Genomic DNA, 288,358 nt, shown 5'->3' with positions numbered 1-288,358 from the left:
CAGTATCACACAGGATAGGATTAGATACACGGCTCAGCAGTCAGTATCACACAGGATAGGATTAGATACACGGCTCAGCAGACAGTATCACACAGCAGAGGATTAGATACACAGCTCAGCAGACAGTATCACACAGGAGAGCATTAGATACACGGCTCAGCAGTCAGTATCACACAGGATAGGTTTAGATACACGGCTCAGCAGTCAGTATCACACAGGATAGGATTAGATACACAGCTCAGCAGACAGTATCACACAGGATAGGATTAGATACACGGCTCAGCAGACAGTATCACACAGGAGAGGATTAGATACACGGCTCAGCAGACAGTATCATACAGGAGAGGATTAGATACACGGGTCAGCAGACAGTATCACACAGGAGAGGATTAGATACACGGGTCAGCAGACAGTATCACACAGGAGAGGATTAGATACACGGCTCAGCAGACAGTATCACACAGGAGAGGATTAGATACACGGCTCAGCAGTCAGTATCACACAGGATAGGATTAGATACACGGCTCAGCAGACAGTATCACACAGGATAGGATTAGATACACAGCTCAGCATTCAGTATCACACAGGAGAGGATTAGATACACGGCTCAGCAGTCAGTATCACACAGGAGAGGGTTAGATACACGGCTCAGCAGACAGTATCACACAGGAGAGGGTTAGATACACGGCTCAGCAGACAGTATCACACAGGATAGGATTAGATACACAGCTCAGCAGACAGTATCACACAGGATAGGATTAGATACACGGCTCAGCAGACAGTATCACACAGGATAGGATTAGATACACGGCTCAGCAGTCAGTATCACACAGGATAGGATTAGATACACGGCTCAGCAGACAGTATCACATAGGATAGGATTAGATACACGGCTCAGCAGTCAGTATCACACAGGATAGGATTAGATACACGGCTCAGCAGACAGTATCACACAGGATAGGATTAGATACACGGCTCAGCAGACAGTATCACGCAGGATAGGATTAGATACACGGCTCAGCAGACAGTATCACACAGGATAGGATTAGATACACGGCTCAGCAGACAGTATCACACAGGAGAGGATTAGATACACGGCTCAGCAGACAGTATCACACAGGAGAGGATTAGATACACGGCTCAGCAGACAGTATCACACAGGAGGGGATGAGATACACGGCTCAGCAGACAGTATCACACAGGATAGGATTAGATACACGGCTCAACAGACAGTATCACACAGGATAGGATTAGATACACGGCTCAGCAGACAGTATCACACAGGAGAGGATTAGATACACGGCTCAGCAGACAGTATCACACAGAACAGGATTAGATACACGGCTCAGCAGACAGTATCACACAGGAGAGGATTAGATACACGGCTCAGCAGACAGTATCACACAGGAGAGGATTAGATACACGGCTCAGCAGACAGTATCACACAGGATAGGATTAGATACACGGCTCAGCAGTCAGTATCACACAGGATAGGATTAGATACACGGCTCAGCAGACAGTATCACACCGGATAGGATTAGATACACGGCTCAGGAGACAGTATCACACAGAACAGGATTAGATACACGGCTCAGCAGACAGTATCACACAGGATAGGATTAGATACACGGCTCAGCAGACAGTATCACACCGGATAGAATTAGATACACGGCTCAGCAGTCAGTATCACACAGGATAGGATTAGATACACGGCTCAGCAGATAGTATCACACAGGATAGGATTAGATACACGGCTCAGCAGACAGTATCACACAGGAGAGGATTAGATACACGGCTCAGCAGACAGTATCACACAGGAGAGGATTAGATACACGGCTCAGCAGACAGTATCACACAGGAGAGGATTAGATACACGGCTCAGCAGACAGTATCACACAGGATAGGATTAGATACACGGCTCAGCAGACAGTATCACACAGGAGAGGATTAGATACACGGCTCAGCAGACAGTATCACACAGGATAGGATTAGATACACGGCTCAGCAGACAGTATCACACAGGATAGGATTAGATACACGGCTCAGCAGACAGTATCACACAGGAGAGGATTAGATACACGGCTCAGCAGACAGTATCACACTGGAGAAGATTAGATACACGGCTCAGCAGACAGTATCACACAGGAGAGGATTAGATACACGGCTCAGCAGACAGTATCACACAGGATAGGATTAGATACACGGCTCAGCAGTCAGTATCACACAGGAGAGGATTAGATACACGGCTCAGCAGACAGTATCACACAGGAGAGGATTAGATACACGGCTCAGCAGTCAGTATCACACAGGATAGGATTAGATACACGGCTCAGCAGTCAGTATCACACAGGATAGGATTAGATACACGGCTCAGCAGACAGTATCACACTGGAGAAGATTAGATACACGGCTCAGCAGACAGTATCACACAGGAGAGGATTAGATACACGGCTCAGCAGACAGTATCACACAGGAGAGGATTAGATACACAGCTCAGCAGTCAGTATCACAAAGGATAGGATTAGATACACGGCTCAGCAGTCAGTATCACAAAGGATAGGATTAGATACACGGCTCAGCAGTCAGTATCACACAGAATAGGATTAGATACACGGCTCAGCAGTCAGTATCACACAGGAGAGGATTAGATACACGGCTCAGCAGACAGTATCACACAGGAGAGGATTAGATACACGGCTCAGCAGACAGTATCACACAGGAGAGGATTAGATACACGGCTCAGCAGTCAGTATCACACAGGATAGGATTAGATACACGGCTCAGCAGACAGTATCACCCAGGATAGGATTAGATACACGGCTCAGCAGTCAGTATCACACAGGAGAGGATTAGATACATGGCTCAGCAGTCAGTATCACACAGGAGAGGATTAGATACACGGCTCAGCAGTCAGTATCACACAGGATAGGATTAGATACACGGCTCAGCAGACAGTATCACACTGGAGAAGATTAGATTCACGGCTCAGCAGACAGTATCACACAGGAGAGGATTAGATACACGGCTCAGCAGACAGTATCACACAGGAGAGGATTAGATACACAGCTCAGCAGTCAGTATCACAAAGGATAGGATTAGATACACGGCTCAGCAGTCAGTATCACAAAGGATAGGATTAGATACACGGCTCAGCAGTCAGTATCACACAGGATAGGATTAGATACACGGCTCAGCAGACAGTATCTCACAGGATAGGATTAGATACACGGCTCAGCAGACAGTATCACACAGGAGAGGATTAGATACACGGCTCAGCAGGCAGTATCACACAGGAGAGGATTAGATACACGGCTCAGCAGACAGTATCACACAGGAGAGGATTAGATACACGGCTCAGCAGGCAGTATCACACAGGAGAGGATTAGATACACGGCTCAGCAGACAGTATCACACAGGAGAGGATTAGATACACAGCTCAGCAGTCAGTATCACACAGGATAGGATTAGATACACGGCTCAGCAGTCAGTATCACACAGGATAGGATTAGATACACGGCTCAGCAAACAGTATCACACAGGATAGGATTAGATACACAGCTCAGCAGACAGTATCACACAGGATAGGATTAGATACACGGCTCAGCAGACAGTATCACACAGGATAGGATTAGATACACAGCTCAGCAGACAGTATCACACAGGATAGGATTAGATACACGGCTCAGCAGGCAGTATCACACAGGAGAGGATTAGATACACGGCTCAGCAGACAGTATCACACAGGATAGGATTAGATACATGGCTCAGCAGACAGCATCACACAGGATAGGATTAGATACACAGCTCAGCAGACAGTATCACACAGGAGAGGATTAGATACACGGCTCAGCAGACAGTATCACACAGGAGAGGATTAGATACACGGCTCAGCAGACAGTATCACACAGGGTAGGATTAGATACACGACTCAGCAGACAGTATCACACAGGATAGGATTAGATACACCGCTCAGCAGACAGTATCACAGGATAGGATTACATACAGGGCTCAGCAGACAGTATCACACAGGAGAGGATTAGATACACGGCTCAGCAGACAGTATCACACAGGATAGGATTAGATACACGGCTCAGCAGACAGTATCACACAGGAGAGGATTAGATACACGGCTCAGCAGACAGTATCACACAGGAGAGGATTAGATACACGGCTCAGCAGTCAGTATCACACAGGAGAGGATTAGATACACGGCTCAGCAGACAGTATCACACAGGATAGGATTAGATACACGGCTCAGCAGTCAGTATCACACAGGATAGGATTAGATACACGGCTCAGCAGACAGTATCACACAGCAGAGGATTAGATACACAGCTCAGCAGACAGTATCACACAGGAGAGCATTAGATACACGGCTCAGCAGTCAGTATCACACAGGATAGGTTTAGATACACGGCTCAGCAGTCAGTATCACACAGGATAGGATTAGATAAACAGCTCAGCAGACAGTATCACACAGGATAGGATTAGATACACGGCTCAGCAGACAGTATCACACAGGAGAGGATTAGATACACGGCTCAGCAGACAGTATCATACAGGAGAGGATTAGATACACGGGTCAGCAGACAGTATCACACAGGAGAGGATTAGATACACGGGTCAGCAGACAGTATCACACAGGAGAGGATTAGATACACGGCTCAGCAGACAGTATCACACAGGAGAGGATTAGATACACGGCTCAGCAGTCAGTATCACACAGGATAGGATTAGATACACGGCTCAGCAGACAGTATCACACAGGATAGGATTAGATACACAGCTCAGCATTCAGTATCACACAGGAGAGGATTAGATACACGGCTCAGCAGTCAGTATCACACAGGAGAGGGTTAGATACACGGCTCAGCAGACAGTATCACACAGGAGAGGGTTAGATACACGGCTCAGCAGACAGTATCACACAGGATAGGATTAGATACAAGGCTCAGCAGACAGTATCACACATAAGAGGATTAGATACACAGCTCAGCAGTCAGTATCACACAGGATAGGATTAGATACACGGCTCAGCAGACAGTATCACACAGGATAGGATTAGATACACAGCTCAGCAGTCAGTATCACACAGGATAGGATTAGATACACGGCTCAGCAGACAGTATCACACAGGATAGGATTAGATACACGGCTCAGCAGTCAGTATCACACAGGAGAGGATTAGATACACGGCTCAGCAGTCAGTATCACACAGGAAAGGATTAGATACACGGCTCAGCAGTCAGTATCACACAGGAGAGGATTAGATACACGGCTCAGCAGACAGTATCACACAGGAGAGGATTAGATACACGGCTCAGCAGACAGTATCACGCAGGATAGGATTAGATACACGGCTCAGCAGACAGTATCACACAGGAGAGGGTTAGATACACGGCTCAGCAGACAGTATCACACAGGATAGGATTAGATACACGGCTCAGCAGACAGTATCACGCAGGATAGGATTAGATACACGGCTCAGCAGACAGTATCACACAGGAGAGGATTAGATACACGGCTCAGCAGACAGTATCACACAGGAAAGGATTAGATACACTGCTCAGCAGACAGTATCACACAATAGGATTAGATACACGGCTCAGCAGACAGTATCACACAGGAGAGGATTAGATACACGGCTCAGCAGACAGTATGACACAGGAGAGGATTAGATACACGGCTCAGCAGACAGTATCACACAGGAGGGGATGAGATACACGGCTCAGCAGACAGTATCACACAGGATAGGATTAGATACACGGCTCAACAGACAGTATCACACAGGATAGGATTAGATACACGGCTCAGCAGACAGTATCACACAGGAGAGGATTAGATACACGGCTCAGCAGACAGTATCACACAGAACAGGATTAGATACACGGCTCAGCAGACAGTATCACACAGGAGAGGATTAGATACACGGCTCAGCAGACAGTATCACACAGGAGAGGATTAGATACACGGCTCAGCAGACAGTATCACACAGGATAGGATTAGATACACGGCTCAGCAGTCAGTATCACACAGGATAGGATTAGATACACGGCTCAGCAGACAGTATCACACCGGATAGGATTAGATACACGGCTCAGGAGACAGTATCACACAGAACAGGATTAGATACACGGCTCAGCAGACAGTATCACACAGGATAGGATTAGATACACGGCTCAGCAGACAGTATCACACCGGATAGGATTAGATACACGGCTCAGCAGTCAGTATCACACAGGATAGGATTAGATACACGGCTCAGCAGACAGTATCACACAGGAGAGGATTAGATACACGGCTCAGCAGACAGTATCACACAGGAGAGGATTAGATACACGGCTCAGCAGTCAGTATCACACAGGAGAGGATTAGATACACGGCTCAGCAGACAGTATCACACAGGATAGGATTAGATACACGGCTCAGCAGTCAGTATCACACAGGATAGGATTAGATACACGGCTCAGCAGACAGTATCACACAGCAGAGGATTAGATACACAGCTCAGCAGTCAGTATCACACAGGATAGGATTAGATACACGGCTCAGCAGTCAGTATCACACAGGATAGGATTAGATACACGGCTCAGCAGACAGTATCACACAGGAGAGCATTAGATACACAGCTCAGCAGACAGTATCACACAGGATAGGTTTAGATACACGGCTCAGCAGTCAGTATCACACAGGATAGGATTAGATACACAGCTCAGCAGACAGTATCACACAGGATAGGATTAGATACACAGCTCAGCAGACAGTATCACACAGGATAGGATTAGATACACGGCTCAGCAGACAGTATCACACAGGAGAGGATTAGATACACGGCTCAGCAGACAGTATCACACAGGAGAGGATTAGATACACGGCTCAGCAGACAGTATCATACAGGAGAGGATTAGATACACGGGTCAGCAGACAGTATCACACAGGAGAGGATTAGATACACGGGTCAGCAGACAGTATCACACAGGAGAGGATTAGATACACGGCTCAGCAGACAGTATCACACAGGAGAGGATTAGATACACGGCTCAGCAGTCAGTATCACACAGGATAGGATTAGATACACGGCTCAGCAGACAGTATCACACAGGATAGGATTAGATACACAGCTCAGCATTCAGTATCACACAGGAGAGGATTAGATACACGGCTCAGCAGTCAGTATCACACAGGAGAGGGTTAGATACACGGCTCAGCAGACAGTATCACACAGGAGAGGGTTAGATACACGGCTCAGCAGACAGTATCACACAGGATAGGATTAGATACAAGGCTCAGCAGACAGTATCACACATAAGAGGATTAGATACACGGCTCAGCAGTCAGTATCACACAGGAGAGGGTTAGATACACAGTTCAGCAGACAGTATCACACAGGAGAGGATTAGATACACGGCTCAGCAGTCAGTATCACACAGGAGAGGATTAGATACACAGCTCAGCAGTCAGTATCACACAGGATAGGATTAGATACACGGCTCAGCAGACAGTATCACACAGGATAGGATTAGATACACGGCTCAGCAGTCAGTATCACACAGGATAGGATTAGATACACAGCTCAGCAGACAGTATCACACAGGAGAGGATTAGATACACGGCTCAGCAGTCAGTATCACACAGGATAGGATTAGATACACGGCTCAGCAGACAGTATCACACAGGATAGGATTAGATACACAGCTCAGCAGTCAGTATCACACAGGATAGGATTAGATACACGGCTCAGCAGACAGTATCACACAGGATAGGATTAGATACACGGCTCAGCAGTCAGTATCACACAGGATAGGATTAGATACACGGCTCAGCAGACAGTATCACATAGGATAGGATTAGATACACGGCTCAGCAGTCAGTATCACACAGGATAGGATTAGATACACGGCTCAGCAGACAGTATCACACAGGATAGGATTAGATACACAGCTCAGCAGACAGTATCACACAGGAGAGGATTAGATACACAGCTCAGCAGTCAGTATCACACAGGATAGGATTAGATACACGGCTCAGCAGACAGTATCACACAGGATAGGATTAGATACACAGCTCAGCAGTCAGTATCACACAGGATAGGATTAGATACACGGCTCAGCAGACAGTATCACACAGGATAGGATTAGATACACGGCTCAGCAGTCAGTATCACACAGGAGAGGATTAGATACACGGCTCAGCAGTCAGTATCACACAGGAAAGGATTAGATACACGGCTCAGCAGTCAGTAGCACACAGGAGAGGATTAGATACACGGCTCAGCAGACAGTATCACACAGGATAGGATTAGATACACGGCTCAGCAGACAGTATCACACAGGATAGGATTAGATACACGGCTCAGCAGACAGTATCACGCAGGATAGGATTAGATACACGGCTCAGCAGACAGTATCACACAGGAGAGGATTAGATACACGGCTCAGCAGACAGTATCACACAGGAAAGGATTAGATACACGGCTCAGCAGACAGTATCACACAGGATAGGATTAGATACACGGCTCAGCAGACAGTATCACACAGGAGAGGATTAGATACACGGCTCAGCAGACAGTATCACACAGGAGAGGATTAGATACACGGCTCAGCAGACAGTATCACACAGGAGGGGATGAGATACACGGCTCAGCAGACAGTATCACACAGGATAGGATTAGATACACGGCTCAGCAGACAGTATCACACAGGAGAGGATTAGATACACGGCTCAGCAGACAGTATCACACAGGAGAGGATTAGATACACGGCTCAGCAGACAGTATCACACAGGAGGGGATGAGATACACGGCTCAGCAGACAGTATCACACAGGATAGGATTAGATACACGGCTCAACAGACAGTATCACACAGGATAGGATTAGATACACGGCTCAGCAGACAGTATCACACAGGAGAGGATTAGATACACGGCTCAGCAGACAGTATCACACAGAACAGGATTAGATACACGGCTCAGCAGACAGTATCACACAGGAGAGGATTAGATACACGGCTCAGCAGACAGTATCACACAGGAGAGGATTAGATACACGGCTCAGCAGACAGTATCACACAGGATAGGATTAGATACACGGCTCAGCAGTCAGTATCACACAGGATAGGATTAGATACACGGCTCAGCAGACAGTATCACACCGGATAGGATTAGATACACGGCTCAGGAGACAGTATCACACAGAACAGGATTAGATACACGGCTCAGCAGACAGTATCACACAGGATAGGATTAGATACACGGCTCAGCAGACAGTATCACACCGGATAGGATTAGATACACGGCTCAGCAGTCAGTATCACACAGGATAGGATTAGATACACGGCTCAGCAGATAGTATCACACAGGATAGGATTAGATACACGGCTCAGCAGACAGTATCACACAGGAGAGGATTAGATACACGGCTCAGCAGACAGTATCACACAGGAGAGGATTAGATACACGGCTCAGCAGACAGTATCACACAGGAGAGGATTAGATACACGGCTCAGCAGACAGTATCACACAGCAGAGGATTAGATACACGGCTCAGCAGACAGTATCACACAGGAGAGGATTAGATACACGGCTCAGCAGTCAGTATAACACAGGATAGGATTAGATACACGGCTCAGCAGTCAGTATAACACAGGATAGGATTAGATACACGGCTCAGCAGACAGTATCACACAGGATAGGATTAGATACACGTCTCAGCAGACAGTATCACACAGGAGAGGATTAGATACACAGCTCAGCAGACAGTATCACACAGGAGAGGATTAGATACACGGCTCAGCAGACAGTATCACACAGGAGAGGATTAGATACACAGCTCAGCAGACAGTATCACACAGGAGAGGATTAGATACACGGCTCAGCAGTCAGTATCACACAGGAGAGGATTAGATACACGGCTCAGCAGACAGTATAACACAGCAGAGGATTAGATACACGGCTCAGCAGACAGTATCACACAGGAGAGGATTAGATACACGGCTCAGCAGTCAGTATCACACAGGATAGGATTAGATACACGGCTCAGCAGACAGTATCACACAGGAGAGAATTAGATACACTGCTCAGCAGACAGTATCACACAGGATAGGATTAGATACACGGCTCAGCAGTCAGTATCACACAGGATAGGATTAGATACACGGCTCAGCAGACAGTATCACACAGCAGAGGATTAGATACACGGCTCAGCAGGGACAGTATCACACAGGAGAGGATTAGATACACGGCTCAGCAGTCAGTATCACACAGTAGAGGATTAGATACACGGCTCAGCAGACAGTATCACACAGGAGAGGATTAGATACACGGCTCAGCAGTCAGTATCACACAGGATAGGATTAGATACACGGCTCAGCAGACAGTATCACACAGCAGAGGATTAGATACACGGCTCAGCAGGGACAGTATCACACAGGAGAGGATTAGATACACGGCTCAGCAGTCAGTATCACACAGTAGAGGATTAGATACACGGCTCAGCAGACAGTATCACACAGGAGAGGATTAGATAGACGGCTCAGCAGTCAGTATCACACAGGAGAGGATTAGATACACGGCTCAGCAGACAGTATCACACAGGATAGGATTAGATACATGGCTCAGCAGACAGTATCACACAGGAGAGGATTAGATACATGGCTCAGCAGACAGTATCACACAGGAGAGGATTTGATACGCGGCTCAGCAGACAGTATCACACAGGAGAGGATTAGATACACGGCTCAGCAGACAGTATCACACAGGAGAGGATTAGATACACGGCTCAGCAGACAGTATCACACAGGAGGGGATGAGATACACGGCTCAGCAGACAGTATCACACAGGATAGGATTAGATACACGGCTCAACAGACAGTATCACACAGGATAGGATTAGATACACGGCTCAGCAGACAGTATCACACAGGAGAGGATTAGATACACGGCTCAGCAGACAGTATCACACAGAACAGGATTAGATACACGGCTCAGCAGACAGTATCACACAGGAGAGGATTAGATACACGGCTCAGCAGACAGTATCACACAGGAGAGGATTAGATACACGGCTCAGCAGACAGTATCACACAGGATAGGATTAGATACACGGCTCAGCAGTCAGTATCACACAGGATAGGATTAGATACACGGCTCAGCAGACAGTATCACACCGGATAGGATTAGATACACGGCTCAGGAGACAGTATCACACAGAACAGGATTAGATACACGGCTCAGCAGACAGTATCACACAGGATAGGATTAGATACACGGCTCAGCAGACAGTATCACACCGGATAGGATTAGATACACGGCTCAGCAGTCAGTATCACACAGGATAGGATTAGATACACGGCTCAGCAGATAGTATCACACAGGATAGGATTAGATACACGGCTCAGCAGACAGTATCACACAGGAGAGGATTAGATACACGGCTCAGCAGACAGTATCACACAGGAGAGGATTAGATACACGGCTCAGCAGACAGTATCACACAGGAGAGGATTAGATACACGGCTCAGCAGACAGAATCACACAGGATAGGATTAGATACACAGCTCAGCAGACAGTATCACACAGGAGAGGATTAGATACACGGCTCAGCAGACAGTATCACACAGGATAGGATTAGATACACGGCTCAGCAGACAGTATCACACAGGATAGGATTAGATACACGGCTCAGCAGACAGTATCACACAGGAGAGGATTAGATACACGGCTCAGCAGACAGTATCACACTGGAGAAGATTAGATACACGGCTCAGCAGACAGTATCACACAGGAGAGGATTAGATACACGGCTCAGCAGACAGTATCACACAGGATAGGATTAGATACACGGCTCAGCAGTCAGTATCACACAGGAGAGGATTAGATACACAGCTCAGCGGACAGTATCACACAGGATAGGATTAGATACACGGCTCAGCAGTCAGTATCACACAGGATAGGATTAGATACACGGCTCAGCAGACAGTATCACACTGGAGAAGATTAGATACACGGCTCAGCAGACAGTATCACACAGGAGAGGATTAGATACACGGCTCAGCAGACAGTATCACACAGGAGAGGATTAGATACACAGCTCAGCAGTCAGTATCACAAAGGATAGGATTAGATACACGGCTCAGCAGTCAGTATCACAAAGGATAGGATTAGATACACGGCTCAGCAGTCAGTATCACACAGAATAGGATTAGATACACGGCTCAGCAGTCAGTATCACACAGGAGAGGATTAGATACACGGCTCAGCAGACAGTATCACACAGGAGAGGATTAGATACACGGCTCAGCAGACAGTATCACACAGGAGAGGATTAGATACACGGCTCAGCAGTCAGTATCACACAGGATAGGATTAGATACACGGCTCAGCAGACAGTATCACCCAGGATAGGATTAGATACACGGCTCAGCAGTCAGTATCACACAGGAGAGGATTAGATACACGGCTCAGCAGTCAGTATCACACAGGAGAGGATTAGATACACGGCTCAGCAGTCAGTATCACACAGGATAGGATTAGATACACGGCTCAGCAGACAGTATCACACTGGAGAAGATTAGATACACGGCTCAGCAGACAGTATCACACAGGAGAGGATTAGATACACGGCTCAGCAGACAGTATCACACAGGAGAGGATTAGATACACAGCTCAGCAGTCAGTATCACAAAGGATAGGATTAGATACATGGCTCAGCAGTCAGTATCACAAAGGATAGGATTAGATACACGGCTCAGCAGTCAGTATCACACAGGATAGGATTAGATACACGGCTCAGCAGACAGTATCACACAGGATAGGATTAGATACACGGCTCAGCAGACAGTATCACACAGGAGAGGATTAGATACACGGCTCAGCAGGCAGTATCACACAGGAGAGGATTAGATACACGGCTCAGCAGACAGTATCACACAGGAGAGGATTAGATACACGGCTCAGCAGGCAGTATCACACAGGATAGGATTAGATACACGGCTCAGCAGACAGTATCACACAGGAGAGGATTAGATACACGGCTCAGCAGACAGTATCACACAGGAGAGGATTAGATACACGGCTCAGCAGACAGTATCACACAGAACAGGATTAGATACACGGCTCAGCAGACAGTATCACACAGGATAGGATTAGATACACGGCTCAGCAGACAGTATCACACCGGATAGGATTAGATACACGGCTCAGCAGTCAGTATCACACAGGATAGGATTAGATACACGGCTCAGCAGATAGTATCACACAGGATAGGATTAGATACACGGCTCAGCAGACAGTATCACACAGGAGAGGATTAGATACACTGCTCAGCAGACAGTATCACACAGGAGAGGATTAGATACACGGCTCAGCAGACAGTATCACACAGGATAGGATTAGATACACGGCTCAGCAGACAGTATCACACATGAGAGGATTAGATACACGGCTCAGCAGACAGTATCACACAGGAGAGGATTAGATACACGGCTCAGCAGACAGTATCACACAGGATAGGATTAGATACACGGCTCAGCAGACAGTATCACACAGGATAGGATTAGATACACGGCTCAGCAGACAGTATCACACAGGATAGGATTAGATACACGGCTCAGCAGACAGTATCACACAGTAGAGGATTAGATACACGGCTCAGCAGACAGTATCACACAGGAGAGGATTAGATACACAGCTCAGCTGACAGTATCACACAGGATAGGATTAGATACACGGCTCAGCAGTCAGTATCACACGATAGGATTAGATACACGGCTCAGCAGACAGTATCACACTGGAGAAGATTAGATACACGGCTCAGCAGACAGTATCACACAGGAGAGGATTAGATACACGACTCAGCAGACAGTATCACACAGGAGAGGATTAGATACACGGCTCAGCAGTCAGTATCACACAGGATAGGATTAGATACACGGCTCAGCAGTCAGTATCACACAGGATAGGATTAGATACACGGCTCAGCAGACAGTATCACACAGGAGAGGATTAGATACACGGCTCAGCAGACAGTATCACACAGGATAGGATTAGATACACGGCTTAGCAGACAGTATCACACAGGAGAGGATTAGATACACGGCTCAGCAGACAGTATCACACAGGAGAGGATTAGATACACGGCTCAGCAGGCAGTATCACACAGGATAGGATTAGATACACGGCTCAGCAGACAGTATCAAACAGGATAGGATTAGATACACGGCTCAGCAGGCAGTATCACACAGGATAGGATTAGATACACGGCTCAGCAGACAGTATCACACAGGAGAGGATTAGATACACGGCTCAGCAGACAGTATCACACAGGAGAGGATTAGATACAAGGCTCAGCAGACAGTATCACACAGCAGAGGATTAGATACACGGCTCAGCAGACAGTATCACACAGGAGAGGATTAGATACACTGCTCAGCAGACAGTATCACACAGGAGAGGATTAGATACACGGCTCAGCAGTCAGTATCACACAGGATAGGATTAGATACACGGCTCAGCAGACAGTATCACACAGAATAGGATTAGATACACGGCTCAGCAGACAGTATCACACAGGAGAGGATTAGATACACTGCTCAGCAGACAGTATCACACAGGATAGGATTAGATACACGGCTCAGCAGTCAGTATCACACAGGATAGGATTAGATACACGGCTCAGCAGACAGTATCACACAGGATAGGATTAGATACACGGCTCAGCAGACAGTATCACACAGGATAGGATTAGATACACGGCTCAGCAGTCAGTATCACACAGGAGAGGATCAGATACATGGCTCAGCAGTCAGTATCACACAGGATAGGATTAGATACACGGCTCAGCAGTCAGTATCACACAAGATAGGATTAGATACACGGCTCAGCAGACAGTATCACACAGGATAGGATTAGATACACGGCTCAGCAGACAGTATCACACAGGATAGGATTAGATACACGGCTCAGCAGTCAGTATCACACAAGATAGGATTAGATACACGGCTCAGCAGACAGTATCACACAGGATAGGATTAGATACACGGCTCAGCAGACAGTATCACACAGGATAGGATTAGATACACGGCTCAGCAGGCAGTATCACACAGGATAGGATTAGATACACGGGTCAGCAGACAGTATCACACAGGAGAGGATTAGATACACGGCTCAGCAGACAGTATCACACAGGAGAGGATTAGATACAAGGCTCAGCAGACAGTATCACACAGCAGAGGATTAGATACACGGCTCAGCAGACAGTATCACACAGGAGAGGATTAGATACACGGCTCAGCAGGCAGTATCACACAGGATAGGATTAGATACACTGCTCAGCAGACGGTATCACACAGGATAGGATTAGATACACGGCTCAGCAGACAGTATCACACAGGATAGGATTAGATACACGGCTCAGCAGACAGTATCACACAGGAGAGGATTAGATACACGGCTCAGCAGGTAGTATCACACAGGATAGGATTAGATACACGGCTCAGCAGGCAGTATCACACAGGATAGGATTAGATACACGGGTCAGCAGACAGTATCACACAGGAGAGGATTAGATACACGGCTCAGCAGACAGTATCACACAGGAGAGGATTAGATACAAGGCTCAGCAGACAGTATCACACAGCAGAGGATTAGATACACGGCTCAGCAGACAGTATCACACAGGAGAGGATTAGATACACGGCTCAGCAGGCAGTATCACACAGGATAGGATTAGATACACGGCTCAGCAGAGAGTATCACACAGGATAGGATTAGATACACGGCTCAGCAGGCAGTATCACACAGGATAGGATTAGATACACGGCTCAGCAGACAGTATCACACAGGATAGGATTAGATACACGGCTCAGCAGGCAGTATCACACAGGATAGGATTAGATACACGGCTCAGCAGTCAGTATCACACAGGAGAGGATCAGATACACTGCTCAGCAGACAGTATCACGCAGGAGAGGATTAGATACACGGCTCAGCAGACAGTATCACACAGGAGAGGATTAGATACAAGGCTCAGCAGACAGTATCACACAGCAGAGGATTAGATACACGGCTCAGCAGACATTATCACACAGGAGAGGATTAGATACACGGCTCAGCAGACAGTATCACACAGGAGAGGATTAGATACACGGCTCAGCAGTCAGTATCACACAGGATAGGATTAGATACACGGCTCAGCAGACAGTATCACACAGGAGAGGATTAGATACACGGCTCAGCAGTCAGTATCACACAGGATAGGATTAGATACACGGCTCAGCAGACAGTATCACACAGAATAGGATTAGATACACGGCTCAGCAGACAGTATCACACAGGAGAGGATTAGATACACTGCTCAGCAGACAGTATCACACAGGATAGGATTAGATACACGGCTCAGCAGTCAGTATCACACAGGATAGGATTAGATACAGGGCTCAGCAGACAGTATCACACAGGATAGGATTAGATACACGGCTCAACAGACAGTATCACACAGGATAGGATTAGATACACGGCTCAGCAGTCAGTATCACACAGGAGAGGATCAGATACACGGCTCAGCAGACAGTATCACACAGGATAGGATTAGATACACGGCTCAGCAGACAGTATCACACAGGATAGGATTAGATACACGGCTCAGCAGTCAGTATCACACAAGATAGGATTAGATACACGGCTCAGCAGACAGTATCACACAGGATAGGATTAGATACACGGCTCAGCAGACAGTATCACACTGGAGAAGATTAGATACAAGGCTCAGCAGACGGTATCACACAGGATAGGATTAGATACACGGCTCAGCAGACAGTATCACACAGGATAGGATTAGATACACGGCTCAGCAGACAGTATCACACAGGAGAGGATTAGATACACGGCTCAGCAGGTAGTATCACACAGGATAGGATTAGATACACGGCTCAGCAGGCAGTATCACACAGGATAGGATTAGATACACGGGTCAGCAGACAGTATCACACAGGAGAGGATTAGATACACGGCTCAGCAGACAGTATCACACAGGAGAGGATTAGATACAAGGCTCAGTAGACAGTATCACACAGCAGAGGATGAGATACACGGCTCAGCAGACAGTATCACACAGGAGAGGATTAGATACACTGCTCAGCAGACAGTATCACACAGGAGAGGATTAGATACACGGCTCAGCAGTCAGTATCACACAGGATAGGATTAGATACACGGCTCAGCAGTCAGTATCACACAGGATAGGATTAGATACACGGCTCAGCAGTCAGTATCACACAGGATAGGATTAGATACACGGCTCAGCAGTCAGTATCACACAGGATAGGATTAGATACACGGCTCAGCAGACAGTATCACACAGGAGAGGATTAGATACAAGGCTCAGCAGACAGTATCACACAGCAGAGGATTAGATACACGGCTCAGCAGACAGTATCACACAGGAGAGGATTAGATACACTGCTCAGCAGACAGTATCACACAGGAGAGGATTAGATACACGGCTCAGCAGTCAGTATCACACAGCAGAGGATTAGATACACGGCTCAGCAGACAGTATCACACCGGAGAGGATTAGATACACGGCTCAGCAGGCAGTATCACACAGGAGAGGATTAGATACACGGCTCAGCAGACAGTATCACACAGGATAGGATTAGATACACGGCTCAGCAGACAGTATCACACAGGATAGGATTAGATACACGGCTCAGCAGACAGTATCACACAGGATAGGATTAGATACATGGCTCAGCAGACAGTATCACACAGGATAGGATTAGATACACGGCTCAGCAGTCAGTATCACACAGGATAGGATTAGATACACGGCTCAGCAGACAGTATCACACAGGAGAGGATTAGATACACGGCTCAGCAGATAGTATCACACAGGATAGGATTAGATACACGGCTCAGCAGACAGTATCACACAGGAGAGGATTAGATACACAGCTCAGCAGACAGTATCACACAGGAGAGGATTAGATACACGGCTCAGCAGACAGTATCACACAGGATAGGATTAGATACACGGCTCAGCAGACAGTATCACACAGGATAGGATTAGATACACGGCTCAGCAGACAGTATCACACAGGAGAGGATTAGATACAAGGCTCAGCAGACAGTATCACACAGCAGAGGATTAGATACACGGCTCAGCAGACAGTATCACACAGGAGAGGATTAGATACACGGCTCAGCAGTCAGTATAACACAGGATAGGATTAGATACACGGCTCAGCAGTCAGTATCACACAGGAGAGGATTAGATACACGGCTCAGCAGACAGTATCACACAGGAGAGGATTAGATACACGTCTCAGCAGACAGTATCACACAGGATAGGATTAGATACACGTCTCAGCAGACAGTATCACACAGGAGAGGATTAGATACACAGCTCAGCAGACAGTATCACACAGGAGAGGATTAGATACACGGCTCAGCAGACAGTATCACACAGGAGAGGATTAGATACACAGCTCAGCAGACAGTATCACACAGGAGAGGATTAGATACACGGCTCAGCAGTCAGTATCACACAGGAGAGGATTAGATACACGGCTCAGCAGACAGTATAACACAGCAGAGGATTAGATACACGGCTCAGCAGACAGTATCACACAGGAGAGGATTAGATACACGGCTCAGCAGTCAGTATCACACAGGATAGGATTAGATACACGGCTCAGCAGACAGTATCACACAGGAGAGAATTAGATACACTGCTCAGCAGACAGTATCACACAGGATAGGATTAGATACACGGCTCAGCAGTCAGTATCACACAGGATAGGATTAGATACACGGCTCAGCAGACAGTATCACACAGCAGAGGATTAGATACACGGCTCAGCAGGGACAGTATCACACAGGAGAGGATTAGATACACGGCTCAGCAGTCAGTATCACACAGTAGAGGATTAGATACACGGCTCAGCAGACAGTATCACACAGGAGAGGATTAGATACACGGCTCAGCAGTCAGTATCACACAGGATAGGATTAGATACACGGCTCAGCAGACTGTATCACACAGCAGAGGATTAGATACACGGCTCAGCAGGGACAGTATCACACAGGAGAGGATTAGATACACGGCTCAGCAGTCAGTATCACACAGTAGAGGATTAGATACACGGCTCAGCAGACAGTATCACACAGGAGAGGATTAGATAGACGGCTCAGCAGTCAGTATCACACAGGAGAGGATTAGATACACGGCTCAGCAGACAGTATCACACAGGATAGGATTAGATACACGGCTCAGCAGACAGTATCACACAGGAGAGGATTAGATACATGGCTCAGCAGACAGTATCACACAGGATAGGATTAGATACACGGCTCAGCAGACAGTATCACACAGGAGAGGATTAGATACACGGCTCAGCAGACAGTATCACACAGGAGAGGATTAGATAGACGGCTCAGCAGTCAGTATCACACAGGAGAGGATTAGATACACGGCTCAGCAGACAGTATCACACAGGATAGGATTAGATACACAGCTCAGCAGTCAGTATCACACAGGAGAGGATTAGATACATGGCTCAGCAGACAGTATCACACAGGAGAGGATTTGATACGCGGCTCAGCAGACAGTATCACACAGGAGAGGATTAGATACACGGCTCAGCAGTCAGTATCACATAGGAGAGGATTAGATACACGGCTCAGCAGTCAGTATCACACAGGATAGGATTAGATACACCGCTCAGCAGAAAGTATCACACAGGATAGGATTAGATACACAGCTCAGCAGACAGTATCACACAGGATAGGATTAGATACACTGCTCAGCAGACAGTATCACACAGGATAGGATTAGATACACGGCTCAGCAGACAGTATCACACAGGATAGGATTAGATACACCTCTCAGCAGTAAGTATCACACAGGATAGGATTAGATACACGGCTCAGCAGACAGTATCACACAGGATAGGATTAGATACACCTCTCAGCAGTCAGTATCACACAGGAGAGGATTAGATACACGGCTCAGCAGACAGTATCACACAGGAGAGGATTAGATACACGGCTCAGCAGACAGTATCACACAGGATAGGATTAGATACACCTCTCAGCAGACAGTATCACACAGGAGAGGATTAGATACACGGCTCAGCAGACAGTATCACACAGGAGAGGATTAGATACACGGCTCAGCAGACAGTATCACACAGGATAGGATTAGATACACGGCTCAGCAGACAGTATCACACATGATAGGATTAGATACACAGCTCAGCAGTCAGTATCACACAGGAGAGGATTAGATACACGGCTCAGCAGACAGTATCACACAGGAGAGGATTAGATACACGGCTCAGCAGGAGGTATCACACAGGAGAGGATTAGATACACAGATCAGCAGACAGTATCACACAGGATAGGATTAGATACACAGCTCAGCAGACAGTATCACACAGGAGAGGATTAGATACACGGCTCAGCAGACAGTATCACACAGGATAGGATTAGATACACAGCTCAGCGGACAGTATCACACAGGATAGGATTAGATACACGGCTCAGCAGACAGTATCACACAGGAGAGGATTAGATACACGGCTCAGCAGTCAGTATCACACAGGAGAGGATTAGATACATGGCTCAGCAGACAGTATCACACAGGAGAGGATTAGATACACGGCTCAGCAGACAGTATCACACAGGATAGCATTAGATACACGGCTCAGAAGTCAGTATCACACAGGAGAGGATTAGATACACGGCTCAGCAGACAGTATCACACAGGATAGGATTAGATACACAGCTCAGCAGACAGTATCACACAGGAGAGGATTAGATAAACGGCTCAGAAGACAGTATCACACAGGATAGGATTAGATACACGGCTCAGCAGACAGTATCACACAGGATAGGATTAGATACACGGCTCAGCAGACAGTATCACACAGGAGAGGATTAGATACACGGCTCAGCAGACAGTATCACACAGGAGAGGATTAGATACACAGCTCAGCGGACAGTATCACACAGGATAGGATTAGATACACGGCTCAGCAGACAGTATCACACAGGAGAGGATTAGATACACGGCTCAGCAGTCAGTATCACACAGGAGAGGATTAGATACACGGCTCAGCAGACAGTATCACACAGGAGAGGATTAGATACACGGCTCAGCAGACAGTATCACACAGGAGAGGATTAGATACACGGCTCAGCAGACAGTATCACACAGGATAGGATTAGATACACGGCTCAGCAGTCAGTATCACACAGGAGAGGATTAGATACACGGCTCAGCAGACAGTATCACACAGGAGAGGATTAGATACACTGCTCAGCAGTCAGTATCAAACAGGATAGGATTAGATACACAGCTCACCAGACAGTATCACACAGGAGAGGATTAGATACACGGCTCAGCAGACAGTATCACACAGCATAGGATTAGATACACGGCTCAGCAGACAGTATCACACAGGAGAGGATTAGATACACGGCTCAGCAGACAGTATCACACAGGAGAGGATTAGATACACAGCTCAGCAGACAGTATCACACAGGATAGGATTAGATACACAGCTCAGCAGAGAGTATCACACAGGAGAGGATTAGATACACAGCTCAGCAGACAGTATCACACAGGATAGGATTAGATACACAGCTCAGCAGAGAGTATCACACAGGATAGGATTAGATACACGGCTCAGCAGACAGTATCACACAGGAGAGGATTAGATACACGGCTCAGAAGACAGTATCACACAGGATAGGATTAGATACACGGCTCAGCAGATAGTATCACAACGGAGAGGATTAGATACACGGCACAGCAGACAGTATCACACTGGAGAAGATTAGATACAAGGCTCAGCAGACGGTATCACACAGGATAGGATTAGATACACGGCTCAGCAGACAGTATCACACAGGATAGGATTAGATACACGGCTCAGCAGACAGTATCACACAGGAGAGGATTAGATACACGGCTCAGCAGGTAGTATCACACAGGATAGGATTAGATACACGGCTCAGCAGGCAGTATCACACAGGATAGGATTAGATACACGGGTCAGCAGACAGTATCACACAGGAGAGGATTAGATACACGGCTCAGCAGACAGTATCACACAGGAGAGGATTAGATACAAGGCTCAGTAGACAGTATCACACAGCAGAGGATGAGATACACGGCTCAGCAGACAGTATCACACAGGAGAGGATTAGATACACTGCTCAGCAGACAGTATCACACAGGAGAGGATTAGATACACGGCTCAGCAGTCAGTATCACACAGGATAGGATTAGATACACGGCTCAGCAGTCAGTATCACACAGGATAGGATTAGATACACGGCTCAGCAGTCAGTATCACACAGGATAGGATTAGATACACGGCTCAGCAGTCAGTATCACACAGGATAGGATTAGATACACGGCTCAGCAGACAGTATCACACAGGAGAGGATTAGATACAAGGCTCAGCAGACAGTATCACACAGCAGAGGATTAGATACACGGCTCAGCAGACAGTATCACACAGGAGAGGATTAGATACACTGCTCAGCAGACAGTATCACACAGGAGAGGATTAGATACACGGCTCAGCAGTCAGTATCACACAGCAGAGGATTAGATACACGGCTCAGCAGACAGTATCACACCGGAGAGGATTAGATACACGGCTCAGCAGGCAGTATCACACAGGAGAGGATTAGATACACGGCTCAGCAGACAGTATCACACAGGATAGGATTAGATACACGGCTCAGCAGACAGTATCACACAGGATAGGATTAGATACACGGCTCAGCAGACAGTATCACACAGGATAGGATTAGATACATGGCTCAGCAGACAGTATCACACAGGATAGGATTAGATACACGGCTCAGCAGTCAGTATCACACAGGATAGGATTAGATACACGGCTCAGCAGACAGTATCACACAGGAGAGGATTAGATACACGGCTCAGCAGATAGTATCACACAGGATAGGATTAGATACACGGCTCAGCAGACAGTATCACACAGGAGAGGATTAGATACACAGCTCAGCAGACAGTATCACACAGGAGAGGATTAGATACACGGCTCAGCAGACAGTATCACACAGGATAGGATTAGATACACGGCTCAGCAGACAGTATCACACAGGATAGGATTAGATACACGGCTCAGCAGACAGTATCACACAGGAGAGGATTAGATACAAGGCTCAGCAGACAGTATCACACAGCAGAGGATTAGATACACGGCTCAGCAGACAGTATCACACAGGAGAGGATTAGATACACGGCTCAGCAGTCAGTATAACACAGGATAGGATTAGATACACGGCTCAGCAGTCAGTATAACACAGGATAGGATTAGATACACGGCTCAGCAGACAGTATCACACAGGATAGGATTAGATACACGTCTCAGCAGACAGTATCACACAGGAGAGGATTAGATACACAGCTCAGCAGACAGTATCACACAGGAGAGGATTAGATACACGGCTCAGCAGACAGTATCACACAGGAGAGGATTAGATACACAGCTCAGCAGACAGTATCACACAGGAGAGGATTAGATACACGGCTCAGCAGTCAGTATCACACAGGAGAGGATTAGATACACGGCTCAGCAGACAGTATAACACAGCAGAGGATTAGATACACGGCTCAGCAGACAGTATCACACAGGAGAGGATTAGATACACGGCTCAGCAGTCAGTATCACACAGGATAGGATTAGATACACGGCTCAGCAGACAGTATCACACAGGAGAGAATTAGATACACTGCTCAGCAGACAGTATCACACAGGATAGGATTAGATACACGGCTCAGCAGTCAGTATCACACAGGATAGGATTAGATACACGGCTCAGCAGACAGTATCACACAGCAGAGGATTAGATACACGGCTCAGCAGGGACAGTATCACACAGGAGAGGATTAGATACACGGCTCAGCAGTCAGTATCACACAGTAGAGGATTAGATACACGGCTCAGCAGACAGTATCACACAGGAGAGGATTAGATACACGGCTCAGCAGTCAGTATCACACAGGATAGGATTAGATACACGGCTCAGCAGACAGTATCACACAGCAGAGGATTAGATACACGGCTCAGCAGGGACAGTATCACACAGGAGAGGATTAGATACACGGCTCAGCAGTCAGTATCACACAGTAGAGGATTAGATACACGGCTCAGCAGACAGTATCACACAGGAGAGGATTAGATAGACGGCTCAGCAGTCAGTATCACACAGGAGAGGATTAGATACACGGCTCAGCAGACAGTATCACACAGGATAGGATTAGATACATGGCTCAGCAGACAGTATCACACAGGAGAGGATTAGATACATGGCTCAGCAGACAGTATCACACAGGAGAGGATTTGATACGCGGCTCAGCAGACAGTATCACACAGGAGAGGATTAGATACACGGCTCAGCAGACAGTATCACACAGGATAGGATTAGATACACCTCTCAGCAGTAAGTATCACACAGGATAGGATTAGATACACGGCTCAGCAGACAGTATCACACAGGATAGGATTAGATACACCTCTCAGCAGTCAGTATCACACAGGATAGGATTAGATACACGGCTCAGCAGACAGTATCACACAGGAGAGGATTAGATACACGGCTCAGCAGACAGTATCACACAGGATAGGATTAGATACACGGCTCAGCAGACAGTATCACACATGATAGGATTAGATACACAGCTCAGCAGTCAGTATCACACAGGAGAGGATTAGATACACGGCTCAGCAGACAGTATCACACAGGAGAGGATTAGATACACGGCTCAGCAGGAGGTATCACACAGGAGAGGATTAGATACACAGATCAGCAGACAGTATCACACAGGATAGGATTAGATACACAGCTCAGCAGACAGTATCACACAGGAGAGGATTAGATACACGGCTCAGCAGACAGTATCACACAGGATAGGATTAGATACACAGCTCAGCGGACAGTATCACACAGGATAGGATTAGATACACGGCTCAGCAGACAGTATCACACAGGAGAGGATTAGATACACGGCTCAGCAGTCAGTATCACACAGGAGAGGATTAGATACATGGCTCAGCAGACAGTATCACACAGGAGAGGATTAGATACACGGCTCAGCAGACAGTATCACACAGGATAGCATTAGATACACGGCTCAGAAGTCAGTATCACACAGGAGAGGATTAGATACACGGCTCAGCAGACAGTATCACACAGGATAGGATTAGATACACAGCTCAGCAGACAGTATCACACAGGAGAGGATTAGATAAACGGCTCAGAAGACAGTATCACACAGGATAGGATTAGATACACGGCTCAGCAGACAGTATCACACAGGATAGGATTAGATACACGGCTCAGCAGACAGTATCACACAGGAGAGGATTAGATACACGGCTCAGCAGACAGTATCACACAGGAGAGGATTAGATACACAGCTCAGCGGACAGTATCACACAGGATAGGATTAGATACACGGCTCAGCAGACAGTATCACACAGGAGAGGATTAGATACACGGCTCAGCAGTCAGTATCACACAGGAGAGGATTAGATACACGGCTCAGCAGACAGTATCACACAGGAGAGGATTAGATACACGGCTCAGCAGACAGTATCACACAGGAGAGGATTAGATACACGGCTCAGCAGACAGTATCACACAGGATAGGATTAGATACACGGCTCAGCAGTCAGTATCACACAGGAGAGGATTAGATACACGGCTCAGCAGACAGTATCACACAGGAGAGGATTAGATACACTGCTCAGCAGTCAGTATCAAACAGGATAGGATTAGATACACAGCTCACCAGACAGTATCACACAGGAGAGGATTAGATACACGGCTCAGCAGACAGTATCACACAGCATAGGATTAGATACACGGCTCAGCAGACAGTATCACACAGGAGAGGATTAGATACACGGCTCAGCAGACAGTATCACACAGGAGAGGATTAGATACACAGCTCAGCAGACAGTATCACACAGGATAGGATTAGATACACAGCTCAGCAGAGAGTATCACACAGGAGAGGATTAGATACACAGCTCAGCAGACAGTATCACACAGGATAGGATTAGATACACAGCTCAGCAGAGAGTATCACACAGGATAGGATTAGATACACGGCTCAGCAGACAGTATCACACAGGAGAGGATTAGATACACGGCTCAGAAGACAGTATCACACAGGATAGGATTAGATACACGGCTCAGCAGATAGTATCACAACGGAGAGGATTAGATACACGGCACAGCAGACAGTATCACACAGGATAGGATTAGATACACGGCTCAGCAGTCAGTATCACACAGGAGAGGATTAGATATACGGCTCAGCAGTCAGTATCACACAGGATAGGATTAGATACACGGCTCAGCAGACAGTATCACACAGGATAGGATTAGATACACGGCTCAGCAGACAGTATCACACAGGAGAGGATTAGATACACGGCTCAGCAGTCAGTATCACACAGGATAGGATTAGATACACGGCTCAGCAGTCAGTATCACACAGGAGAGGATTAGATACACGGTTCAGCAGACAGTATCACACAGGAGAGGATTAGATACACGGCTCAGCAGTCAGTATCACACAGGAGAGGATTAGATACACAGCTCAGCAGACAGTATCACACAGGATAGGATTAGATACACGGCTCAGCAGTCAGTATCACACAGGAGAGGATTAGATATACGGCTCAGCAGTCAGTATCACACAGGATAGGATTAGATACACGGCTCAGCAGACAGTATCACACAGGATAGGATTAGATACACGGCTCAGCAGACAGTATCACACAGGAGAGGATTAGATACACGGCTCAGCAGTCAGTATCACACAGGATAGGATTAGATACACGGCTCAGCAGTCAGTATCACACAGGAGAGGATTAGATACACGGTTCAGCAGACAGTATCACACAGGAGAGGATTAGATACACGGCTCAGCAGTCAGTATCACACAGGAGAGGATTAGATACACGGCTCAGCAGACAGTATCACACAGGAGAGGATTAGATACACGGCTCAGCAGACAGTATCACACAGGAGAGGATTAGATACACAGCTCAGCAGACAGTATCACACAGGAGAGGATTAGATACACGGCTCAGCAGACAGTATCACACAGGAGAGGATTAGATACACAGCTCAGCAGACAGTATCACACAGGAGGGGATTAGATACACGGCTCAGCAGTCAGTATCACACAGGAGAGGATTAGATACACGGCTCAGCGGACAGTATCACACAGGGGAGGATTAGATACACGGCTCAGCGGACAGTATCACACAGGATAGGATTAGATACACGGCTCAGCAGTCAGTATCACACAGGAGAGGATTAGATACACGGTTCAGCAGACAGTATCACACAGGAGAGGATTAGATACACGGCTCAGCAGACAGTATCACACAGGATAGGATTAGATACACGGCTCAGCAGACAGTATCACACAGGAGAGGATTAGATACACGGCTCAGCAGTCAGTATCACACAGGAGAGGATTAGATACACGGCTCAGCAGACAGTGTCACACAGGAGAGGATTAGATACACAGCTCAGCAGACAGTATCACACAGGAGAGGATTAGATACACGGCTCAGCAGACAGTATCACACAGGAGAGGATTAGATACACAGCTCAGCAGACAGTATCACACAGGATCGGATTAGATACACGGCTCAGCAGACAGTATCACACAGGATAGGATTAGATACACGGCTCAGCAGACAGTATCACACAGGATAGGATTAGATACACGGCTCAGCGGACAGTGTCACACAGGAGAGGATTAGATACACGGCTCAGCGGACAGTATCACACAGGGGAGGATTAGATACACGGCTCAGCGGACAGTATCACACAGGATAGGATTAGATACACGGCTCAGCAGACAGGATCACACAGGATAGGATTAGATACACGGCTCAGCAGACAGTATCACACAGGAGAGGATTAGATACACGGCTCAGCGGACAGTATCACACAGGGGAGGATTAGATACACGGCTCAGCGGACAGTATCACACAGGATAGGATTAGATACACGGCTCAGCAGACAGTATCACACAGGATAGGATTAGATACACGGCTCAGCAGACAGTATCACACAGGAGAGGATTAGATACACCGTTCAGCAGACAGTATCATACAGGAGAGGATTAGATACACAGCTCAGCAGACAGTATCACACAGGATACGATTAGATACACGGTTCAGCAGACAGTATCACACAGGAAAGGATTAGATACACGGCTCAGCAGACAGTATCACACAGGAGAGGATTAGATACACAGCTCAGCAGACAGTATCACACAGGATAGGATTAGATACACGGCTCAGCAGACAGTATCACACAGGAGAGGATTAGATACACGGTTCAGCAGACAGTATCACACAGGAAAGGATTAGATACACAGCTCAGCAGACAGTATCACACAGGAGAGGATTAGATACACAGCTCAGCAGACAGTATCACACAGGATAGGATTAGATACACGGCTCAGCAGACAGTATCACACAGGAGAGGATTAGATACACGGCTCAGCAGACAGTATCACACAGGATACGATTAGATACACGGCTCAGCAGTCAGTATCACACAGGAGAGGATTAGATACACAGCTCAGCAGACAGTATCACACAGGAGAGGATTAGATACACGGCTCAGCAGACAGTATCACACAGGAGAGGATTAGATACACAGCTCAGCAGACAGTATCACACAGGATAGGATTAGATACACGGCTCAGCAGACAGTATCACACAGGAGAGGATTAGATACATGGCTCAGCCGACAGTATCACACAGGAGAGGATTAGATACACGGCTCAGCAGACAGTATCACACACGATAGGATTAGATACACGGCTCAGCAGAGAGTATCACACAGGAGAGGATTAGATACACGGCTCAGCATACAGTATCACACACGATAGGATTAGATACATGGCTCAGCAGTCAGTATCACACAGGAGAGGATTAGATACACAGCTCAGCAGACAGTATCACACAGGAGGGGATTAGATACACGGCTCAGGAGACAGTATCACACAGGATAGGATTAGATACACGGCTCAGCAGACAGTATCACACAGGAGGGGATTAGATACATGGCTCAGCAGACAGTATCACACAGGATAGGATTAGATACACGGCTCAGCATACAGTATCACACACGATAGGATTAGATAGAGGGCTCAGCAGACAGTATCACACAGGAGAGGATTAGATACACAGCTCAGCAGACAGTATCACACAGGGTAGGATTAGATACACACAGTGACCTTTCAGTAGACACCTCTTCCCCCATGTGCAGTATGTGGAGGTGGGTGTAATGTGACGGTTGGTGCACTCGGGGTGGCAGTGCCCGGTGATAGGAGCATTGCTGTCACTTCCAGAGCTCCGTGTCAATGTGTCAGTTCAGGATGACGTTGTGGAGACGTGTCACTGACAGCTCCTGTCCTGCTCCTATATGGAGGATGGGGAGACGACAGCAAGAAATAGCCTTACTAAGAGGCAGATCAGAGAAGGGCACAGCAAGGGGCACGGAGAAGGGCACAGCGAGGGGCACGGAGAAGGGCACAGAGAAGGGCACAGAGAAGGGCACAGCAAGGGGCACGGAGAAGGGCACAGCGAGGGGCACGGAGAAGGGCACAGAGAAGGGCACAGCGAGGGGCACGGAGAAGGGCACAGAGAAGGGCACAGCAAGGGGTACAGCGAGGGGCACGGAGAAAGGCACAGAGAAGGGCACAGCGAGGGGCACGGAGAAGGGCACAGAGAAGGGCACAGCGAGGGGCACGGAGAAGGGCACAGAGAAGGGCACAGCGAGGGGCACAGCGAGGGGCACGGAGAAGGGCACAGAGAAGGGCACAGCAAAGGGCATGGAGAAGGGCACAGAGAAGGGCACAGCAAGGGGCACAGCGAGGGGCGCGGAGAAGGGCACAGAGAGGGGCACGGAGAAGGGCACGGAGAGGGGCACAGCGAGGGGCATGGAGAAGGGCACAGAGAGGGGCACGGAGAAGGGCACAGAGAAGGGCACAGCGAAGGGCACAGCGAAGGGCACAGCAAGGGGCACAGCGAGGGGCACAGCGAGGTGCACGGAGAAGGGCACAGAGAAGGGCACAGCGAGGGGCACGGAGAAGGGCGCAGAGAAGGGCACAGCAAGGGGCACAGCGAGGGGCACGGAGAAGGGCACAGAGAAGGGCACAGCGAGGGGCACGGAGAAGGGCACAGCGAGGGGCATGGAGAAGGGCACAGAGAAGGGCACAGCGAGGGGCACGGAGAAGGGCACAGAGAAGGGCACAGCAAGGGGCACAGCGAGGGGCACGGAGAAGGGCACAGAGAAGGGCACAGCAAGGGGCATGGAGAAGGGCACAGAGAAGGGCACAGCAAGGGGCACAGCGAGGGGCGTGGAGGAGGGCACAGAGAGGGGCACGGAGAAGGGCACGGAGAGGAGCATAGCGAGGGGCATGGAGAAGGGCACAGAGAGGGGCACGGAGAGGGGCACAGTGAGGGGCATGGAGAAGGGCACAGAGAGGGGCACAGAGAAGGGCACAGCAAGGGGCACAGCGAGGGGCACAGCGAGGTGCACGGAGAAGGGCACAGAGAAGGGCACAGAGAAGGGCACAGCGAGGGGCACGGAGAAGGGCACAGAGAAGGGCACAGTGAGGGGCACAGAGAAGGGCACAGAGAAGGGCACAGCGAGCGGCACGGAGAAGGGCACAGAGAAGGGCACAGCAAGGGGCACAGCGAGGGGCACGGAGAAGGGCACAGAGAAGGGCACAGCAAGGGGCACAGCGAGGGGCGCAGAGAAGGGCACAGAGAGGGGCACGGAGAAGGGCACGGAGAGGGGCACAGCGAGGGGCATGGAGAAGGGCACAGAGAGGGGCACGGAGAAGGGCACGGAGAGGGGCACAGTGAGGGGCATGGAGAAGGGCACAGAGAGGGGCACAGAGAAGGGCACAGCAAGGGGCACAGCGAGGGGCACAGCGAGGTGCACGGAGAAGGGCACAGAGAAGGGCACAGAGAAGGGCACAGCGAGGGGCACGGAGAAGGGCACAGAGAAGGGCACAGTGAGGGGCATGGAGAAGGGCACAGAGAAGGGCACAGCAAGGGGCACAGCGAGGGGCACGGAGAAGGGCACAGAGAAGGGCACAGCGAGGGGCATGGAGAAGGGCGCAGAGAAGGGCACAGCAAGGGGCACAGCGAGGGGCACGGAGAAGGGCACAGAGAAGGGCACAGCGAGGGGCACGGAGAAGGGCACAGAGAAGGGCACAGCGAGGGGCACGGAGAAGGGCACAGAGAAGGGCACAGCGAGGGGCACGGAGAAGGGCACAGAGAAGAGCACAGCAAGGGGCACAGCGAGGGGCACGGAGAAGGGCACAGAGAAGGGCACAGCAAGGGGCATGGAGAAGGGCACAGAGAAGGGCACAGCAAGGGGCACAGCGAGGGGCGCGGAGGAGGGCACAGAGAGGGGCACGGAGAAGGGCACGGAGAGGGGCATAGCGAGGGGCATGGAGAAGGGCACAGAGAGGGGCACGGAGAAGGGCACGGAGAGGGGCACAGTGAGGGGCATGGAGAAGGGCACAGAGAGGGGCACAGAGAAGGGCACAGCAAGGGGCACAGCGAGGGGCGCGGAGGAGGGCACAGAGAGGGGCACGGAGAAGGGCACGGAGAGGGGCATAGCGAGGGGCATGGAGAAGGGCACAGAGAGGGGCACGGAGAAGGGCACGGAGAGGGGCACAGTGAGGGGCATGGAGAAGGGCACAGAGAGGGGCACAGAGAAGGGCACAGCAAGGGGCACAGCGAGGGGCGCGGAGGAGGGCACAGAGAGGGGCACGGAGAAGGGCACGGAGAGGGGCATAGCGAGGGGCATGGAGAAGGGCACAGAGAGGGGCACGGAGAAGGGCACGGAGAGGGGCACAGTGAGGGGCATGGAGAAGGGCACAGAGAGGGGCACAGAGAAGGGCACAGCAAGGGGCACAGCGAGGGGCACAGCGAGGTGCACGGAGAAGGGCACAGAGAAGGGCACAGAGAAGGGCACAGCGAGGGGCACGGAGAAGGGCACAGAGAAGGGCACAGTGAGGGGCACAGAGAAGGGCACAGAGAAGGGCACAGCGAGCGGCACGGAGAAGGGCACAGAGAAGGGCACAGCAAGGGGCACAGCGAGGGGCACGGAGAAGGGCACAGAGAAGGGCACAGGAAGGGGCACAGCGAGGGGCGCGGAGAAGGGCACAGAGAGGGGCACGGAGAAGGGCATGGAGAGGGGCACAGCGAGGGGCATGGAGAAGGGCACAGAGAGGGGCACGGAGAAGGGCACGGAGAAGGGCACAGAGAAGGGCACGGAGAGGGGCATAGTGAGGGGCATGGAGAAGGGCACAGAGAGGGGCACAGCGAAAGGCACAGAAAGGGGCACAACAAAAGAGAACAGCGAGTGGCACAGCCAGGGGCACAGAAGGGGTCACAGTGGGGCACAGAGAAGAGCACAATGAGGGCTACAAAAGCCAGACTTGCAGCCATTTTGGTTGTCACCCACTTTTCCTTGAAAGAAATAAACCTAGAAAAGTAGCGATGAGGACTTGGACGTGGTGTACGGTGACCCGAGCGGCTGGTGGATGACGTAATCCTCCATCTTTCCACAGTCCGCTGTTTACATGTCTCCAAATCCCCATATTTGACGGATCCGGAGACCCTGATGCCGCAGTCACAGTTTGTGATTAGAGGAATTATCGCCCCGTATAACGAAGCCGTCTGTCTGTTTATAGCAGCGTTGGCGGGCGGGCCGCAGCCTCATCATCACTATCATCAGAGAAACTTATCAACTTACCAGCTTGTTATTGCTTTAAAAGGACAAGGCCCGGAGTAAAGGCGACAAGATGGCGGCTCCCCGCTCCCTCCCGGTTTATCCATAAAACCATGAAGAAGTCATTCCCTATCAAATGGTTATGAATGAGCACTTCATCCTGAGCTTCCTGGTTCATGTACAGAATTCTAGACTCTTTACCAACACAGTCAGGTCGTATGGGAAATGGTGGAATATCTTCGGGGTGCTCTGTAAGAGAAGCCACGCTGCCTCACAATGATAAGATAACTCCGGGACCACCAATTTATTTTTTTTCTGGGGGGGATGAGGTCAATTTGTTCAAGATTTATTCTCCAAATATGATATTTGAAGACTAAATATTCACAGAAATATTTACAACAATCTAAAAGCATCGAAATCTGTAACGGTCAAGTGATAAGCTTCTTGGGCCAAACTCTCCGCGTTCTTCTTGTGGTCCAATGGCCGGAGGACCTCTCATATATAAGGCACCTCCTCCAATATGGAGGCGCCCGTGCAAGGTTGTAGCTTTGTGTCCTAAACTCTGCTTCAGCCCTCAGGTCCAGTCCGCCCGCCTGACTGCCAGTCCAGTCCACCAGCCTCACTACCAGTCCAGTCCACCAATCTGACTACCAGTCCAGTCCGCCAGCCTGACTACCAGTCCAGTCCGCCTGCCTGACTACCAGTCCAGTCCGCCAGCCTGACTACCAGTCCAGTCCGCCAGTCTGACTACCAGTCCAGTCCGCCAGCCTCACTACCAGTCCAGTCCGCCAGCCTGACTACCAGTCCAGTCCGCCAGCCTGACTACCAGTCCAGTCCGCCAGCCTGACTACCAGTCCAGTCCGCCAGCCTCACTACCAGTCCAGTCCGCCAGCCTGACTACCAGTCCAGTCCGCCAGCCTGACTACCAGTCCAGTCCGCCAGCCTCACTACCAGTCCAGTCCGCCAGCCTGACTGCCAGTCCAGTCCGCCAGCCTCACTACCAGTCCAGTCCGCCAGCCTGACTGCCAGTCCAGTCCACCTGCCTGACTACCAATCCAGTCCGCCTGCCTGACTACCACTCCAGTCCGCCTGCCTGACTACCAGTCCAGTCCGCCAGCCTCACTACCAGTCCAGTCCGCCAGCCTGACTGCCAGTCCAGTCCACCAGCCTCACTACCAGTCCAGTCCACCTGCCTGACTACCAGTCCAGTCCGCCTGCCTGACTACCAGTCCAGTCCGCCAGCCTGACTACCAGTCCAGTCCACCAGTCTGACTACCAGTCCAGTCCACCAGCCTGACTACCAGTCCGCCTGCCTGACTACCACTCCAGTCCGCCTGCCTGACTACCAGTCCAGTCCGCCAGCTTGACTACCACTCCAGTCCGCCCGCCTGACTACCAGTCCAGACCGCCAGTCTGACTACCAGTCCAGTCCGCCTGCCTGACTACCAGTCCAGTCCGCCTGCCTGACTACCACTCCAGTCCGCCTGCCTGACTACCAGTCCAGTCCGTCAGCCTGACTACCACTCCAGTCCGCCCGCCTGACTACCAGTCCAGTCCGCCAGTCTGACTACCAGTCCAGTCCGCCAGCCTGACTACCAGTCCAGTCCGCCAGTCTGACTACCAGTCCAGTCCACCAGCCTGACTACCACTCCAGTCCGCCCGCCTGACTACCAGTCCAGACCGCCAGTCTGACTACCAGTCCAGTCCGCCTGCCTGACTACCAGTCCAGTCCGCCAGCCTGACTACCAGTCCAGTCCGCCAGTCTGACTACCAGTCCAGTCCACCAGCCTGACTACCACTCCAGTCCACCAATCTGACTACCAGTCCAGTCCGCCAGCCTGACTACCAGTCCAGTCCGCCAGTCTGACTACCAGTCCAGTCCACCAGCCTGACTACCAGTCCAGTCCGCCTGCCTGACTACCACTCCAGTCCGCCCGCCTGACTACCAGTCCAGACCGCCAGTCTGACTACCAGTCCAGTCCGCCAGCCTGACTACCAGTCCAGTCCGCCCGCCTGACTACCAGTCCTGTCCGCCAGCCTGACTACCAGTCCAGTCCGCCAGCCTGACTACCAGTCCAGTCCGCCAGCCTGACTACCAGTCCAGTCCGCCAGCCTGACTACCAGTCCAGTCCGCCAGCCTCACTACCAGTCCTGTCCGCCAGCCTGACTACCAGTCCAGTCCGCCAGCCTGACTACCAGTCCAGTCCGCCAGCCTCACTACCAGTCCTGTCCGCCAGCCTGACTACCAGTCCAGTCCGCCAGCCTCACTACCAGTCCAGTCCGCCAGCCTGACTACCAGTCCAGTCCGCCAGCCTGACTGCCAGTCCAGTCCACCAGCCTCACTACCAGTCCAGTCCACCTGCCTGACTACCAGTCCAGTCCGCCTGCCTGACTACCAGTCCAGTCCGCCAGCCTGACTACCAGTCCAGTCCACCAGTCTGACTACCAGTCCAGTCCACCAGCCTGACTACCAGTCCGCCTGCCTGACTACCACTCCAGTCCGCCTGCCTGACTACCAGTCCAGTCCGCCAGCCTGACTACCACTCCAGTCCGCCCGCCTGACTACCAGTCCAGACCGCCAGTCTGACTACCAGTCCAGTCCGCCTGCCTGACTACCAGTCCAGTCCGCCTGCCTGACTACCACTCCAGTCCGCCTGCCTGACTACTAGTCCAGTCCGTCAGCCTGACTACCACTCCAGTCCGCCCGCCTGACTACCAGTCCAGTCCGCCAGTCTGACTACCAGTCCAGTCCGCCAGCCTGACTACCAGTCCAGTCCGCCAGTCTGACTACCAGTCCAGTCCACCAGCCTGACTACCACTCCAGTCCGCCCGCCTGACTACCAGTCCAGACCGCCAGTCTGACTACCAGTCCAGTCCGCCTGCCTGACTACCAGTCCAGTCCGCCAGCCTGACTACCAGTCCAGTCCGCCAGTCTGACTACCAGTCCAGTCCACCAGCCTGACTACCACTCCAGTCCACCAATCTGACTACCAGTCCAGTCCGCCAGCCTGACTACCAGTCCAGTCCGCCAGTCTGACTACCAGTCCAGTCCACCAGCCTGACTACCAGTCCAGTCCGCCTGCCTGACTACCACTCCAGTCCGCCCGCCTGACTACCAGTCCAGACCGCCAGTCTGACTACCAGTCCAGTCCGCCAGCCTGACTACCAGTCCAGTCCGCCCGCCTGACTACCAGTCCTGTCCGCCAGCCTGACTACCAGTCCAGTCCGCCAGCCTGACTACCAGTCCAGTCCGCCAGCCTGACTACCAGTCCAGTCCGCCAGCCTGACTACCAGTCCAGTCCGCCAGCCTCACTACCAGTCCTGTCCGCCAGCCTGACTACCAGTCCAGTCCGCCAGCCTGACTACCAGTCCAGTCCGCCAGCCTCACTACCAGTCCTGTCCGCCAGCCTGACTACCAGTCCAGTCCGCCAGCCTCACTACCAGTCCAGTCCGCCAGCCTGACTACCAGTCCAGTCCGCCAGCCTGACTGCCAGTCCAGTCCACCAGCCTCACTACCAGTCCAGTCCACCTGCCTGACTACCAGTCCAGTCCGCCTGCCTGACTACCACTCCAGTCCGCCTGCCTGACTACCAGTCCAGTCCGCCAGCCTCACTACCAGTCCAGTCCGCCTGCCTGACTACCACTCCAGTCCACCTGCCTGACTACCAGTCCAGTCCGCCTGCCTGACTACCACTCCAGTCCGCCTGCCTGACTACCAGTCCAGTCCGCCTGCCTGACTACCAGTCCAGTCCGCCAGCCTGACTACCAGTCCAGTCCGCCAGCCTCACTACCAGTCCAGTCTGCCTGCCTGACTACCAGTCCAGTCCGCCAGCCTGACTACCAGTCCAGTCCGCCAGCCTGACTACCAGTCCAGTCCGCCAGCCTCACTACCAGTCCAGTCTGCCTGCCTGATTACCAGTCCTGTCCGCCAGCCTGACTACCAGTCCAATCCACCAGCCTGACTACCTGTCTCTGCCTGCCAAGTGTACTCTCCAGCCCAACGGTCTGCCTACGATCCAAACCCGCCAGTCTGTCTATGGGCCTGGCTTGTCTGCCTACCCGGAGAACGTACCAGTTACCTGTCGTGCCTATCTGTCAGCCTACCCGGAGGCTCCTGCCAGTTACCCGTGGGAGTCACCTGCTCTCATACAAGGACAGGCCCAGAGTAGCACCTGGTCCCTCTACTCGGTCCTTCCCTGGTTCACGGAGTTGATTGAGGTTCCACCACCCGGATCCGTAACAGGTTCATGGGGAAGGCTCATGCCACCCTTCTCTTCAGAAAAAGTGTGGGTAGAAGGATAAAAAGCTCAGAGGACAAGACTACAGATTTAATCATCGAATTTGTAAGGGTGTAAGTCTGGCTGACAAGATCTAGGCCATATTTGTGCAACACATCAAGAAGACATCACTCAAAACTGTTGGTTGGAGATCCCTTACATGTCATGATTTTTAACCAAGTCCATTAGTCGTCTTCTATTTTGAGGGTGTAGGCAGAAATCAAGGACATGGTTAACTTTCTTGAGATTGGAATCTGGTGGAAATTGTTCCATCAAAGACCTCAAGATTGAGGCTATAAATTCTTCATACACTTTCTAGGCATCTTTGGTTAAAAAATATGGACAAGGAAGGTCCAGAGTTACTACAAAAAATAGATGAAAGTCTGAAGATTGACTGTCCTCCGAATGGTGTCAAGGCTTGCTCCATCTCAAGAGGTAGATGCCATTTTACCATACATAGATACAGGCAACCTCTGAAGATCTGGAGAAGTTTGAAACTGCTCTTCATCTGCCATGTATAATCCTTTAATTGGGAAGTCCATTTCTCCTTCACCCTAAAAGGAAACTCAAGAGATTCCATCAAGGAATGCCTGAAGAACGAGGCATGAAATGTAGAACATTGCATAAAAGACTCGGACCATAAGTATTTTCATATGTTCTCCTGAATTGGACTTCAACTGGAAGGAGAAATTCTAGACAAGGGTAAAAACCTTTCGTACCAGTTTAGAGTTGGCCTTCATCCACCATATATGATTTGTTTCTTAACCCAACGAGATCTCCTATTTCTCCAAGAGATTCCACCAAGGATCAGAAGAAGTCTTGATACCCTTGCCATAGTAACATTGAGCAGCAATACTTGTGGAACATAAACTCCACCAACCGCAAGGACAAAAAAGCCTAAAGATCCACAGATCGACAGAATTTACACATCCAAATGTTATTTTTTCCCATTAATTTATGGGAAAAATGTGGCTATAAATACAATTCAATTTTACCCGAATTGTTAATATTTATTTTCGGATTTTTATCTAAATCTTCATTTATTCTCCTACTTTTAAGCCGTAAAAATTCTTCACAAAAATGAATGTGATGAGGGCAAAAGAAAGTGATGAGGGCAATGGAGTTTATACAAAGAAATGGGAATTTACAATTCTATAGGCTGGTATCATAATGGAAGAGGGAGATACCAGCATGAGAGTAAAGGAGGAAATAAATGCACCTATATACAGCAGGTATATAATCACTATACATTCATTTCCTATGTACAACTACTATAATACTGCCCCTATGTATAAGAATATAACTACTATAATACTGCCCCCTATGTACAAGAATATAACTACTATAATACTGCCCCTATGTATAAGAATATAACTACTATAATACTGCCCCTATGTACAAGAATATTACTACTATAATACTGCCCCCTATGTACAAGAATATTACTACTATAATACTGCTGCTATGTAAAAGAATATAACTACTATAATACTGCCCCCTATGTACAAGAATATAACTACTATAATACTGCTCCCTATGTACAAGAATATAACTACTATAATACTGCTCCCTATGTACAGGAATATAACTACTATAATACTGCTCCTATGTACAAGAATATAACTGCTATAATACTGCTCCTATGTACAAGAATATAACTACTATAATACTGCTCCTATGTACAAGAATATAACTACTATAATACTGAACTTATGTACAAGAATATAACTACTATAATACTGCTCCTATGTACAAGAATATAACTACTATAATACTGCTCCTATCTACAAGAATATAACAACTATAATACTGCCCCTATATACAAGAATATAACTACTATAATACTGCTCCTATATACAAGAATATAACTACTATAATACTGCTCCTATGTACAGGAATATAACTACTATAATACTGCTCCTATCTACAAGAATATAACAACTATAATACTGCCCCTATATACAAGAATATAACTACTATAATACTGCTCCTATGTACAAGAATATAACTACTATAATACTGCCCCCTATGTACAAGAATATAACTACTATAATACTGCCCCTATGTACAAGAATATAACTACTATAATACTGCTCCTATGTACAAAAATATAACTACTATAATACTGCTCCTATGTACAAGAATATAACTACTATAATACTGCCCCTATGCACAAGAATATAACTACTATAATACTGCCCCTATGCACAAGAATATAACTGCTATAATACTGCTCCTATGTACAAGAATATAACTACTATAATACTGCTCCTATGTACAAGAATATAACAACTATAATACTGCCCCTATATACAAGAATATAACTGCTATAATACTGCTCCTATGTACAAGAATATAACTACTATAATACTGCTCCTATGTACAAGAATATAACAACTATAATACTGCTCCTATGTACAAGAATATAACAACTATAATACTGCCCCTATATACAAGAATATAACTACTATAATACTGCTCCTATGTACAAGAATATAACTACTATAATACTGCTCCTATGTACAAGAATATAACTACTATAATACTGCCCCTATGTACAAGAATATAACTACTATAATGCTGCCCCCTATGTACAAGAATATAACTACTATAATACTGCTCCTATGTACAAGAATATAACTACTATAATACTGCCCCTATGTACAAGAATATAACTACTATAATACTGCCCCCTATGTACAAGAATATAACTACTATAATACTGCCCCCTATGCACAAGAATATAACTACTATAATACTGCCCCTATGCACAAGAATATAACTACTATAATACTGCTCCTATGTACAAGAATATAACTACTATAATACTGCTCCTATGTACAAGAATATAACTACTATAATACTGCCCCTATGTACAAGAATATAACTACTATAATACTGCCCCTATGTACAAGAATATAACTACTATAATACTGCCTCCTATGTACAAGAATATAACTACTATAATACTGCCCCTATGTACAAGAATATAACTACTATAATACTGCTCCTATGTACAAGAATATAACTACTATAATACTGCCCCTATGTACAGGAATATAACTACTATAATACTGCCCCTATGTACAAGAATATAACTACTATAATACTGCCTCCTATGTACAAGAATATAACTACTATAATACTGCCTCCTATGTACAAGAATATAACTACTATAATACTGCCCCTATGTACAAGAATATAACTACTATAATACTGCCTCCTATGTACAAGAATATAACTACTATAATACTGCCTCCTATGTACAAGAATATAACTACTATAATACTGCCCCTATGTACAAGAATATAACTACTATAATACTGCCCCTATGTACAAGAATATAACTACTATAATGCTGCCACTATGTACAAGAATATAACTACTATAATACTGCTCCTATGTACAAGAATATAACTACTATAATACTGCTCCTATGTACAAGAATATAACCACTATAATACTGCTCATATGTACAAGAATATAACTACTATAATACTGCTCATATGTACAAGAATATAACTACTATAATACTGCTCCTATGTACAAGAATATAACTACTATAATACTGCTCCTATGTACAAGAATATAACTACTATAATACTGCTCATATGTACAAGAATATAACTACTATAATACTGCTCCTATGTACAAGAATATAACTACTATAATACTGCTCCCTATGTACAAGAATATAACTACTATAATACTGCCCCCTATGTACAAGAATATAACTACTATAATACTGCTCCCTATGTACAAGAATATAACTACTATAATACTGCCCCTATGTACAAGAATATAACTACTATAATACTGCCCCTATGTACAAGAATATAACTACTATAATACTGCTCCTATGTACAAGAATATAACTACTATAATACTGCTCCTATGTACAAGAATATAACTACTATAATACTGCCCCTATGTACAAGAATATAACTACTATAATACTGCTCCTATGTACAAGAATATAACTACTATAATACTGCTCCTATGTACAAGAATATAACAACTATAATACTGCCCCCTATGTACAAGAATATAACTACTATAATACTGCTCCCTATGTACAAGAATATAACTACTATAATACTGCTCCTATCTACAAGAATATAACAACTATAATACTGCCCCCTATGTACAAGAATATAACAACTATAATACTGCCCCCTATGTACAAGAATATAACTACTATAATACTGCTCCCTATGTACAAGAATATAACTACTATAATACTGCTTCTATGTACAAGAATATAACAACTATAATACTGCCCCTATGTACAAGAATATAACTACTATAATACTGCTCCTATGTACAAGAATATAATTACTATAATACTGCCCCCTATGTACAAGAATATAACAACTATAATACTGCTCCTATGTACAAGAATATAACAACTATAATACTGCCCCCTATGTACAAGAATATAACAACTATAATACTGCCCCCTATGTACAAGAATATAACAACTATAATACTGCCCCCTATGTACAAGAATATAACTACTATAATACTGCTCCCTATGTACAAGAATATAACTAATATAATACTGCTTCTATGTACAAGAATATAACAACTATAATACTGCCCCTATGTACAAGAATATAACTACTATAATACTGCTCCTATGTACAAGAATATAACTACTATAATACTGCCCCCTATGTACAAGAATATAACTACTATAATACTGCTCCTATGTACAAGAATATAACTACTATAATACTGCTCATATGTACAAGAATATAACTACTATAATACTGCCCCTATGCACAAGAATATAACTACTATAATACTGCCCCTATGCACAAGAATATAACTACTATAATACTGCTCCTATGTACAAGAATATAACTACTATAATACTGCTCCTATGTACAAGAATATAACTACTATAATACTGCTCCTATGTACAAGAATATAACTACTATAATACTGCCCCTATGTACAAGAATATAACTACTATAATACTGCCCCTATGTACAAGAATATAACTACTATAATACTGCCCCTATGTACAAGAATATAACTACTATAATACTGCCACTATGTACAAGAATATAACTACTATAATACTGCTGCTATGTACAAGAATATAACTACTATAATACTGTCCCCTATGTACAAGAATATAACTACTATAATACTGCCCCTATGTACAAGAATATAACTACTATAATACTGCCCTTATGTACAAGAATGCAACCACTATAATACTGCCCCCTATGTACAAGAATATAATTACTATAATACTGCTCCTATGTACAAGAATATAACTACTATAATACTGCTCATATGTACAAGAATATAACTACTATAATACTGCTCCTATGTACAAGAATATAACTACTATAATACTGCTCCTATGTACAGGAATATAACTACTATAATACTGCTCCTATGTACAAGAATATAACTACTATAATACTGCCCCTATGTACAGGAATATAACTACTATAATACTGCTCATATGTACAAGAATATAACTACTATAATACTGCTCCTATGTACAAGAATATAATTACTATAATACTGCTCATATGTACAAGAATATAACTACTATAATACTGCTCCTATGTACAAGAATATAACTACTATAATACTGCTCCTATGTACAAGAATATAACTACTATAATACTGCCCCTATGTACAAGAATATAACTACTATAATACTGCCCCTATGTACAAGAATATAACTACTATAATACTGCTTATATGTACAAGAATATAACTACTATAATACTGCTCCTATGTACAAGAATATAACTACTATAATACTGCTCCTATGTACAGGAATATAACTACTATAATACTGCTCCTATGTACAAGAATATAACTACTATAATACTGCTCATATGTACAAGAATATAACTACTATAATACTGCTCCTATGTACAAGAATATAACTACTATAACACTGCTCCTATGTACAGGAATATAACTACTATAATACTGCTCCTATGTACAAGAATATAACTACTATAATACTGCTCCTATGTACAAGAATATAACTACTATAATACTGCTCATATGTACAAGAATATAACTACTATAATACTGCTCCTATGTACAAGAATATAACTACTATAACACTGCTCCTATGTACAGGAATATAACTACTATAATACTGCTCCTATGTACAGGAATATAACTACTATAATACTGCTCCTATGTACAAGAATATAACTACTATAATACTGCTCCTATGTACAAGAATATAATTACTATAATACTGCTCCTATGTACAGGAATATAACTACTATAATACTGCTCCTATGTACAAGAATATAACTACTATAATACTGCTCCTATGTACAAGAATATAACTACTATAATACTGCCCCTATGTACAAGAATATAACTACTATAATACTGCCCCTATGTACAAGAATATAACTACTATAATACTGCTTATATGTACAAGAATATAACTACTATAATACTGCTCCTATGTACAAGAATATAACTACTATAATACTGCTCCTATGTACAGGAATATAACTACTATAATACTGCTCCTATGTACAAGAATATAACTACTATAATACTGCTCATATGTACAAGAATATAACTACTATAATACTGCTCCTATGTACAAGAATATAACTACTATAACACTGCTCCTATGTACAGGAATATAACTACTATAATACTGCTCCTATGTACAAGAATATAACTACTATAATACTGCTCCTATGTACAAGAATATAACTACTATAATACTGCCCCTATGTACAAGAATATAACTACTATAATACTGCTCCCTATGTACAAGAATATAACTACTATAACACTGCTCCTATGTACAGGAATATAACTACTATAATACTGCCCCTATGTACAAGAATATAACTACTATAATACTGCCCCTATGTACAAGAATATAACTACTATAATACTGCCACTATGTACAAGAATATAACTACTATAATACTGCTGCTATGTACAAGAATATAACTACTATAATACTGTCCCCTATGTACAAGAATATAACTACTATAATACTGCCCCTATGTACAAGAATATAACTACTATAATACTGCCCTTATGTACAAGAATGCAACTACTATAATACTGCCCCCTATGTACAAGAATATAATTACTATAATACTGCTCCTATGTACAAGAATATAACTACTATAATACTGCTCATATGTACAAGAATATAACTACTATAATACTGCTCCTATGTACAAGAATATAACTACTATAATACTGCCCCCTATGTACAAGAATATAACTACTATAATACTGCCCTTATGTACAAGAATGCAACTACTATAATACTGCCCCCTATGTACAAGAATATAACTACTATAATACTGCTCATATGTACAAGAATATAACTACTATAATACTGCTCCTATGTACAAGAATATAACTACTATAATACTGCTCATATGTACAAGAATATAACTACTATAATACTGCTCCTATGTACAGGAATATAACTACTATAATACTGCCCCCTATGTACAAGAATATAACTACTATAATACTGCCCCTATGTACAAGAATATAACTACTATAATACTGCCCCCTATGTACAAGAATATAACTACTATAATACTGATCCTATGTACAAGAATATAACTACTATAATACTGCTCCCTATGTACAAGAATATAACTACTATAATACTGCTCCCTATGTACAAGAATATAACTACTATAATACTGACCCTATGCACAAGAATATAACTACTATAATACTGATCCTATGTACAAGAATATAACTACTATAATACTGCCCCCTATGTACAAGAATATAACTACTATAATACTGCCCCCTATGTACAAGAATATAAATACTATAATACTGCCCCTATGTACAAGAATATAACTACTATAATACTGCTCCCTATATACAAGAATATAACTACTATAATACTGCCCCCTATGTACAAGAATATAACTACTATAATACTGCCCCTATGTACAAGAATATAACTAACATAATACTGCTCCTATGTATAAGAAAATAACTACTATAATACTGCTCATATGTACAAGACTATAACTACTATAATACCGCCCCCTATGTACAAGAATATAACTACTATAATATTGCACCTATGTACAAGAATATAACTACTATAATACTGCCCCCTATGTACAAGAATATAACTACTATAATACTGCCCCCTATGTACAAGAATATAACTACTATAATTCCGTCCCCTATGTACAAGAATATAACTACTATAATATTGCACCTATGTACAAGAATATAACTCCTATCATACTGCCCGCTATGTACAAGAATATAACTACTATAATACTGCTCCTATGTACAAGAATATAACTACTATAATACTGCTCCTATGTACAAGAATATAACTACTATAATACTGCTCCTATGTACAAGAATATAACTACTATAATACTGCTCCCTATGTACAAGAATATAACTACTATAATACTGCTCCTATGTACAAGAATATAACTACTATAATACTGCTCATATGTACAAGAATATAACTACTATAATACTGCCCCCTATGTACAAGAATATAACTACTATAATACTGCTCCTATGTACAAGAATATAACTACTATAATACTGCCCCCTATGTACAATAATATAACTACTATAATACTGCTCCTATGTACAAGAATATAACTACTATAATACTGCCCCCTATGTACAAGAATGTAACTACTATAATACTGCCCCTATGTACAATAATATAACTACTATAATACTGCCCCCTATGTACAAGAATATAACTACTATAATACTGCTCCTATGTACAAGATTATAACTACTATAATACTGCTCCCTATGTACAAGAATATAACTACTATAATACTGCTCCTATGTACAAGATTATACCTACTATAATACTGCCCCTATGTACAAGAATATAACTACTATAATACTGCCCCTATGTACAATAATATAACTACTATAATACTGCCCCCTATGTACAAGAATATAACTACTATAATACTGCTCCTATGTACAAGATTATAACTACTATAATACTGCTCATATGTACAAGAATATAACTACTATAATACTGCCCCCTATGTACAAGAATATAACTACTATAATACTGCTACTATGTACAAGAATATAACTACTATAATACTGCCCCCTATGTACAATAATATAACTACTATAATACTGCTCCTATGTACAAGAATATAACTACTATAATACTGCCCCCTATGTACAAGAATGTAACTACTATAATACTGCCCCCATGTACAAGAATATAACTACTATAATACTGCCCCTATGTACAATAATATAACTACTATAATACTTCTATGTACAAGAATATAAGTACTATAATACTGCCCCCTATGTACAAGAATATAACTACTATAATACTGCCCCTATGTACAAGAATATAACTACTATAATACTGCCCCCTATGTACAAGAATATAACTACTATAATACTGCCCCCTATGTACAAGAATATAACTACTATAATACTGCTCCTATGTACAAGAATATAACTACTATAATACTGCCCCTATGCACAAGAATATAACTACTATAATACTGCTCCTATGTGCAAGAATATAACTACTATAATACTGCTCCTATGTACAAGAATATAACTACTATAATACTGCCCCTATGTACAAGAATATAACTACTATAATACTGCCCCTATGTACAAGAATATAACTACTATAATACTGCCCCTATGTACAAGAATATAACTACTATAATACTGCCACTATGTACAAGAATATAACTACTATAATACTGCTGCTATGTACAAGAATATAACTACTATAATACTGTCCCCTATGTACAAGAATATAACTACTATAATACTGCCCATATGTACAAGAATATAACTACTATAATACTGCTCCTATGTACAAGAATATAACTACTATAATACTGCCCCCTATGTACAAGAATATAACTACTATAATACTGCCCTTATGTACAAGAATGCAACTACTATAATACTGCCCCCTATGTACAAGAATATAACTACTGTAATACTGCCCCCTATGTACAAGAATATAATTACTATAATACTGCTCCTATGTACAAGAATATAACTACTATAATACTGCTCATATGTACAAGAATATAACTACTATAATACTGCCCCCTATGTACAAGAATATAACTTCTATAATACTGCCCCTATGTACAAGAATATAACTACTATAATACTGCTCCTATGTACAGGAATATAACTACTATAATACTGCTCCTATGTACAGGAATATAACTACTATAATACTGCCCCTATGTACAAGAATATAACTACTATAATACTGCTCCTATGTACAAGAATATAACTACTATAATACTGCTAATATGTACAAGAATATAACTACTATAATACTGCCCCTATGTACAGGAATATAACTACTATAATACTGCCCCTATGTACAAGAATATAACTACTATAATACTGCTCCTATGTACAAGAATATAACTACTATAATACTGCTCCTATGTACAGGAATATAACTACTATAATACTGCCCCTATGTACAAGAATATAACTACTATAATACTGCTCCTATGTACAAGAATATAACTACTATAATACTGCTCCTATGTACAGGAATATAACTACTATAATACTGCCCCTATGTACAAGAATATAACTACTATAATACTGCTCCTATGTACAAGAATATAACTACTATAATACTGCTAATATGTACAAGAATATAACTACTATAATACTGCCCCTATGTACAGGAATATAACTACTATAATACTGCCCCTATGTACAAGAATATAACTACTATAATACTGCTCCTATGTACAAGAATATAACTACTATAATACTGCTCCTATGTACAAGAATATAACTACTATAATACTGCTCCTATGTACAAGAATATAACTACTATAATACTGCTCCTATGTACAGGAATATAACTACTATAATACTGCCCCTATGTACAAGAATATAACTACTATAATACTGCTCCTATGTACAAGAATATAACTACTATAATACTGCCCCTATGTACAAGAATATAACTACTATAATACTGCCCCCTATGTACAAGAATATAACTACTATAATACTGATCATATGTACAAGAATATAACTAGTATAATACTGCCCCTATGTACAAGAATATAACTACTATAATACTGCCCCCTATGTACAAGAATATAACTACTATAATACTGCCCCCTATGTCCAAGAATATAACTACTATAATACTGCTCCCTATGTACAAGAATATAACTACTATAATACTGACCCTAAGCACAAGAATATAACTACTATAATACTGCCCCCTATGTACAAGAATATAACTACTATAATACTGCCCCCTATGTACAAGAATATAAATACTATAATACTGCCCCTATGTACAAGAATATAACTACTATAATACTGCTCCCTATATACAAGAATATAACTACTATAATACTGCCCCCTATGTACAAGAATATAACTACTATAATACTGCCCCTATGTACAAGAATATAACTAACATAATACTGCTCCTATGTATAAGAATATAACTACTATAATACTGCTCATATGTACAAGACTATAACTACTATAATACCGCCCCCTATGTACAAGAATATAACTACTATAATATTGCACCTATGTACAAGAATATAACTACTATAATACTGCCCCCTATTTACAAGAATATAACTACTATAATACTGCCCCCTATGTACAAGAATATAACTACTATAATTCCGTCCCCTATGTACAAGAATATAACTACTATAATATTGCCCGCTATGTACAAGAATATAACTACTATAATACTGCTCCTATGTACAAGAATATAACTACTATAATACTGCTCCTATGTACAAGAATATAACTACTATAATACTGCCCCTATGTACAAGAATATAACTACTATAATACTGCTCCTATGTACAAGAATATAACTACTATAATACTGCCCCCTATGTACAAGAATATAACTACTATAATACTGCTCCTATGTACAAGAATATAACTACTATAATACTGCTCATATGTACAAGAATATAACTACTATAATACTGCCCCCTATGTACAAGAATATAACTACTATAATACTGCTGCTATGTGCAAGAATATAACTACTATAATACTGTCCCCTATGTACAAGAATATAACTACTATAATACTGCCCATATGTACAAGAATATAACTACTATAATACTGCTCCTATGTACAAGAATATAACTACTATAATACTGCCCCCTATGTACAAGAATATAACTACTATAATACTGCCCTTATGTACAAGAATGCAACTACTATAATACTGCCCCCTATGTACAAGAATATAACTACTGTAATACTGCCCCCTATGTACAAGAATATAATTACTATAATACTGCTCATATGTACAAGAATATAACTACTATAATACTGCTCATATGTACAAGAATATAACTACTATAATACTGCTCCTATGTACAAGAATATAACTACTATAATACTGCTCCTATGTACAGGAATATAACTACTATAATACTGCCCCCTATGTACAAGAATATAACTACTATAATACTGCCCCTATGTACAAGAATATAACTACTATAATACTGCCCCCTATGTACAAGAATATAACTACTATAATACTGATCATATGTACAAGAATATAACTAGTATAATACTACCCCTATGTACAAGAATATAACTACTATAATACTGCCCCCTATGTACAAGAATATAACTACTATAATACTGCCCCCTATGTCCAAGAATATAACTACTATAATACTGCTCCCTATGTACAAGAATATAACTACTATAATACTGACCCTAAGCACAAGAATATAACTACTATAATACTGCCCCCTATGTACAAGAATATAACTACTATAATACTGCCCCCTATGTACAAGAATATAAATACTATAATACTGCCCCTATGTACAAGAATATAACTACTATAATACTGCTCCCTATATACAAGAATATAACTACTATAATACTGCCCCCTATGTACAAGAATATAACTACTATAATACTGCCCCTATGTACAAGAATATAACTAACATAATACTGCTCCTATGTATAAGAATATAACTACTATAATACTGCTCATATGTACAAGACTATAACTACTATAATACCGCCCCCTATGTACAAGAATATAACTACTATAATATTGCACCTATGTACAAGAATATAACTACTATAATACTGCCCCCTATGTACAAGAATATAACTACTATAATACTGCCCCCTATGTACAAGAATATAACTACTATAATTCCGTCCCCTATGTACAAGAATATAACTACTATAATATTGCACCTATGTACAAGAATATAACTCCTATCATACTGCCCGCTATGTACAAGAATATAACTACTATAATACTGCTCCTATGTACAAGAATATAACTACTATAATACTGCTCCTATGTACAAGAATATAACTACTATAATACTGCCCCTATGTACAAGAATATAACTACTATAATACTGCTCCTATGTACAAGAATATAACTACTATAATACTGCTCCTATGTACAAGAATATAACTACTATAATACTGCCCCTATGTACAAGAATATAACTACTATAATACTGCTCCTATGTACAAGAATATAACTACTATAATACTGCCCCCTATGTACAAGAATATAACTACTATAATACTGCTCCTATGTACAAGAATATAACTACTATAATACTGCTCATATGTACAAGAATATAACTACTATAATACTGCCCCCTATGTACAAGAATATAACTACTATAATACTGCTCCTATGTACAAGAATATAACTACTATAATACTGCCCCCTATGTACAATAATATAACTACTATAATACTGCTCCTATGTACAAGAATATAACTACTATAATACTGCCCCCTATGTACAAGAATGTAACTACTATAATACTGCCCCTATGTACAAGAATATAACTACTATAATACTGCCCCTATGTACAATAATATAACTACTATAATACTTCTATGTACAAGAATATAACTACTATAATACTGCTCCTATGTACAAGAATATAACTACTATAATACTGCTCCTATGTACAAGAATATAACTACTATAATACTGCTCCTATGTACAAGAATATAACTACTATAATACTGCTCCTATTTACAAGAATATAACTACTATAATACTGCACCTATGTACAAGAATATAACTACTATAATACTGCCCCTATGTACAATAATATAACTACTATAATACTTCTATGTACAAGAATATAACTACTATAATACTGCTCCTATGTACAAGAATATAACTACTATAATACTGCTCATATGTACAAGAATATAACTACTATAATACTGCTCCTATGTACAGGAATATAACTACTATAATACTGCTCCTATGTACAAGAATATAACTACTATAATACTGCCCCCTATGTACAAGAATGTAACTACTATAATACTGCCCCCTATGTACAAGAATATAACTACTATAATACTGCCCCTATGTACAAGAATATAACTACTATAATACTGCCCCTATGTACAAGAATATAACTACTATAATACTGCCCCTATGTACAAGAATATAACTACTATAATACTGCTCCTATGTACAAGAATATAACTACTATAATACTGCTCCTATGTACAAGAATATAACTACTATAATACTGCACCTATGTACAAGAATATAACTACTATAATACTGCCCCTATGTACAATAATATAACTACTATAATACTTCTATGTACAAGAATATAACTACTATAATACTGCTCCTATGTACAAGAATATAAGTACTATAATACTGCTCATATGTACAAGAATATAACTACTATAATACTGCTCCTATGTACAGGAATATAACTACTATAATACTGCTCCTATGTACAAGAATATAACTACTATAATACTGCTCCTATGTACAAGAATATAACTACTATAATACTGCTCATATGTACAAGAATATAACTACTATAATACTGCTCCTATGTACAGGAATATAACTACTATAATACTGCTCCTATGTACAAGAATATAACTACTATAATACTGCCCCTATGTACAAGAATATAACTACTATAATACTGCCCCCTATGTACAAGAATGTAACTACTATAATACTGCCCCTATATACAAGAATATAACTACCATAATACTGCTCCTATGTACAAGAATATAACTACTATAATACTGCATCTATGTACAAGAATATAACTACTATAATACTGCCCCTATGTACATAAATATAACTACTATAATACTGCTCCTATGTACAAGAATATAACTACTATAATACTGCTCCTATGTACAAGAATATAACTACTATAATACTGCCCCCTATGTAAAAGAATATAACTACTATAATACTGCCCCTATGTACAAGAATATAACTACTATAATACTGCTCCTATGTACAAGAATATAACTACTATAATACTGCTCATATGTACAAGAATATAACTACTATAATACTCCTCTTATGTACAAGAATATAACTACTATAATACTGCTCCTATGTACAAGAATATAACTACTATAATACTGCCCCTATGTACAAGAATATAACTACTATAATACTTCTCCCTATGTACAAGAATATAACTACTATAATACTGCCCCCTATGTACAAGAATATAACTACTATAATACTGCTCCTATGTACAAGAATATAACTACTATAATACTGCTCCTATGTATAAGAATATAACTACTATAATACTGCCCCCTATGTACAAGAATGTAACTACTATAATACTGCCCCCTATGTACAAGAATATAACTACTATAATACTGCCCCTATGTACAAGAATATAACTACTATAATACTGCCCCTATGTACAAGAATATAACTACTATAATACTGCCCCTATGTACAAGAATATAACTACTATAATACTGCTCCTATGTACAAGAATATAACTACTATAATACTGCTCCTATGTACAAGAATATAACTACTATAATACTGCACCTATGTACAAGAATATAACTACTATAATACTGCCCCTATGTACAATAATATAACTACTATAATACTTCTATGTACAAGAATATAACTACTATAATACTGCTCCTATGTACAAGAATATAAGTACTATAATACTGCTCATATGTACAAGAATATAACTACTATAATACTGCTCCTATGTACAGGAATATAACTACTATAATACTGCTCCTATGTACAAGAATATAACTACTATAATACTGCTCCTATGTACAAGAATATAACTACTATAATACTGCTCATATGTACAAGAATATAACTACTATAATACTGCTCCTATGTACAGGAATATAACTACTATAATACTGCTCCTATGTACAAGAATATAACTACTATAATACTGCCCCTATGTACAAGAATATAACTACTATAATACTGCCCCCTATGTACAAGAATGTAACTACTATAATACTGCCCCTATATACAAGAATATAACTACCATAATACTGCTCCTATGTACAAGAATATAACTACTATAATACTGCATCTATGTACAAGAATATAACTACTATAATACTGCCCCTATGTACATAAATATAACTACTATAATACTGCTCCTATGTACAAGAATATAACTACTATAATACTGCTCCTATGTACAAGAATATAACTACTATAATACTGCCCCCTATGTAAAAGAATATAACTACTATAATACTGCCCCTATGTACAAGAATATAACTACTATAATACTGCTCCTATGTACAAGAATATAACTACTATAATACTGCTCATATGTACAAGAATATAACTACTATAATACTGCTCCTATGTACAAGAATATAACTACTATAATACTGCTCCTATGTACAAGAATATAACTACTATAATACTGCCCCTATGTACAAGAATATAACTACTATAATACTTCTCCCTATGTACAAGAATATAACTACTATAATACTGCCCCCTATGTACAAGAATATAACTACTATAATACTGCTCCTATGTACAAGAATATAACTACTATAATACTGCTCCTATGTATAAGAATATAACTACTATAATACTGCCCCCTATGTACAAGAATATAACTACTATAATACTGCTCCTATGTACAAGAATATAACTACTATAATACTGCTCCTATGTACAAGAATATAACTACTATAATACTGCCCCCTATGTACAAGAATATAACTACTATAATACTGCTCCTATGTACAAGAATATAACTACTATAATACTGCTCCTATGTATAAGAATATAACTACTATAATACTGCCCCCTATGTACAAGAATATAACTACTATAATACTGCTCCTATGTACAAGAATATAACTACTATTATACTGCTCCTATGTATAAGAATATAACTACTATAATACTGCTCCTATGTACAAGAATATAACTACTATAATACTGCTCCTATGTACAAGAATATAACTACTATAATACTGCCCCTATGTACAAGAATATAACTACTATAATACTGCTCCTATGTACAAGAATATAACTACTATAATACTGCTCCTATGTATAAGAATATAACTACTATAATACTGCCCCCTATGTACAAGAATATAACTACTATAATACTGCCCCTATGTACAAGAATATAACTACTATAATACTGCTCCTATGTACAAGAATATAACTACTATAATACTGCCCCCTATGTAAAAGAATATAACTACTATAATACTGCCCCTATGTACAAGAATATAACTACTATAATACTGCTCCTATGTACAAGAATATAACTACTATAATACTGCTCATATGTACAAGAATATAACTACTATAATACTGCTCCTATGTACAAGAATATAACTACTATAATACTGCTCCTATGTACAAGAATATAACTACTATAATACTGCCCCTATGTACAAGAATATAACTACTATAATACTTCTCCCTATGTACAAGAATATAACTACTATAATACTGCCCCCTATGTACAAGAATATAACTACTATAATACTGCTCCTATGTACAAGAATATAACTACTATAATACTGCTCCTATGTATAAGAATATAACTACTATAATACTGCCCCCTATGTACAAGAATATAACTACTATAATACTGCTCCTATGTACAAGAATATAACTACTATAATACTGCTCCTATGTACAAGAATATAACTACTATAATACTGCCCCCTATGTACAAGAATATAACTACTATAATACTGCTCCTATGTACAAGAATATAACTACTATAATACTGCTCCTATGTATAAGAATATAACTACTATAATACTGCCCCCTATGTACAAGAATATAACTACTATAATACTGCTCCTATGTACAAGAATATAACTACTATTATACTGCTCCTATGTATAAGAATATAACTACTATAATACTGCTCCTATGTACAAGAATATAACTACTATAATACTGCTCCTATGTACAAGAATATAACTACTATAATACTGCCCCTATGTACAAGAATATAACTACTATAATACTGCTCCTATGTACAAGAATATAACTACTATAATACTGCTCCTATGTATAAGAATATAACTACTATAATACTGCCCCCTATGTACAAGAATATAACTACTATAATACTGCCCCTATGTACAAGAATATAACTACTATAATACTGCTCCTATGTACAAGAATATAACTACTATAATACTGCCCCCTATGTACAAGAATATAACTACTATAATTCTGCTCCTATGTATAAGAATATAACTACTATAATACTGCTCCCTATGTACAGGAATATAACTACTATAATACTGCTCCTATGTACAAGAATAAAACTACTATAATACTGCTCCTATGTACAAGAATAAAACTACTATAATACTGCTCCTATGTACAATAATATAACTACTATAATACTGCTCCTATGTAGAAGAATAAAACTACTATAATACTGCTCCTATGTACAAGAATATTACTACTATAATACTGCTCATATGTACAAGAATATAACTACTATAATACTGCCCCTATGTACAATAATATAACTACTATAATACTGCTCCTATATACAAGAATATAACTACTATAATACTGCCCCCTATGTACAAGATTATAACTACTATAATACTGCCTCTATGTACAAGAATATAACTACTATAATACTGCCCCCTATGTACAAGAATATAACTACTATAATACTGCTCCTATGTAGAAGAATATAACTACTATAATACTGCTCCTATGTACAAGAATAAAACTACTATAATACTGCCCTCTATGTACAAGAATATAGCTACTATAATACTGCCCCCTATGTACAAGAATATAACTACTATAATACTGCTCCTATGTACAAGAATATAACTACTATAATACTGCCCCCTATGTACAAGAATATAACTACTATAATACTGCTCCTATGTACAAGAATATAACTACTATAATACTGCTCATATGTACAAGAATATAACTACTATAATACTGCCCCTATGTACAAGAATATAACTACTATAATACTGCTCCTATGTACAAGAATATAACTACTATAATACTGCTCCCTATGTACAAGAATATAACTACTATAATACTGCTCCCTATGTACAAGAATATAACTACTATAATACTGCCCCCTATATACAAGAGTATAACTACTATAATACTGCTCCTATGTACAAGAATATAACTACTATAATACTGCCCCCTATGTACAAGAATGTAACTACTATAATACTGCCCCTATGTACAAGAATATAACTACTATAATACTGCTCCTATGTACAAGAATATAACTACTATAATACTGCCCCCTATGTACAAGAATGTAACTACTATAATACTGCCCCTATGTACAAGAATATAACTACTATAATACTTCTATGTACAAGAATATAACTACTATAATACTGCTCCTATGTACAAGAATATAACTACTATAATATTGCTCCTATGTACAAGAATATAACTACTATAATACTGCCCCTATGTACAAGAATATAACTACTATAATACTGCTCCTATGTACAAGAATATAACTACTATAATACTGCTCCTATGTACAAGAATATAACTACTATAATACTGCACCTATGTACAAGAATATAACTACTATAATACTGCCCCTATGTACAATAATATAACTACTATAATACTTCTATGTACAAGAATATAACTACTATAATACTGCTCCTATGTACAAGAATATAACTACTATAATACTGCTCATATGTACAAGAATATAACTACTATAATACTGCTCCTATGTACAGGAATATAACTACTATAATACTGCTCCTATGTACAAGAATATAACTACTATAATACTGCCCCCTATGTACAAGAATGTAACTACTATAATACTGCCCCTATGTACAAGAATATAACTACTATAATACTGCTCCTATGTACAAGAATATAACTACTATAATACTGCACCTATGTACAAGAATATAACTACTATAATACTGCCCCTATGTACAATAATATAACTACTATAATACTGCTCCTATGTACAAGAATATAACTACTATAATACTGCTCCTATGTACAAGAATATAACTACTATAATACTGCCCCCTATGTACAAGAATATAACTACTATAATACTGTCCCTATGTACAAGAATATAACTACTATAATACTGCTCCTATGTACAAGAATATAACTACTATAATACTGCCCCTATGTACAAGAATATAAGTACTATAATACTGCTCCCTATGTACAAGAATATAACTACTGTAATACTGCTCCCTATGTACAAGAATATAACTACTATAATACTGCTCCCTATGTACAAAAATATAAGTACTATAATACTGCTCCCTATGTACAAGAATATAAGTACTATAATACTGCTCCCTATGTACAATAATATAACTACTATAATACTGCTCCTATGTACAAGAATATAACTACTATAATACTGCCCCTATGTACAAGAATATAAGTACTATAATACTGCCCCTATGTACAAGAATATAAGTACTATAATACTGCTCCCTATGTACAAGAATATAACTACTATAATACTGTCCCCTATGTACAAGAATATAACTACTATAATACTATTCCCTATGTACAAGAATATAACTACTATAATACTGCCCCCTATGTACAAGAATATAACTACTATAATACTGCTCCTATGTACAAGAATATAACTACTATAATACTGCTCCTATGTATAAGAATATAACTACTATAATACTGCTCCTATGTACAAGAATATAACTACTATAATACTGCTCCTATGTACAAGAATATAACTACTATAATACTGCCCCCTATGTACAAGAATATAACTACTATAATACTGCTCCTATGTACAAGAATATAACTACTATAATACTGCTCCTATGTACAAGAATATAACTACTATAATACTGCCCCCTATGTACAAGAATATAACTACTATAATACTGCTCCTATGTATAAGAATATAACTACTATAATACTGCTCCTATGTATAAGAATATAACTACTATAATACTGCTCCTATGTACAAGAATATAACTACTATAATACTGCTCCTATGTACAAGAATATAACTACTATAATACTGCCCCCTATGTACAAGAATATAACTACTATAATACTGCTCCTATGTATAAGAATATAACTACTATAATACTGCTCCTATGTACAAGAATAAAACTACTATAATACTGCTCCTATGTACAAGAATAAAACTACTATAATACTGCTCCTATGTACAATAATATAACTACTATAATACTGCTCCTATGTACAAGAATAAAACTACTATAACACTGCTCCTATGTACAAGAATATAACTACTATAATACTGCTCCTATGTACAAGAATATAACTACTATAATACTGCTCCTATATACAAGAATATAACTACTATAATACTGCCCCCTATGTACAAGATTATAACTACTATAATACTGCCTCTATGTACAAGAATATAACTACTATAATACTGCCCCCTATGTACAAGAATATAACTACTATAATACTGCTCCTATGTACAAGAATATAACTACTATAATACTGCTCCTATGTACAAGAATAAAACTACTATAATACTGCCCTCTATGTACAAGAATATAGCTACTATAATACTGCTCCCTATATACAAGAATATAACTACTATAATACTGCTACTATGTACAAGAATATAACTACTATAATACTGCCCCCTATGTACAAGAATATAACTACTATAATACTGCTCCTATGTACAAGAATATAACTACTATAATACTGCCCCCTATGTACAAGAATATAACTACTATAATACTGCTCCTATGTACAAGAATAAAACTACTATAATACTGCCCCTATGTACAAGAATATAACTACTATAATACTGCTCCTATGTACAAGAATATAACTACTATAATACTGCTCCTATGTACAAGAATATAACTACTATAATACTGCTCCTATGTACAAGAATATAACTACTATAATACTGCCTCTATGTACAAGAATATAACTACTATAATACTGCCCCCTATGTACAAGAATATAACTACTATAATACTGCTCCTATGTACAAGAATATAACTACTATAATACTGCCCCCTATGTACAAGAATATAACTACTATAATACTGCTCCTATGTACAAGAATAAAACTACTATAATACTGCCCCTATGTACAAGAATATAACTACTATAATACTGCTCCTATGTACAAGAATATAACTACTATAATACTGCTCCTATGTACAAGAATATAACTACTATAATACTGCTCCTATGTACAAGAATATAACTACTATAATACTGCCCTCTATGTACAACCAGTTCTGTCTAAACCAGCCATCCTGTCTGAACCAGTACATGTGACCCTGAACCCGTCCTGTCTAAACCAGTCATCCTGTCTGAACCTGTACCTGTGATCCTTTCCCCGTCCGGTCTAAACCAGTTGTTCTGTCTGAACCTGAACCAGTGAACCTATACCCGTCCTTTTTAAACCAGCAGTCCTGTCTGAACCAGTACCTTTGATCCTGAACCCGTCCTGTCTAAACCTGCCATCCTGTCTGAACCAGTACCTGTGAACCTGTCCCCGTCCAGTCTAAACCAGTCGTCCTGTCTGAACCAGTACCTGTGAGTCTAACAAAGTCCTGTCTAAACCAGCCATCCTGTCTTAACCAGTACCTGTGAACCTGTCCCCGTCCAGTCTAAACCAGTCGTCCTGTCTGAACCAGTACATGTGACCCTGAACCCGTCCTGTCTAGAGCAGCCATCCTGTCTGAACCAGTATCTTTGATCCTGACCCAGTCCTGTCTAAACCAGCCATCCAGTCTGAACCAGTACCTTTGATCCTGAACCTATCCTGTCTAAACCAGCCATCCTGTCTGAAACAGTACCTTTGATCCTGAACCCATCTTGTCTAAACTAGCTGTCCTGTTTGAACCAGTACCTGTGATTCTAACCTTGTCCTGTCTAAACCAGCCTTCCTGTCTGAAACAGTACCTGTGATCCTGACCCCATCCTGTCTAAACCAGCCATCCTGTCTGAACTAGTACCTTTGATCCTGAACTCGTCCTGTCTAAACCAGCCGTCCTGTCTGAACCAGTACCTGTGATCCTGAACTCGTCCTGTGTAAGCCAGTTATCCTGTCTGAACCAGTACCTTTGATCCTGGCCCCGTCCTGTCTAAACCAGCAATTTTTATCCTGAACCGGTCCTCTCTAAACCAACCATCCTGTCTGAACCTGTACCTGTGATCCTGTCCCCGTCCGGTCTAAACCAGTCGTTCTGTCTGAACCTGAACCAGTGATCCTATACCCATCCTGTCTAAACCAGCCATCCTGTCTGAACCAGTACCTTTAATCCTGGACCCGTCCTGTCTAAACCAGCTGTCCTGCCTGAACCAGTACCTTTGATCCTGAACCCGTCCTGTCTAAACCTGCCGTCCTGTCTGAACCAGTACCTTTAATCATGAACCCGTCCTGTCTGAACCAGTACCTTTGATCCTGACCCCATCCTGTCTAAACTAGCCATCCTGTCTGAACCAGTACCTTTGATCCTGACCCCATCCTGTCTAAACCAGCAATTTTGATCCTGAACCCATCCTGTCTAAACCAACCATCCTGTCTGAACCAGTACCTGTGAGTCTAACCTTGTCCTGTCTAAACCAGCCGTCCTGTCTGAACCAGTACCTGTGATCCTGAACTTATCCTGTCTAAACCAGCCATCCTGTCTGAACCAGTACCTGTGATCCTGACCCTGTCCTGTCTAAACCAGCCGTCCTGTCTGAACCAGTACCTTTAATCCTGAACCCGTCCTGTCTGAACCAGTACCTTTGATCCTGACCCCATTCTGTCTAAACCAGCCATCCTGTCTGAACCAGTACCTTTGATCCTGACCCCATCCTGTCTAAACTAGCCGTCCTGTCTGAACCAGTACCTTTGATTCTCGCCCCATCCTGTCTAAACCAGCAATTTTTATCCTGAACCCGTCCTGTCTAAACCAACCATCCTGTCTGAACCAGTACCTGTGAGTCTAACCTTGTCCTGTCTAAACCAGCCGTCCTGTCTGAACCAGTACGTGTGATCCTGAACCTATCCTGTCTAAACCAGCCATCCTGTCTGAAGCAGTACCTGTGATCCTGACCCTGTCCTGTCTAACCCAACCGTCCTGTCTGAACCAGTACCTGTGATGCTGAACCCGTCCTGTCTAAACTTGCCGTCCTGTCTGAACCAGTTCCTGTGATCCTGACCCTGTCCTGTCTAAACCAGCCGTCCTGTCTGAACCAGTACCTGTGATCCTGAAGTTATCCTGTCTAAACCAGCCGTCCTGTCTGAACCAGTACCTGTGATCCTGACCCTGTCCTGTCTAAACCAGCCGTCCTGTCTGAACCAATACCTGTGATCCTGACCCCATCCTGTCTAAACCAGCCATCCTGTCTGAACCAGTACCTTTGATCCTGACCCCATCCTGTCTAAACTAGCCGTCCTGTCTGAACCAGTACCTTTGATTCTGACCCCATCCTGTCTAAACCAGCAATTTTTATACTGAACCCGTCCTGTCTAAACCAACCATCCTGTCTGAACCAGTACCTGTGAGTCTAACCTTGTCCTGTCTAAACCAGCCGTCCTGTCTGAACCAGTATGTGTGATCCTGAACCTATCCTGTCTAAACCAGCCATCCTGTCTGAACCAGTACCTGTGATCCTGACCCTGTCCTGTCTAACCCAGCCGTCCTGTCTGAACCGGTACCTGTGATGCTGAACCCGTCCTGTCTAAACTTGCCATCCTGTCTGAACCAGTTCCTGTGATCCTGAACCTATCCTGTCTAAACCAGCCATCCTGTCTGAACCAGTACCTTTGATCCTGAACTCATCCTGTCTAAACCAGCCGTCCTATCTGAACCAGTACCTGTGATCCTGAACTTATCCTGTCTAAACCAGCCATCCTGTCTGAACCAGTACCTGTGATCCTGACCCTGTCCGGTCTAAACCAGCCGTCCTGTCTGAACCAGTACCTTTAATCCTGAACCCGTCCTGTCTGAACCAGTACCTTTGATCCTGACCCCATCCTGTCTAAACCAGCCATCCTGTCTGAACCAGTACTTTTGATCCTGACCCCATCCTGTTTAAACCAGCAATTTTGATCCTGAACCCGTCTTGTCTAAACCAACCATCCTGTCTGAACCAGTACCTGTGAGTCTAACCTAGTCCTGTCTAAACCAGCCGTCCTGTCTGAACCAGTACCTGTGAGTCTAACCTTGTCCTGTCTAAACCAGCCATCCTGTCTGAACCAGTACATGTGAGTCTAACCTTGTCCTGTCTAAACCAACCATCCTGTCTGAACCAGTACCTGTGAGTCTAACCTTGTCCTGTCTAAACCAGCCGTCCTGTCTGAACCAGTACGTGTGATCCTGAACCTATCCTGTCTAAACCAGCCATCCTGTCTGAAGCAGTACCTGTGATCCTGACCCTGTCCTGTCTAACCCAGCCGTCCTGTCTGAACCAGTACCTGTGATGCTGAACCCGTCCTGTCTAAACTTGCCGTCCTGTCTGAACCAGTTCCTGTGATCCTGAACCCGTCCTGTCTAACCCAGCCGTCCTGTCTGAACCAGTACCTGTGATGCTGAACCCGTCCTGTCTAAACTTGCCGTCCTGTCTGAACCAGTTCCTGTGATCCTGACCCTGTCCTGTCTAAACCAGCCGTCCTGTCTGAACCAGTACCTGTGATCCTGACCCAGTCCTGTCTAACCCAGCCGTCCTGTCTGAACCAGTACCTGTGATGCTGAACCCGTCCTGTCTAAACTTGCCGTCCTGTCTGAACCAGTTCCTGTGATCCTGAACCCGTCCTGTCTAACCCAGCCGTCCTGTCTGAACCAGTACCTGTGATGCTGAACCCGTCCTGTCTAAACTTGCCGTCCTGTCTGAACCAGTTCCTGTGATCCTGACCCTGTCCTGTCTAAACCAGCCGTCCTGTCTGAACCAGTACGTGTGATCCTGAAGTTATCCTGTCTAAACCAGCCGTCCTGTCTGAACCAGTACCTGTGATCCTGACCCTGTCCTGTCTAAACCAGCCGTCCTGTCTGAACCAATACCTGTGATCCTGACCCCATCCTGTCTAAACCAGCCGTCCTGTCTGAACCGGTACCTTTGATCCTGACCCCATCCTGTCTAAACCAGCCGTCCTGTCTGAACCAATACCTGTGATCCTGACCCCATCCTGTCTAAACCAGCCATCCTGTCTGAACCAGTACCTTTGATCCTGACCCCATCCTGTCTAAACCAGCCATCCTGTGTGAACCAGTACCTTTGATCCTGACCCCATCCTGTCTAAACTAGCCGTCCTGTCTGAACCAGTACCTTTGATTCTGACCCCATCCTGTCTAAACCAGCAATTTTTATACTGAACCCGTCCTGTCTAAACCAACCATCCTGTCTGAACCAGTACCTGTGAGTCTAACCTTGTCCTGTCTAAACCAGCCGTCCTGTCTGAACCAGTATGTGTGATCCTGAACCTATCCTGTCTAAACCAGCCATCCTGTCTGAACCAGTACCTGTGATCCTGACCCTGTCCTGTCTAACCCAGCCGTCCTGTCTGAACCAGTACCTGTGATGCTGAACCCGTCCTGTCTAAACTTGCCATCCTGTCTGAACCAGTACCTTTGATCCTGAACTCATCCTGTCTAAACCAGCCGTTCTGTCTGAACCAGTACCTGTGATCCTGAACTTATCCTGTCTAAACCAGCCATCCTGTCTGAACCAGTACCTGTGATCCTGACCCTGTCCTGTCTAAACCAGCCGTCCTGTCTGAACCAGTACCTTTAATCCTGAACCCGTCCTGTCTGAACCAGTACCTTTGATCCTGACCCCATCCTGTCTAAACCAGCCATCCTGTCTGAACCAGTACTTTTGATCCTGACCCCATCCTGTTTAAACCAGCAATTTTGATCCTGAACCCGTCTTGTCTAAACCAACCATCCTGTCTGAACCAGTACCTGTGAGTCTAACCTAGTCCTGTCTAAACCAGCCGTCCTGTCTGAACCAGTACCTGTGAGTCTAACCTTGTCCTGTCTAAACCAGCCATCCTGTCTGAACCAGTACCTGTGAGTCTAACCTTGTCCTGTCTAAACCAACCATCCTGTCTGAACCAGTACCTGTGAGTCTAACCTAGTCCTGTCTAAACCAGCCGTCCTGTCTGAACCAGTACCTGTGATCCTGACCCCATCCTGCCTAAACCAGCCATCCTGTCTGAACCAGTACCTTTGATCCTGACCCCATCCTGTCTAAATCAGCCATCCTGTCTGAACCAGTACCTTTGATCCTGACCCCATCCTGTCTAAACCAGCCGTCCTGTCTGAACCAGTACCTGTGAGTCTAACCTAGTCCTGTCTAAACCAGCCGTCCTGTCTGAACCATTACCTGTGAGTCTAACCTTGTCCTGTCTAAACCAGCCATCCTGTCTGAACCAGTACCTGTGAGTCTAACCTTGTCCTGTCTAAACCAACCATCCTGTCTGAACCAGTACCTGTGAGTCTAACCTAGTCCTGTCTAAACCAGCCGTCCTGTCTGAACCAGTACCTGTGAGTCTAACCTAGTCCTGTCTAAACCAGCCGTCCTGTCTGAACCAGTACCTGTGATCCTGACCCCATCCTGTCTAAACCAGCCATCCTGTCTGAACCAGTACCTTTGATCCTGACCCCATCCTGTCTAAACCAGCCATCCTGTCTGAACCAGTACCTTTGATCCTGACCCCATCCTGTCTAAACTAGCCGTCCTGTCTGAACCAGTACCTGTGAGTCTAACCTTGTCCTGTCTAAACCAACCATCCTGTCTGAACCAGTACCTGTGAGTCTAACCTAGTCCTGTTTAAACCAGCCGTCCTGTCTGAACCAGTACCTGTGAGTCTAACCTTGTCCTTTCTAAACCAGCCATCCTGTCTGAACCAGTACCTGTGAGTCTAACCTTGTCCTGTCTAAACCAACCATCCTGTCTGAACCAGTACCTGTGAGTCTAACCTAGTCCTGTCTAAACCAGCCGTCCTGTCTGAACCAGTACCTGTGAGTCTAACCTAGTCCTGTCTAAACCAGCCGTCCTGTCTGAACCAGTACCTGTGAGTCTAACCTTGTCCTGTCTAAACCAGCCATCCTGTCTGAACCAGTACCTGTGAGTCTAACCTAGTCCTGTCTAAACCAGCCATCCTGTCTGAACCAGTACCTGTGAGTCTAACCTTGTCCTGTCTAAACCAGCCATCCTGTCTGAACCAGTACCTGTGAGTCTAACCTTGTCCTGTCTAAACCAACCATCCTGTGTGAACCAGTACCTGTGATCCTGACCCTGTCCTGTCTAAACCAGCCGTCCTGTCTGAACCAGTACCTTTAATCCTGAACCCGTCCTGTCTGAACCAGCCGTCCTGTCTGAACCAGTACCTGTGATCCTGAACCTATCCTGTCTAAACCAGCCGTCCTGTCTGAACCAGTACCTTTGATCCTGAACCCGTCCTGTCTAAACCAGCCGTCCTGTCTGAACCAGTACCTTTAATCCTGAACCCATCCTGTCTGAACCAGCCGTCCTGTCTGAACCAATACCTTTGATCCTGAACCCGTCCAGTCTAAATCTGTCATCCTATCTGAACCAGTACCTGTGATTCTAAGCCCGTCCTATGTACACCAGTCGTCCAGTCAGAACCAGCACCAGTATCATTTCTGCCAGGGATCCTGCCCATGTCCCTCCTGACCCCGTACCTGCGTCCCTGTGATACTGGGGATTGCCCCGGAGTGGTACCTGGCGGTACCTGCGTCCCTGTGATACTGAGGATTGCCCCGGAGTGGTAACTGGCGGTACCTGCGTCCCTGTGATACTGGGGATTGCCCCGGAGTGGTACCTGGCGGTACCTGCGGCCCAAGCCTAATCCCACCATCAGGGGCTCCAGAACCAGGCAGCCATTTAGTCACGGCCCTGCAGGGTAAGCCCGGCCCATGCTACAGGGGGTCCACTCCCACCAAGTGTTTCCCTTAATGATTTGGGGCCGGACCTGTGAACGTTCCTTACTGATGATCTGATAATCTGGTTCTGCACTTTGTATGGAGACGATATTCAGGTCTTGGCAGGAGGAGATGATGGGAGACACGAGGCCGAAACCAGCGCTTAAACCTCATAAATAAAGTAGAGGGAACGGAGTGGACCATAAGGGGTCTGCGGCTCTCAGCTCTGCAGACGAGGGGGGGAGGGAAGGTATTTCGGACTCTTATCCATTGGACCTGAACATGTTTCTTGTGTCTTCAGCTCCAGATGACAGCATGAGAGGACATATTAAGAGGCACGCTCCTTCCAGGGTGGTCCGTGACCCCGGAGTGCGCGTTTTTTGGCAAACCCTTCGATTTTGCAAATTTTGATAATCATAAATCCATATAAAGGGCTGTCGTGCAGATTAAATATTTGCATTGCTCGGGCTAATTTATCAGTCTTTTATTCTCTTCCAGGAGAGGAGGGTCTGAGCCGCTGTTTGTTAACAGACCCCCTTCTCGTCGGGGGGCCGCTTTACTGGCTGGGATCATGGTAGGAAATCACAAGCTCCTGTAAAGCGGGGTATCGAAATCAGGATGAAATTATTGCCCTGCGTGGTCCTTATCAAAATAACAATGGCGACATTCCGGTATAATACCGCTATACAGAGCTCAAATATGGCCACCGTCTAGTGCTGGAATAAAGTCACCAATCAGTGCTCAGATAATACATATAATGCTCAAATATCACCATAAAAGTGCCTAAATAATGCACCATATAGTGGTCAAATAATACCGCCATACTGTGCTCAAATAAGACCACCATGCAATGGTTAAGTAATTCCCATATATATAGGGCTCAAATAGTACCGACAGAAAGTGATCACATTTTATAACCATATAGTGATCATATAGTACATACAATATTCAAGTTCCTTTATATGACGGTATATTGATCAAATAATACCGTCATATAAAGTGCGGAAATAACAATGCCATACAGAGATCAAATAAAGCCAGCACACAGTGCTTAAATAATTCTGCCATACAATGCTCAAATAATATAGCTAAAGATTAAAGGGGAGAAAAAAAGCGCCATATAGTGCTGAACTAAATTACCATTTACCATGCAGTGCTCAAATAACATGGCAGCTTTATTTATTAGCACCAGGTCACGATATTAATGCAGCCCCAGGATAAAGGCGGAGGCAGCGCCGGTGCAAAATACTGACCCCTGAAACACCGACCATTCATGGAGGGGCCGATGCCTCAAACATGCTCCCACCCACATTAGCATGGACCCCTCTTCGGATGAAGCCCCCACAGCCATTTCTCAGAATGATAACCTCACACAGTGTCATTGCCCCCCCACAGCCCCCTACACAGTATGATGGCCTCTCAGAATGATGCCTTCATAGCCCCCCACCCAACACAGTATTATAGTCCCCACAGCCACTCAGTATGATTGCTCCCAGAGCCCCCCACTCAGCATGATGGCACCACAGCCCCCCACTCGACATGATGTCTCCCAGTTTGTCCAGTGCAGCCCACTCCCCACTCAGTTAGACGTCCCCCACTGCCACCCATATAGTATCATGCTAGCCCCCTACTCAGTATGATGGTCCCAAAACCCCGTACTCAGCATGATGTCCACCATAGCCAACCCCTACTCAATATGTCCAACTCAGCCCACTCCCCACTCAGTATGATGTCCCCCACTGCTTCCCATTCTGTATGAGGGTCCCCTGCCCATTCCTCCACTCAGTTAGATGTCCCCCACTGCCACTCATTCAGTATGATGCCCCACAATGCCATCCACCTGCTCAGTATGATGGTCCCATAGCCCCCTACTCAGTATGATGGCCCTCACTGCTTACAATTCAGTATGAGGGTCCCCTGCCCATCCCTCACTCAGTATGATGTCCACCACTGACCTCCATTCAGTATGAGGGTCCCCACACCCTATGCAGTATGAGGGTCCTCGCCCCATATGCAGTATGATAGTCCCCATAGTTAGTGACATAAAAAAAAAAAAAAATAACCATTACTCACCTGGACTCGTTCCCCTGGTGTTCGGCTTCGCTCTGTGTGAGTGCGGAGGCTCAACACGTAGTGACATCATCGCTTCTGTCTGTGTGAATGCGTAGTGACATCATCGCTCCTGTCTGTGTGAGTACGTAGTGACATCATTGCTCCTGTCTGTGTGAGTACGTAGTGACGTCATCGCTCCTGTCTGTGTGAGTACGTAGTGACATCATCGCTCCTCTCTGTGTGAGTACGTAGTGACATCATTGCTCCTGTCTGTGTGAGTATGTAGTGACGTCATCGCTCCGGTCTGTGTGAGTACGAAGTGACATCATCGCTCCTCTCTGTGTGAGTACGTAGTGACGTCATCGCTCCTGTCTGTGTGAGTACGTAGTGACATCATCGCTTCTGTCTGTGTGAATGCGTAGTGACATCATCGCTCCTGTCTGTGTGAGTACGTAGTGACATCATTGCTCCTGTCTGTGTGAGTACGTAGTGACGTCATCGCTCCTGTCTGTGTGAGTACGTAGTGACATCATCGCTCCTGTCTGTGTGAATACGTAGTGACATCATTGCTCCTGTCTGTGTGAGTACGTAGTGTCATCATCACTCCTGTCTGTGTGAGTACGTAGTGACATCTTCGCTCCTGTCTGTGTGAGTATGTAGTGACGTCATCGCTCCGGTCTGTGTGAGTACGAAGTGACATCATCGCTCCTCTCTGTGTGAGTACGTAGTGACGTCATCGCTCCTGTCTGTGTGAGTACGTAGTGACGTCATCGCTCCTGTCTGTGTGAGTACGTAGTAACATCATCGCTCCTCTCTGTGTGAGTACGTAGTGACGTCATCGCTCCTGTCTGTGTGAGTACGTAGTGACATCATCGCTTCTGTGTGAATGCGTAGTGACATCATCGCTCCTGTCTGTGTGAGTACGTAGTGACATCATTGCTCCTGTCTGTGTGAGTACGTAGTGACGTCATCGCTCCTGTCTGTGTGAGTACGTAGTGACATCATCGCTCCTCTCTGTGTGAGTACGTAGTCACGTCATCGCTCCTGTCTGTGTGAGTACGTAGTGACATCATCGTTCCAGTCTGTGTGAGTACGAAGTGACATCATCGCTCCTCTCTGTGTGAGTACGTAGTGACGCCATCGCTCCTGTCTGTGTGAGTACGTAGTGACATCATCGCTTCTCTCTGTGTGAGTACGTAGTGACGTCATCGCTCCTGTCTGTCTGAGTACGTAGTGACATCATCGCTCCGGTCTGTGTGAGTACGAAGTGACATCATCGCTCCTCTCTGTGTGAGTACATAGTGACATCATCGCTCCTCTCTGTGTGAGTACGTAGTGACATCATCGCTCCTGTCTGTGTGAGTACGTAGTGACATCATAGCTCCTATCTGTGTGAGTACGTAGTGAAATCATCGCTTCTGTCTGTGTCAGTAAGTAGTGACATCATCGCTCCTGTCTGTGTCAGTAAGTAGTGACATCATCACTCCTGTCTGTGTGAGTACGGAGGCTCCACACCTAGTGACATCATCGTTCCTGTCTGTGTGAGTACGTAGTGACATCATCGCTCCTGTCTGTGTGAGTACGTAGTAACATCATCGCTCCTGTCTGTGTGAGTACGTAGTGACATCATCACTCCTGTCTGTGTGAGTACGTAGTGACATCATCGCTCCTGTCTGTGTGAGTACGTAGTGACATCATTGCTCCTGTTTGTGTGAGCACCTGGTGACATCATTGCTCCTGTCTGTGTGAGTACGTAGTGACATCATCGCTCCTGTCTGTGTGAGTACCTGGTTACATCATCGCTCCGGTCTGTGTGAGTATGTAGTGACATCATTGCTCCTGTCTGTATGAGTATGTAGTGACATCATTGCTCCTGTCTGTGTGAGTACGTAGTGACATCATCGCTCCTGTCTGTGTGAGTACGTAGTGACATCATTGCTCCTGTCTGTGTGAGTACGTAGTGACATCATCGCTCCTGTCTGTGTGAGTACGTAGTGACATCATCGTTCCTGTCTGTGTGAGTACGTAGTGACATCATAGCTACTGTCTGTGAGTACGTAGTGACATCATTGCTCCTGTCTGTGAGTACGTAGTGACATCATCGCTCCTGTCTGTGTGAGTACGTAGTGACATCATCGCTCCTGTCTGTGTGAGTACGTAGTGACATCATTGCTCCTGTCTGTGTGAGTACGTAGTGACATCATCGCTCCTGTCTGTGTGAGTACGTAGTGACATCATCGCTTCTGTGTGAATGCGTAGTGACATCATCGCTCCTGTCTGTGTGAGTACGTAGTGACATCATTGCTCCTGTCTGTGTGAGTACGTAGTGACGTCATCGCTCCTGTCTGTGTGAGTACGTAGTGACATCATCGCTCCTCTCTGTGTGAGTACGTAGTCACGTCATCGCTCCTGTCTGTGTGAGTACGTAGTGACATCATCGTTCCAGTCTGTGTGAGTACGAAGTGACATCATCGCTCCTCTCTGTGTGAGTACGTAGTGACGTCATCGCTCCTGTCTCTGTGAGTACGTAGTGACATCATCGCTTCTGTCTGTGTGAATGCGTAGTGACATCATCGCTCCTGTCTGTGTGAGTACGTAGTGACATCATTGCTCCTGTCTGTGTGAGTACGTAGTGACGCCATCGCTCCTGTCTGTGTGAGTACGTAGTGACATCATCGCTTCTCTCTGTGTGAGTACGTAGTGACGTCATCGCTCCTGTCTGTGTGAGTACGTAGTGACATCATCGCTCCGGTCTGTGTGAGTACGAAGTGACATCATCGCTCCTCTCTGTGTGAGTACATAGTGACATCATCGCTCCTCTCTGTGTGAGTACGTAGTGACATCATCGCTCCTGTCTGTGTGAGTACGTAGTGACATCATAGCTCCTATCTGTGTGAGTACGTAGTGAAATCATCGCTTCTGTCTGTGTCAGTAAGTAGTGACATCATCGCTCCTGTCTGTGTCAGTAAGTAGTGACATCATCACTCCTGTCTGTGTGAGTACGGAGGCTCCACACCTAGTGACATCATCGTTCCTGTCTGTGTGAGTACGTAGTGACATCATCGCTCCTGTCTGTGTGAGTACGTAGTAACATCATCGCTCCTGTCTGTGTGAGTACGTAGTGACATCATCACTCCTGTCTGTGTGAGTACGTAGTGACATCATCGCTCCTGTCTGTGTGAGTACGTAGTGACATCATTGCTCCTGTTTGTGTGAGTACCTGGTGACATCATTGCTCCTGTCTGTGTGAGTACGTAGTGACATCATCGCTCCTGTCTGTGTGAGTACCTGGTTACATCATCGCTCCGGTCTGTGTGAGTATGTAGTGACATCAGTGCTCCTGTCTGTATGAGTATGTAGTGACATCATTGCTCCTGTCTGTGTGAGTACGTAGTGACATCATCGCTCCTGTCTGTGTATGTAGTGACATCATTGCTCCTGTCTGTGTGAGTACGTAGTGACATCATCGCTCCTGTCTGTGTGAGTACGTAGTGACATCATCGTTCCTGTCTGTGTGAGTACGTAGTGACATCATAGCTACTGTCTGTGAGTACGTAGTGACATCATTGCTCCTGTCTGTGAGTACGTAGTGACATCATCGCTCCTGTCTGTGTGAGTACGTAGTGACATCATCGCTCCTGTCTGTGTGAGTACGTAGTGACATCATTGCTCCTGTCTGTGTGAGTACGTAGTGACATCATCGCTCCTGTCTGTGTGAGTACGTAGTGACATCATTGCTGCTGTCTGTGTGAGTACGTAGTGACATCATCGCTCCTGTCTGAGTACGTAGTGACATCATCGCTCCTGTCTGTGTGAGTACGTAGTGACATCATTGCTCCTGTCTGTGTGAGTACGTAGTGACATCATTGCTCCTGTCTGTGTGAGTACGTAGTGACATCATTGCTCCTGTCTGTGTGAATATGTAGTGATGTCATCGCTCTTGTCTGTCTGAGCACGTAGTGACATCATCGCTCCGGTCTGTTTGAGTACGTAGTGACATCATCGCTCCTGTTTGTGTGAGTACGTAGTGACATCATCGCTCCTATCTCTGTGAGTACGTAGTGACATCATCGCTCCTGTCTGTGTGAGTGCAGTGTCATCATCGCTCCTGTCTGTGTGAGTACGAAGTGACATCATCGCTCCTGTCTGTGTGAGTACGTAGTGACATCATCGCTCCTGTCTGTGTGAGTACGTAGTGACATCATCGCTCCTGTCTGTGTGAGTACGTAGTGACATCATCGCTCCTGATTGTGTGAGTACGTAGTGACATCATCGCTCCTGTCTGTCTGAGTACGTAGTAACATCATCGCACCTGTCTGTGTGAGTACGTAGTGACATCATCGCTCCTATCTGTGTGAGCACGTAGTGACATCATCGCTCATGTCTGAGTACGTAGTGACATCATCGCTCCTGTCTGTGTGAATACGTAGTGACATCATCGCTCCAGTCTGTGTGAGTACGTAGTGACATCATCGCTTCAGTCTGTGTGAGTACGTAGTGACATCTTCGCTCCTGTCTGTGTGAGTACGTAGTGACATCGTAGCTCCTGTCTGTGTGAGTACGTAGTGACATCATCACTCCTGTCTGTGTGAGTACGTAGTGACATCATCGCTCCTGTCTGTGTGAGTACGTAGTGACATCATCGCTCATGTCTGAGTACGTAGTGACATCATCGCTCCTGTCTGTGTGAGTACGTAGTGACATCATCGCTCCTGTCTGTGTGAGTACGTAGTGACATCAATGCTCCTGTCTGAGTAAGTAGTGACATCATTGCTCCTATCTGTGTGAGCACGTAGTGACATCATTGCTCCTGTCTGTGCGAGTACGTAGTGACATCATTGCTCCTGTCTGTGTGAGTAAGCAGTGACATCATCGCTCCTGTCTGTGTGAGTACGTAGTGACATCATCGCTCCTGTCTGTGTGAGTACGTAGTGACATCATCGCTCCTGATTGTGTGAGTACGTAGTGACATCATCGCTCCTGTCTGTGTGAGTACGTAGTGACATCATCGCTCCTATCTGTGTGAGCACGTAGTGACATCATCACTCATGTCTGAGTAAGTACTGACATCATCGCTCCTGTCTGTGTGAATACGTAGTGACATCATCGCTCCAGTCTGTGTGAGTACGTAGTGACATCATCGCTCCTGTCTGTGTGAGTACGAAGTGACATCTTCGCTCCTGTCTGTGTGAGTACGTAGTGACATCGTAGCTCCTGTCTGTGTGAGTACGTAGTGACATCATCGCTCCTGTCTGTGTGAGCATGTAGTGACATCATCGCTCATGTCTGAGTACGTAGTGACATCATCGCTCCTGTCTGTGTGAGTACGTAGTGACATCATCGCTCCTGTCTGTGTGAGTACGTAGTGACATCATCGCTCCTGCCTGAGTAAGTAGTGACATCATTGCTCCTGTCTGTGTGAGCACGTAGTGACATCATTGCTCCTGTCTGTGTGAGTACGTAGTGACATCATCGCTCCTGTTTGTGTGAGTACGTAGTGACATCATCGCTTCTGTCTGTGTGAGTACGTAGTGACATCATCGCTCCTGTCTGTGTGAGTAGGTAGTGACATCATTGCTCCTGTCTGTGTGAGTACGTAGTGACATCACCGCTCCTGTCTGTGTGAGTACGTAGTGACATCATTGCTCCTGTCTGTCTGAGTACGTAGTGACATCATCACTCCTGTCTGTGTGAGTACGGAGGCTCCACACATAGTGATATCATGTGGTGACATCATCGCTCCTGTCTGTGTGAGTACATAGTGACATCATCGCTCCTGTCTGTGTGAGTACGTAGTGACATCATCGCTCCTGTCTGTGTGAGTACGTAGTGACATCATCGCTCCTGTTTGTGTGAGTAGGTAGTGACATCATTGCTCCTGTCTGTCTGAGTATGTAGTGACATCATCGCTCCTGTCTCTGTGAGTACGTAGTGACATCATCGCTTCTGTCTGTGTGAGTACGTAGTGACATCATCGCTCCTGTCTGTGTGAGTGCAGTGTCATCATCGCTCCTGTCTGTGTGAGTACGAAGTCACATCATCGCTCCTGTCTGTGTGAGTACGTAGTGACATCATCGCTCCTGTCTGTGTGAGCACGTAGTGACATCATCGCTCCTGATTGTGTAAGTACGTAGTGACATCATCGCTCCTGTCTGTCTGAGTACGTAGTAACATCATCGCACCTGTCTGTGTGAGTACGTAGTGACATCATCGCTCCTATCTGTGTGAGCACGTAGTGACATCATCGCTCATGTCTGAGTAAGTAGTGACATCATCGCTCCTGTCTGTGTGAATACGTAGAGACATCATCGCTCCAGTCTGTGTGAGTACGTAGTGACATCATCGCTCCTGTCTGTGTGAGTACAAAGTGACATCTTCGCTCCTGTCTGTGTGAGTACGTAGTGACATCATAGCTCCTGTCTGTGTGAGTACGTAATGACATCATCGCTCCTGTCTGTGTGAGTACGTAGTGACATCATCGCTCCTATCTGTGTGAGCACGTAGTGACATCATCGCTCATGTCTGAGTACGTAGTGACATCATCGCTCCTGTCTGTGTGAGTACGTAGTGACATCATCGCTCCTGTCTGTGTGAGTACGTAGTGACATCATCGCTCCTGTCTGAGTAAGTAATGACATCATTGCTCCTGTCTGTGTGAGTACGTAGTGACATCACCGCTCCTGTCTGTGTGAGTACGTAGTGACATCATTGCTCCTGTCTGTCTGAGTACGTAGTGACATCATCACTCCTGTCTGTGTGAGTAAGTAGTGACATCATTGCTCCTGTCTGTGTGAGTACGTAGTGACATCACCGCTCCTGTCTGTGTGAGTACGTAGTGACATCATTGCTCCTGTCTGTCTGAGTACGTAGTGACATCATCACTCCTGTCTGTGTGAGTACGGAGGCTCCACACATAGTGATATCATGTGGTGACATCATCGCTCCTGTCTGTGTGAGTACATAGTGACATCATCGCTCCTGTCTGTGTGAGTACGTAGTGACATCATCGCTCCTGTCTGTGTGAGTACGTAGTGACATCATCGCTCCTGTTTGTGTGAGTAGGTAGTGACATCATTGCTCCTGTCTGTCTGAGTATGTAGTGACATCATCGCTCCTGTCTCTGTGAGTACGTAGTGACATCATCGCTTCTGTCTGTGTGAGTACGTAGTGACATCATCGCTCCTGTCTGTGTGAGTGCAGTGTCATCATCGCTCCTGTCTGTGTGAGTACGAAGTCACATCATCGCTCCTGTCTGTGTGAGTACGTAGTGACATCATCGCTCCTGTCTGTGTGAGCACGTAGTGACATCATCGCTCCTGATTGTGTAAGTACGTAGTGACATCATCGCTCCTGTCTGTGTGAGCACGTAGTGACATCATCGCTCCTGATTGTGTGAGTACGTAGTAACATCATCGCACCTGTCTGTGTGAGTACGTAGTGACATCATCGCTCCTATCTGTGTGAGCACGTAGTGACATCATCTCTCATGTCTGAGTAAGTAGTGACATCATCGCTCCTGTCTGTGTGAATACGTAGTGACATCATCGCTCCAGTCTGTGTGAGTACGTAGTGACATCATCGCTCCTGTCTGTGTGAGTACGAAGTGACATCTTCGCTCCTGTCTGTGTGAGTACGTAGTGACATCATAGCTCCTGTCTGTGTGAGTACGTAATGACATCATCGCTCCTGTCTGTGTGAGTACGTAGTGACATCATCGCTCCTATCTGTGTGAGCACGTAGTGACATCATCGCTCATGTCTGAGTACGTAGTGACATCATCGCTCCTGTCTGTGTGAGTACGTAGTGACATCATCGCTCCTGTCTGTGTGAGTACGTAGTGACATCATCGCTCCTGTCTGAGTAAGTAATGACATCATTGCTCCTGTCTGTGTGAGTAAGTAGTGACATCATCGCTCCTGTCTGTGTGAGTAAGTAGTGACATCATCGCTCCTGTCTGTGTGAGAACGTAGTGACATCATTGCTCCTGTGTGTGTGAGTATGTAGTGACATCATCGCTTCTGTCTGTGTGAGTACGTAGTGACATCATCGCTCCTGTTTGTGTGAGTAAGTAGTGACATCATCGCTTCTGTCTGTGTGAGTACGTAGTGACATCATCGCTCCTGTCTGTGTGAGTAGGTAGTGACATCATCGCTCCTGTCTGTGTGAGTACGTAGTGACATCATCGCTCCTGTCTGTGTGAGTACGTAGTGACATCATCACTCCTGTCTGTGTGAGTACGTAGTGACATCATCGCTCCTGTCTGTGTGAGTACGTAGTGACATCATCACTCCTGTCTGTGTGAGTACATAGTGACATCATAGCTCCTGTCTGTGTGAGTACGTAGTGACATCATCGCTCCTGTCTGTGTGAGTACGTAGTGACATCATCGCTCCTGTTTGTGTGAGTAGGTAGTGACATCATTGCTCCTGTCTGTCTGAGTATGTAGTGACATCATCGCTCCTGTCTGTGTGAGCACGTAGTGACATCATCGCTCCTGTTTGTGTGAGTAGGTAGTGACATCATTGCTCCTGTCTGTCTGAGTATGTAGTGACATCATCGCTCCTGTCTCTGTGAGTACGTAGTGACATCATCGCTTCTGTCTGTGTGAGTACGTAGTGACATCATCGCTCCTGTCTGTGTGAGTGCAGTGTCATCATCGCTCCTGTCTGTGTGAGTACGAAGTCACATCATCGCTCCTGTCTGTGTGAGTATGTAGTGACATCATCGCTTCTGTCTGTGTGAGTACGTAGTGACATCATCGCTCCTGTTTGTGTGAGTAAGTAGTGACATCATCGCTTCTGTCTGTGTGAGTACGTAGTGACATCATCGCTCCTGTCTGTGTGAGTAGGTAGTGACATCATCGCTCCTGTCTGTGTGAGTACGTAGTGACATCATCGCTCCTGTCTGTCTGAGTACGTAGTAACATCATCGCACCTGTCTGTGTGAGTACGTAGTGACATCATCGCTCCTATCTGTGTGAGCACGTAGTGACATCATCGCTCATGTCTGAGTAAGTAGTGACATCATCGCTCCTGTCTGTGTGAATACGTAGTGACATCATCGCTCCAGTCTGTGTGAGTACGTAGTGACATCATCGCTCCTGTCTGTGTGAGTACGAAGTGACATCTTCGCTCCTGTCTGTGTGAGTACGTAGTGACATCATAGCTCCTGTCTGTGTGAGTACGTAATGACATCATCGCTCCTGTCTGTGTGAGTACGTAGTGACATCATCGCTCCTATCTGTGTGAGCACGTAGTGACATCATCGCTCATGTCTGAGTACGTAGTGACATCATCGCTCCTGTCTGTGTGAGTACGTAGTGACATCATCGCTCCTGTCTGTGTGAGTACGTAGTGACATCATCGCTCCTGTCTGAGTAAGTAATGACATCATTGCTCCTGTCTGTGTGAGTAAGTAGTGACATCATCGCTCCTGTCTGTGTGAGTAAGTAGTGACATCATCGCCCCTGTCTGTGTGAGTACGTAGTGACATCATTGCTCCTGTCTGTGTGAGTATGTAGTGACATCATCGCTTCTGTCTGTGTGAGTACGTAGTGACATCATCGCTCCTGTTTGTGTGAGTAAGTAGTGACATCATCGCTTCTGTCTGTGTGAGTACGTAGTGACATCATCGCTCCTGTCTGTGTGAGTAGGTAGTGACATCATCGCTCCTGTCTGTGTGAGTACGTAGTGACATCATCGCTCCTGTCTGTGTGAGTACGTAGTGACATCATTGCTCCTGTCTGTCTGAGTACATAGTGACATCATCACTCCTGTCTGTGTGAGTACGTAGTGACATCATCGCTCCTGTCTGTGTGAGTACGTAGTGACATCATCGCTCCTGTCTGTGTGAGTACGTAGTGACATCATTGCTCCTGTCTGTCTGAGTACATAGTGACATCATCATTCCTGTCTGTGTGAGTACGGAGGATCCACACATAGTGACATCATGTGGTGACATCATCGCTCCTGTCTGTGTGAATACATAGTGACATCATCGCTCCTGTCTGTGTGAGTACGTAGTGACATCATGGCTCCTGTCTGTGTGAGTACGTAGTGACATCATCGCTCCTGTCTGTGTGAGTACCTGGTGGCATCATCGCTCCTGTCTGTGTGAGTACGTAGTGACATCATCGCTCCTGTCTGTGTGAATACGTAGTGACATCATTGCTCCTGTCTGTGTGAGTACGTAGTGTCATCATCACTCCTGTCTGTGTGAGTACGTAGTGACATCATAGCTCCTGACTGTGTGAGTAGGTAGTGACATCATCGCTCCGGTCTGTGTGAGTACGTAGTGACATCGTCGCTCCTGTCTGTGTGAGTACGTAGTGACATCATCGCTCCTGTCTGTGTATGTAGTGACATCATCGCTCCTGTCTGTGTGAGTACGTAGTGACATCTTCGCTCCTGTTTGTGTGAGTACGTAGTGACATCATCGCTCCTGTCTGTCTGAGTAGGTAGTGACATCGTCGCTCCTGTCTGTGTGAGTACGTAGTAACATCATCGCACCTGTCTGTGTGAGTACGTAGTGACATCATCGCTCCTGTCTGTGTGAGTACGTAGTGACATCATTGCTCCTGTCTGTGTGAGTACGTAGTGACATCATCGCTCCTATCTGTGTGAGCACGTAGTGACATCATCACTCATGTCTGAGTAAGTAGTGACATCATCGCTCCTGTCTGTGTGAGTACGTAGTGACATCATCGCTCATATCTGAGTAAGTAGTGACATCATCGCTCTTGTCTGTGTGAGTACGTAGTGACATCATCGCTCCAGTCTGTGTGAGGACGAAGTGACATCGTAGCTCCTGTCTGTGTGAGTACGTAGTGACATCATCGCTCCTGTCTGTGTGAGTACGTAGTGACATCATCGCTCATATCTGAGTAAGTAGTGACATCATCGCTCTTGTCTGTGTGAGTACGTAGTGACATCATCGCTCCAGTCTGTGTGAGGACGAAGTGACATCGTAGCTCCTGTCTGTGTGAGTACGTAGTAACATCATCGCTCCTGTCTGTGGAAGTACGAAGTGACATCATCGCTCCTGTCTGTGTGAGTACGTAGTGACATCATCACTCCTGTCTGTGTGAGTACATAGTGACATCATCGCTCCTGTCTGTGTGAGGACGAAGTGACATCGTAGCTCCTGTCTGTGTGAGTACGTAGTGACATCATCGCTCCTGTCTGTGTGAGTACGTAGTGACATCATCGCTCCTGTCTGTGTGAGTACGTAGTGACATCGTCGCTCCTGTCTGTGTGACTACGTAGTGACATCATCGCTCCTATCTGTGTGAGTATGTAGTGACATCATCGCTCCTGTCTGTGTTAGTACGTAGTGACATCATCGCTCCTGTCTGTGTGAGCACGTAGTGACATCATCGCTCATGTCTGAGTACGTAGTGACATCATCGCTCCTGTCTGTGTGAGTACGTAGTGACATCATCGCTCCTGTCTGAGTACGTAGTGACATCCTCGCTCCTGTCTGTGTGAGTAAGTAGTGACATCATTGCTCCTGTCTGTGTGAGTACGTAGTGACATCATTGCTCCTGTCTGTGTGAGTACGTAGTGACATCATTGCTCCTGTCTGTGTGAGTACGTAGTGACATCATTGCTCCTGTCTGTGTGAATATGTAGTGACATCATCGCTCCTGTCTGTGTGAGTACGTAGTGACATCATCGCTTCTGTCTGTGTGAGTACGTAGTGACATCATCTCTCCCGTTTGTGTAAGTACGAAGTGACATCATCGCTTCTGTCTGTGTGAGTACGTAGTGACATCATCGCTCCAGTTTGAGTACCTGGTGACATCATAGCTCCTGTCTGTGTGAGTAAATAGTGACATCATCGCTCCTGTCTGTGTGAGTACGTAGTGACATCATGGCTCCTGTCTGTGTGAGTACGTAGTGACATCATCGCTCCTGTCTGTGTGAGTACCTGGTGGCATCATCGCTCCTGTCTGTGTGAGTACGTAGTGACATCATCGCTCCTGTCTTCGTGAATACGTAGTGACATCATTGCTCCTGTCTGTGTGAGTACGTAGTGTCATCATCACTCCTGTCTGTGTGAGTACATAGTGACATCATTGCTCCTGTCTGTGTGAGTACGTAGTGACATCATCGCTCCTGTCTGTGTGAGTACGTAGTGACATGATCGCTTCTGTCTGTGTGAGTACCTGGTGAAATCATAGCTCCTATCTGTGTGAGTACGTAGTGACATCATCGCTCCTGTCTGAGTGAGTAGGTAGTGACATCATCGCTCCAGTCTGTGTGAGTACATAGTGACATCATCGCTCCTGCCTGTGTGAGTACGTAGTGACATCATCGCTCCTGTCTGTGTGAGTAGGTAGTGACATCATCGCTCCTGTCTGTGTGAGTAGGTAGTGCCATCATCGCTCCTGTCTGTGTGATTACATAGTGACATCATCGCTCCTGCCTTTGTGAGTACCTGGTGAAATCATAGCTCCTATCTATGTGAGTACGTAGTGACATCATCGCTCCTGTCTGTGTGAGTAGGTAGTGACATCATCGCTCCGGTCTGTGTGAGTGCGTAGTGCCATCGTCGCTCCTGTCTGTGTGAGTACGTAGTGACATCATCGCTCATGTCTGTGTATGTAGTGACATCATCGCTCCTGTCTGTGTGAGTACGTAGTGACATCATCGCTCCTGTTTGTGTGAGTACATAGTGACATCATCGCTCCTGTCTGTCTGAGTAGGTAGTGACATCGTCGCTCCTGTCTGTGTGAGTACGTAGTAACATCATCGCACCTGTCTGTGTGAGTACGTAGTGACATCATCGCTCATATCTGTGTGAGCACATAGTGACATCATCGCTCATGTCTGAGTAAGTAGTGACATCATCGCTCCTGTCTGTGTGAGTACGTAGTGACATCATCGCTCATGTCTGAGTAAGTAGTGACATCATCGCTCTTGTCTGTGTGAGTACGTAGTGACATCATCGCTCCAGTCTGTGTGAGGACGAAGTGACATCGTAGCTCCTGTCTGTGTGAGTACGTAGTAACATCATCGCTCCTGTCTGTGTGAGTACGAAGTGACATCATCGCTCCTGTCTGTGTTAGTACGTAGTGACATCATCACTCCTGTCTGTGTGAGTACATAGTGACATCATCGCTCCTGTCTGCGTGAGGACGAAGTGACATCGTAGCTCCTCTCTGTGTGAGTACGTAGTGACATCATCGCTCCTGTCTGTGTGAGTACGAAGTGACATCATCGTTCCTGTCTGTGTTAGTACGTTGTGACATCATCACTCCTGTCTGTGTGAGTACATAGTGACATCATCGCTCCTGTCTGCGTGAGGACGAAGTGACATCGTAGCTCCTCTCTGTGTGAGTACGTAGTGACATCATCGCTCCTGTCTGTGTGAGTACGTAGTGACATCATCGCTCCTGTCTGTGTTAGTACATAGTGACATCATCACTCCTGTCTGTGTGAGTACATAGTGACATCATCGCTCCTGTATGCGTGAGGACGAAGTGACATCGTAGCTCCTCTCTGTGTGAGTACGTAGTGACATCATCGCTCCTGTCTGTGTGAGTACGTAGTGACATCATCGCTCCTGTCTGTGTGATTACGTAGTGACATCGTCGCTCCTGTCTGTGTGGCTACGTAGTGACATCATCGCTCCTGTCTGTGTGAGTATGTAGTGACATCATTGCTCCTGTCTGTGTGAGTACGTAGTGACATCATCGCTCCTGTCTGTGTGAGCACGTAGTGACATCATCGCTCATGTCTGAGTACGTAGTGACTTCATCGCTCCTGTCTGTGTGAGTACGTAGTGACATCATCGCTCCTGTCTGAGTACGTAGTGACATCATCGCTCCTGTCTGTGTGAGTAAGTAGTGACATCTTTGCTCCTGTCTGTGTGAGTACATAGTGACATCATTGCTCCTGTCTGTGTGAGTACGTAGTGACATCATTGCTCCTGTCTGTGTGAGTACGTAGTGACATCATCGCTCCTGTCTGTGTGAGTACGTAGTGACATCATTACTCCTGTCTGTGTGAGTATGTAGGGACATCATGGCTTCTGTCTGTGTGAGTACGTAGTGACATCATCGCTCCTGTTTGTGTGAGTACGTAGTGACATCATCGCTTCTGTCTGTGTGAGTACGTAGTGACATCATCGCTCCTGTTTGAGTACCTGGTGACATCATAGCTCCTGTCTGTGTGAGTACGTAGTGACATCATCGCTCCGGTCTCTGTGAGTATGTAGTGACATTATCGCTCCTGTCTGTGTGAGTACGGAGGCTCCATACATAGTGACATCATGTGGTGACATCATCGCTCCTGTCTGAGTACATAGTGACATCATCGCTCCTGTCTGTGTGAGTACGTAGTGACATCATCACTTCGGTCTGTGTGAGTACGTAGTGACATCATCGCTCCTGTCTGTGTGAGTACCTGGTGACATCATAGCTCCTATCTGTGTGAATACGTCGTGACATCATTGCTCCTGTCTGTGTGAGTACGTAGTGACATCATCGCTCCTGTCTGTGTGAGTACAGTGACATCATCGCTCCTATCTGTGTGAGTACGGAGGCTCCACACGTAGTGACTTCATGTAGTGACATCATCGCTCCTATCTCTGTGAGTACGGAGGCTCCACACGTAGAGACATCATGTAGTGACATCATCGCTCCTATCTGTGTGAGTACGTAGTGACATCATCGCTCCTGTCTGTGTGAGTACGGAGGCTCCACACGTATTGACATGATTTAGTGACATCATCGCTCCTGTCTGTGTGAGTACGGAGGCTCCACACGTAGTGACATCATGTAGTGTCTGTGTGAGTACGTAGTGACATCATCGCTCCTGTCTGTGTGAGTACCTGGTGACATCATAGCTCCTATCTGTGTGAATACGTAGTGACATCATCGCTTCTGTCTGTGTGAGTACATAGTGACATCATCGCTCCTGTCTGTGTGAGTACAGTGACATCATCGCTCCTATCTGAGTGAGTACGTATTGACATCATCGCTCCTATCTGTGTGAGTACGGAGGCTCCACACGTAGTGACATCATGTAGTGACATCATCGCTCTTGTCTGTGTGAGTACGGAGGCTCCACACATTGTGACATCATGTGTTGACATTATCGCTCCTTTCTGAGTACATAGTGACATCATCGCTCCTGTCTGTGTGAGTACGTAGTGACATCATCGCTTCTGTCTGTGTGAGTACGTAGTGACATCATCACTCCTGTCTGTGTGAGTACGGAGGCTTCACACGTAGTGACATCATTTAGTGACATCATCGCTCCTGTCTGTGTGAGTACGGAGGCTCCACACATAGTGACATCATGTAGTGACATCATCGCTCCTATCTGTGTGAGTACGTAGTGACATCATCGCTCCTGTCTGAGTACGTAGTGACATCATCGTTCCTGTCTGTGTGAGTAAGTAGTGAAATCATTGATCCTGTCTGTGTGAGTACATAGTGACATCATTGTTCCTGTCTGTGTGAGTACGTAGTGACATCATCGCTCCTGTCTGTGTGAGTACGGAGGCTCCACACGTAGTGACATCATTTAGTGACATCATCGCTCCTATCTGTGTGAGTACGTAGTGACATCATCGCTCCTGTCTGAGTACGTAGTGACATCATCGTTCCTGTCTGTGTGAGTAAGTAGTGAAATCATTGATCCTGTCTGTGTGAGTACATAGTGACATCATTGTTCCTGTCTGTGTGAGTACGTAGTGACATCATTGCTCCTGTCTGTGTTAGTACGTAGTGACATCATCGCTCCTGTCTGTGTGAGTACGTAGTGACATCATTGCTCCTGTCTGTGTGAGTATGTAGTGACATCATCGCTTCTGTCTGTGTGAGTACGTAGTAACATCATCGCTCCTGTCTGTGTGAGTACGAAGTGACATCATCGCTCCTGTCTGTGTTAGTACGTAGTGACATCATCACTCCTGTCTGTGTGAGTACATAGTGACATCATCGCTCCTGTCTGCGTGAGGACGAAGTGACATCGTAGCTCCTCTCTGTGTGAGTACGTAGTGACATCATCGCTCCTGTCTGTGTGAGTACGAAGTGACATCATCGTTCCTGTCTGTGTTAGTACGTTGTGACATCATCACTCCTGTCTGTGTGAGTACATAGTGACATCATCGCTCCTGTCTGCGTGAGGACGAAGTGACATCGTAGCTCCTCTCTGTGTGAGTACGTAGTGACATCATCGCTCCTGTCTGTGTGAGTACGTAGTGACATCATCGCTCCTGTCTGTGTTAGTACATAGTGACATCATCACTCCTGTCTGTGTGAGTACATAGTGACATCATCGCTCCTGTATGCGTGAGGACGAAGTGACATCGTAGCTCCTCTCTGTGTGAGTACGTAGTGACATCATCGCTCCTGTCTGTGTGAGTACGTAGTGACATCATCGCTCCTGTCTGTGTGATTACGTAGTGACATCGTCGCTCCTGTCTGTGTGGCTACGTAGTGACATCATCGCTCCTGTCTGTGTGAGTATGTAGTGACATCATTGCTCCTGTCTGTGTGAGTACGTAGTGACATCATCGCTCCTGTCTGTGTGAGCACGTAGTGACATCATCGCTCATGTCTGAGTACGTAGTGACTTCATCGCTCCTGTCTGTGTGAGTACGTAGTGACATCATCGCTCCTGTCTGAGTACGTAGTGACATCATCGCTCCTGTCTGTGTGAGTAAGTAGTGACATCTTTGCTCCTGTCTGTGTGAGTACATAGTGACATCATTGCTCCTGTCTGTGTGAGTACGTAGTGACATCATTGCTCCTGTCTGTGTGAGTACGTAGTGACATCATCGCTCCTGTCTGTGTGAGTACGTAGTGACATCATTACTCCTGTCTGTGTGAGTATGTAGGGACATCATGGCTTCTGTCTGTGTGAGTACGTAGTGACATCATCGCTCCTGTTTGTGTGAGTACGTAGTGACATCATCGCTTCTGTCTGTGTGAGTACGTAGTGACATCATCGCTCCTGTTTGAGTACCTGGTGACATCATAGCTCCTGTCTGTGTGAGTACGTAGTGACATCATCGCTCCGGTCTCTGTGAGTATGTAGTGACATTATCGCTCCTGTCTGTGTGAGTACGGAGGCTCCATACATAGTGACATCATGTGGTGACATCATCGCTCCTGTCTGAGTACATAGTGACATCATCGCTCCTGTCTGTGTGAGTACGTAGTGACATCATCACTTCGGTCTGTGTGAGTACGTAGTGACATCATCGCTCCTGTCTGTGTGAGTACCTGGTGACATCATAGCTCCTATCTGTGTGAATACGTCGTGACATCATTGCTCCTGTCTGTGTGAGTACGTAGTGACATCATCGCTCCTGTCTGTGTGAGTACAGTGACATCATCGCTCCTATCTGTGTGAGTACGGAGGCTCCACACGTAGTGACTTCATGTAGTGACATCATCGCTCCTATCTCTGTGAGTACGGAGGCTCCACACGTAGAGACATCATGTAGTGACATCATCGCTCCTATCTGTGTGAGTACGTAGTGACATCATCGCTCCTGTCTGTGTGAGTACGGAGGCTCCACACGTATTGACATGATTTAGTGACATCATCGCTCCTGTCTGTGTGAGTACGGAGGCTCCACACGTAGTGACATCATGTAGTGTCTGTGTGAGTACGTAGTGACATCATCGCTCCTGTCTGTGTGAGTACCTGGTGACATCATAGCTCCTATCTGTGTGAATACGTAGTGACATCATCGCTTCTGTCTGTGTGAGTACATAGTGACATCATCGCTCCTGTCTGTGTGAGTACAGTGACATCATCGCTCCTATCTGAGTGAGTACGTATTGACATCATCGCTCCTATCTGTGTGAGTACGGAGGCTCCACACGTAGTGACATCATGTAGTGACATCATCGCTCTTGTCTGTGTGAGTACGGAGGCTCCACACATTGTGACATCATGTGTTGACATTATCGCTCCTTTCTGAGTACATAGTGACATCATCGCTCCTGTCTGTGTGAGTACGTAGTGACATCATCGCTTCTGTCTGTGTGAGTACGTAGTGACATCATCACTCCTGTCTGTGTGAGTACGGAGGCTTCACACGTAGTGACATCATTTAGTGACATCATCGCTCCTGTCTGTGTGAGTACGGAGGCTCCACACATAGTGACATCATGTAGTGACATCATCGCTCCTATCTGTGTGAGTACGTAGTGACATCATCGCTCCTGTCTGAGTACGTAGTGACATCATCGTTCCTGTCTGTGTGAGTAAGTAGTGAAATCATTGATCCTGTCTGTGTGAGTACATAGTGACATCATTGTTCCTGTCTGTGTGAGTACGTAGTGACATCATCGCTCCTGTCTGTGTGAGTACGGAGGCTCCACACGTAGTGACATCATTTAGTGACATCATCGCTCCTATCTGTGTGAGTACGTAGTGACATCATCGCTCCTGTCTGAGTACGTAGTGACATCATCGTTCCTGTCTGTGTGAGTAAGTAGTGAAATCATTGATCCTGTCTGTGTGAGTACATAGTGACATCATTGTTCCTGTCTGTGTGAGTACGTAGTGACATCATTGCTCCTGTCTGTGTTAGTACGTAGTGACATCATCGCTCCTGTCTGTGTGAGTACGTAGTGACATCATTGCTCCTGTCTGTGTGAGTATGTAGTGACATCATCGCTTCTGTCTGTGTGAGTACGTAGTGACATCATCGCTCCTGTTTGTGTGAGTACGTAGTGACATCATAGCTCCTGTCTGTGTGAGTACGTAGTGACATCATCGCTTCTGTCTGTGTGAGTACGTAGTGACATCATCGCTCCTGTTTGAGTACCTGGTGACATCATAGCTCCTGTCTGTGTGAGTACGTAGTGACATCATCGCTCCGGTCTCTGTGAGTATGTAGTGACATCATCGCTCCTGTCTGTGTGAGTACGAAGGCTCCACACATAGTGACATCATGTGGTGACATCATCGCTCCTGTCTGAGTATATAGTGACATCATCGCTCCTGTCTGTGTGAGTACGTAGTGATATCATCACTTCGGTCTGTGTGAGTACGTAGTGACATCATCGCTCCTGTCTGTGTGAGTACATAGTGACATCATCGCTCCTGTCTGTGTGAGTACAGTGACATCATCGCTCCTATCTGTGTGAGTACGGAGGCTCCACACGTAGTGACACCATGTAGTGACATCATCGCTCCTGTCTGTGTGAGTGCGGAGGCTCCACACATAGTGACATCATGTAGTGACATCATCGCTCCTGTCTGTGTGAGTGCGGAGGCTCCACACATAGTGACATCATGTAGTGACATCATCGCTCCTATCTGTGTGAGTACGGAGGCTCCACACGTAGTGACATCATGTAGTGACATCATCGCTCCTATCTGTGTGAGTACGTAGTGACATCATCGCTCCTGTCTGTGTGAGTACGGAGGCTCCACACGTAGTGACATCATTTAGTGACATCATCGCTCCTGTCTGTGTGAGTACGGAGGCTCCACACGTAGTGACATCATGTAGTGTCTGTGTGAGTACGTAGAGACATCATCGCTCCTGTCTGGGTGAGTAGCTGGTGACATCATAGCTCCTATCTGTGTGAATAAGTAGTGACATCATCGCTTCTGTCTGTGTGAGTACGTAGTGACATCATCGCTCCTGTCTGTGTGAGTACAGTGACATCATCGCTCCTATCTGTGTGAGTACGTATTGACATCATCGCTCCTATCTGTGTGAGTACGGAGGCTCCACACGTAGTGACATCATGTAGTGACATCATCGTTCCTGTCTGTGTGAGGACGGAGGCTCCACACATTGTGACATCATGTGGTGACATCATCGCTCCTTTCTGAGTACATAGTGACAACATCGCTCCTGTCTGTGTGAGTACGTAGTGACATCATCGTTTCTGTCTGTGTGAGTACGTAGTGTCATCATCGCTCCTGTCTGTGTGAGTACCTGGTGACATCATAGCTCCTATCTGTGTGAATACGTAGTGACATCATCTCTCCTGTCTGTGTGAGTATGTAGTGACATCAACGCTTCTGTCTGTGTGAGTACGTAGTGTCATCATCGCTCCTGTCTGTGTGAGTACCTGGTGACATCATAGCTCCTATCTGTGTGAATACGTAGTGTCATCATCGCTCCTGTCTGTGTGAGTACGTAGTGACATCATTGCTCCTGTCTGTGTGAGTGCGGAGGCTCCACACGTAGTGACATCATGTAGTGACATCATCGCTCCTGTCTGTGTGAGTGCGGAGGCTCCACACATAGTGACATCATGTAGTGACATCATCGCTCCTGTCTGTGTGAGTACATAGTGACATCATCGCTCCTGTCTGTGTGAGTACGGAGGCTCCACACGTAGTGACATCATGTAGTGTCTGTGTGAGTGCGTAGTGACATCATCGCTCCTGTTTGTGTGAGTACGTAGTGACATCATCGCTTCTGTCTGTGTGAGTACGTAGTGACATCATCGTTCCTGTTTGAGTACCTGGTGACATCATAGCTCCTGTCTGTGTGAGTACGTAGTGACATCATCGCTCCTGTCTGTGTGAGTACGTAGTAACATCATTGCTCCTGTCTGTGTGAGTACGTAGTGACATCGTCGCTCCTGTCTGTGTGACTACGTAGTGACATCATCGCTCCTGTCTGTGTGAGTATGTAGTGACATCATCGCTCCTGTCTGTGTGAGTACGTAGTGACATCATCGCTCCTGTCTGTTTGAGCACGTATTGACATCATCGCTCATGTCTGCGTACGTAGTGAAATCATCGCTCCTGTCTGTGTGAGTATGTAGTGACATCATCGCTTCTGTCTGAGTACGTAGTGACATCATCGCTTCTGTCTGAGTATGTAGTGACATCATCGCTCCTGTCTGTGTGAGTAAGTAGTGACATCATTGCTCCTGTCTGTGTGAGTACATAGTGACATCATTGCTCCTGTCTGTGTGAGTACGTAGTGACATCATTGCTCCTGTCTGTGTGAGTACGTAGTGACATCATCGCTCCTGTCTGTGTGAGTACGTAGTGACATCATTGCTCCTGTCTGTGTGAGTATGTAGTGACATCATCGCTTCTGTCTGTGTGAGTACGTAGTGACATCATCGCTCCTGTTTGAGTACCTGGTGACATCATAGCTCCTGTCTGTGTGAGTACGTAGTGACATCATCGCTCTGGTCTCTGTGAGTATGTAGTGACATTATCGCTCCTGTCTGTGTGAGTATGGAGGCTCCACACATAGTGACATCATGTGGTGACATCATCGCTCCTGTCTGAGTACATAGTGACATCATCGCTCCTGTCTGTGTGAGTACGTAGTGACATCATCACTTCGGTCTGTGTGAGTACGTAGTGACATCATCGCTCCTGTCTGTGTGAGTACCTGGTGACATCATAGCTCCTATCTGTGTGAATACGTAGTGACATCATCGCTCCTGTCTGTGTGAGTACGTAGTGACATCATCGCTCCTGTCTGTGTGAGTACGTAGTGACATCATCACTCCTGTCTGTGTGAGTACGGAGGCTTCACACGTAGTGACATCATTTAGTGACATCATCGCTCCTGTCTGTGTGAGTACGGAGGCTCCACACGTAGTGACATCATTTAGTGACATCATCGCTCCTGTCTGTGTGAGTACGTAGTGACTTCATCGCTCCTGTCTGAGTACGTAGTGACATCATCGTTCCTGTCTGTGTGAGTAAGTAGTGAAATCATTGATCCTGTCTGTGTGAGTACATAGTGACATCATTGTTCCTGTCTGTGTGAGTACGTAGTGACATCATCGCTCCTGTCTGTGTGAGTACGTAGTGACATCATTGCTCCTGTCTGTGTGAGTATGTAGTGACATCATCGCTTCTGTCTGTGTGAGTACGTAGTGACATCATCGCTCCTGTCTGTGTGAGTACGTAGTGACATCATTGCTCCTGTCTGTGTGAGTATGTAGTGACATCATTGCTCCTGTCTGTGTGAGTACGTAGTGACATCATCGCTCCTGTCTGTGTGAGTACGTAGTGACATCATTGCTCCTGTCTGTGTGAGTATGTAGTGACATCATCGCTTCTGTCTGTGTGAGTACGTAGTGACATCATCGCTCCTGTTTGTGTGAGTACGTAGTGACATCATAGCTCCTGTCTGTGTGAGTACGTAGTGACATCATCGCTTCTGTCTGTGTGAGTACTTAGTGACATCATCGCTCCTGTTTGAGTACCTGGTGACATCATAGCTCCTGTCTGTGTGAGTACGTAGTGACATCATCGCTCCGGTCTCTGTGAGTATGTAGTGACATCATCGCTCCTGTCTGTGTGAGTACGGAGGCTCCACACATAGTGACATCATGTGGTGACATCATCGCTCCTGTCTGAGTACATAGTGACATCATCGCTCCTGTCTGTGTGAGTACGTAGTGACATCATCACTTCGGTCTGTGTGAGTACGTAGTGACATCATCGCTCCTGTCTGTGTGAGTACCTGGTGCATCATAGCTCCTATCTGTGTGAATACGTAGTGACATCATCGCTCCTGTCTGTGTGAGTACATAGTGACATTATCGCTCCTGTCTGTGTGAGTACAGTGACATCATCGCTCCTATCTGTGTGAGTACGGAGGCTCCACACGTAGTGACATCATGTAGTGACATCATCGCTCCTGTCTGTGTGAGTGCGGAGGCTCCACACATAGTGACATCATGTAGTGACATCATCGCTCCTGTCTGTGTGAGTGCGGAGGCTCCACACATAGTGACATCATGTAGTGACATCATCGCTCCTATCTGTGTGAGTACGGAGGCTCCACACGTAGAGACATCATGTAGTGACATCATCGCTCCTATCTGTGTGAGTACGGAGGCTCCACACGTAGTGACATCATTTAGTGACATCATCGCTCCTGTCTGTGTGAGTACGGAGGCTCCACACGTAGTGACATCATGTAGTGTCTGTGTGAGTACGTAGAGACATCATCGCTCCTGTCTGGGTGAGTACCTGGTGACATTATAGCTCCTATCTGTGTGAATAAGTAGTGACATCATCGCTTCTGTCTGTGTGAGTACGTAGTGACATCATCGCTCCTGTCTGTGTGAGTACAGTGACATCATCGCTCCTATCTGTGTGAGTACGTATTGACATCATCGCTCCTATCTGTGTGAGTACGGAGGCTCCACACTTAGTCACATCATGTAGTGACATCATCACTCCTGTATGTGTGAGTACGGAGGCTCCACACGTAGTGACATCATGTAGTGACATCATCGTTCCTGTCTGTGTGAGGACGGAGGCTCCACACATTGTGACATCATGTGGTGACATCATCGCTCCTTTCTGAGTACATAGTGACATCATCGCTCCTGTCTGTGTGAGTACGTAGTGACATCATCGCTTCTGTCTGTGTGAGTACGTAGTGTCATCATCGCTCCTGTCTGTGTGAGTACCTGGTGACATCATAGCTCCTATCTGTGTGAATACGTAGTGACATCATCGCTCCTGTCTGTGTGAGTATGTAGTGACATCAACGCTTCTGTCTGTGTGAGTACGTAGTGTCATCATCGCTCCTGTCTGTGTGAGTACCTGGTGACATCATAGCTCCTATCTGTGTGAATACGTAGTGACATCATCGCTCCTATCTGTGTGAGTACGGAGGCTCCACACGTAGTGACATCATGTAGTGACATCATCGCTCCTGTCTGTGTGAGTGCGGAGGCTCCACACATAGTGACATCATGTAGTGACATCATCGCTCCTGTCTGTGTGAGTACATAGTGACATCATCGCTCCTGTCTGTGTGAGTACGGAGGCTCCACACATAGTGACATCATGTAGTGACATCATCGCTCCTGTCTGTGTGAGTACGTAGTGACATCATCGCTCCTGTCTGTGTGAGTGCGTAGTGACATCATCGCTCCTGTTTGTGTGAGTACGTAGTGACATCATCGCTTCTGTCTGTGTGAGTACGTAGTGACATCATCTTTCCTGTTTGAATACCTGGTGACATCATAGCTCCTGTCTGTGTGAGTACGTAGTGACATCATCGCTCCTGTCTGTGTGAGTACGTAGTAACATCATCGCTCCTGTCTGTGTGAGTACGTAGTGACATCGTCGCTCCTGTCTGTGTGACTACGTAGTGACATCATCGCTCCTGTCTGTGTGAGTATGTAGTGACATCATCGCTCCTGTCTGTGTGAGTACGTAGTGACATCATCGCTCCTGTCTGTTTGAGCACGTATTGACATCATCGCTCATGTCTGCGTACGTAGTGAAATCATCACTCCTGTCTGTGTGAGTACGTAGTGACATCATCGCTTCTGTCTGAGTACGTAGTGACATCATCGCTTCTGTCTGAGTACGGAGTACGTAGTGACATCATCGCTCCTGTCTGTGTGATTAAGTAGTGACATCATTGCTCCTGTCTGTGTGAGTACATAGTGACATCATTGCTCCTGTCTGTGTGAGTACGTAGTGACATCATTGCTCCTGTCTGTGTGAGTACATAGTGACATCATCGCTCCTGTCTGTGTGAGTACGTAGTGACATCATTGCTCCTGTCTGTGTTAGTATGTAGTGACATCATGGCTTCTGTCTGTGTGAGTACGTAGTGACATCATCGCTTCTGTCTGTGTGAGTACGTAGTGACATCATCGCTCCTGTTTGAGTACCTGGTGACATCATAGCTCCTGTCTGTGTGAGTACGTAGTGACATCATCGCTCTGGTCTCTGTGAGTATGTAGTGACATTATCGCTCCTGTGTGTGTGAGTACGGAGGCTCCACACATAGTGACATCATGTGGTGACATCATCGCTCCTGTCTGAGTACATAGTGACATCATCGCTCCTGTCTGTGTGAGTACGTAGTGACATCATCACTTCGGTCTGTGTGAGTACGTAGTGACATCATCGCTCCTGTCTGTGTGAGTACCTGGTGACATCATAGCTCCTATCTGTGTGAATACGTAGTGACATCATCGCTCCTGTCTGTGTGAGTACAGTGACATCATCGCTCCTATCTGTGTGAGTACGGAGGCTCCACACGTAGTGACATCATGTAGTGACATCATCGCTCCTGTCTGTGTGAGTGCGGAGGCTCCACACATAGTGACATCATGTAGTGACATCATCGCTCCAGTCTGTGTGAGTGCGGAGTCTCCACACATAGTGACATCATGTAGTGACATCATCGCTCCTATCTGTGTGAGTACGGAGGCTCCACACGTAGAGACATCATGTAGTGACATCATCGCTCTTATCTGTGTGAGTACGGAGGCTCCACACATAGTGACATCATGTAGTGACATCATCGCTCCTGTCTGTGTGAGTACGGAGGCTCCACACGTAGTGACATCATGTAGTGTCTGTGTGAGTACGTAGTGACATCATCGTTCCTGTCTGTGTGAGTACCTGGTGACATCATAGCTCCTATCTGTGTGAATACGTAGTGACATCATCGCTTCTGTCTGTGTGAGTACGTAGTGACATCATCGCTCCTGTCTGTGTGAGTACAGTGACATCATCGCTCCTATCTGTGTGAGTACGTAAAGACATCATCGCTCCTATCTGTGTGAGTACGGAGGCTCCACACGTAGTGACATCATGTAGTGACATCATCGCTCCTGTCTGTGTGAGTACGGAGGCTCCACACATTGTGACATCATGTGGTGACATCATCGCTCCTTTCTGAGTACATAGTGACATCATCGCTCCTGTCTGTGTGAGTACGTAGTGACATCATCGCTTCTGTCTGTGTGAGTACGTAGTGACATCATCACTCCTGTCTGTGTGAGTACGGAGGCTCCACACGTAGTGACATCATTTAGTGACATCATCGCTCCTGTCTGTGTGAGTACGGAGGCTCCACACGTAGTGACATCATGTAGTGTCTGTGTGAGTACGTAGTGACATCATCACTCCTGTCTGTGTGAGTACCTGCTGACATCATAGCTCCTATCTGTGTGAATACGTAGTGACATCATCGCTTCTGTCTGTGTGAGTACGTAGTGACATTATCGCTCCTGTCTTTGTGAGTACAGTGACATCATCGCTCCTATCTGTGTGAGTACGTATTGACATCATCGCTCCTATCTGTGTGAGTACGGAGGCTCCACACGTAGTGACATCATGTAGTGACATCATCACTCCTGTCTGTGTGAGTACGGAGGCTCCACACGTAGTGACATCATGTAGTGACATCATCGCTCCTGTCTGTGTGAGTACGGAGGCTCCACACATTGTGACATCATGTGGTGACATCATCGCTCCTTTCTGAGTACATAGTGACATCATCGCTCCTGTCTGTGTGAGTACGTAGTGACATCATCGCTTCTGTCTCTGTGAGTACGTAGTGTCATCATAGCTCCTATCTGTGTGAATACGTAGTGACATCACCGCTCCTGTCTGTGTGAGTACGTAGTGACATCATCGCTGCTATCTGTGTGAGTACGGAGGCTCCACACGTAGTGACATCATGTAGTGACATCATCGCTCCTGTCTGTGTGAGTGCGCAGGCTCCACACGTAGTGACATCATGTAGTGACATCATCGCTCCTATCTGTATGAGTACGGAGGCTCCACACGTAGTGACATCATGTAGTGACATCATCGCTCCTGTCTGTGTGAGTACGGAGGCTCCACACGTAGTGACATCATGTAGTGACATCATCGCTCCTATCTGTGTGAGTACGGAGGCTCCACATGTAGTGACATCATGTAGTGACATCATCGCTCCTATCTGTGTGAGTACGGAGGCTCCACACGTAGTGACATCATGTAGTGACATCATCGCTCCTATCTGTGTGAGTACGTAGTGACATCATCGCTCCTATCTGTATGAGTACGGAGGCTCCACACATAGTGACATCATGTAGTGACATCATCGCTCCTATCTGAGTGAGTACGTAGTGACATCATCGCTCCTGTCTGTGTGAGTACGGAGGCTCCACACGTAGTGACATCATTTAGTGACATCATCGCTCCTGTCTGAGTGAGTACGGAGGCTCCACACGTAGTGACATCATGTAGTGACATCATCGCTCCTATCTGTGTGAGTACAGAGGCTCCACACTTAGTGACATCATGTAGTGACATCATCGCTCCTATCTGTGTGAGTACGGAGGCTCCACACGTAGTGACATCATGTAGTGACATCATCGCTCCTATGTGTGTGAGTACGGAGGCTCCACACGTAGTGACATCATTTAGTGACATCATCGCTCCTGTTTGAGTGAGTACAGAGGCTCCACACGTAGTGACATCATGTAGTGACATCATCGCTCCTGTCTGTGTGAGTAAGGAGGCTCCACACTTAGTGACATCATGTAGTGACATCATCTCTCCTATCTGTGTGAGTACGGAGGCTCCACACGTAGTGACATCATGTAGTGACATCATCGTTCCTGTCTGTGTGAGGACGGAGGCTCCACACATTGTGACATCATGTGGTGACATCATCGCTCCTTTCTGAGTACATAGTGACATCATCGCTCCTGTCTGTGTGAGTACGTAGTGACATCATCGCTTCTGTCTGTGTGAGTACGTAGTGTCATCATCGCTCCTGTCTGTGTGAGTACCTGGTGACATCATAGCTCCTATCTGTGTGAATACGTAGTGACATCATCGCTCCTGTCTGTGTGAGTATGTAGTGACATCAACGCTTCTGTCTGTGTGAGTACGTAGTGTCATCATCGCTCCTGTCTGTGTGAGTACCTGGTGACATCATAGCTCCTATCTGTGTGAATACGTAGTGACATCATCGCTCCTATCTGTGTGAGTACGGAGGCTCCACACGTAGTGACATCATGTAGTGACATCATCGCTCCTGTCTGTGTGAGTGCGGAGGCTCCACACATAGTGACATCATGTAGTGACATCATCGCTCCTGTCTGTGTGAGTACATAGTGACATCATCGCTCCTGTCTGTGTGAGTACGGAGGCTCCACACATAGTGACATCATGTAGTGACATCATCGCTCCTGTCTGTGTGAGTACGTAGTGACATCATCGCTCCTGTCTGTGTGAGTACGTAGTGACATCATCGCTCCTGTCTGTGTGAGTACGTAGTGACATCATCGCTCCTATCTGTGTGAGTACGGAGGCTCCACACATAGTGACATCATGTAGTGACATCATCGCTCCTGTCTGTGTGAGTACATAGTGACATCATCGCTCCTGTCTGTGTGAGTACGGAGGCTCCACACATAGTGACATCATGTAGTGACATCATCGCTCCTGTCTGTGTGAGTACGTAGTGACATCATCGCTCCTGTTTGTGTGAGTACGTAGTGACATCATCGCTTCTGTCTGTGTGAGTACGTAGTGACATCATCGTTCCTGTTTGAATACCTGGTGACATCATAGCTCCTGTCTGTGTGAGTACGTAGTGACATCATCGCTCCTGTCTGTGTGACTACGTAGTGACATCATCGCTCCTGTCTGTGTGAGTATGTAGTGACATCATCGCTCCTGTCTGTGTGAGTACGTAGTGACATCATCGCTCCTGTCTGTTTGAGTACGTAGTGACATCATCGCTCATGTCTGCGTACGTAGTGAAATCATCGCTCCTGTCTGTGTGAGTACGTAGTGACATCATCGCTCATGTCTGCGTACGTAGTGAAATCATCGCTCCTGTCTGTGTGAGTACGTAGTGACATCATCGCTTCTGTCTGAGTACGTAGTGACATCATCGCTTCTGTCTGAGTACGTAGTGACATCATCGCTCCTGTCTGTGTGAGTAAGTAGTGACATCATTGCTCCTGTCTGTGTGAGTACATAGTGACATCATTGCTCCTGTCTGTGTGAGTACGTAGTGACATCATTGCTCCTGTCTGTGTGAGTACGTAGTGACATCATCGCTCCTGTCTGTGTGAGTACGTAGTGACATCATTGCTCCTGTCTGTGTTAGTATGTAGTGACATCATGGCTTCTGTCTGTGTGAGTACGTAGTGACATCATCGCTTCTGTCTGTGTGAGTACGTAGTGACATCATCGCTCCTGTTTGAGTACCTGGTGACATCATAGCTCCTGTCTGTGTGAGTACGTAGTGACATCATCGCTCCGGTCTCTGTGAGTATGTAGTGACATTATCGCTCCTGTGTGTGTGAGTACGGAGGCTCCACACATAGTGACATCATGTGGTGACATCATCGCTCCTGTCTGAGTACATAGTGACATCATCGCTCCTGTCTGTGTGAGTACGTAGTGACATCATCACTTCGGTCTGTGTGAGTACGTAGTGACATCATCGCTCCTGTCTGTGTGAGTACCTGGTGACATCATAGCTCCTATCTGTGTGAATACGTAGTGACATCATCGCTCCTGTCTGTGTGAGTACGTAGTGACATCATCGCTCCTGTCTGTGTGAGTTCAGTGACATCATCGCTCCTATCTGTGTGAGTACGGAGGCTCCACACGTAGTGACATCATGTAGTGACATCATCGCTCCTGTCTGTGTGAGTGCGGAGGCTCCACACATAGTGACATCATGTAGTGACATCATCGCTCCTGTCTGTGTGAGTGCGGAGTCTCCACACATAGTGACATCATGTAGTGACATCATCGCTCCTATCTGTGTGAGTACGGAGGCTCCACACGTAGAGACATCATGTAGTGACATCATCGCTCCTATCTCTGTGAGTACGGAGGCTCCACACATAGTGACATCATGTAGTGACATCATCGCTCCTGTCTGTGTGAGTACGGAGGCTCCACACGTAGTGACATCATGTAGTGTCTGTGTGAGTACGTAGTGACATCATCGCTCCTGTCTGTGTGAGTACCTGGTGACATCATAGCTCCTATCTGTGTGAATACGTAGTGACATCATCGCTTCTGTCTGTGTGAGTACGTAGTGACATCATCGCTCCTGTCTGTGTGAGTACAGTGACATCATCGCTCCTATCTGTGTGAGTACGTAAAGACATCATCGCTCCTATCTGTGTGAGTACGGAGGCTCCACACGTAGTGACATCATGTAGTGACATCATCGCTCCTGTCTGTGTGAGTACGGAGGCTCCACACATTGTGACATCATGTGGTGACATCATCGCTCCTTTCTGAGTACATAGTGACATCATCGCTCCTGTCTGTGTGAGTACGTAGTGACATCATCGCTTCTGTCTGTGTGAGTACGTAGTGACATCATCACTCCTGTCTGTGTGAGTACGGAGGCTCCACACGTAGTGACATCATTTAGTGACATCATCGCTCCTGTCTGTGTGAGTACGGAGGCTCCACACGTAGTGACATCATGTAGTGTCTGTGTGAGTACGTAGTGACATCATCACTCCTGTCTGTGTGAGTACCTGCTGACATCATAGCTCCTATCTGTGTGAATACGTAGTGACATCATCGCTTCTGTCTGTGTGAGTACGTAGTGACATTATCGCTCCTGTCTTTGTGAGTACAGTGACATCATCGCTCCTATCTGTGTGAGTACGTATTGACATCATCGCTCCTATCTGTATGAGTACGTATTGACATCATCGCTCCTATCTGTGTGAGTACGGAGGCTCCACACGTAGTGACATCATGTAGTGACATCATCACTCCTGTCTGTGTGAGTACGGAGGCTCCACACGTAGTGACATCATGTAGTGACATCATCGCTCCTGTCTGTGTGAGTACGGAGGCTCCACACATTGTGACATCATGTGGTGACATCATCGCTCCTTTCTGAGTACATAGTGACATCATCGCTCCTGTCTGTGTGAGTACGGAGGCTCCACACATAGTGATATCATGTAGTGACATCATTGCTTCTGTCTGTGTGAGTACGGAGGCTCCACACGTAGTGACATCATGTAGTGACATCATCGCTGCTATCTGTGTGAGTACAGAGGCTCCACACGTAGTGACATCATGTAGTGACATCATCGTTTCTATCTGTGTGAGTACGGAGGCTCCACACGTAGTGACATCATGTAGTGACATCATCGCTCCTATTTGTTTGAGTACGGAGGCTCCACACATAGTGACATCATGTAGTGACATCATCGCTCCTGTCTGTGTGAGTATGGAGGCTCCACACATAGTGACATCATGTAGTGACATCATCGCTCCTGTCTGTGTGAGTACAGAGGCTCCACACATAGTGACATCATGTAGTGACATCATCGCTCCTGTCTGTGTGAGTACGGAGGCTCCACACATAGTGACATCATGTAGTGACATCATCGCTCCTGTCTGTGTGAGTACAGAGGCTCCACACATAGTGACATCATGTAGTGACATCATCGCTCCTGTCTGTGTGAGTACGGAGGCTCCACACATAGTGACATCATGTAGTGACATCATCGCTCCTGTCTGTGTGAGTACGGAGGCTCCACACGTAGTGACATCATGTAGTGACATCATCGCTCCTGTCTGTGTGAGTACGGAGGCTCCACACATAGTGACATCATGTAGTGACATCATCGCTCCTATCTGTGTGAGTACAGAGGCTCCACATGTAGTGACATCATGTAGTGACATCATCGCTCCTGTCTGTGTGAGTACAGAGGCTCCACACGTAGTGACATCATGTAGTGACATCATCGCTCCTGTCTGTGTGAGTACGGAGGCTCCATACATAGTGACATCATGTAGTGACATCATCGCTCCTGTCTGTGTGAGTACGGAGGCTCCACACATAGTGACATCATGTAGTGACATCATCGCTCCTGTCTGTGTGAGTATGGAGGCTCCACACGTAGTGACATCATGTAGTGACATCATCGCTCCTGTCTGTTTGAGTACGGAGGCTCCACACGTAGTGACATCATGTAGTGACATCATCGCTCCTGTCTGTGTGAGTACGGAGGCTCCACACATAGTGTCATCATGTAGTGACATCATCGCTCCTATCTGTGTGAGTACGGAGGCTCCACACGTAGAGACATCATGTAGTGACATCATCGCTCCTGTCTGTGTGAGTACAGAGGCTCCACACGTAGTGACATCATCGCTCCTGTCTGTGTGAGTACAGAGGCTCCACATGTAGTGACATCATGTAGTGACATCATCGCTCCTGTCTGTGTGAGTACAGAGGCTCCACACGTAGTGACATCATGTAGTGACATCATCGCTCCTATCTGTGTGAGTACAGAGGCTCCACATGTAGTGACATCATGTAGTGACATCATCGCTCCTGTCTGTGTGAGTACAGAGGCTCCACACGTAGTGACATCATCTAGTGACATCATCACTCCTGTCTGTGTTTGTACGAAGGCTCCATACATAGTGACATCATGTAGTGACATCATCGCTCCTGTCTGTGTGAGTACGGAGGCTCCACACGTAGAGACATCATGTAGTGACATCATCGCTCCTGTCTGTGTGAGTACGAAGGCTCCACACATAGTGACATCATGTAGTGACATCATCGCTCCTGTCTGTGTGAGTACGGAGGCTCCACACATAGTGACATCATGTAGTGACATCATCGCTCCTGTCTGTGTGAGTATGGAGGCTCCACACGTAGAGACATCATGTAGTGACATCATCGCTACTGTCTGTGTGAGTACAGTGACATCATCGCTCCTGTCTGTGTGAGTACGGAGGCTCCACACGTAGTGACATCATGTAGTGACATCATCGCTCCTGTCTGTGTGAGTACAGTGACATCATCGCTCCTGTCTGTGTGAGTACGGAGGCTCCACACGTAGTGACATCATGTAGTGACATCATCGCTCCTGTCTGTGTGAGTACGGAGGCTCCAAACATAGTGACATCATGTAGTGACATCATCGCTCCTATCTGTGTGAGTACAGAGGCTCCACACGTAGTGACATCATGTAGTGACATCATCGCTCCTGTCTGTGTGAGTACGGAGGCTCCAAACATAGTGACATCATGTAGTGACATCATCGCTCCTATCTGTGTGAGTACAGAGGCTCCACACATAGTGACATCATGTAGTGACATCATCTCTCCTGTCTGTGTGAGTATGGAGGCTCCACACGTAGTGACATCATGTAGTGACATCATCGCTCCTGTCTGTGTGAGTACAGTGACATCATCGCTCCTGTCTTTGTGAGTACGGAGGCTCCACACATAGTGACATCATGTAGTGACATCATCGCTCCTATCTGTTTGAGTACGGAGGCTCCACACATATTGACATCATGTAGTGACATCATCGCTCCTGTCTTTGTGAGTACGGAGGCTCCACACGTAGTGACATCATGTAGTGACATCATCGCTCCTGTCTGTGTGAGTATGGAGGCTCCACACATAGTGACATCATGTAGTGACATCATCGCTCCTGTCTGTGTGAGCACAGAGGCTCCACACATAGTGACATCATGTAGTGACATCATCGCTCCTGTCTGTGTGAGTACGGAGGCTCCACACATAGTGACATCATGTAGTGACATCATCGCTCCTGTCTGTGTGAGTACAGAGGCTCCACACATAGTGACATCATGTAGTGACATCATCGCTCCTGTCTGTGTGAGTACGGAGGCTCCACACGTAGTGACATCATGTAGTGACATCATCACTCCTATCTGTGTGAGTACAGAAGCTCCACATATAGTGACATCATGTAGTGACATCATCGCTCCTGTCTGTGTGAGTACGGAGGCTCCACACGTAGTGACATCATGTAGTGACATCATCGCTCCTGTCTGTGTGAGTACGGAGGCTCCACACATAGTGACATCATGTAGTGACATCATCGCTCCTATCTGTGTGAGTACAGAGGCTCCACACATAGTGACATCATGTAGTGACATCATCGCTCCTGTCTGTGTGAGTACGGAGGCTCCATACATAGTGACATCATGTAGTGACATCATCGCTCCTGTCTGTGTGAGTACGGAGGCTCCACACATAGTGACATCATGTAGTGACATCATCGCTCCTGTCTGTGTGAGTATGGAGGCTCCACACATAGTGACATCATGTAGTGACATCATCGCTCCTGTCTGTGTGAGTACGGAGGCTCCACACATAGTGTCATCATGTAGTGACATCATCGCTCATATCTGTGTGAGTACGGAGGCTCCACACGTAGAGACATCATGTAGTGACATCATCGCTCCTGTCTGTGTGAGTACAGAGGCTCCACACGTAGTGACATCATGTAGTGACATCATCGCTCCTATCTGTGTGAGTACAGAGGCTCCACATGTAGTGACATCATGTAGTGACATCATCGCTCCTATCTGTGTGAGTACAGAGGCTCCACATGTAGTGACATCATGTAGTGACATCATCGCTCCTGTCTGTGTGAGTACAGAGGCTCCACACGTAGTGACATCATCTAGTGACATCATCACTCCTGTCTGTGTTTGTACGGAGGCTCCATACATAGTGACATCATGTAGTGACATCATCGCTCCTGTCTGTGTGAGTACGGAGGCTCCACACGTAGTGACATCATGTAGTGACATCATCTCTCCTGTATGTGTGAGTACGGAGGCTCCACACGTAGTGACATCATGTAGTGACATCATCGCTCCTGTCTGTGTGAGTACGAAGGCTCCACACATAGTGACATCATGTAGTGACATCATCGCTCCTGTCTGTGTGAGTACGGAGGCTCCACACATAGTGACATCATGTAGTGACATCATCGCTCCTGTCTGTGTGAGTATGGAGGCTCCACACATAGTGACATCATGTAGTGACATCATCGCTCCTGTCTGTGTGAGTACAGTGACATCATCGCTCCTGTCTGTGTGAGGACGGAGGCTCCACACGTAGTGACATCATGTAGTGACATCATCGCTCCTGTCTGTGTGAGTACAGTGACATCATCGCTCCTGTCTGTGTGAGTACGGAGGCTCCACACGTAGTGACATCATGTAGTGACATCATCGCTCCTGTCTGTGTGAGTACGGAGGCTCCAAACATAGTGACATCATGTAGTGACATCATCGCTCCTATCTGTGTGAGTACAGAGGCTCCACACGTAGTGACATCATGTAGTGACATCATCGCTCCTGTCTGTGTGAGTACGGAGGCTCCAAACATAGTGACATCATGTAGTGACATCATCGCTCCTATCTGTGTGAGTACAGAGGCTCCACACATAGTGACATCATGTAGTGACATCATCTCTCCTGTCTGTGTGAGTATGGAGGCTCCACACGTAGTGACATCATGTAGTGACATCATCGCTCCTGTCTGTGTGAGTACAGTGACATCATCGCTCCTGTCTTTGTGAGTACGGAGGCTCCACACATAGTGACATCATGTAGTGACATCATCGCTCCTATCTGTTTGAGTACGGAGGCTCCACACATATTGACATCATGTAGTGACATCATCGCTCCTGTCTTTGTGAGTACGGAGGCTCCACACGTAGTGACATCATGTAGTGACATCATCGCTCCTGTCTGTGTGAGTACAGTGACATCATCGCTCCTGTCTGTGTGAGTACGGAGGCTCCATACATAGTGACATCATGTAGTGACATCATGGCTCCTGTCTGTGTGAGTACGGAGGCTCCACACATAGTGACATCATGTAGTGACATCATCGCTCCTGTCTGTGTGAGTATGGAGGCTCCACACATAGTGACATCATGTAGTGACATCATCGCTCCTGTCTGTGTGAGTACAGAGGCTCCACACATAGTGACATCATGTAGTGACATCATCGCTCCTGTCTGTGTGAGTACGGAGGCTCCACACGTAGTGACATCATGTAGTGACATCATCACTCCTATCTGTGTGAGTACAGAGGCTCCACATGTAGTGACATCATGTAGTGACATCATCGCTCCTGTCTGTGTGAGTACGGAGGCTCCACACGTAGTGACATCATGTAGTGACATCATCGCTCCTGTCTGTGTGAGTACGGAGGCTCCACACATAGTGACATCATGTAGTGACATCATCGCTCCTATCTGTGTGAGTACAGAGGCTCCACATGTAGTGACATCATGTAGTGACATCATCGCTCCTCTCTGTGTGAGTACAGAGGCTCCACACGTAGTGACATCATGTAGTGACATCATCGCTCCTGTCTGTGTGAGTACGGAGGCTCCATACATAGTGACATCATGTAGTGACATCATCGCTCCTGTCTGTGTGAGTACGGAGGCTCCACACGTAGTCACATCATGTAGTGACATCATCTCTCCTGTATGTGTGAGTACGGAGGCTCCACACGTAGTGACATCATGTAGTGACATCATCGCTCCTATCTGTGTGAGTACGGAGGCTCCACACATAGTGACATCATGTAGTGACATCATCGCTCCTGTCTGTGTGAGTACAGAGGCTGCACATGTAGTGACATCATGTAGTGACATCATCGCTCCTGTCTGTGTGAGTACGGAGGCTCCACACGTAGTGACATCATGTAGTGACATCATCGCTCCTGCAGTGCACAGAGTCTCAGGCTCACAGGCGCAGGCTGAATGGTGATCACAGCGTTTTCGGCCCCCCGATCCACCAGTCTAGTCAACAGTATCCGCGCCCTGGGGATGCAGACGCCGCTGAAATCATGATGATGGGCGGGTGCTGAGTGGCGCTGGACCTCCCCGGCCGCATGGTCTGATACTATGTGGAGTACGCCCTGCTGGGCATCCCGCCTGATCTAATAGTATTAGTGAGAGCACTAGGCTGTAAGCCGGACACTGTGCACTGCATCTGTGTGACTGGCGCCCTATACACGCCTCATCTGTGTGCATTTATTACAGTAGGCAGCCGCCCTCCATGGACGGTCGGTGTGAGCGGTTGTTTCATCACTATGTTGCACCTGCGCTCCCTCCACTATTATGGGGCTGCTACATCTTGTAGTGCAGTAGTGTTGTGACTTGTGTCCGCCAGACTCTTTTTTGTGATCTTTTTTGAATTTTATATCCTTTCCAGTGAGTTTCTCAAGTAATATCGCCATACAGTGCTTAAATTATACCTACTTAAAATGCTCAAGTGATGCCAACATAAAGTGCTCAAATAATACCACCATAGAGTAAAACCACTATATTACCATAAAGTGCTCAAATAATACAACCACATAGTGCTCAAATAATACCGCCATATAATAATACCACTATATCACCATAAAGTGCTCAAATAATACAGCCACATAGTGCTCAATAATTCCACTATATCACCATAAAGTGCTCAAATAATACAGCAACATAGTGCTCAATAATACCACCATATAGTAATACCACAATATCACCATAAAGTGCTCAAATAATACAGCCACATAGTGCTCAAATAATACCACCATATAGTAATACCACTATATCACCATAAAGTGCTCAAATAATACAGCCACATAGTGCTCAATAATACCACCATATAGTAATATCACTATATCACCATAAAGTGCTCAAATAATACAGCCACATAGTGCTCAAATAATACCACCATATAGTAATACCACTATATCACCATAAAGTGCTCAAATAATACAGCCACATAGTACTCAAATAATACCACCATATAGTAATACCACTATATCACCATAAAGTGCTCAAATAATACAGCCACATAGTGCTCAATAATACCACCATATAGTAATACCACAATATCACCATAAAGTGCTCAAATAATACAGCCACATAGTGCTCAAATAATACCACCATATAGTAATACCACTATATCACCATAAAGTGCTCAAATAATACAGCCACATAGTGCTCAAATAATACCACCATATAGTAATACCACTATATCACCATAAAGTGCTCAAATAATACAGCCACATAGTGCTCAAATAATACCACCATATAGTGATATCACTATATCACCATAAAGTGCTCAAATAATACAGCCACATAGTGCTCAATAATACCACCATATAGTAATACCACTATATCACCATAAAGTGCTCAACTAATACAGCCACATAGTGCTCAAATAATACCACCATACAGTAATACCACTATATCACCATAAAGTGCTCAAATAATACAGCCACATAGTGCTCAAATAATATCACCATATAGTAATATCACTATATCACCATAAAGAGCTCAAATAATACAGCCACATAGTGCTCAATAATACCACCATATAGTAATACCACTATATCACCATAAAGTGCTCAAATAATACAGCCACATAGTGCTCAATAATACCACCATATAGTAATACCACTATATCACCATAAAGTGCTCAAATAATACAGCCACATAGTGCTCAAATAATATCACCATATAGTAATATCACTATATCACCATAAAGAGCTCAAATAATACAGCCACATAGTGCTCAATAATACCACCATATAGTAATACCACTATATCACCATAAAGTGCTCAAATAATACAGCCACATAGTGCTCAATAATACCACCATATAGTAATACCACTATATCACCATAAAGTGCTCAACTAATACAGCCACATAGTGCTCAAATAATACCACCATACAGTAATATCACTATATCACCATAAAGTGCTCAAATAATACAGCCACATAGTTCTCAATAATACCACCATATAGTAATACCACTATATCACCATAAAGTGCTCAACTAATACAGCCACATAGTGCTCAATAATACCACCATATAGTAATACCACTATATCACCATAAAGTGCTCAACTAATACAGCCACATAGCGCTCAATAATACCACCATATAGTAATACCACTATATCACCATAAAGTGCTCAAATAATACAGCCACATAGTGCTCAAATAATACCACCATATAGTAATACCACTATATCACCATAAAGTGCTCAAATAATACAGCCACATAGTGCTCAAATAATACCACCATATAGTAATATCACTATATCACCATAAAGTGCTCAAATAATACAGCCACATAGTGCTCAAGTAATACCGCCATATAGTAATACCACTATATCACCATAAAGTGCTCAACTAATACAGCCACATAGTGCTCAAATAATATCACCATATAGTAATACCACTATATCACCATAAAGTGCTCAACTAATACAGCCACATAGTGCTCAAATAATACCGCCATATAGTAATACCACTATATCACCATAAAGTGCTCAACTAATACAGCCACATAGTGCTCAAATAATATCACCATATAGTAATACCACAATATCACCATAAAGTGCTCAAATAATACAGCCACATAGTGCTCAAATATTATCACCATATAGTAATACCACTATATCACCATAAAGTGCTCAAATAATACAGCCACATAGTGCTCAAATAATACCACCATATAGTAATACCACTATATCACCATAAAGTGCTCAAATAATACAGCCACATAGTGCTCAAATAATACCGCCATATAGTAATACCACTATATCACCATAAAGTGCTCAAATAATACAGCCACATAGTGCTCAAATAATACCACCATATAGTAATACCACTATATCACCATAAAGTGCTCAAATAATACAGCCACATAGTGCTCAATAATATCACCATATAATAATACCACTATATCACCATAAAGTGCTCAACTAATACAGCCACATAGTGCTCAAATAATACCGCCATATAGTAATACCACTATATCACCATAAAGTGCTCAAATAATACAGCCACATAGTGCTCAATAATACCACCATATAGTAATACCACTATATCACCATAAAGTGCTCAAATAATACAGCCACATAGTGCTCAAATAATACCACCATATAGTAATATCACTATATCACCATAAAGTGCTCAAATAATACAGCCACATAGTGCTCAAGTAATACCGCCATATAGTAATACCACTATATCACCATAAAGTGCTCAACTAATACAGCCACATAGTGCTCAAATAATATCACCATATAGTAATACCACTATATCACCATAAAGTGCTCAACTAATACAGCCACATAGTGCTCAAATAATACCGCCATATAGTAATACCACTATATCACCATAAAGTGCTCAACTAATACAGCCACATAGTGCTCAAATAATATCACCATATAGTAATACCACAATATCACCATAAAGTGCTCAAATAATACAGCCACATAGTGCTCAAATATTATCACCATGTAGTAATACCACTATATCACCATAAAGTGCTCAAATAATACAGCCACATAGTGCTCAATAATACCACCATATAGTAATATCACTATATCATCATAAAGTGCTCAAATAATACAGCCACATAGTGCTCAATAATACCACCATATAGTAATACCACTATATTACCATAAAGTGCTCAAATAATACAGCCACATAGTGCTCAATAATACCACCATATAGTAATACCACTATATCACCATAAAGTGCTCAAATAATACAGCCACATAGTGCTCAATAATACCACCATATAGTAATACCACAATATCACCATAAAGTGCTCAACTAATACAGCCACATAGTGCTCAATAATACCACCATATAGTAATACCACAATATCACCATAAAGTGCTCAAATAATACAACCACATAGTGCTCAATAATACCACCATATAGTAATACCACAATATCACCATAAAGTGCTCAAATAATACAGCCACATAGTGCTCAAATAATATCACCATATAGTAATATCACTATATCACCATAAAGTGCTCAAATAATACAGCCACATAGTGCTCAATAATACAACCATATAGTAATATCACTATATCACCATAAAGTGCTCAAATAATACAGCCACATAGTACTCAAATAATACCACCATATAGTAATATCACTATATCACCATAAAGTGCTCAAATAATACAGCCACATAGTGCTCAAATAATACCACCATATAGTAATACCACTATATCACCATAAAGTGCTCAAATAATACAGCCACATAGTGCTCAAATAATATCACCATATAGTAATATCACTATATCACCATAAAGTGCTCAAATAATACAGCCACATAGTGCTCAAATAATACCACCATATAGTAATACCACTATATCACCATAAAGTGCTCAAATAATACAGCCACATAGTGCTCAAATAATATCACCATATAGTAATATCACTATATCACCATAAAGTGCTCAAATAATACAGCCACATAGTGCTCAATAATATCACCATATAGTAATACCACTATATCACCATAAAGTGCTCAAATAATACAGCCACATAGTGCTCAAATAATATCACCATATAGTAATATCACTATATCACCATAAAGTGCTCAAATAATACAGCCACATAGTGCTCAAATAATACCACCATATAGTAATACCACTATATCACCATAAAGTGCTCAAATAATACAGCCACATAGTGCTCAAATAATATCACCATATAGTAATACCACTATATCACCATAAAGTGCTCAAATAATACAGCCACATAGTGCTCAAATAATATCACCATATAGCAATACCACTATATCACCATAAAGTGCTCAAATAATACAGCCACATAGTGCTCAAATAATACCATCATATAGTAATACCACTATATCACCATAAAGTGCTCAAATAATACAGCCACATAGTGCTCAATAATACCACCATATAGTAATACCACTATATCACCATAAAGTGCTCAAATAATACAGCCACATAGTGCTCAAATAATATCACCATATAGTAATACCACTATATCACCATAAAGTGCTCAAATAATACAGCCACATAGTGCTCAAATAATATCACCATATAGTAAAACCACTATATCACCATAAAGTGCTCAAATAATACAGCCACATAGTGCTCAAATAATATCACCATATAGTAATATCACTATATCACCATAAAGTGCTCAAATAATACAGCCACATAGTGCTCAAATAATATCACCATATAGTAATACCACAATATCACCATAAAGTGCTCAAATAATACAGCCACATAGTGCTCAATAATACCACCATATAGTAATATCACTATATCACCATAAAGTGCTCAAATAATACAGCCACATAGTGCTCAATAATACCACCATATAGTAATACCACTATATCACCATAAAGTGCTCAAATAATACAGCCACATAGTGCTCAAATAATATCACCATATAGTAATACCACAATATCACCATAAAGTGCTCAAATAATACAGCCACATAGTGCTCAATAATACCACCATATAGTAATACCACTATATCACCATAAAGTGCTCAAATAATACAGCCACATAGTGCTCAAATAATATCACCATATAGTAATACCACTATATCACCATAAAGTGCTCAAATAATACAGCCACATAGTGTTCAATAATACCACCATATAGTAATACCACTATATTACCATAAAGTGCTCCACTAATACAGCCACATAGTGCTCAATAATACCACCATATAGTAATACCACTATATCACCATAAAGTGCTCAAATAATACAGCCACATAGTGCTCAAATAATATCACCATATAGCAATACCACTATATCACCATAAAGTGCTCAAATAATACAGCCACATAGTGCTCAATAATACCACCATATAGTAATACCACTATATCACCATAAAGTGCTCAAATAATACAGCCACATAGTGCTCAAATAATATCACCATATAGTAAAACCACTATATCACCATAAAGTGCTCAAATAATACAGCCACATAGTGCTCAAATAATATCACCATATAGTAATATCACTATATCACCATAAAGTGCTCAAATAATACAGCCACATAGTGCTCAAATAATATCACCATATAGCAATACCACTATATCACCATAAAGTGCTCAAATAATACAGCCACATAGTGCTCAATAATACCACCATATAGTAATATCACTATATCACCATAAAGTGCTCAAATAATACAGCCACATAGTGCTCAATAATACCACCATATAGTAATATCACTATATCACCATAAAGTGCTCAAATAATACAGCCACATAGTGCTCAAATAATATCACCATATAGCAATACCACAATATCACCATAAAGTGCTCAAATAATACAGCCACATAGTGCTCAATAATACCACCATATAGTAATATCACTATATCACCATAAAGTGCTCAAATAATACAGCCACATAGTGCTCAATAATACCACCATATAGTAATATCACTATATCACCATAAAGTGCTCAAATAATACAGCCACATAGTGCTCAATAATACCACCATATAGTAATACCACTATATTACCATAAAGTGCTCAACTAATACAGCCACATAGTGCTCAATAATACCACCATATAGTAATACCACTATATCACCATAAAGTGCTCAAATAATACAGCCACATAGTGCTCAATAATACCACCATATAGTAATACCACTATATCACCATAAAGTGCTCAAATAATACAGCCACATAGTGCTCAAATAATATCACCATATAGTAATATCACTATATCACCATAAAGTGCTCAAATAATACAGCCACATAGTGCTCAATAATACCACCATATAGAAATACCACTATATCACCATAAAGTGCTCAAATAATACAGCCACATAGTGCTCAAATAATATCACCATATAGTAATACCACAATATCACCATAAAGTGCTCAAATAATACAGCCACATAGTGTTCAAATAATACCACCATATAGTAATACCACAATATCACCATAAAGTGCTCAAATAATACAGCCACATAGTGCTCAAATAATATCACCATATAGTAATACCACAATATCACCATAAAGTGCTCAAATAATACAGATACATAGTGTTCAAATAATACCACCATATAGTAATACCACAATATCACCATAAAGTGCTCAAATAATACAGCCACATAGTGTTCAAATAATACCACCATATAGTAATACCACAATATCACCATAAAGTGCTCAAATAATACAGCCACATAGTGCTCAATAATACCACCATATAGTAATATCACTATATCACCATAAAGTGCTCAAATAATACAGCCACATAGTGCTCAATAATACCACCATATAGTAATACCACTATATCACCATAAAGTGCTCAAATAATACAGCCACATAGTGCTCAAATAATATCACCATATAGTAATACCACTATATCACCATAAAGTGCTCAAATAATACAGCCACATAGTGTTCAATAATACCACCATATAGTAATATCACTATATCACCATAAAGTGCTCAAATAATACAGCCACATAGTGCTCAATAATACCACCATATAGAAATACCACTATATCACCATAAAGTGCTCAAATAATACAGCCACATAGTGCTCAATAATACCACCATATAGTAATACCACTATATCACCATAAAGTGCTCAAATAATACAGCCACATAGTGCTCAATATTATCACCATATAGTAATATCACTATATCACCATAAAGTGCTCAAATAATACAGCCACATAGTGCTCAATAATACCACCATATAGTAATATCACTATATCACCATAAAGTGCTCAACTAATACAGCCACATAGTGCTCAATAATACCACCATATAGTAATACCACTATATCACCATAAAGTGCTCAACTAATACAGCCACATAGTGCTCAATAATACCACCATATAGTAATACCACTATATCACCATAAAGTGCTCAAATAATACAGCCACATAGTGCTCAATAATACCACCATATAGTAATATCACTATATCACCATAAAGTGCTCAACTAATACAGCCACATAGTGCTCAATAATACCACCATATAGTAATATCACTATATCACCATAAAGTGCTCAAATAATACAGCCACATAGTGCTCAAATAATGTCACCATATAGTAATATCACTATATCACCATAAAGTGCTCAAATAATACAGCCACATAGTGCTCAAATAATATCACCATATAGTAATACCACTATATCACCATAAAGTGCTCAACTAATACAGCCACATAGTGCTCAATAATACCACCATATAGTAATATCACTATATCACCATAAAGTGCTCAACTAATACAGCCACATAGTGCTCAATAATACCACCATATAGTAATACCACTATATCACCATAAAGTGCTCAAATAATACAGCCACATAGTGCTCAAATAATACCACCATATAGTAATACCACTATATCACCATAAAGTGCTCAACTAATATAGCCACATAGTGCTCAATAATACCACCATATAGTAATACCACTATATCACCATAAAGTGCTCAAATAATACAGCCACATAGTGCTCAATAATACCACCATATAGTAATACCACAATATCACCATAAAGTGCTCAAATAATACAGCCACATAGTGCTCAAGTAATACCACCATATAGTAATACCACTATATCACCATAAAGTGCTCAAATAATACAGCCACATAGAGCTCAAATAATATCACCATATAGTAATACCACTATATCACCATAAAGTGCTCAATAATACAGCCACATAGTGCTCAAATAATATCACCATATAGTAATACCACTATATCACCATAAAGTGCTCAAATAATACAGCCACATAGTGCTCAATAATACCACCATATAGTAATACCACTATATCACCATAAAGTGCTCAAATAATACAGCCACATAGTGCTCAATAATACCACCATATAGTAATACCACTATATCACCATAAAGTGCTCAAATAATACAGCCACATAGTGCTCAATAATACCACCATATAGTAATACCACTATATCACCATAAAGTGCTCAACTAATACAGCCACATAGTGCTCAAATAATACCACCATATAGTAATACCACAATATCACCATAAAGTGCTCAAATAATACAGCCACATAGTGCTCAAATAATATCACCATATAGTAATACCACTATATCACCATAAAGTGCTCAAATAATACAGCCACATAGTGCTCAAATAATATCACCATATAGTAATACCACAATATCACCATAAAGTGCTCAAATAATACAGCCACATAGTGCTCAAATAATACCGCCATATAGTAATACCACTATATCACCATAAAGTGCTCAAATAATACAGCCACATAGTGCTCAATAATACCACCATATAGTAATACCACTATATCACCATAAAGTGCTCAAATAATACAGCCACATAGTGCTCAAATAATATCACCATATAGTAATACCACTATATCACCATAAAGTGCTCAAATAATACAGCCACATAGTGCTCAAATAATACCACCATATAGTAATACCACAATATCACCATAAAGTGCTCAACTAATACAGCCACGTAGTGCTCAAATAATACCACCATATAGTAATACCACTATATCACCATAAAGTGCTCAACTAATACAGCCACATAGTGCTCAATAATACCACCATATAGTAATACCACTATATCACCATAAAGTGCTCAAATAATACAGCCACATAGTGCTCAAATAATATCACCATATAGTAATACCACTATATCACCATAAAGTGCTCAACTAATACAGCCACATAGTGCTCAATAATACCACCATATAGTAATACCACTATATCACCATAAAGTGCTCAAATAATACAGCCACATAGTGCTCAAATAATATCACCATATAGTAATACCACTATATCACCATAAAGTGCTCAAATAATACAGCCACATAGTGCTCAATAATACCACCATATAGTAATACCACTATATCACCATAAAGTGCTCAAATAATACAGCCACATAGTGCTCAAATAATATCACCATATAGTAATACCACTATATCACCATAAAGTGCTCAACTAATACAGCCACATAGTGCTCAATATTATCACCATATAGTAATATCACTATATCACCATAAAGTGCTCAAATAATACAGCCACATAGTGCTCAATAATACCACCATATAGTAATACCACTATATCACCTTAAAGTGCTCAAATAATACAGCCACATAGTGCTCAAATAATATCACCATATAGTAATACCACTATATCACCATAAAGTGCTCAAATAATACAGCCACATAGTGCTCAAATAATACCGCCGTATAGTAATACCACAATATCACCATAAAGTGCTCAACTAATACAGCCACATAGTGCTCAAATAATATCACCATATAGTAATACCACTATATCACCATAAAGTGCTCAAATAATACAGCCACATAGTGCTCAATAATACCACCATATAGTAATACCACTATATCACCATAAAGTGCTCAACTAATACAGCCACATAGTGCTCAAATAATACCACCATATAGTAATACCACAATATCACCATAAAGTGCTCAAATAACACAGCCACATAATGCTCAAATAATATCACCATATAGTAATACCACTATATCACCATAAAGTGCTCAAATAATACAGCCACATAGTGCTCAAATAATATCACCATATAGTAATACCACTATATCACCATAAAGTGCTCAACTAATACAGCCACATAGTGCTCAATATTATCACCATATAGTAATATCACTATATCACCATAAAGTGCTCAAATAATACAGCCACATAGTGCTCAATAATACCACCATATAGTAATACCACTATATCACCTTAAAGTGCTCAAATAATACAGCCACATAGTGCTCAAATAATATCACCATATAGTAATACCACTATATCACCATAAAGTGCTCAAATAATACAGCCACATAGTGCTCAAATAATACCGCCGTATAGTAATACCACAATATCACCATAAAGTGCTCAACTAATACAGCCACATAGTGCTCAAATAATATCACCATATAGTAATACCACTATATCACCATAAAGTGCTCAAATAATACAGCCACATAGTGCTCAATAATACCACCATATAGTAATACCACTATATCACCATAAAGTGCTCAACTAATACAGCCACATAGTGCTCAAATAATACCACCATATAGTAATACCACAATATCACCATAAAGTGCTCAAATAACACAGCCACATAATGCTCAAATAATATCACCATATAGTAAAACCACTATATCACCATAAAGTGCTCAAATAATACAGCCACATAGTGCTCAAATAATATCACCATATAGTAATACCACAATATCACCATAAAGTGCTCAAATAACACAGCCACATAATGCTCAAATAATATCACCATATAGTAAAACCACTATATCACCATAAAGTGCTCAAATAATACAGCCACATAGTGCTCAAATAATATCACCATATAGTAATACCACAATATCACCATAAAGTGCTCAAATAATACAGCCACATAGTGCTCAATAATACCACCATATAGTAATATCACTATATCACCATAAAGTGCTCAAATAATACAGCCACATAGTGCTCAAATAATATCACCATATAGTAATACCACAATATCACCATAAAGTGCTCAAATAATACAGCCACATAGTGCTCAATAATACCACCATATAGTAATATCACAATATCACCATAAAGTGCTCAAATAATACAGCCACATAGTGCTCAAATAATACCACCATATAGTAATACCACTATATCACCATAAAGTGCTCAAATAATACAGCCACATAGTGCTCAAATAATATCACCATATAGTAATACCACAATATCACCATAAAGTGCTCAAATAATACAGCCACATAGTGCTCAATAATACCACCATATAGTAATATCACAATATCACCATAAAGTGCTCAAATAATACAGCCACATAGTGCTCAATAATACCACCATATAGTAATACCACTATATCACCATAAAGTGCTCAAATAATACAGCCACATAGTGCTCAAATAATATCACCATATAGTAATACCACAATATCACCATAAAGTGCTCAAATAATACAGCCACATAGTGCTCAATAATACCGCCATATAGTAATACCACTATATCACCATAAAGTGCTCAAATAATACAGCCACATAGTGCTCAATAATACCACCATATAGTAATATCACAATATCACCATAAAGTGCTCAAATAATACAGCCACATAGTGCTCAATAATACCACCATATAGTAATATCACAATATCACCATAAAGTGCTCAAATAATACAGCCACATAGTGCTCAATAATACCACCACATAGTAATATCAATATATCACCATAAAGTGCTCAAATAATACAGCCACATAGTGCTCAAATAATACCACCATATAGTAATATCACTATATCACCATAAAGTGCTCAAATAATACAGCCACATAGTGCTCAATAATACCACCGTATAGTAATACCACTATATCACCATAAAGTGCTCAAATAATACAGCCACATAGTGCTCAAATAATATCACCATATAGTAATACCACAATATCACCATAAAGTGCTCAAATAATACAGCCACATAGTGTTCAAATAATACCACCATATAGTAATACCACAATATCACCATAAAGTGCTCAAATAATACAGCCACATAGTGCTCAATAATACCACCATATAGTAATACCACTATATCACCATAAAGTGCTCAAATAATACAGCCACATAGTGCTCAAATAATATCACCATATAAAGCTCAATTAATATCACCATATAATGCTCAGATAATATCACCATATAATGCTGAAATAATACAGCCACATAGTGCTCAATAATTCCACTATATCACCATAAAGTGCTCAAATAATACAGCCACATAGTGCTCAAATAATATCACCATATAGTAATACCACAATATCACCATAAAGTGCTCAAATAATACAGCCACATAGTGCTCAAATAATATCACCATATAGTAATATCACTATATCACCATAAAGTGCTCAAATAATACAGCCACATAGTGCTCAATAATATCACCATATAGTAATACCACTATATCACCATAAAGTGCTCAAATAATACAGCCACATAGTGCTCAAATAATATCACCATATAGTAATATCACTATATCACCATAAAGTGCTCAAATAATACAGCCACATAGTGCTCAAATAATACCACCATATAGTAATACCACTATATCACCATAAAGTGCTCAAATAATACAGCCACATAGTGCTCAAATAATATCACCATATAGTAATACCACTATATCACCATAAAGTGCTCAAATAATACAGCCACATAGTGCTCAAATAATACCATCATATAGTAATACCACTATATCACCATAAAGTGCTCAAATAATACAGCCACATAGTGCTCAATAATACCACCATATAGTAATACCACTATATCACCATAAAGTGCTCAAATAATACAGCCACATAGTGCTCAAATAATACCACCATATAGTAATACCACTATATCACCATAAAGTGCTCAAATAATACAGCCACATAGTGCTCAAATAATACCACCATATAGTAATACCACTATATCACCATAAAGTGCTCAAATAATACAGCCACATAGTGCTCAATAATACCACCATATAGTAATACCACTATATCACCATAAAGTGCTCAAATAATACAGCCACATAGTGCTCAAATAATATCACCATATAGTAATACCACTATATCACCATAAAGTGCTCAAATAATACAGCCACATAGTGCTCAAATAATATCACCATATAGTAAAACCACTATATCACCATAAAGTGCTCAAATAATACAGCCACATAGTGCTCAAATAATATCACCATATAGTAATATCACTATATCACCATAAAGTGCTCAAATAATACAGCCACATAGTGCTCAAATAATATCACCATATAGTAATACCACAATATCACCATAAAGTGCTCAAATAATACAGCCACATAGTGCTCAATAATACCACCATATAGTAATATCACTATATCACCATAAAGTGCTCAAATAATACAGCCACATAGTGCTCAATAATACCACCATATAGTAATACCACTATATCACCATAAAGTGCTCAAATAATACAGCCACATAGTGCTCAAATAATATCACCATATAGCAATACCACTATATCACCATAAAGTGCTCAAATAATACAGCCACATAGTGCTCAATAATACCACCATATAGTAATACCACTATATCACCATAAAGTGCTCAAATAATATAGCCACATAGTGCTCAAATAATATCACCATATAGTAATACCACTATATCACCATAAAGTGCTCAAATAATACAGCCACATAGTGTTCAATAATACCACCATATAGTAATACCACTATATTACCATAAAGTGCTCCACTAATACAGCCACATAGTGCTCAATAATACCACCATATAGTAATACCACTATATCACCATAAAGTGCTCAAATAATACAGCCACATAGTGCTCAAATAATATCACCATATAGCAATACCACTATATCACCATAAAGTGCTCAAATAATACAGCCACATAGTGCTCAATAATACCACCATATAGTAATACCACTATATCACCATAAAGTGCTCAAATAATACAGCCACATAGTGCTCAAATAATATCACCATATAGTAAAACCACTATATCACCATAAAGTGCTCAAATAATACAGCCACATAGTGCTCAAATAATATCACCATATAGTAATATCACTATATCACCATAAAGTGCTCAAATAATACAGCCACATAGTGCTCAAATAATATCACCATATAGCAATACCACTATATCACCATAAAGTGCTCAAATAATACAGCCACATAGTGCTCAATAATACCACCATATAGTAATATCACTATATCACCATAAAGTGCTCAAATAATACAGCCACATAGTGCTCAATAATACCACCATATAGTAATATCACTATATCACCATAAAGTGCTCAAATAATACAGCCACATAGTGCTCAAATAATATCACCATATAGCAATACCACAATATCACCATAAAGTGCTCAAATAATACAGCCACATAGTGCTCAATAATACCACCATATAGTAATATCACTATATCACCATAAAGTGCTCAAATAATACAGCCACATAGTGCTCAATAATACCACCATATAGTAATATCACTATATCACCATAAAGTGCTCAAATAATACAGCCACATAGTGCTCAATAATACCACCATATAGTAATACCACTATATTACCATAAAGTGCTCAACTAATACAGCCACATAGTGCTCAATAATACCACCATATAGTAATACCACTATATCACCATAAAGTGCTCAAATAATACAGCCACATAGTGCTCAATAATACCACCATATAGTAATACCACTATATCACCATAAAGTGCTCAAATAATACAGCCACATAGTGCTCAAATAATATCACCATATAGTAATATCACTATATCACCATAAAGTGCTCAAATAATACAGCCACATAGTGCTCAATAATACCACCATATAGAAATACCACTATATCACCATAAAGTGCTCAAATAATACAGCCACATAGTGCTCAAATAATATCACCATATAGTAATACCACAATATCACCATAAAGTGCTCAAATAATACAGCCACATAGTGTTCAAATAATACCACCATATAGTAATACCACAATATCACCATAAAGTGCTCAAATAATACAGCCACATAGTGCTCAAATAATATCACCATATAGTAATACCACAATATCACCATAAAGTGCTCAAATAATACAGCCACATAGTGTTCAAATAATACCACCATATAGTAATACCACAATATCACCATAAAGTGCTCAAATAATACAGCCACATAGTGTTCAAATAATACCACCATATAGTAATACCACAATATCACCATAAAGTGCTCAAATAATACAGCCACATAGTGCTCAATAATACCACCATATAGTAATATCACTATATCACCATAAAGTGCTCAAATAATACAGCCACATAGTGCTCAATAATACCACCATATAGTAATACCACTATATCACCATAAAGTGCTCAAATAATACAGCCACATAGTGCTCAAATAATATCACCATATAGTAATACCACTATATCACCATAAAGTGCTCAAATAATACAGCCACATAGTGTTCAATAATACCACCATATAGTAATATCACTATATCACCATAAAGTGCTCAAATAATACAGCCACATAGTGCTCAATAATACCACCATATAGAAATACCACTATATCACCATAAAGTGCTCAAATAATACAGCCACATAGTGCTCAATAATACCACCATATAGTAATACCACTATATCACCATAAAGTGCTCAAATAATACAGCCACATAGTGCTCAATATTATCACCATATAGTAATATCACTATATCACCATAAAGTGCTCAAATAATACAGCCACATAGTGCTCAATAATACCACCATATAGTAATATCACTATATCACCATAAAGTGCTCAACTAATACAGCCACATAGTGCTCAATAATACCACCATATAGTAATACCACTATATCACCATAAAGTGCTCAACTAATACAGCCACATAGTGCTCAATAATACCACCATATAGTAATACCACTATATCACCATAAAGTGCTCAAATAATACAGCCACATAGTGCTCAATAATACCACCATATAGTAATATCACTATATCACCATAAAGTGCTCAACTAATACAGCCACATAGTGCTCAATAATACCACCATATAGTAATATCACTATATCACCATAAAGTGCTCAAATAATACAGCCACATAGTGCTCAAATAATGTCACCATATAGTAATATCACTATATCACCATAAAGTGCTCAAATAATACAGCCACATAGTGCTCAAATAATATCACCATATAGTAATACCACTATATCACCATAAAGTGCTCAACTAATACAGCCACATAGTGCTCAATAATACCACCATATAGTAATACCACTATATCACCATAAAGTGCTCAAATAATACAGCCACATAGTGCTCAAATAATACCACCATATAGTAATACCACTATATCACCATAAAGTGCTCAACTAATATAGCCACATAGTGCTCAATAATACCACCATATAGTAATACCACTATATCACCATAAAGTGCTCAAATAATACAGCCACATCGTGCTCAATAATACCACCATATAGTAATACCACAATATCACCATAAAGTGCTCAAATAATACAGCCACATAGTGCTCAAGTAATACCACCATATAGTAATACCACTATATCACCATAAAGTGCTCAAATAATACAGCCACATAGAGCTCAAATAATATCACCATATAGTAATACCACTATATCACCATAAAGTGCTCAATAATACAGCCACATAGTGCTCAAATAATATCACCATATAGTAATACCACTATATCACCATAAAGTGCTCAAATAATACAGCCACATAGTGCTCAATAATACCACCATATAGTAATACCACTATATCACCATAAAGTGCTCAAATAATACAGCCACATAGTGCTCAATAATACCACCATATAGTAATACCACTATATCACCATAAAGTGCTCAAATAATACAGCCACATAGTGCTCAATAATACCACCATATAGTAATACCACTATATCACCATAAAGTGCTCAACTAATACAGCCACATAGTGCTCAAATAATACCACCATATAGTAATACCACAATATCACCATAAAGTGCTCAAATAATACAGCCACATAGTGCTCAAATAATATCACCATATAGTAATACCACTATATCACCATAAAGTGCTCAAATAATACAGCCACATAGTGCTCAAATAATATCACCATATAGTAATACCACAATATCACCATAAAGTGCTCAAATAATACAGCCACATAGTGCTCAAATAATACCGCCATATAGTAATACCACTATATCACCATAAAGTGCTCAAATAATACAGCCACATAGTGCTCAATAATACCACCATATAGTAATACCACTATATCACCATAAAGTGCTCAAATAATACAGCCACATAGTGCTCAAATAATATCACCATATAGTAATACCACTATATCACCATAAAGTGCTCAAATAATACAGCCACATAGTGCTCAAATAATACCGCCGTATAGTAATACCACAATATCACCATAAAGTGCTCAACTAATACAGCCACGTAGTGCTCAAATAATACCACCATATAGTAATACCACTATATCACCATAAAGTGCTCAACTAATACAGGCACATAGTGCTCAATAATACCACCACATAGTAATACCACTATATCACCATAAAGTGCTCAAATAATACAGCCACATAGTGCTCAAATAATATCACCATATAGTAATACCACTATATCACCATAAAGTGCTCAACTAATACAGCCACATAGTGCTCAATATTATCACCATATAGTAATATCACTATATCACCATAAAGTGCTCAAATAATACAGCCACATAGTGCTCAATAATACCACCATATAGTAATACCACTATATCACCTTAAAGTGCTCAAATAATACAGCCACATAGTGCTCAAATAATATCACCATATAGTAATACCACTATATCACCATAAAGTGCTCAAATAATACAGCCACATAGTGCTCAAATAATACCGCCGTATAGTAATACCACAATATCACCATAAAGTGCTCAACTAATACAGCCACATAGTGCTCAAATAATATCACCATATAGTAATACCACTATATCACCATAAAGTGCTCAAATAATACAGCCACATAGTGCTCAATAATACCACCATATAGTAATACCACTATATCACCATAAAGTGCTCAAATAATACAGCCACATAGTGCTCAATAATACCACCATATAGTAATACCACTATATCACCATAAAGTGCTCAACTAATACAGCCACATAGTGCTCAAATAATACCACCATATAGTAATACCACAATATCACCATAAAGTGCTCAAATAACACAGCCACATAATGCTCAAATAATATCACCATATAGTAAAACCACTATATCACCATAAAGTGCTCAAATAATACAGCCACATAGTGCTCAAATAATATCACCATATAGTAATACCACAATATCACCATAAAGTGCTCAAATAACACAGCCACATAATGCTCAAATAATATCACCATATAGTAAAACCACTATATCACCATAAAGTGCTCAAATAATACAGCCACATAGTGCTCAAATAATATCACCATATAGTAATACCACAATATCACCATAAAGTGCTCAAATAATACAGCCACATAGTGCTCAAATAATATCACCATATAGTAATACCACTATATCACCATAAAGTGCTCAAATAATACAGCCACATAGTGCTCAATAATACCACCATATAGTAATACCACTATATCTCCATAAAGTGCTCAACTAATACAGCCACATAGTGCTCAAGTAATACCGCCATATAGTAATACCACTATATCACCATAAAGTGCTCAAATAATACAGCCACATAGTGCTCAATAATACCACCATATAGTAATATCACAATATCACCATAAAGTGCTCAAATAATACAGCCACATAGTGCTCAATAATACCACCATATAGTAATATCACAATATCACCATAAAGTGCTCAAATAATACAGCCACATAGTGCTCAATAATACCACCACATAGTAATATCAATATATCACCATAAAGTGCTCAAATAATACAGCCACATAGTGCTCAAATAATACCACCATATAGTAATATCACTATATCACCATAAAGTGCTCAAATAATACAGCCACATAGTGCTCAATAATACCACCGTATAGTAATACCACTATATCACCATAAAGTGCTCAAATAATACAGCCACATAGTGCTCAAATAATATCACCATATAGTAATACCACAATATCACCATAAAGTGCTCAAATAATACAGCCACATAGTGTTCAAATAATACCACCATATAGTAATACCACAATATCACCATAAAGTGCTCAAATAATACAGCCACATAGTGCTCAATAATACCACCATATAGTAATACCACTATATCACCATAAAGTGTTCAAATAATACAGCCACATAGTGCTCAAATAATATCACCATATAAAGCTCAATTAATATCACCATATAATGCTCAGATAATATCACCATATAATGCTGAAATAATACAGCCACATAGTGCTCAATAATTCCACTATATCACCATAAAGTGCTCAAATAATACAGCCACATAGTGCTCAATAATACCACCATATAGTAATACCACTATATCACCATAAAGTGCTCAAATAATACAGCCACATAGTGCTCAAATAATATCACCATATAGTAATACCACTATATCACCATAAAGTGCTCAAATAATACAGCCAAATAGTGCTCAATAATACCACCATATAGTAATATCACTATATCACCATAAAGTGCTCAAATAATACAGCCACATAGTGCTCAATAATACCACCATATAGAAATACCACTATATCACCATAAAGTGCTCAAATAATACAGTCACATAGTGCTCAATAATACCACCATATAGTAATACCACTATATCACCATAAAGTGCTCAAATAATACAGCCACATAGTGCTCAAATAATATCACCATATAGTAATACCACAATATCACCATAAAGTGCTCAAATAATACAGCCACATAGTGCTCAATATTATCACCATATAGTAATACCTCAATATCACCATAAAGTGCTCAACTAATACAGCCACATAGTGCTCAATAATACCACCATATAGTAATATCACTATATCACCATAAAGTGCTCAAATAATACAGCCACATAGTGCTCAATAATACCACCATATAGTAATATCACTATATCACCATAAAGTGCTCAAATAATACAGCCACATAATGCTCAAATAATATCACCATATAGTAATACCACTATATCACCATAAAGTGCTCAACTAATACAGCCACATAGTGCTCAATATTATCACCATATAGTAATATCACTATATCACCATAAAGTGCTCAACTAATACAGCCACATAGTGCTCAAATAATACCACCATATAGTGATAACACTATATCACCATAAAGTGCTCAAATAATACAGCCACATAGTGCTCAATAATACCACCATATAGTAATACCACAATATCACCATAAAGTGCTCAAATAATACAGCCACATAGTGCTCAAATAATACCACCATATAGTAATACCACTATATCACCATAAAGTGCTCAAATAATACAGCCACATAGTGCTCAATAATACCACCATATAGTAATACCACTATATCACCATAAAGTGCTCAAATAATACAGCCACATAGTGCTCAAATAATATCACCATATAGTAATATCACTATATCACCATAAAGTGCTCAAATAATACAGCCACATAGTGCTCAAATAATATCACCATATAGTAATACCACTATATCACCATAAAGTGCTCAAATAATACAGCCACATAATGCTCAAATAATATCACCATATAGTAATATCACTATATCACCATAAAGTGCTCAAATAATACAGCCACATAGTGCTCAAATAATATCACCATATAGTAATACCACTATATCACCATAAAGTGCTCAAATAATACAGGCACATAGTGCTCAATAATACCACCATATAGAAATACCACTATATCACCATAAAGTGCTCAAATAATACAGCCACATAGTGCTCAAATAATACCACCATATAGTAATACCACTATATCACCATAAAGTGCTCAACTAATATAGCTACATAGTGCTCAATAATACCACCATATAGTAATACCACTATATCACCATAAAGTGCTCAAATAATACAGCCACATAGTGCTCAAATAATATCACCATATAGCAATACCACTATATCACCATAAAGTGCTCAAATAATACAGCCACATAGTGCTCAATAATACCACCATATAGTAATACCACTATATCACCATAAAGTGCTCAAATAATACAGCCACATAGTGCTCAAATAATATCACCATATAGTAATACCACTATATCACCATAAAGTGCTCAAATAATACAGCCACATAGTGCTCAAATAATATCACCATATAGTAAAACCACTATATCACCATAAAGTGCTCAAATAATACAGCCACATAGTGCTCAATTATACCACCATATAGTAATACCACTATATCACCATAAAGTGCTCAAATAATACAGCCACATAGTGCTCAAATAATATCACATATAGTAATATCACTATATCACCATAAAGTGCTCAAATAATACAGCCACATAGTGCTCAATAATACCACCATATAGTAATACCACTATATTACCATAAAGTGCTCAAATAATACAGCCACATAGTGCTCAATAATACCACCATATAGTAATACCACTATATTACCATAAAGTGCTCAACTAATACAGCCACATAGTGCTCAATAATACCACCATATAGTAATACCACTATATCACCATAAAGTGCTCAAATAATACAGCCACATAGTGCTCAATAATACCACCATATAGTAATACCACTATATTACCATAAAGTGCTCAACTAATACAGCCACATAGTGCTCAATAATACCACCATATAGTAATACCACTATATCACCATAAAGTGCTCAAATAATACAGCCACATAGTGCTCAATAATACCACCATATAGTAATACCACTATATCACCATAAAGTGCTCAAATAACACAGCCACATAGTGCTCAAATAATATCACCATATAGTAATACCACTATATCACCATAAAGTGCTCAAATAATACAGCCACATAGTGCTCAATAATACCACCATATAGTAATATCACTATATCACCATAAAGTGCTCAAATAATACAGCCACATAGTGCTCAAATAATATCACCATATAGTAAAACCACTATATCACCATAAAGTGCTCAAATAATACAGCCACATAGTGCTCAATAATACCACCATATAGTAATATCACAATATCACCATAAAGTGCTCAAATAATACAGCCACATAGTGCTCAAATAATACCACCATATAGTAATACCACTATATCACCATAAAGTGCTCAAATAATACAGCCACATAGTGCTCAATAATACCACCATATAGTAATATCACTATATCACCATAAAGTGCTCAAATAATACAGCCACATAGTGCTCAAATAATATCACCATATAGTAATACCACAATATCACCATAAAGTGCTCAAATAATACAGCCACATAGTGCTCAATAATACCACCATATAGTAATACCACTATATCTCCATAAAGTGCTCAACTAATACAGCCACATAGTGCTCAAGTAATATCACCATATAGTAATACCACTATATCACCATAAAGTGCTCAAATAATACAGCCACATAGTGCTCAAATAATATCACCATATAGTAATACCACTATATCACCATAAAGTGCTCAAATAATACAGCCACATAGTGCTCAAATAATATCACCATATAGTAATACCACTATATCACCATAAAGTGCTCAAATAATACAGCCACATAGTGCTCAATAATACCACCATATAGTAATATCACTATATCACCATAAAGTGCTCAAATAATACAGCCACATAGTGCTCAATAATACCACCATATAGAAATACCACTATATCACCATAAAGTGCTCAAATAATACAGCCACATAGTGCTCAAATAATATCACCATATAGTAATACCACTATATCACCATAAAGTGCTCAAATAATACAGCCACATAGTGCTCAATAATACCACCATATAGTAATACCACTATATCACCATAAAGTGCTCAAATAATACAGCCACATAGTGCTCAAATAATATCACCATATAGTAATACCACTATATCACCATAAAGTGCTCAAATAATACAGCCACATAGTGCTCAATAATACCACCATATAGTAATATCACTATATCACCATAAAGTGCTCAAATAATACAGCCACATAGTGCTCAATAATACCACCATATAGAAATACCACTATATCACCATAAAGTGCTCAAATAATACAGCCACATAGTGCTCAATAATACCACCATATAGTAATACCACTATATCACCATAAAGTGCTCAAATAATACAGCCACATAGTGCTCAAATAATATCACCATATAGTAATACCACAATATCACCATAAAGTGCTCAAATAATACAGCCACATAGTGCTCAATAATACCACCATATAGTAATACCACTATATCATCATAAAGTGCTCAAATAATACAGCCACATAGTGCTCAATATTATCACCATATAGTAATATCACTATATCACCATAAAGTGCTCAACTAATACAGCCACATAGTGCTCAAATAATATCACCATATAGTAATACCACTATATCACCATAAAGTGCTCAAATAATACAGCCACATAGTGCTCAAATAATATCACCATATAGTAATACCACTATATCACCAAAAAGTGCTCAACTAATACAGCCACATAGTGCTCAATAATACCACCATATAGTAATACCACAATATCACCATAAAGTGCTCAACTAATACAGCCACATAGTGCTCAAATAATATCACCATATAGTAATACCACTATATCACCATAAAGTGCTCAAATAATACAGCCACATAGTGCTCAATAATACCACCATATAGTAATACCACAATATCACCATAAAGTGCTCAAATAATACAGCCACATAGTGCTCAAATAATATCACCATATAGTAATACCACTATATCACCATAAAGTGCTCAAATAATACAGCCACATAATGCTCAAATAATATCACCATATAGTAATACCACAATATCACCATAAAGTGCTCAAATAATACAGCCACATAGTGCTCAATATTATCACCATATAGTAATACCTCAATATCACCATAAAGTGCTCAACTAATACAGCCACATAGTGCTCAAATAATATCACCATATAGTAATATCACTATATCACCATAAAGTGCTCAAATAATACAGCCACATAGTGCTCAAAAATACCACCATATAGTAATACCACAATATCACCATAAAGTGCTCAAATAATACAGCCACATAGTGCTCAAATAATACCACCATATAGTAATACCACTATATCACCATAAAGTGCTCAAATAATACAGCCACATAGTGCTCAATAATACCACCATATAGTAATACCACTATATCACCATAAAGTGCTCAAATAATACAGCCACATAGTGCTCAAATAATATCACCATATAGTAATATCACTATATCACCATAAAGTGCTCAAATAATACAGCCACATAGTGCTCAATAATACCACCATATAGTAATACCACTATATCACCATAAAGTGCTCAAATAATACAGCCACATAGTGCTCAAATAATATCACCATATAGAAATACCACTATATCACCATAAAGTGCTCAAATAATACAGCCACATAGTGCTCAAATAATATCACCATATAGTAATACCACAATATCACCATAAAGTGCTCAAATAATACAGCCACATAGTGCTCAATAATACCACCATATAGTAATACCACTATATCACCATAAAGTGCTCAAATAATACAGCCACATAGTGCTCAAATAATATCACCATATAGTAATATCACTATATCACCATAAAGTGCTCAAATAATACAGCCACATAGTGCTCAATAATACCACCATATAGTAATACCACTATATCACCATAAAGTGCTCAAATAATACAGCCACATAGTGCTCAAATAATATCACCATATAGTAATACCACTATATCACCATAAAGTGCTCAAATAATACAGCCACATAGTGCTCAAATAATACCGCCAAATAGTAATACCACTATATCACCATAAAGTGCTCAATAATACAGCCACATAGTGCTCAAATAATATCACCATATAGTAATACCACAATATCACCATAAAGTGCTCAAATAATACAGCCACATAGTGCTCAAATAATATCACCATATAGTAAAACCACTATATCACCATAAAGTGCTCAAATAATACAGCCACATAGTGCTCAAATAATATCACCATATAGTAATATCACTATATCACCATAAAGTGCTCAAATAATACAGCCACATAGTGCTCAAATAATACCACCATATAGTAATACCACAATATCACCATAAAGTGCTCAACTAATACAGCCACATAGTGCTCAAATAATACCACCATATAGTAATACCACAATATCACCATAAAGTGCTCAAATAATACAGCCACATAGTGCTCAATAATACCACCATATAGTAATATCACTATATCACCATAAAGTGCTCAAATAATACAGCCACATAGTGCTCAAATAATATCACCATATAGTAATACCACTATATCACCATAAAGTGCTCAAATAATACAGCCACATAGTGCTCAATAATACCACCATATAGTAATATCACTATATCACCATAAAGTGCTCAAATAATACAGCCACATAGTGCTCAAATAATATCACCATATAGTAAAACCACTATATCACCATAAAGTGCTCAAATAATACAGCCACATAGTGCTAAAATAATACCACCATATAGTAATACCACTATATCACCATAAAGTGCTCAAATAATACAGCCACATAGTGCTCAATAATACCACCATATAGTAATACCACTATATCACCATAAAGTGCTCAAATAATACAGCCACATAGTGCTCAATAATACCACCATATAGTAATATCACTATATCACCATAAAGTGCTCAAATAATACAGCCACATAGTGCTCAATAATACCACCATATAGTAATATCACTATATCACCATAAAGTGCTCAAATAATACAGCCACATAGTGCTCAAATAATACCGCCATATAGTAATACCACTATATCACCATAAAGTGCTCAATAATACAGCCACATAGTGCTCAAATAATATCACCATATAGTAATACCACTATATCACCATAAAGTGCTCAAATAATACAGCCACATAGTGCTCAAATAATATCACCATATAGTAATATCACTATATCACCATAAAGTGCTCAAATAATACAGCCACATAGTGCTCAATAATACCACCATATAGTAATATCACTATATCACCATAAAGTGCTCAAATAATACAGCCACATAGTGCTCAAATAATACCGCCATATAGTAATACCACTATATCACCATAAAGTGCTCAATAATACAGCCACATAGTGCTCAATAATACCACCATATAGTAATACCACTATATCACCATAAAGTGCTCAAATAATACAGCCACATAGTGCTCAAATAATACCACCATATAGTAATACCACAATATCACCATAAAGTGCTCAAATAATACAGCAACATAGTGCTCAATAATACCACCATATAGTAATATCACTATATCACCATAAAGTGCTCAAATAATACAGCCACATAGTGCTCAAATAATATCACCATATAGTAATACCACAATATCACCAAAAAGTGCTCAAATAATACAGCCACATAGTGCTCAAATAATACCACCATATAGTAATACCACTATATCACCATAAAGTGCTCAACTAATACAGCCACATAGTGCTCAAATAATACCACCATATAGTAATACCACAATATCACCATAAAGTGCTCAAATAATACAGCCACATAGTGCTCAAATAATATCACCATATAGTAATACCACAATATCACCAAAAAGTGCTCAAATAATACAGCCACATAGTGCTCAAATAATACCACCATATAGTAATACCACTATATCACCATAAGGTGCTCAACTAATATAGCCACATAGTGCTCAATAATACCACCATATAGTAATATCACTATATCACCATAAAGTGCTCAACTAATACAGCCACATAGTGCTCAATAATACCACCATATAGTAATACCACTATATCACCATAAAGTGCTCAACTAATACAGCCACATAGTGCTCAATAATACCACCATATAGTAATACCACTATATCACCATAAAGTGCTCAAATAATACAGCCACATAGTGCTCAATAATACCACCATATAGTAATACCACAATATCACCATAAAGTGCTCAAATAATACAGCCACATAGTGCTCAATAATACCACCATATAGTAATATCACTATATCACCATAAAGTGCTCAAATAATACAGCCACATAGTGCTCAATAATACCACCATATAGTAATATCACTATATCACCATAAACTGCTCAAATAATACAGCCACATAGTGCTCAAATAATACCACCATATAGTAATACCACTATATCACCATAAACTGCTCAAATAATACAGCCACATAGTGCTCAAATAATATCACCATATAGTAATATCACAATATCACCATAAAGTGCTCAAATAATACAGCCACATAGTGCTCAAATAATACCACCATATAGTAATACCACAATATCACCATAAAGTGCTCAAATAATACAGCCACATAGTGCTCAAATAATATCACCATATAGTAATACCACTATATCACCATAAAGTGCTCAAATAATACAGCCACATAGTGCTCAATAATACCACCATATAGTAATACCACTATATCACCATAAAGTGCTCAAATAATACAGCCACATAGTGCTCAATAATACCACCATATAGTAATATCACTATATCACCATAAAGTGCTCAAATAATACAGCCACATAGTGCTCAATAATACCACCATATAGTAATATCACTATATCACCATAAAGTGCTCAAATAATACAGCCACATAGTGCTCAAATAATACCGCCATATAGTATTACCACTATATCACCATAAAGTGCTCAAATAATACAGCCACATAGTGCTCAATAATACCACCATATAGTAATACCACAATATCACCATAAAGTGCTCAAATAATACAGCCACATAGTGCTCAAATAATATCACCATATAGTAATACCACAATATCACCATAAAGTGCTCAAATAATACAGCCACATAGTGCTCAAATAATACCACCATATAGTAATACCACTATATCACCATAAAGTGCTCAACTAATATAGCCACATAGTGCTCAAATAATACCACCATATAGTAATATCACTATGTCACCATAAAGTGCACAACTAATACAGCCACATAGTGCTCAAATAATACCACCATATAGTGATAACACTATATCACCATAAAGTGCTCAAATAATACAGCCACATAGTGCTCAATAATACCACCATATAGTAATACCACTATATCACCATAAAGTGCTCAAATAATACAGCCACATAGTGCTCAAATAATATCACCATATAGTAATACCACTATATCACCATAAAGTGCTCAAATAATACAGCCACATAGTGCTCAATAATACCACCATATAGTAATACCACTATATCACCATAAAGTGCTCAAATAATACAGCCACATAGTGCTCAAATAATACCACCATATAGTGATATCACTATATCACCATAAAGTGCTCAAATAATACAGCCACATAGTGCTCAATAATACCACCATATAGTAATACCACTATATCACCATAAAGTGCTCAAATAATACAGCCACATAGTGCTCAAATAATACCACCATATAGTAATACCACTATATCACCATAAAGTGCTCAAATAATACAGCCACATAGTGCTCAATAATACCACCATATAGTAATACCACTATATCACCATAAAGTGCTCAAATAATACAGCCACATAGTACTCAAATAATATCACCATATAAAGCTCAATTAATATCACCATATAATGCTCAGATAATATCACCATATAATGCTGAAATAATACAGCCACATAGTGCTCAATAATTCCACTATATCACCATAAAGTGCTCAAATAATACAGCCACATAGTGCTCAAATAATATCACCATATAGTAATACCACTATATCACGATAAAGTGCTCAAATAATACAGCCACATAGTGCTCAAATAATATCACCATATAGTAATGTCACTATATCACCATAAAGTGCTCAAATAATACAGCCACATAGTGCTCAAATAATACCATCATATAGTAATACCACTATATCACCATAAAGTGCTCAAATAATACAGCCACATAGTGCTCAAATAATACCACCATATAGTAATACCACTATATCACCATAAAGTGCTCAACTAATACAGCCACATAGTGCTCAAATAATACCACCATATAGTAATACCACTATATCACCATAAAGTGCTCAAATAATACAGCCACATAGTGCTCAAATAATATCACCATATAGTAATACCACTATATCACCATAAAGTGCTCAAATAATACAGCCACATAGTGCTCAATAATACCACCATATAGTAATACCACTATATCACCATAAAGTGCTCAAATAATACAGCCACATAGTGTTCAAATAATACCACCATATAGTAATACCACTATATCACCATAAAGTGCTCAATAATACAGCCACATAGTGCTCAAATAATATCACCATATAGTAATACCACTATATCACCATAAAGTGCTCAAATAATACAGCCACATAGTGCTCAATAATACCACTATATATTAATACCACTATATCACCATAAAGTGCTCAAATAATACAGCCACATAGTGTTCAAATAATATCACCATATAGTAATACCACTATATCACCATAAAGTGCTCAAATAATACAGCCACATAGTGCTCAATAATACCACCATATAGTAATACCACTATATCACCATAAAGTGCTCAAATAATACAGCCACATAGTACTCAAATAATATCACCATATAAAGCTCAATTAATATCACCATATAATGCTCAGATAATATCACCATATAATGCTGAAATAATACAGCCACATAGTGCTCAATAATTCCACTATATCACCATAAAGTGCTCAAATAATACAGCCACATAGTGCTCAAATAATATCACCATATAGTAATACCACTATATCACCATAAAGTGCTCAAATAATACAGCCACATAGTGCTCAAATAATATCACCATATAGTAATGTCACTATATCACCATAAAGTGCTCAAATAATACAGCCACATAGTGCTCAAATAATACCATCATATAGTAATACCACTATATCACCATAAAGTGCTCAAATAATACAGCCACATAGTGCTCAAATAATACCACCATATAGTAATACCACTATATCACCATAAAGTGCTCAACTAATACAGCCACATAGTGCTCAAATAATACCACCATATAGTAATACCACTATATCACCATAAAGTGCTCAAATAATACAGCCACATAGTGCTCAAATAATATCACCATATAGTAATACCACTATATCACCATAAAGTGCTCAAATAATACAGCCACATAGTGCTCAATAATACCACCATATAGTAATACCACTATATCACCATAAAGTGCTCAAATAATACAGCCACATAGTGTTCAAATAATACCACCATATAGTAATACCACTATATCACCATAAAGTGCTCAATAATACAGCCACATAGTGCTCAAATAATATCACCATATAGTAATACCACTATATCACCATAAAGTGCTCAAATAATACAGCCACATAGTGCTCAATAATACCACTATATATTAATACCACTATATCACCATAAAGTGCTCAAATAATACAGCCACATAGTGTTCAAATAATACCACCATATAGTAATACCACAATATCACCATAAAGTGCTCAAATAATACAGCCACATAGTGCTCAATAATACCACCATATAGTAATATCACAATATCACCATAAAGTGCTCAAATAATACAGCCACATAGTGCTCAAATAATATCACCATATAAAGCTCAAATAATATCACCATGTAATGCTCAGATAATATCACCATATAATGCTGAAATAATACAGCCATACAGTCCTCAAAATATCACCCTCTTATTCTCAAATGATACAGACATAGAGTGCTTCAATAAAATCACCACATACAGTTGTGTTCAAATAATAAAGCCATATAGTGCTCAGATAATATTACCATATAATGCTCAAATAATATCACCATATTGTGCTCAAATAATACAGCCATATAATGCTCAAATAATATCACCATATAAAGGAGTGCTCAAATATAGCCATACAGCGCTCAAAAAATATGACCATATGATGCTGAAATAATACATCCATATAGTACTCAAAAATATCACACTTTTATTCTCAAATGACACAGACAGAGTGCTTCAATAATATCACCATATAAAGTAATGTTCAATAATACAGCCATATAGTGCTCAAATAACATTACCGTATAATGCTCAAATAATACAGCCATATAATGCTCAAATAATACAGCCATATAGTGCTCAAATAATTTCACCATGCAATGCTCAAATAATATCACCATATAAAGGAGTGCTCAAATAATACAGCCATACAGTGCTCAAATAATATGACCATATAATGCTGAAATAATACATCCATATAGTACTCAAAAATACCCCCTTTTATTCTCAAATAATACAGACACAGAGTGCTCAAATAATATCACCATATACTGTAGTGCTGCTCAAATAATACAGCCATACAGTGCTCAAATAATATTAACGTATAATGCTCAAATAGCACCACCATACAGTACTGAAATAATACCACCATATATTAAATCCACTATAGTGTGCCCAATAAGTGCCGCCATACAGTGCCCAACAGTTCAGATAAGAGCGGTTATACTGTGTAAGCGCCCCTGGATCGTTTCGTTCTGGTTCCCGGCATCCAGCCCATTCACTGCCGGCGATTGTGTTGATGGAAGCGTCGCTCGGATGTGTGACCGGGTGACCGGAATACTCCGATCCATACCTCCAAAATGGCTGACAGTGGCTACAATTTCCTGTTCTCCATCACTAAAGAAAAAGCAGCTCTGAAGCACAAAATGCTGCTCCAATTTGAAGACTAAGCTTAGAGGCACAATCAGGTCCAAAAAACATCTGCCCCTTCCCCCTAAAAAAAATGTTAAAGGCTCTTAAAGGGGACCTGTCATCAGATCAGAATTGTCCAGATTATGCTCTTATTTTATTCCCGCCGTTCTCCTGAGTATTCCGTTTTTTGCGTTTTTTAAATCGGTCATACGGTTCCAGAGATCTGGGCCTTCATTTTTTTTTTTGCTAGAAGGCGTGGCCTACAGGGTAATTATGCAAAGCAACCTAAAGACACGCCCCTGAGTATCCAGTGAGCCACGCCCCATTGCAAAAATCATTTAAAAAATAGCGCTAAATCAAAAGGCCCATATCTCTGGATCCGTTTGGCGGATTTAAAAAAAACAAAAAACGAATTACTCAGCGGAGTAGCAGGAACAAGATAAGAGCAAAAGCTGGCCACTTTTGACATGGCATCAAGTCCTCCTTAAAGGGTACAATTAAAGGGCCAACACCCTTACTTTGGTTGGGCATAATTCTGGTGGTTCCATAAACAATTTAAATAACCTAGGTTGACTCATTTGTGCAGGAAATTTGAGATTTAAAGGGACAGTGTCCTTTAATTTTTCAACCATGGAGTTCTATGTAAACTGTGAGCACTCACGGGTGCTTACAGCTTTCCAGTTGATGAAATCTTCATGTCACCATGTCCTGTCCTGCCAGCAGTCAGGCTTTTACGACCCGCTGGTGGAGCTGCTATATAAATAGGAGAAGTTGGCGGGATTATCTCACTGATTATGATTTCGCGGTTTATTACGGGGGAGTGTTTGTAGTCTTCGAAACCCAAAATCACTATTTACATTTTAACTTTTGTGTTGATCCGAAGTCCCGGACAAGTTCTGGCAGCGAAAGGCAAAAAAACTGCTAAGCCTTTGTAACCCTTTCAGGAGGTTCAATCCCGAAATATCTCATAACCAAAAAGTACAGAGTCCCAAAACAAACTTCTGAATTCCAGAAATTAATTCAGATCCCAGACCAGAATCCAAAATGAATTCAGACCAAAGTCCCCAACCTTAATTCAGAGCCAAGATTAGACCCCAAAATTAATTCAGACCATAGAGCGCAACAATATTGAAGAGTCATAAATTATCCTAAAAATGAATCAGACCCTAAAATTAATCAAGACTTGAAGACCCAACATTATTGTGAGCTCAATTCAGACCCTAGACCTGACTCCAAGAATAACCCCAGACTAGATCCCTCAAATTGATCCAGACCAGAGAACCCAGAATGGTCCCCAAAAATTAATTGAAAGTCCATGTAAGACCCCAGACCAAACAGATAAATTAATTCAAACCAGAGATCACAACAATATTAAAGAGTCATACTGGACCCCTGAAAATCAATTAGAACCTAACCCCTGATCCAAAAATTAGAGAACCCAACATTAATTCATAGCCCAATTCAGACCCCTGATCTGACTCCAAGATTAATTCTAAGACCATTTAGATCCCTAGAACAGACCCCCAAAATTAATTCAGAGCAGAGAACCCAACAGTAATTCAGAGCCCAAACTGGGCCCAAAAATCTATTCAGATCCCTGACCAGATCCAAAAATTAATTCAGACCAGAGACCACCAACATTAATTCAGGCTCTAGACTAGACTTCAGGATTAATTCAGACTCTCAGACCACTAAAATGAATTCAGACCGGAGTCTCCAATAATTCAGAGCCCAATTCAGACTCTCAGACCACTAAAATGAATTCAGACCGGAGTCTCCAATAATTCAGAGCCCAATTCAGACTCTCAGACCACTAAAATGAATTCAGACCGGAGTCTCCAATAATTCAGAGCCCAATTCAGACTCTCAGACCACTAAAATGAATTCAGACCGGAGTCTCCAATAATTCAGAGCCCAATTCAGACTCTCAGACCACTAAAATGAATTCAGACCGGAGTCTCCAATAATTCAGAGCCCAATTCAGACTCTCAGACCACTAAAATGAATTCAGACCGGAGTCTCCAATAATTCAGAGCCCAATTCAGACTCTCAGACCACTAAAATGAATTCAGACCGGAGTCTCCAATAATTCAGAGCCCAATTCAGACTCTCAGACCACTAAAATGAATTCAGACCGGAGTCTCCAATAATTCAGAGCCCAATTCAGACTCTCAGACCACTAAAATGAATTCAGACCGGAGTCTCCAATAATTCAGAGCCCAATTCAGACTCTCAGACCACTAAAATGAATTCAGACCGGAGTCTCCAATAATTCAGAGCCCAATTCAGACTCTCAGACCACTAAAATGAATTCAGACCGGAGTCTCCAATAATTCAGAGCCCAATTCAGACTCTCAGACCACTAAAATGAATTCAGACCGGAGTCTCCAATAATTCAGAGCCCAATTCAGACTCTCAGACCACTAAAATGAATTCAGAGCGGAGTCTCCAATAATTCAGAGCCCAGACTAGTCTAAACTCCTTTCAGCTTCTTGGCTCTGGGACTGTACCTTAAGAAGCTCAACAGGTAAATGAATGAAGGCTTGACTGGTTATTCTACATCAACGGGCTACTATGGGTACCAGAGTGGCCTTTGAAAGGTCATCCCCTTTGGGACATTGTCTTTTTTGACATTCAGTTTGCATAGGACTTTGGTATATGGTCTCCTGATGAACTTCTGGAATTGTTTACCAAGATTACCAATAAGTCCACTTTAACATCTTGAGTAGATCTATTAGGTCATTATTTTTTTGAAGGTTCCAAAATCCAATTGGAAGCAGAAGATCATCAGAAGATCACTAGTAACTAGTAGATCACCAACCTTTGTATAACGGTCCATGATGTGGCTCAAAGAGGCAACTCAAGACCAGTCCAGTTGACTTACGTTTTCCAAAGATCTTTTCCTATCAGCAAAGTCCAGCTGAAAATACCATACCAACATGGTAGACAACTTGACTTTTTGCCCATAGATACTAGGGTGCTTATCCCATTCCTACCCATACAGGGCATTACAGATAAAGTGCAACAAGCCTGAGAAGTTTTTGAATTTTTTTCCATTTCTTTTACATTCTTAAAAGTCACGTTTCAGTAACAGGTCTGGTCTGCCCAGATCAGGACCCTATCAGTGACTGTTAGTTTACAGTCGCTTGTCTCTCACACTCTAGAGAAACATTTCGTTGCCAGGTTTGTTGACTTCTGGCCAAGTACATGGCACATAAACCAGGACCTGATCCTCTCTGACGAGCTGCATGTTCGGCCGTTCCCATTCCAGAAACTCTTTTCAAACCTTTCAAAAAGTCACATCGTTGTATGACCGATGACTTTATTTTTTATAGTGTAACGGGTCCGGGAGGCGGAACCTCTGAGCTACTATACAAGGGGGCGGCCCTTGTAAGGGAGCGGGTGGCAGTCTCTGGGTGAACGGACAGGGAGTTACGGCAAGTGATCAGGGCAGTCTCTGGGTAAGGGGTAGGTACGACCTGTGATGGCAGAGCCTCCGGGTAGGCTAGCAGGCAGATGGTAGATGTGTGCTCCCAGGTGAGCAAGCGAGAGTCTCTGGAATAGCAGGTGGTCACGGCACGTGACGGCGGAACCTCCGGGCTGGCAGGCAGGTAGGTAACAGAGAAGCGCTCCCAGGTGAGCGGGCAAGAGTCTCTGGAATAGCTGGTGGTCACCGCACGTGACAACGGGACCTCCGGGCTGGCAAGCAGGCAGGTAACGGAGATGCGCTCCCAGGTGAGCGGGCAAGAGTCTCTGAGATAGCTGGTGGTCACAGCACATGACAACGGAGCCTCCGGGCTGGCAAGCAGGTAGGTAGCGGAGAAGCGCTCCCAGGTGAGCGGGCAAGCTGGTCCATAGACAGACTGACCGGAGTTGTAAGGCAGACCGTCGGACCTCAGGCAAGCAGGCAGGTAGCTGATGTGCGCTCCCAGGTGAGCGGACAAGTTGGTCCTTAGACAGACTGACCGGAGTTGTAAGGCAGACCGTCGGACCTCAGGCAGGCAGGCAGGTAACAAGTATTCAGGCAGGAATCAGGCAGGTAACTAGCAGGAAACTGGCAGGTAACTGGCAACGGGACCTGAGGGCTGAAGCACAGGTGAGACACAGGTGCAAACAACATTGCTCGGGCACCTCCATTTTGGAGGAGGTGCCTTATAAATGATGAAGTCCTCCGGCCATTGGCCGGGGACTCTTTAGGGCGGCGCGCGCGGCCCCTTTAAGAGGAGGGGAGCGCGCGCGCGCGCGCCCTAAGCACAGGGGCCGGGAAGGAGCGCGCGCTGAGAGCAGAGCAGGAGGAGGACGCCGGGACGGAGCGCGCGCTGACAGCAGAGCAGGAGGAGGACGCCGGGACGGAGCGCGCGCTGACAGCAGAGCGGGGAGAGGACGCCGGGACGGAGCGCGCGCTGACAGCAGAGCGGTGAGGGGAGCAGCGTCCCTGCCTAGCAGAGGGCAGGGACGCCAGCGCTACAGTACCCCCCCCTTTAGGCCCCCCCTTTTTTAGGCCAGACAGAAATTTAGCTAGGATGAGAGGGGCATGGATATTCTCCCGGGGCTCCCACGTTCTCTCCTCAGGACCAAACCCCCTCCAATCTACCAAGAAAAAGGTCTTTCCTCTTACCCTTTTGGTGGCAAGAATGTTCTCTACCTCAAACTCGTCCTCAGCAGAAACCGGAGCAAGAGGCGTACCTGTAGACTTAGAAAAAGAGTTAAGTACCACAGGTTTGAGGAGAGATACATGGAAGGAGTTAGGGATCCGTAAGTTGGCCGGGAGTTTCAATTTATAGGCCACCGGGTTGATCTGACTGATAACCTCCAGTGGGCCGATGAACCGAGGCCCCAACTTATAGGAAGGGATCTTGAGCCGGACATATTTGGACGAGAGCCAGACTTTATCCCCAGGACGGAATTGAGGAGGATCCAGACGTCCTTTGTCAGCGTGCCTTTTCATACGCTCGGATGACAGAAGGAGTGCGGACCGGGTACTCTCCCATATGGAGGAAGACTCGCTCTCGTGATTGTTGTACGAGAATTCGGCCCATGGCAGGAGATCCACCCAGTCAGAATGGTGAGCATTAACGAAGTGCCGGAGGTAACTGGTCAGGTTCAGATTGATCCGCTCCACTTGACCATTGGACTGTGGGTGGTAAGCGGAAGAGAAGTCCAGGGTGACGTCTAGCAATTTACAAGTGGCTCTCCAGAAACGAGAAGTGAACTGTACTCCTCGATCCGACACGATGTGACGGGGCAGGCCATGAAGGCGGAAGATGTGGCGGATAAAGACTCTAGCCAGCTCGGGTGCAGACGGAAGACCTGGCAGGGGAATGAAGTGAGCCATCTTGGAAAAGCAGTCAGCGACCACCCAAATGACCGTACAACCGGCAGAGACGGGCAGATCAGTTACGAAGTCCATCGCTATATGCTGCCAGGGGGCAGCAGGTGCTGGCAGAGGAAGAAGGCGGCCGGCCGACAGGTGTCTCGGAACCTTGTTGCGGGCGCAGGACACACAGGCAGAAACAAAGTCCATAACATCCTTGTGCAGGTTAGGCCACCAGTAGTGCCGGGTAATAAGCTGGAGGGTCTTTTTCTGACCGGCGTGGCCAGCTAGTTTAGACGAATGACCCCAGTGTAGGATCCTCTCCCGATCAGGTACCGATACGAACGTCTTACCAGGAGGGGGACAATTTAGACTCACGGGAGCCACCTGCATTACTCTGGCGGGATCGATGGGGCAGTCACATGGTCTATGAGGTGGTAATGTCTCTGCCTCCTCCATATCAAAGACATCAGCACAAGACCAATAAGGAATCGGAAGTCCCGGTAGATTAGCTGGGATAGGAGAGGGACGGACGGAATGGACGGGAACCAGACAGGTTTTATGACAGTCTTGTCCCCAGCGAAGGACTTCTCCGGTTTGCCAGTCAAGCACGGGTGCATGTCTCTGGAGCCAAGGCAGACCTAGCAAGAGGGCGTGAGAGAGTCCAGGCAGAACGTGAAGGGAGATACTCTCTGAATGCAGCATACCCACTTGCAGAGTAATGGATTCGGTGATGAATTGGATGGGGCGAGATAAGAGGCCCCCATCCACGGCAACAACAGACAAGGGTACAGCCAGAGGTTTGGTGGGGATGCGGTATTTCTCCACCAGGGACAGTGAAATAAGATTTCCGGCTGCTCCAGAGTCAAGTTGGGCTAGTTCGGAATAACGATTCTCCCCGCAGATGATTGAGACAGACAGCAGCAGGGATGGAGAGGATTTATTTTTGTCTAGATCAAGTCCTCTGAGCGAACCTAGACACAGGCGTTCTCCCGACCTCTCCGGGCAGGCACGGATCCGATGCTCCTTACTGCCACAGTAGAAGCAGCTCCCCTCGGCACGGCGAAAGTCCTGACGGGATTTGACCATCTTGGTCTGGTCGACCTGCATAGGCTCAGGAGAGTGTACCTGGGGAGAAACGGAAGGAGTGACGGGTTTCAGAAAAGTAGGACCCAGACGTGGAAGCCCCTTTTCACGGGTGACCTCTTTGGCACGTTCCTGGAATCGTAGGTCAATCCGGGTGGCAAGAGTTATTAGGTCATCGAGAGTGGTAGGAATGTCCCGACCAGCAAGTTCATCTTTAATACGGCTGGACAGACCCTCCCAGAAGACGGATACCAGAGCTTCGTTATCCCAGGCCAGCTCCGAGGCAAGGGTGCGGAACCGTATGGCATATTGACCCACGGTGAGGCTTCCCTGACGGAGGCGTAGCAGAGATGATGCGGATGAGGTCCTCCGTCCGGGTTCGTCGAAGGCTTTCCGGAAAGCCGTGAGAAAGGCAGGCAAGTCGGACACCAGGGGGTCTTCTCTCTCCCATAGAGGATTTAGCCAGGCCAGAGCCTCCCCGGTGAGATGGGACATGATGAATGCAATTTTGGCTCGGTCGGAGTTAAACTGGTGGGACAATAGTTCAAAATGCAGGGTGCACTGATTTATGAAGCCCCGAGCCAGGACGGAGTCGCCTCCGAAGCGAGGAGGTGCAGAGAGCCGGGGTCCGGAAAAGGATACCATGGTACTGGCCGTAGTTGCAGGTGGATCAGACAGAGTGTTCAAGCGAGTATTAACATTCCGCAGGTGACCCAGGATGGCCTCTTGTTGGGACCTCTGACGGGACAGTTCAAGACAGAGGTCCGAGAGCGAGGGAGCTTGGGTGCCACCGGGTTCCATGGCCCGAGCAAACTGTAACGGGTCCGGGAGGCGGAACCTCTGAGCTACTATACAAGGGGGCGGCCCTTGTAAGGGAGCGGGTGGCAGTCTCTGGGTGAACGGACAGGGAGTTACGGCAAGTGATCAGGGCAGTCTCTGGGTAAGGGGTAGGTACGACCTGTGATGGCAGAGCCTCCGGGTAGGCTAGCAGGCAGATGGTAGATGTGTGCTCCCAGGTGAGCAAGCGAGAGTCTCTGGAATAGCAGGTGGTCACGGCACGTGACGGCGGAACCTCCGGGCTGGCAGGCAGGTAGGTAACGGAGAAGCGCTCCCAGGTGAGCGGGCAAGAGTCTCTGGAATAGCTGGTGGTCACCGCACGTGACAACGGGACCTCCGGGCTGGCAAGCAGGCAGGTAACGGAGATGCGCTCCCAGGTGAGCGGGCAAGAGTCTCTGAGATAGCTGGTGGTCACAGCACGTGACAACGGAGCCTCCGGGCTGGCAAGCAGGTAGGTAGCGGAGAAGCGCTCCCAGGTGAGCGGGCAAGCTGGTCCATAGACAGACTGACCGGAGTTGTAAGGCAGACCGTCGGACCTCAGGCAAGCAGGCAGGTAGCTGATGTGCGCTCCCAGGTGAGCGGACAAGTTGGTCCTTAGACAGACTGACCGGAGTTGTAAGGCAGACCGTCGGACCTCAGGCAGGCAGGCAGGTAACAAGTATTCAGGCAGGAATCAGGCAGGTAACTAGCAGGAAACTGGCAGGAAACTGGCAGGTAACTGGCAGGTAACTGGCAACGGGACCTGAGGGCTGAAGCACAGGTGAGACACAGGTGCAAACAACATTGCTCGGGCACCTCCATTTTGGAGGAGGTGCCTTATAAATGATGAAGTCCTCCGGCCATTGGCCGGGGACTCTTTAGGGCGGCGCGCGCGGCCCCTTTAAGAGGAGGGGAGCGCGCGCGCGCGCGCCCTAAGCACAGGGGCCGGGAAGGAGCGCGCGCTGAGAGCAGAGCAGGAGGAGGACGCCGGGACGGAGCGCGCGCTGACAGCAGAGCAGGAGGAGGACGCCGGGACGGAGCGCGCGCTGACAGCAGAGCGGGGAGAGGACGCCGGGACGGAGCGCGCGCTGACAGCAGAGCAGTGAGGGGAGCAGCGTCCCTGCCTAGCAGAGGGCAGGGACGCCAGCGCTACATATAGTTTTTTTGGGGTTTTTTTTAGTTCACGAAAATGTTGGCCACTGGAAAGGTCCCATCTGCTTTTGAAAACTGGGCAACGGTGGCTAACTCTAGTATTTTTTTAAACCTACATGACCCAAAATCACCACTTGAAATGTTTAATCCAATGAAGTCATTACCCAGACACAACCATAAAAGTGGGCTGTTTGAGTATTGTTTCTGACGCGCCCCCTGGGCCGTGGGGTACTCGGCAGCCAGGCCTCTGGCTGCTGGGGGGAGATATCATGATGGCTGGCCCGGTCCGTGACCCAGGGCGGTCAGTAAAAAGGGGGGATTTATAGGGGATTTGGGAAAGTTCGTGACGCCACCTGTGGTATGCGGCTAAGGGAGTCACCAGTGCGAAGCAGTCCTCTGGAGCTGGTGTTACGGCAGCAGGGATGGTGTGGCTCTCCACAGGTAGAGCTTGCTCCAGAGCAGTGTGGGGTGTAATGGATGGTGGTGCAGGGGAGAGACGGCAGGACGGTCCCGGAGAAAAGACGGACACTCACACGGGGAATAAGCTTCAGTACCTTTACTGGTGATGCTGCAGGTACGGTCCAGGGTACTCCAGGTGAAGGGCGCACTTTTGGACTCTCCCCAGTGAGCGGGTATAGGGCCTCCTGATCCGTGGCTTTACTTGTTAAGCTTCTGACCTGCCTGGAGCTAGGCCTAGCTTGGTTACTGTCTCTCTTTGCACCTGCTGACCTGGTGGTAGGGCCTTCTCTTTGGAGATCACTCTCCCTGGACGCTGGGGCCTCCGTGACTCCTAGCCCTGGTACTACAATCAGCCTTTGGTGAACCTGGGACCTGTAGTTCTCCAGGGGTTCCAGTGGTTCCTACTGGGTATAAATAGTCCCTGTAGGCGCGGACCCGGTGTCCGGTATATATATATCGGGGTGAGCCTGGTATGCTCCTCTGCCCCCTTGTTACTTCTTCCTTCTCCTCTCGCCTTCGGCCACACTCAGGCCCTCACTAGGCTTCCACACGTGCTGTAGGCCTTGGCTCGTCTAAGCACAGCAGTCAGCTTGCTGCTCTCTTCACTGCTCTCAGAGCGTCAGCACGCTCTCTGCTCACTCAGAGCTCTGTTCCTCTCTGTCTCTAAGCAGGAACTCAACTCCCCTGCCTAGCTCCACCCTCCCTATATATGTCCCTAACGGGATCCCTCTGCTGGTCTGAGGTGGTAGGGTGGAGGTGTGTGAATGTGTGAGGGCCTCTTGCGGAGAAGTCCATCCATGCAGCCTTCTGGGTTCTGTGGCACCAAGGCGTAGCAGGGCGCCACATTTCTGTACTGTATTGTTTCAGCATGGGAATGAAGACCGTAATGACCAGGAGGTACCCGTGATGACAAAAAAAGGGCTGGGGAGAGGTGAGAATCAATTTTTTTCTGTTTCACCCAATGTTTATTATGTTCTAAGATCTGAAGATACCCCAGACTATAACACATTTGATGTGGATCTAATGACCTGGCTAAGTTTGAGCATACTGCAGACTCAATTCAGAAGATGCCGATGATGTTGATGCCTTTGGTGGCACCAATGGCTTCATCATCAACTCCACCAGGAAAGAAGAAGACTGTGGTGCTGGTTGGCCAATTATGGGTCATCACCCAGTGACAGAGTGCCATATTGGTCTTACTCTTTGCAACTAGGTCCATGCTTCACCGAAACATGAGACCACTTATGGTGGCAGTAAGTCGACCCTCGATTTTGGCTCCTTGAAAGACATAATCGAAGGTATGAGTATGGACTGGACGATAGTAAAGATGTCATCCCGTGGGCCGACAGCTGTCACATTGTGAAATTCCTTTCTAATTGAAGATCTGATGTCGATCACTCACCAGGTCCTCTCGTAATATCTCCAATGACATCCTCGTTGGCCATCTGTCCTCATTCCAACCAGGAACGTGTGACACATGAGTTTGTGCTCCCTCCGCTACATGTCATGCCACTTCTACATCCATTCCATCTTCTGATTCCTCCACCTTCCAAAAATCAATGCACCAAAACGTTGACCGTAAAGGTTCAAGGGGAACTCCATCTTCAAAAAACCTTTGTGAGATATTATGCCTCTGGAGACCCAAATGTTCCATGAGAGTCTTGAAGCCGAGATATGGGGTGGAGCCCCTCTGCCGGTCAGTAGCATGAAGGCTACTAGGTAGTCACATGTTAAATGTCTTATTCTTAAGATCTCTGCTTGCTATTAGTTAAATTTAAGAGTTCTGCTTACACCCTGAACCACTACTTATAACACTCGGGGCTTGTCATAATATTTCGATCTGAGCTTTGAAGCATGAGACGGGTAACACATCGATAACACGGGCCACCAGACTGTCTCAGAATGGCAGCTGTAGGGCTGGGAATATCTATACAAGTCAAGAGTTGTGTACATGATGGGCAGGAAGAACACATCATTCATGGGGTCCCTCACACAGATAGAATACACCTGCAACCTGGTGCAGAGACTGATAGTCAGAAAGCGTAAAATATCTCCAAGATTTATGGATCTACAGATCCTGATCAGCTGGATCACCCCCGAAATACAGAAGAAAACTACATGAGACAAAGTCTCTGTTCTGTAAACACATTGCACAGAACATAATACAAAGCAGAGGGTATTATAGTAGTTATATTCTTGTATATAGGAGCAGTATTATAGTAGTTATATTCTTGTATATAGGAGCAGTATTATAGTAGTTATATTCCTGTACATAGGGGCAGTATTATAGTAGTTATATTCTTGTACATAGGGGGCAGTATTATAGTAGTTATATTCTTGTACATAGTGGCAGTATTATAGTAGTTATATTCTTGGACATAGGGGGCAGTATTATAGTAGTTATATTCTTGTACATAGGAGCAGTATTATAGTAGTTATATTCTTGTATATAGGAGCAGTATTATAGTAGTTATATTCTTGTACATAGGGAGCAGTATTATAGTAGTTATATTCTTGTACATAGGGGGCAGTATTATTGTAGATATATTCTTGAACATAGCGGGCAGTATTATAGTAGTTATATTCTTGTACATAGGAGCAGTATTTTAGTAGTTATATTCTTGTATATAGGAGCAGTATTATAGTAGTTATATTCTTGTACATAGGGAGCAGTATTATAGTAGTTATATTCTTGTACATAGGGGGCAGTATTATTGTAGATATATTCTTGAACATAGCGGGCAGTATTATAGTAGTTATATTCTTGTACATAGGGGGCAGTATTATAGTAGTTATATTCTTGTACATAGGGGCAGTATTATAGTAGTTATATTCTTGTACATAGGAGCAGTATTATAGTAGTTATATTCTTGTACATAGGGGGCAGTATTATAGTAGTTATATTCTTATACATAGGAGCAGTATTATAGTAGTTATATTCTTGTACATAGAGAGCAGTATTATAGTAGTTATATTCTTGTACATAGGAGCAGTATTATAGTAGTTATATTCTTGTACATAGGGGCAGTATTATAGTAGTTATATTCTTGTACATAGGGGGCAGTATTATAGTAGTTATATTCTTGTACATAGGGGGCAGCATTATAGTAGTTATATTCTTGTACATAGGAGCAGTATTATAGTAGTTATATTCTTGTACATAGGGGGCAGTATTATAGTAGTTATATTCTTGTGCATAGGGGGCAGTATTATAGTAGTTATATTCTTGTATATAGGGAGCAGTATTATAGTAGTTATATTCTTGTACATAGGGGGCAGTATTATAGTAGTTATATTCTTGTACATAGGAGCAGTATTATAGTAGTTATATTCTTGTACATAGGGGGCAGTATTATAGTAGTTATATTCTTGTACATAGGGGGCAGTATTATAGTAGTTATATTCTTGTACATAGGGGCAGTATTATAGTAGTTATATTCTTGTACATAGGAGCAGTATTATAGTAGTTATATTCTTGTACATAGGAGCAGTATTATAGTAGTTATATTCTTGTACATAGGGGGCAGTATTATAGTAGTTATATTCTTGTATATAGGGAGCAGTATAATAGTAGTTATATTCTTGTACATAGGAGCAGTATTATAGTAGTTATATTCTTGTACATAGGGGGCAGTATTATAGTAGTTATATTCTTGTACATAGGGGGCAGTATTATAGTAGTTATATACCTGTAAATTGGAGGTATTATTATCTTAGTTCTAGATTAGTCCCGTATCATCTCTCTGGACATGCTGGTTTTTGTAGTCCCACAACACCTGGATCCATAGACTGACCCTATCTGCTATAAACCCCTGTTGGCTGCGGTCCAGTAACCGGTCAGCTGTCCCCTAATCTCCAATGAAGCGTGAGCTCTGTGGCCTGGGTTAATCAGACTTGCTCTAATGCCACTTAAACCAGGATGTAAGATGCGGAGAATTCCAGGAATTCCGTGATATAAAGGATATTTTTAGAGCTGTGAATGACTTGGAGCGAGCTGCGCTGTAGTATCTAAAGATAGGACACACAAGTCTTTTTCCATTGCTTATCACATTAAGCTAACGGCACACAGGAATTACATATATACACACGTCCTGATCCTCCGCAGCTTTGGTTCCTTTCATTTATAACTTTTAGGACAGTTATTAAACTGTAGTCATCACTTAGCTAATGATCTAACAATGTGCACAGTTAAAGGGGATGCTAATTTATCTATTATGTCGTATACATTGTATTATATTTGATATCTTCTTCTTGAATCAATTCTTTATGTTTCTTTTTTGTGGATGATACTCTTTTTAAATGCATTTTGAAATATACACTTACCTTTGTTACTTGCAGTACCGCTTTTCACCAGCGTCAGTGTCAACAAGTACTTTACATAGATTCCAATGCAACAGCGCCCCCAACTTTTGAGTGCATGACAACTGTTTGTTGAGAAAGTAGATGTTTCAACCCCCCCTTTAAATGGCGTTTTGATCCCTTTAAATGGCAGCAGTTTTGGATCTTGAAGGGTGAAGGGGTGTTAATCCAAAGGAAGACTTGAGGAACAACAAATAAACAGCTTGGATGACGGAAGAAAGAGAAATTAAAGTCAAAACCACAGAGAAACCCTTGTAGTCCTAACTTTTCTATTATGGTTATGGTTGGGTCTAATGAGTTCTCCCTAGACCCTATAGACATTTGTTGTTTCAGTCCATATATCTTGTATACAACTGAGAAAAGCCAAAGAAGTTTAGAAGTCTACAAAACCATGTTGACCCCCTTTACGAAGGCAGGTGAGCAGAACCTTCCTTACTATTGGGTCAACCCAATGTTTTACCCAATTCTATGAAAACTACTGCTCGGCCTAATCTGGTAAGGTGGATTCACTAAGACACATATCAGGTTGAACACAAGGACCAAGTAAGGTAGACCAGGAATTGCAGCAGATGTAAGGTTGACCAGGAATTGCAGCAGAAGTATGATAGACCAGGAATTGCAGCAGATGTAAGGTTGACCAGGAATTGCAGCAGAAGTATGGTTGACCAGGAATTGCAGCAGATGTAAGGTTGACCAGGAATTGCAGCAGAAGTATGATAGACCAGGAATTGCAGCAGAAGTATGGTAGACCAGGAATTGTTGCAGATGTATGGTAGACCAGGAATTGCAGCAGAAGTAAGGTAGACCAGGAATTGCAGCAGAAGTATGATAGACCAGGAATTGCAGCAGAAGTATGGTAGACCAGGAATTGCAGCAGAAGTATGATAGACCAGGAATTGCAGCAGAAGTATGGTAGACCAGGAATTGCAGCAGAAGTATGGTAGACCAGGAATTGCAGCAGAAGTATGATAGACCAGGAATTGCAGCAGAAGTATGGTAGACCAGGAATTGTTGCAGAAGTATGGTAGACCAGGAATTGCAGCAGAAGTATGATAGACCAGGAATTGCAGCAGATGTAAGGTTGACCAGGAATTGCAGCAGAAGTATGATAGACCAGGAATTGCAGCAGAAGTATGGTAGACCAGGAATTGTTGCAGATGTATGGTAGACCAGGAATTGCAGCAGAAGTAAGGTAGACCAGGAATTGCAGCAGAAGTATGATAGACCAGGAATTGCAGCAGAAGTAAGGTAGACCAGGAATTGCAGCAGAAATATGGTAGACCAGGAATTGCAGCAGAAGTATGATAGACCAGGAATTGCAGCAGAAGTAAGGTAGACCAGGAACTGCAACAGAAGTAAGGTAGACCAGGAATTGCAGCAGAAGTATGATAGACCAGGAATTGCAGCAGAAGTAAGGTAGACCAGGAATTGCAGCAGAAGTAAGGTAGACCAGGAATTGCTGGAGATGTACGGTAGACCAGGAATTGCTGCAGAAGTAAGGTAGACCAGCAATTGCAGCAGAAGTATGATAGACCAGGAATTGCAGCAGATGTAAGGTAGACCAGAAATTGCAGCAGAAGTAAGGTAGACCAGGAATTGCTGCAGAAGTATGATAGACCAGGAATTGCAGCAGAAGTAAGGTAGACCAGGAATTGCAGCAGAAGTAAGGTAGACCAGGAACTGCAGCAGAAGTAAGGTAGACCAGGAATTGCAGCAGAAGTATGATAGACCAGGAATTGCAGCAGAAGTAAGGTAGACCAGGAATTGCAGCAGAAGTAAGGTAGACCAGGAATTGCTGGAGATGTACGGTAGACCAGGAATTGCTGCAGAAGTAAGGTAGACCAGCAATTGCAGCAGAAGTATGATAGACCAGGAATTGCAGCAGATGTAAGGTAGACCAGAAATTGCAGCAGAAGTAAGGTAGACCAGGAATTGCTGCAGAAGTATGATAGACCAGGAATTGCAGCAGAAGTAAGGTAGACCAGGAATTGCAGCAGAAGTATGATAGACCAGGAATTGCAGCAGAAGTAAGGTAGACCAGGAATTGCAGCAGAAGTAAGGTAGACCAGGAATTACAGCAGAAGTAAGGTAGACCAGGAATTGCAGCAGAAGTAAGGTAGACCAGGAATTGCAGCAGAAGTATGGTAGACCAGGAATTGCAGCAGAAGTATGGTAGACCAGGAATTGCAGCAGAAGTATGGTAGACCAGGAATTGTTGCAGAAGTAAGGTAGACCAGGAATTGCAGCAGAAGTATGGTAGACCAGGAATTGCTGCAGAAGTAAGGTAGACCAGGAATTGTTGCAGAAGTAAGGTAGACCAGGAATTGCAGCAGAAGTATGGTAGACCAGGAATTGCAGCAGAAGTAAGGTAGACCAGGAATTGCAGCAGAAGTAAGGTAGACCAGGAATTGTTGCAGAAGTATGGTAGATCAGGAATTGCAGCAGAAGTATGGTAGATCAGGAATTTCAGCAGAAGTATGGTAGATCAGGAATTGCAGCAGAAGTACGGTAGATCAGGAATTGCAGCAGAAGTATGGTAGATCAGGAATTGCAGCAGAAGTAAGGTAGACCAGGAATTGCAGCAAAAGTATGGTAGACCAGGAATTGCAGCAGAAGTATGGTAGACCAGGAATTGCAGCAGAAGTATGGTAGACCAGGAATTGTTGCAGAAGTAAGGTAGACCAGGAATTGCAGCAGAAGTATGGTAGACCAGGAATTGCTGCAGAAGTAAGGTAGACCAGGAATTGTTGCAAAAGTAAGGTAGACCAGGAATTGTAGCAGAAGTATGGTAGACCAGAAATTGCAGCAGAAGTAAGGTAGACCAGGAATTGCAGCAGAAGTAAGGTAGACCAGGAATTGTTGCAGAAGTATGGTAGATCAGGAATTGCAGCAGAAGTATGGTAGATCAGGAATTGCAGCAGAAGTATGGTAGATCAGGAATTGCAGCAGAAGTACGGTAGATCAGGAATTGCAGCAGAAGTATGGTAGATCAGGAATTGCAGCAGAAGTAAGGTAGACCAGGAATTGTTGCAGAAGGAAGGTAGACCAGGAATTGTTGCAGAGGTAAGGTAGACCAGGAATTGCAGCAGAAGTAAGGTAGACCAGGAATTGTTGCAGAAGTAAGGTAGACCAGGAATTGCAGCAGAAGTAAGATAGACCAGGAGTTGCTGCAGAAGGAAGGTAGACCAGGAATTGCAGCAGAAGTATGGTAGATCAGGAATTGCAGCAGAAGTATGGTAGATCAGGAATTGAAGCAGAAGTATGGTAGATCAGGAATTGCAGCAGAAGTACGGTAGATCAGGAATTGCAGCAGAAGTATGGTAGATCAGGAATTGCAGCAGAAGTAAGGTAGACCAGGAATTGCAGCAAAAGTATGGTAGACCAGGAATTGCAGCAGAAGTATGGTAGACCAGGAATTGCAGCAGAAGTATGGTAGACCAGGAATTGTTGCAGAAGTAAGGTAGACCAGGAATTGCAGCAGAAGTATGGTAGACCAGGAATTGCTGCAGAAGTACGGTAGACCAGGAATTGTTGCAAAAGTAAGGTAGACCAGGAATTGCAGCAGAAGTAAGGTAGACCAGGAATTGCAGCAGAAGTAAGGTAGACCAGGAATTGTTGCAGAAGTATGGTAGATCAGGAATTGCAGCAGAAGTATGGTAGATCAGGAATTGCAGCAGAAGTATGGTAGATCAGGAATTGCAGCAGAAGTACGGTAGATCAGGAATTGCAGCAGAAGTATGGTAGATCAGGAATTGCAGCAGAAGTAAGGTAGACCAGGAATTGTTGCAGAAGGAAGGTAGACCAGGAATTGTTGCAGAGGTAAGGTAGACCAGGAATTGCAGCAGAAGTAAGGTAGACCAGGAATTGTTGCAGAAGTAAGGTAGACCAGGAATTGCAGCAGAAGTAAGATAGACCAGGAGTTGCTGCAGAAGGAAGGTAGACCAGGAATTGTTGCAGAGGTAAGGTAGACCAGGAATTGCAGCAGAAGTAAGGTAGACCAGGAATTGCAGCAGAAGTATGATAGACCAGGAATTGTTGCAGAAGTAAAGTAGACCAGGAGTTGCTGCAGATGTGTGGTAGACCAGGAATTGCAGCAGAAGTAAGGTAGACCAGGAATTGCAGCAGAAGTATGATAGACCAGGAATTGCAGCAGAAGTAAGGTAGACCAGGAATTGCAGCAGAAATATGGTAGACCAGGAATTGCAGCAGAAGTATGATAGACCAGGAATTGCAGCAGAAGTAAGGTAGACCAGGAACTGCAGCAGAAGTAAGGTAGACCAGGAATTGCAGCAGAAGTATGATAGACCAGGAATTGCAGCAGAAGTAAGGTAGACCAGGAATTGCAGCAGAAGTAAGGTAGACCAGGAATTGCTGGAGATGTACGGTAGACCAGGAATTGCTGCAGAAGTAAGGTAGACCAGCAATTGCAGCAGAAGTATGATAGACCAGGAATTGCAGCAGATGTAAGGTAGACCAGAAATTGCAGCAGAAGTAAGGTAGACCAGGAATTGCTGCAGAAGTATGATAGACCAGGAATTGCAGCAGAAGTAAGGTAGACCAGGAATTGCAGCAGAAGTATGATAGACCAGGAATTGCAGCAGAAGTAAGGTAGACCAGGAATTACAGCAGAAGTAAGGTAGACCAGGAATTGCAGCAGAAGTAAGGTAGACCAGGAATTGCAGCAGAAATATGGTAGACCAGGAATTGCAGCAGAAGTATGGTAGACCAGGAATTGCAGCAGAAGTATGGTAGACCAGGAATTGTTGCAGAAGTAAGGTAGACCAGGAATTGCAGCAGAAGTATGGTAGACCAGGAATTGCTGCAGAAGTAATGTAGACCAGGAATTGTTGCAGAAGTAAAGTAGACCAGGAATTGCAGCAGAAGTATGGTAGACCAGGAATTGCAGCAGAAGTAAGGTAGACCAGGAATTGCAGCAGAAGTATGGTAGACCAGGAATTGCAGCAGAAGTATGGTAGACCAGGAATTGCAGCAGAAGTATGGTAGACCAGGAATTGTTGCAGAAGTAAGGTAGACCAGGAATTGCAGCAGAAGTATGGTAGATCAGGAATTGCTGCAGAAGTAAGGTAGACCAGGAATTGTTGCAGAAGTAAGGTAGACCAGGAATTGCAGCAGAAGTATGGTAGACCAGAAATTGCAGCAGAAGTAAGGTAGACCAGGAATTGCAGCAGAAGTAAGGTAGACCAGGAATTGTTGCAGAAGTATGGTAGATCAGGAATTGCAGCAGAAGTATGGTAGATCAGGAATTGCAGCAGAAATATGGTAGATCAGGAATTGCAGCAGAAGTACGGTAGATCAGGAATTGCAGCAGAAGTATGGTAGATCAGGAATTGCAGCAGAAGTAAGGTAGACCAGGAATTGTTGCAGAAGTAAGGTAGACCAGGAATTGCAGCAGAAGTAAGATAGACCAGGAGTTGCTGCAGAAGGAAGGTAGACCAGGAATTGTTGCAGAAGTAAGGTAGACCAGGAATTGTTGCAGAAGTAAGGTAGACCGGGAATCGTTGCAGCATCAGGTGAACAAGTCCAAGTAACAGTTCGTTATGATTGCAGCAGATGAAGGGTTAAACAGCACATCTGAACAAGGATGCAGATGCAGGTTGCAGAAATCAAAGGAGTTTACAGAGATGATTGCAGCATAATGTGAACAGTCTTTAGATAATAGCTCGTAATGCTTACAGCAAACGATGAGTTACTAAGCAAGTCAGAGGTGCAGCAGATGCAGGCTGTAGGAACCTCAGAAGTTTATCGAGATGACTGATGAAGAAACTAGATGGTAGTAAACTCCAAACAAATGGCAACTAAACATATAACTCACAGATGTGTCCAAGATCTGGGGTGATGATGGAGTCAAAGAAGTACGCTTGGCAATTTGAAAAACTCAAGGTGGAGCACAGCAAAGGGCGGCAGGTATAGCATAACTTCTGTTCTGATATGATCAGAATTGTGTAGAAATCAATTTAAAGAAATTCACTTCAAATTTAATGTGAAATTCGTAATGGTGACTTGTTTGAAGTCTTCCCAACTTGTCTTACTACTTCCCAAATTTGATGCTCATAGCCGAATACTTAGGCCCAATATGGACCTATTCTTTATGAACAATTGACTTACCATCATGGTAGACGATGACCTCAGCTCAACATTCACCTTATTTTCGGAGTCATCCATCTTCTACTTCCCATCGCTGATGTCGATGACCTCAAGGTCAATTTCCATTTTCTTGGTTGAGGCCAAAAAATGGCTCATTGATAAGTTTGAGTTGTTTTGAGATGGAAAATCCAAAGCGAAGTGGCCTATAGATCTCCAATTTAAGGTAAAAATCTCCAAAATGTGTCAGGTAACTTTTTAGGCACAACAAAATTATATTGATAATCTCACCTTCGAGAAACTGAAACAAGTGCCCAAAGATGGCCCTATGTTGTACGTTATCGTACTTTGCGAGGGCTATGGCACCCTAAAAATGTTGAATGAAGAGTAAAGTGGGTTATCAACAACGAGGCCCATAGTGGATCCATTTATGAACAGTATAGAGAGAGTCCCTTAGGGCTTCTCCTTCATTGACTGATTCCCAATGCCAAGAGGCAGCAATAAAGCCCCCTGACTGGTGACAGTGCAATCAAGACAGGGAGATTAGAAGGGCACTTTGATTTCCCTGTTACATGCTTGACCTCGTTGCTTTTCTTTCTTGGCGCTGCACACAACTTTTGTTATATTTTTCTCCAAAACACATTTGCAAAAACTGTTTGTAGCTGCTCCAGTCCTCGCCTCCTATTTCACCCCTACCGTTCTCCTTAAATCCCTACGCTTTGCTTCAGAAATAACTAACACTGTGGAATTAACAGGCTGGGTGTCACACATGTGGTTTATGTTTACCGCAATATACACAGTAGTTGAGCTCATGTATAATACCGCTGATCCGGCTTCATCCAGACACAACACGTAATCTGCAGAAGTTGACATCAACCTCGTCCGGCCACTTGTGACACCAGCTACTTCTTAGAAATTGTTTGCTGCTGTTCCTTGGCGACACAATAATAAATACCACCGCCAAATGGTTATACAAATACCGTTTACTGTACATGTTTGTATGTTTTCCAGGAGAATGTACAACCAACAGTCACTGCCATTCCAAACTAGATTTTATCTTTAAAGTGTTATAGATCTGTAGATGCAGAAGAACGTGAGAACTTATCAGACATCATAGTGTCGGACATGTGCTCTGTAGGGCGGCACGAGATGGAAAATCCAGGAAACATCACTAGATGATGCATGACAGTAAAGCCAAACTCATGGTGACTTCATTAGTTATAGACCCCAGATACGTTATATTTTCGCTCTTTCCTGCTCAGAGGAACTAGCCATGGATACAACTAAACATTTGGTGGTATGACCAGCGAAGAGCCTTTCACCTAAATCATCCTTTCAAATATACTCTCAATTGGATCTCCTTCCAAGTTACACTGGTCAATAACTTCAACACATCATTGGCCAATGACCAATTTGCCTTTCCAGTTCCATTGCCAAGAGCTAGAGAATAGGTCATCGAAGAAAGTAAACTCGAAGGTTTTGACCAAAGTCTTGAAGAATGAGTCTCGTTGCCTAAACTAGGGGGCAGTCATGTTGTACAAAGTCCAGGAAAGACCAAAATATTTCTTTTTGATCATATCGATTCCAACAATGCCCTTTAAAAAAAAAAAACTTCTTCAAAGTAACCAAGTAAGGTTGATTCTAAAAGGTCAATGTCTCCAAAACAACATGGATCGATGTCAGTGACCCTCAATTGGATCTCCTTCCAAGTTACACTGGTCAATAACTTCAACACATCATTGGCCAATGACCAATTTGCCTATCCAGTTCCATGGCCAAGAGCTAGAGAATGGGTCATCGAAGAAAGTAAACTCGAAGGTTTTGACCAAAGTCTTGAAGAATGAGTCTCGTTGCCTAAACTAGGGGGCAGTCATGTTGTACAAAGTCCAGGAAAGACCAAAATATTTCTTTTTGATTATATCAATTCCAACAACGCCCTTTAAAAAAAAAAAAAAACTTCTTCAAAGTAACCAAGCAAGGTTGATTCTAAAAGGTCAATGTCTCCAAAACAACATGGATCGATGTCAGTGACCCTCAATTGGATCTCCTTCCAAGTTACACTGGTCAATAACTTCAACACATCATCGGCCAATGACCAATTTGCCTATCCAGTTCCATGGCCAAGAGCTAGAGAATGGGTCATCGAGGAAAGTAAACTCGAAGGTTTTGACCAAAGTCTTGAAGAATGAGTCTCGTTGCCTAAACTAGGGGGCAGTCATGTTGTACAAAGTCCAGGAAAGACCAAAATATTTCTTTTTGATCATATCGATTCCAACAATGCCCTTTAAAAAAAAAAAAACTTCTTCAAAGTAACCAAGTAAGGTTGATTCTAAAAGGTCAATGTCTCCAAAATAACATGGATCGATGTCAGTGACCCTCAATTGGATCTCCTTCCAAGTTACACTGGTCAATAACTTCAACACATCATTGGCCAATGACCAATTTGCCTATCCAGTTCCATGGCCAAGAGCTAGAGAATAGGTCATCGAAGAAAGTAAACTCAAAGGTTTTGACTAAAGTGTTGAAGAATGAGTCTCGTTGCCTAAACTAGGGGGCAGTCATGTTGTACAAAGTCCAGGAAAGACCAAAATATTTCTTTTTGATCATATCAATTCCAACAACGCCCTTTAAAAAAAAAAAAAACTTCTTCAAAGTAACCAAGTAAGGTTGATTCTAAAAGGTCAATGTCTCCAAAACAACATGGATCGATGTCAGTGACTTGCTGTAGCCAGAGATTGTGGCATTTATGAGTTAAAGTCAATAAAAATATTTTTCCTTCATAACTTTGTAAGACTGGAAGTAATGGGTCAATGTCTCCAACATGGTCAATGACCAGTCTTCCTTTTCTTGAACATATGTGTAGCGCCGGCGTCCCTGCCCTCTGCTAGGCAGGGACGCTGTTCCCCTCACCCCTCTGCTCCGAGCCCGGCGTCCTCCTCCCGCTCTGCTGGCAGCGCGCGCTCCTTCCCGGCCACTGTGCTTAGGGCGCGCGCGCGCTCCCTCCCTCCCTCTTAAAGGGGCCGCGCGCGCCGTCCTAAGGAGTCCCCGGCCAATGGCCGGAGGACTTCACCATATATAAGGAACCTCCTCCAAAATGGAGGTGCCCGAGCAATGTTGTTGCACTGTTCACTACTCTGCTTCAGCCCTCAGGTCCCGTTGCGAGTTACCTGCCAGATTCCTGCCAGTTTGCTGTCTGATTCCTGCCTGATATTCTGCTTACCTGCCTGCTAGCCTGAGGTCCGACGGTCTGCCTACCGACTCCTGTCAGTCTGTCTAAGGACCAGCTTGCCCGCTCACCTGGGAGCGCTCCTCTGCTACCTGCCTGCTAGCCTGAAGTCCGACGGTCTGCCCTCCAACTCCTGTCAGTCTGTCTATGGACCAGCTTGCCCGCTCACCTGGGAGCGCACATCTGCTACCTGCCTGCTAGCCTACCTGGAGGCTCGCCGTCACGTGCTGTGACCACCTGCCATTCCAGAGACTCCTGCCTGCTCACCTGGGAGCGCACACCTGCTACCTGCCTGCTAGCCTACCTGGAGGCTCCGCCGTCACGTGCTGTGACCACCTGCCATTCCAGAGACTCCTGCCCGCTCACCTGGGAGCGCACACCTGTTACCTGCCTGCTAGCCTACCTGGAGGCTCCGCCGTCACGTGCTGTGACCACCTGCCATTCCAGAGACTCTCGCTTGCTCACCTGGGAGCACACATCTACCATCTGCCTGCTAGCCTACCTGGAGGCTCTGCCATCACAGGTCGTACTTACCCTTTACCCAGAGACTGCACCGGTCACTTGCCGTGACCTCCTGCCCGTTCATCCAGAGACTGCCCCAGTCACTTGCCGTGACCTCCTGCCCGTTCATCCAGAGACTGCCCCGGTCACTTGCCGTGACCTCCTGCCCGTTCATCCAGAGACTGCCCCGGTCACTTGCCGTGACCTCCAGCCCGTTCACTCAGAGACTGTCCCGGTCACCTGCTGTGACTGCCTGCCCGTCTTCCCTGGTCGCCACCCGCTCCCTTACAAGGACCGCCCCCTTGTATAGTAGCTCAGAGGTTCCGCCTCCCAGACCCGTTACAGTTTGCTCGGGCCATGGAACACGGTGGCACCCAAGCTCCCTCACTCTCGGACCTGTGTCATGAACTGTCCCTTCAGAGGTCCCAACAGGAGTCCATCCTGGGTCACCTGCGGAATGTCAATACTCGCCTGGACACTCTGACTGCTCCACCAGCAACCACCGCCAGAGCCATGACTCGCAATCCGGCAGCTCCGCAGCCCACCAATACTATAGTATTCTACCCCGGACCCCGGCTTTCTGCACCTCCTCGCTTCGGAGGCGACTCCGCTCAGGCTCAGGGCTTTATAAATCAGTGCACCCTGCACTTTGAACTCCTGTCCCACCAGTTTAACTCCGACCGGGCCAAAATTGCCTTCATCATGTCCCATCTCACCGGGGAGGCCCTGGCCTGGCTAAATCCTCTATGGGAGAGAGGAGACCCCCTGGTGTCCGACTTGCCTGCCTTTCTCACGGCTTTCCGGAAAGTCTTCGACGAACCTGGACGGAAGACCTCATCCGCATCATCTCTGCTACGCCTCCGTCAGGGAAGTCTCACCGTGGGCCAATATGCCATACGGTTCCGTACCCTTGCCTCGGAGCTGGCCTGGGATAACGACGCTCTGGTATCTGTCTTCTGGGAGGGTCTGTCCGGCCGTATTAAAGATGAACTTGCCGGTCGAGACATTCCTACCACTCTCGATGACCTAATAACTCTTGCCACCCGGATTGACCTACGGTTCCAGGAGCGTGCCAAAGAAGTCACCCGTGAGAGGAGGTTTCCACGTCTAGCTCCTACTTTTCAGAAATCTGTCACTCCCTCCGTTTCTCCCCAGGTACACTCTCCTGAGCCTATGCAGGTCGACCAGACCAAGATGGTCAAAACCCGTCAGGACTTACGCCGTGCCGAGGGGAGCTGCTTCTACTGTGGCAGTAAGGAGCACCGGATCCGTACCTGCCCGGAGAGGTCGGGAAACGCCTGTGTCTAGGTTCGCTCAGAGAGGTCGACCTAGACAAGAATAAATCCTCTCCATCTCTGCTGCTGTCAGTCTCAATTATCTGCGGGGAGAATCGTTATTTCGAACTAGCCCAACTTGACTCTGGAGCGGCCGGGAATCTTATTTCACAGGCCCTGGTAGAAAAATACCGCATTCCCACCAAACCTCTGGCTATACCATTATCTGTCGCTGCTGTGGATAGGGGTCTCTTACCACGTCCCATCCAACTCATCACCGAATCCGTAACTCTGCAGGTGGGAATGCTGCATTCTGAGAGCATCTCTTTTCATGTTCTGCCTGGACTCTCTCACGCCCTCTTACTAGGTCTACCTTGGCTCCAGAGACATGCACCCGTGCTTGACTGGCAGACCGGAGAAGTCCTTCGCTGGGGACAAGACTGTCATAAGACTTGTTTGGTTCCTGTTCATCCCGCCCGTCCTTCTCCTACCCCAACTAATCTACCTGGACTTCCGATTCCCTATTGGTCATTTGCTGATGTCTTTAATAAAAAGGAGGCAGAGACACTACCCCCTCATAGACCATACGACTGCCCTATCGACCTGTTACCTGGTACTACTCCTCCCCGTGGGCGCATTTACCCATTGTCCGCTGCTGAGACCCGGTCGATGTCCGAATATATTGAGGAGAATTTGGCCAGGGGATTCATCCGGAAATCTACCTCCCCGGCGGGAGCAGGCTTCTTTTTCGTAAAAAAGAAGGACGGCTCTCTCCGTCCCTGTATAGACTATAGAGGCCTTAACCAGATCACGGTGAAGAATAAGTACCCCCTTCCGCTCATTCCAGAATTATTTGATCGTCTGAGGGGGGCTAGAATCTTCACCAAACTGGACCTCCGTGGGGCGTACAACCTGGTCCGTATGCGTCAAGGGAATGAATGGAAGACTGCATTCAACACCCGGGACGGCCACTATGAATATCTGGTAATGCCCTTTGGTCTCTGTAACGCTCCTGCCGTCTTTCAAGAGTTGGTCAATGACATCTTCCGGGACCTTCTCTACTCCTGCGTAGTGGTGTACCTGGACGACATCTTGGTCTTCTCTCCGGATCTCCAGACTCACCGGAGAGACGTTCGTCAGGTCCTGCTCAGGCTCAGGCAGAATCACCTCTTCGCTAAATATGAGAAGTGCCTCTTTGAGCAGACCTCGCTTCCGTTTTTGGGCTACATTATTTCTCAGACCGGCCTTCGAATGGATCCAGAGAAACTGTCTGCCATCGAGAAATGGCCCCGACCGGAGGGGTTGAAGGCCATTCAGCGGTTCCTGGGCTTCGCCAACTACTACCGCCTCTTCATACCGCACTTCTCTTCCCGGACTGCCCCAATTTCCGCGCTCACCCGTAAGGGCACTAATCCCAGAGAGTGGCCGCCCGAAGCAGAGGAGGCCTTTCTTTCCTTAAAACAGGCCTTCTCTTCCGCCCCGGTGCTGCATCGCCCAGATGGCAACAAGCAGTTCTTCCTGGAGGTTGACGCCTCCTCCTCTGGAGCCGGAGCGGTACTTACCCAAAAATCATCTTCCGGGAGAATGGTAACTTGTGGCTTCTTCTCCAAACTCTTCTCCTCTTCTGAGCGCAACTATTCCATAGGAGATCGAGAGTTATTGGCCATCAAGCTGGCATTGGAGGAGTGGCGTTACCTGCTCGAAGGGGCTCTTCACCCGGTAATAATTTACACTGACCACAAGAACTTGGCTTACCTCTAGCATGCCCAGAGACTTAACCCGCGCCAAGCTCGGTGGTCCTTGTTTTTTGCTCGCTTTGATTTTATTCTTCATTTTCGCCCGGCTGACAAAAACATCAAGGCGGACGCCTTGTCCCGATCCTTTCTGGTGTCTGATCTCGAGGAGGAACCGAAACACATCATCGATCCCGCCAGAGTAATGCAGGTGGCTCCCGTGAGTCTAAATCGTCTCCCTCCCGGTAAGACGTTCGTATCAGTACCTGATCGGGAGAAGATCCTACACTGGGGTCACTCGTCTAAACTAGCTGGCCACGCCGGTCAGAAAAAGACCCTCCAGCTTATTACCCGGCACTACTGGTGGCCTACCCTGCACAAGGACGTAATAGACTTTGTTTCTGCCTGTGTGTCCTGCGCCCGCAACAAGGTTCCGAGACATCTGCCAGCCGGTCGCCTCCTTCCGCTTCCAGTACCTGCTGCCCCCTGGCAGCATATAGCAATGGACTTTATAACTGATCTCCCCGTCTCTGCCGGTTGTACGGTCATTTGGGTGGTCGCTGACCGCTTTTCCAAGATGGCTCATTTCGTTCCCCTGCCAGGCCTCCCGTCTGCACCCGAGCTGGCTAAAGACTTTATCCGCCACATCTTCCGTCTCCATGGCCTGCCCCTCCACATAGTGTCGGATCGTGGGGTACAGTTCACCTCACGCTTCTGGAGAGCCACTTGTAAACTGCTAGACGTCACCCTGGACTTCTCCTCCGCTTACCATCCACAGTCCAATGGTCAAGTGGAGCGGATCAATCAGATCCTGACCAGTTACCTCCGGCACTTCGTTAATGCCCACCATTCAGATTGGGTGGATCTCCTGCCATGGGCCGAATTTTCTTACAACAATCACGAGAGCGAATCTTCCTCCAAATCCCCGTTTTTTGTTGTCTTCGGTCAGCATCCTCGGATCCCATTTCCCGTCTCCACCTCGGTGGATAATCCGGCTGCGGAATCTCTTGTTAACAAATTTTCCTCCATATGGGAGAGTACCCGGTCCGCACTCCTTCTGTCATCCGAGCGTATGAAAAGACATGCTGACAAAAAACGTCTGGATCCTCCTCAATTCCGTCCAGGGGATAAGGTCTGGATCCCGTCCAAGTATGTCCGGCTCAAGATTCTTTCCTATAAGTTAGGGCCTCGGTTCATTGGTCCTCTGGAGGTCATCAGTCAGATCAACCCGGTGGCCTATAAATTGAAACTCCCGGCCAACTTGCGGATCCCTAACTCCTTCCATGTATCTCTCCTCAAACCTGTGGTACTTAACTCTTTTTCCAAGTCTACAGGTACGCCTCCTGCTCCGGTTTCCGCTGAAAACGAATTTGAGGTAGAGAACATTCTGGCCACCAAAAGGGTAAGAGGGAAGACCTTTTTTCTAGTAGATTGGAAGGGGTTTGGTCCTGAAGAGAGAACGTGGGAGCCCCGGGAGAACATCCATGCCCCTCTCATCCTAGCTAAATTTCTCTCTGGCCTAAAAAAGGGGGGGCCTAAAGGGGGGGGTACTGTAGCGCCGGCGTCCCTGCCCTCTGCTAGGCAGGGACGCTGTTCCCCTCACCCCTCTGCTCCGAGCCCAGCGTCCTCCTCCCGCTCTGCTGGCAGCGCGCGCTCCTTCCCGGCCACTGTGCTTAGGGCGCGCGCGCTCCCTCCCTCTTAAGGAGTCCCCGGCCAATGGCCGGAGGACTTCACCATATATAAGGCACCTCCTCCAAAATGGAGGTGCCCGAGCAATGTTGTTGCACTGTTCACTACTCTGCTTCAGCCCTCAGGTCCCGTTGCCAGTTACCTGCCAGATTCCTGCCAGTTTGCTGTCTGATTCCTGCCTGATATTCTGCTTACCTGCCTGCTAGCCTGAGGTCCGACGGTCTGCCTACCGACTCCTGTCAGTCTGTTTAAGGACCAGCTTGCCCGCTCACCTGGGAGCGCTCCTCTGCTACCTGCCTGCTAGCCTGAGGTCCGACGGTCTGCCCTCCAACTCCTGTCAGTCTGTCTATGGACCAGCTTGCCCGCTCACCTGGGAGCGCACATCTGCTACCTGCCTGCTAGCCTACCTGGAGGCTCGCCGTCACGTGCTGTGACCACCTGCCATTCCAGAGACTCCTGCCCGCTCACCTGGGAGCGCACACCTGCTACCTGCCTGCTAGCCTACATGGAGGCTCCGCCGTCACGTGCTGTGACCACATGCCATTCCAGAGACTCCTGCCCGCTCACCTGGGAGCGCACACCTGTTACCTGCCTGCTAGCCTACCTGGAGGCTCCGCCGTCACGTGCTGTGACCACCTGCCATTCCAGAGACTCTCGCTTGCTCACCTGGGAGCACACATCTACCATCTGCCTGCTAGCCTACTTGGAGGCTCTGCCATCACAGGTCGTACCTACCCTTTACCCAGAGACTGCCCCGGTCACTTGCCGTGACCTCCTGCCCGTTCATCCAGAGACTGCCCCAGTCACTTGCCGTGACCTCCTGCCCGTTCATCCAGAGACTGCCCCGGTCACTTGCCGTGACCTCCTGCCCGTTCATCCAGAGACTGCCCCGGTCACTTGCCGTGACCTCCAGCCCGTTCACTCAGAGACTGTCCCGGTCACCTGCTGTGATTGCCTGCCCGTCTTCCCTGGTCGCCACCCGCTCCCTTACAAGGACCGCCCCCTTGTATAGTAGCTCAGAGGTTCCGCCTCCCAGACCCGTTACAATATGTGTCACACCCAAGAGCCAGAAAGTCTGGCAACTATTACGATAGACTCAACTTTTTGACTAGCGTTTTGAAGAATGATACTTGTCTACACTTTGACAGAGTTCCTTGTTAAAAGGTCCCAAAAGGGCAACTAAGTCCATCATGGAGTCTTGGCTAATAAATCTGAAACTGGCTACAGAAAATGGTTAGGGAGCCTAAGGAGGGTTTGTATCTGGTGATACTTCTGGGGTAAGCGGAGTCCTTTCTCAAAAAAACAGGTCAATAATTCGATTCCAGCAACTTTTTTTCTATGTGGCCTTCAATTTCAGTTAGCCCAAGTAAGGTTGGTCTCAGTGGGTCCTCTAGATGCCACCTGGATTTTCTTGCAAAACTGTTGGAGGTAAGACGTTTTTGAGTCAATGACTATCTAGTCAAGTTTTTGACCAAAGACTTGAAGATTGATAATTTCTTTGCGTAGACTAAGACAAAGACCAGAAGGACAACTAAATCCAAACATCTTCCTCGACGATCAGGTCATGAAGAATTCCTCAATACTCTGTCAGAGAGGTCTCCTCCTTCAAAGTAACCAATTAAGCTGAAGCTTCATGGGTCATTGTCACCAAGCAAAGAGTGATCCATTAACCAACTTCCTACTGGAAACAGTCAGAGAGCGTGATATCTTTGCATTATTGGTTATGTGCTCAAATTTTTGGCCAAAGCCTTAAAGAATAATTGTGGTCCTCTCTTGACTCAGGCAACGATCCTTGTACAGAATCCGTAATGACAAAATTCATTCTTCAAGGATTTAACCATAATGACTAATGACTCGAATGTTTAGCCAATGGTATAGTCTAGATGAGGAAAAATGTTTTTTCTACAAAGTTAAGGAGTAGTATAGACTCCTCGAGTCAACATCATATGGGAACTGACCTAAGTCAAAAGTTTATAAATGATTATTTAAATCCATGAATGACCCAAAGAAAGTTCTCTTTCTGATGACTTCGATATCTAGACGTCAGAAGATGATTGGATTTGAGATCCCGTGCCGTGAGCCATGAAATTAATCACGTCTTGGAAATGTTCCTTTAACGAGAAATCAGACTGAAATTTTTGATGTGAGTTACAGAAATGTTTCTTGTCGAAGCCAAAATGTACCCTCATCCTCCAGGAATGTGAGATGAAAGACTTCACGGAACGTGGAGAGTGGTCATCTAGAAAGAAGAACATCAAACTCCACATAAGATTCAGAAGGCCTTAACTACACGATGGCCCCAAACCGGCAACATAAAGACCAACATATCCAAGTGCTTCTTACATCTGGATCAATGGATGCTGAACACCGGCGCTGAGTCTCACACGCAGGACATACTCAGGTGATGGCCGACAAACAATGAAGAAATGTAAAGAGAAGAACACGGGTCATACATGAAAATCTACTACACATACGTAATCCTGACCATGAAGGGCAGTATTATAGGAGGTATATTCTTGTACATAGGGGCAGTATTATAGTAGTTATATTCTTGTACATAGGGACAGTATTATAGTAGTTTTATTCTTGTACATAGGGGGCAGTATTATAGCAGTTATATTCTTGTACATAGGGGGCAGTATTATAGTAGTTATATTCTTGTACATAGGGGCAGTATTATAGTACTTATATTCTTGTACATAGGAGCAGTATTATAGTAGTTATATGCTTGTACATAGGGGCCATATTATAGTAGTTATATTCTTGTACATAGGGGGCAGTATTATAGTAGTTATATTCTTGTACATAGGGGGCAGTATTATAGTAGTTATATTCTTGTACATAGGGGGCAGTATTATAGTACTTATATTCTTGTACATAGGAGCAATATTATAGTAGTTATATGCTTGTACATAGAAGCAGTATTATAGTAATTATATTCTTGTACATAGGGGGCAGTATTATAGTAGTTATATTCTTGTACATAGGGGGCAGTATTATAGTAGTTATATTCTTGTACATAGGGGCAGTATTATAGTACTTATATTCTTGTACATAGGAGCAGTATTATAGTAGTTATATTCTTGTACATAGGGGCAGTATTATAGTAGTTATATTCTTGTACATAGGAGCAGTATTATAGTAGTTATATTCTTGTACATAGGAGCAGTATTATAGTAGTTATATTCTTGTACATAGGAGCAGTATTATAGTAGTTATATTCTTGTACATAGGGGGCAGTATTATAGTAGTTATATTCTTGTACATAGGAGCAGTATTATAGTAGTTATATTCTTGTACATAGGAGCAGTATTATAGTAGTTATATTCTTGTACATAGGGGCAGTATTATAGTAGCTATATTGTTGAACATAGGGGGCAGTATTATAGTAGTTACATTCTTGTACATAGGGGCAGTATTATAGTAGTTATATTCTTGTACATAGGAGCAGTATTATAGTAGTTATATTCTTGTACATAGGGGCAGTATTATAGTAGTTATATTCTTGTACATAGGAGCGGTATTATAGTAGTTATATTCTTGTACATAGGAGCAGTATTATAGTAGTTATATTCTTGTACATAGGAAGCAGTATTATAGTAGTTATATTCTTGCACATAGGAGCGGTATTATAGTAGTTATATTCTTGTACATAGGAGCAGTATTATAGTAGTTATATTCTTGTACATAGGAGCGGTATTATAGTAGTTATATTCTTGTACATAGGAGCAGTATTATAGTAGTTATACTCTTGTACATAGGAGCAGTATTATAGTAGTTATATTCTTGTACATAGGAGTAGTATTATAGTAGTTATATTCTTGTACATAGGGAGCAGTATTATAGTAGTTATATTCTTGTACATAGGAGCAGTATTATAGTAGTTATATTCTTGTACATAGGGAGCAGTATTATAGTAGTTATACTCTTGTACATAGGAGCAGTATTATAGTAGATATATTCTTGTACATAGGGGCAGTATTATAGTAGTTATATTCTTGTACATAGGAGCAGTATTATAGTAGTTATATTCTTGTACATAGGGAGCAGTATTATAGTAGTTATATTCTTGTACATAGGAGCAGTATTATAGTAGTTATATTCTTGTACATAGGGGTCAGTATTATAGTAGTTATATTCTTGTACATAGGAGCAGTATTATAGTAGTTATATTCTTGTACATAGGAGCAGTATTATAGTAGTTATATTCTTGTACATAGGGACAGTATTATAGTAGTTATATTCTTGTACATAGGAGCAGTATTATAGTAGTTATATTCTTGCACATAGGGGCAGTATTATAGTAGTTATATTCTTATATATAAGGAGTGAGTCTTCTCTTTTGTCTCCGCTTCTTGCTGTCGGTCCTGCCTATGTGTATTGTTCTGTGATTATTACTTGTGGAGGCAGTGGGGGTTCCTACAGTATAATTCACTGTGTGATGGTTTTACAGCGGTATTAATTGGATTTATGTGATGGAAGAACGTGGGCTTAGTGAGGGGTATTATTATTATTATTATTATTCCAAAACATGAAGATGAACAAAGGCACAAACAAGACCACCTAGGGAAGGAAATGTAACGTCGTCTCACACTGTGATGAATGTAATTTCTGGTTTTGTGGGAAGAGGCTACATAACTATTTTCCATGCCTGGTGAATGCACTTGTTCCTGTATTAAAGTAAGATGTGCTGACATCCTCTGTGCTGCTGTGATGCCTCTTCTACTACGTAGTTCTCAGTCTGTGTCAATGCATCAATCAGCACACTCTTCTCCATAAATACTCTGTGCTGCTTGAACCCAATTTTGACAAACTCATCTCTGTGAAGATCACAAATTAACCTCTTCTACATCTGCCAAACCCAACTGATTTACATCTAGCAAACTCTTTCTACATAAATTGGACTATGCTACAACTGACAAACTCAGCTCTGCCTCATTTGACAAGGTAACTGTAACAAACAAAGCTCTGCTCTGTCTAGGAAAGGAGATATGGCAAACAAAGCTCTGCTTCATCTAGGAAAGGAGATATGGCAAACAAAGCTCTGATTCATCTAGGAAAGGAGATATGGCAAACAAAGCTCTGCTCCATCTAGTAAAGGAGATATGGCAAACAAAGCTCTCCTCCATCTAGTAAAGGAGATATGGTAAACAAAGCTCTGCTCTGTCAAAGAAAGGAGATATGGCAAACAAAGCTCTGCTCTGTCAAAGAAAGGAGATATGGTAAACAAACCTCTGCTCCGTCTAGGAAAGGAGATATGACAAACAAAGCTCTGATATCTCTATGAAAGGCAAACAAAGCTCTCCTCCATCTAGTAAAGGAGATATGGTAAACAAAGCTCTGCTCTGTATAGTAAAGGAGATATGGCAAACAAAGCTCTTTTTAGTCTAGGAAAGGAGATATGGCAAACAAAGCTCTTTTTTTGTCTAGGAAAGGAAATATGGCAAACAAAGCTCTGCTCTGTCAAAGAAAGGAGATAGGGCAAACAAAGCTTTGTTCAGTCAAGGGAAGGAGATATGACAAACAAAGCTCTGCTCTGTCTAGGAAAGGAGATATGGCAAACAAAGCTCTGCTCTGTCAAAGAAAGGAGATATGGCAAACAAAGCTCTGCTCCATCTAGGAAAGGAGATATGGAAAACAAAGATCTGTTCCGTCTAGGAAAGGAGATATGGCAAACAAAGCTCTGCTCCTTCTAGTAAAGGAGATATGACAAACAAAGCTCTGCTATCTCTATGAAAGGCAAACAAAGCTCTCCTCCATCTAGTAAAGGAGATATGGTAAACAAAGCTCTGTTCTGTATAGTAAAGGAGATATGGCAAACAAAGTTCTTTTTTGTCTAGGAAAGGAAATATGGCAAACAAAGCTTTGTTCTGTCAAAGACAGGAGATATGGCAAAAAAATCTCTGCTCTGTCAAAGAAAGGAGATATGGCAAACAAAGCTTTGTTCAGTCAAGGGAAGGAGATATGGCAAACAAAGCTCAGCTCCGTCTAGGAAAGGAGATATGGAAAACAAAGATCTGTTCCGTCTAGGAAAGGAGATATGGCAAACAAAGCTCTGCTCCTTCTTGTAAAGGAGATATGACAAACAAAGCTCTGCTCTATCTAGGAAAAGAGATCTGGCAAACAAAGCTCTACTCATTCTAGTAAAGGCGATATGGCAAACAAAGCTCTGCTCCTTCTTGTAAAGGCGATATGGCAAACAAATCTCTGCTACGTGTAACGAAATAGCTATGGCAAACCAAGCTTTACTTCGTCGGACAAAGCAGCCATGCAAACGATGCTCTGCTACAACCGTAAAACCTTTGTTGCATCTGAAAAAAAAGTAGATACAAGCAAACTCCTTTCTACTACATCAACAGCTATGCAATCTATGAAAAATTGAAGCTTTGCTGGAATTGACTGGTTTGCTACACCTGACAAGCTCAACTCTGCTACAAGTCGCAAACCCAGCTCTGCTACATCTGGTTAAAATCATAGGACTGCATGCGCTCTATTTCCATTCTCTTTGATTCAATTTTTTTTTGTTAACCTCTATTCCCAAAATGATAAACGCTCCTAATTCTCCGCCTGGAGGGGTGTGAGGATTAGCGAAGTTTATAAGTGTAACAGGAAAAGCTCAAGGTCCTGGGACACCTCGTGTAGTCGAGTGACACCATACACATACACATATATCTCCTGATTTATGGGGGGACATCCAAGAGCCACATGCTGGCAGGTGGAAGACCCCAAAGACATTGAACACATTTCTTCATCTTATATACAGCAGAGAAGGGGGGCACATATATATCTATCTCTGTTCCCATAAAAGGTCTTATATACAAAGAAGTTGGGATTTGTTTTTTCCCGGATCTCCTACGTATGAATGAGCCGCATTCTTACACTATGAGCTTGTTGAGCAAAAGCAGCTACAAACCGTCACATTCCGCTTCTCCAAAACACAAACAGCGGGGTCTTCAACAAAACACGTGAGTCGTAATAATACATAACCCCATGTAGAATTACGTCGGCCAACGATCATGTTAAACCCTCAAGGTTCTCTAAAAAATGATGAGAAAGAAAGTTCTCCAAAAGTTAAGAAGAAAAAGTGTCAAAAAGTTATGAAGAAGAATCATCTCGAAAACTTACAAAGAAGAAAAGACGCAAAAATGGTATGAAGGAAAAAAAGGTCTCAAACGGTTAAGATGAAGAAAGATCTCAAAAATTATCAAGGGTGGTCCAAAAAAAAAAAAAAATGAAGCAGAAAGATCTCAAAAAGTTGTGAAGAAAGATGTCAAAAACTTGATGCCAAGACCTATGATGAAGAAAGGTCTCAAAAAGCTGTGAAGAAGAATGGTCTGAAAAAGTTAAGAAGAAGAAGGCCAAAAAAGTTATGAAGAAAAATGTCAAAAAGTTATGATAAAGAAAGATCTTAAAAACTTTACAGAAGACTGGCTCCAAAAGGTATGAAGAATGTGACTGTTCAAACTCAAACAGTCACATTCTGATTCTTCAAAATTCAGCCAGTTGAGTGTTTGGCCAACGTGACTTACCTGGATATGTTCAGATTCTGCTTCTCGAAAACACAGGATGTCCAATAAAATTCATGAGTCATAACAGTACTTAACCCGAGTAGAATTACCTAGACCAACAACCATCCAAAAATGAGTGTTTGGCCAACGTGACTTACCTGGTTATGTTCAGATTCTGCTTCTCGAAAACACAGGATGTCCAATAAAATTCATGAGTCATAACAGTACATAACCCGAGTAGAATTACCTAGACCAACAACCATCCAAAAATGAGTGTTTGGCCAACGTGACTTACCTGGTTATGTTCAGATTCTGCTTCTCGAAAACACAGGATGTCCAATAAAATTCATGAGTCATAACAGTACATAACCCGAGTAGAATTACCTAGACCAACAACCATCCAAAAATGAGTGTTTGGCCAACGTGACTTACCTGGTTATGTTCAGATTCTGATTCTCGAAAACAAAGGATGTCCAATAAAATTCATGAGTCATAACAGTACATAACCCGAGTAGAATTACCTAGACCAACAACCATCCAAAAATGAGTGTTTGGCCAACGTGACTTACCTGGTTATGTTCAGATTCTGCTTCTCGAAAACACAGGATGTCCAATAAAATTCATGAGTCATAACAGTACATAACCTGAGTAGAATTACCTAGACCAACAACCATCCAAAAATGAGTGTTTGGCCAACGTGACTTACCTGGTTATGTTCAGATTCTGCTTCTCGAAAATACAGGATGTCCAATAAAATTCATGAGTCATAACAGTACATAACCCGAGTAGAATTACCTAGACCAACAACCATCCAAAAATGAGTGTTTGGCCAACGTGACTTACCTGGTTATGTTCAGATTCTGCTTCTCGAAAACACAGGATGTCCAATAAAATTCATGAGTCATAACAGTACATAACCCGGGTAGAATTACCTAGACCAACAACCATCCAAAAATGAGTGTTTGGCCAACGTGACTTACCTGGTTATGTTCAGATTCTGCTTCTCGAAAACACGGGATGTCCAATAAAATTCATGAGTCATAACAATGCATAACCCAAGAAGAATTACGTTGCCCACCTTAAAGGGTTCAAATCGTCAGGGTTCTAAACATGCTATGTAGAAGAAAGATCTTTGGATCTTTGTTTAAAGAAACCAAAAGGCCAACAAGCTGTGTTCACCCTCAGACAGTTACATTATGCTTCTTCAAAACACAAACAATAAGGTGTCCAAAAAAAACCATGAAAGTCATAATAACTCATAACCCATGTAGAAATATCTAGGCCAACTATCAATTTCAAAGGTCCATATCTTCAGTTTACTCAAAAAAAGTTAAAAAGAAAAATTGTGTCAAAAAGTGAAGAAGAAGAAGAAAGATCTTCGGAATTTCTTCAAAAGCGCACAAAGGTCAACGTGACTATGTTCAACCTCAAACAATCACAAAACAACATGCTGCCCAACAAAATGGGTGCTTCATATTAACATATAACCCATGTATAATTAGGACTGCCAAATATTATCTTAAAAGGTCCTAATCCCTGGGCTTGGAAAAAAAAAAATAAGAAAAAGAAATGTCTCAAAAGGTTTAGAAGGAGAAAGATCTTCAGATCTTTTTCTGAAGTAGCCAAAGGCCAATATAACTATGTTCAGCCTCAAATAGTCACATTCAGCTTCTCCTAAATACAAATGGTCGATTGGCCAGTGATCATATTAAAGGATCCATATCACGAGGATCATCAAAAGAAGAAGAAAGGTCTCAAACAGTGAAGACAGTTCTTTGCATCTTCTTCTGAAGAAACCTAAGGCCAATATAACTATGTTCAACCTCAAATAGTCACATTCAGTTTCTCCTAAATACAAATGGTCGATTGGCCAGTGATCATATTAAAGGATCCATATCACGAGGATCATCAAAAGAAGAAGAAAGGTCTCAAACAGTGAAGGCAGTTCTTTGCATCTTCTTCTGAAGAAACCTAAAGCCTACATAACTATGTTCAACCCAACCAGAGGCTAAGACTTCAACAAGTTTCGGGATTATATAATTTGGTATATTCTACTGAGAAAGGACTGGAACAAACCAGCAACAAAGGAATAACCTTTCATAGTTCCCTACAGCCCTCCAAAAATTATACAAAACTATTAGCCTAAGTGTAATGTGTCAAAAAAATCACCATGACTTGGGTCAAATATACAGTTGGGTTGTTACCTTGAAAAGCTTCTTGCTCTAGTAATGAACAGATAGCAAATCAGGTCTTGTACCACCAACCGTTCTAAGTTGAGAATCTTCGAAATGACGCTAGACAGTAAGAGAGGTATCCATTCTTCATTTTGGTTCCTTCTTAGATGATACCATGAATGAGACCGATAGGCAATTATTTGGACAATTTTTGGACAACCTCTTTCAATGTGTCCTACTAGGACGTAGGGAGTCTCTTGCTATGGAGGAGCATTGAGTGGAGTGAATGGAGTCCATGGTAAACTTGGCTATTGTTGGTACCTTCTTTGTATAGTAGACTTTCAAGACCGGGATCCAGAAAGACTGGGATCCAATTCATGGTAATCCAGAAAGAATTAAGATGAATTGAGTGTGAGTTAGGTGTCTACCAAAGGAGGCCAAACAATGGAGGAGATATCCTTTCTTTATTTTAGTTCTTTCCTAGGTGAAACCATTAACAAAAGTAATGGGCAAATTTTTGGACCACCAGTAGACAACCTCTCTCTATGTGTTCAACCAGGGCACTGAGTAGCGACTATTATGACAGAACTTTCCACAATCAGATAATAATTGAGAATCTGCTCACGTGAAAGTGGTAGAGTTGGACCAGATGACCCAGGAGGTTCCTTCCAACTCTACCATTCTATGATTCTATGAGTTTCTTTTCAAGTCTCACCTTTGAGTGTAGACCACTAGAGGTTTAGAGGAAGAGTAAAGCAAAGCTCAGTCATGTTCTCCCTCACAGCTGGCTACAGTGTTAGATCCGTCAATCTCCTCCATCATTGTTTATGGTGTGACAAGTAGTAAGATCGGCATCAAATTTCCTCGATCTACACTTTGGCCTCCACTAGCAGAGCCCCAGCTCCAAAATGTAGACAGCCATGAAATCACCCGAAGAAGTGTTCTTTACCCTCATACCCACCAGAAGGTGGCACCAGAGTAAGTCCCTGAATGACTTACACCTGTAAAGGACCATAAAAACAGCTGCTGTGAGTAAAAGTAAATCCCATTTTGATTACATCGTCAGTCCATCAACCATATAATAATAGGACATCAGTAGAGCGGTGGATGGAAGCCAAGAGAACGGCTATAGATAGATCTCAGCACTCAGCTCGACTCATTTCATAATATTCCGTTTATTTATCTTCAATATACGCAGAATTTCTCCACTACGGTCCTATATCCCCCTCTTCCTCCCCACCTCTAATGAAGTTAGGTTTTCAAGGGAACGGTTCCCATTTATTCTTTAACCATGTGAAGACTCGGAAGTTTCCGCATCAATTCCACAGATATTTAGTCAGTGTCTTAACTGCAAGCATGTACTATTTGCATTGATCGAACCAGTTGGGTCTATTCATTTTGCCCACGTTGGTGAACCACCCCAGAACTTCTAGATGGGTAAGAAATTATAGGTAAAGTGTTCAGGTCTTGTCCAAAGTTAGAGGATATTTTGGTGGAGCAACCACCATGGAATAAAAGGTATATTATAATTTTAGAATTATCCAATAATGGGTCAAAAGTCAAATATGTAAATGTAGCGAGGTCCATGGAGATATTACCTAACAGGTCCTGAATAAAGATATGACTAGGGTTAGGACTAAGGATAGGAATAAGACTAGAGTTAGGGAAATGAATAGGGCTAGGGTTAGGGTTTGGACCATGATTAGAGATAGGACTTGAGTTAGGGAAATGACTAGGGCTAGGGTTAGGGTTAGGACCATGAATAGAGATAGGACTTGAGTTAGAGATAGGACTAATGCTAAGGTTAGGACTAGGGTTTGGGATAGGACTAGAGCTTGGGTTAGGACTAGGGTTTGGGTTAGGACTAGAGCTTGGGTTAGGACTAGGGTTTGGGATAGGACTAGAGCTTGGGTTAGGACTAGGGTTAGGGATAGGACTAGAGCTTTGGGGTAGTACTAGGGTTAGTGATAGTGCTAGGGTTACTGTTAGGGTTAGATTAATAAAACAGTTACATAAAAAAAACACAAAAATATAATAAAAAAATAAAAAGTAAAAATAATATATAACAAAACATATTTTTTACACTTTATGTCCAATTTAGGGAAAAGCAGCAAATTACTAGAGGGTCAAAGGGAAAACTATAATTCCATCACTATTTTCTTATAATACAATACATGTGCTTGAGGAAGACGTTAAATATTGAACTGGTGGAAGGGACTTGGGGGGAGTAGTATTGAGCAACGGGTCAGGGAGAGTCACAAAATACTTGCTTTGGCATGGGCACTGGAAATTCACACTAGGCAAGTGCATCGCTTCTCACCCTAGGCACCATGGCTACCTCCGGTGGCACTCGTCCCAGCCACATAGGACGAGGTGAGATGGTTCTACTCCTTCACTGGAGTCCAGCTGTGTTTAATTAAACTGATAGGACTTGATTTGGAAAGGCGCACACCTGTCTATATAAGACCTCACAGCTCACAGTGCATGTCAGACCAAATGAGAATCATGAGCTCAAAGGAACTGCCCAAGGAGCTCAGAGAGAGAATTGTGGCAAGGTTATAAAATAATTTCTGCTTTAGTCAAGGTTCCTAAGAGCACAGTGGCCTCCATAATCCTTAAATGGAAGAAGTTTGGGGCCACCAGAAGTCTTCCTAGACCTGGTCGTTCAGCCAAACTGAGCAATCGTGGGAGAAGAGCCTTGGTTAGAGAGGTAAAGAAGAACCCCAAGATCACTGTGGCTGAGCTCCACAGATGCAGTAGGGAGATGGGAGAAAGTTCCACAAAGTCAACTATCACTGCAGCCCTCCACCAGTCGGGCCTTCATGGCAGAGTGGCCCAATGCAAGCCTCTCCTCCTGCAAGACATATGAAAGCCCGCATAGATTTTGCCCAAAAACACATGAAGGACTCCCAGACTATGAGAAATAAGATTCTCTGGTCTGATGAGACCAAGATAGAACTTTTTGGTGATAATTCTAAGCGGTATGTGTGGAGAAAACCAAGCACTGCTCGTCATCTGCCCAATACAATCCCAACAGTGAAACATGGTGGTGGCAGCATCATGCTATGGGGGTGTTTTTCAGCTGCAGGGACAGGATGACTGGTTGCAATTGAAGGAAACATGAATGCGGCCAAGTACAGAGATATCCTGGATGAAAACCTCTTCCAGAGTGCTCTGGACCTCAGACTTGGCCGAAGGTTCACCTTCCAACAAGACAATGACCCTAAGCACACAGCTAAAATAACAAAGGAATGTCTTCAGGACAACTCTGTGACCATTCTTGACTGGCCCAGCCAGAGCCCTGACCTAAACCCAATTGAGCATCTCTGGAGAGACCAGAAAATGGCCATCCACCAACGTTCACCATCCAACCTGATGGAACTGGAGAGGATCTGCAAGGAAGAATGGCAGAGGATCCCCAAATCCAGGGGTGAAAAACTCATGGCTGTACTAACTCAGAAGGGGGCTTCTACTCAATACTGAGCAAAGGGTCTGAATACTTATGACCATGTGATACTTCAGTTTTTCTTTTTTACTAAATTTGCAAAAATTTCTACATTTCTGCTTTTTTTCCGTCAAGATGGGGTGCAGAGTGGACTTTAATGAGAAAAAAAATGAACTTTTTAGAATTTACCAAATGGCTGCAATGAAGCAAAAAGTGAAATATTTAAAGGGGTCTGAATACTTTCCGTACCCACTGTATGACCTCACCACAGTAGTACAGTGACATCACTACTGAGCTTCAGATGGGGATCCACCACAAGGGTCTATCATCCAAGATCTCCAACAGTTAGAAGTGTTGGGGAAGCCTGGTATAGACAGAACCTTGCTGAGTTGTCCCCAATCGGGTGTTTCACTTTTACCTAAGGAGCCGCAGTTCATTGACGAACTTCACCTAATTTATCAGGTACCAACTCAATGTTTAAATGGCTGCTGGCATTGGAAGTTGGATAGGTGCCATGGATTTTAATGGAGTGTCAATGACCGTCATTTCAGACAAGCATGTTTCTTGGCCGAGTTGCAATAGTTTGGTGTCCTTTAGTGATGGACACATCTACCGTGAGTTACGAGACCGGTTCTACGACAATGTTTCGTCTATGGAAAGACAAGGATGAATGAAGAGCTAGATCTATCCAAGACGAGATGAAAAGTGCCGGAAACTAATATCTGGAGTTCTAAAAGTAGAATGCGGCTGTCACACATATGGTCAGAGGCCAAACTTGATGCTTCTGGTTCCCAATACACGATCTATAACAGTGACCCCATCTGCCAGGTGCCATTGAGAAAATTTTCTGAGGGTCTTTAGGACCTCCTGAGACCTACACCTGGATATGAGCTTCTGAATTTGCTTCTGCATTTGGGGCTGTACATCAATATCTGCCACCCAAATGCAAAAGACCTTTTGCTCCCTTGCTTTTGTTTGGCTTTGTTGTCTACTAAGTTGGTGTTTGTGAAGAGGTGGAGGCCAAAACTTGGTCCAACCCATGAGGAGCAGAAATATGGAAAAGTTATTTTTTACTAGTTTTAAAACTAGAAAGACGGCTTGTCGGCAACAACATAATTGTGTCTTGTGGATGAATTAAAAAAATGTCTTGAAAGGGAATAGCCAAAATCATGGCAAGTGTAGATCATGGACTATAATAACCAGAATACCATGGTGGACATGTCTCATCTACTCAACTATACTGGGGCCAAGTACCTGGACCAATAACCAGAATACCACGGTGGACATGTCTCATCTACTCAACTATACTGGGGTCAAGTACCCGGACCGATAACCAGAATACCATGGTGGACATGTCTCATCTACTCAACTATACTAGGGCCAAGTACCCGGACCGATAACCAGAATACCATGTTGGACATGTCTCATCTACTCAACTATACTGGGGTCAAGTACCCGGACCGATAACCAGAATACCATGGTGGACATGTCTCATCTACTCAACTATACTAGGGCCAAGTACCCGGACAGATAACCAGAATACCATGGTAGACTTGTCTCATCTACTCAACTATACTGGGGCCAAGTACCCGGACCGATAACCAGAATACCATGGTGGACATGTCTCATCTACTCAACTATACTGGGGTCAAGTACCCGGACCGATAACCAGAATACCATGGTGGACATGTCTCATCTACTCAACTATACTAGGGCCAAGTACCCGGACCGATAACCAGAATACCATGGTGGACATGTCTCATCTACTCAACTATACTGGGGTCAAGTACCCGGACAGATAACCAGAATACCATGGTGGACATGTCTCATCTACTCAACTATACTGGGGCCAAGTACCCGGACCGATAACCAGAATACCATGGTGGACATGTCTCATCTACTCAACTATACTGGGGCCAAGTACCCGGACCGATAACCAGAATACCATGGTGGACATGTCTCATCTACTCAACTATACTGGGGCCAAGTACCCGGACCGATAACCAGAATACCATGGTGGACATGTCTTATCTACTCAACTATACTGGGGCCAAGTACCCGGACCGATAACCAGAATACCATGGTGGACATGTCTCATCTACTCAACTATACTGGGGCCAAGTACCCGGACCGATAATCAGAATACCATGGTGGACATGTTACATCTACTCAACTATACTGGGGCCAAGTACCCAGACCGATAACCAGAATACCATGGTGGACATGTCTCATCTACTCAACTATACTGGGGCCAAGTACCCGGACCGATAACCAGAATACCATGGTGGACATGTCTCATCTACTCAACTATACTGGGGCCAAGTACCTGGACCGATAACCAGAATACCATGGTGGACATGTTACATCTACTCAACTATACTGGGGCCAAGCACCCGGACCGACCGCATGATCAATGATAGTTCCCGCTCATATCCATCGAGACCATTAGTTCTGCCGCTGACGGATCTGTGTTTACAAGACGGTAATGGATTTGCTTAGTTCTCCAGACACATTTACAAACATTTCATGAGAATAGCGAGTCATCAGTGGAAAGAGTAAAACAGCGAGTTCTGCCGAGTTTACAAAGATCAGCTCCATTAGCCTGGAAATGTCAGAGGCAAGGCAGCGATTAGAGAAAAGACCACCTCAAAAATGTCACATCATGTACCCATCACACAGCTGAGAGGACAGCACACAGCAGGAGACTGGGCACCCCAATGACAGAGGTGATACAGTCATATATAATAGCTATATACTGAATACTATTATAGAAGTTATATTCCTGTACATAGGGGCAGTATAATAGTAGTTATATTCTTGTACATAGGGGGCAGTATAGTAGTAGTTATATTCTTGTACATAGGAGCAGTATTATAGTAGTTATATTCTTGTACATAGGGAGCAGTATTATAGTAGTTATATTCTTGTACATATGGGGCAGTATTATAGTAGTTATATTCTTGTACATAGGGAGCAGTATTATAGTAGTTATATTCTTGTACATAGGAGCAGTATTATAGTAGTTATATTCTTGTACATAGGGGCAGTATTATAGTAGTTATATTCTTGTACATAGGGGGCAGTATTATAGTAGTTATATTCTTGTACATAGGGGACAGTATTATAGTAGTTATATTCTTGTACATAGGAGCAGTATTATAGTAGTTATATTCTTGTACATAGGGGACAGTATTATAGTAGTTATATTCTTGTACATAGGAGCAGTATTATAGTAGTTATATTCTTGTACATAGGGAGCAGTATTATAGCAGTTATATTCTTGTACATAGGGGCAGTATTATAGCAGTTATATTCTTGTACATAGGGGCAGTATTATAGCAGTTATATTCTTGTACATAGGGGCAGTATTATAGTAGTTATATTCTTGTACATAGGAGCAGTATTATAGTAGTTATATTCTTGTACATAGGAGCAGTATTATAGTAGTTATATTCTTGTATATAGGAGCAGTATTATAGTAGTTATATTCTTGTACATAGGGGGCAGTATTAGAGTAGTTATATTCTTGTACATAGGGGCAGTATTATAGTAGTTATATTCTTGTACATAGGGGCAGTATTATAGTATTCTTGTACATATGTGATGTGTCTGAGTTATAAAATGACATGTAAATCCTCACACTCGGTTTCAGGGTGCAGGAACACTGAGATGTGACAGCTCGGACGTGACTGATCATGAGACGGGTGTACATTATTAATAGCTGCTGTGATGTCGCTTAGCTGATTCTCCATCATTCGTGTGGTGGCATCTTTCTTTACTATCTTGATTCGTGTTCCCTGTAACAATACATATTTGACATAATCATTGCAGCTATTTGAAGGTTTTAAAGAAAGAAAGAAAGAAAACAAGAAAGAAAGAAAGAAAGAAAGAAAGAAAGCATAGACAAATATAAATAGATATGAGATATAGATAGATAGAAAAAATCAAGGCAGCACCAGCAAAAAAGCAGAGGAGCAAAAGCCTCCCAGGCATAAACCAATCCTAACATATACAGTGGGGAAAATTCGCTGCTGATTTTGCAAGTTTTCCCACCTACACAGAATGAAGAGATCTGTAATTTTTATCGTAGGTCACTTCACCTGTGAGAGACAGAATCTAAAAAAAATTCAGAAAATCACATTGTATGATTTTTGCATAATTAATTTGCATTTTATTGCATGAAATAAGTATTTGATACAATAGAAAAATAGAACTTAATATTTGGTCCACAAACCTTTGTTACAATTACAGAGCTCAGACGTTTCCTGTAGTTCTTGACCAGGTTTGCACACACTGCAGCAGGGATTTTGGCCCCCTCCTCCATACGGATCTTCACCAGGTTAGCACACACTGCAGCAGGGATTTTGGCCCCCTCCTCCATACGGATCTTCACCAGGTTAGCACACACTGCAGCAGGGATTTTGGCCCCCTCCTCCATACGGATCTTCTCCAGATCTTTCAGGTTTCGGGGCTGTCGCTGGGCAATATTGAGTTTCAGCTCCCTCCATAGATTTTCTATTGGGTTCAGGTCTGGAGACTGGCTAGACCACTACAGGACCTTGAAATGCTTCTTATGGAGCCACGCCTTAGGCTGCCCTGGCTGTGTGTTTCGGATCATTGTCATGCTGGAAGACCCAGCCACGACCCATCTTCAATTTTCTTACCGAGGGAAGGAAGTTGTTGGCCAAAATCTCACGATACATAACCCCATCCACCATCCCTTCTATATGGAGCGGTAGCCCTGTCCCCTTTGCAGAAAAGCACCCCTAAAGTATGATGTTTCCTCCACCATGCTTCACAGTTAGGACGGTGTTCTTGGTGTTGTACTCATCCTTCTTCTTCCTCCAAACACGACGAGTGCAGTTGATACCAAAAAGTTCTATTTTGGGCTCATCTGACCACATACCTCCTCTGGATCATCCAGATGGTCATTGGTGAACTTCAAACAGGCCTGGATATGTGCTGGGGTGAGCACGGGACCTTGTGTGCCCTGCAGGATTATAATCAATGATGGCTTAGTGTGTTACTAATGGTAATGTTTGAGACTCTGGTCCCAGCTCTCTTCAGGTCATTGACCAGGTCCTCCAATTTAGTTCCGGCTGATTCATGACCTTTCTCAGAATCATCCTAACCCCACGAGGCGAGATCTTGCATGGAGCCCCAGATCGAGGAAGATTGACAGTCATTTTGTGTTTCTTCCATTTTCTAATAATTGTGCCAACAGTTGTTGCCTTCTCACCAAGCTGCTTGCCTACTGTGCTGTAGCCCATCCCAGCCTTGTGCAGGTCTACAATTTTGTCCCTGGTGTCCTTAGACAGCTCTTCACTATCATTATGGGCCACCAAATTCTTCATATTTTTTTGATTTTGGTGTGCTGCCTTTATTTTTTTACGTAGAAAAATAGATAATAGATAGATAGATAATAGATATAATATTGATAATAGATGGGTGATAGCTATTTGACCCTCTTAATGACTTCTTTATTGTATTTCCCTGTATTTGTCCTCGTGTTTCCGGGCGTTTTGTAATGAGATTCTTCCTTGTTCCTCCGCACAATGACACATTATAACGTTGTGAACATAAAGATGTAAAACCTTATTTTTTTTTAATTTCACTGCATGTTCTCTCGATGGGGGATTGGAAATGTTGGCTGAGAAAGAAAGACCCGAGTGTCTGGGACCTTGTGTTACGCGGAAGTATGTGAGGGAAAGCCTCACCTCGGGCGGCGGTGACAGGACGGAATGTCGCTGAACGAAGCCGGGGGCTGCGATAACTTACCTGTGCCGACAAGCTCTGTCCCATTGTTATATGAACGTTATTCCTAATTCCCTCCTCCAATCACATCTATACACACCATGGGTGGGAGGGTGTCTTCTTTTAAAACACTCTGTGCTGTGGACCTTTCTCGTATTCCTATGAAACTTTTAGAGACCTCCAAAACATTCTTCTCAAGGAAGCAGGAGGACCCTGCAGGGACTTGATCCTGAATTAGGTTTTAAAAAGGGTTGTCTACATTTGGCAACTTTGTCCAAGTAATAGAAGCCCAGGGACACATGTACAGCTAAGTGATTGGGTGGCCCTAACAAGCCACAATATTGAGATACAAGGTGAAGGCCATGAACAAGTCTTTATAAAAGCCTAGACATGGCTCTACCTACCAAATGTTTTGAGGAACCCTCATAGAATCATAGAATAGTAGAGTTGGAAGGGACCTCCTGGGTCATCTGGTCCAACCCCCTGCTCAAAGCAGGATTCACTAAACCATCTCAGACAGATGTCTGTCCAGCCTCTGCTTGATAGAATCATAGAATAGTAGAGTTGGAAGGGACCTCCTGGGTCATCTGGTCCAACCCCCTGCTCAAAGTAGGATTCACTAAACCATCTCAGACAGATAGATGTCTGTCCAGCCTCTGCTTGATAGAATCATAGAATGGTAGAGTTGGAAGGGACCTCCTGGGTCATCTGGTCCAACCCCTGCTCAAAGCAGGATTCACTAAACCATCTCAGACAGATGTCTGTCCAGCCTCTGCTTGATAGAATCATAGAATAGTAGAGTTGGAAGGGACCTCCTGGGTCATCTGGTCTAACCCCCTGCTCAAAGCAGGATTCACTAAACCATCTCAGACAGATAGATGTCTGTCCAGCCTCTGTTTGATAGAATCATAGAATAGTAGAGTTGGAAGGGACCTCCTGGGTCATCTGGTCCAACCCCCAGCTCAAAGCAGGATTCACTAAACCATCTCAGACAGATGTCTGTCCAGCCTCTGTTTGATAGAATCATAGAATAGTAGAGTTGGAAGGGACCTTCTGGTTCATCAAAGATGTCCTCTAAGATGGTGCTGCTGCTCAAGTTTGATCCAAGTCAACACATAAGGGATACCCTTGCTCAAGAAGAAAGTTGAGGGTCAAGCTCATTTTGGATCCATATTCATTACACAAGTTCATTGAATAGAAACTAAATCACAATATGGCCATGAAAAGGTCATGGACATTATCTCAAGGGTCACAGGGGTTTCCACTCCTGGAAGAGCTTTGAAGGACTGATGGTTTTTTGGGGTTCACTTGTTCTGGAGTGGAAGAGATCTGATGCAATGAATCCCATTTTTCCTAACTCTGGGGCCATTTGACAACTTTTTGAACTTTCCTACCCAGAAAGGTCGAGAACAAAGAGTTTTTGGTCACCGGATCGGCATGTCCTCTTGCAAATGTTCTCCAACGAGTTAAGACTCTTTACCAGAATTCACAAACATTTTCTTCGGTGCTCGTCACTAAGTTCTAAAAACAGAAAAAAAAATAAAAAATCGACCCCTCGGTGCTTGTATAATTTAATGTCCCCGGCTGTAAATTTGTAATGTTTTTCTAAACTCAATCCACATGATTGCGGGATGACAACGGGGAAGTCATTGGAAGTTGGCTCTGTTATTCCCATGGCACCAGGGACCCACTACAAAACCCCTCATAACGGCAAATTCCAGCCGAGGCTGAGGCATTCTTGAACACCAGCTGGGTTGGGTATTTTTGAGGCTCGGTCCTGTCGTCAGCTGAGAGCTTTAATCAGGGGACATGTGGTTTCATTTTTCTCATAAAACATAGGAAACAGTTTTCTTTAGTTTTGCTCTTCGAATAAAAAATCTTTTAAAATTGGGTTCTATTTAGTCCTAATTTATTCCACTTTGAGATCAGGGTGCCATAAGATAAAAAAAAAAAATGTCCATTTCCAAGCTCCGACCTTCGTCCTCTTGACCACCGGTGGTCACCATTGTCCTGGTGGCTAATTTCCTCTTTCTAGCAGAAGCATGAGCTATCAATATGGTAAGTGGATGTACCCAGTAAAAAAATCCTTGAAGAATTGATGAAGATCAGAACAGAATCGTGCTCCCCTAATGGGGGTTATTCTATTTTATTCCTCTATTTTTATAGAAAATTAACTTAAAATAGTAAATTGTTTCCAGAATCTTAATCCATTTCGTATGTTTTAAGTCACATTGTTATCCATTTTGTATGTTTTATGTCTGACACATTGTTATCCATTTTGTATGCTTTAAGTCTGACACGTTGTTATTATTTATATAAAGACTCAATGACCGCAAGTCTCTTCGCAATCCCAGCCACGTTCCCGACATGTGGCCTCGCCGGATCTTCAGAGCCTCATCCATCCAAGCAGACCACAGACACTGTAATGTGGAAAGGAGTCGCATGTCAACATGAAATCTGCTGCAAATTACCATAAAATATCCAAACGATGCTAATATAGAAGCGGTCGTAGTAGTAACAAGAAAGAATCATTCATCTTCTGATACTTTCTAATCTGTAATACTGCCCAACCGTACCGCTATAATACTGCAAGAGGAAGGAAACATCCAGGACCAGCGATCCGATAAAGTCCCGGTAGGCTTATTGAATATCCATAGTAGATGACACAGACACAGGTACAGTAACTGACGCATTTTAGATAATACATTTGATTAAGAATCAGAACTGATCCGAAATGCATCAGTTACTGTACCTGTGTCTGTGTCACATACTATGGATATTCAATAAGCCTACCAGGACTTTATCGGATCGCTGGTCCTGGATGTTTCCTCTCCCTGCTAATGCAAATTGCCTATGTGATTTGTGCACCTAGTGGTGAATTAGATGGATTTTCTATTTTTTCAGTACAATAATACTGCCTTTTATGTACAGAAATATAACTACTATAATACTGCTCCTATGTACAAGAATATAACTACTATAATACTGCCCCTATGTACAAGAATATAACTACTATAATACTGTTCCCTATGTACAAGAATATAACTACTATAATACTGCCCCCTATGTACAAGAATATAACTACTATAATACTGCCCCCTATGTACAAGAATATAACTACTATAATACTGTTCCCTATGTACAAGAATATAACTACTATAATACTGCCCCTATGTACAAGAATATAACTACTATAATACTGTTCCCTATGTACAAGAATATAACTACTATAATACTGCTCCCTATGTACAAGAATATAACTACTATAATACTGCTCCTATGTACAAGAATATAACTACTATAATACTGCCCCTATGTACAAGAATATAACTACTATAATACTGTTCCCTATGTACAAGAATATAACTACTATAATACTGCCCCCTATGTACAAGAATATAACTACTATAATACTGCCACCTATGTACAAGAATATAACTACTATAATACTGCCCCCTATGTACAAGAATATAACTAATATAATACTGCCCCATATGTACACGAATATAACTACTATAATACTGCTCCCTATGTACAAGAATATAACTACTATAATACTGCTCCTATGTACAAGAATATAACTACTATAATACTGCCCCTATGTACAAGAATATAACTACTATAATACTGCTCCATATGCACAAGAATATAACTACTATAATACTGCCCCCTATGTGCAAGAATATAACTACTATAATACTGCTCCTATGTACAAGAATATAACTACTATAATACTGCCCCTATGTACAAGAATATAACTACTATCATACTGCTCCATATGCACAAGAATATAACTACTATAATACTGCCCCCTATGTACAAGAATATAACTACTATAATACTGCCCCCTATGTACAAGAATATAACTACTATAATACTGCTCCTATGTACAAGAATATAACTACTATAATACTGCTCCCTATGTACAAGAATATAACTACTATAATACTGCCCCTATGTACAAGAATATAACTACTATAATACTGCCCCCTATGTACAAGAATATAACTACTATAATACTGCCCCCTATGTACAAGAATATAACTACTATAATACTGCCCCTATGTACAAGAATATAACTACTATAATACTGCCCACAATGTACAAGAATATAACTACTATAATACTGCTCCTATGTACAAGAATATAACTACTATAATACTGCTCCCTATGTACAAGATTATAACTGCTATAATACTGCCCCTATGTACAAGAATATAACTACTATAATACTGCTCCTATGTACAAGAATATAACTACTATAATACTGCTCCCTATGTACAAGAATATAACTACTATAATACTGCTCCTATGTACAAGAATATAACTACTATAATACTGCTCCCTATGTACAAGATTATAACTGCTATAATACTGCCCCTATGTACAAGAATATAACTACTATAATACCCTCTGCTATGTACAAGAATATAACTACTATAATACCCTCTGCTATGTACAAGAATATAACTACTATAACACTGCCCCTATGTACAAGAATATAACTACTATAATGCTGCCCCTATGTACAAGAATATAACTACTATAATACTGCCCCCTATGTACAAGAATATAACTACTATAATACTGCCCCTATGTACAAGAATATAACTACTATAATGCTGCCCCTATGTACAAGAATATAACTACTATAATACTGCTCCCTATGTACAAGAATATAACTACTATAATACCGCTCCTATGTACAAGAATATAACTACTATAATACTGCTCCTATGTAAATGAATATAACTACTATAATACCGCCCCCTATGTACAAGAATATAACTACTATAATACTGCCCCTATGTACAAGAATATAACTACTATAATACTGCCCCTATGTACAAGAATATAACTACTATAATACTGCTCCCTATGTACAAGAATATGACTACTATAATGCTGCCCCTATGTACAAGAATATAACTACTATAATACTGCTCCTATGTACAAGAATATAACTACTATAATACTGCCCTCTATGTACAAGAATATAACTACTATAATACTGCCCCTATGTACAAGAATATAACTACTATAATACTGCTCCTATGTACAAGAATATAACTACTATAATACTGCCCCCTATGTACAAGAATATAACTACTATAATACTGCTCCTATGTACAAGAATATAGCTACTATAATATGGCCCCTATGTACAAGAATATAACTACGAGAATACTGCTCCTATGTACAAGAATATAACTACTATAATGCTGCCCCTATGTACAAGAATATAACTACTATAATACTGCTCCTATATACAAGAATATAACTACTATAATACTGCCACTATGTACAGGAATATAACTACTATAATACTGCTCCTATGTACAATAATATAACTACTATAATGCTGCCCCTATGTACAAGAATATAACTACTATAATACTGCTAGTATGTACAGGAATATAACTACTATAATACTGCCCCATATGTACAAGAATATAACTACTATAATACTGCCCCTATGTACAAGAATATAACTACTATAATACTGCCCCCTATGTACAAGAATATAACTACTATAATACTGCCCCTATGTACAAGAATATAACTACTATAATACTGCTCCTATGTACAAGAATATAACTACTATAATACTGCCCCCTATGTACAAGAATATAACTACTATAATACTGCTCCTATGTACAAGAATATAACTACTATAATACTGCCCCCTATGTACAAGAATATAACTACTATAATACTGCTCCTATGTACAAGAATATAACTACTATAATACTGCCCCCTGTGTACAAGAATATAACTACTATAATACTGCCCCCTATGTACAAGAATATAACTACTATAATACTGCTCCTATGTACAAGAATATAACTACTATAATACTGCTCCTATGTACAAGAATATAACTACTATAATACTGCTCCTATGTACAAGAATATAACTACTATAATACTGCCCCTATGTACAAGAATATAACTACTATAATACTGCCCCCTATGTACAAGAATATAACTACTATAATACTGCCCCCTATGTACAAGAATATAACTACTATAATATGGCCCCTATGTACAAGAATATAACTACTAGAATACTGCTCCTATGTACAAGAATATAACTACTATAATACTGCCCCCTATGTATAAGAATATAACTACTATAATATGGCCCCTATGTACAAGAATATAACTACTAGAATACTGCTCCTATGTACAAGAATATAACTACTATAATACTGCCCCTATGTACAAGAATATAACTACTATAATACTGCCCCCTATGTACAAGAATATAACTACTATAATACTGCCCCCTATGTACAAGAATATAACTACTATAATATGGCCCCTATGTACAAGAATATAACTACTATAATACTGCCCCTATGTACAAGAATATAACTACTATAATACTGCCCCCTATGTACAAGAATATAACTACTATAATACTGCCCCCTATGTACAAGAATATAACTACTATAATACTGCCCCCTATGTACAAGAATATAACTACTATAATATGGCCCCTATGTACAAGAATATAACTACTATAATACTGCCCCTATGTACAAGAATATAACTACTATAATACTGCCCCTATGTACAAGAATATAACTACTATAATACTGCTCCTATGTACAAGAATATAACTACTATAATACTGCTCCCTATGTACAAGAATATAACTACTATAATACTGCCCCTATGTACAAGAATATAACTACTATAATACTGCCCCCTATGTACAAAAATATAACTACTATAATACTGCCCCCTATGTACAAGAATATAACTACTATAATACTGCCCCATGTACAAGAATATAACTACTATAATACTGCCCACAATGTACAAGAATATAACTACTATAATACTGCTCCTATGTACAAGAAAATAACTACTATAATACTGCTCCCTATGTACAAGATTATAACTGCTATAATACTGCCCCTATGTACAAGAATATAACTACTATAATACTGCTCCTATGTACAAGAATATAACTACTATAATACTGCTCGCTATGTACAAGAATATAACTACTATAATACTGCCCCTATGTACAAGAATATAACTACTATAATACTGCCCCCTATGTACAAGAATATAACTACTATAATACTGCCCCCTATGTACAAGAATATAACTACTATAATACTGCCCCTATGTACAAGAATATAACTACTATAATACTGCCCACAATGTACAAGAATATAACTACTATAATACTGCTCCTATGTACAAGAATATAACTACTATAATACTGCTCCCTATGTACAAGATTATAACTGCTATAATACTGCCCCTATGTACAAGAATATAACTACTATAATACCCTCTGCTATGTACAAGAATATAACTACTATAATACCCTCTGCTATGTACAAGAATATAACTACTATAACACTGCCCCTATGTACAAGAATATAACTACTATAATGCTGCCCCTATGTACAAGAATATAACTACTATAATACTGCCCCCTATGTACAAGAATATAACTACTATAATACTGCCCCTATGTACAAGAATATAACTACTATAATGCTGCCCCTATGTACAAGAATATAACTACTATAATACTGCTCCCTATGTACAAGAATATAACTACTATATTACTGCTCCTATGTACAAGAATATAACTACTATAATACTGCTCCTATGTAAATGAATATAACTACTATAATACCGCCCCCTATGTACAAGAATATAACTACTATAATACTGCCCCTATGTACAAGAATATAACTACTATAATACTGCCCCTATGTACAAGAATATAACTACTATAATACTGCTCCCTATGTACAAGAATATGACTACTATAATGCTGCCCCTATGTACAAGAATATAACTACTATAATACTGCTCCTATGTACAAGAATATAACTACTATAATACTGCCCTCTATGTACAAGAATATAACTACTATAATACTGCCCCTATGTACAAGAATATAACTACTATAATACTGCTCCTATGTACAAGAATATAACTACTATAATACTGCCCCCTATGTACAAGAATATAACTACTATAATACTGCTACTATGTACAAGAATATAGCTACTATAATATGGCCCCTATGTACAAGAATATAACTACGAGAATACTGCTCCTATGTACAAGAATATAACTACTATAATGCTGCCCCTATGTACAAGAATATAACTACTATAATACTGCTCCTATATACAAGAATATAACTACTATAATACTGCCACTATGTACAGGAATATAACTACTATAATACTGCTCCTATGTACAATAATATAACTACTATAATGCTGCCCCTATGTACAAGAATATAACTACTATAATACTGCTAGTATGTACAGGAATATAACTACTATAATACTGCCCCATATGTACAAGAATATAACTACTATAATACTGCCCCTATGTACAAGAATATAACTACTATAATACTGCCCCCTATGTACAAGAATATAACTACTATAATACTGCCCCTATGTACAAGAATATAACTACTATAATACTGCTCCTATGTACAAGAATATAACTACTATAATACTGCCCCCTATGTACAAGAATATAACTACTATAATACTGCTCCTATGTACAAGAATATAACTACTATAATACTGCCCCCTATGTACAAGAATATAACTACTATAATACTGCTCCTATGTACAAGAATATAACTACTATAATACTGCCCCCTGTGTACAAGAATATAACTACTATAATACTGCCCCCTATGTACAAGAATATAACTACTATAATACTGCTCCTATGTACAAGAATATAACTACTATAATACTGCTCCTATGTACAAGAATATAACTACTATAATACTGCTCCTATGTACAAGAATATAACTACTATAATACTGCCCCTATGTACAAGAATATAACTACTATAATACTGCCCCCTATGTACAAGAATATAACTACTATAATACTGCCCCCTATGTACAAGAATATAACTACTATAATATGGCCCCTATGTACAAGAATATAACTACTAGAATACTGCTCCTATGTACAAGAATATAACTACTATAATACTGCCCCTATGTACAAGAATATAACTACTATAATACTGCCCCCTATGTACAAGAATATAACTACTATAATACTGCCCCCTATGTACAAGAATATAACTACTATAATATGGCCCCTATGTACAAGAATATAACTACTATAATACTGCCCCTATGTACAAGAATATAACTACTATAATACTGCCCCCTATGTACAAGAATATAACTACTATAATACTGCCCCCTATGTACAAGAATATAACTACTATAATACTGCCCCCTATGTACAAGAATATAACTACTATAATATGGCCCCTATGTACAAGAATATAACTACTATAATACTGCCCCTATGTACAAGAATATAACTACTATAATACTGCCCCCTATGTACAAGAATATAACTACTATAATACTGCCCCCTATGTACAAGAATATAACTACTATAATATGGCCCCTATGTACAAGAATATAGCTACTAGAATACTGCTCCTATGTACAAGAATATAACTACTATAATACTGCTCCTATGTAAATGAATATAACTACTATAATACCGCCCCCTATGTACAAGAATATAACTACTATAATACTGCCCCTATGTACAAGAATATAACTACTATAATACTGCCCCTATGTACAAGAATATAACTACTATAATACTGCTCCCTATGTACAAGAATATGACTACTATAATGCTGCCCCTATGTACAAGAATATAACTACTATAATACTGCTCCTATGTACAAGAATATAACTACTATAATACTGCCCTCTATGTACAAGAATATAACTACTATAATACTGCCCCTATGTACAAGAATATAACTACTATAATACTGCTCCTATGTACAAGAATATAACTACTATAATACTGCCCCCTATGTACAAGAATATAACTACTATAATACTGCTCCTATGTACAAGAATATAGCTACTATAATATGGCCCCTATGTACAAGAATATAACTACTAGAATACTGCTCCTATGTACAAGAATATAACTACTATAATGCTGCCCCTATGTACAAGAATATAACTACTATAATACTGCTCCTATATACAAGAATATAACTACTATAATACTGCCACTATGTACAGGAATATAACTACTATAATACTGCTCCTATGTACAATAATATAACTACTATAATGCTGCCCCTATGTACAAGAATATAACTACTATAATACTGCTCCTATGTACAGGAATATAACTACTATAATACTGCCCCATATGTACAAGAATATAACTACTATAATACTGCCGCTATGTACAAGAATATAACTACTATAATACTGCCCCCTATGTACAAGAATATAACTACTATATTACTGCTCCTATGTACAAGAATATAACTACTATAATACTGCTCCTATGTAAATGAATATAACTACTATAATACCGCCCCCTATGTACAAGAATATAACTACTATAATACTGCCCCTATGTACAAGAATATAACTACTATAATACTGCCCCTATGTACAAGAATATAACTACTATAATACTGCTCCCTATGTACAAGAATATGACTACTATAATGCTGCCCCTATGTACAAGAATATAACTACTATAATACTGCTCCTATGTACAAGAATATAACTACTATAATACTGCCCTCTATGTACAAGAATATAACTACTATAATACTGCCCCTATGTACAAGAATATAACTACTATAATACTGCTCCTATGTACAAGAATATAACTACTATAATACTGCCCCCTATGTACAAGAATATAACTACTATAATACTGCTCCTATGTACAAGAATATAGCTACTATAATATGGCCCCTATGTACAAGAATATAACTACTATAATACTGCTCCTATATACAAGAATATAACTACTATAATACTGCCACTATGTACAGGAATATAACTACTATAATACTGCTCCTATGTACAATAATATAACTACTATAATGCTGCCCCTATGTACAAGAATATAACTACTATAATACTGCTCCTATGTAAAGGAATATAACTACTATAATACTGCCCCATATGTACAAGAATATAACTACTATAATACTGCCCCTATGTACAAGAATATAACTACTATAATACTGCCCCCTATGTACAAGAATATAACTACTATAATACTGCCCCTATGTACAAGAATATAACTACTATAATACTGCTCCTATGTACAATAATATAACTACTATAATGCTGCCCCTATGTACAAGAATATAACTACTATAATACTGCTCCTATGTACAGGAATAAACTACTATAATACTGCCCCATATGTACAAGAATATAACTACTATAATACTGCCCCTATGTACAAGAATATAACTACTATAATACTGCCCCCTATGTACAAGAATATAACTACTATAATACTGCCCCTATGTACAAGAATATAACTACTATAATACTGCTCCTATGTACAAGCATATAACTACTATAATACTGCCCCCTATGTACAAGAATATAACTACTATAATACTGCTCCTATGTACAAGAATATAACTACTATAATACTGCCCCCTATGTACAAGAATATAACTACTATAATACTGCTCCTATGTACAAGAATATAACTACTATAATACTGCCCCCTGTGTACAAGAATATAACTACTATAATACTGCCCCCTATGTACAAGAATATAACTACTATAATACTGCTCCTATGTACAAGAATATAACTACTATAATACTGCTCCTATGTACAAGAATATAACTACTATAATACTGCTCCTATGTACAAGAATATAACTACTATAATACTGCCCCTATGTACAAGAATATAACTACTATAATACTGCCCCCTATGTACAAGAATATAACTACTATAATACTGCCCCCTATGTACAAGAATATAACTACTATAATATGGCCCCTATGTACAAGAATATAACTACTAGAATACTGCTCCTATGTACAAGAATATAACTACTATAATACTGCCCCTATGTACAAGAATATAACTACTATAATACTGCCCCCTATGTACAAGAATATAACTACTATAATACTGCCCCCTATGTACAAGAATATAACTACTATAATATGGCCCCTATGTACAAGAATATAACTACTATAATACTGCCCCTATGTACAAGAATATAACTACTATAATACTGCCCCCTATGTACAAGAATATAACTACTATAATACTGCCCCCTATGTACAAGAATATAACTACTATAATACTGCCCCCTGTGTACAAGAATATAACTACTATAATATGGCCCCTATGTACAGGAATATAACTACTATAATACTGCCCCTATGTACAAGAATATAACTACTATAATACTGCCCCCTATGTACAAGAATATAACTATTATAATACTGCCCCCTATGTACAAGAATATAACTACTATAATATGGCCCCTATGTACAAGAATATAGCTACTAGAATACTGCTCCTATGTACAAGAATATAACTACTATAATACTGCTCCTATGTAAATGAATATAACTACTATAATACCGCCCCCTATGTACAAGAATATAACTACTATAATACTGCCCCTATGTACAAGAATATAACTACTATAATACTGCCCCTATGTACAAGAATATAACTACTATAATACTGCTCCCTATGTACAAGAATATGACTACTATAATGCTGCCCCTATGTACAAGAATATAACTACTATAATACTGCTCCTATGTACAAGAATATAACTACTATAATACTGCCCTCTATGTACAAGAATATAACTACTATAATACTGCCCCTATGTACAAGAATATAACTACTATAATACTGCTCCTATGTACAAGAATATAACTACTATAATACTGCCCCCTATGTACAAGAATATAACTACTATAATACTGCTCCTTTGTACAAGAATATAGCTACTATAATATGGCCCCTATGTTCAAGAATATAACTACTAGAATACTGCTCCTATGTACAAGAATATAACTACTATAATGCTGCCCCTATGTACAAGAATATAACTACTATAATACTGCTCCTATATACAAGAATATAACTACTATAATACTGCCACTATGTACAGGAATATAACTACTATAATACTGCTCCTATGTACAATAATATAACTACTATAATGCTGCCCCTATGTACAAGAATATAACTACTATAATACTGCTCCTATGTACAGGAATATAACTACTATAATACTGCCCCATATGTACAAGAATATAACTACTATAATACTGCCCCTATGTACAAGAATATAACTACTATAATACTGCCCCCTATGTACAAGAATATAACTACTATAATACTGCCCCTATGTACAAGAATATAACTACTATAATACTGCTCCTATGTACAAGAATATAACTACTATAATACTGCCCCCTATGTACGAGAATATAACTACTATAATACTGCTCCTATGTACAAGAATATAACTACTATAATACTGCCCCCTATGTACAAGAATATAACTAATATAATACTGCTCCTATGTACAAGAATATAACTACTATAATACTGCCCCCTGTGTACAAGAATATAACTACTATAATACTGCCCCCTATGTACAAGAATATAACTACTATAATACTGCCCCTATGTACAAGAATATAACTACTATAATACTGCACCTATGTACAAGAATATAACTACTATAATACTGCCCCCTGTGTACAAGAATATAACTACTATAATACTGCCCCCTATGTACAAGAATATAACTACTATAATACTGCCCCTATGTACAAGAATATAACTACTATAATACAGCTCCTATGTACAAGAATATAACTACTATAATATTGCTCCTATGTACAAGAATATAACTACTATAATACTGCTCCTATGTACAAGAATATAACTACTATAATACTGCCCCTATGTACAAGAATATAACTACTATAATACTGCCCCCTATGTACAAGAATATAACTACTATAATACTGCCCCCTATGTACAAGAATATAACTACTATAATATGGCCCCTATGTACAAGAATATAACTACTAGAATACTGCTCCTATGTACAAGAATATAACTACTATAATACTGCTCCTATGTACAAGAATATAACTACTATAATACTGCCCCCTATGTACAAGAATATAACTACTATAATACTGCTCCTATGTACAAGAATATAACTACTATAATACTGCCCCCTATGTACAAGAATATAACTACTATAATACTGCTCCTATGTACAAGAATATAACTACTATAATACTGCCCCCTGTGTACAAGAATATAACTACTATAATACTGCCCCCTATGTACAAGAATATAACTACTATAATACTGCTCCTATGTACAAGAATATAACTACTATAATATTGCTCCAATGTACAAGAATATAACTACTATAATACTGCTCCTATGTACAAGAATATAACTACTATAATACTGCCCCTATGTACAAGAATATAACTACTATAATACTGCCCCCTATGTACAAGAATATAACTACTATAATACTGCCCCCTATGTACAAGAATATAACTACTATAATATGGCCCCTATGTACAAGAATATAACTACTAGAATACTGCTCCTATGTACAAGAATATAACTACTATAATACTGCCCCTATGTACAAGAATATAACTACTATAATACTGCCCCCTATGTACAAGAATATAACTACTATAATACTGCCCCCTATGTACAAGAATATAACTACTATAATATGGCCCCTATGTACAAGAATATAACTACTATAATACTGCCCCTATGTACAAGAATATAACTACTATAATACTGCCCCCTATGTACAAGAATATAACTACTATAATACTGCCCCCTATGTACAAGAATATAACTACTATAATACTGCCCCCTATGTACAAGAATATAACTACTATAATATGGCCCCTATGTACAAGAATATAACTACTATAATACTGCCCCTATGTACAAGAATATAACTACTATAATACTGCCCCCTATGTACAAGAATATAACTACTATAATACTGCCCCCTATGTACAAGAATATAACTACTATAATATGGCCCCTATGTACAAGAATATAGCTACTAGAATACTGCTCCTATGTACAAGAATATAACTACTATAATGCTGCCCCTATGTACAAGAATATAACTACTATAATACTGCACCTATGTACAAGAATATAACTACTATAATACTGCCCCCTATGTACAAGAATATAACTACTATAATACTGCCCCCTATGTACAAGAATATAACTACTATAATATGGCCCCTATGTACAAGAATATAGCTACTAGAATACTGCTCCTATGTACAAGAATATAACTACTATAATGCTGCCCCTATGTACAAGAATATAACTACTATAATACTGCCACTATGTACAGGAATATAACTACTATAATACTGCTCCTATGTACAAGAATATAACTACTATAATACTGCTCCTATGTACAAGAATATAACTACTATAATACTGCCCCTATGTACAAGAATATAACTGCTATAATACTGCCCCTATGTACAAGAATATAACTACTATAATACTGCTCCTATGTACAATAATATAACTACTATAATGCTGCCCCTATGTACAAGAATATAACTACTATAATACTGCTCCTATGTACAGGAATATAACTACTATAATACTGCCCCCTATGTACAAGAATATAACTACTATAATACTGCCCCTATGTACAAGAATATAACTACTATAATACTGCCCCCTATGTACAAGAATATAACTACTATAATACTGCCCCTATGTACAAGAATATAACTACTATAATACTGCTCCTATGTACAAGAATATAACTACTATAATACTGCCCCCTATGTACAAGAATATAACTACTATAATACTGCTCCTATGTACAAGAATATAACTACTATAATACTGCCCCCTATGTACAAGAATATAACTACTATAATACTGCTCCTATGTACAAGAATATAACTACTATAATACTGCCCCCTATGTACAAGAATATAACTACTATAATACTGCCCCCTATGTACAAGAATATAACTACTATAATACTGCTCCTATGTACAAGAATATAACTACTATAATACTGCTCCCTATGTACAGGAATATAACTACTATAATACTGCCCCTATGTACAAGAATATAACTACTATAATACTGCCCCCTATGTACAAGAATATAACTACTATAATACTGCTCCTATGTACAAGAATATAACTACTATAATACTGCTCCCTATGTACAGGAATATAACTACTATAATACTGCTCCTATGTACAAGAATATAACTACTATAATACTGCTCCTATGTACAAGAATATAACTACTATAAAACTGCTCCTATGTACAAGAATATAACTACTATAATACTGCTCCTATGTACAAGAATATAACTACTATAATACTGCCCCTATGTACAAGAATATAACTACTATAATACTGCCCCCTATGTACAAGAATATAACTACTATAATACTGCCCCCTATGTACAAGAATATAACTACTATAATATGGCCCCTATGTACAAGAATATAACTACTAGAATACTGCTCCTATGTACAAGAATATAACTACTATAATACTGCCCCCTATGTACAAGAATATAACTACTATAATACTGCCCCCTATGTACAAGAATATAACTACTATAATACTGCCCCCTATGTACAAGAATATAACTACTATAATATGGCCCCTATGTACAAGAATATAACTACTATAATACTGCCCCTATGTACAAGAATATAACTACTATAATACTGCCCCCTATGTACAAGAATATAACTACTATAATACTGCCCCCTATGTACAAGAATATAACTACTATAATACTGCCCCCTATGTACAAGAATATAACTACTATAATATGGCCCCTATGTACAAGAATATAACTACTATAATACTGCCCCTATGTACAAGAATATAACTACTATAATACTGCCCCCTATGTACAAGAATATAACTACTATAATACTGCCCCCTATGTACAAGAATATAACTACTATAATATGGCCCCTATGTACAAGAATATAGCTACTAGAATACTGCTCCTATGTACAAGAATATAACTACTATAATGCTGCCCCTATGTACAAGAATATAACTACTATAATACTGCTCCTATGTACAAGAATATAACTACTATAATACTGCCCCTATGTACAAGAATATAACTACTATAATACTGCTCCTATGTACAAGAATATAACTACTATAATACTGCTCCCTATGTACAAGAATATAACTACTATAATACTGCCCCCTATGTACAAGAATATAACTACTATAATACTGCTCCTATGTACAAGAATATAACTACTATAATACTGCTCCTATGTACAAGAATATAACTACTATAATACTGCCCCCTATGTACAAGAATATAACTGCTATAATACTGCCCCTATGTACAAGAATATAACTACTATAATACTGCTCCTATGTACAATAATATAACTACTATAATGCTGCCCCTATGTACAAGAATATAACTACTATAATACTGCTCCTATGTACAGGAATATAACTACTATAATACTGCCCCCTATGTACAAGAATATAACTACTATAATACTGCCCCTATGTACAAGAATATAACTACTATAATACTGCCCCCTATGTGCAAGAATATAACTACTATAATACTGCTCCTATGTACAAGAATATAACTACTATAATACTGCTCCTATGTACAAGAATATAACTACTATAATACTGCTTCTATGTACAAGAATATAACTACTATAATACTGCCCCTATATACAAGAATATAACTACTATAATACTGCTCCTATGTACAATAATATAACTACTATAATACTGCCCCTATGTACAAGAATATAACTACTATATTACTGCTCCTATGTACAAGAATATAGCTACTAGAATACTGCTCCTATGTACAAGAATATAACTACTATAATACTGCCCCTATGTACAAGAATATAACTACTATAATACTGCTCCTATGTACAAGAATATAACTACTATAATACTGCCCCTATGTACAAGAATATAACTACTATAATACTGCCCCTATGTACAAGAATATAACTACTATAATACTGCTCCTATGTACAATAATATAACTACTATAATGCTGCCCCTATGTACAAGAATATAACTACTATAATACTGCCCCTATGTACAAGAATATAACTACTATAATACTGCCCCCTATGTACAAGAATATAACTACTATAATACTGCCCCTATGTACAAGAATATAACTACTATAATACTGCCCCCTATGTGCAAGAATATAACTACTATAATACTGCTCCTATGTACAAGAATATAACTACTATAATACTGCTCCTATGTACAAGAATATAACTACTATAATACTGCTTCTATGTACAAGAATATAACTACTATAATACTGCCCCTATATACAAGAATATAACTACTATAATACTGCTCCTATGTACAATAATATAACTACTATAATACTGCCCCTATGTACAAGAATATAACTACTATAATACTGCTCCTATGTACAAGAATATAACTACTATAATACTGCCCCTATGTACAAGAATATAACTACTATAATACTGCTCCTATGTACAAGAATATAACTACTATAATACTGCCCCTATGTACAAGAATATAACTACTATAATACTGCCCCCTATGTACAAGAATATAACTACTATAATACTGCTCCTATGTACAAGAATATAACTACTATAATGCTGCCCCTATGTACAAGAATATAACTACTGTAACGGTGCGGGTGGTGGAACCACTGTGCCGCGGTGCAAGGAGAGACCGGAGGGGCATGACTAGGTGCCTCACCAAATCCGATCTTAGATCTACGGCGGCTTATCGACTCCGTGATCCAAGGAGGGACGAGGAAGGTGGACCAGGTGCTACTCTGGTAATAACCTCGGATAGTTGGCAGCTGACCCCCAAGGACAGGAGGCGGTGACAGGCGAACACGGATGATGGATAGACAGACTGGCACGACTTCTAGACAGGCAGGCGGCACGGGTGATAGACAGGCAGGCGGGCACATGCACTGGGACCTGAAAACTAAACAGAGTGTTACAAACAAACCAACTAAGTTGCACAGGAACCTCCATGTTGGAGGAGGTGCCTTAAATAGTTAGAGTCCTCCGGCCATCGGCCAGGGACACTTAAGGACAGTGCGGGCGCGGTCCCTTCAAGAGGAGGGGAGGGCACGCGCGCCCTAAGCACGATGTCTGGGAATCTGCGCGCCATGCGTGCACCCTAGTCAGTGTCAGCGTGGAGAGAGGACACTGGAGCGAGACCCTCCAGCTGGGAGCCACGGCGGTAAAGGGGTGGGCGTCTCTGCCGGCGAATGAGGGTAGGAGGCAGAGACGCCGGCACTACAGTACCCCCTCCTTTATGCCTCCTCTTTTTCAGGCCCACAAGAAATTTCTGCAGGAGGAGAGGGGCATGGATGTTATCTCTGGGCTCCCAGGACCTCTCCTCATGACGAAACCCCTTCCAATCTACAAGAAAGAAGGTCTTTCCTCTTACCCTCTTGGTAGCCAGAATACTCTCTACTTCAAAAATGTCAGCAGTGCTGACAGGAGCAGGAGTGGTACCCGAGTCTTCAGAAAACGGACTAGGACGAGAGGACAAGAGGCTTGAGAGATACATGAAAGGAGTTGGGAATCAGTAGAGAGGCAGGAAGTTTGAGTTTGTAAGCCATCGGATTGATCTGATTTAGAATCTCGAAGGGACCAATGAAACGCCCAGTTTGTATGAAGGTACCTTGAGACGGACATATTTAGATGACAACCAAACCTTGTCCCCAGGACGAAACAGAGTAGAATCCAGATGTCTTTTGGCTGCAAGTTTTTTCATCCGCTCAGATGACTTCTGTAAAGTAGATTTGGTGTCCTCCCAGATTTCAGAGAAAGTCTTTACGAGGGATTCAGCAGCAGGAATCTCGGCGGACGTGGAGACAGCGCACGGGAAGTTGACCGTATACCACAAAGAACGGAGATTTGGCAGAGGATTCACTCACGTGGTTATTGTAGGAGAATTCGGCCCAAGGCAGGAGTTCAACCCAGTCACTGTTGTGGGCATTGACAAAGTGTCGGAGAAAGTTAGTGAGGATCTGATTGATTCGTTCCACCTGTCCATTGGACTGCGGATGATAGGACCAATAAGAAATAACGTCAATGGCTGTCCACTCTCCCCAGTCCATCAAGCTCGCTGCCTCGGGGTAACCCTGGACTCTGATCTCTCCTTCAAACCACATATCCAAGCCCTTTCCACTTCCTGCCGACTCCAACTCAAAAATATCTCCCGGATCCGCACATTCCTCAACCACAAATCTGCAAAAACCCTAGTGCACGCCCTCATCATCTCCCGCCTCACCTACTGCAACCTCCTGCTCTGTGGCCTCCCCTCTAACACTCTTACACCCCTCCAATCCATCCTAAACTCTGCTGCCCGACTAATCCACCTGTCCCCCCGCTATTCCCCTGCCTCTCCTCTCTGTCAATCTCTTCACTGGCTCCCCATTGCTCAGAGACTCCAGTTCAAAACCCTAACCATGGCATACAAAGCCATCCACAACCTATCTCCTCCATATATCTCTGACCTAGTCTCCCGGTACCTACCTGCACGTAACCTCCGATCCTCACAAGATCTCCTTCTCTACTCCCCTCTTACCTCCTCCTCCCACAATCGCATACAAGATTTCTCCCGTGCTTCCCTCCTACTCTGGAACTCTCTACCCCAACACGTCAGACTCTCGCCTACCGTGGAAACCTTCAAAAGGAGCCTGAAGACCCACCTCTTCCGACAAGCCTACAACCTGCAGTAACCACTGATCCACCACACCGCTGCACGACCAGCTCTACCCTCACCCACTGTATCCTCACCCATCCCTTGTAGATTGTGAGCCCTCGCGGGCAGGATCCTCTCTCCTCCTGTACCAGTCGCCGTCACATTGTGTTCAAGAATATTGTAATTGTTCTTGTATGTAGACCCCTTTTTCACATGTAAAGTGCCATGGAATAAATGGCGCTATAATAATAATAAATAATAATAATAATAATAATAATAAAATCCAATGAGACATTCAGCAGCTTGCATGTGGCCCTCCAGAAGCAAGAGGTAAACTGGACTCCTCTATCCGAGACAATATGAAGAAGCAGACCGTGGAGGCGGAAAATATGAAGAATGAACTTTTGAGCGAGCACTGGTGCGGATGGGAGACTGGACAAGGGAATAAAGTAAGCCATCTTGGAGAAGCGATCCACAACCACCCAGATGACGGTACAACCGGCCGATACAGGAAGATCCGTGATGAAGTCCATCGCAATATGCTGCCAAGGAGCGGAGGGGACTGGAAAAAGAAGTAATGAACCGGTCGGAAGTTGTTTAGAAGTTTTGTTTCGGGCACAAGAGGAACAAGATGAGACGAAATCCGCCACATCCTTGTGTAGGGTCGGCCACCAGTAATGTCGGCAAATAAGTAGAACAGTCTTCTTGTGTCCGGCATGACCCGTCAGTTTGGACGAGTGCCACCAAAAAAGGACGCGCTTCCTATCTGGTGCCGCCACATACGTCTTACCAGGAGGAAGCTGAGACAGATCCAACGAGGCGGCTATAATAATTTCGGAGGGTTCAATGATGTGTTGCGGCTCCTTCTCCAGATCGGACGACAGGAAATATCTGGAAAGTGCGTCTGCTTTGATGTTTTTATCCGCCGGCCGGAAGTGGAGGGAGAAGTTGAAGCGAGTGAAGAACAGGGACCATCTGGCCTGTCGAGGATTAAGCCATTGGGCGGAGTGCAGGTAGGCAAGATTCTTATGGTCCGTGTAGATAACCACCGGGTGCAAAGCCCCCTCAAGTAAATATCGCCACTCCTCTAGTGCCAGTTTGATCGCCAACAGTTCCCAGTCTCCAATCGAATAATTGCGCTCAGAAGAGGAGAAGAGTTTGGAAAAGAAACCGTAGGTCACCATGCGACTGGATGAGGATTTCTGAGTAAGGACGGCTCTAGCCCCTGAGGAAGAAGCATCCACTTCCAGGAAAAATTGCTTATTACTGTGAGGGCGATGCAGAAAAGGAGCAGAAAACAAGGCTTGCTTTAAGGACACGAAAGCACCTGCGGCCTCAAGGGTCCAAGTCTTAGGATCGACTCCCTTGCGAGTCAAGGGAGCAGTCCAGGAAGAAACGTGAGGGATGAATAGGTGATAATAATTTGCAAAACCGAGGAACCGCTGAATCGCCTTCAGACCGTCTGGCCGAGGCCACCTTAGAATGGCCAACACCTTTTCGGGATCCATCTTCAAGCCTGTCTTCGAGATTATGTACCCCAAAAATGGAAGAGAAGTCTGCTCAAAAGCACACTTTTCAAATTTGGCATACAGATGGTTCTTCCTAAGCCTCTGCAGAACCTGGCGAATGTCCCTTCGGTGTGAGGGCAGGTCAGGGAGAACACCAGGATATCGACCAGATAAACTACCACGCACGTGTAGAGGAGATTCCGGAAGATGTCATTCACCAGCTCTTGAAAGGCATTACCTGTTACTCATAGTGGCCGTCCCGAGTATTGAATGCCATCTTCGATTCACCTCCCTACCGATTCGGCCTGCGACAGGGGATAGATTCGACCTCGAGGAGAAACACCGTGCAGAAGGTTAATAGGACATTCATGCGGCCTATGGGGAGGTAGAGTCTCGGCCTCCTTGTTGTCAAAGACGTCTGCATACGTCCAGTAGGGTGCGGGCAAACCAGGAAATTTAGTCGGAGGTCGAGAAGAGCGAAGGGGAACCAGGTAGGATTTGTGACAATCCTGGCCCCAACGGAGCACTTCTCCGAAACTCCAACACAGACCGGTTTGTGTCTTCTCAGCCATGGTAGACCTAGTAGCAAAGGGTGAGGGAGGCAGGACATCACATAAAAGGAAATCTTCTTTGAGTGGAGCATTCCTACCTGGAGCACCACAGGTTCAGTAATGAACAGGATGGTCTCTGAAAGAGCCCTCCCATCTACCGAAGAAGCTGCCAATGGATCCGGGAGACGTTGGATAGGAATTTGATACTGCTCCACCAGGGTCTGCTGAATGAGATTACCTGCGGTGCCAGAGTTCAGATTCAACAAAATGGATGTTGCCGCAGGATATGGATTCTAATAGTGTCAGTGACGGAGAGGACTGATTCCCGCCCAGGGTGACCTCTCCAAGCAGCCCTAGGCTCTGCAGTTTCCCGGTCTCTCAGGACAGGAGCGGATTAAATGCTCAGAACTGCCACAATAAAAGCACTTACCCTCAGCACGACGGGCCTCCTGGCAGCTCTTGACCATCGTCACCCTATCAACTTGCATGGATTCTGGGGGAGGTGCCGAGGCAGAGGCTAGCTATGAGACCAACCTCTGAAAGGTAGGTGCAAGGCGTGGAGAACTTCTCTCGCAGACCACCTCCTTGGAACATCCTTGGAACCTAATGTCAATCCATGTGGCTAGAGACACCCGGTCATCCAGGGAGGTGGGAAGGTCACAACCGGCTAGCTTGTCTTTGATTTGTCCAGAAAGGCCCTCCCAGAAGGTGGCCACCAGAGCCTCATTATTCCAGGTGAGTTCAGACGAGAGGGTGCGGAAACGCACAGCATACTAGCCCACTGTTCGGTCTCCCTGATGCTGTCAAAGGAGAGATGAGGCCGTAGAGGACGCATGGCCAGGCTCATCGAAAACTCTTCGGAAGGCCTCCAAGAAAGCTGGAAGGATCAACACCAGTGGATCCCCTCTCTCCCATAGGGGATTGAGCCATGTCAGCGCTTCACCGGTTACATGGGACATGATGAAGGCTACTTTGGCCCGGTCTGACGGGAACTGATGGGCCAGGAAGTCTAAGTGCAGCATGCACTGATTCACAAATTCAAGGCATTGAGCAGGATCCCCACCATAGCGTGGAGGAGCAATCAGTCATAGTCTCGTACCGCTACAGGGTTGAGATCCTGTCAAAGTAGTTACTGCTAGTTACAACTAGAGGGGTTAACACAGTTACAGGAGAAGGGGAGTGTTTTAGCAGAGCCCCAGGGGGATTGTGGGAAGTTGTTTACTGTCTGGCTGGAGCCGAAGAGAAAGGTGGCTTATGATCTGTATCTCACAGAAGGCAAGGGAACAGAATTCAGGTCAGGAGGGAAGCTAAACAAAGGTCAGTTAGACTCCTTGAGCTAACAGTGTGGAGTATTATTGGCCAATAAGATAAGGACTGAAAGGAAGCCTGTCAAAGAGATCACCTCCCTCATCACACTCTCCCCCCCACCCTCCGTCTCCATGAAGGATAAAGAATGCTGTGTACTATTGAGTCCTTGTGAAGGAAAAGCCTGTGGTTGTGTATGTGTAGCACCCTGAGGATTCGGCTGCTACAGGGGTATTACACCTCAAGCCAGAGGTGTGGTATTCCACTCCCGGGTAAGGATGGAGTGTGGAACTGAGCTAGTAGGCTGCATGCACTACACACACCCCATTTCCGAGGGACAGACCGATGGTACTCCCACTAGAGAAATGTGCAGGTACGACAGTGTCTGTTCCTGGCTGGAGTGGGAGGGGGGTGGAACATCCCAGTAGTGTAGGGGCAGATAGGGGGAGCAGTCTGGGTAATGCTAGGAGCTCATTGGGTGCTGGTCACCTGAGCTCACACATAGAGGGAGTATATAAGGTGGGCACCATCTTAGATCAGGGTCAGTCTGTCAGAGTTTAGTCAGAGGAGCAGAGCAGAGAAGCTCAGCCAGAAGGGCTGACAGGGAGTTGTGGTTCCTGCTGGGCCCAGCTCCAAGGCCAAGAGAGAGAGAGGAGTCAGAAGGACCCAGAGAAAACAAGCAGGAACCCCAAGACCCCAGAATACAAACAACAGGGTGAAGGGTTGGCACCTAGGGTACCGGATCCCAAGCTGGCAGAGAGAAAAGCACACCTTAGCCAGAGACCGGAGGTCGTGGGCAGGATCTGCCACGACCCTCACCAAATCCACCAGGAAGGCAGACCAAGTATAGGGTCAGGGAACCCAGAGGAGGTGTACCCACCAAGAGACCCGAGGGAGCCGGACATAGGTGGATCCCTGGTGAGAACGGCCAGAAGAGAGGGAAAGTCAGACAGGAGCTCAGGACCACGCTCCAGAACTGCCTGGGGGTTAGCCGAGTCCAGGACCTGGTGGACGCAGCACGGCTCGGGTGGTCGCTTCAGGCCAGAGTGACCATAAGAACACCCGTAAGTAAAATCCCCTGAACTGCACAGCCCGACTCTGAGTCTTCTTGCTGATTCATCCTGCACCTTCACAACCACCATCCTCTACATCTGACCCCCTGAGGCTATACCCCTCCCGTTGGGGGTTATACTACCAAAGCTGCACACATACCAACAGCCTCAGCGGACCCTGCTGCAGCGGCGGCCTTTTGACCGCAAATCAACGGGTGGCGTAGTCGACACAAAGAACTCTAATAACATCTGTAGGACTGCCACACACTGAGTTTGACACCCTGGGCACGGACCGGGTCACAGCCACTCGGAGACTACAACCCCCATCTGATCCGGCTCCGGGTATCCCTAACAACATGGCCCAGGGGGCGCGTCAACTTTGGCGTAGTCGGCAGGATAACGTGCCCGCAACAACCGGGTACTGCGTGCCTGAAGAAAAGTTCACCGTTACCTCAAAAAGAAGTCTCCCGCCGGTTCCGGAGGGTCCCCGCCAACGGACCCCATCACAGGTCGTTTCCCGCCGGTTGTCCGCCATTTGCAGCTTTTTCCCGCCATCCATGGAGTTTCCCGCCACTGCGAGACGATTCCCGCCATTTCCGAAGATTTCCCGCCTTGGAAGAGCGGACGCCATTATGGGCGTGCCAGAGGGTGGCAAAAGGCCACCTCCCATCGTGGGCCAGGTCGAAGAATGGCGCCAAAAGCGGAAACCGCCCCCACCAACAGAGACTGTGATGCTGGAAGTGTCCATCAGCGTGAGAGAACTGCCCCTGGAACTGAAGTTGCCCCGGGACCACCCTCAATGTGGGCGGAGACAGAACAAGAGAACGAAGATGGGTGCAGCCTGGAGGAGTCTGGAGAGAGCGCACCCGGAGACAAGACGTCTGGAGGAGAGTCCAGAGAGAGCGTACCCGGAGATGGAGGGAGAGACAGGCAGCACCGACCCAGTGGTCAGGAGCCTGCTGCAAGCAACAACCCCACTAGGCTTAGTGGAGATCCTGGCACAGCTCCCCCGAGACCGGGAGTGTGCACAGACCGCGCTGGAGGGCCTCGCACGGAGGATGGCCCGGGTGCAGCGGGAGACGTTGGCGGAGTGGAGCCGAGAGATGGCCCAGCAGACCGGCACCCGTCAGCGGAGCACGCCACCCGAGACGAGGAGACAGACCGCCTCTGAGGATGGCGCAGGAGGAATGAAGGCAGGAGACGGCGCCGAGAAGGGAGCTGAACGGACGGAGGCAGGTAAAGGGGACGTCTCTACCCCGAGCCGGGAAACCGCGTGCCTGCCCCAGCTCCCCGTCGCAGAGCCCGAAATTCCCCCTGCCGTGCCCGTCGCTGCATCGTCACCGCCGCAGACTAGGCCTCAACCGGAAACCGCGGCCGCGACCCCTGTGACGTCACACGCCTCGACCTCGAGCGTGGCCAAGCAGGAAATACCACCGGCCTGGTCGCAAGGCCTAGTACCTCCGGGCGCCGCAATACCAACAGCGCCCCCTACCTCCGCGGAGCCACCGGCCTGGCCGCAGGGCCGAGTAGCCCAGGGCGCCGCCGTTCTTACGGTGCCCTTTGCCTTTAGGGTGCCCCAGGCCTGGTCGCAAGGCCTGGTCGACCCGGGCGCAGCTACCATCAACGCGCCCTCAACATCTAGAGTACCGCACCTGGGTGAGGACCTGTTCGCCCAGCATACGTGCCCGGATGGGCAGCCCTTCATATGGCCACCGGAGTTTCACCATCCCCGACTCCGGAAAGAAAGACCCCTAGATGAACCCCTGATTCCGGCTCCGAAGCCCGTAAGGAGGACCTCGCCCCCACTGGAGGAGATCCAGTTCGAGTGGGACCCCACCGGAGAAGACCTCATGGGGTTCACTCAGGAGACTCGGGCGGCCGCAGCGGAGCGTGCAGAGTGCTGCCGGCAGCAGCTCGAGGTCTTCGAGAGGGAGCGGAGAGAGAGGCGGGTCCGGGAACAGCAAATGCAGATAAGGAGCGCGGAGCAGAAGAGCCGGACCAGGAGGAAACCCCGTGCAGCTCATGGTCCCCGTGCCACCGGGACTGTGATAAAATTCAATATGCAGCACGGATGGGGCTTTATCAGAGACCATCAGACCCCCGGCGACGTCTTTGCAACCCGCAGAGACGTAGAAAGCCATCTGCCGGAGGGACACAGAGGTCGTGACCTGTACGTAGGGGACGAGGTCACCTTCACCCGGCACAAGTGTGCCAAAGGACCCTACGCCCTCCTTGTGCATCGCCTGACGGAGGAGGAGCTGCGGTGTGAGGAGGAGCAAGAGGACCCGGACGGGTCTGAAGAATCTAAAGAAGGAGCAGGAGGACGCCGTCGTTGAAGTACGGTAGAGAGAGACTGTACATAGTTACCCGTCAGGGTATAAGAACTGTTCTAGTTAAAATATAGTCCCCGTTGGGACCAGCCAATTGAACTGAAACCCGTGTCCCTATTCCCACTGACCGAGGACTGAGAGCGGTCATTCCTTCCTAATACCTGGCCGAGGACTGAGAGCGGCCATATTCCCCTTGTATATAGTTGCGCTTCCTAAAGCGCCCCCTACCGGTTTTATAGGAAACTGTTTTCTTCCAAGAGAGACTGTCGCACTTTACCCGGTCACAAGTTGCACCGTGGCCGGAGGAACAAGAATGTTATTTATGAAAAGTTTTATATGAAAAGTTTGATAGCTGATAATATATATGATGTTTTATATGTTGATGTTTATGAAAAAAAAAATTGTATGTTTTGATGTTTTGTTATCTTACAGCCCGAGGACGTGCTGTGATTTACCAGGGGGGAATGTAGCACCCTGAGGATTCGGCTGCTACAGGGGTATTACACCTCAAGCCAGAGGTGTGGTATTCCACTCCCGGGTAAGGATGGAGTGTGGAACTGAGCTAGTAGGCTGCATGCACTACACACATCCCATTTCCGAGGGACAGACCGATGGTACTCCCACTAGAGAAATGTGCAGGTACGACAGTGTCTGTTCCTGGCTGGAGTGGGAGGGGGGTGGAACATCCCAGTAGTGTAGGGGCAGATAGGGGGAGCAGTCTGGGTAATGCTAGGAGCTCATTGGGTGCTGGTCACCTGAGCTCACACATAGAGGGAGTATATAAGGTGGGCACCATCTTAGATCAGGGTCAGTCTGTCAGAGTTTAGTCAGAGGAGCAGAGCAGAGAAGCTCAGCCAGAAGGGCTGACAGGGAGTTGTGGTTCCGGCTGGGCCCAGCTCCAAGGCCAAGAGAGAGAGAGGAGTCAGAAGGACCCAGAGAAAACAAGCAGGAACCCCAAGACCCCAGAATACAAACAACAGGGTGAAGGGTTGGCACCTAGGGTACCGGATCCCAAGCTGGCAGAGAGAAAAGCACACCTTAGCCAGAGACCGGAGGTCGTGGGCAGGATCTGCCACGACCCTCACCAAATCCACCAGGAAGGCAGACCAAGTATAGGGTCAGGGAACCCAGAGGAGGTGTACCCACCAAGAGACCCGAGGGAGCCGGACATAGGTGGATCCCTGGTGAGAACGGCCAGAAGAGAGGGAAAGTCAGACAGGAGCTCAGGACCACGCTCCAGAACTGCCTGGGGGTTAGCCGAGTCCAGGACCTGGTGGACGCAGCACGGCTCGGGTGGTCGCTTCAGGCCAGGGTGACCATAAGAACACCCGTAAGTAAAAACCCCTGAACTGCACAGCCCGACTCTGAGTCTTCTTGCTGATTCATCCTGCACCTTCACAACCACCATCCTCTACATCTGACCCCCTGAGGCTATACCCCTCCCGTTGGGGGTTATACTACCAAAGCTGCACACATACCAACAGCCTCAGCGGACCCTGCTGCAGCGGCGGCCTTTTGACCGCAAATCAACGGGTGGCGTAGTCGACACAAAGAACTCTAATAACATCTGTAGGACTGCCACACACTAAGTTTGACACCCTGGGCACGGACCGGGTCACAGCCACTCGGAAACTACAACCCCCATCTGATCCGGCTCCGGGTATCCCTAACAACATGGCCCAGGGGGCGCGTCATATGCATTAAAACTGTGCTGTACTGTGCTACCGGATAATAGACTTTGTACTGCTGTGCTGCAAAGGAGGCTGTACTGTTATTTCGGGAGCCTGTTACTCAAAGAGACATTTGCATTGCACTGGCCGTGACTCATTAAATGTTACTGTTCTACCGTTTATGAAGACTCTTGTCAGATGTGTCTGGTCAGCAACTGAATCTATCGTGTGCCTGAGAGAAGCTGCAGCCTATGGTCGCCCTTAGTAATAGTTCCCCCACGATTCCAACAAATTCATTTAACAGCTCTCGCCCCTATCTGAACTTAGGCAGCGTGCGTGTAACACTGTGCAAACTGCAACGGTGCGGGTGGTGGAACCACTGTGCCGCAGTGCAAGGAGAGACCGGAGGGGCGTGACTAGGTGCTTCACCAAAACCGACCTTAGATCTATGGCGGCTTATCGACTCCGTGATCCAAGGAGGGACGAGGAAGGTGGACCAGGTGCTACTCCGGTACTGACCTCGGATGATTGGCAGATGACTCCCAAAAACAGGAGGCGGGCACAGATGAACACGGCTGATGGACTGGCACACTGGCACGGCTGATAGACAGGCAGGTGGGCACAGCTGATAGACAGGCAGTAGGGCACAGCTGATAGACAGGCAGGCGGGCACGGCTGATAGACAGGCAGTAGGGCACAGCTGATAGACAGGCAGGCGGGCACATGCACTGGGCCTGAGAACTAAACAGAGTGTTACAAACAAACCAATTAAGTTGCACAGGCACCTCCATGTTGGAGGAGGTGCCTTAAGCAGTTAAGAGTCCTCCGGCACACTTTAGGACAGTGCGCGCTCAGTCCCTTTAAAAGGAGGGGAGCGCATGCGCGCCCTAAGCACAGTGCCCAGGAATCTGCGAACCGTGTGCGCACCCTGGGCAATGTCAGCATGGAGAGAGGAAGCCGGAGCGGGACCCTCCGGCCAGGAGCTGCGGCGGTAAGTGGGTCGGCGTCTCTGCCGGGGAATGAGGGTAGAAGGCAGAGACACCGGCTCTACAACTATTATAATACTGCTCCAATGTAGAAGAATATAACTACTATAATACTGCCCCCTATGTACAAGAATATAACTACTATAATACTGCCCCTATATACAAGAATATAACTACTATAATACTGCCCCCTATGTACAAGAATATAACTACTATAATACTGCTCCCTATGTACAAGAATATAACTACTATAATACTGCTCCTATGTACAAGAATATAACTACTATAATACTGCCCCCTATGTACAAGAATATAACTACTATAATACTGCTCCTTATGTACAAGAATATAACTACTATAATACTGCTCCTATGTACAAGAATATAACTACTATAATACTGCTCCTATGTGCAAGAATATAACTACTATAATACTGCCCCTACGTACAAGAATATAACCACTATAATACTGCCCCCTATGTACAAGAATATAACTACTATAATACTGCTCCTATGTACAAGAATATAACTACTATAATACTGCCCCCTATGTACAAGAATATAACTACTATAATACTGCTCCTTATGTACAAGAATATAACTACTATAATACTGCTCCTATGTACAAGAATATAACTACTATAATACTGCCCCCTATGTACAAGAATATAACTACTATAATACTGCTCCTGTGTACAAGAATATAACTACTATAATACTGCCCCCTATGTACAAGAATATAACTACTATAATACTGACCCCTATGTACAAGAATAAAACTACTATAATACTGCCCCCTATGTATAAGAATATAACTACTATAATACTGCCCCCTATGTACAAGAATATAACTACTATAACACTGCTCCTATGTACAAGAATATAACTACTATAATACTGCTCCTATGTACAAGAATATAACTACTATAATACTGCTCCTATGTACAAGAATATAACTACTATAATACTGCTCCTATGTACAAGAATATAACTACTATAATACTGCTCCTATGTACAAGAATATAACTACTATAATACTGCCCCCTATGTACAAGCATATAACTACAATAATACTGCCCCCTATGTACAAGAATATAACTACTATAATACTGCTCCTATGTACAAGAATATAACTACTATAATACTGCTCCTATGTACAAGAATATAACTACTATAATACTGCTCCTATGTACAAGAATATAACTACTATAATATTGCCCCTATGTACAAGAATATAACTACTATAATACTGCTCCTATGTACAAGAAAATAACCACTATAATACTGCCCCTATGTACAAGAATATAACTACTATAATACTGCCCCTATGTACAAGAATATAACTACTATAATACTGCTCCTATGTACAAGAATATAACTACTATAATACTGCTCCTATGTACAAGAATATAACTACTATAATACTGCTCCTATGTTCAAGAATATAACTACTATAATACTGCTCCTATGTACAAGAATATAACTACTATAATACTGCTCCCTATGTACAAGAATATAACTACTATTATACTGCTCCTATGTATAAGAAAATAACTACTATAATACTGCTCCTATGTATAAGAATATAACTACTATAATACTGCTCCTATGTACAAGAATATAACTACTATAATACTGCCCCCTATGTACAAGAATATAACTACTATAATACTGCCCCCTATGTACAAGCATATAACTACTATAATACTGCCCCCTATGTACAAGAATATAACTACTATAATACTGCTCCTATGTACAAGAATATAACTACTATAATACTGCTCCTATGTACAAGAATATAACTACTATAATACTGCTCCTATGTACAAGAATATAACTACTATAATACTGCTCCTATGTACAAGAATATAACTACTATAATAATGCTCCTATGTACAAAAATATAACTACTATAATACTGCCCCTATGTACAAGAATATAACTACTATAATACTGCTCCTATGTACAAGAATATAACTACTATAATACTGCCCCCTATGTACAAGAATATAACTACTTTAATACTGCCCCTATGTACAAGAATATAACTACTATAATACTGCTCCTATGTACAAGAATATAACTACTATAATACTGCTCCTATGTACAAGAATATAACTAATATAATACTGCTCCTATGTACAAGAATATAACTACTATAATACTGCTCCTATGTACAAGGATATAACTACTGTAATACTGCCCCTTATGTACAAGAAAATAACTACTATAATACTGCCCCTATATACAAGAATATAACTACAATAATACTGCTCCTATGTACAAGAATATAACTACTATAATACTGCCCCCTATGTACAAGAAAATAACTACTATAATACTGCTCCTATGTACAAGAATATAACTACTATAATACTGCTCCTATGTACAAGAATATAACTACTATAATACTGCCCCCTATGTACAAGAATATAACTACTATAATACTGCTCCTATGTACAAGAATATAACTACTATAATACTGCTCCTATGTACAAGGATATAACTACTATAATACTGCCCCCTATGTACAAGAATATAACTACTATAATACTGCCCCTATGTACAAGAATATAACTACTGTAATACTGCCCCCTATGTACAAGAATATAACTACTATAATACTGCCCCCTATGTACAAGAATATAACTACTATAATACTGCTCCTATGTACAAGAATATAACTACTATAATACTGCCCCCTATGTACAAGAATATAACTACTATAATACTGCCCCTAAGTACGGGAATATAACTACTATATTACTGCCCCCTGTGTACATGAATATAACTACTATAATACTGCCCCCTATGTACAAGAATATCACTACTATAATACTGCCCCTATGTACAGGAATATAACTACTATAATACTGCCCCCTATGTACAAGAATATAACTACTATAATACTGTCACCTATGTACAAGAATATAACTACTATAATACTGCCCCCTATGTACAAGAATATAACTACTATAATACTGCCCCCTATGTACAAGAATATAACTACTATAATACTGCTCCGATGTACAAGAATATAACTACTATAATACTGCTCCTATGTACAAGAATATAACTACTATAATACTGCTCCTATATACAAGAATATAACTACTATAATACTGCTCCTATGTACAAGAATATAACTACTATAATACTGCTCCTATGTACAAGAATATAACTACTATAATACTGCTCCTATGTACACGAATATAAGTACTATAATACTGCCCACTATGTACAAGAATATAACTACTATAATACTGCTCCTATGTACACGAATATAACTACTATAATACTGCTCCTATATACAAGAATATAACTACTATAATACTGCTCCTATATACAAGAATATAACTACTATAATACTGCTCCTATGCACAAGAATATAACTACTATAATACTGCTCCTATGTACAAGAATATAACTACTATAATACTGCTCCTATGTACACGAATATAACTACTATAATACTGCTCCTATGTACAAGAATATAACTACTATAATACTACTCCTATGTACAAGAATATAACTACTATAATACTGCCCCCTATGTACAAGAATATAACTACTATAATACTGAGCCCTATGTACAAGAATATAACTACTATAATACTGCCCCCTATGTACAAGAATATAACTACTATAATACTGCTCCTATGTACAAGAATATAACTACTATAATACTGCTCCTATGTACAAGAATATAACTACTATAATACTACTCCTATGTACAAGAATATAACTACTATAATACTGCCCCCTATGTACAAGAATATAACTACTATAATACTGCTCCTATGTACAAGAATATAACTACTATAATACTGCCCCCTATGTACAAGAATATAACTACTACAATACTGCTCCTATGTACAAGAATATAACTACTATAATACTGCCCCCTATGTACAAGAATATAACTACTATAATACTGCCCCTAAGTACGGGAATATAACTACTATATTACTGCCCCCTATGTACATGAATATAACTACTATAATACTGCCCCCTATGTACAAGAATATCACTACTATAATACTGCCCCTATGTACAGGAATATAACTACTATAATACTGCCCCCTATGTACAAGAATATAACTACTATAATACTGTCACCTATGTACAAGAATATAACTACTATAATACTGCCCCCTATGTACAAGAATATAACTACTATAATACTGCCCCCTATGTACAAGAATATAACTACTATAATACTGCTCCGATGTACAAGAATATAACTACTATAATACTGCTCCTATGTACAAGAATATAACTACTATAATACTGCTCCTATATACAAGAATATAACTACTATAATACTGCTCCTATGTACAAGAATATAACTACTATAATACTGCTCCTATGTACAAGAATATAACTACTATAATACTGCTCCTATGTACACGAATATAAGTACTATAATACTGCCCACTATGTACAAGAATATAACTACTATAATACTGCTCCTATGTACACGAATATAACTACTATAATACTGCTCCTATATACAAGAGTATAACTACTATAATACTGCTCCTATATACAAGAATATAACTACTATAATACTGCTCCTATGCACAAGAATATAACTACTATAATACTGCTCCTATGTACAAGAATATAACTACTATAATACTGCTCCTATGTACACGAATATAACTACTATAATACTGCTCCTATGTACAAGAATATAACTACTATAATACTACTCCTATGTACAAGAATATAACTACTATAATACTGCCCCCTATGTACAAGAATATAACTACTATAATACTGAGCCCTATGTACAAGAATATAACTACTATAATACTGCCCCCTATGTACAAGAATATAACTACTATAATACTGCTCCTATGTACAAGAATATAACTACTATAATACTGCTCCTATGTACAAGAATATAACTACTATAATACTACTCCTATGTACAAGAATATAACTACTATAATACTGCCCCCTATGTACAAGAATATAACTACTATAATACTGCTCCTATGTACAAGAATATAACTACTATAATACTGCCCCCTATGTACAAGAATATAACTACTACAATACTGCTCCTATGTACAAGAATATAACTACTATAATACTGCCCCCTATGTACAAGAATATAACTACTATAATACTGTTACTATGTACAAGAATATAACTACTATAATACTGCCCCCTATGTACAGGAATATAACTACTATAATACTGCCCCTATGTACAAGAATATAACTACTATAATACTGCTCCCTATGTACAAGAATATAACTAATATAATACTGTCCCCTATGTACAAGAATATAACTACTATAATACTGCCCCCTATGTACAAGAATAAAACTACTATAATACTGCCCCCTATGTACAAGAATATAACTACTATAATACTGCTCCTATGTACAAGAATATAACTACTATAATACTGCTCCTATGTACAAGAATATAACTACTAAAATACTGCCCCCTATGCACAAGAATATAACTACTATAATACTGCTCCTATGTACAAGAATATAACTACTATAATACTGCTCCTATGTACAAGAATATAACTATTATAATACTGCTCCTATGTACAAGAATATAACTACTATAATACTGCTCCTATGTACAAGAATATAACTGCTATAATACTGCCCCTATGTACAAGAATATAACTACTATAATGCTGCTCCTATGTACAAGAATATAACTGCTATAATACTGCCCCCTATGTACAAGAATATAACCACTATAATACCGCAGCTATGTACAAGAATATAACTACTATAATGCTGCTCCTATGTACAAGAATATAACTACTATAATGCTGCTCCTATGTACAAGAATATAACTACTATAATGCTGCTCCTATGTACAAGAATATAACTACTATAATACTGCTCCTATATACAAGAATATAACTACTATAATACTGCTCCTATGTACAAGAATATAACTGCTATAATACTGCCCCTATGTACAAGAATATAACTACTATAATGCTGCTCCTATGTACAAGAATATAACTACTATAATGCTGCTCCTATGTACAAGAATATAACTGATATAATACTGCCCCCTATGTACAAGAATATAACTACTATAATACTGCTCCTATATACAAGAATATAACTACTATAATACTGCTCCTATGTACAAGAATATAACTACTATAATACTGCTCCTATGTACAAGAATATAACTACTATAATACTGCCCCCTATGCACAAGAATATAACTACTATAATACTGCCCCCTATGTACAAGAATATAACTACTATAATACTGCTCCTATGTACAAGAATATAACTACTATAATACTGCTCCTATGTACAAGAATATAACTACTATAATACTGCCCCCTATGCACAAGAATATAACTACTATAATACTGCCCCTATGTACAAGAATATAACTACTATAATACTGCCCCTATGTACAAGAATATAACTACTATAATACTGCTCCTATGTACAAGAATATAACTACTATAATACTGCTCCTATGTATAAGAATATAACTACTATAATACTGCCCCTATGTACAAGAATATAACTACTATAATACTGCTCCTATGTACAAGAATATAACTACAATAATACTGCCCCCTATGTACAAGAATATAACTACTATAATACTGCTCCTATGTACAAGAATATAACTACAATAATACTGCCCCCTATGTACAAGAATATAACTACTATAATACTGCTCCTATATACAAGAATATAACTACTAAAATACTGCCCCCTATGCACAAGAATATAACTACTATAATACTGCTCCTATGTACAAGAATATAACTACTATAATACTGACCCCTATGTACAAGAATATAACTACTGTAATACTGCTCCTATGTACAAGAATATAACTACCATAATACTGCCCCCTATGTACAAGAATATAACTACCATAATACTGCTCTTATGTACAAGAATATAACTACCATAATACTGCCCCCTATGTACAAGAATATAACTACCATAATACTGCTCCTATGTACAAGAATATAACTACTATAATACTGCTGCTATGTACAAGAATATAACTACTATAATACTGCTCCTATGTACAAGAATATAACTACCATAATACTGCTCCTATGTACAAGAATATAACTACCATAATACTGCTCCTATGTACAAGAATATAACTACTATAATACTGCCCCTATATACAAGAATATAACTACTATAATACTGCTCCTATGTACAAGAATATAACTACTATAATACTGCCCCTATATACAAGAATATAACTACTATAATACTGCTCCTATGTACAAGAATATAACTACTATAATACTGCTCCTATGTACAAGAATATAACTACCATAATACTGCTCCTATGTACAAGAATATAACTACTATAATACTGCCCCTATGTACAAGAATATAACTACTATAATACTGCCCCTATATACAAGAATATAACTACTATAATACTGCCCCTATGTACAAGAATATAACTATTATAATACTGCCCCTATATACAAGAATATAACTACTATAATACTGCTCCTATGTACAAGAATATAACTACTATAATACTGCTCCTATGTACAAGAATATAACTACCATAATACTGATCCTATGTACAAGAATATAACTACCATAATACTGCCCCCTATGTACAAGAATATAACTACTATAATACTGCTCCTATGTACAAGAATATAACTACTATAATACTGCTCCTATGTACAAGAATATAACTACTATAATACTGCTCCTATGTACAAGAATATAACTACTATAATACTGCTCCTATGTATAAGAATATAACTACTATAATACTGCTCCTATATACAAGAATATAACTACTATAATACTGCTCCTATATAAAAGAATATAACTACTATAATACTGCTCCTATGTACAAGAATATAACTACTATAATACTGCTCCTATGTACACGAATATAACTACTATAATACTGCTCCTATGTACAAGAATATAACTACTATAATACTACTCCTATGTACAAGAATATAACTACTATAATACTGCCCCCTATGTACAAGAATATAACTACTATAATACTGAGCCCTATGTACAAGAATATAACTACTATAATACTGCCCCCTATGTACAAGAATATAACTACTATAATACTGCTCCTTTGTACAAGAATATAACTACTATAATACTGCTCCTATGTACAAGAATATAACTACTATAATACTACTCCTATGTACAAGAATATAACTACTATAATACTGCCCCCTATGTACAAGAATATAACTACTATAATACTGCTCCTATGTACAAGAATATAACTACTATAATACTGCCCCCTATGTACAAGAATAAAACTACTACAATACTGCTCCTATGTACAAGAATATAACTACTATAATACTGCCCCCTATGTACAAGAATATAACTACTATAATACTGTTACTATATACAAGAATATAACTACTATAATACTGCCCCCTATGTACAAGAATATAACTACTATAATACTGCCCCTATGTACAAGAATATAACTACTATAATACTGCTCCCTATGTACAAGAATATAACTAATATAATACTGTCCCCTATGTACAAGAATATAACTACTATAATACTGCCCCCTATGTACAAGAATAAAACTACAATAATACTGCCCCCTATGTACAAGAATATAACTATTATAAAACTGCTCCTATGTACAAGAATATAACTACTATAATACTGCTCCTATGTACAAGAATATAACTGCTATAATACTGCCCCTATGTACAAGAATATAACTACTATAATGCTGCTCCTATGTACAAGAATATAACTACTATAATACTGCCCCTATGTACAAGAATATAACTACTATAATACTGCCCCCTATGTACAAGAATAAAACTACTATAATACTGCCCCCTATGTACAAGAATATAACTACTATAATACTGCTCCTATGTACAAGAATATAACTACTATAATACTGCTCCTATGTACAAGAATATAACTACTAAAATACTGCCCCCTATGCACAAGAATATAACTACTATAATACTGCTCCTATGTACAAGAATATAACTACTATAATACTGCTCCTATGTACAAGAATATAACTATTATAATACTGCTCCTATGTACAAGAATATAACTACTATAATACTGCTCCTATGTACAAGAATATAACTGCTATAATACTGCCCCTATGTACAAGAATATAACTACTATAATGCTGCTCCTATGTACAAGAATATAACTGCTATAATACTGCCCCTATGTACAAGAATATAACTACTATAATGCTGCTCCTATGTACAAGAATATAACTACTATAATACTGCTCCTATGTACAAGAATATAGCTGCTATAATACTGCTCCTATGTACAAGAATATAACTACTATAATACTGCTCCTATATACAAGAATATAACTACTATAATACTGCCCCTATATACAAGAATATAACTACTATAATACTGCCCCTATGTACAAGAATATAACTACTATAATACTGCTCCTATGTGCAAGAATATAACTACTATAATACTGCCCCTATGTACAAGAATTTAACTACTATAATACTGCTCCTATATACAAGAATATAACTACTATAATACTGCCCCTATATACAAGAATATAACTACTATAATACTGCTCCCTATGTACAAGAATATAAATACTATAATACTGCTCCCTATGTACAAGAATATAACTACTATAATACTGCTCCTATGTACAAGAATATAACTACTATAATACTGTTCCCTATGTACAACAATATAAATACTATAATACTGCTCCCTATGTACAAGAATATAACTACTATAATACTGCTCCTATGTACAAGAATATAACTACTATAATACTGCCCCTATGTACAAGAATATAACTACTATAATACTGCCCCTATGTACAAGAATATAACTACTATAATACTGCTCCCTATGTACAAGAATATAACTACTATAATATTGCTCCCTATGTACAAGAATATAACTACTATAATACTGCCCTTATGTACAAGAATTTTAATGCTATAATACTGCTCCTATGTACAAGAATATAACTGCTATAATACTGCCCCCATGTACAAGAATATAACTACATTAATACTGCCCTTATGTACAAGAATTTTAATGCTATAATACTGCCCCTATGTACAAGAATATAACTACTATAATACTGCTCCTATGTACAAGAATATAACAACTATAATACTGCCCTCTATGTACAAGAATATAACTACTATAATACTGCCCCTATGTACAAGAATATAGCTACTATAATACTACTCCTATGTACAAGAATATAACTACTATAATACTGCTCCTATGTACAAGAATATAACTACTATAATACTGCCCCCTATGTACAAGAATATAACTACTGTAATACTGCTCCTATGTACAAGAATATAACTACTATAATACTGCCACTATGTACAAGAATATAACTACTATAATACTGCCCCTATGTACAAGAATATACCTACTATATTACTGCCCCTATGTACAAGAATATAACTACTATAATACTGCTACTATGTACAAGTATAAAACTACTATAATACTGCTACTATGTACAAGAATATAACTACTATAATACTGCTCCTATGTACAAGAATATAACTACTATAATACTGCTCCTATGTACAAGAATATAACTACTATAATACTGCCCCTATGTACAAGAATATAACTACTATAATACTGCCCCTATGTACAAGAATATAACTACTATAATACTGCCCCCTATGTACAAGAATATAACTACTATAATACTGCCCCCTATGTACAAGAATATAACTACAATAATACTGCTCCTATGTACAAGAATATAACTACTATAATACTGCTCCTATGTACAAGAATATAACTACTATAATACTGCTCCTATGTGCAAGAATATAACTACTATAATACTGCCCCTATGTACAAGAATATAACTACTATAATACTGCTCCTATGTACAAGAATATAACTAATATAATACTGCCCCCTATGTACAAGAATATAACTACTATAATACTGCTCCTATGTACAAGAATATAACTACTATAATACTGCACCTATGTACAAGAATATAACTACTATAATACTGCTCCTATGTACAAGAATATAACTACTATAATACTGCCCCCTATGTACAAGAATATAACTGCTCTAATACTGCCCCCTATGTACAAGAATATAACTACTATAATACTGCTGCAATGTACAAGAATATAACTACTATAATACTGCTGCAATGTACAAGAATATAACTACTATAATACTGCCCCCTATGTACAAGAATATAACTACTATAATACTGCCCCTATGTACAAGAATATAACTACTATAATACTGCCCCTATGTACAAGAATATAACTACTATAATACTGCCCCTATGTACAAGAATATAACTACTATAATACTGCCCCTATGTACAAGAATATAACTACTATAATACTGCCCCCTATGTACAAGAATATAACTACTATAATACTGCTGCAATGTACAAGAATATAACTACTATAATACTGCTGCAATGTACAAGAATATATCTACTATAATACTGCTGCAATGTACAAGAATATAACTACTATAATACTGCTCCTATGTACAAGAATATAACTACGATAATACTGCTCCTATGTACAAGAATATAACTACTATAATACTGCCCCCTATGTACAAGAATATAACTACTATAATACTGCTCCCTATGTACAAGAATATAACTACCATAATACTGTTCCCTATGTACAAGAATATAACTACTATAATACTGCCCCTATGTACAAGATTATAACTACTATAATACTGCCCCTATGTACAAGAATATAACTACTATAATACTGCTCCTATGTACAAGAATATAACTAGTATAATACTGCCCCTATGTACAAGAATATAAATACTATAATACTGCCCCCTATGTACAAGAATATAACTACTATAATACTGCTCCTATGTACAAGAATATAACTACTATAATACTGCCCCCTATGTACAAGAATATAACTACTATAATACAGCCCCCTATGTACAAGAATATAGCTACTATAATACTGCTCCCTATGTACAAGAATATAACTACTATAATACTGCCCCTATGTACAAGATTATAACTACTATAATACAGCCCCCTATGTACAAGAATATAGCTACTATAATACTGCTCCCTATGTACAAGAATGTAACTACTATAATACTGCCCCTATGTACAATACAAGAATATAACTACTATAATACTGATCCTATGTACAAGAATATAATTATATAATACTGCCCCATGTACAAGAATATAACTACTATAATACTGCTCCTATGTACAAGAATATAATTATATAATACTGCCCCCTATGTACAAGAATATAACTACTATAATACTGTCCCCTATGTACAAGAATATAATTATATAATACTGCCCCATGTACAAGAATATAACTACTATAATACTGCTCCTATGTACAAGAATATAATTATATAATACTGCCCCCTATGTACAAGAATATAACTACTATAATACTGCTCCTATGTACAAGAATATAACTACTATAATACTGCCCCTATGTACAAGAATATAAGTACTATAATACTGCTACCTATGTACAAGAATATAACTCCTATAATACTGCCCCCTATGTACAAGAATATAAGTACTATAATACTGCTCCTATGTACAAGAATATAAGTACTATAATACTGCTCCCTATGTACAAGAATATAACTTCTATAATACTGCCCCTTATGTACAAGAATATAACTACTATAATACTGCCCCCTATGTACAAGAATATAACTACTATAATAGTGCTCCTATGTACAAGAATATAACTACTATAATACTGCCCCCTATGTACAAGAATATAAGTACTATAATACTGCTCCCTATGTACAAGAATATAACTACTATAATACTGCCCTTATGTACAAGAATTTTAATGCTATAATACTGCCCCTATACACAAGAATATAACTACTATAATACTGCCCCCTATGTACAGGAATATAACTACTATAATACTGCTGCCTATGTACAAGTATATAACTACTATAATACTGCCCCCTATGTACAAGAATATAACTACTATAATACTGCTCCTATGTACAAGAATATAACTACTATAATACTGCTCCCTATGTGCAAGAATATAACTACTATAATACTGTCCCTATGTACAAGAATATAACTACTATAATACTGCTCCTATGTACAAGAATATAACTACTATAATACTGCTCCCTATGTACAAGAATATAACTACTATAATACTGCTCCCTATGTACAAGAATATAACTACTATAATACTGCCCCTATGTATAAGAATATAACTACTATAATACTGCTCCTATGTACAAGAATTTTAATGCTATAATACTGCCCCCTATGTACAGGAATATAACTACTATAATACTGCTCCTATGTACAAGAATATAACTACTATAATACTGCCCCTATGTAGAAGAATATAACTACTATAATTCTGCTCCTATGTACAAGAATATAACTACTATAATACTGCCCCTATGTACAAGAATATAACTACGATAATACTGCTCCTATGTACAAGAATATAACTACTATAATACTGCTCCTATGTACAAGAATATAACTACTATAATACTGCTCCTATGTACAAGAATATAACTACTATAATACTGCCCCTTATGTATAAGAATATAACTACTATAATACTGCTCCTATGTACAAGAATATAGCTACTATAATACTGCCCTCTATGTACAAGAATATAACTACTATAATACTGCCCTCTATGTAAAAGAATATAACTACTTTAATACTGCCCCCTATGTACAGGAATATAACTACTATAATACTGCTCCCTATGTACAAGAATATAACTACTATAATACTGCCCCTATGTACAAGAATATAACTACTATAATACTGCTCCTATGTACAAGAATATAACTACTATAATACTTCTCCTATGTACAAGAATATAACTACTATAATACTGCCCCTATGTACAAGAATATAACTACTATAATACTGCTCCTATGTACAAGAATATAACTACTATAATACTGCCCCTATGTACAAGAATATAACTACTATAATACTGCTCCTATATACAAGAATATAACTACTATAATACTGCCCCCTATATACAAGAATATAACTACTATAATACTGCCCCTATATACAAGAATATAGCTACTATAATACTGCTCCTATGTACAAGAATATAACTACTATAATACTGCTCCTATGTACAAGAATATAACTACTATAATACTGCTCCTATGTACAAGAATATAACTACTATAATACTGCCCCTATGTACAAGAATATAACTACTATAATACTGCCCCTATGTACAAGAATATAACTACTATAATACTGCCCCCTATGTACAAGAATATAACTACTATAATACTGCTCCTATGTACAAGAATATAACTACTCTAATACTGCTCCCTATATACAAGAATATAACTACTATAATACTGCTCCTATGTACAAGAATATAACTACTCTAATACTGCCCCCTATGTACAAGAATATAACTACTATAATACTGCCCCCTATGTACAAGAATATAACTACTATAATACTGCCCCCTAAGTACAAGAATATAACTACTATAATACTGCCCCTATGTACAAGAATATAACTACTATAATACTGCCCCTATGTACAAGAATATAACTACTATAATACTGTTCCTATGTACAGGAATATAACCACTATAATACTGCCCCCTATGTACAAGAATATAACTACTATAATACTGCTCCTATGTACAAGAATATAACTACTATAATACTGCTCCTATGTACAAGAATATAACTACTATAATACTGCTCCTATGTACAAGAATATAACTACTATAATACTGCTCCTATGTACAAGAATTTTAATGCTATAATACTGCCCCCTATGTACAGGAATATAACTACTATAATACTGCTCCTATGTACAAGAATATAACTACTATAATACTGCCCCTATGTACAAGAATATAACTACTATAATTCTGCTCCTATGTACAAGAATATAACTACTATAATACTGCCCCTATGTACAAGAATATAACTACGATAATACTGCTCCTATGTACAAGAATATAACTACTATAATACTGCTCCTATGTACAAGAATATAACTACTATAATACTGCTCCTATGTACAAGAATATAACTACTATAATACTGCCCCTTATGTATAAGAATATAACTACTATAATACTGCTCCTATGTACAAGAATATAGCTACTATAATACTGCCCTCTATGTACAAGAATATAACTACTATAATACTGCCCTCTATGTAAAAGAATATAACTACTTTAATACTGCCCCCTATGTACAGGAATATAACTACTATAATACTGCTCCCTATGTACAAGAATATAACTACTATAATACTGCCCCTATGTACAAGAATATAACTACTATAATACTGCTCCTATGTACAAGAATATAACTACTATAATACTTCTCCTATGTACAAGAATATAACTACTATAATACTGCCCCTATGTACAAGAATATAACTACTATAATACTGCTCCTATGTACAAGAATATAACTACTATAATACTGCCCCTATGTACAAGAATATAACTACTATAATACTGCTCCTATATACAAGAATATAACTACTATAATACTGCCCCCTATATACAAGAATATAACTACTATAATACTGCCCCTATATACAAGAATATAGCTACTATAATACTGCTCCTATGTACAAGAATATAACTACTATAATACTGCTCCTATGTACAAGAATATAACTACTATAATACTGCTCCTATGTACAAGAATATAACTACTATAATACTGCCCCTATGTACAAGAATATAACTACTATAATACTGCCCCTATGTACAAGAATATAACTACTATAATACTGCCCCCTATGTACAAGAATATAACTACTATAATACTGCTCCTATGTACAAGAATATAACTACTCTAATACTGCTCCCTATATACAAGAATATAACTACTATAATACTGCTCCTATGTACAAGAATATAACTACTCTAATACTGCCCCCTATGTACAAGAATATAACTACTATAATACTGCCCCCTATGTACAAGAATATAACTACTATAATACTGCCCCCTAAGTACAAGAATATAACTACTATAATACTGCCCCTATGTACAAGAATATAACTACTATAATACTGCCCCTATGTACAAGAATATAACTACTATAATACTGTTCCTATGTACAGGAATATAACCACTATAATACTGCCCCCTATGTACAAGAATATAACTACTATAATACTGCTCCTATGTACAAGAATATAACTACTATAATACTGCTCCTATGTACAAGAATATAACTACTATAATACTGCTCCTATGTACAAGAATATAACTACTATAATACTGCTCCTATGTACAAGATTATAACTACTATAATACTGCTCCTATGTACAGGAATATAACTACTATAATACTGCCCCCTATGTACAAGAATATAACTACTATAATACTGCCCCCTATGTACAAAAATATAACTACTATAATACTGCTCCTATGTACAAGAATATAACTACTATAATACTGCCCTCTATGTATAAGAATATAACTACTATAATACTGCCCCCTATGTACAAGAATATAACTACTATAATACTGCCCCTATGTACAAGAATATAACTACTATAATACTGCCCCTATGTACAAGAATATAACTACTATAATACTGTTCCTATGTACAGGAATATAACCACTATAATACTGCCCCCTATGTACAAGAATATAACTACTATAATACTGCTCCTATGTACAAGAATATAACTACTATAATACTGCCCCTATGTACAAGAATATAACTACTATAATACTGCTCCTATGTGCAAGAATATAACTACTATAATACTGCTCCCTATATACAAGAATATAACTACTATAATACTGCTCCTATGTACAAGAATATAACTACTATAATACTGCTCCTATGTACAAGAATATAACTACTATAATACTGCCCCTATGTACAAGAATATAACTACTATAATACTGCCCCTATGTACAAGAATATAACTACTATAATACTGCCCCCTATGTACAAGAATATAACTACTATAATACTGCCCCCTATGTACAAGAATATAACTACAATAATACTGCTCCTATGTACAAGAATATAACTACTATAATACTGCTCCTATGTACAAGAATATAACTACTATAATACTGCTCCTATGTGCAAGAATATAACTACTATAATACTGCCCCTATGTACAAGAATATAACTACTATAATACTGCTCCTATGTACAAGAATATAACTAATATAATACTGCCCCTATGTACAAGAATATAACTACTATAATACTGCTCCTATGTACAAGAATATAACTACTATAATACTGCACCTATGTACAAGAATATAACTACTATATTACTGCTCCTATGTACAAGAATATAACTACTATAATACTGCCCCCTATGTACAAGAATATAACTGCTCTAATACTGCCCCCTATGTACAAGAATATAACTACTATAATACTGCTGCAATGTACAAGAATATAACTACTATAATACTGCCCCCTATGTACAAGAATATAACTACTATAATACTGCCCCTATGTACAAGAATATAACTACTATAATACTGCCCCTATGTACAAGAATATAACTACTATAATACTGCCCCTATGTACAAGAATATAACTACTATAATACTGCCCCTATGTACAAGAATATAACTACTATAATACTGCCCCCTATGTACAAGAATATAACTACTATAATACTGCTGCAATGTACAAGAATATAACTACTATAATACTGCTGCAATGTACAAGAATATATCTACTATAATACTGCTGCAATGTACAAGAATATAACTACTATAATATTGCTCCTATGTACAAGAATATAACTACGATAATACTGCTCCTATGTACAAGAATATAACTACTATAATACTGCCCCCTATGTACAAGAATATAACTACTATAATACTGCTCCCTATGTACAAGAATATAACTACCATAATACTGTTCCCTATGTACAAGAATATAACTACTATAATACTGCCCCTATGTACAAGATTATAACTACTATAATACTGCCCCTATGTACAAGAATATAACTACTATAATACTGCTCCTATGTACAAGAATATAACTAGTATAATACTGCCCCTATGTACAAGAATATAAATACTATAATACTGCCCCCTATGTACAAGAATATAACTACTATAATACTGCTCCTATGTACAAGAATATAACTACTATAATACTGCCCCCTATGTACAAGAATATAACTACTATAATACAGCCCCCTATGTACAAGAATATAGCTACTATAATACTGCTCCCTATGTACAAGAATATAACTACTATAATACTGCCCCTATGTACAAGATTATAACTACTGTAATACAGCCCCCTGTGTACAAGAATATAGCTACTATAATACTGCTCCCTATGTACAAGAATGTAACTACTATAATACTGCCCCTATGTACAGTACAAGAATATAACTACTATAATACTGCTCCTATGTACAAGAATATAATTATATAATACTGCCCCATGTACAAGAATATAACTACTATAATACTGCTCCTATGTACAAGAAGATAATTATATAATACTGCCCCCTATGTACAAGAATATAACTACTATAATACTGTCCCCTATGTACAAGAATATAATTATATAATACTGCCCCATGTACAAGAATATAACTACTATAATACTGCTCCTATGTACAAGAATATAATTATATAATACTGCCCCCTATGTACAAGAATATAACTACTATAATACTGCTCCTATGTACAAGAATATAACTACTATAATACTGCCCCTATGTACAAGAATATAAGTACTATAATACTGCTACCTATGTACAAGAATATAACTCCTATAATACTGCCCCCTATGTACAAGAATATAAGTACTATAATACTGCTCCTATGTACAAGAATATAAGTACTATAATACTGCTCCCTATGTACAAGAATATAACTTCTATAATACTGCCCCTTATGTACAAGAATATAACTACTATAATACTGCCCCCTATGTACAAGAATATAACTACTATAATAGTGCTCCTATGTACAATAATATAACTACTATAATACTGCCCCCTATGTACAAGAATATAAGTACTATAATACTGCTCCCTATGTACAAGAATATAACTACTATAATACTGCCCTTATGTACAAGAATTTTAATGCTATAATACTGCCCCTATACACAAGAATATAACTACTATAATACTGCCCCCTATGTACAGGAATATAACTACTATAATACTGCTGCCTATGTACAAGTATATAACTACTATAATACTGCCCCCTATGTACAAGAATATAACTACTATAATACTGCTCCTATGTACAAGAATATAACTACTATAATACTGCTCCCTATGTGCAAGAATATAACTACTATAATACTGTCCCTATGTACAAGAATATAACTACTATAATACTGCTCCTATGTACAAGAATATAACTACTATAATACTGCTCCCTATGTAAAAGAATATAACTACTATAATACTGCTCCCTATGTACAAGAGTATAACTACTATAATACTGCCCCTATGTATAAGAATATAACTACTATAATACTGCTCCTATGTACAAGAATTTTAATGCTATAATACTGCCCCCTATGTACAGAAATATAACTACTATAATACTGCTCCTATGTACAAGAATATAACTACTATAATACTGCCCCTATGTACAAGAATATAACTACTATAATTCTGCTCCTATGTACAAGAATATAACTACTATAATACTGCTCCTATGTACAAGAATATAACTACTATAATACTGCCCCTTATGTATAAGAATATAACTACTATAATACTGCTCCTATGTACAAGAATATAGCTACTATAATACTGCCCTCTATGTACAAGAATATAACTACTATAATACTGCCCTCTATGTAAAAGAATATAACTACTTTAATACTGCCCCCTATGTACAAGAATATAACTACTATAATACTGCCCCCTATGTACAAGAATATAACTACCATAATACTGCCCCCTATGTACAAGAATATAACTACCATAATACTGCTCTTATGTACAAGAATATAACTACCATAATACTGCCCCCTATGTACAAGAATATAACTACCATAATACTGCTCCTATGTACAAGAATATAACTACTATAATACTGCTGCTATGTACAAGAATATAACTACTATAATACTGCTCCTATGTACAAGAATATAACTACCATAATACTGCTCCTATGTACAAGAATATAACTACCATAATACTGCTCCTATGTACAAGAATATAACTACTATAATACTGCCCCTATATACAAGAATATAACTACTATAATACTGCTCCTATGTACAAGAATATAACTACTATAATACTGCCCCTATATACAAGAATATAACTACTATAATACTGCTCCTATGTACAAGAATATAACTACTATAATACTGCTCCTATGTACAAGAATATAACTACCATAATACTGCTCCTATGTACAAGAATATAACTACTATAATACTGCCCCTATGTACAAGAATATAACTACTATAATACTGCCCCTATATACAAGAATATAACTACTATAATACTGCCCCTATGTACAAGAATATAACTACTATAATACTGCCCCTATATACAAGAATATAACTACTATAATACTGCTCCTATGTACAAGAATATAACTACTATAATACTGCTCCTATGTACAAGAATATAACTACCATAATACTGATCCTATGTCCAAGAATATAACTACCATAATACTGCCCCCTATGTACAAGAATATAACTACTATAATACTGCTCCTATGTACAAGAATATAACTACTATAATACTGCTCCTATGTACAAGAATATAACTACTATAATACTGCTCCTATGTACAAGAATATAACTACTATAATACTGCTCCTATGTATAAGAATATAACTACTATAATACTGCTCCTATATACAAGAATATAACTACTATAATACTGCTCCTATATAAAAGAATATAACTACTATAATACTGCTCCTATGTACAAGAATATAACTACTATAATACTGCTCCTATGTACAAGAATATAACTACTATAATACTGCTCCTATATAAAAGAATATAACTACTATAATACTGCTCCTATGTAGAAGAATATAACTACTATAATACTGCTAATATGTACAAGAATATAACTACTAAAATACTGCTCCTATGTACAAGAATATAACTACTATAATACTGCCCCCTATGCACAAGAATATAACTACTATAATACTGCTCCTATGTACAAGAATATAACTACTAAAATACTGCTCCTATGTACAAGAATATAACTACTATAATACTGCCCCCTATGCACAAGAATATAACTACTATAATACTGCCCCTATGTACAAGAATATAAGTACTATAATACTGCTACCTATGTACAAGAATATAACTACTAAAATACTACTCCTATGTAGAAGAATATAACTGCTATAATACTGCCCCTATGTACAAGAATATAACTACTATAATACTGCTCCTATGTACAAGAATATAACTACTATAATACTGCTTCTATGTACAAGAATATAACTACTATAATACTGCCCCCTATGCACAAGAATATAACTACTATAATACTGCTCCTATGTACAAGAATATAACTACTATAATACTGCTCCTATATATAAGAATATAACTACTATATTACTGCTCCTATGTACAAGAATATAACTACTATAATACTGCCCCAATGTACAAGAATATAACTACTATAATACTGTTCCTATGTACAAGAATATAACTACTATAATACTGCTCCTATGTATAAGAATATAACTACAATAATACTGCCCCTATGTACAAGAATATAACTACTATAATACTGCTCCTATGTACAAGAATATAACTACTATAATACTGCTCCTATGTACAAGAATATAACTACTATAATACTGCCCCTATGTACAAGAATATAACTACTATAATACTGCCCCCTATGTACAAGAATATAACTACTATAATACTGCCCTCTATGTAAAAGAATATAACTACTTTAATACTGCCCCCTATGTACAAGAATATAACTACTATAATACTGCCCCCTATGTACAAGAATATAACTACTATAATACTGCCCCCTATGTACAAGAATATAACTACTATAATACTGCCCCTATGTACAAGAATATAACTACTATAATACTGCCCCTATGTACAAGAATATAAGTACTATAATACTGCTACCTATGTACAAGAATATAACTCCTATAATACTGCCCCCTATGTACAAGAATATAAGTACTATAATACTGCTCCTATGTACAAGAATATAAGTACTATAATACTGCTCCCTATGTACAAGAATATAACTTCTATAATACTGCCCCTTATGTACAAGAATATAACTACTATAATACTGCCCCCTATGTACAAGAATATAACTACTATAATAGTGCTCCTATGTACAAGAATATAACTACTATAATACTGCCCCCTATGTACAAGAATATAAGTACTATAATACTGCTCCCTATGTACAAGAATATAACTACTATAATACTGCCCTTATGTACAAGAATTTTAATGCTATAATACTGCCCCTATACACAAGAATATAACTACTATAATACTGCCCCCTATGTACAGGAATATAACTACTATAATACTGCTGCCTATGTACAAGTATATAACTACTATAATACTGCCCCCTATGTACAAGAATATAACTACTATAATACTGCTCCTATGTACAAGAATATAACTACTATAATACTGCTCCCTATGTGCAAGAATATAACTACTATAATACTGTCCCTATGTACAAGAATATAACTACTATAATACTGCTCCTATGTACAAGAATATAACTACTATAATACTGCTCCCTATGTACAAGAATATAACTACTATAATACTGCTCCCTATGTATAAGAATATAACTACTATAATACTGCTCCTATGTACAAGAATTTTAATGCTATAATACTGCCCCCTATGTACAGGAATATAACTACTATAATACTGCTCCTATGTACAAGAATATAACTACTATAATACTGCTCCTATGTACAAGAATATAACTACTATAATACTGCCCCTATGTACAAGAATATAACTACTATAATTCTGCTCCTATGTACAAGAATATAACTACTATAATACTGCCCCTATGTACAAGAATATAACTACGATAATACTGCTCCTATGTACAAGAATATAACTACTATAATACTGCTCCTATGTACAAGAATATAACTACTATAATACTGCCCCTATGTACAAGAATATAACTACTATAATTCTGCTCCTATGTACAAGAATATAACTACTATAATACTGCCCCTATGTACAAGAATATAACTACGATAATACTGCTCCTATGTACAAGAATATAACTACTATAATACTGCTCCTATGTACAAGAATATAACTACTATAATACTGCTCCTATGTACAAGAATATAACTACTATAATACTGCCCCTTATGTATAAGAATATAACTACTATAATACTGCTCCTATGTACAAGAATATAGCTACTATAATACTGCCCTCTATGTACAAGAATATAACTACTATAATACTGCCCTCTATGTAAAAGACTATAACTACTTTAATACTGCCCCCTATGTACAAGAATATAACTACTATAATACTGCCCCCTATGTACAAGAATATAACTACTATAATACTGCCCCTATGTACAAGAATATAACTACTATAATACTGCTCCTATGTACAAGAATATAACTACTATAATACTGCCCCTATGTACAAGAATATAACTACTATAATACTGCTCCTATGTACAAGAATATAACTACTATAATACTGCCCCTATGTACAAGAATATAACTACTATAATACTGCTCCTATATACAAGAATATAACTACTATAATACTGCCCCCTATATACAAGAATATAACTACTATAATACTGCCCCTATATACAAGAATATAGCTACTATAATACTGCTCCTATGTACAAGAATATAACTACTATAATACTGCTCCTATGTACAAGAATATAACTACTATAATACTGCTCCTATGTACAAGAATATAACTACTATAATACTGCCCCTATGTACAAGAATATAACTACTATAATACTGCCCCTATGTACAAGAATATAACTACTATAATACTGCCCCCTATGTACAAGAATATAACTACTATAATACTGCTCCTATGTACAAGAATATAACTACTCTAATACTGCTCCCTATATACAAGAATATAACTACTATAATACTGCTCCTATGTACAAGAATATAACTACTCTAATACTGCCCCCTATGTACAAGAATATAACTACTATAATACTGCCCCCTATGTACAAGAATATAACTACTATAATACTGCCCCCTAAGTACAAGAATATAACTACTATAATACTGCCCCTATGTACAAGAATATAACTACTATAATACTGCCCCTATGTACAAGAATATAACTACTATAATACTGTTCCTATGTACAGGAATATAACCACTATAATACTGCCCCCTATGTACAAGAATATAACTACTATAATACTGCTCCTATGTACAAGAATATAACTACTATAATACTGCTCCTATGTACAAGAATATAACTACTATAATACTGCTCCTATGTACAAGAATATAACTACTATAATACTGCTCCTATGTACAAGATTATAACTACTATAATACTGCTCCTATGTACAGGAATATAACTACTATAATACTGCCCCCTATGTACAAGAATATAACTACTATAATACTGCCCCCTATGTACAAAAATATAACTACTATAATACTGCTCCTATGTACAAGAATATAACTACTATAATACTGCCCTCTATGTATAAGAATATAACTACTATAATACTGCCCCCTATGTACAAGAATATAACTACTATAATACTGCCCCTATGTACAAGAATATAACTACTATAATACTGCCCCTATGTACAAGAATATAACTACTATAATACTGTTCCTATGTACAGGAATATAACCACTATAATACTGCCCCCTATGTACAAGAATATAACTACTATAATACTGCTCCTATGTACAAGAATATAACTACTATAATACTGCCCCTATGTACAAGAATATAACTACTATAATACTGCTCCTATGTGCAAGAATATAACTACTATAATACTGCTCCCTATATACAAGAATATAACTACTATAATACTGCCCCTTTGTACAAGAATATAACTCCTATAATACTGCTCCTATGTACAAGAATATAACTACTATAATACTGCTCCTATGTACAAGAATATAACTACTATAATACTGCCCCTATGTACAAGAATATAACTACTATAATACTGCTCCTATGTACAAGAATATAACTACTATAATACTGCCCCCTATATACAAGAATATAACTACTATAATACTGACCCCTATGTACAAGAATATAACTACTATAATACTGCCCCTATGTACAAGAATATAACTACTATAATACTGCTCCTATGTACAAGAATATAACTACTATAATACTGCCCCTTATGTATAAGAATATAACTGCTATAATACTGCCCAGTATATTTTGTATTGGGGACCCTTCTGGTTCCTTGGATGTAGTGGCCCGTGCTCTTGTTGTCCATTACTCCTGGTTCCTGGCTGTGGCCTCAGCTTATCTCTTGTGGATCGTACACAGGATCAGAGCCGGGGATTACGGGCCTCGGGCTCAATAAGGAGAGGTTATTTATACAGTAAATGTCTCAGCTCTCGGGAGTTTATCAGATTCATTTGGACGTTCCTAACACGATGATCCCTCTTCTTAGTCGACGTCTGTACTTTATGAAAAATTGATTGAAGTCTTTTAGATTACTCCGGAGGAGGAACCTTGTTTTTGGGATTCTTACCATAATGAGATCCGGGCCGGTGATGAGGACAGGAGTCGGATCCTCATACCTGCAGATGTGACCTGGTAAACCATCGGCTGCTCTTCTTATCCGCTCTTGGAACACAGCCTGGCTGTAAAGAGAAGCAGCAGGTCGCGAGTCTTCATGGTTTCTTGCTCTTCTCCCGATGTCCTCTTTCCACCATACAACCTATACAATGTGCACGTTCTCGAGGTGGTTTTACTTTCCACTCAATGATGGCTTATAGGATTGTGGGATAATTACATGTTGAAATAAAGAGAAGTGACACATTGTAGCAGTTACAACGTGGAGAAAGAGGTGGCTCCCAACATTCCACAATTTAAAGGGGTTCTTAAAGGGGGAAAATAAAAATTCATAAATTAAGTACTTACTTTCGTCTAGGGAGGTAATCACTAGCTATGAGTGGATGGATCCCCTGCAAATTTACTTTGATTCAAATTTCCTAAAATTCACAGCCACTATATAAGTTGTGGGCAGGGAAAGCAGCGGCCTTTTTTAGGATTTTACTGCCTAGGGATTAGAGCTCATTACAAATAGAGATAAAAAAGGCTGGTGTACTACTGCAGTGCTGAAAAACATTGACAATGGGAGTGGTAGTCTAACTCTGTGAATAATAATCCAAAGATTCAAGGGATAAAGAGGTGCAGGATCTGCACAGTCAGTGTTACTGTGAATAGTAATTAATCTGTGATATTCTGCAGTAACAGCACCTTAATAACACCATTCTTGATTAAATACAAATAAGGAGGGAAGTTTAAGTCTCCTCAGTACTAATTTTGAAACTGGAGAAAAATCCTGAAACCAAGGCTTGTGTGTCAGAGAAAGTGTGCTTGTTGTTTTGAGAGACGGACAAGCCATAAGCGATATTAGGACAGGCACATTATTTATTGCTACCAACGACCTTACAAAGGACCAGGAGACATTCATTACGGGTGGAGGAACAGCAATTCTGACAGCTAAATAAGAAAGTGATCTTTACAGTTAGAGCAGTCAGTCTTTGAAGTGCCTGACTGCAAAAGGTAGTAATGGCAGATATAAGATCAGCCTTTCTAAATAACAGTTTAACAAGTGTACGTGCCACCACAATACTGCTGGCTTTTGCCACAGCCTCCTTTTCGAGCATATACAGTAAATTGTTCTAAAACCTTTATATAACACTCAGCATTGATAGTGCCTTTCATGTGTGCGCTGCCCCAGCCATTCCAGGCTCACTACATAAATACAGTTCCAGATAGATGCTAATTGCAATATAGCTACAGAACCAGGCTTATTAAATAATTGCAGTTCCAGATTCAGGCTCATTACATAAATACGGTTCCAAACCCAACATTATCACATAAATACAGATCTAGAATCAGGCTCATTACATAAATACAGTTCCAGAACCTAGAACAGTACATAAAAGTCTAGATACAGGCTCATGAAATACAGTAAATACAGTTGCAGAACTTGACTCATTACATAAATACAGTTACAAAACTAGGCGCGTTACATATTTTTCCAGATCCTTGTTCATTACATAAATACAGAATCAGAACCAGCTGCATAAATTACAGTTCCAGATCCAGGCTCATTGCGTAATTACAGTTCCAGAATCAGGATCATTACATAAATATAGTACCTGATCCAGATTCATTACATAAATACAGTTCCAGAACCAGGTTCATTACATAGATACAGTTCCAGAACCAGATTCATTACATAATTCTAGTTCAAATTCTAGACTAATTATACAGTTCCATATCAAGGCTCATTTTATCAATACAGTTCCAGATCCAAGCTCATTACATAGACATACAGTTACTAGGTTCATTATATAAATAGTGTTTCAAATGCAGGCTCATTACATCTACACAGTTCCAAATTCAGGCTCATTGCATAAATACAGTTCTAGATCCAGAATCATTACATAAATACAGTTACAGAATTAGACTCATTATATAAATGTAGTACCAGATACAGGGCTCATTATTTAAATAAAAAACAAAGCTCATTACATAGGTACAGGTTCAGATTTGTACCCATTAAACAGTTCCAGAATTAGTCTCATTACATAAATTCAGCTCCACATCCAGGCTCATTACATAAATATAGATCCAGGACTAGGGGCATTATATGAATATTGTTGAAGATCTATGCTCATTATATAAACACAGTTTCAGATCACACTCAACAGATAAAACTAGTTCGAGATCCAAGTTCATTGTTCCTAAATAGAGCTCCAGTGCCAGGCTCATTACAGTAACCCAGTTCTAGAACCAGGCTCATTTTATTAATACAGTTCCAGATTGAGATTTACAATATTACACCAACACAGCTCCAGAACCAAGCTCATTAATTAAAAACAGTTCCAGATCCAGGATTATTACATAAAGTAGTTCCAGAGGCTGGCACATTATTTAAACACCCATAAATACAGTTAGAGAACCAGGATTATTACATATACACAGCTCCATACCAAAGCTCATTACATAGGTACAGTTCCAGATGCAGGTTCAGTACACACAATTCAAGATCAAGGCTCGTTACACAAATAGATTTCAAGATCCTGTCTCATTAGACGAATACTAGAGATGATTGAATCTTTTGAAATTCCAATTTGCATGCTCTGCTATATTTTTACCAAAAATTTGATTCACAGTGAACTGTTTTGTCACAAGTGGCAAGTATGGAAACTATGGTCTCTAATTGCCCTGAAAATACACGTGTTTTCCTACGACTTTACTGAACACAGTCTCCTATGTGAGCCTTATTCTGGCTCATTCAATCCTTAGTTTTGTATAAAATGGCAGGGGGCATTTTTTTGGAGATTCGTGCAAATCATATCGCAAATTATTTAAATTCACCGGGTGTTACGGATCAGGTGGTGGAACCTCTGTGCCGCGGTGCAAGGAGGGACCCAGAGGGGCGTGACTAAGTATCAACTCAGACCGACCCTGGTCGTACGGTGGCTAACGACTCCATGACTAGGGAGGAACCGAGCAGAGGGACCAGGTGCTACTCTGGGGACCACCTTGTAAGAGAGCAGGTGGCTCCCGCGGGTCACATGACTGGGACTGACCGGTATAGCGGATGGGCACAAGCAGGCAGAAGTCTCTGGGTTAGCTGACAGGTGGTCTCGGCACGTGACGGCAGAGCAGGCAGAAGTCTCTAGGTTAGCAGACAGGTGGTCACAGCTAGTGACAGCAGGAGCCTCCAGGTAGGCTATCAGGTGGTCACGGCAAGTGACGGCCGAGCCTCCAGGTAGGCTAGCAGGTAACAAGCAGGTAACAGGCGAGAGCTCCCAGGTGAGCGGGCTAGCAGGCACGGCAGGTAGCAGGCAGGTAACAGGCGAGTGCTCCCAGGTGAGCGGGCTAGCAGGCTCGGCAGGTGGCAGGCAGGTAACTGGCAGGTGCTTCCTGGTAAGTAGGCGGACTTGCCCATAGACAGACTGGCGGGTTGAACGGAAGACAGACTGTCGGGCTGGAGAGTAGTCAGGCTGGCGGACTGGAACAGTAGTCAGGCTGGCAACTGAACCTGAGGGCTGAAGCAGAGGTAAGTATACTGTGCAACAACTATTGCTCGGGCACCTCCATTTTGGAGGAGGTGCCTTATATATGGGAGGTCCTCCGGCTATTGGCCGGGGACTCCTTAGGACGGCACGCGTGGCCCCTTTAAGAGAGAGGGAGCACGTGCGCGCCCTAAGCACAGTGCCCGGGAAGTAGCGAGCGCCGACAGCAGCAGCAGGAAGAGGAGTGCTGGAGGACGTCGAGCGGGGAGCGAGGAGGTGAGAGGGACGGCGTCTCTGCCTGGCAGGGGGCAGAGACGCCGATGCTACAGTACCCCGCCCCCTTTTACGCCCCCTCTTTTTTAGGCCAGAAAGAAATCTTTCAAGGAGAAGCGGGGCGTGGATGTTCTCCTTGGGTTCCCATGTTCTCTCCTCTGGGCCAAACCCCTTCCAATCCACCAGAAAAAAAGTTTTTTCCTCTTACCCTCTTGGGGCTGTGGAGGTACCTGGATTGTCGGAAAAAGAATTAAACACAACTGGCTTGAGGAGAGATACGTGGAAGGAGTTGGGAATCCGTAAGGTGGCTGGAAGCTTTAACTTGTAGGCCACTGGATTGATTTGTTTAAGAACTTCAAATGGACCGATGAACCGAGGGCCCAACTTGTAGGAGGGTATTTTGAGCCGAACATGTTTGTAGGAGAGCCAAAACTTGTCTCCCGGACGGAATTGAGCCGGATCCAGACGTCTTTTGTCAGCAAATCTCTTCATCAGCTCGGAGGACTGAAGAAGTGCAGACCTAGTATTCTCCCAAATGGTGGAAAATTTGCTGACCAGAGACTCCGCGGCAGGGTTGTCCACAGAAGCGGAGACGGGAAACGGAATCCGGGGATGTTGACCATAGACTATAAAGAATGGGGACTTGGAAGTCGATTCGCTCTCATGGTTGTTGTAGGAGAATTCGGCCCATGGTAGGAGCTCCACCCAATCAGTATGGTGAGCATTAACAAAGTGCCGGAGGTAGCCGGTAAGGATCTGGTTGATCCGCTACACTTGACCATTGGACTGTGGATGGTAAGCGGAGGAGAAATCTAGGGTGACATCCAGCAGCTTACACGTAGCTCTCCAGAAGCGTGAGGTGAACTGAACCCCTCGATCCGACACGATGTGGAGGGGTAGACCATGGAGACGGAAGATATGAAGGAAGAAGTCCTTAGCTAGCTCTGATGCAGACGGGAGACCAGGCAGAGGGATGAAGTGGGCCATCTTAGAAAAGCGGTCGGCGACCACCCAAATGACTGTACAGCTGGCAGAGACAGGGAGATCTGTAATAAAGTCCATAGCAATGTGTTGCCACGGGGCATCAGGTACGGGAAGAGGTAGGAGATGACCGGCTGGTAGATGTCTGGGAACTTTGTTGCGGGCACAAGACGAACAGGCTGAAACGAAGTCTACCACATCCTTGCGCAGGGTAGGCCACCAGTAGTGTCGGGTAATGAGCAGGAAGGTCTTTTTCTGGCCAGCATGGCCGGCTAGTTTAGATGAATGACCCCAGTGAAGAACCTTCTTCCGATCTGGTACTGCTACAAACGTCTTACCGGGTGGAAGACGAGTCAGATCCAAGGGGGCCACATTCATAACCTTGGAGGGATCGATGATGTGCATAGGCTCCTCCTCTTGGTCGGAGGACAGGAAGGATCGGGACAAGGCGTCGGCTTTGACAATCTTGTCCACCGGGCGGAAATGTAGGACGAAGTCGAAGCGGGCAAAGAACAAAGACCACCGGGCTTGACGCGGATTGAGTCTTTGGGCATTCTGGAGATATGCCAAGTTTTTGTGATCCGTATAGATGATCACTGGGTATAGTAGGTAACGCCACTCCTCCAGCGCCAATTTGATGGCTAGCAGTTCTCGGTCTCCTATGGAGTAGTTGCGCTCAGACGAGGAGAAGAGTTTGGAGATGAAGCCGCAGGTTACCATTCTACCGGATGAAGATCTTTGGGTGAGCACCGCTCCGGCTCCGGAGGAGGAAGCATCAACCTCCAGGAAGAACTGTTTGTTGCAATCCGTACTGTGCAGCACTGGGGCAGAGGAGAAGGCTTGCTTTAAGGAAAGGAAGGCCTCCTCAGCTTCGGGCAGCCATACCTTGGGATTTGCTCCCTTACGGGTGAGCGCAGAGATGGGAGCAGTCCGGGAAGAGAAGTGCGGAATGAAGAGACGATAGTAGTTGGCGAAGCCCAGGAATCGCTGAATCGCCTTCAACCCCTCCAGACGGGGCCATTTTCAGACGGCAGAGAGCTTCTCGGGGTACATTAGTAGACCTGTCTGGGAGATAATATAGCCCAGGAACGGAAGGGAGGTCTGTTCGAAGAGGCACTTCTCAAATTTGGCATAGAGGTGATTCTGCCTGAGCCTAAGCAGGACCTGACGAACATCCCTCCGGTGTGTGGGAAGGTCCGGAGAGAAGACCAAGATGTCATCCAGGTATACCACCACACAGGAATATAGAAGGTCACGGAAGATGTCATTGACTAATTCTTGGAAGACGGCGGGAGCATTGCAGAGACCGAAGGGCATCACACGGTATTCATAGTGACCGTCCCGGGTATTGAATGCCGTCTTCCACTCGTCTCCTTGACGGATCCGGACCAGGTTATACGCCCCACGTAGATCCAGCTTGGAAAAGATCCTGATGCCCTTAAGGCAGTCAAACAACTCGGAGATGAGCGGCAGGGGGTATTTGTTTTTGACCCTGATTTCATTGAGTCCTCTATTGTCAATACAGGGGCGTAGCGAGCCATCCTTCTTCTTGATGAAAAAGAATCCGGCTCCAGCCAGGGAGGTAGATTTCCGGATGAATCCCCTAGCCAGATTTTCCTTAATGTACTCCGACATGGCCCGGGTTTCGGCCGACGACAACAGGTAAATACGCTCACGGGGTGGAGTGGCTCCGGGTACCAGGTCGATCGGGCAATTATATGGCCTATGAGGTGGCAGAGTCTCTGCTTCCTTTTTGTCGAAGACATCTGCATAGGACCTGTAAGGTGCCGGTAAACCGGGTAGATTAGCCGAGGTCGGTGGAGGACGAAGCGGGCGGACAGGGACCAGGCAGGACTTATGGCAATCCTACCCCCAACGGAGAACTTCACCGGATTGCCAATTCAGCACAGGTTCATGTTTCTGAAGCCAGGGTAGACCTAGCAATAGGGAGTGAGAGAGACCGGAAAGCACATGGAAGAAGATCCTCTCAGAGTGCAGCATTCCCACCTGCAGGGTTATAGGTTCTGTGACGAGCAGGATGGTCACCGGTAGAAGTCTTCCATTCATGGAGGCGACTGCCAATAGTTCAGCCAGAGGTTTGGTGGGAATGTGATATTTCTCTACCAGGGACTGGGAAATGAGGTTCCCAGCAGCTCAGGAAACTAGGTGTGCAATTTCAAAGTAGCAGTTCTCTCCCCAGGAGATGGAGACAGACAAAGTTAGGGAAGGAGAGGGTTTACTTTTGCCTAGGATAACCTCTCCGAGCGGTCCTAGACACTGGCATTTCCCGGCTTCACCGGGCAGGAACGGATAAATTGCTCCTTACTGCCACAGTAGAAACAGCTCCCCTTGGCTCGGCGTGACTCTTGGCGAGATTTGACCATCTTGGTCTGGTCGACCTGCATGGGTTCGGGCGAGTGTGCCCGGGGAGTTGCTAATTGAGAGCCAGGTCTCTGGAAAGTAGGAGCAAGACGAGGAAATCTTCGCTTCTGGGTAGTGTCTTTAGCACGTTCCAGGAAACGGATGTCAATCCGGGTAGCTAGCGACACCAGGTCATCCAGGGTGGTAGGAATGTCCCAGCCGGCTAACTCGTCCTTAATCCGACCGAAAAGACCCTCCCAGAAGATGGACACCAGGGCCTCGTTGTCCCAGGCAAGCTCAGAAGCGAGGGTACGGAACCGTATGGCATATTGGCCCACGGTGAGACTCCCTTGGCGGATACGAAGCAGAGAGGAGGCAGTAGAGGATTTTCGTCCTGGTTCATCGAAGACTTTCCGGAAAGCAACGAGGAAAGACGATAGATCGGACACCAGGGGATCCCCTCTCTCCCACAGGGGATTTAGCCATGCCAGTGCTTCTCCTGTGAGGTGAGACATGATGAACGCCACCTTGGCCCGGTCGGAGGGAAACTGATGTGCCAAAAGTTCAAAATGCAGGGTGCACTGGTTTATGAAACCCCGAGCTAGAGCAGGGTCGCCTCCAAAACGAGGAGGTGCAGAAAGCCGGGGACCTGGGTTGGATGCCGTGGTATTGGTGGGCAGCGGCGCTGCCAGAGCGGGAGTCGCACGACTCGAGGCAGACACAGGTGGTACAGACAGCATGTCCAGGCGAGTGTTGACAGACCGCAGGTAGGTCAGGATGGTTTCCTGTTAGGATCTCTGACGAGAAACCTCCTGGTACAGGTCAGCAAGTGAAGGGGCCTGGGGGCCACCGGGTTCCATGGTCGGAGCAAACTGTTACGGATCCGGGTGGTGGAACCTCTGTGCTGCGGTGCAAGGAGGGACCCAGAGGGGCGTAACTAAGTATCAACTCGGACCGACCCAGGTCGTACGGCGGCTATCGACTCCGTGACCAGGGAGGGACCGAGCAGAGGGACCAGGTGCTACTCTGGGGATGACCTTGTAAGAGAGCAGGTGACTCCCACGGGTCAGATGGCTGGGACTGAACAATACTGCAGATGGGCACAGCAGGCAGGCCGACGAGAGATCCGGGTAGATGAACTGGCAGAGACAGCAGGCGACAGGCGGGAGCCTCTAGGTAGGCTGTCAGGTGGTCACGGCAAGTGACAGGCAGGAGCCTCCAGGTAGGCAGACAGGTGGTCACGGCAAGTGACAGGCAGGAGCCTCCAGGTAGGCTGACAGGTAACAGGCAGGTGCTTCCAGGTAAGCAGGCGGGCAAAGCCCATAGACAGACTGGCGGACTGAACGGAAGACAGACTGTCGGACTGAAGAATAGTCAGGCTGGCGGACTGGACTGATAGTCAGGCTGGCGGGCAGGACTAGTAGTCAGGCTAGCAGCGGGACCTGAGGGCTGAAGCAGCGGTAAGTACAATGTACATAAACTATTGCTCCGACACATCCATATTGGAGGAGGTGCTTTATATATGGGAGGACCTCCGGCAATTGGCCGGGGACTCCTTAGGGCAGTGCGCGCGGCCCCTTTCAGAGGGAGGGAGCGCGCGCGCGCCCTAAGCACAGTGCCCGGGAAGCTGAGTGCGCCGGCAGAAGCAGGAAGAGGAGCGCTGGAGGACGTCGGGCCGGGAGCGCGGCGGTGAGAGGGACGGCGTCTCTGCCTGGCAGGGGGCAGAGACGCCGATGCTACATTGAGTTAGACTTGGCTCCGGATGGACGCCAGATGCTGCTCCAGGACAGACTTCGGACACATGGAAGCTGACCCCCAGGGAGGTATACTGGCAGGCATGGCTGGTATACAGACTGGCACGGCAGGTGCAGGCAAATACGGCTGGTGTACAGACTGGCACAGCAGATACGGCTGGTATACAGACTGGCACGGCTGATATATAGACTGGCACGGCAGGTGCTGGCAGGCACGGCTAATATACAGGCAGGCAGGTGCTGGCAGGCACAACTGATATACAGGGAGGCAGGTGCTAGCCGTTACTGGCAGGTATGACTGATATACAGGCAGGTGCTGGCGGGCATGGCAGATATACAGACAGGCAGGTGCTGGCAGGTACTGGGGGGTACGACTGGTATACAGGCAGGTAAGTGCTGGCAAGTACAGCTTCAATAACAAGAACTGATAGAACTCAGTCCAGACAGAACAGACGGGAAGAGCTTCAGGAAGAACTAGGTCACTGGCAGGAGAGGTTCCAGTCCACATGAGCGGCCAGGCAGGGAACAGCAGGAGTGGCCAGGCAGGGAACCACAGGAGCGGCCAGGCAGGGAACCGCAGGAGCGGCCAGGCAGGGAACCGCAGGAGCGGCCAGTCAGGGAACCGCAGGTGCGGCCAGGCAGGGAACCGCAGGAGCGGCCAGGCAGGGAACCGCAGGAGCGGCCAGGCAGGGAACCGCAGGAGCGGCCAGTCAGGGAACCGCAGGTGCGGCCAGGCAGGGAACCGCAGGAGCGGCCAGGCAGGGAACCGCAGGAGCGGCCAGGCAGGGAACCGCAGGAGCGGCCAGGCAGGGAACCGCAGGAGCGGCCAGTCAGGGAACCGCAGGTGCGGCCAGGCAGGGAACCGCAGGAGCGGCCAGGCAGGGAACCGCAGGAGCGGCCAGGCAGGGTACCGCAGGAGCGGTCAGGCAGGGAACCGCAGAAATGGCCAGGCAGGGAACCGCAGAAACGGCCAGGCAGAGAACCACAGGAGCGGCCAGGCAGGGAACCGCAGGAGCGGCCAGGCAGGGAACCGCAGGAGCGGCCAGGCAGGGGACCGCAGGAGCGGCCAGGCAGGGAACCGCAGGAGCGGCCAGGCAGGGAACCGCAGGAGCGGCCAGGCAGGGAACCGCAGGAGCGGCCAGTCAGGGAACCGCAGGTGCGGCCAGGCAGGGAACCGCAGGAGCGGCCAGGCAGGGAACCGCAGGAGTGGTCAGGCAGGGAACCGCAGAAACGGCCAGGCAGGGAACCGCAGAAACGGCCAGGCAGAGAACCACAGGAGCGGCCAGGCAGGGAACCGCAGGAGCGGCCAGGCAGGGAACCGCAGGAGCGGCCAGGCAGGGGACCGCAGGAGCGGCCAGGCAGGGAACCGCAGGAGCGGCCAGGCAGGGAACCGCAGGAGCGGCCAGGCAGGGAACCGCAGGAGCGGCCAGTCAGGGAACCGCAGGTGCGGCCAGGCAGGGAACCACAGGAGCGGCCAGGCAGGGAACCGCAGGAGCGGCCAGGCAGGGAACCGCAGGAGCGGCCAGGCAGGGAACCGCAGGAGCGGCCAGGCAGGGAACCGCAGGAGCGGTCAGGCAGGGAACCGCAGAAACGGCCAGGCAGGGAACCGCAGGAGCGGCCAGGCAGGGAACCGCAGATGTGGACAGGACAGACAGGACCAGGTTCACATAGGACAAATACAAGGACAGGTATAGACAGAGACAGGTTCACACGACAAATACAAGGACAAGTACACACAGGACAGACAGGGTCAGAGTCACACAGGATACATACAATGAAGTAGCAAGTGTACACACTGATCACTAATGTTGAGCAGCGACAACAGATTAGAGATAGGTACTGATTCGGACACAGCAGGTTTAGGAAAGGTACTGCTACTTGAACAGCAGGTTTAGATGTAGGGACTGATTCAGACAACAAGTTTGGAGGAAGGTACTGGTTCAGACACAGAAAGAATCAGAGACTGATCCAGATTCTGCCATAACAGGTTCAGGGAAAGATCAAGACTTAGATACAGACAGGTTAAGAGATAAGTTCTAATTCAGACACAGCAGGTTCAGATAAGATCAGATACAAGTACAGGTTCAGAGTTCAGGCTTATGCCACACTGGCCCAGGGAGAGGTTCAGGTAAAGACAGGACCTGACAACGGACTTAGCAGCTTAAAGACAAGCTAGACGCTAAAAGTCCTAGATGTTGAACAGGCACCTCCCAATAGGGGAGGGTGCCTTAAATACCAAATGCCTCCCAGGTACTGGCAGGGGACATCTCAGGAGCGCGTGCACTACCTCTTTCAGAAACAGGAAGCGCGCGCACACTAGGCAAGATGTCTGAAACAGGAGTGCGGCCGGGATGGTGAGTATGTTGGCGTCCCTGCCAGGGAGAGGAGGAGGCACGTAGGGACGCTGGCATTACTACGGCCATATTTACGTACAGCTCACAGTTGATTGCTGGGGTTCAATTCCAAAAAGTTTTGCTTGTCCAAAGTGAAGAACACCTGAAATCTGCCTTGTCACGTGACAACCTTACGTGGTGGCCATATTGCTTCTTAGCCAGCTTTGTGAAACATGCAGAAAAGTGGGGAGGGAACAGATTGAAAAAAGTGCCCCCTTCGAAACATGGGGAGACAAGATCAGGCCCATGGTGTAGGTGTAGCAGAGCTGACTTTGCTATTTGGCCCAGCTCATGGCGATATCTGAAGGAAACCCTACTAGCAGCTTTGCTACGTCTGGTCCCTAATGTTAGTCCTGTGACCATTACTCACTTGTCGTAGCAAAAAGACTCAAAAACTCTCGACTTTTCTTGCCAAAAAAACATGATAAAAAGCAAAACCGAATCCCCGTGAGTCTGACTGTTTGTTTGACAGCGATGTAAGACGATAGAGTGTATCGAGCCTTGACGCCGCGCCAGCGTTTTACAGGGATGAGTTTCGCCATATTCTGATAAAAGCAGAAAAAGAAAACAGTGATTTTTTTTGATTTTTTTTTTTTTTTAAGATTTTCTTAAAATTATCAAAGGAAAGAAAAAGAAATATGGCCACAGCGATCACTTCCACGTATGGTTTGCCAAAAATGACAAACGTTTGCAGGACGAGCGCAGACGATCAGTCTACCCGGTAATTCTATTTAAAACTGTTAAACATTGTGGCGAGCCAGCGGAGTAAATGGTGGCTCACCTTATGTCTTGGCAGGATCCCGGGTGAGTCTTCGTAGCATCTGTAAGTAAGGACACGGAGGTACTGGCAGCTCGTATAAAGTAATGGGCCGAGTCTCGCACCGTGCGCCTGGGATTAGCACATACAGTCCGCGGCAAGAACATTCTACGGCCATGAAATCATATCACACATAGACATTTCCGTAATGGCGCGATGATGATCAAACAGAGGCATGAAGCCCCTCACCCCCTCCTCGTCCATCCTGGGATTGTTAACTCTGGAGGTTAAGGTGCGAGGCACCGAGAGAGTGGGAAATATAATCATTTTCTGGTTTGGGGATAATTCTCATCTTTCACAAACCGTTAAGAAAAGATTAAGTAGGATGTGTGACAATTTCATAACAAAACACCAGAGATGAACATACATGACCTCCTACATGGAGAACATACGTGACCTCCTACATGGAGAAAATGCATGACCTCCTACATGGAGAACATACATGACCTCCTACATGGAGAACATACATGACCTCCTACATGGAGAACATACGTGACCTCCTACATGGAGAACATACGTGACCTCCTACATGGAGAACATACGTGACCTCCTACATGGAGAACATACGTGACCTCCTACATGGAGAACATTCATAACCTCGACATGGAGAACATACGTGACCTCCTACATGGAGAACATACGTGACCTCCTACAGGGAGAACATATGTGACCTCCTACATGGAGAACATTCATAACCTCGACATGGAGAACATACGTGACCTCCTACATGGAGAACATACGTGACCTCCTACATGGAGAACATACGTGACCTCCTACATGGAGAACATACATGACCTCCTACATGGAGAACATACGTGACCTCCTACATGGAGAACATACGTGACCTCCTACATGGAGAACATACGTGACCTCCTACATGGAGAACATACATGACCTCCTACATGGAGAACATACATGACCTCCTACATGGAGAACATACGTGACCTCCTACATGGAGAACATACGTGACCTCCTACATGGAGAACATACGTGACCTCCTACATGGAGAACATACGTGACCTCCTACATGGAGAACATTCATAACCTCGACATGGAGAACATACGTGACCTCCTACATGGAGAACATATGTGACCTCCTACATGGAGAACATACGTGACCTCCTACATTGGGAACATACATGGCCTCCTATATGGAGAACATTCATAACCTCGACATGGAGAACATACGTGACCTCCTACAGGGAGAACATACATGACCTCCTAAAGTGAAAACATATGTAACCTTCTACAAAGAGAACATGCATGACCTCCTACATGGAGAACATACATGACCTCCTACATGGAGAACATACATGACTTCCTACATGGAGAACATACATGACCTCCTACATGGAGAACATACATGACCTCCTACATGGAGAACCCTACATGGCCTCCTACATGCAGAACATATGTGACCTACTTGGAGAACATACATGACCTCCTACATGGAGCACCCTACATGACCTCCTACATGGAGAACATACATGACCTTCTACATTGAGAACCCTACATGACCTCCTACATGGAGAACATACATGATCTCCTACATGGAGAACGTACATGATCTCCTACATGGAGAACGTACATGATCTCCTACATGGAGAACGTACATGATCTCCTACATGGAGAACGTACATGACCTCCTACATGGAGAACATTCATAACCTTGACATGAAGAACATACGTGACCTCCTACAGGGAGAAACACATGACCTTCTAAAGGGAAAACATATGTGACCTTCTACATGGAGAACATGCATGACCTCCTACATGGAGAACATGCATGACCTCCTACATGGAGAACATGCATGACCTCCTACATGGAGAACATACATGATCTCCTACATGGAGAACATGCGTGACCTCCTACACGGAGAAACACATGACCTCCTAAAGGGAAAACATACAATTGAAACCAGAAGTTTCCATCCACTATATATAAAGACACATCTGCATGTTTTTCTCAATATCTGACATGAAATCAGAATAAACCTTTCCCGTTTTAGGTCAATTAGGATTACCATCATTTTTAATATTTGCCAAATGCCAGAATAACGAGAGAAAGAGAATATTTAAGGATTTTTTATTACTTACTGTAAATTCAAAAGTTTACATACACTAACATTACTATGCATTTAAACAATTCTGGACTGCCCATATGATGATGCCATGTCTTTGGAAGCTTCTGATAGTTTTTTTGGAAACATCTGAGTTAATTAGAGACACACCTGTGAATGTATTTTAATGCACACCTGAAACACACTGCTTCTTTGTGTATCATCATTGGAAAGTCTAAAGAAATCAGCCAAGATATCAGGAAGAGAATTGAGGACTTGCAGAAGTCTGGTTCATCCTTGGTTACAATTTCAAGATACCTGAAGGTGCCTCGTTCATCTATACAAACAATTATACGCAAGTACAAACAAGATGGGAATGTCCAGCCATCATACCGCTCAGGAAGGAGACGGGTTGTGTGTCCCAGAAATGAACGTGCTTTGGTCTGACATGTGCAGATCAACCCAAGGACAAAAGCAAAAGACCTTGTGAAGATGATGGCGGAAGCTGGTAAGATTGTGTCAATATCCACAGTGAAACGAGTACTGTATCAACATGGGCTGAAAGACCACTCTGCCAGGAAGAAGCCATTACTCCAAAAGAAACATGAAAAAGCCAGATTAATGTTTGCAAATGCACACAGGAACAAAGACTTTAATTGTTGGAGACATGTCCTCTGGTCTGATGAAACTAAAATGTAACTTTTTGGGCATAATGACCATCGTTACGTTTGGAGGGAAAAGGGAGAAGCTTGGAAGCCTAAGAACACCATCCCAACTGTGAAACATGGGGGTGGCAGCATCATATTGTGGGGTTGTTTTGCTGCAGAAGGGACTGGTGCACTTCACAAAATAGATGGCATCATGAGAAAAGAAGATTATGTGGCAATACTGAAGCAAAATCTCAAGACATCAGCCAGGAAGTTAAAGCTTGGGCGGAAATGGGTCTTCCAAATGGACAATGACTCGAAGCATACGGCCAAAATGGTAACAACGTGGCTTAAGCATAACAAAGTCAATGTATTGGAGTGGCCATCACAAAGCCCTGATCTCAATCCTATTGAAAATTTATGGGCAAAGCTGAAAAGGCTGCGAGCGAGGCGACCAGTTTTGTCAGGAGGAACGGGCTGAAATTCTGACCAACTATTGTGAGAAGCTGTGGAAGGAGATCCCAAACGTGTGACCCAAGTCATTCAGTGTAAGGGCAATGGGACCAAATACTAATGAAATGGACGGAAACTTCTGACTTTGCAGTAAGTAATAAAAATGCCTTAAACCTTCTCTCTCTCTCATTATTCTGGAATTTGGCAAATATTAAACATTATGGTAAAATCCTAATTGTCCTAAAACGTTTTATTCTGATTTCATGTCAGATATTGAGAAAAAGATGCAGATGTGTCTTTATATATAGTGGATGGAAACTGCTGGTTTCAACTGTATGTACCTTCTACATGGAGAACATACATGACCTCCTACATGGAGAACATACATGACCTTCTACATGGAGAACATACGTGACCTCCTACATGGAGAACATACATGACCTTCTACATGGAGAACATACGTGACCTCCTACATGGAGAACATACATGACCTCCTACATGGAGAACATACATGACCTTCTACATGGAGAACATACATGACCTTCTACATGGAGAACATACATGACCTCCTACATGGAGAACATACATGACCTTCTACATGGAGAACATACATGACCTCCTACATGGAGAACATACATGACCTTCTACATGGAGAACATACATGACCTCCTACATGGAGAACATACATGACCTCCTACATGGAGAACATACATGACCTTCTACATGGAGAACATACGTGACCTCCTACATGGAGAACATACATGACCTTCTACATGGAGAACATACATGACCTCCTACAAGGAGAACATACGTGACCTCTTACATGGAGAACATACATGACCTCCTACATGGAGAACATACATGACCTTCTACATGGAGAACATACATGACCTCCTACATGGAGAACATACATGACCTCCTACATGGAGAACATACATGACCTCCTACAAGGAGAACATACATGACCTTCTACATGGAGAACATACATGACCTCCTACATGGAGAACATACATGACCTTCTACATGGAGAACATACATGATCTCCTACATGGAGAACATACATGACCTCCTACATGGAGAACATACATGACCTCCTACATGGAGAACATACGTGACCTCCTACATGGAGAACATACATGACCTCCTACAAGGAGAACATACGTGACCTCCTACATGGAGAACATACGTGACCTTCTACAAGGAGAACATACGTGACCTCCTACATGGAGAACATACATGACCTTCTACATGGAGAACATACATGACCTCCTACAAGGAGAGCATACGTGACCTCCTACATGGAGAACATACATGACCTCCTACATGGAGAACATACATGACCTCCTACATGGAGAACATACATGACCTTCTACATGGAGAACATACATGACCTCCTACATGGAGAATATACATGACCTACATGGAGAACATACATGACCTCCTACATGGAGAACATACATGATAAAATGAGAAAATGAGTTTATTCAACCATGGCAGAGCATTTTGGACAAGCAAAAATGGCAGAAATAAAGTAACCTACATTTGTCAAAAACCTACAAGCGAATATTCATGTGACAATGGCACCGTCCTCACACAAGCTGCGCTCTCATTATAAAGTGATGGGACTCCTAGCCATGGGGCTACTCAAAACTCTCCTAGTAACAGCGCCAGAGGGCTGTCATTAACAGTGCCGCCCCATGCACCCCATAGCCAGTGCCGCCCCGTGCGCCCCATAGTCAGTGCCGCCCCGTTCACCCCATAGTCAGTGTCGCCTCTTGCACCCCATAGTCAGTGCCGCCCCGTGCACCCCATAGTCTGTGCCGCCCCGTTCACCCCATAGTCAGTGCCGCCCCGTTCACCCCATAGTCAGTGCCGCCCCATTCACCTCATAGTCAGTGCCACTCCGTGCACCCCATAGTCTGTGCCGCCCCGTTCACCCCATAGTCAGTGACGCCCCGTTCACCCCATAGTCAGTGCCGCCCCGTTCACCCCATAGTCAGTGCCGCCCCGTTCACCCCATAGTCAGTGTCGCCTCGTGCACCCCATAGTCAGTGCCGCCCCGTTCACCCCATAGTCAGTGCCGCCCCGTTCACCCCATAGTCAGTGTCGCCTCGTGCACCCCATAGTCAGTGTCGCCTCGTGCACCCCATAGTCAGTGCCGCCCCGTTCACCCCATAGTCAGTGCCGCCCCATTCACCTCATAGTCAGTGCCACCCCGTGCACCCCATAGTCTGTGCCGCCCCGTTCACCCCATAGTCAGTGACGCCCCGTTCACCCCATAGTCAGTGCCGCCCCGTTCACACCAAAGTCAGTGCCGCCCCGTTCACCCCATAGTCAGTGTCGCCTCGTGCACCCCATAGTCAGTGCCGCCCCGTTCACCCCATAGTCAGTGCCGCCCCATTCACCTCATAGTCAGTGCCACCCCGTGCACCCCATAGTCTGTGCCGCCCTGTTCACCCCATAGTCTGTGCCGCCCCGTTCACCCCATAGTCAGTGACGTCCCGTTCACCCCATAGTCAGTGCCGCCCCGTTCACCCCATAGTCAGTGCCGCCCCGTTCACCCCATAGTCAGTGTCGCCTCGTGCACCCCATAGTCAGTGCCGCCCCGTTCACCCCATAGTCAGTGCTGCCCCGTTCACCCCATAGTCAGTGTCGCCTCGTGCACCCCATAGTCAGTGTCGCCTCGTGCACCCCATAGTCAGTGCCGCCCCGTTCACCCCATAGTCAGTGCCGCCCCGTTCACCCCATAGTCCTTGACGTCCCGTTCACCCCATAGTCAGTGTCGCCTCGTGCACCCCATAGTCAGTGCCGCCCCGTGCACCCCATAGTCTGTGCCGCCTCGTTCACCCCATAGTCTGTGCCGCCCCGTTCACCCCATAGTCAGTGCCGCCCCATGCACCCCATAGTCAGTGTCGCCTCGTGCACCCCATAGTCAGTGCCGCCCCGTTCACCCCATAGTCAGTGCCGCCCCGTTCACCCCATAGTCAGTGCCGCCCCGTTCACCCCATAGTCAGTGCCACCCCGTTCACCCCATAGTCAGTGCCACCCCGTGCACCCCATAGTCAGTGCCGCCCTATTCACCCCATAGTCAGTGCCGCCCCGTTCACCCCATAGTCAATGCCACCCCATGCACCCCATAGTCAGTGCCACCCCGTGTACCCCATAGTCAGTGCCACCCCGTGCACCCCATAGTCAGTGCCACCCCGTGCACCCCATAGTCAGTGCCGGGGCGTGCTCCATGAAGCCTGACCAGAGCTCCCCCATGAACAGACATCATGTATCCCCCATTATGGTGGCCGGGCCTTATTATTTTGTGTGCAGGGTGCGGCTCCTCGCTCCCAGTCCTGAGGTAATGGTTCCATTATTGGCCGGACCCCCGGTTATTTATAGACACTATACATGGAGAGCCCCCAACCCAAACAGCAACTCCCAGCGCATCCCCCCAGCCGGCTGCACCTCCTTATCTGCACGCAGCCGTGCAACACGATGCTAATAGGATTTTACGGGAATGTTCCGTGTTATAAGCGCCTGGCAGCTCCGTCTGAACCTCAGCTTTTATCTAGGAGGGGGGGAGGAGGCTGGCAGCCCCCTTTAAGAGACTCCACCATGGAGAATTGAGTGTTTCCATTGTGGTCACGGAGGTAGAATTAGAGGAAAGGTCCTGTCCTGGCTCCCGAGCGACGCCAGCAAGGCTCGCAGGCAGGAGATGGCGAGATGCTAGGCCTCGTTTATCAAAACTGTCTGTTTCCCATAGCAACCAATCACAGCTCAGCTTTAATTTTTAAACCAGCTCTGGTGAAATGAAAGCTGCTCTGTGATTGGTTGCTATGGGCAACCGAGACAGGGTTTCTCCTGCAGGTTTGATAAATGAGGCCCATTGCCGTTTATTAGGCCCGAGCAACATGGCGGCTTCTTCTGGAGCTCCTCAGAGAAGTTAGATTCTCAGACCTTAAGGGGAAAGAAATAGTGACTCACGTCTCCAGGAAAGCGTCATACGGTGCCAAAAAAGTCCAAATACTCATACAGTGCCTATGTATACCTAAGCAGCATCCATATACTGCCATACTGTGCCAACATAAAGCTGAATAATACCAAAAGATTGCCACATGGGGACCACAGACGTAGTCATATAGTGTCTACATAATGCCAAACATCACCCATATACTGCCATACTGTGCACACATAAAGACGAATAATGCTGATAGAATAGGATATAGGGTTCATATAGTCATACAGTGTCTACGTAATACCAAACATCACCCATATACTGCCATACTGTGCACACATAAAGCCAAATAATATTGATAGAATAGGATATAGGGTTCATATAGTCATACAGTGCCTATGTAGTACCGAACATCACCCATATACTGCCATACTGTGCACACATAAAGACAAATAAGACTAATAGAATAGGATATAGGGTTCATATAGTCATACAGTGCCTACATAGTACCAAACATCACCCTTATACTGCCATACTGTGCACACATAAAGACAAATAATATTGATAGAATAGGATATAGGGTTCATATAGTCATACAGTGCCTATGTAGTACCAAACATCACCCATATACTGCCATACTGTGCACACATAAAGACGAATAATACTGATAGAATAGGATATAGGGTTCATATAGTCATACAGTGTCTACGTAATACCAAACATCACCCTTATACTGCCATACTGTGCACACATAAAGCCAAATAATACTGATAGAATAGGATATAGGGTTCATATAGTCATACAGTGTCTAAGTAATACCAAACATCACCCATATACTGCCATACTGTGCACACATAAAGACGAATAATCCTGATAGAATAGGATATAGGGTTCATATAGTCATACAGTGTCTACGTAATACCAAACATCACCCTTATACTGCCATACTGTGCACACATAAAGCCAAATAATACTGATAGAATAGGATATAGGGTTCATATAGTCATACAGTGTCTACGTAATACCAAACATCACCCATATACTGCCATACTGTGCACACATAAAGCCAAATAATACCCATAGACTTCCACACAGACATACAATGACCATATAATGCCATACAGCACTAACATACCGTAATACTATGAACACATAAAACAAAAAATTGCAAGTATTATAAATTGCACATGGTAGAAGCACAAAATGAACAATTCTGACCAATGTGCGGAGGTCGACCATGGATGTGTGTTTGCCAATGTGATTTTCCACTGAATTACTTTGGAAGGGGGGGGGGTCACATACTTACGGAGTGTTGATTTTGCAATTGCTAATCTAAGCAATTACAAGATCATTTCGCCATGTCGTGAGGTTGACCTCTCAGCCCGTCCCCACAGCTCATATTTTATTGAACACCCGCTCGATTATTATGGGGGATTGAAGTTCTTTCAAGTCACATTTTTGGATATAAAAGTAAAACTAACAGTGAATTTCCCCAGAAACGGCGAGTTATAGTATAAAGAGGTTTCATCCGATTATGGGTAGAATATGAATGAAAGTTCAGAGGTTCCATCGATAGCGTGACCCACATGAAGCCATTCTGTCTACGAGGACGGCCAAGAATCTATGTCCGGCTCCATACACCCAGATCGCGTCATACAGTGTCCATATAAAGCCGATCAGTACTCACATACTGCCATATTACGCTGACATGGTGCCATAGAGAATCCACGTAGTGTCGGATAAGCAAAGTGTATATTGCTATACTGAGTATGTGTAACATATATAGCCAAATAATACCTACATATTGCCATAATGTGTTCACATAGGGCCAACTAGCCAAATTATAATCATATACTACCATATTGTGCTACTATATTGTCATATAGCCATCCATATTATCAAATAGTACCCACATACTACCATACTATGCTCTTATAGTGTCATATAGACAAATAGTACCCACATACTACCATACTATGCTCTTATAGTGTCATATAGACAAATAGTACCCACATACTACCATACTATGCTCTTATAGTGTCATATAGACAAATAGTACCCACATGCTACCATACTATGCTCTTATAGTGTCATATAGACAAATAGTACCCACATACTACTATACTATGCTCTTATAGTGTCATATAGACAAATAGTACCCACATACTACCATACTATGCTCTTATAGTGTCATATAGACAAATAGTACCCACATACTACCATGCTCTGCTCTTATAGTGTCATATAGACAAATAGTACCCACATACTACCATACTATGCTATTATAGTGTCATATAGACAAATAGTACCCACATACTACCATACTATGCTCTTATAGTGTCATATAGACAAATAGTACCCACACACTACCATACTATGCTCATATAGTGTCATATAGACAAATAGTACCCACATACTACCATACTATGCTCATATAGTGTCATATAGACAAATAGTACCCACATACTACCATACTATGCTCATGTAGTGTCATATAGACAAATAGTACCCACATACTACCATACTATGCTCATATAGTGTCATATAGACAAATAGTACCCACATACTACCATACTATGCTCATATAGTGTCATATAGACAAATAGTACCCACATACTACCATACTATGCTCATATAGTGTCATATAGACAAATAGTACCCACATACTACCATACTATGCTCTTATAGTATCATATAGACAAATAGTACCCACATACTACCATACTATGCTCATATAGTGTCATATAGACAAATAGTACCCACATACTACCATACTATGCTCATATAGTGTCATATAGACAAATAGTACCCACATACTACCATACTATGCTCATATAGTGTCATATAGACAAATAGTACCCACATACTACCATACTATGCTCATATAGTGTCATATAGACAAATAGTACCCACATACTACCATACTATGCTCATATAGTGTCATATAGACAAATAGTACCCACATACTACCATACTATGCTCTTATAGTGTCATATAGACAAATAGTACCCACATACTACCATACTATGCTCATATAGTGTCATATAGACAAATAGTACCCACATACTACCATACTATGCTCATATAGTGTCATATAGACAAATAGTACCCACATACTACTATACTGTACTCACATATTGTCCTATGGCCAACCAGTATCTACACACTGCCATGCTGTGCTCATATAGTATCACCGAACCAACCCATGCCTACACACTGCTATACTGTGCTCACATACTGTTACAGTGGTGGCCAAAAGTATTGGCACCCCTGCAATTCTGTCAGATAATACTCCGTTTCTTCCTGAAAATGATTGCAATCACAGATTCTTTGGTCTTATTATCTTCATTTAATTTGTATTCAATGAAAAAAACACAAAAAGAATTGTCCTAAAGCCAAATTGGATACAATTTCACACCAAACCTAAAAAAGGGGGTGGACAAAAGTATTGGCACCCTTTGAAAAATCCTGTGATGCTTCTGTAATTGGTGTAATTAACAGCACATGTAACTTACCTGTGGCACCTAACAGGCGTTGGCAATAACTAAATCACACTTGCAGCCAGTTAACATGGATTAAAGTTGACTCAACCTCTGTCCTGTGTCCTTGTGTGACCACATTGAGCATGGAGAAAAGAAAGAAGACCAAAGAACTGTCTGAGGACTTGAGAAACCAAATTGTGAGGAAGCATGAGCAATCTCAAGGCTACAAGTCCATCTCCAAAGACCTGAATGTTCCTGTGTCTTCCGTGCGCAGTGTCATCAAGAAGTGTAAAGCCCATGGCACTGTGGCTAACCTCCCTAGATGTGGACGGAAAAGAAAAACTGACGAGAGATTTCAACGCAAGATTGTGCGGATGGTGGATAAAGAACCTCGACTAACATCCAAACAAGTTCAAGCTGCCCTGCAGTCCGAGGGTACAACAGTGTCAACCCGTACTATCCGTCAGCGTCTGAATGAAAAGGGACTGTATGGTAGGATACCCAGGAAGACCCCACTTCTTACCCCGAGACATAAAAATGCCAGGCTGGAGTTTGCCAAAACTTACCTGAGAAAGCCTAAAACGTTTTGGAAGAATGTTCTCTGGTCAGATGAGACAAAAGTCGAGCTTTTTGGGAAAAAGCATCAACATAGAGTGTACAGGAAAAAAAAAAGAGACATTCAAAGAAAAGAACACGGTCCCTACAGTCAAACATGGCGGAGGTTCCCTGATGTTTTGGGGTTGCTTTGCTGCCTCTGGCACTGGACTGCTTGACCGTGTGCATGGCATTATGAAGTCTGAAGACTACCAACAAATTTTGCAGCATAATATGGGGCCCAGTGTGAGAAAGCTGGCTCTCCCTCAGAGGTCATGGGTCTTCCAGCAGGACAATGACCCAAAACACACTTCCAAAAGCACTATAAAATGGTTTGAGAGAAAGCACTGGAGACTTCTAAGGTGGCCAGCAATGAGTCCAGACCTGAATCCCATAGAACACCTGTGGAGAGATCTCAAAATGGCAGTTTGGAGAAGGCACCCTTCAAATATCAGGGACCTGGGGCAGTTTGCCAAAGTAGAATGGTCTACAATTGCAGGGGTGCCAATACTTTTGGCCACCACTGTATATAACCAACCAGTGCATAAATACTGCCATACCGTGCTCCCAGGTGCTTACCTACTGGCATACTGGGCTCATTTAGTGTCATCTGGCCAAACAGTGATGGGACAACCTGCTTAAAAACTTCTGGTAAGATGCTGATTGTTGGCCCTTTTGGCCTTATTATGTGCGGCGAAGGAATATCTACCCAAAGCGACGCAAGTTACTTCGGAGGACCTTTCACCACCATTGACTACTACAACCCTAACCATGGTACTAATCACATATGATGGTATCCCTCTAGAGTGCCCACTGGTGGCGCTCACATATCATGGCTCCTCACCCCTCCCACCCTCTGATGGACCTTCTTGCTTCCAAAGCAGTGGAGACAGGTTACCTTTAGCGATGTATAATGTGTTACGTAGGAAGGAAGGGTTAAATATGGTAAAGGAGCCTTCCTTTGTCTTCGGAGGATGAACCTTCTTACCTTACAACCTGTCAGCAAGAGATAGAAAACAAGAGTGAAGGTTCCAGGCAAATGAAGCGTCAGTAAATCCATGTTCAACGCATCTCTAATCTTCAGAGCTGGAGACGAGACGCGGCTACTTTGAAGTGATTCAACATTGGCCCAAAAGTTGATGCACCCTGCAGAGATAGGAATGGTCTCTCTCCGGCAAGTCATAGGAAACCACTACACACATAAATGAATTTGAAAAAGTATGTATTCTGTGACTACAGTGAAGAAGACTCATTAGGTGCGAAGCCAAAGAGAATTTGGGTTTAAAAAATATGTCCTTCTAAGGCAGACGGCAAACAGTGATGCGTCTCTGTACCACCGCCACAGCAAAAATAGGTTGTAAGCTGCCCATAACATCTAACAACAAGTGTACCGGGCAAGAGAGGTGGGCATTTCAGAGGAACCGAGCAAACATTTCATGCTACGCATGATACAATTAACATCCATGTAGACAAAAACGTAAGACCATGATGCGTTGATGCAGTGCAAGACTTAGTGAGTGTGGCATGGCAGTGTGAGGAGGAAGAGACAACCCTCTGGATAGCCAATGGCTAACCCACCGGAGGTCCAGAAGGTTATCCGACGAGGATCTAAGGCATTGATGTGACCTCCATACCACTCCTACAGCAAAACGCAGAAGAACAGAGGACTAAGAGAATCTCCGATGAGAATTTGAGTGTCCTCTGTTCCACTATCCCAGCAACAGGCAACAAGAGGAACGATCTCTGATAACCATCTAAGGCAGTGGAGTAACCTCTGTACTATTGCCACAGAACAAAAAAGTTGACCAGAGGGCCAGAAGTTCTTCAAATGAGGATCTAAGGCGGAGATGTGACTTGCCTACCTCTGCCACATCTGACCAGAGGACAAAAAAGATGTATTGTCTAAAGCAATGATGTACCACAGTCACGAAGCCAAATTACCCACCAGAGGAGCAGAAGATCATCCGATGAGAGGTTATATTTATTTTTCTTGGGTGAAAGGTGTCATACTTCATATCAGACATCATAGAGATGAAGTTCTGGATCTTGACACATGGTCAACGGCTCTAGTCCCTCATAGATCTTAACTGATTCTGGTTCTAGAAAAGATAAAGTACCAAATGCTTGTAACAAGGACACACAACATACCTCCACTCTTCAGACTTTTCTATTTCTAAAAATTTTATTTTCTTGACCTTCACATCTTTCTTTTGATAGAACATTATCACAGTGTCACCAAGGCCCATGTGCGATCACAAGTTCTTATCCTACATTTTTGTGAGTCTTTCTAACTTACTAAGATAAGCATGTAAGGTCAAAACACATGTAGGGTTCCTCCAAGTTTCTAGAACACCTTGATTTTGCTAAATTCCCTGTGTTGAATAAAAATCAATTTGAGCAACACTATTAATGCCTAATGTACGTTAAGTAAGGAAGTGACTTGGATCTTCCAGACTTTGGTTCTTGTTCTTGATTAACGTAGATACACAAGGAATCTGAGTACTAAGAAGTCAACTAAAATTGATTCACATGACATCTGATACTTAGTCCATGTAAGATATTACAATATCTCTAAGGTTGCTTGAGATATCCCAAGACTCTAACTTACAGAAGTGAAGAATATTTCAAGGCCATATCGAGCATAAACTTAATAGAATTGGTCAACCAACATAAGGTGCAACGTCTGTAGAGATAGAGTCATAAAAATGATACCATGAAACCAGTTTCTTTGCTAACTCAAGATGTTCTTCTAAGTCTATTTCAAAGACACATCTAGAGTTCCTCCTTTGCTAACTCAAGATGTTCTTCTAAGACTATTTCGAGTTCCTCCAAGTGCCCTGAGGTTTTTTGACACCGCTAATACTTCTTCATAGCCATATCCACCTTAAACTCAAAGTTATTGGTTGACACAACTGAACCAACATCAGATAAGGAGAAACTTTTCGTCTTCAAGACTTTGATTGTAGACTAAAAAAAAGTGGAACAAAGCTAAAATCTCTTAAAAGTGTTCATCAACCTTTCATGATGTGGAGCATTACAATTGCTGGTCCAAATGATGCTTATTGGATATCTAATATTTTATCTTAACATGCCTTCAGGTGTACTAAGCTGATGCAGTTTTACATTAAGAAGTTGATAGTTTTTCTTGGCTATATCATATCCAGGTTATAGTTACGACAACTTATCAGTAGAACTGAGCGACCAATATAAATGTTGGGCCAAGTTAAAGAGTTTGGTAAAAGTCCACCAACAATATAGAATGTTACCATTAATGATCCAAATGACTTACAATATCTTATCTCAAGGCAACCCAAGATATTCAGACACCTACCGTCAGATAAGAAACTACTTTTGATCTTGTAGCCACTAAATGTAGACTTGTGTGTATGAAGTTAGCCTTGCATAATCCAGAAATTTTACATTGACCAAACCTCATGAGTTTCTAGCAAAGAATGGAGATATTCACCGGTTCTCCAAGGTTTTATCTCAAGCTGCCCATAATGTTTTTGACTCTTCAAAGTCTGGAAGAAGCTAAGAATTTCCTTGGTTAAGGAAAGCTACCGATAAGAAAAAGTCAACAAGGACATGGTAAACCAGACCGGAAGTCGTCTATGAACATTCCTCAAGCCATGGAGAATGTTCTACGGTGAGAAGATGGCATTCGATAGACCGAGGTGATCTCTTTGAACAAGCGAACTGAATTCCTGCTCTCCACTTTTCGCGACCAGCCTCCCGATGCCCAGAAATAGTTTGGGCTTTAGAATATCTCTGGATATAATGCACACCAGACACGCAGGATGAATCGCTAAATCATGGGTTTGCATTCTTTCACGGTGCAGGGTGTGGCAGATAAAGTGGATTTTTGGAAAACCCTAAAAACCTATTTGAAATCCACATCAAAAAAAAAAAAGGGGGAGAGAATAGATGTTGAAATTTGCTTTCCTTTATCTGCCAATTGTTCTCGATGCCAATAGAGAGCCGTGTACCAGCGTGAGGCTAAGACAACACGAAACGGCTAAGAGTTCACGTTCTACTCAACAGCGTAGGAACGTAACGATTGGGTAGTGTCCAGATCAGAGATGGCGAGAGACGCAGACGGACGGAGAGACGGATAGATAGATGGATGGATAGATAGGTGACAGATGATAGAGTGTCCTGGAAGGGATTACAAGAATTAGAAGACGCTGTGCATGGACTAAGCTGCGTCCAAGGCCGTCCATGTATCTGGCGGGGTCCGCGCCGTGTAGCATTCCTCCACACAGCTGCATGTATTTAGAGAACATGCGGCCTCAGACGAGGCGACCCCAGAACAGGAGGCTACTCGGGGTCCTTCCCACAAAGGAATAGTGGGCTGGCATCGTAACGTATAACGTTAGTACGAGCAGCTGATACTTATCAATAAAGTCAGTTTTGTTAGAAGAGAAGAAAACTGTGACGTCACAGTCCATCCAATCCAATCTGCTACGTAGACTGATGTCATCATACAACTTGTGACATCATCATCCTGAATTAAACTGCTACATGGACTGTGTGACATCACTGCTCTCATCTTGTGATATCATCATGCATTGACAGACTGGGTACTACATAGAATGGGAACCAGGGCTGATGTCATGATCCAATTTGTGATATCATCCATCCATTTACAGACTAGACTTCTACAAAGACGATGTGATATCACTGCCCTCATATTATGACATCACCATCATCCATTTATTTATGTCACCAATTTGTGACATCATTATCCATTTACAGACTGGGCTGCTACATTCTGTAGACTGTGTGACATCACCGACCTCATCTTGTGACATCATCATTCAGATACAGACTGGGCTGCTACAGGAACTGTGTGACCTCACTGCCTTCATCTTGTGACATCATTATCCATTTACAGACTGGGCTGCTACATTCTGTAGACTGTGTGACATCACCGACCTCATCTTGTGACATCATTATCCATTTACAGACTGGGTTGCTACATTCTGTAGACTGTGTGACATCACCGACGTCATCTTGTGACATCATCATTCAGATACAGCCTGGGCTGCTACATTCTGTAGACTGTGTGACATCACCGACCTCATCTTGTGACATCATCATTCAGATACAGACTGGGCTTCTACAGGAACTGTGTGACCTCACTGCCTTCATCTTGTGACATCATCATTCAGTTACAGACTGGGCTTCTACAGGAACCGTGTGACCTCACTGCCTTCATCTTGTGACATCATCATTCAGTTACAGACTGGGCTTCTACAGGAACCGTGTGACCTCACTGCCTTCATCTTGTGACATCATCATTCAGTTACAAACTGGGCTGCTACAGGAACTGTGTGACCTCACTGCCTTCATCTTGTGACATCATCATTCAGTTGCAGATTGGGTTGCTACATGGACCATGTGACCTCACTGCCTTCATCTTGTGACATCATCATTCAGTTACAAACTGGGCTGCTACAGGAACTGTGTGACCTCACTGCCTTCATCTTGTGACATCATCATTCAGATACAGACTGGGCTGCTACAGGAACTGTGTGACCTCACTGCCTTCATCTTGTGACATCATCATTCAGTTACAAACTGGGCTGCTACAGGAACTGTGTGACCTCACTGCCTTCATCTTGTGACATCATCATTCAGATACAGACTGGGCTTCTACAGGAACCGTGTGACCTCACTGCCTTCATCTTGTGACATCATCATTCAGTTACAGACTGGGCTGCTACAGGAACCGTGTGACCTCACTGCCTTCATCTTGTGACATCATCATTCAGTTACAAACTGGGCTGCTACAGGAACTGTGTGACCTCACTGCCTTCATCTTGTGACATCATCATTCAGATACAGACTGGGCTGCTACAGGAACTGTGTGACCTCACTGCCTTCATCTTGTGACATCATCATTCAGATACAGACTGGGCTTCTACAGGAACCGTGTGACCTCACTGCCTTCATCTTGTGACATCATCATTCAGATACAGACTGGGCTGCTACAGGAACTGTGTGACCTCACTGCCTTCATCTTGTGACATCATTATCCATTTACAGACTGGGCTGCTACAGGAACTGTGTGATCTCACTGCCTTCATCTTGTGACATCATCATTCAGTTACAGATTGGGCTGCTACAGGAACTGTGTGACCTCACTGCCTTCATCTTGTGACATCATCATTCAGTTACAGATTGGGTTGCTACAGGAAACGTGTGACCTCACTGTCCTCAATGTAATGTAGACTGCGGACCTTTTTCATTAATAGGGTTGTTTGCAATAGAGAAAATCCTTGTCCTGCTGTGTAGTCATTAGAACGTGAGGTTATTGCCCAGCGGATCTCAAAGAACCACAACCCCCATCTTCTCAAGACACTAAATTGGAGGATGTGATAATCTTTAGTGGTTGACCTCCCCAGGGCTACTGACAACCATAGTGATGGGGGTCAGCTGTGTCCATTCCCTACATGGGATAACATCAAGTAGCTGCATGAAAAGTTCATCTTTACAAGTGTTGTGCTAGTGTAATGTCCCCTAGAGACCCTTCCTCCGAAAAGCCAAGGAGGGGGGGTGCGGAGGAGACCAGACAAGCTGTCTGCAGCCTGAAACATCTGGAGCAACAAGCTCTGGCTCTAAATGAGAACATCTGGTCTGACTGGAAACGCACAGGCTTCAAGTGGTTGTGAAAGACCTTCTGCAGGTGCCTCAGCCCAGGTCACAAGCTGAGATACCAAGAGACGTTCACCACAAGCTGAGACACGAAGAGACGTTCACCATAAGCTGAGATACCAAGAGATGTTCACCACAAGCTGAGACACGAAGAGACGTTCACCATAAGCTGAGATACCAAGAGATGTTCACCACAAGCTGAGACACGAAGAGACGTTCACCATGAGCTGAGATACCAAGAGACGTTCACCACAAGCTGAGATACCAAGAGACGTTCACCACAAGCTGAGACACGAAGAGACGTTCACCATAAGCTGAGATACCAAGAGATGTTCACCACAAGCTGAGACACGAAGAGACGTTCACCATAAGCTGAGATACCATGAGATGTTCACCACAAGCTGAGACACGAAGAGATGTTCACCACAAGCTGAGATACCAAGAGACGTTCACCACAAGCTGAGATACCAAGAGATGTTCACCACAAGCTGAGATACCAAGAGATGTTCACCACAAGCTGAGATACCAAGAGATGTTCACCATAAGCTGAGATACCAAGAGACGTTCACCACAAGCTGAGACACGAAGAGACGTTCACCACAAGCTGAGACACGAAGAGATGTTCACCACAAGCTGAGATACCAAGAGACGTTCACCACAAGCTGAGATACCAAGAGATGTTCACCACAAGCTGAGATACCAAGAGATGTTCACCACAAGCTGAGATGCAAAGAGATGTTCACCACAAGCTGAGATACCAAGAGATGTTCACCACAAGCTGAGATACCAAGAGACGTTCACCACAAGCTGAGATACCAAGAGACGTTCACCACAAGCTGAGATACGAAGAGACGTTCACCACAAGCTGAGATACCAAGAGACGTTCACCACAAGCTGAGATACCAAGAGACTTTCACCACAAGCTGAGATACGAAGAGACATTCACCACAAGCTGAGATACCAAGAGATGTTCACCACAAGCTGAGATATGAAGAGATGTTCACCACAAGCTGAGATACCATGAGACGTTCACCACAAGCTGAGATACCAAGAGACGTTCACCACAAGCTGAGAAACGAAGAGACGTTCACCACAAGCTGAGATACCAAGAGATGTTTACCACAAGCTGAGATACCAAGAGATGTTCACCACAAGCTGAGATACCAAGAGACGTTCACCACAAGCTGAGATACCAAGAGACGTTCACCACAAGCTGAGATACCAAGAGATGTTCACCACAAGCTGAGATACCAAGAGATGTTCACCACAAGCTGAGATACAAAGAGACATTCACCACAAGCTGAGATACCAAGAGATGTTCACCACAAGCTGAGATACCAAGAGACGTTCACCACAAGCTGAGATACCAAGAGATGTTCACCACAAGCTGAGATACCAAGAGACGTTCACCACAAGCTGAGATACCAAGAGATGTTCACCACAAGCTGAGATACCAAGAGATGTTCACCACAAGCTGAGATACAAAGAGACGTTCACCACAAGCTGAGATACCAAGAGATGTTCACCACAAGCTGAGATACCAAGAGACGTTCACCACAAGCTGAGATACCAAGAGATGTTCACCACAAGCTGAGATACCAAGAGACGTTCACCACAAGCTGAGATACCAAGAGATGTTCACCACAAGCTGAGATACCAAGAGACGTTCACCACAAGCTGAGATACAAAGAGACGTTCACCAAAAGCTGAGATACCAAGAGATGTTCACCACAAGCTGAGATACCAAGAGACGTTCACCACAAGCTGAGATACCAAGAGACGTTCACCACAAGCTGAGATACCAAGAGACGTTCACCACAAGCTGAGATACGAAGAGATGTTCACCACAAGCTGAGATACCAAGAGACGTTCACCACAAGCTGAGATACCAAGAGACGTTCACCACAAGCTGAGACACGAAGAGACGTTCACCACAAGCTGAGATACCAAGAGACGTTCACCACAAGCTGAGATACCAAGAGATGTTCACCACAAGCTGAGATACCAAGAGACGTTCACCACAAGCTGAGATACCAAGAGACGTTCACCACAAGCTGAGACACGAAGAGACGTTCACCACAAGCTGAGATACCAAGAGATGTTCACCACAAGCTGAGATACCAAGAGATGTTCACCACAAGCTGAGATACCAAGAGATGTTCACCACAAGCTGAGATACCAAGAGACGTTCACCACAAGCTGAGATACCAAGAGATGTTCACCACAAGCTGAGATACCAAGAGATGTTCACCACAAGCTGAGATACAAAGAGACATTCACCACAAGCTGAGATACCAAGAGATGTTCACCACAAGCTGAGATACCAAGAGACGTTCACCACAAGCTGAGATACCAAGAGATGTTCACCACAAGCTGAGATACCAAGAGACGTTCACCACAAGCTGAGATACCAAGAGATGTTCACCACAAGCTGAGATACCAAGAGATGTTCACCACAAGCTGAGATACAAAGAGACGTTCACCACAAGCTGAGATACCAAGAGATGTTCACCACAAGCTGAGATACCAAGAGACGTTCACCACAAGCTGAGATACCAAGAGATGTTCACCACAAGCTGAGATACCAAGAGACGTTCACCACAAGCTGAGATACCAAGAGATGTTCACCACAAGCTGAGATACCAAGAGACGTTCACCACAAGCTGAGATACAAAGAGACGTTCACCAAAAGCTGAGATACCAAGAGATGTTCACCACAAGCTGAGATACCAAGAGACGTTCACCACAAGCTGAGATACCAAGAGACGTTCACCACAAGCTGAGATACCAAGAGACGTTCACCACAAGCTGAGATACGAAGAGATGTTCACCACAAGCTGAGATACCAAGAGACGTTCACCACAAGCTGAGATACCAAGAGACGTTCACCACAAGCTGAGACACGAAGAGACGTTCACCACAAGCTGAGACACGAAGAGACGTTCACCATAAGCTGAGATACCAAGAGATGTTCACCACAAGCTGAGACACGAAGAGACGTTCACCATAAGCTGAGATACCAAGAGATGTTCACCACAAGCTGAGACACGAAGAGACGTTCACCATGAGCTGAGATACCAAGAGACGTTCACCACAAGCTGAGATACCAAGAGACGTTCACCACAAGCTGAGACACGAAGAGACGTTCACCATAAGCTGAGATACCAAGAGATGTTCACCACAAGCTGAGACACGAAGAGACGTTCACCATAAGCTGAGATACCATGAGATGTTCACCACAAGCTGAGACACGAAGAGATGTTCACCACAAGCTGAGATACCAAGAGACGTTCACCACAAGCTGAGATACCAAGAGATGTTCACCACAAGCTGAGATACCAAGAGATGTTCACCACAAGCTGAGATACCAAGAGATGTTCACCATAAGCTGAGATACCAAGAGACGTTCACCACAAGCTGAGACACGAAGAGACGTTCACCACAAGCTGAGACACGAAGAGATGTTCACCACAAGCTGAGATACCAAGAGACGTTCACCACAAGCTGAGATACCAAGAGATGTTCACCACAAGCTGAGATACCAAGAGATGTTCACCACAAGCTGAGATGCAAAGAGATGTTCACCACAAGCTGAGATACCAAGAGATGTTCACCACAAGCTGAGATACCAAGAGACGTTCACCACAAGCTGAGATACCAAGAGACGTTCACCACAAGCTGAGATACGAAGAGACGTTCACCACAAGCTGAGATACCAAGAGACGTTCACCACAAGCTGAGATACCAAGAGACTTTCACCACAAGCTGAGATACGAAGAGACATTCACCACAAGCTGAGATACCAAGAGATGTTCACCACAAGCTGAGATATGAAGAGATGTTCACCACAAGCTGAGATACCATGAGACGTTCACCACAAGCTGAGATACCAAGAGACGTTCACCACAAGCTGAGAAACGAAGAGACGTTCACCACAAGCTGAGATACCAAGAGATGTTTACCACAAGCTGAGATACCAAGAGATGTTCACCACAAGCTGAGATACCAAGAGACGTTCACCACAAGCTGAGATACCAAGAGACGTTCACCACAAGCTGAGATACCAAGAGATGTTCACCACAAGCTGAGATACCAAGAGATGTTCACCACAAGCTGAGATACAAAGAGACATTCACCACAAGCTGAGATACCAAGAGATGTTCACCACAAGCTGAGATACCAAGAGACGTTCACCACAAGCTGAGATACCAAGAGATGTTCACCACAAGCTGAGATACCAAGAGACGTTCACCACAAGCTGAGATACCAAGAGATGTTCACCACAAGCTGAGATACCAAGAGATGTTCACCACAAGCTGAGATACAAAGAGACGTTCACCACAAGCTGAGATACCAAGAGATGTTCACCACAAGCTGAGATACCAAGAGACGTTCACCACAAGCTGAGATACCAAGAGATGTTCACCACAAGCTGAGATACCAAGAGACGTTCACCACAAGCTGAGATACCAAGAGATGTTCACCACAAGCTGAGATACCAAGAGACGTTCACCACAAGCTGAGATACAAAGAGACGTTCACCAAAAGCTGAGATACCAAGAGATGTTCACCACAAGCTGAGATACCAAGAGACGTTCACCACAAGCTGAGATACCAAGAGACGTTCACCACAAGCTGAGATACCAAGAGACGTTCACCACAAGCTGAGATACGAAGAGATGTTCACCACAAGCTGAGATACCAAGAGACGTTCACCACAAGCTGAGATACCAAGAGACGTTCACCACAAGCTGAGACACGAAGAGACGTTCACCACAAGCTGAGATACCAAGAGACGTTCACCACAAGCTGAGATACCAAGAGACGTTCGCCACAAGCTGAGATACCAAGAGATGTTCACCACAAGCTGAGATACCAAGAGACGTTCACCACAAGCTGAGATACCAAGAGACGTTCACCACAAGCTGAGACACGAAGAGACGTTCACCACAAGCTGAGATACCAAGAGATGTTCACCACAAGCTGAGATACCAAGAGATGTTCACCACAAGCTGAGATACCAAGAGACGTTCACCACAAGCTGAGATACCAAGAGACGTTCACCACAAGCTGAGATACCAAGAGATGTTCACCACAAGCTGAGATACCAAGAGATGTTCACCACAAGCTGAGATACAAAGAGACATTCACCACAAGCTGAGATACCAAGAGATGTTCACCACAAGCTGAGATACCAAGAGACGTTCACCACAAGCTGAGATACCAAGAGATGTTCACCACAAGCTGAGATACCAAGAGACGTTCACCACAAGCTGAGATACCAAGAGATGTTCACCACAAGCTGAGATACCAAGAGATGTTCACCACAAGCTGAGATACAAAGAGACGTTCACCACAAGCTGAGATACCAAGAGATGTTCACCACAAGCTGAGATACCAAGAGACGTTCACCACAAGCTGAGATACCAAGAGATGTTCACCACAAGCTGAGATACCAAGAGACGTTCACCACAAGCTGAGATACCAAGAGATGTTCACCACAAGCTGAGATACCAAGAGACGTTCACCACAAGCTGAGATACAAAGAGACGTTCACCAAAAGCTGAGATACCAAGAGATGTTCACCACAAGCTGAGATACCAAGAGACGTTCACCACAAGCTGAGATACCAAGAGACGTTCACCACAAGCTGAGATACCAAGAGACGTTCACCACAAGCTGAGATACGAAGAGATGTTCACCACAAGCTGAGATACCAAGAGACGTTCACCACAAGCTGAGATACCAAGAGACGTTCACCACAAGCTGAGACACGAAGAGACGTTCACCACAAGCTGAGATACCAAGAGACGTTCACCACAAGCTGAGATACCAAGAGACGTTCGCCACAAGCTGAGATACCAAGAGATGTTCACCACAAGCTGAGATACCAAGAGACGTTCACCACAAGCTGAGATACCAAGAGACGTTCACCACAAGCTGAGACACGAAGAGACGTTCACCACAAGCTGAGATACCAAGAGATGTTCACCACAAGCTGAGATACCAAGAGATGTTCACCACAAGCTGAGATACCAAGAGACGTTCACCACAAGCTGAGATACCAAGAGACGTTCACCACAAGCTGAGATACCAAGAGATGTTCACCACAAGCTGAGATACCAAGAGATGTTCACCACAAGCTGAGATACAAAGAGACATTCACCACAAGCTGAGATACCAAGAGATGTTCACCACAAGCTGAGATACCAAGAGACGTTCACCACAAGCTGAGATACCAAGAGATGTTCACCACAAGCTGAGATACCAAGAGACCTTCACCACAAGCTGAGATACCAAGAGATGTTCACCACAAGCTGAGATACCAAGAGATGTTCACCACAAGCTGAGATACAAAGAGACGTTCACCACAAGCTGAGATACCAAGAGATGTTCACCACAAGCTGAGACACCAAGAGACGTTCACCACAAGCTGAGATACCAAGAGATGTTCACCACAAGCTGAGATACCAAGAGACGTTCACCACAAGCTGAGATACCAAGAGATGTTCACCACAAGCTGAGATACCAAGAGACGTTCACCACAAGCTGAGATACAAAGAGACGTTCACCAAAAGCTGAGATACCAAGAGACGTTCACCACAAGCTGAGATACGAAGAGATGTTCACCACAAGCTGAGATACCAAGAGACGTTCACCACAAGCTGAGATACGAAGAGATGTTCACCACAAGCTGAGATACCAAGAGACGTTCACCACAAGCTGAGATACCAAGAGACGTTCACCACAAGCTGAGATACGAAGAGATGTTCACCACAAGCTGAGATACCAAGAGACGTTCACCACAAGCTGAGATACCAAGAGACGTTCACCACAAGGTGAGATACCAAGAGACGTTCACCACAAGCTGAGATACCAAGAGACGTTCACCACAAGCTGAGATACCAAGAGATGTTCACCACAAGCTGAGATACCAAGAGATGTTCACCACAAGCTGAGATACCAAGAGACGTTCACCACAAGCTGAGATACCAAGAGACGTTCACCACAAGCTGAGACACGAAGAGACGTTCACCACAAGCTGAGATACCAAGAGATGTTCACCACAAGCTGAGATACGAAGAGACGTTCAACACAAGCTGAGATACCAAGAGACGTTCACCACAAGCTGAGATACCAAGAGACGTTCACCACAAGCTGAGATACCAAGAGATGTTCACCACAAGCTGAGATACCAAGAGATGTTCACCACAAGCTGAGATACCAAGAGACGTTCACCACAAGCTGAGATACCAAGAGATGTTCACCACAAGCTGAGATACCAAGAGACGTTCACCACAAGCTGAGATACCTAGAGATGTTCACCACAAGCTGAGATACCAAGAGACGTTCACCACAAGCTGAGATACCAAGAGACGTTCACCACAAGCTGAGATACCAAGAGATGTTCACCACAAGCTGAGATACCAAGAGACGCTCACCACAAGCTGAGATACCAAGAGATGTTCACCACAAGCTGAGATACCAAGAGACGTTCACCACAAGCTGAGAAACCAAGAGATGTTCACCACAAGCTGAGATACCAAGAGACGTTCACCACAAGCTGAGAAACCAAGAGACGTTCACCACAAGCTGAGATACCAAGAGACGTTCACCACAAGCTGAGACACGAAGAGACGTTCACCACAAGCTGAGATAACAAGAGACGTTCACCAAAAGCTGAGATACAAAGAGATGTTCACCGGGTGCTAACTATGTGCAAGAATATAACTACTATAATATTGCCCCTTATGTACAAGAATATAACTACTATAATATTGCCCCTTATGTACAAGAATATAACTACTATAATACTGCTCCTATGTACAAGAATATAACTACTATAATACTGCCCCTATGTACAAGAATATAACTACTATAATACTGCCCCCTATGTACAAGAATATAACTACTATAATACTGCTCCTATGTACAAGAATATAACTACTATAATACTGCTCCTATGTACAAGAATATAACTACTATAATACTGCTCCTATGTACAAGAATATAACTACTATAATACTGCTCCTATGTACAAGAATATAACTACTATAATACTGCTCCTATGTACAAGAATATAACTACTATAATACTGCTACTATGTACAAGAATATAACTACTATAATACTGCCCCCTATGTACAAGAATATAACTACTATAATACTGCCCCCTATGTACAAGAATATAACTACTATAATACTGCTCCTATGTACAAGAATATAACTACTATAATACTGCTCCTATGTAGAAGAATATAACTAATATAATACTGCTCCTATGTACAAGAATATAACTACTATAATACTGCACCTATGTACAGAGAATATAACTACTATAATACTGCCCCTATGTACAAGTATATAACTACTATAATACTGCCCCCTATGTAGAAGAATATAACTACTATAATACTGCTCCTATGTACAAGAATATAACTACTATAATATTGCTCCTATGTACAAGAATATAACTACTATAATACTGCCCCCTATGTACAAGAATATAACTACTATAATACTGCTCCTATGTACAGGAATATAACTACTATAATACTGCCCCCTATGTGCAAGAATATAACTACTATAATACTGCCCCCTATATACAAGAATATAACTTCTATAATACTGCCCCTATGTACAAGAATATAACTACTATAATACTGCCCCTATATACAAGAATATAACTTCTATAATACTGCCCCCTAAGTGCAAGAATATAACTACTATAATACTGCCCCCTATATACAACAATATAACTTCTATAATACTGCTCCTATGTACAAGAATATAACTACTATAATACTGCACCTATGTACAAGAATATAACTACTATAATACTGCTCCTATGTACAAGAATATAACTACTATAATACTGCCCCCTATGTACAAGAATATAACTACTATAATACTGCCCCCTATGTACAAGAATATAACTACTATAATACTGCCCTCTATATACAAGAATATAACTACTATAATACTGCTCCTATGTACAAGAATAAAACTACTATAATACTGCTCCTATGTACAAGAATATAACTACTATAATACTGCCCCCTATGAACAAGAATATAACTACTATAATACTGCTCCTATGTACAGGAATATAACTACTATAATACTGCCCCCTATGTGCAAGAATATAACTACTATAATACTGCCCCTATATACAAGAATATAACTACTATAATACTGCTCCTATGTACAAGAATATAACTACTATAATACTGCTCCTATGTAAAAGAATATAACTACTATAATACTGCCCCCTATGTACAAGAATATAACTACTATAATACTGCTCCTATGTACAGGAATATAACTACTATAATACTGCCCCCTATGTGCAAGAATATAACTACTATAATAGTGTCCCTATGTATAAGAATATAACTGCTATAATACTGCTCCCTATGTGCAAGAGTATATCTACTATAATACTGCTCCTATGTACAAGAATAGAACTACTATAATACTGCTCCTATATACAAGAATATAACTACTATAATACTGCTCCTATGTACAAGAATATAACTACTATAATACTGCTCCTATATACAAGAATATAAGTACTATAATACTGCCCCCTATGTACAAGAATATAATTACTATAATACTGCTCCTATGTACAAGAATATAGCTACTATAATGCTGCCCCCTATGTACAAGAATATAACCACTATAATACTGCTCCCTATGTACAAGAATATAACTACTAAAATACTGGCTCCTATGTACAAGCATATAACTACTATAATACTGCCCCCTATGTGCAAGAATATAACTACTATAATACTGCCCCTATGTACAAGAATATAACTACTATAATACTGCTCCCTATGTACAAGAATATAACTACTTTAATACTGCCCCTATGTACATGAATATAACTACTATAATACTGCTCCCATGTATAAGAAAATAACTACTATAATACTGCCCCTATGTACAAGAATATAACTACTATAATACTGCTCCCTATGTACAAGAATATAACTACTATAATACTGCCCCTATGTACAAGAATATAACTACTATAATACTGTCCCCTATGTACAAGAATATAACTACTATAATACTGCCCCTATGTACAAGAATATAACTACTATAATACTGCCCCTATGTACAAGAATATAACTATATAATACTGTCCCCTATGTACAAGAATATAACTACTATAATACTGCCGCTATGTACAAGAATATAAGTACTATAATACTGTCCCCTATGTACAAGAATATAACTACTATAATACTGCTCCCTATGTACAAGTATATAACTACTATAATACTGCACCCTATGTATAAGAATATAACCACTATAATACTGCCCCTATGTACAAGAATATAACTACTATAATACTGCCCCTATGTACAAGAATAAACTACTATAATACTGCTCCCTATGTACAAGAATATAACTACTATAATACTGCCCCTATGTACAAGAATATAACTACTATAATACTGCTCGTATGTACAAGAATATAACTACTATAATACTGCACCCTATGTACAAGAATATAACTACTATAATACTGCCCCTATGTACAAGAATATAACTACTATAATACTGCTCCTATGTACAAGAATATATCTACTATAATACTGCTCCTATGTACAAGAATAAAACTACTATAATACTGCTCCTATGTACAAGAATATAACTACTATAATACTGCTCCTATGTACAAGAATATAACTACTATAATACTGCCCCTATGTACAAGAATAAAACTACTATAATACTGCCCCTATGTACAAGAATATAACTACTATAATACTGCCCCTATGTACAAGAATATAACTACTATAATACTGCCCCCTATGTACAAGAATATAACTACTATAATACTGCCCCTATGTACAAGAATATAACTACTATAATACTGCCCCCTATGTACAAGAATATAACTACTATAATACTGCCCCCTATGTACAAGAATAAAACTACTATAATACTGCTTCTATGTACACGAATATAACTACTATAATACTGCCCCCTATGTACAAGAATATAACTACTATAATACAGCTCCTATGTACAAGAATATAACTACTATAATACTGCTCCTATGTACAATAATATATCTACTATAATACTGCTCCTATGTACAAGAATAAAACTACTATAATACTGCTTCTATGTACACGAATATAACTACTATAATACTGCCCCCTATGTACAAGAATATAACTACTATAATACAGCTCCTATGTACAAGAATATAACTACTATAATACTGCTCCTATGTACAATAATATAACTACTATAATACTGCCCCCTATGTACAAGAATATAACTACTATAATACTACTCCTATGTACAAGAATATAACTACTATAATACTGCCCCTATGTACAAGAATATAACTACTATAATACTTCTCCTATGTACAAGAATATAACTACTATAATACTGCTCCTATGTACAAGAATATAACTACTATAATACTGCCCCTATGTACAAGAATATAACCACTATAATACTGCCCCCTATGTACAAGAATATAACTACTATAATACTGCTCCTATGTACAAGAATATAACTACTATAATACTGCCCCTATGTACAAGAATATAACTACTATAATACTGCCCCCTATGTACAAGAATATAACTACTATAATACTGCCCCCTATGTACAGGAATATAACTACTATAATACTGCTCCTATGTACAAGAATATAACTACTATAATACTGCCCGTATGTACAAGAATATAACTACTATAATACTGCTCCTATGTGCAAGAATATAACTACTATAATACTGCTCCCTATGTACAAGAATATAACTACTATAATACTGCCCCCTATGTACAAGAATATAACTACTATAATACTGCTCCTATGTACAAGAATATAACTACTATAATACTGCTCCTATGCACAAGAATATAACTACTATAATACTGCCCCTATGTACAAGAATATAACCACTATAATACTGCCCCTATGTACAAGAATATAACTACTATAATAGTACTCCTATGTACAAGAATATAACTACTATAATACTGCCCCTATGTACAAGAATATAACTACTATAATACTGTCCCTATGTACAAGAATATAACTACTATAATACTGCCCCTATGTACAAGAATATAACTACTATAATACTGCCCCCTATGTACAAGAATATAACTACTATAATACTGCTCCTATGTACAAGAATATAACTACTATAATACTGCTCCTATGTACAAGAATATAACTACTATAATACTGTCCCTATGTATAAGAATATAACTACTATAATACTGCTCCCTATGTACAAGAGTATAACTACTATAATACTGCTCCTATGTACAAGAATATAACTACTATAATACTGCCCCCTATGTACAAGAATATAACTACTATAATACTGCTCCTATATACAAGAATATAACTACTATAATACTGCCCCTATGTACAAGAATATAACTACTATAATACTGCCCCTATGTACAAGAATATAACTACTATAATACTGCCCCCTATGTACAAGAATATAACTATTATAATACTGCTCCTATATACAAGAATATAACTACTATAATACTGCTCCTATGTACAAGAATATAACTACTATAATACTGCTCCTATATACAAGAATATAACTACTATAATACTGCCCCCTATGTACAAGAATATAACTACTATAATACTGCTCCTATGTACAAGAATATAACTACTATAATACTGCTTCCTATGTACAAGAATATAACTACTATAATACTGCTCCTATGTACAAGAATATAACTACTATAATACTGCTCCTATGTACAAGAATATAACTACTATAATACTGCCCCCTATGTACAAGAATATAACCACTATATTACTGTCCCTATGTACAAGAATATAACCACTATATTACTGCTCCCTATGTACAAGAATATAACTACTATAATACTGCCCCCTATGTACAAGAATATAACTACTATAATACTGCTCCTATGTACAAGAATATAACTACTATAATACTGCTCCTATGTACAAGAATATAACTACTATAATACTGTCCCTATGTATAAGAATATAACTACTATAATACTGCTCCCTATGTACAAGAGTATAACTACTATAATACTGCTCCTATGTACAAGAATAGAACTAATATAATACTGCTCCTATATACAAGAATATAACTACTATAATACTGCTCCTATGTACAAGAATATAACTACTATAATACTGCTCCTATATACAAGAATATAACTACTATAATACTGCCCCCATGTAAAAGAATATAACTACTATAATACTGCTCCTATGTACAAGAATATAACTACTATAATATTGCTCCTATGTACAAGAATATAACTACTATAATACTGCTCCCTATGTACAAGAATATAACTACTATAATACTGCTCCTATGTACAAGAATATAACTACTATAATACTGCCCCCTATGTACAAGAATATAACCACTATATTACTGCTCCCTATGTACAAGAATATAACTACTATAATACTGCTCCTATGTACAAGAATATAACTACTATAATACTGCTCCTATGTACAAGAATATAACTACTATAATACTGCCCCCTATGTGCAAGAATATAACTACTATAATACTGCTCCTATGTACAAGAATATAACTACTATAATGATGCCCCCTATGTACAAGAATATAACCACTATAATACTGCTCCCTATGTACAAGAATATAACTACTATAATACTGGCTCCTATGTACAAGCATATACCTACTATAATACTGCCCCCTATGTGCAAGAATATAACTACTATAATACTGCCCCTATGTACAAGAATATACTATAATACTGCTCCCTATGTACAAGAATATAACTACTATAATACTGCTCCTATGTACAAGAATATAACTACTATAATACTGCTCCTATGTACAAGAATATAACTACTATAATACTGCCCCTATGTACATGAATATAACTACTATAATACTGCTCCTATGTATATGAAAATAACTACTATAATGCTGCTCCTTTGTACAAGAATATAACTACTATAATACTGCCCCTATGTACAAGAATATAACTACTATAATACTGCTCCCTATGTACAAGAATTTAACTACTATAATACTGCCACTATGTACAAGAATATAACTACTATAATACTGTCCCCTATGTACAAGAATATAACTACTATAATACTGCCCCTATGTACAAGAATATAACTACTATAATACTGCCCAGATGTACAAGAATATAACTATATAATACTGTCCCCTATGTACAAGAATATAACTACTATAATACTGCCCCTATGTACAAGAATATAACTACTATAATACTGTCCCTATGTACAAGAATATAACTACTATAATACTGCCCCTATGTACAAGAATATAACTACTATAATACTGCCCCCTATGTACAAGAATATAACTACTATAATACTGCTCCTATGTACAAGAATATAACTACTATAATACTGCTCCTATGTACAAGAATACAACTACTATAATACTGTCCCTATGTATAAGAATATAACTACTATAATACTGCTTCCTATGTACAAGAGTATAACTACTATAATACTGCTCCTATGTACAAGAATAGTACTACTATAATACTGCTCCTATATACAAGAATATAACTACTATAATACTGCTCCTATGTACAAGAATATAACTACTATAATACTGCTCCTATGTACAAGAATATAACTACTATAATACTGCTCCTATGTACAAGAATATAACTACTATAATACTGCTCCTATGTACAAGAATATAACTACTATAATACTGCTCCCTATGTACAAGAATATAACTACTATAATATTGCTCCTATGTACAAGAATATAACTACTATAATACTGCTCCTATGTACAAGAATCTAACTACTATAATACTGCCCCTATGTACATGAATATAACTACTATAATACTGCTCCTATGTATAAAAAAATAACTACTATAATGCTGCTCCTATGTACAAGAATATAGCTACTATAATACTGCCCCTATGTACAAGAATATAACTACTATAATACTGCTCCCTATGTACAAGAATATAACTACTATAATACTGCCCCTATGTACAAGAATATAACTACTATAATACTGTCCCCTATGTACAAGAATATAATTACTATAATACTGCCCCTATGTACAAGAATATAACTACTATAATACTGCCCCTATGTACAAGAATATAACTATATAATACTGTCCCCTATGTACAAGAATATAACTACTATAATACTGCCGCTATGTACAAGAATATAACTACTATAATACTGTCCCCTATGTACAAGAATATAACTACTATAATACTGCTCCCTATGTACAAGTATATAACTACTATAATACTGCCCCGTATGTACAAGAATATAACCAATATAATACTGCCCCTATGTGCAAGAATATAACTACTATAATACTGCCCCTATGTACAAGAATATAACTACTATAATAGTGCTCCCTATGTACAAGAATATAACTACTATAATACTGCCCCTATGTACAAGAATATAACTACTATAATACTGCTCGTATGTACAAGAATATAACTACTATAATACTGCCCCCTATGTACAAGAATATAACTACTATAATACTGCCCGTATGTACAAGAATATAACTACTATAATACTGCTCCTATGTACAAGAATATATCTACTATAACACTGCTTCTATGTACAAGAATATAACTACTATAATACTGCCCCCTATGTACAAGAATATAACTACTATAATACTGCTCCTATGTACAAGAATATAACTACTATAATACTGCCCGTATGTACAAGAATATAACTACTATAATACTGCTCCTATGTGCAAGAATATAACTACTATAATACTGCTCCCTATGTTCAAGAATATAACTACTATAATACTGCCCCCTATGTACAAGAATATAACTACTATAATACTGCTCCTATGTACAAGAATATAACTACTATAATACTGCTCCTATGCACAATAATATAACTACTATAATACTGCCCCATGTACAAGAATATAACCACTATAATACTGCTCCCTATGTACAAGAATATAACTACTATAATAGTACTCCTATGTACAAGAATATAACTACTATAATACTGCCCCTATGTACAAGAATATAACTACTATAATACTGTCCCTATGTACAAGAATATAACTACTATAATACTGCTCCTATGTACAAGAATATAACTACTATAATACTGCCCCTATGTACAAGAATATAACTACTATAATACTGCCCCCTATGTACAAGAATATAACTACTATAATACTGCTCCTATGTACAAGAATATAACTACTATAATACTGCTCCTATGTACAAGAATATAACTACTATAATACTGTCCCTATGTATAAGAATATAACTACTATAATACAGCTCCCTATGTACAAGAGTATAACTACTATAATACTGCTCCTATGTACAAGAATAGAACTACTATAATACTGCTCCTATATACAAGAAAATAACTACTATAATACTGTCCCTATGTACAAGAGTATAACTACTATAATACTACTCCTATGTACAAGAATAGAACTACTATAATACTGCTCCTATATACAAGAATATAACTACTATAATACTGCTCCTATGTACAAGAATATAACTACTATAATACTGCTCCTATACACAAGAATATAACTACTATAATACTGCCCCCTATGTACAAGAATATAACTACTATAATACTGCTCCTATGTACAAGAATATAACTACTATAATACTGCTCCCTATGTACAAGAATATAACTACTATAATACTGCTCCTATGTACAAGAATATAACTACTATAATACTGCCCCCTATGTACAAGAATATAACCACTATATTACTGCTCCCTATGTACAAGAATATAACTACTATAATACTGCTCCTATGTACAAGAATATAACTACTATAATACTGCTCCTATGTACAAGAATATAACTACTATAATACTGCCCCCTATGTGCAAGAATATAACTACTATAATACTGCTCCTATGTACAAGAATATAACTACTATAATGCTGCCCCCTACGTACAAGAATATAACCACTATAATACTGCTCCCTATGTACAAGAATATAACTACTATAATACTGGCTCCTATGTATAAGCATATAACTACTATAATACTGCCCCCTATGTGCAAGAATATAACTACTATAATACTGCCCCTATGTACAAGAATATAACTACTATAATACTGCTCCCTATGTACAAGAATATAACTACTATAATACTGCTCCTATGTACAAGAATATAACTACTATAATACTGCTCCTATGTACAAGAATATAACTACTATAATACTGCCCCTATGTACATGAATATAACTACTTTAATACTGCTCCTATGTATAAGAAAATAACTACTATAATGCTGCTCCTATGTACAAGAATATAACTACTATAATACTGCCCCTATGTACAAGAATATAACTACTATAATACTGTTCCCTATGTACAAGAATATAACTACTATAATACTGCCCCTATGTACAAGAATATAACTACTATAATACTGTCCCCTATGTACAATAATATAACTACTATAATACTGCCCCTATGTACAAGAATATAACTACTATAATACTGCCCCTATGTACAAGAATATAACTATATAATACTGTCCCCTATGTACAAGAATATAACTACTATAATACTGCCCCTATGTACAAGAATATAACTACTATAATACTGCCACTATGTACAAGAATATAACTACTATAATACTGTCCCTATGTACAAGAATATAACTACTATAATACTGTCCCTATGTACAAGAATATAACTACTATAATACTGCCCCCTATGTACAAGAATATAACTACTATAATACTGCTCCTATGTACAAGAATATAACTACTATAATACTGCTCCTATGTACAAGAATATAACTACTATAATACTGTCCCTATGTATAAGAATATAACTACTATAATACTGCTTCCTATGTACAAGAGTATAACTACTATAATACTGCTCCTATGTACAAGAATAGAACTACTATAATACTGCTCCTATATACAAGAAAATAACTACTATAATACTGCTCCTATGTACAAGAATATAACTACTATAATACTGCTCCTATATACAAGAATATAACTACTATAATACTGCCCCCTATGTACAAGAATATAACTACTATAATACTGCTCCTATGTACAAGAATATAACTACTATAACACTGCTCCCTATGTACAAGAATATAACTACTATAATACTGTCCCTATGTATAAGAATATAACTACTATAATACTGCTTCCTATGTACAAGAGTATAACTACTATAATACTGCTCCTATGTACAAGAATAGTACTACTATAATACTGCTTCTATATACAAGAATATAACTACTATAATACTGCTCCTATGTACAAGAATATAACTACTATAATACTGCTCCTATATACAAGAATATAACTACTATAATACTGCCCCCTATGTACAAGAATATAACTACTATAATACTGCTCCTATGTACAAGAATATAACTACTATAATACTGCTCCCTATGTACAGGAATATAACTACTATAATACTGCTCCTATGTACAAGAATATAACTACTATAATACTGCCCCCTATGTACAAGAATATAACCACTATATTACTGCTCCCTATGTACAAGAATATAACTACTATAATACTGCTCCTATGTACAAGAATATAACTACTATAATACTGCTCCTATGTACAAGAATATAACTACTATAATACTGCCCCCTATGTGCAAGAATATAACTACTATAATACTGCTCCTATGTACAAGAATATAACTACTATAATGCTGCCCCCTATGTACAAGAATATAACCACTATAATACTGCTCCCTATGTACAAGAATATAACTACTATAATACTGGCTCCTATGTACAAGCATATAACTACTATAATACTGCCCCCTATGTGCAAGAATATAACTACTATAATACTGCCGCTATGTACAAGAATATAACTACTATAATACTGCTCCCTATGTACAAGAATATAACTACTATAATATTGCTCCTATGTACAAGAATATAACTACTATAATACTGCTCCTATGTACAAG

This window comes from Phyllobates terribilis, unplaced genomic scaffold (assembly GCF_046119375.1).
Source record: "Phyllobates terribilis strain yellow unplaced genomic scaffold, ASM4611937v1 Scaffold_25__1_contigs__length_18738178, whole genome shotgun sequence".
NCBI lineage: Eukaryota > Metazoa > Chordata > Amphibia > Anura > Dendrobatidae > Phyllobates > Phyllobates terribilis.
The sequence above is the reverse complement of the archived record's forward strand: the minus strand, read 5'-3'. Positions refer to the sequence as shown.